The 230000-nt window shown below is 39.0% G+C and overlaps 15 protein-coding genes, 4 long non-coding RNA genes and 9 pseudogenes across 24 annotated transcripts; 15 read left to right on the top strand and 13 right to left on the bottom strand.

The window, feature by feature from the left end:
• The first annotated feature begins 19426 nt into the window (after nt 1-19426).
• LOC149113968 (uncharacterized) lies at nt 19427-20405 on the top strand. The gene is made up of 2 exons (XM_089287468.1): nt 19427-19704; nt 20092-20405. The coding sequence occupies exons 1-2, from the start codon at nt 19605-19607 to the stop codon at nt 20403-20405; spliced, it is 414 nt and encodes a 137-aa protein (XP_089143594.1). The 5' UTR covers nt 19427-19604.
• Nucleotides 20406-23237: 2832 nt separating this feature from the next.
• LOC149113967 (uncharacterized) lies at nt 23238-24369 on the top strand. The gene is made up of 3 exons (XR_016206629.1): nt 23238-23701; nt 23801-23925; nt 24107-24369. It is a non-coding gene; the product is annotated as an uncharacterized LOC149113967 (long non-coding RNA).
• Nucleotides 24370-24983: 614 nt separating this feature from the next.
• On the bottom strand, nt 24984-25803 carry LOC149113966 (uncharacterized; annotated as a pseudogene).
• A 578-nt stretch (nt 25804-26381) lies between these two features.
• On the top strand, nt 26382-27531 carry LOC149113965 (uncharacterized). The gene is made up of 4 exons (XM_089286601.1): nt 26382-26632; nt 26719-26824; nt 26937-27176; nt 27283-27531. Exons 1-4 carry the CDS (start codon nt 26621-26623, stop codon nt 27504-27506), a joined length of 582 nt encoding a protein of 193 aa, XP_089142727.1. The 5' UTR covers nt 26382-26620; the 3' UTR covers nt 27507-27531.
• Nucleotides 27532-27775: 244 nt separating this feature from the next.
• Nucleotides 27776-28956, bottom strand: LOC149113964 (uncharacterized). Its single transcript, XR_016206373.1, has 2 exons — nt 28712-28956; nt 27776-28580 (listed from the first exon to the last, which is right to left on the bottom strand). It is a non-coding gene; the product is annotated as an uncharacterized LOC149113964 (long non-coding RNA).
• A 3115-nt stretch (nt 28957-32071) lies between these two features.
• On the top strand, nt 32072-35505 carry LOC149113963 (uncharacterized; annotated as a pseudogene).
• A 2382-nt stretch (nt 35506-37887) lies between these two features.
• LOC149113962 (uncharacterized) lies at nt 37888-51287 on the bottom strand. 2 transcript variants are annotated; one of them, XR_016206371.1, is made up of 5 exons: nt 45494-45688; nt 45293-45390; nt 40282-40409; nt 39622-39841; nt 37888-39308 (listed from the first exon to the last, which is right to left on the bottom strand). It is a non-coding gene; the product is annotated as an uncharacterized LOC149113962 (long non-coding RNA). The 2 variants fall into 2 exon arrangements; XR_016206372.1 differs by lacking the exons at nt 37888-39308; nt 45494-45688 and adding an exon at nt 50476-51287 and having other exon boundaries at nt 39662-39841.
• Nucleotides 51288-52153: 866 nt separating this feature from the next.
• On the top strand, nt 52154-57195 carry LOC149113961 (uncharacterized). 2 transcript variants are annotated; one of them, XR_016206627.1, is made up of 2 exons: nt 52154-52303; nt 57048-57195. It is a non-coding gene; the product is annotated as an uncharacterized LOC149113961 (long non-coding RNA). The 2 variants fall into 2 exon arrangements; XR_016206628.1 differs by lacking the exon at nt 52154-52303 and adding an exon at nt 54754-54833.
• Nucleotides 57196-69555: 12360 nt separating this feature from the next.
• On the top strand, nt 69556-72262 carry LOC110069321 (uncharacterized). Its single transcript, XM_089286600.1, has 2 exons — nt 69556-70756; nt 72200-72262. Exon 1 carries the CDS (start codon nt 69556-69558, stop codon nt 70630-70632), a length of 1077 nt encoding a protein of 358 aa, XP_089142726.1. The 3' UTR covers nt 70633-70756; nt 72200-72262.
• A 4305-nt stretch (nt 72263-76567) lies between these two features.
• Nucleotides 76568-82488, bottom strand: LOC149113960 (uncharacterized). Its single transcript, XM_089286599.1, has 2 exons — nt 82028-82488; nt 76568-79453 (listed from the first exon to the last, which is right to left on the bottom strand). The coding sequence occupies exons 1-2, from the start codon at nt 82373-82375 to the stop codon at nt 78629-78631; spliced, it is 1173 nt and encodes a 390-aa protein (XP_089142725.1). The 5' UTR covers nt 82376-82488; the 3' UTR covers nt 76568-78628.
• Nucleotides 82489-93322: 10834 nt separating this feature from the next.
• On the top strand, nt 93323-97249 carry LOC149113959 (uncharacterized; annotated as a pseudogene).
• Nucleotides 97250-102401: 5152 nt separating this feature from the next.
• Nucleotides 102402-104031, bottom strand: LOC149113958 (uncharacterized; annotated as a pseudogene).
• Nucleotides 104032-113072: 9041 nt separating this feature from the next.
• Nucleotides 113073-115842, top strand: LOC149113957 (uncharacterized). Its single transcript, XM_089286596.1, has 2 exons — nt 113073-114312; nt 115756-115842. Exon 1 carries the CDS (start codon nt 113112-113114, stop codon nt 114186-114188), a length of 1077 nt encoding a protein of 358 aa, XP_089142722.1. The 5' UTR covers nt 113073-113111; the 3' UTR covers nt 114189-114312; nt 115756-115842.
• A 2437-nt stretch (nt 115843-118279) lies between these two features.
• LOC149113956 (uncharacterized) lies at nt 118280-126565 on the bottom strand. The gene is made up of 2 exons (XM_089286595.1): nt 126105-126565; nt 118280-123530 (listed from the first exon to the last, which is right to left on the bottom strand). Exons 1-2 carry the CDS (start codon nt 126450-126452, stop codon nt 122706-122708), a joined length of 1173 nt encoding a protein of 390 aa, XP_089142721.1. The 5' UTR covers nt 126453-126565; the 3' UTR covers nt 118280-122705.
• Nucleotides 126566-132804: 6239 nt separating this feature from the next.
• On the top strand, nt 132805-134534 carry LOC149113955 (acid sphingomyelinase-like phosphodiesterase 3b). The gene is made up of 2 exons (XM_089286598.1): nt 132805-132983; nt 133238-134534. The coding sequence occupies exons 1-2, from the start codon at nt 132944-132946 to the stop codon at nt 133525-133527; spliced, it is 330 nt and encodes a 109-aa protein (XP_089142724.1). The 5' UTR covers nt 132805-132943; the 3' UTR covers nt 133528-134534.
• An 871-nt stretch (nt 134535-135405) lies between these two features.
• On the top strand, nt 135406-136564 carry LOC149113954 (uncharacterized; annotated as a pseudogene).
• Nucleotides 136565-136856: 292 nt separating this feature from the next.
• On the bottom strand, nt 136857-140166 carry LOC149113953 (uncharacterized). Of its 2 annotated transcripts, none has more exons than XR_016206370.1 (3): nt 137848-140166; nt 137624-137748; nt 136857-137442 (listed from the first exon to the last, which is right to left on the bottom strand). XR_016206370.1 is itself a non-coding variant. In XM_089286597.1 (3 exons), the coding sequence occupies exons 1-2, from the start codon at nt 137921-137923 to the stop codon at nt 137645-137647; spliced, it is 180 nt and encodes a 59-aa protein (XP_089142723.1). In that variant the 5' UTR covers nt 137924-140147; the 3' UTR covers nt 136857-137442; nt 137624-137644. The 2 variants fall into 2 exon arrangements, 1 of the variants encoding a protein (XP_089142723.1); XM_089286597.1 differs by having other exon boundaries at nt 137848-140147.
• Nucleotides 140167-140635: 469 nt separating this feature from the next.
• On the bottom strand, nt 140636-142771 carry LOC149113952 (uncharacterized). The gene is made up of 2 exons (XM_089286594.1): nt 142541-142771; nt 140636-141465 (listed from the first exon to the last, which is right to left on the bottom strand). The coding sequence occupies exons 1-2, from the start codon at nt 142550-142552 to the stop codon at nt 141058-141060; spliced, it is 420 nt and encodes a 139-aa protein (XP_089142720.1). The 5' UTR covers nt 142553-142771; the 3' UTR covers nt 140636-141057.
• Nucleotides 142772-145687: 2916 nt separating this feature from the next.
• Nucleotides 145688-147750, bottom strand: LOC149113951 (uncharacterized; annotated as a pseudogene).
• Nucleotides 147751-152928: 5178 nt separating this feature from the next.
• LOC149113950 (uncharacterized) lies at nt 152929-155378 on the top strand (annotated as a pseudogene).
• LOC149113949 (uncharacterized) lies at nt 155059-157401 on the top strand. Its single transcript, XM_089286593.1, has 4 exons — nt 155059-156014; nt 156592-156733; nt 156833-156957; nt 157139-157401. The coding sequence occupies exons 1-3, from the start codon at nt 155817-155819 to the stop codon at nt 156934-156936; spliced, it is 444 nt and encodes a 147-aa protein (XP_089142719.1). The 5' UTR covers nt 155059-155816; the 3' UTR covers nt 156937-156957; nt 157139-157401.
• A 474-nt stretch (nt 157402-157875) lies between these two features.
• Nucleotides 157876-159590, bottom strand: LOC149113948 (uncharacterized; annotated as a pseudogene). Its single transcript, XR_016206369.1, has 2 exons — nt 158734-159590; nt 157876-158620 (listed from the first exon to the last, which is right to left on the bottom strand). The product of XR_016206369.1 is annotated as an uncharacterized LOC149113948 (transcript).
• Nucleotides 159591-161142: 1552 nt separating this feature from the next.
• LOC110043926 (ATP-binding cassette sub-family D member 3-like) lies at nt 161143-193618 on the bottom strand. The gene is made up of 28 exons (XM_089286591.1): nt 193267-193618; nt 192987-193026; nt 191653-191702; nt 191386-191437; nt 189882-189970; nt 188330-188399; nt 187618-187644; nt 186896-186966; nt 186459-186528; nt 186071-186124; nt 185561-185617; nt 184573-184625; nt 184031-184120; nt 183700-183769; nt 183141-183210; nt 182001-182098; nt 170217-170308; nt 169702-169811; nt 169251-169317; nt 169001-169064; nt 168309-168386; nt 167768-167833; nt 167031-167144; nt 166194-166244; nt 165362-165406; nt 164584-164688; nt 163832-163888; nt 161143-163480 (listed from the first exon to the last, which is right to left on the bottom strand). The coding sequence occupies exons 1-28, from the start codon at nt 193401-193403 to the stop codon at nt 163403-163405; spliced, it is 2025 nt and encodes a 674-aa protein (XP_089142717.1). The 5' UTR covers nt 193404-193618; the 3' UTR covers nt 161143-163402.
• LOC149113947 (melanocortin receptor 5-like) lies at nt 177586-179980 on the top strand. Its single transcript, XM_089286592.1, has one exon. It carries the CDS (start codon nt 178575-178577, stop codon nt 179514-179516), a length of 942 nt encoding a protein of 313 aa, XP_089142718.1. The 5' UTR covers nt 177586-178574; the 3' UTR covers nt 179517-179980.
• A 1275-nt stretch (nt 193619-194893) lies between the features above and the next one.
• On the bottom strand, nt 194894-196847 carry LOC110043734 (uncharacterized). Its single transcript, XM_020749237.2, has one exon. It carries the CDS (start codon nt 196845-196847, stop codon nt 195366-195368), a length of 1482 nt encoding a protein of 493 aa, XP_020604896.2. The 3' UTR covers nt 194894-195365.
• A 5506-nt stretch (nt 196848-202353) lies between these two features.
• On the top strand, nt 202354-204600 carry LOC110043710 (cilia- and flagella-associated protein 144-like). Its single transcript, XM_020749205.2, has 4 exons — nt 202354-202573; nt 202668-202727; nt 203504-203607; nt 203857-204600. Exons 1-4 carry the CDS (start codon nt 202447-202449, stop codon nt 203968-203970), a joined length of 405 nt encoding a protein of 134 aa, XP_020604864.1. The 5' UTR covers nt 202354-202446; the 3' UTR covers nt 203971-204600.
• Nucleotides 204601-205552: 952 nt separating this feature from the next.
• Nucleotides 205553-213016, bottom strand: LOC110043675 (uncharacterized). 2 transcript variants are annotated; one of them, XM_020749156.2, is made up of 2 exons: nt 212844-213016; nt 205553-206117 (listed from the first exon to the last, which is right to left on the bottom strand). In XM_020749156.2, exons 1-2 carry the CDS (start codon nt 212914-212916, stop codon nt 205633-205635), a joined length of 558 nt encoding a protein of 185 aa, XP_020604815.2. In that variant the 5' UTR covers nt 212917-213016; the 3' UTR covers nt 205553-205632. The 2 variants fall into 2 exon arrangements, with proteins under 2 accessions (XP_020604815.2, XP_020604823.2); XM_020749164.2 differs by lacking the exon at nt 205553-206117 and adding an exon at nt 208515-209159 and having other exon boundaries at nt 212844-213002.
• A 9043-nt stretch (nt 213017-222059) lies between these two features.
• On the top strand, nt 222060-223372 carry LOC149113946 (octopamine receptor beta-1R-like; annotated as a pseudogene).
• The last annotated feature ends 6628 nt before the right edge of the window (nt 223373-230000 follow it).

Genomic DNA, 230000 nt, shown 5'->3' with positions numbered 1-230000 from the left:
TCATGGACCACAATACGGCCGGATTCCTCTGGACTATAAACCTTTACCTGCCTTGAGATCCGTATTTAAAAATTAACTTAAAAGCGAACTTTAAAGGCATCGTTCTTCTCTCGAAAGCCGCTCAAACTTCTCGAAACTGAAAGCTTAGCTGAAGTCCAGTTTGTGATTGACAGCTGTCGCTTCGTTAGCCAATCAAATTATTTGAACAATTCTAACAAGGATTGTGATTGGCTTATTTTAGCGTGCTTTATCAGAGAACAGTGCACGGCTGACGCCACTTTTGCTCGTTTGGAAAATAAAGTTTGGTTTGAAAATTCAGCCGAATGCGTGGGGAAATTATCTGATTCTTTGTCATGAAACAAATAAAGAAGCCTCGACTGTGCTCTGTTCTGTTGTAAAGCACTTAGGAAGCGGTAGAGCACTCAAGAAGTAGGGAAAAACACTCGACTACGTCTCGTGTTTTCCCCTACACTTCTTTCGTGCACTACCGCTTCCTGCGTGCTTTACAACAGAACAGAACACAGTCGGGGCTTCTTTATTTGTTAATAAGCACCACCCACTTTGGTTCGGAATTTCTGGCTATGATAGCTCGCTATAATCCTTTATATCAGGTCTGGAATTTGAAGGCGGTTACGGTTTTTGAAAAGAAGTTCTTTTGATTTTGAATAGCTCGCTGTGATCCTTTATATCAGGTCTGGAATTTGAAGGCGGTTACGGTTTATGAAAAAAAATTCTTTTGATTTTGAATAGCTCGCTGTAATCCTTTATATCAGGCCTGGAATTTGAAGGCGGTTACGATTTTTGAAAAGAAGTTCTTTTGATTTTGAATAGCTCGCTGTGATCCTTTATATCAGGTCTGGAATTTGAAGGCGGTTATGGTTTTTGAAAAGAAGTTCTTTTGATTTTGAATAGCTCGCTGTAATCCTTTATATCGGGCCTGGAATTTGAAGGCGGTTATGGTTTTTGAAAAGAAGTTCTTTTGATTTTGAATAGCTCGCTGTAATCCTTTATATCGGGCCTGGAATTTGAAGGCGGTTAGGGGTTTTGTAAAGAAGTTCTTTTGATTTTGAATAGCTCGCTGTAATCCTTTCTATCCGGCCTGGAATTTGAAGGCGGTTACGGGTTTTGAAAAGAAGTTCTTTTGATTTTGAATAGCTCGCTGTGATCCTTTATATCAGGTCTGGAATTTGAAGGCGGTTATGGTTTTTGAAAAGAAGTTCTTTTGATTTTGAATAGCTCGCTGTGATCCTTTATATCAGGTCTGGAATTTGAAGGCGGTTACGGTTTATGAAAAAAAATTCTTTTGATTTTGAATAGCTCGCTGTAATCCTTTATATCAGGCCTGGAATTTGAAGGCGGTTACGATTTTTGAAAAGAAGTTCTTTTGATTTTGAATAGCTCGCTGTGATCCTTTATATCAGGTCTGGAATTTGAAGGCGGTTATGGTTTTTGAAAAGAAGTTCTTTTGATTTTGAATAGCTCGCTGTAATCCTTTATATCGGGCCTGGAATTTGAAGGCGGTTAGGGGTTTTGTAAAGAAGTTCTTTTGATTTTGAATAGCTCGCTGTAATCCTTTCTATCCGGCCTGGAATTTGAAGGCGGTTACGGGTTTTGAAAAGAAGTTCTTTTGATTTTGAATAGCTCGCTGTAATCCTTTCTATCCGGCCTGGAATTTGAAGGCGGTTACGGGTTTTGAAAAGAAGTTCTTTTGATTTTGAATAGCTCGCTGTAATCCTTTATATCAGGTCTGGAATTTGAAGGCGGTTATGGTTTTTGAAAAGAAGTTCTTTTGATTTTGAATAGCTCGCTGTAATCCTTTATATCGGGCCTGGAATTTGAAGGCGGTTAGGGGTTTTGTAAAGAAGTTCTTTTGATTTTGTATAGCTCGCTGTAATCCTTTATATCTGACAGGCCTGGAATTTGAAGGCGGTTATGGTTTTTGAAAAGAAGTTCTTTTGATTTTGAATAGCTCGCTGTAATCCTTTCTACCCGGCCTGGAATTTGAAGGCGGTTACGGGTTTTGAAAAGAAGTTCTTTTGATTTTGAATAGCTCGCTGTGATCCTTTATATCAGGTCTGGAATTTGAAGGCGGTTACGGTTTTTGAAAAGAAGTTCTTTTGATTTTGAATAGCTCGCTGTGATCCTTTATATCAGGTCTGGAATTTGAAGGCGGTTACGGTTTATGAAAAAAAATTCTTTTGATTTTGAATAGCTCGCTGTAATCCTTTATATCAGGCCTGGAATTTGAAGGCGGTTACGATTTTTGAAAAGAAGTTCTTTTGATTTTGAATAGCTCGCTGTGATCCTTTATATCAGGTCTGGAATTTGAAGGCGGTTATGGTTTTTGAAAAGAAGTTCTTTTGATTTTGAATAGCTCGTTGTAATCCTTTATATCGGGCCTGGAATTTGAAGGCGGTTATGGTTTTTGAAAAGAAGTTCTTTTGATTTTGAATAGCTCGCTGTAATCCTTTATATCGGGCCTGGAATTTGAAGGCGGTTAGGGGTTTTGTAAAGAAGTTCTTTTGATTTTGAATAGCTCGCTGTAATCCTTTCTATCCGGCCTGGAATTTGAAGGCGGTTACGGGTTTTGAAAAGAAGTTCTTTTGATTTTGAATAGCTCGCTGTGATCCTTTATATCAGGTCTGGAATTTGAAGGCGGTTATGGTTTTTGAAAAGAAGTTCTTTTGATTTTGAATAGCTCGCTGTGATCCTTTATATCAGGTCTGGAATTTGAAGGCGGTTACGGTTTATGAAAAAAAATTCTTTTGATTTTGAATAGCTCGCTGTAATCCTTTATATCAGGCCTGGAATTTGAAGGCGGTTACGATTTTTGAAAAGAAGTTCTTTTGATTTTGAATAGCTCGCTGTGATCCTTTATATCAGGTCTGGAATTTGAAGGCGGTTATGGTTTTTGAAAAGAAGTTCTTTTGATTTTGAATAGCTCGTTGTAATCCTTTATATCGGGCCTGGAATTTGAAGGCGGTTATGGTTTTTGAAAAGAAGTTCTTTTGATTTTGAATAGCTCGCTGTGATCCTTTATATCAGGTTTGGAATTTGAAGGCGGTTACGGTTTATGAAAAAAAATTCTTTTGATTTTGAATAGCTCGCTGTAATCCTTTATATCAGGCCTGGAATTTGAAGGCGGTTACGATTTTTGAAAAGAAGTTCTTTTGATTTTGAATAGCTCGCTGTGATCCTTTATATCAGGTCTGGAATTTGAAGGCGGTTATGGTTTTTGAAAAGAAGTTCTTTTGATTTTGAATAGCTCGCTGTAATCCTTTATATCGGGCCTGGAATTTGAAGGCGGTTATGGTTTTTGAAAAGAAGTTCTTTTGATTTTGAATAGCTCGCTGTAATCCTTTATATCGGGCCTGGAATTTGAAGGCGGTTAGGGGTTTTGTAAAGAAGTTCTTTTGATTTTGAATAGCTCGCTGTAATCCTTTCTATCCGGCCTGGAATTTGAAGGCGGTTACGGGTTTTGAAAAGAAGTTCTTTTGATTTTGAATAGCTCGCTGTGATACTTTATATCAGGTCTGGAATTTGAAGGCGGTTATGGTTTTTGAAAAGAAGTTCTTTTGAATTTGAATAGCTCGCTGTGATCCTTTATATCAGGTCTGGAATTTGAAGGCGGTTACGGTTTATGAAAAAAAATTCTTTTGATTTTGAATAGCTCGCTGTAATCCTTTATATCAGGCCTGGAATTTGAAGGCGGTTACGATTTTTGAAAAGAAGTTCTTTTGATTTTGAATAGCTCGCTGTGATCCTTTATATCAGGTCTGGAATTTGAAGGCGGTTATGGTTTTTGAAAAGAAGTTCTTTTGATTTTGAATAGCTCGTTGTAATCCTTTATATCGGGCCTGGAATTTGAAGGCGGTTATGGTTTTTGAAAAGAAGTTCTTTTGATTTTGAATAGCTCGCTGTAATCCTTTATATCGGGCCTGGAATTTGAAGGCGGTTAGGGGTTTTGTAAAGAAGTTCTTTTGATTTTGAATAGCTCGCTGTAATCCTTTATATCGGGCCTGGAATTTGAAGGCGGTTAGGGGTTTTGTAAAGAAGTTCTTTTGATTTTGAATAGCTCGCTGTAATCCTTTCTATCCGGCCTGGAATTTGAAGGCGGTTACGGGTTTTGAAAAGAAGTTCTTTTGATTTTGAATAGCTCGCTGTGATACTTTATATCAGGTCTGGAATTTGAAGGCGGTTATGGTTTTTGAAAAGAAGTTCTTTTGATTTTGAATAGCTCGCTGTGATCCTTTATATCAGGTCTGGAATTTGAAGGCGGTTACGGTTTATGAAAAAAAATTCTTTTGATTTTGAATAGCTCGCTGTAATCCTTTATATCAGGCCTGGAATTTGAAGGCGGTTACGATTTTTGAAAAGAAGTTCTTTTGATTTTGAATAGCTCGCTGTGATCCTTTATATCAGGTCTGGAATTTGAAGGCGGTTATGGTTTTTGAAAAGAAGTTCTTTTGATTTTGAATAGCTCGTTGTAATCCTTTATATCGGGCCTGGAATTTGAAGGCGGTTATGGTTTTTGAAAAGAAGTTCTTTTGATTTTGAATAGCTCGCTGTAATCCTTTATATCGGGCCTGGAATTTGAAGGCGGTTAGGGGTTTTGTAAAGAAGTTCTTTTGATTTTGAATAGCTCGCTGTAATCCTTTATATCGGGCCTGGAATTTGAAGGCGGTTAGGGGTTTTGTAAAGAAGTTCTTTTGATTTTGAATAGCTCGCTGTAATCCTTTCTATCCGGCCTGGAATTTGAAGGCGGTTATGGTTTTTGAAAAGAAGTTCTTTTGATTTTGAATAGCTCGCTGTAATCCTTTATATCGGGCCTGGAATTTGAAGGCGGTTAGGGGTTTTGTAAAGAAGTTCTTTTGATTTTGAATAGCTCGCTGTAATCCTTTATATCGGGCCTGGAATTTGAAGGCGGTTAGGGGTTTTGTAAAGAAGTTCTTTTGATTTTGAATAGCTCGCTGTAATCCTTTCTATCCGGCCTGGAATTTGAAGGCGGTTATGGTTTTTGAAAAGAAGTTCTTTTGATTTTGAATAGCTCGCTGTAATCCTTTCTATCCGGCCTGGAATTTGAAGGCGGTTACGGGTTTTGAAAAGAAGTTCTTTTGATTTTGAATAGCTCGCTGTGATCCTTTATATCAGGTCTGGAATTTGAAGGCGGTTACGGTTTTTGAAAAGAAGTTCTTTTGATTTTGAATAGCTCGCTGTGATCCTTTATATCAGGTCTGGAATTTGAAGGCGGTTACGGTTTATGAAAAAAAATTCTTTTGATTTTGAATAGCTCGCTGTAATCCTTTATATCAGGCCTGGAATTTGAAGGCGGTTACGATTTTTGAAAAGAAGTTCTTTTGATTTTGAATAGCTCGCTGTGATCCTTTATATCAGGTCTGGAATTTGAAGGCGGTTATGGTTTTTGAAAAGAAGTTCTTTTGATTTTGAATAGCTCGCTGGAATCCTTTATATCGGGCCTGGAATTTGAAGGCGGTTAGGGGTTTTGTAAAGAAGTTCTTTTGATTTTGTATAGCTCGCTGTAATCCTTTATATCTGACAGGCCTGGAATTTGAAGGCGGTTACGGGTTTTGAAAAGAAGTTCTTTTGATTTTGAATAGCTCGCTGTAATCCTTTATATCGGGCCTGGAATTTGAAGGCGGTTAGGGGTTTTGTAAAGAAGTTCTTTTGATTTTGAATAGCTCGCTGTAATCCTTTCTATCCGGCCTGGAATTTGAAGGCGGTTATGGTTTTTGAAAAGAAGTTCTTTTGATTTTGAATAGCTCGCTGTAATCCTTTCTATCCGGCCTGGAATTTGAAGGCGGTTACGGGTTTTGAAAAGAAGTTCTTTTGATTTTGAATAGCTCGCTGTGATCCTTTATATCAGGTCTGGAATTTGAAGGCAGTTACGGTTTTTGAAAAGAAGTTCTTTTGATTTTGAATAGCTCGCTGTGATCCTTTATATCAGGTCTGGAATTTGAAGGCGGTTACGGTTTATGAAAAAAAATTCTTTTGATTTTGAATAGCTCGCTGTAATCCTTTATATCAGGCCTGGAATTTGAAGGCGGTTACGATTTTTGAAAAGAAGTTCTTTTGATTTTGAATAGCTCGCTGTGATCCTTTATATCAGGTCTGGAATTTGAAGGCGGTTATGGTTTTTGAAAAGAAGTTCTTTTGATTTTGAATAGCTCGCTGTAATCCTTTATATCGGGCCTGGAATTTGAAGGCGGTTATGGTTTTTGAAAAGAAGTTCTTTTGATTTTGAATAGCTCGCTGTAATCCTTTATATCGGGCCTGGAATTTGAAGGCGGTTAGGGGTTTTGTAAAGAAGTTCTTTTGATTTTGAATAGCTCGCTGTAATCCTTTCTATCCGGCCTGGAATTTGAAGGCGGTTACGGGTTTTGAAAAGAAGTTCTTTTGATTTTGAATAGCTCGCTGTGATCCTTTATATCAGGTCTGGAATTTGAAGGCGGTTATGGTTTTTGAAAAGAAGTTCTTTTGATTTTGAATAGCTCGCTGTAATCCTTTATATCGGGCCTGGAATTTGAAGGCGGTTAGGGGTTTTGTAAAGAAGTTCTTTTGATTTTGTATAGCTCGCTGTAATCCTTTATATCTGACAGGCCTGGAATTTGAAGGCGGTTATGGTTTTTGAAAAGAAGTTCTTTTGATTTTGAATAGCTCGCTGTAATCCTTTCTATCCGGCCTGGAATTTGAAGGCGGTTACGGGTTTTGAAAAGAAGTTCTTTTGATTTTGAATAGCTCGCTGTGATCCTTTATATCAGGTCTGGAATTTGAAGGCGGTTACGGTTTTTGAAAAGAAGTTCTTTTGATTTTGAATAGCTCGCTGTGATCCTTTATATCAGGTCTGGAATTTGAAGGCGGTTACGGTTTATGAAAAAAAATTCTTTTGATTTTGAATAGCTCGCTGTAATCCTTTATATCAGGCCTGGAATTTGAAGGCGGTTACGATTTTTGAAAAGAAGTTCTTTTGATTTTGAATAGCTCGCTGTGATCCTTTATATCAGGTCTGGAATTTGAAGGCGGTTATGGTTTTTGAAAAGAAGTTCTTTTGATTTTGAATAGCTCGCTGTAATCCTTTATATCGGGCCTGGAATTTGAAGGCGGTTATGGTTTTTGAAAAGAAGTTCTTTTGATTTTGAATAGCTCGCTGTAATCCTTTATATCGGGCCTGGAATTTGAAGGCGGTTAGGGGTTTTGTAAAGAAGTTCTTTTGATTTTGAATAGCTCGCTGTAATCCTTTCTATCCGGCCTGGAATTTGAAGGCGGTTACGGGTTTTGAAAAGAAGTTCTTTTGATTTTGAATAGCTCGCTGTGATCCTTTATATCAGGTCTGGAATTTGAAGGCGGTTACGGTTTATGAAAAAAAATTCTTTTGATTTTGAATAGCTCGCTGTAATCCTTTATATCAGGCCTGGAATTTGAAGGCGGTTACGATTTTTGAAAAGAAGTTCTTTTGATTTTGAATAGCTCGCTGTGATCCTTTATATCAGGTCTGGAATTTGAAGGCGGTTATGGTTTTTGAAAAGAAGTTCTTTTGATTTTGAATAGCTCGTTGTAATCCTTTATATCGGGCCTGGAATTTGAAGGCGGTTATGGTTTTTGAAAAGAAGTTCTTTTGATTTTGAATAGCTCGCTGTGATCCTTTATATCAGGTCTGGAATTTGAAGGCGGTTACGGTTTATGAAAAAAAATTCTTTTGATTTTGAATAGCTCGCTGTAATCCTTTATATCAGGCCTGGAATTTGAAGGCGGTTACGATTTTTGAAAAGAAGTTCTTTTGATTTTGAATAGCTCGCTGTGATCCTTTATATCAGGTCTGGAATTTGAAGGCGGTTATGGTTTTTGAAAAGAAGTTCTTTTGATTTTGAATAGCTCGCTGTAATCCTTTATATCGGGCCTGGAATTTGAAGGCGGTTATGGTTTTTGAAAAGAAGTTCTTTTGATTTTGAATAGCTCGCTGTAATCCTTTCTATCCGGCCTGGAATTTGAAGGCGGTTACGGGTTTTGAAAAGAAGTTCTTTTGATTTTGAATAGCTCGCTGTGATACTTTATATCAGGTCTGGAATTTGAAGGCGGTTATGGTTTTTGAAAAGAAGTTCTTTTGATTTTGAATAGCTCGCTGTGATCCTTTATATCAGGTCTGGAATTTGAAGGCGGTTACGGTTTATGAAAAAAAATTCTTTTGATTTTGAATAGCTCGCTGTAATCCTTTATATCGGGCCTGGAATTTGAAGGCGGTTACGATTTTTGAAAAGAAGTTCTTTTGATTTTGAATAGCTCGCTGTGATCCTTTATATCAGGCCTGGAATTTGAAGGCGGTTACGATTTTTGAAAAGAAGTTCTTTTGATTTTGAATAGCTCGCTGTGATCCTTTATATCAGGTCTGGAATTTGAAGGCGGTTATGGTTTTTGAAAAGAAGTTCTTTTGATTTTGAATAGCTCGTTGTAATCCTTTATATCGGGCCTGGAATTTGAAGGCGGTTATGGTTTTTGAAAAGAAGTTCTTTTGATTTTGAATAGCTCGCTGTAATCCTTTATATCGGGCCTGGAATTTGAAGGCGGTTAGGGGTTTTGTAAAGAAGTTCTTTTGATTTTGAATAGCTCGCTGTAATCCTTTTTATCCGGCCTGGAATTTGAAGGCGGTTACGGGTTTTGAAAAGAAGTTCTTTTGATTTTGAATAGCTCGCTGTGATCCTTTATATCAGGTCTGGAATTTGAAGGCGGTTATGGTTTTTGAAAAGAAGTTCTTTTGATTTTGAATAGCTCGCTGTAATCCTTTATATCGGGCCTGGAATTTGAAGGCGGTTAGGGGTTTTGTAAAGAAGTTCTTTTGATTTTGTATAGCTCGCTGTAATCCTTTATATCTGACAGGCCTGGAATTTGAAGGCGGTTAGGGGTTTTGTAAAGAAGTTCTTTTGATTTTGAATAGCTCGCTGTAATCCTTTCTATCCGGCCTGGAATTTGAAGGCGGTTACGGGTTTTGAAAAGAAGTTCTTTTGATTTTGAATAGCTCGCTGTAATCCTTTATATCAGGCCTGGAATTTGAAGGCGGTTACGGGTTTTGAAAAGAAGTTCTTTTGATTTTGAATAGCTCGCTGTAATCCTTTATATCAGGCCTGGAATTTGAAGGCGGTTACGGGTTTTGAAAAGAAGTTCTTTTGATTTTGAATAGCTCGCTGTAATCCTTTATATCGGGCCTGGAATTTGAAGGCGGTTAGGGGTTTTGTAAAGAAGTTCTTTTGATTTTGAATAGCGCGCTGTAATCCTTTATATCGGGCCTGGAATTTGAAGGCGGTTAGGGGTTTTGTAAAGAAGTTCTTTTGATTTTGAATAGCTCGCTGTGATCCTTTATATCAGGTCTGGAACTTGAAGGCGGTTATGGTTTTTGAAAAGAAGTTCTTTTGATTTTAAATAGCTCGCTGTGATCCTTTATATCAGGTCTGGAATTTGAAGGCGGTTATGGTTTTTGAAAAGAAGTTCTTTTGATTTTGAATAGCTCGCTGTAATCCTTTATATCGGGCCTGGAATTTGAAGGCGGTTAGGGGTTTTGTAAAGAAGTTCTTTTGATTTTGTATAGCTCGCTGTAATCCTTTATATCTGACAGGCCTGGAATTTGAAGGCGGTTACGGGTTTTGAAAAGAAGTTCTTTTGATTTTGAATAGCTCGCTGTAATCCTTTATATCGGGCCTGGAATTTGAAGGCGGTTACGGGTTTTGAAAAGAAGTTCTTTTGATTTTGAATAGCTCGCTGTAATCCTTTATATCGGGCCTGGAATTTGAAGGCGGTTAGGGGTTTTGTAAAGAAGTTCTTTTGATTTTGAATAGCTCGCTGTAATCCTTTATATCAGGTCTGGAATTTGAAGGCGGTTATGGTTTTTGAAAAGAAGTTCTTTTGATTTTGTATAGCTCGCTGTGATCCTTTATATCAGGTCTGGAATTTGAAGGCGGTTATGGTTTTTGAAAAGAAGTTCTTTTGATTTTGAATAGCTCGCTGTAATCCTTTATATCGGGCCTGGAATTTGAAGGCGGTTAGGGGTTTTGTAAAGAAGTTCTTTTGATTTTGTATAGCTCGCTGTAATCCTTTATATCTGACAGGCCTGGAATTTGAAGGCGGTTACGGGTTTTGAAAAGAAGTTCTTTTGATTTTGAATAGCTCGCTGTAATCCTTTATATCAGGCCTGGAATTTGAAGGCGGTTACGGGTTTTGAAAAGAAGTTCTTTTGATTTTGAATAGCTCGCTGTAATCCTTTATATCGGGCCTGGAATTTGAAGGCGGTTAGGGGTTTTGTAAAGAAGTTCTTTTGATTTTGAATAGCTCGCTGTGATCCTTTATATCAGGTCTGGAATTTGAAGGCGGTTATGGTTTTTGAAAAGAAGTTCTTTTGATTTTGAATAGCTCGCTGTAATCCTTTATATCGGGCCTGGAATTTGAAGGCGGTTATGGTTTTTGAAAAGAAGTTCTTTTGATTTTGAATAGCTCGCTGTAATCCTTTATATCGGGCCTGGAATTTGAAGGCGGTTAGGGGTTTTGTAAAGAAGTTCTTTTGATTTTGAATAGCTCGCTGTAATCCTTTCTATCCGGCCTGGAATTTGAAGGCGGTTACGGGTTTTGAAAAGAAGTTCTTTTGATTTTGAATAGCTCGCTGTGATCCTTTATATCAGGTCTGGAATTTGAAGGCGGTTATGGTTTTTGAAAAGAAGTTCTTTTGATTTTGAATAGCTCGCTGTAATCCTTTATATCGGGCCTGGAATTTGAAGGCGGTTAGGGGTTTTGTAAAGAAGTTCTTTTGATTTTGTATAGCTCGCTGTAATCCTTTATATCTGACAGGCCTGGAATTTGAAGGCGGTTACGGGTTTTGAAAAGAAGTTCTTTTGATTTTGAATAGCTCGCTGTGATCCTTTATATCGGGCCTGGAATTTGAAGGCGGTTACGGGTTTTGAAAAGAAGTTCTTTTGATTTTGAATAGCTCGCTGTAATCCTTTATATCAGGCCTGGAATTTGAAGGCGGTTACGGGTTTTGAGAAGAAGTTCTTTTGATTTTGAATAGCTCGCTGTGATCCTTTATATCAGGTCTGGAATTTGAAGGCGGTTACGGTTTATGAAAAAAAATTCTTTTGATTTTGAATAGCTCGCTGTAATCCTTTATATCGGGCCTGGAATTTGAAGGCGGTTACGATTTTTGAAAAGAAGTTCTTTTGATTTTGAATAGCTCGCTGTGATCCTTTATATCAGGCCTGGAATTTGAAGGCGGTTACGATTTTTGAAAAGAAGTTCTTTTGATTTTGAATAGCTCGCTGTGATCCTTTATATCAGGTCTGGAATTTGAAGGCGGTTATGGTTTTTGAAAAGAAGTTCTTTTGATTTTGAATAGCTCGTTGTAATCCTTTATATCGGGCCTGGAATTTGAAGGCGGTTATGGTTTTTGAAAAGAAGTTCTTTTGATTTTGAATAGCTCGCTGTAATCCTTTATATCGGGCCTGGAATTTGAAGGCGGTTAGGGGTTTTGTAAAGAAGTTCTTTTGATTTTGAATAGCTCGCTGTAATCCTTTTTATCCGGCCTGGAATTTGAAGGCGGTTACGGGTTTTGAAAAGAAGTTCTTTTGATTTTGAATAGCTCGCTGTGATCCTTTATATCAGGTCTGGAATTTGAAGGCGGTTATGGTTTTTGAAAAGAAGTTCTTTTGATTTTGAATAGCTCGCTGTAATCCTTTATATCGGGCCTGGAATTTGAAGGCGGTTAGGGGTTTTGTAAAGAAGTTCTTTTGATTTTGTATAGCTCGCTGTAATCCTTTATATCTGACAGGCCTGGAATTTGAAGGCGGTTAGGGGTTTTGTAAAGAAGTTCTTTTGATTTTGAATAGCTCGCTGTAATCCTTTCTATCCGGCCTGGAATTTGAAGGCGGTTACGGGTTTTGAAAAGAAGTTCTTTTGATTTTGAATAGCTCGCTGTAATCCTTTCTATCCGGCCTGGAATTTGAAGGCGGTTACGGGTTTTGAAAAGAAGTTCTTTTGATTTTGAATAGCTCGCTGTAATCCTTTATATCTGACAGGCCTGGAATTTGAAGGCGGTTACGGGTTTTGAAAAGAAGTTCTTTTGATTTTGAATAGCTCGCTGTAATCCTTTATATCGGGCCTGGAATTTGAAGGCGGTTAGGGGTTTTGTAAAGAAGTTCTTTTGATTTTGAATAGCTCGCTGTAATCCTTTATATCGGGCCTGGAATTTGAAGGCGGTTATGGTTTTTGAAAAGAAGTTCTTTTGATTTTGAATAGCTCGCTGTAATCCTTTCTATCCGGCCTGGAATTTGAAGGCGGTTACGGGTTTTGAAAAGAAGTTCTTTTGATTTTGAATAGCTCGCTGTGATCCTTTATATCAGGTCTGGAATTTGAAGGCGGTTACGGTTTTTGAAAAGAAGTTCTTTTGATTTTGAATAGCTCGCTGTGATCCTTTATATCAGGTCTGGAATTTGAAGGCGGTTATGGTTTTTGAAAAGAAGTTCTTTTGATTTTGAATAGCTCGCTGTGATCCTTTATATCGGGCCTGGAATTTGAAGGCGGTTACGGGTTTTGAAAAGAAGTTCTTTTGATTTTGAATAGCTCGCTGTAATCCTTTATATCAGGCCTGGAATTTGAAGGCGGTTACGGGTTTTGAGAAGAAGTTCTTTTGATTTTGAATAGCTCGCTGTGATCCTTTATATCAGGCCTGGAATTTGAAGGCGGTTATGGTTTTTGAAAAGAAGTTCTTTTGATTTTGAATAGCTCGCTGTAATCCTTTATATCGGGCCTGGAATTTGAAGGCGGTTATGGTTTTTGAAAAGAAGTTCTTTTGATTTTGAATAGCTCGCTGTAATCCTTTATATCGGGCCTGGAATTTGAAGGCGGTGAGGGGTTTTGTAAAGAAGTTCTTTTGATTTTGAATAGCTCGCTGTAATCCTTTCTATCCGGCCTGGAATTTGAAGGCGGTTACGATTTTTGAAAAGAAGTTCTTTTGATTTTGAATAGCTCGCTGTAATCCTTTATATCGGGCCTGGAATTTGAAGGCGGTGAGGGGTTTTGTAAAGAAGTTCTTTTGATTTTGAATAGCTCGCTGTAATCCTTTCTATCCGGCCTGGAATTTGAAGGCGGTTACGGGTTTTGAAAAGAGGTTCTTTTGATTTTGAATAGCTCGCTGTGATCCTTTATATCAGGTCTGGAATTTGAAGGCGGTTATGGTTTTTGAAAAGAAGTTCTTTTGATTTTGAATAGCTCGCTGTAATCCTTTATATCGGGCCTGGAATTTGAAGGCGGTTAGGGGTTTTGTAAAGAAGTTCTTTTGATTTTGTATAGCTCGCTGTAATCCTTTATATCTGACAGGCCTGGAATTTGAAGGCGGTTACGGGTTTTGAAAAGAAGTTCTTTTGATTTTGAATAGCTCGCTGTAATCCTTTATATCGGGCCTGGAATTTGAAGGCGGTTACGGGTTTTGAAAAGAAGTTCTTTTGATTTTGAATAGCTCGCTGTAATCCTTTATATCAGGCCTGGAATTTGAAGGCGGTTACGGGTTTTGAAAAGAAGTTCTTTTGATTTTGAATAGCTCGCTGTAATCCTTTATATCGGGCCTGGAATTTGAAGGCGGTTACGGGTTTTGAAAAGAAGTTCTTTTGATTTTGAATAGCTCGCTGACGGACTTGGAAACGTTCTACCAGTATAACACAAGTAACACTGGACGAATTTAGGATAAGCAAAGCTATAGCGTTCGCTCGATCGTATTTTATAAACCTTAAAGTTACAATGGAACCGTTACTCCTAAATTTAAGTTTAGCGCGCGATGCAAATAATTTGTCCCATTGGCCGCGGGGATAACGAAATTTGCATACGAGTTGAAAACTTAACGCAAGAATGTGACAATGGACTATTATCTTAAACGTTGCATGATTAGACTCTGTTAGCTTAACTGAATAGGCTATTATCTTTTAAGGCGAATTGAACGGACGCTAAAAGACTAATGAAGGCATTTGTTTTCATGCGAGTTGTGTAATTGTTATTCATTTACAGGAAAATTAAATTAACAAACTAAGTAAACTTTTCGGGTGGTCTGCGTGTGTGAATGTAATTATGATAGATCAATAACGTCATATGTCACTTGATTGGTGGTTGAAAATATGATGTCATTTTTGTGCAATATGATTGGATGTTGGAAATGTGCTGCCATTTCCTGTAATATGATTAGTTAACGACACCAATAAAGTTGGGACTCGCTAGATAGAAATCATTTGCAGATGGTGGACTGTTGACTAAACTTTTGTTTCTCTGGATAAGATTTTCGCCCCATGTCAAGCCACTTTGAGGATATAAGCGATGAGGAATTGTTGGAGGCCATTATTGTTATTGAGAATGGACCAGAAAACAGTTATTTGCAACAGGTAAATTAAATATGTTGTAACAAAAATACATTTTGTGCACTTAATGTGTGATGAACCGGGTTATTTATTTTATTTGATATTTTCCCTTAGATTCTTGACGACTCTATCGATGATACGATTTTGTCAAATGTCGCCGAGGCTACAGAACATCAACTCATTAATCAAGAACAAATGGGGGGAAGTCTTGCTACCACAGAACCTGGACGCTTCGAATTTGTACTCAACCCGTACGTAGATAGTCACAGCAAAAAAATGGGCGTTAGAGAGCGTCACTACACCTCCAACATTCGTCAAGTGGGACAATTTATACCTCAACAAAACTTGGCAGCAGCAATTGCTGATGGATTACATAGAACAATCCAAAATTTGATTCTCCGAGACAGGATACCAGCCTCTGATCGTGTCTACTTCAATTTAGCCAGCAATCGCTTAGTCAACAGCTATGCTTATCGAGGGTTACCGGCGGGGGAATGGTTAAATGGTAGCGATCGTGTCGACAGTCTGCTGCAGCAAATGTCACAGGTGTTAAACTCAAACGAGAACTTTGAAATGAATGATTCGTTTCAATTATCTTTTACACACGTTCGTACATCTCCTCGCGGTAGCGGTCAGAAACGAAAATTGAAACCTGGACATTCTAATCCAGAAACTTTCAAACGTTTGAAAGGTTCTGTCATCAGTATCGATAACAAAGATGAACTATGCCGCGCCCGCGCCATTGTGACAGCTAAAGCTAGAGTGGATGATCACACTAAATGGAACAGCTTCAGAAGAGGTGTCTCTATTCAGACAGATGAAGCAATCAAGCTGCAGATAGAAGCTAATGTAGAAATGGGAAAATGCGGTTGCGAGGAACTCACTAGATTTGCATTGACGCCGTCCTTGAACAATTATCAGCCCTTACTTGTGGACGCTACCCGAGGTTATAGTGTGACTTCTTTTGGATAGCCTCAGGAAAAACAATTGGTACTGTTGTATGATAATGAACACTACAATGTGATCACTACATTACCTGGGTTCTTTGGTAACAGTTATTTCTGCGCTAGGTGTCTCAAACCCTACAATAACGAAGGTCAACACGCCTGTGAAAACAACCCTGATCATTGTTCTTCCTGCTTACAAACGGGATGTGAGGACTTTACAGAGGCCAGGTGTCGTAATCAACCACCAGCTACACCCTGCGGATCCTGTAAGCGGATGTTTTATGGTGATGTTTGTTTTCAAAATCATCTGACGAAATCCTACAAGGGAAAAACCGCTGACTCCAAAAACATCAGTGTTTGCAGTCAACGCCGCAAAATGTCGTAGCTGTAAAAAGTTGTTGGTAGGTCTCAAGAAGCAACAAGAACATGAATGCGGTTACATAGACTGTCCCTCTTGCCACGAGTACATAGAGGCCGCAAGCCACCGATGCTTTATTCAGATACCTAAAACACCGGAAGAGCTAACCGAAGAGAAAAAAGAAAAAAAGAAGAAGAGAAAGAAAATGAAAAAAAACGCAAGCGACTAACCGAAGCCGAAGCAGACGATAATGGTAATGATGATGATGATGATGATGATGATGATGATGATGATGAAAAGCCTCCCATTCTCGTTTTCTTCGATATTGAGGCGATGCAAGACACTGGCAAACACATCCCTAATCTTTTCATAGCGGAAACTGAGGATGATAATTGTGCACTCCACTTCAAAGGTGAAGATTCCATTCGCGATTTCCTGGAATGGCTGGATACGTTAACTGAAGAAGACACGCGCAATGTAACTGTTTTGGCCCATAACTTTTCTGGTTACGACTCCTATTTCGTCGTGGAGGAATATCATCGCCAACACAGGGTCCTCAATCAAATCAGAAATGGAGCTAAACTTCTCCAATTAACCTTTGACAATATTAACTTTATTGACTCTCTGTCATTTTTTCAAATGCCGCTTTCTGCATTTCCAAAGACATTCGGATTGACAGAGTTAAAGAAGGGCTAGTTTCCTCACCTGTTTAACACGCCTGAAAATCAAGACTACGTGGGACCAATTCCCGAGAAAGAATTTTACATGCCTGAATCAATGTCTGTCAACGGCCGTAAAGACTTCAAGAAATGGCATGATAAAGAAAGAGCTGAGAATGTAGTGTTCGATTTCCAGAAAGAATTGCTGGAATATTGCGAGTCGGACTTGAAAGTACTGAAGGAGGGATGCCTTACTTTCAAACGGCTTTTTGAAAAAGAGACAAAGTTTGACCCCGTCAGTCATATTACTCTAGCTTCGGCATGCAATCGAGACCTGCGACAAAACCGAATGGAAGCCAACACAATTGCTTCCGAGCCTCTCCACGGTTGGCGACTAAAAACAAATCAGTCGAAAGTTGCCATGGAATATCTACTGTGGCAACAAAGTCAGATCAGTGGGAGAATTCAACATGTTGGAAATGATGGGGAATACCGTATCCCCAACAGTCGCTACACCGTGGACGGCTACGATGCAACTACGAACACCGTCTACGAATTTCAAGGTTGCTTTTGGCATGGCTGTCGTAAATACTATCCCGACAGATCCGAAACACACCTTAGTTTAGAGCACCGCTGCATTGCCGACGTGTATCTATGCACCCAGTAAAAACTACAATTCTTGTGTGACAAAGGTTACAACGTCATCGAAATGTGGGAGTGTGATTGGCGGAAAATGAAAGAAGAAAGGCAGGGCGTCAGGAACTTGGTAACCAGCCTCGATTTGGTGGAGCCACTAAATCCCCGTGATGCCTTCTGCGGCGGACGAACAAACGCTGTCAAACTTTTTCATCTGGCTGACATCGCCTCAGGAGAGAAGATTCATTATGATTTTACATCTCTCTATCCGTTCATCAATAAGACTGCTGAGTATCCTGTCGGTCACCCTGAAATTATATTTCAGCCGGAAAACACAGACATCCAAAATTACTTCGGGATTGCCAAGGTCATAATCTTACCTCCAGAAAAACTGTTTCATCCAGTACTTCCGCTGCGTGAAAATGGTAAACTGACATTCCCGCTATGTAGAGCCTGTGTACAAGAAGAGATGGAAAAACCAATGCTACAACGGTCCTGGGTTTGTAGTCACAGCGACAGTGAAAGACAAATTACAGGTACATGGTGTACCCCCGAACTGAACAAAGCCGTTGAGAAGGGCTACAAAATAACTTATATTCACGAAGTGTGGCATTTTTCTGAAACGAGGAAAGGTCTATTTAAAGGCTATGTGAATACATGGTTAAAGATTAAAGAGGAGGGAAGCGGCTGACCAGCTCATGTAGGCAATGATCCCGTCAAACAGCAAGAACATCTGAGATCCTACAAAGCGAAAGAGGGCATCGAACTCAACCGCAACAACATTGAAAAGAATCCCGGCAAACATAGCCTTGCAAAAATGATGTTAAATTCCATGTGGGGGAAGTTTGGCCAGCGCACCAACAAAACTCAAATCAAAGAGTTCGGGGATCCTATGAGGTTCAGTGCATTCCATGATGAAAGTGATGCAAATGACATTTGCTACGTGATTGTATTGTCTGAAGACATCGTTGAAGTTCACTATAAACTGAAATCGAATGACGAACCTGTCTCACCAAACCTCAACATTTTCATCGCTTGTTTCACGACATGTTGGGCTCGACTTCGTTTGTATGCAGCTCTGGACCTGCTACAAGAACGAGTACAGTACACAGACACCGACAGCGTTATTTTTTCCAGTTTACCCCATGAAAACAATCCTCCCCTTGACGACTTTCTCGGTGATTTCAAGGACGAGTTGGGAGAAGACGACTTCATCACTGAATTTGCGTCCGCGGGACCGAAAAATTATGGCTACCTCACGAAGAAAGAAAAAGTGAAGGTAGCAAGCAGTTAAATTATCAAGTGTTGCGGCAAAATGTTTCAGACGAAATTCAACGCCCTCTCGAGAAAACGCGACAAACTGATATTTACAAGCCTTATCACATCGTTCGAAACTCCAAAGAGTACTCACTGGCCACAGTCTCTCAGACGAAAAAGCACCAGCTTGTGTACGAAAAACGGGTGATAGATCCCTACACCTTCAAAACGTATCCCTATGGCTATGAAAGAATAACAAACGAGGATGTGGACATGATTGAACTGTTGTGCCATTTGTAAACACTTTTGTAAATAGTTTCATTCATAAGGAGCGCAATCCACTAGGGAGTTGCACACGCCTCTGTCCTGTAATTTTAGGGAAACATTTGATATTAAAGTTAATGGTTAAATAGTAAAGGTGGGAAAACACAGGACGCTGTCAAACCAGTTTGACGGCGTCCTTCACAAAGGTTGATTTCCTTATTTGGTCACAAAATCCTATGGTTGGTCAGAATAGTAAAGGCAGGAAAACACAGGACACTGTCAAACCAGTTTGACGGCGTCCTGGACAAAGGTTGATGTGGTCATAAAAGATCGGGCATAGTAGAGAAAAAATATTCTCATTCTCACTCGTGGAAAAATGGCGGTCAGTTTTGAAAACGATTACATTATGCCGTCTCACGACCATGCTGAGCACATCAATGAAAGGCACGTGGATTTGGACAAGGAACTTATCGCCAGAAATTCAAGACAATAAGCCCGCGGAATTAACAGCGGCAATTTGTTAAAAAATAAACGAAATGGCCGTCGCGAAAAGAAAGCATTCGGCGGTCGAAAATAAATATGATGCAGTCACTTGCAAGAGCTCCAGGTAAGAAATGTTCACTATTACTTGCTTTAGCTCTCTCCATTTCAACAATGCCTTGTGCGGTGTTTTTGAACCTAGGCACGTTCCGGCTCTCTGTTTAAAAATATATTGCATGGACGACGTATTTTCCAAAATGTTTAGTTGAAAATTCGCTTTCAACTCTTCTCGCCACGTATAATTTTCAGACATGGCAATACACAAAGAGAAGGAACAATTTCCCTCGAAAAAATCAAAATTCCCGCAGACCAAAATGGTAAAAACCGCTGGGAAAAACAATGACTATGGGCTCATATACGGCCGATGAGAAGCAAAAGGGAAGCATACACAAAGTAAATTTGTATTTAGTGGTTAAACCACTGATCTCAAATATCGTGTTAACGTAAACGTAGAGAAAAATATCTTTCAAGTGATGTCTTTTGGAGCAAAATTGGAGCATAGACGGCCGAAATATCGTAGTTCAAAGTTAGAAAATTTTGGGATTTTACCATGGATTGCCATCCGATGTTCACCGAAGGCATTTTCTTCGTGGTTTTCAAAAGTAAAAAGGAAACATCGAAATTAGTCGTATGGAGCTGTGAGACCCAAGGTGAGTTATTTTAACATATATATTTTTCATTCCTGTATACACATTTTTTACGATCGCGTTCGGTTTGACGATTATCGTTGGTTATAAACTATGAGTTTTGATTCGGTCGGTAATTCTCCCTCTACGCCTTGTAATTTTTCGAGTGAAAACATCTTGCAGAAAACCTTCGAAAGGAAACATAAAATTGTAAGTCTGCTCTTTCATTTGTGCACGATGTGTTTTGTGATAGACCAGTCTATCGTGTCTGACATGCACATTTTCACATTTGCTAATTCTTCAAGAAATATGCCATTAAATATCTCATTCTTCATACATTTTCTTTGTACATTTGGCGTTCCGATTTCTTCGCTGCAAGGTTACAGATACCGCTGGATTTTACATTTGCAGGTTCAAATGTCACCGATTTCTGGCGATGCGCAGCGTCCAAATTCCTGCGGACCTTTATTACGTCAATTGTGGCCTTTCTGGCAAGGAAAACTTTCGTCGATAGTGACGATTATGAAATCGTCGAAGAAGGTGACAAGACGGGTCATGGCCACTATTACATGTACGTCTTCAAAATGAAGAAAGTCATCGGAGTCTCTCCGTGGGTTATTCCACGGACGAGATTTGCGTTTATTTCTCATGGAAGGAATCGTACGGCGACAAATTCCGCGTCATTACGGCGTATCCGTTCTCCCGAGCTTATCACGTCTTCTTGAAGCTGAGAAAGCAAGGTATGGCGACCTTTTTAAAATCCTACATATTTTATGTAGGTAAGAACCAAACGGCTCTTTTAGGAGCCACCACATTAATAAAAGTCAATGGTCCAATGTGCTTTCCCCAGTTCTTTTAATTTTGTGCTGGAGCACGTGGAGACGCGCACTTATTATTCACAAAATCGATTATCGATTATCAAAACTGCAGCGTCATAAAATTCAGTTTGACAGCGCCCTCAAAATCAGCAATGAATTTGATTGATGAACCACTCTTGGCGGCTGTCCGTTCTATTGAGAACGCGGACCAAGACAACGATTTTCAAGAGGTAATAAATATAACTTGAAATTGGAGTACATGTCGGGCGAACACAAATCTGCACCGTTATTTTGAAATGGGTCGTTGAAATTGAATGGAAAAGATAACTTCATACTTTAACTTACATGATTTAATCAGACCTGAAATTTGAAGACGGCCAAGGGCTTTGAAAAGAAATTATTTTGATTTTGAATTAGGTCACTGAAATTGAATGGAAAGGATAAGCCTTTGTGCTTTTCAATACCACTACATGATTTAATGACAACCTGGAATTTCAAGGAGCGTATGAGCATTCAATAGAAACTCTTTTGATTTTGAATAGGTCACTGATAATGGATGGAAACGATAATGAACCTTTGTGTTTTTTATATCATTACGTGATTCAATCAGACCTGGAAGTTGTAGGCGGTTACGCTTTATGAAAAAAAATTCTTTTGATTTTGAACATAGCCACAAATTCCAAACCGCGCATGCGCAATAGACCGCAACACTTAGAATTTTAACGGTATTTTAAACTTGCGAAAGAATAGAAGGATCAGTATGGAGATTCATATAAAACCAGTTTCTAAAATTCGTATTATGGACATATCCCTGCCATCCCAATGCCAGTTCTAATGATACTCATCAGTACTTTCATTGCAGAAGTACTTTGTTTTGATAAATCAAACACTCGTTGCGGTTTTCTTGGTTATTAATTGCAGCGTTTCATTTCGAAGAAATGGCCTTTAGAACACACAAAATGGCGCCTACCTGTATAAATGTCACTTTCCACATCTTGACTCAGCCGAAATCCTCTCCTGGTATCGATCCATCCCAATCAAGTTTTTTAAGTTCAAATATGTCATTCAACATTTACGGCAATTAAAACTTTGTATACCCTGAAAATATTGCGGCTTTTTTAGCCTTCTTTCAGCAAATATAAACGCATCCATGAACACTAATCTTGCTTTGATCGCGCGCAAAAAAACAGTTTTGATTGCCTCTCTTCTTCGCATTAAATGCTGTGCAAAAACGATTGCCATTTGATACCAACAGCTCAACGACAGATAAAAGGCTGGTAACTACAGCGGGTGATTACGAGGCTACAGACTCGGTGGCACAGGCTTTTTTTGGAGGGAATTTCAGAATTTTTTTTTTGTTTTCGCGCAAAAAAAAAAAAGAAGAAAAAATCAAAACAAGAAGGAAAAAATTTCTGATTGCTACCCGGTCCGTGATCCCCTCGTATCTATCTGCAATCCACCAGAAGCACAGTTAAAATATGTGACAAAACAACGTGAAGGTGGTAATGAAGTTGTGCTCTGGCTGTCAATTAGGAATGCCTCACTGATACAGTGGCACAAATTGAAAAAAGAAACGCCAGGTATTGCATACATTGACATGTTAAATGGAATCATTCCTGGACAAGCATTTAAGATCACTCGAGACAGTGATCGAATTGAGCGCCGACTTTCAAATCGCAGTTCTGTTGCTTTAATCACAAATAAGACCCTGAACAGAAAAGGAAATTGTAAAAGCAGAAAAGAGCATGAGGAAACATTGTGTAGGCTGGCTATTTTGAGAAGTGAAGTGATCTGGGTAGAGAAGTGGGAAGCAGATCTGCGTTCCATTCAGTCAAAACTTGAAAGAGTAGAAGAAGAAAGCTGTAACTGGAGACCAAAATATGAAAATCTTCAGGAAGAAAAGGAGAAACTAGTTGAAGAAATGCTTTCAGAGATTGAAAAAGATTATGCTAAAGAAAAGGAAAGAACAAGAGAACTGAACAATGAAAATCAACAACTGACTAACTACATTGACAGGTTACAGAATGAAAGCTTGGGGAGTCACAGAAGAGCTGGAATTCCAGACCTCAAAACCAAACAAGCAAAAAACAAAAAATTAAAAGAACTAAAGACTCGAGCACAGAAGGCACTTAATTTTGTTGAAATATTTGGCCTGGATTTACAGCTTTTGAAACTTAAAGACCCTAACAGCACTGATAGCTTTTCTATAGACTTCTCAACTACAGCAATCCGCAGCAAGAACACGGTAGTGTGGTATCCCGAAAATCAAAATATGAAAAACTTCACCCGATGACAAAAACACAGTGGAGAGCATACTCTTTTTAATGGATAAATTTGGAGTTGGGGATGAATTTGTTCATGAGCTGTCAATGGCTGTTGATGATTTTCCTGTTAAATCCTATTTAATAAAACAATGTCGATCTGATCTAAATAAGTAAGTTAAAATTTCTACCACGCCTGATTTGGCACCTGGACCTCAGTATTCCCTCAAAGAGTTGCTCACTGACAAAGTGAGAGACATGGTAAATACTCATTACTGGACTAGCTTCATCAAGTGTTAATGCCATCCAGCTATTAACACACATAAATAAACCCATTAATAGAAAATCTTATGGTTGAAACATTTACTTTACCCTAGAGCAGTAATCCAAGAAGAGGATGAGAAAACTCGTGCTCATTTCCTGCCTTAATTGATAACAACGAATAACATTGGTTCCCTATGGAATTGAGTAAGAGTCTAGTGAGGGACCCAACATTTATTTGTAAATAACAGAAAAACAAAATTAAAGTGTAACAGCAAAACTGATCACAAAAATAAAGTACTTAATGGCTGGAGATTATACTATTCATTCAGTAGCTATAGTGTGCAAAATAAATTAAAATGTTTTTTGAAATGTAAGTTGTGTATCATGTCATCCTTGTTGATGCACTTGTAAGGTCTAATAATTTCATGTAATGTGAAATATGTATTAACATAACAACTGCATTGTGAGCTTTCAATCAATCAGACAGGCAAATAAAAATAGTTCTTGGAACTGAAAGATGTTCAATTTAATTACAGATAAGCAAAGGAACATTAAAGGATGGAGAAACAGTAAAAGTTAAATTAAGTGGTGATGGAGCACGTATGAGCAGAATGACTAATTTCATACTTCTGAGTTTCACCATCCTTCAGAAGGTGGATGATATTTTGTCATCAAAAGGTTAGTTAAGTACACAAACATATGCAACTGGTTATTAATTATTGTTTTGAATAGGTGTCAATTTAATAAATATCTTTAATTTATAACCTTCTTTTTCAGGAAATCACACTGTTGCTGTTGTAAATGGCAGCGAGAGCAGCCAGACTTTGGAGGAGTCATTCAAAGATGTATTTTTACAAGCAAATAAGAAGACCACATGCTAAATGGTCATTCAATTATGGAAGGTAGGTACAGATTAAACTCTACACAATTTATCTGTTCATAAAGTAATCAATTGAGATAACATCACAGTCCAAGTAATGAGTTCATCCCTATCAATTATTACATCCCAATTTAGAGACAAGTTGGGCAATTAGCTGTTTTTACTTATCTGAATATTTTCTTGTCTCGATGTTCTGTCTTTAGGACTTTGCAGATCTGTACTTCAAATACATTTCTTCATGGGAGCCATTCTCTACAGAACTATTTCGAGCAGAGGTACAAAACAATCCATTACAACTTGAAACTTTATGTATTTCTAATACAGAGGAAGAGCAACCACAATGATGATCCAGCTGAGGTGCTATGTACTGAGTATAGATTGGAAGCTCTGAAGCACAGAGAGCGACAGCATCGCAAATACACAAAAAGGGCCCAGGAATACTGGGATGAACTTATCAAAACAAAAAGGGGAACAAAGAGGGGAATCAGCTACTTAAAGAATATGACTCCATCAGCGGTCTCCCCAACTGAAAAAAATGTATCTAAAAAAGCAGAAAACTCTAAAGAAAAACAACGAAAACCTCAACAAAAGAGAAATAAATAACATACTTTAATATTAGTATGTACAACTTTGTTACAAGTGTTCATTCAACTCTGTATTAAAAAGGCACATAAACTTTTTAAGTGTACATACATCTTTGTAAGTGTACATTCAAATCTGTTAAAGGTACATTGCTTTGTACGTGAACATTTATCTTTGTATGCATGCCTTTCACCTACCTCAGTAAGTGTACATTTTCACATTGAATGCAAATGTAAAAAAATTAAAGAATGCACATTTGAAGGTGAATGTACTTACTGACCACTTAAACTTGGCATATCTATCTCAAAATATTTTCCATTTACTTAGACTTAAATAGCCCTGCATGCAAAAGTCATATAATTTTTTATTTAATATGAAAAGAGCCTATCAGGAGAATATTTTTTTTACATTTTAAATCACGTGTATGATTACAGACCAAATTGCACTCCGCTCAGTTCAATTACCATTCTTAATTTTGCTAAAGTAGCCCTTCAAGATTCAATCATTTAGAGCTACTTTAGTAAAATTAAAAGAAATATTCTCCTGATATGTTCTTGGTGACAAAGCAGGAATCTCACCCATACCCATTTCATACTTCTTTGGGGACCAAGAAATGAACATTTTAACCCTCATAGGGTAAAAAACCTTTGTTCCTTGACCATGAGAGTCCACCCAGGAATCCCACCCAAGAGGAAAATAAACAGCATTGAAATCTTCTTTCTCAAAAAATGTCCATCCCTCCCTCGTCACTCCCTTACCAGTAAACAAGAAACGAAAAACATCCCCCCAAAAAACAACCTTACAGACAAACGTGACCGCGACTTCAAGTGCCGTTCGACGGCCACCCTAAAAAAACAAACATTTTCTTGAACAATTGCCACGTCCGGGCTTGGCCTGTTGAAGAGTTCCACACATCGAGGTAAGATACCCTCCTCTGGCTCCCACGAGGCTTCCTAGGGCGAGTAGCCTTTCCATTGCACCAAATATTCTACCTAATTAAATGAAAGGCAAGAAAGGCTTGTGCTGATTTCGGGTAAACACTCAATTCAGTTAATATCAACCAAGCGAGCACGTGCGAAAACGGGCACTACAACCAAACACTTACCGTTCCATTTCTTTCCCGTCTTTCGACGAGCCTTTCAACTTCCCAATACGCCGATCTTCTGTACTTGATTATTTTTGGCTGGCCAAAGTCGGTGTCCGCGGATGAAATCGAATATAAGACCGAGAAGTAGCCTCTAGACGGTCTATCGCGCGACGCCATTTTGGTTTGACTACAGCTTCGGCTTTAACAGACGGGCCAATCACACGCTAGCTTTATTGACAGGCTGGGAAAGACAACATAAAACCATAGCAACGTATACGTAGAATGGCGGCATTTTTGAAAAATTTAAGAGCGCTGAGAGTTTTCGCTTGGGCTAAGGAGTAAGTAATAAGGTTAAGCTTGAAACTTTCCTTTAAGACCCGTCGATATTAGTTCTAAAACATATCTCCTGAACACCACACTTCCATCCTTGAACACTCATCGAAATTTTGCCGCGAAGTCGGAGTTCGTGCCGCGAAAATGCGGCTCGTGTTGCAGATTATGTTAATGAGTTTGATGTTCACGGAAACTTCCGGTGAGCGGACCTGTTGGTACCATAGAAAAACCAGAAAAGGCGAGGAATGCAAAGGGAAAATGCGGAGGTTCAATGGTGCAATAGCAAGGTATGTCGGTGGCACTACGAACAGCTGGGCATGTACTCGACACTGGACCAGAATAAACCGCGAAGCACATGGTTTTTGTGCATGTCCACTTCCTGTGCACTCAACTGATATTTCAGCCAACATACCAGCGAGGTTTTATGAAATGTTTGACCGCATCGGACGTACTACGAGTGGTTACCGTACGTCCTGGTGTGCGATGGTGTTCCAGTTGTAGGAAAAATGCAGACCAATTGTTTAAAGATGAACAAGATTACAGCCCTCCTCGAAAGGTATGGTTACTAGGAGGTTACAATAAGAACGCCCTTTAAAATGAGTGGCACATATTTCCGAGTTTCTTGTGACATGCAAATGTAAAACCGGTACAAATAAGTTCCTTTTGATGATTTCAGAGAAAGAGTACTGATGTGACATTCCATCACACCTCACCCATGCCAAAACAGGTACTTCTCATAATTTTGTATCATATTTGATGCCAGCTATGTAAAATCAGTTCGAAATAACAAACCGCTTGTTGCATTCCTCCTAGAAGTCACCGGAGGAAATGGATTTGTTGCTCAGAAAGGAGACACAAAAGTGCTGCACCTTGCAAACACAGCTTCATGTGGCAACACGACAGCTCGCAGAGATAAAAGGTGTTTTTACTGTTTTGAAGCTGCTTGAATTAAAATTTAGCATTAAAACAAAAACTCTGTACTTCTCACAAAAATATTTTAATTTTTTTCATGGTTGATTTTTCTATTACAGAGTCAACAATTGAAAAGAAGTTGGAAGCATTTCAAAAGGCCCTGTACAGACATCAAATAATCATCCCAGACCAGAAAATTTACAATCTAGAGGCAATGAAACAGTTTACAGACAAAAATAGCCCTGGACTCTTTGAGGACATCCTTAACTGTTTAAGTGGAAGAAAAAGCTTGTCCAACAGAAGGAGAGAGATGCAAGAGCAGAGAGTGGCGTCCCTACTCCACATAATGGCCTATTTTAGGTAACAAACTTTAAATGAAATGAGCTACCTGTAAGAAAATTGTTTTTCATTCATTGTTCATAGGGGTTGTAACAATAGAAGCAAATTTCTTTTACCTACATGACTGGTCACAAAAAACATCTGCATTGCAAAAGGACAGTGGCTTATACACAGCTAGTTGTGGCATGTCCTTGCAAGGCCTATCTGCTGGTCAGATTTTAGGATACAGCACCATGCCTAGGAACGTGCAGCAGTTAAAAGCAGACCTTGCTAAAGATCATGCCAACTACATATCACAACAGTTGCAGAGAGTAAATGAGGTCAGTCTGCAAATAAATAAGCAATTCTAATGGCTTCATGCACACTACCAAAAAATATCATTGAGAAAAAAGCCATTTTGGCTAATTAATTTAATTTAATTTCGATTACAGCCCTCCACAAAAGGTGTGGTTACTGGGAGGTTACAATAAGAACTCCCTTTAAAATGAGTGGCACGTATAATAACTTCCGAGTTTCTTGTGACATGCAAATGTAAAACCGGTACAAATAAGTTCCTTTGTCCAGTCCTTTGTTCCACAGTACCACCATGGTCAGCAGAGTGAATCCAACTTGTGGCTTATTGCAGGGAAAAGTGCAGAATTTCTTCTTGATCTGTTTAAGAGCATTTCACAGAACTGCCACAAATCATACCAGGTAGCAATCCTGAAAATAAAAAAAAGTTATAAAATTAATAAATACAGAAGTCTAAACCATTTATTATACCATCATAAAACAATACAAGAATTTGATGATGCAAGAAAAATTGAAAAACACAAGCTGCAAGCAAGCATTTTCCACATTTCTAAAGTATTGTCAAATTCCTGAGGTGTGTTAAGACAGTTTAAGTAAAATGCGTGGTTTAGGCTTCTTTACATGATTCTTAGATATGTAGGATAAGGATATGCAGACATAGATATAAAATGTACCAAACAATAGACTGAATATTAAAATAAACAAACATAATAAATGAATACTGATAACATCTCTGACTTAAAAATGGAAAGTAAAAACAAACAAACAAAATTACTAACATCATGTTTTCCTCATAATAAATGTACATGTACCACTGACATGCACATAATTTAATTTTTCAACATTTCATTTATTTGACTCAGGTTGAACATCCAGTTGCAAATAATGGAAGACCAAAAGGGAAGCCACTGTACCATCTCCCAACGTTTGAAACCACAGTAGACACCAAGTGTTTTCCACTAAGTTATAATCTCGATGATGTAGAGCCAGGCCAACAACCTCACCCAGATATTTATTGTGATTTTCCAACTTGCACAAGAGAAACAGATACCATTGTTAGACTGGCCTGCTTCAACTGCTTTCACCAAGCTTGCTTGCTTTCAAATCATTGCTGTCCAATCTGTGCTGAACCACTGAAGAAAAAAGTTCAAAAGTTAGCAAACACCTTCAACAATGGGCTTTTGTCGTCTAAAAATGCTAATGAAAGGGAAAATGATGATGATGATGAACTCCATAAAGATGAAAGCAATAATGCACCACTTACAGGCTTGAACATATCCGACGCTGAACTTTTCTACACCTCACCAGAATGGTCTCAAAAGGTTAAAAGCATCCTGGATACTTATGCAACTATCCCTCTTCCATCCCGGGCCAATCATTCATCCAGAAGTCAACCTTCAGCTACAAATACCTCGTCTCCCTCTTACAGCTCTTCTCGAGTTCTAACACTCATTATCATCCCTCCGAACCATCATGGCAATGTCACTTTCTGGTCATTCCCAAGCAGTGTTTCACAGTCTACAATTCTAAGAAAAAAGGAAGCAATGCCTGTACTTTTATTGCACTTTTGTTTAGCAAAAGGTTCTTTTCAGAAAATGTTCAAATTTCTCTGCTCAACAGTCCACTGAGCCAGACATGGGTGTACCAGCTAATTGTGCAAGGGATTTTAGTGGGTAACAGCATCTATGACTCAGGGACACAGAACATTCCTCAAACATTTGGTGTTTACAAGCTCTACAATCATCTACGGTATTAAACAATGTAGTTGGTGGCACCACTGTAGGACCTGAAATGCCTGTTAGCATTATCCCTGAAGCAAGTCCTGCAGCTGATTTACCTTTTCACTGGAGAACTGCTTTAACACACAGTAAAACATCTATTTTTATTTTAAATTCCAATACTGTCGTCTTCATTCCAACCACACAAGATGTTTTCCTCTTAGACAGCCACTTACATGGGAACAGTGGAGCCCAATACAGCTTTTGCAGAATGGCAGTACTCCTTCGAATTACTTTCTTGGTTCAAGCAAGTCAACAATTTTCAGTTCACTCTTGGTACAGCCACTAATGTAAAGTTTCACTAACACCTCACTAAACTTTTCCCAGCTTTTTAGCATTTTCAGCATATATTTTGCTAGCTTCCTAAATTCCGCTATTTAAACTACTTTTTAACCCATTGACTCCCGGAGCTTTTTGTCTAAAAAGCATTTTTTGGACATTTTGGACATCTTCAGGCTGGATATGAGCCAAATTAGCTGCAATCTCCTCAAATAGCAGTTGCAACAGGACAGCATGCCTTTCTTTCCACAAGCATAGGGTTTTACGACATTTTGGCCAGGGCATACACAGAAATCAAAGAGAAAGTGTGGTTTACATCTGTAAACTTTTCGTTTTTATTTTATTCATTTTTTTTCTCCTTTCCTTTTTCTCCCTTTCTTATATTTTTGCTGCAGTGATTGACCTTCTACTGGGCTTGCTTTCAGTTCAAGAATTCTCGAGAAAGCATCGTCGAGACAGGCAATTCTTACCGTTTAGTTGAGGGAAATTTTGCGCACAGTTTTTCACTCAAAGTTTTGAGCATTTCCGCGCATATTTCAGGCTCCGTTGACTAATTTTTGTAGTTACTTACTAAATTGACGGGGAGATGAATAAGGAAAGGCATCTGTAGAAATGTGCACCAAACTGAATTTGAACTCCGACTACTGTATCCAGAAAGTAAGCCTTTATAGACTCGTTATTAGCGAAATATAAGCTTAAATCCGCAAAGTCAAGGTCAGCCCATGAGAGCAGATATTTTTTTACCTTTCCAAATTCTCTGTTCAATTTCACAAGTAAGAAGACTCAGCGTGCCATTAATTTTTCTGTCATATCTCCAGGAATGTTGAGTGGCAGGCTATATACATAAATATTTCAACATGAAGAAGGGAATCATTTCCTTTACAGTTTGTTCCCGTGAGGTCCAAAAGCATGCAACGAGTGCTCAAGTACAAATGTAAGCTGATGCGCTCAAATGCGAGCTTACGTGGTTACATCTATATATAATTATTTGTAAAGAGCAAACACCTTTGAATAGATGTATTGACAACAAGGGAGTTGAAATTTACACTTTTTTAACCTGTAAGTGGTATCCAAAATAAACTTAACTACCATGGCGCTGCGACCGATATCTGCTAGAATTTGCTGTGTTTAGACCGTCAATATAGCCAGGAATATGTTCAGGATATCAGGAACATCTGCTTGACTGAAGTGACATTGAAAGTTCCATCTTCTCCATTTTTCTCGGATGATATTAGTCCAAAAAATTAACATCGAATGGCGCCAAAACTTTGCATTGATCGAACGATCGAAAATGCCACCACTCGTCGACTCACCCGCCAAAACCCTACGCATGCGCAGTCGTTTTTCAGCTCTGTCTGGCTGACATGTATACTGGAGCATAACAGAAATAAGCACCACCCACTTTGGTTCGGAATTTCTGGCTATGATAGCTCGCTGTAATCCTTTATATCAGGTCTGGAATTTGAAGGCGGTTACGGGTTTTGAAAAGAAGTTCTTTTGATTTTGAATAGCTCGCTGTAATCCTTTATATCGGGCCTGGAATTTCAAGGCGGTTACAGGTTTTGAAAAGAAGTTCTTTTGATTTTGAATAGCTCGCTGTAATCCTTTATATCGGACCTGGAATTTCAAGGCGGTTACAGGTTTTGAAAAGAAGTTCTTTTGATTTTGAATAGCTCGCTGTAATCCTTTATATCAGGCCTGGAATTTGAAGGCGGTTAGGGGTTTTGAAGAGAAGTTCTTTTGATTTTGAATAGCTCGCTGTAATCCTTTCTATCCGGTCTGGAATTTGAAGGCGGTTACGGGTTTTGAAAAGAAGTTCTTTTGATTTTGAATAGCTCGCTGTAATCCTTTATATCGGGCCTGGAATTTGAAGGCGGTTACGGGTTTTGAAAAGAAGTTCTTTTGATTTTGAATAGCTCGCTGACGGACTTGGAAACGTTCTACCAGTATAACACAACTAACACTGGACGGATTTAGGATAAGCAAAGCTATAGCGTTCCATCGATCGTATTTTATAAACCTTAAAGTTACAATGGAACCGTTACTCCTAGTTAGCGCGCGATGCAAATAATTTGTCCCATTGGTCGCGGGGATAACGAAATTTGCATACGAGTTGAAAACTTAACGCAAGAATGTGACAATGGACTATTATCTTAAACGTTGAATGATTAGACTCTGTTAGCTTAACTGAATAGGCTATTATCTTTTAAGGCGAATTGAACGGACGCTAAAAGACTAATGAACGCATTTGTTTTCATGCGAGTTGTGTAATTGTTATTTACAGGAAAATTAAATTAACAAACTAAGTAAACTTTTCGGGTGGTCTGCGTGTGTGAGTGTAATTATGATAGATCAATAACGTCATATGTTACTTGATTGGTGGTTGAAAATATGACGCCATTTTTGTGCAATATGATTGGATGTTGGAAATGTGCTGCCATTTCCTGTAATATGATTAGTTAACGACACCAATAAAGTTGGGACTCGCTAGATAGAAATCATTTGCAGATGGTGGACTGTTGACTAAACTTTTGTTTCTCTGGATAAGATTTTCGCCCCATGTCAGGCCACCTTGAGGATATAAGCGATGAGGAATTGTTGGAGGCCATTATTGTTATTGAGAATGGACCAGAAAACAGTTATTTCCAACAGGTAAATTAAATATGTTGTAACAAAAATACATTTTGTGTACTTAATGTGTGATGAACCGGGTTATTTATTTTATTTGATATTTTCTCTTAGATTCTTGACGACTCTATCGATGATACGATTTTGTCAAATGTCGCCGAGGCTACAGAACGTCAACTCACTAATCAAGAACAAATGGGGGGAAGTCTTGCTACCACAGAACCTGGACGCTTCGAATTTGTACTCAACCCGTACGTAGATAGTCACAGCAAAAAAATGGGCGTTAGAGAGCGTCACTACACCTCCAACATTAGTCAGGTGGGACAATTTATACCTCAACAAAACTTGGCAGCAGCAATTGCTGATGGATTACATAGAACAATCCAAAATTTGATTCTCCGAGACAGGATACCAGCCGCTGATCGTGTCTACTTCAATTTAGCCAGCAATCGCTTAGTCAACAGCTATGTTTATCGAGGGTTACCGGCGGGGGAATGGTTAAATGGTAGCGATCGTGTCGACAGTCTGCTGCAGCAAATGTCACAGGTGTTAAACTCAAACGAGAACTTTGAAATGAATGGTTCGTTTCAATTATCTTTTACACACGTTCGTACATCTCCTCGCGGTAGCGGTCAGAAACGAAAATTGAAACCTGGACATTCTAATCCAGAAACTTTCAAACGTTTGAAAGGTTCTGTCATCAGTATCGATAACAAAGATGAACTATGCTGCGCCCGCGCCATTGTGACAGCTAAAGCTAGAGTGGATAATCACCCTCAATGGAACAGCTTCAGAAGAGGTGTCTCTATCCAGAGAGATGAAGCAGTCAAGCTGCATATAGAAGCTAATGTAGAAATGGGAAAATGCGGTTGCGAGGAACTCACTAGATTTACATTGACGCCGTCCTTGAACAATTATCAGCTCTTACTTGTGGACGCTACCCGAGGTTATAGCGTGACTTCTTTTGGATAGCCCCAGGAAACACAATTGGTACCGTTGTATGATAATGAACACTACACTGTGATCACTACATTACCTGGGTTCTTTGGTAACAGTTATTTCTGCGCTAGGTGTCTCAAACCCTACAATAACGAAGGTCAACACGCCTGTGAAGACAACCCTGATCATTGTTCTTCCTGCTTACAAACGGGATGTGAGGACTTTACAGAGGCCAGGTGTCGTAATCAACCACCAGCTACACCCTACGGATCCTGTAAGCGGATGTTTTATGGTGATGTTTGTTTTCAAAATCATCTGACGAAATCCTACAGGGGAAAAAATCGCTGACTCCAAAAACATCAGTGTTTGCAGTCAACGCCGCAAATGCAGTAGCTGTAAAAAGTTGTTGGTGGGTCTCAAGAAGCAACAAGAACATGAATGTGGTTACATAGACCGTCCCTCTTGCCACGAGTACATAGAGGCCGCAAGCCACCGATGCTTTATTCAGATACCTAAAACACCGGAAGAGCTAACCGAAGAGAAAAAAGAAAAAAAGAAGAAGAGAAAGAAAAAGAAAAAACGCAAGCGACTAACCGAAGCCGAAGCAGAGGATAGTGGTAATGATGATGATGATGATGATGATGATGATGATGATGATGATGATGATGAAAAGCCTCCCATTCTCGTTTTCTTCGATATTGAGGCGATGCAAGACACTGGCAAACACATCCCTAATCTTTTAATAGCGGAAACTGAGGATGATAATTGTCCACTCCACTTCAAAGGTGAAGATTGCATTCGCGATTTCCTGGAATGGCTGGATACGTTAACTGAAGAAGACACGCGCAATGTAACTGTTTTGGCCCATAACTTTTCTGGCTACGACTCCTATTTCGTCGTGGAGGAATATCATCGCCAACACAGGGTCCTCAATCAAATCAGAAATGGAGCTAAACTTCTCCAATTAACCTGTGACAATATTAATTTTATTGACTCTCTGTCATTTTTTCAAATGCCGCTTTCTGCATTTCCAAAGACATTGGGATTGACAGAGTTAAAGAAGGGCTATTTTCCTCACCTGTTTAACACGCCTGAAAATCAAGATTACGTGGGACCAATTCCCGAGAAAGAATTTTACATGCCTGAATCAATGTCTGTCAACGGCCGTAAAGACTTCGAGAAATGGCATGATAAAGAAAGAGCTGAGAATGTAGTGTTCGATTTCCAGAAAGAATTGCTGGAATATTGCGAGTCGGACGTGAAAGTACTGAGGGAGGGATGCCTTACTTTCAAACGGCTTTTTGAAAAAGAGACAAAGTTTGACCCCTTCAGTCATATTACTATAGCTTCGGCGTGCAATCGAGACGTGCGACAAAACCGAGTGGAAGCCAACACAATTGCTTCCGAGCCTCTCCACGGTTGGCGACTAAAAACAAATCAGTCGAAAGTTGCCATGGAATATCTACTGTGGCAACAAAGTCAGATCAGTGGGAGAATTCAACATGTTGGAAATGATGGGGAATACCGTATCCCCAACAGTCGCTACACCGTGGACGGCTACGATGCAACTACGAACACCGTCTACGAATTTCAAGGTTGCTTTTGGCATGGCTGTCGTAAATGCTATCCCAACAGATCCGAAACACACAAACGTAGCCTTGCAAAAATGTTAAATTCCATGTGGGGGAAGTTTGGCCAGCGCACCAACAAAACTCAAATCAAAGAGTTCGGGGATCCTATGAGGTTCAGTGCATTCCATGAAAGTGATGCAAATGACATTTGCTACGTGAGTGTATTGTCTGAAGACATCGTTGAAGTTCACTATAAACTGAAATCGAATGACGAACCTGTCTCACCAAACCTCAACATTTTCATCGCTTGTTTCACGACATGTTGGGCTCGACTTCGTTTGTATGCAGCTCTGGACCTGCTACAAGAACGAGTACAGTACACAGACACCGACAGCGTTATTTTTTCCAGTTTACCCCATGAAAACAATCCTCCCCGTGACGACTTTCTCGGTAATTTCAAGGACGAGTTGGGAGAACACGACTTCATCACTGAATTTGCGTCCGCGGGTCCGAAAAATTATGACTACCTCACGAAGAAAGAAAAAGAAGAATGCAAAGTGAGGGGAATCTCTTTAAACAGTGAAGGTAGCAAGCAGTTAAATTATCAAGTGTTGCGGCAAAATGTTTCAGACGAAATTCAACGCCATCTCGAGAAAACGCGACAAACTGATATTTACAAGCCTTATCACATCGTTCGAAACTCCAAAGAGTACTCACTGACCACAGTCTCTCAGACGAAAAAGTACCAGCTTGTGTACGAAAAACGGGTGATAGATCCCTACACCTTCAAAACATATCCCTATGGCTATGAAAGAATAACAAACGAGGATGTGGACATGATTGAACTGTTGTGCCATTTGTAAACACTTTTGTAAATAGTTTCATTCATAAGGAGCGCAATCCACTAGGGAGTTGCACGCGCCTCTGTCCTGTAATTTTAGGGAAACATTTGATATTAAAGTTAATGGGTAACTTTAAAATTGCGTGATTCCTTTGTTTATGCTAAAAACCAGGCTTTTTACTCGGTCAACACGGAAACGAGATTAATGACGCCAAAGGGGGTGGGGCTTCTGGTTACCATGGATACGTCAAACTCGAGAAAACAATAGAACTCCTTTCCATAACAATACCTTTTCATTTGCATCACAATACCTGTCAAATCTGTACTGGACTAGCCCATACCACTACTTATGTCCCGCTTTATATCACTGACCAAGTTGTGTTCCGCTCACTTCTTTTACAAGAGCTCCACAATACTCCAGTCTAAGTTTCACATATGTTGATGAATAACAGCTTTTCCATAACACAGCAAAAAACTAGTTGGATATATTTGGATATAGCAGCGTTTCAGGACTTCAAAGTTTCCCTCCTCTTACCACACGCTTGCGAGAATTTCGCCCGCCTGAGAGTCTATCTCGACCACAAAGTAAAAAAAAAAAGATTAATTGCAAGTTTGAGTTTCGCCTGAATTGTAAGCAACGCTTGTTTATCAAGGCCCAATAAGTGACCATAAAGTTTATGTCTGTAGATGCTGCTCAGTTTTGTTCGTGTAGAAATCCAATAAATTGTCGGTTGTCGATGAATAAGAGCGCCCGCCGATGCGTGTTTTGTACAGTCAGGGCCTCTTCATATGAGCCCGGTCTACCGGGCTGGCTCGGTTTCCGAGATCTCGCCTCGCCACTCTTTCCTTCGTAAAAATTTCGATGTGTTCATATGAGAAGCCAGGGTGGCCCGGTTATCGAGATCTCGGGTTTTGCGACCGAGATCTCGGTAACCGGGATGAAAATTTTCCCATATGAACACTCCAGCCCGGGTAACCGGGACGAAACTTTTAAGACGAAATGGCTTCGCTTTCGCAACATAGCGGCAAAAATGGCACATTTTTTGCCTTGAATGTATTTCCACTTTAGGAGTAGGCGAATTAGCTTTAGTAGTAAAGTTACAAGAGTCCACAAAGCTGCGACAGACGCGAACGATACAAGTTTATGTTCCACCATTTTGGTTGTGTTTCTTGGATGTTATCCCGGTAGAACGGGCTGAAATTTCCCATGTGAACAGACAACAAAATTCGTCCCGGTAACCGAGCTAGCCCGGTTACCGGGCTCATATGAAGAGGTCTTCAGTAAAACATGACAAATTGGACTCCCGCACTTTCGTGTGAAAACGTAGATCGAACTCATATAATATCAGTCTAGTTTTTAAATATGTTTAAGGTTGGTAAATGTTTGAGAACATATTAAAAGCTTAGCTGAAAAATGTGAATACAGCGGAAATAATCAGCAAAGTTACGATGACGCTTTCTTTAATAAAGTCGAATAACGATTTCGATTTCGTTGGTTGAGTTATCAAATCTCCTTGTTTATTTTATTTTCGCAGTGTAAAATTTCAGCATGTTAAAGAAACACACATGATGCTAGTAGCCTTTTGGCGTTGGTGAAAATTGTTGCAGCATCTCAGCAGAAAAGACAACGAAAGAAATCTTTGTCAAGATTTGTTGAAAAACAAAAGCATCGACTCAGACTTGAAAGTGCACGCGCGCTGCACTATGCAAATGAGCTACTTAATGTACGCGTCAGAATTTCCTTTCAAAAACTTTTGCAAACTCGCCAAACAAACAGAAACAATAAGAAATTATCAGAGTTTGGTTATGACTAAGCATTGTTTGGAGAATTGACAAATTATCTTGATACCAGGGTACAGTTTTCTTACATAACATCTCTTTACATAACAAACGCAAAATCTTACTTGTACAAGTAGCGCGAGCAGATATTCATCCACAGCGCGAAATTGAAGTCTTGTTTTCGACCCTGAAAACTCACCTTTTCCATTAGCTCAGAGCGTAAAACTACATATAAGAACCCTGGTTCTTATTCCCTGCGTTATTCCCTGCCATAGTGAAAAATCTGCAAGAGAATCTCGCAACTCTCATCATTTGATCAGGCAACGTGACAACATCCACGCGAGAGTCCCCGACATGTGCGTGGATCCCAAGACTTACGGTCTCCGTCCCCGATTATGGCTCCTGGATTAATAGCATATTTAACATGTTTTCCTTTGATTTTAAATAGCACTGTGTGTTGAAATTTAACCAAGATAAGAAAAAGCAAGTAATATTAGTTGACATCAAGCATGATGCACTATTTTAAATAAGTAAGTAATAATATATAGATTTAGGCCAGCCTAAAAGCGGAGCTCCTCAGTTATTTTTCGGAATGTTGTTACTAATGAAAATAATCCAACGTGTATGAGGTAAATTGCGAATGATTTAATAGTTTCAGCCGGAACTAGTATTACTTCAGCAGATCGAGGTGTAAGATGGTGTGATTATGAAATATAGAGCCACGATTTCAAGAATTTCTGGGAAGCTACCAAAAATCTTGATCACATAACAGAACTGTCTTCTGTGCTTTTTGGTGGCATTTCTTGTTCTTTCCTACCTTATTCAGAAAGACAAGGCATTGTCATTAATCATTATATTCTTCCTTAGTTAACATGGGGACTCCCACACAAAAGAAGTTTACACATTTTTTTTGTTTATTGGGACTGATTGAAATGCAGTGGTTACAATATACTCAGTCCCTGAATCTCTACCAAATGAAATCTCACAAAAATACCAAAACAGTATACATATGTGAAAAGTTGGAAAGTTTTGTTTTCTAACTTGTCCCCAAAGATACATTTAGCCATCTTCACTATTGTATGGAGTCTCCTCCTGCTGGAAGGGTTTGCAATAAGCAAAATCACCCTCGCATGAATGGTAATTACGATTTTTTTTTTTTGCTGATCATGAATACTTGCATAGGCTTCTAATAATAATTTTATTATTCAATTTCAATGTGATTTGTTCTTTTTCTCGACTGGCATTGCGGACTACAAGAGCTGCGATTGGGTTCCATTGATTAATTTTGCTATGATTAAATTATACCAAGAATTATCAGTGAGCTAAGAGGAAGTTATATTATGTACATGTATTTTGTCTGCACTACACAACCAAATGCACTCAAAGGTTATGAGGCATAGGTACATTTGTCAGAAGAGCCCAGCATATCCAAGATATGTTTTGATTGACACATCAATTAAGATAATTTACAGCAAAATGGATAAAAAATACATCAATATCCTACATGCACCAAAGCCAGACATGGGGTTATAAGGCAATCGTTTAAACAACAGATTGAAATAATTTATAAATCAGAGAACACTATTTCTACAACAGAATGGAACAAATTAACCTTATCGGACATTGCGAATGGCAAGGCTGTCTGTAGAATGTCACAAATTTCTCAACCCTTTCTTTCTACAAAAATGCTAATCCTGCAACTTTGCTTAAGACCCAGTTCTCCATTTCGTGTTGGCAAAATATCAATTTATGCCATGTCCAATGCAGATTATCACAAAATTGATTTAAAAGCTCAATAAATATCATTTTAAAGCCAAAAAGCCAATTATTTAAATAAACCATGAGTAAATTATCTCTAAGAAAAACTGATTAAATTAACAGGCACTTAAAAATAATTAGTTAATATGTGTTTCTTAATAATGTAATGCAGTGTATCTGTCACAATGTTATTATGATATTACTACAAACAGGATGGGTTGCAGAACTGAACCTCCTAGTCAGTTTATTCAATGAACTTGGTGCAGAAATATAATCCCATCAAGTTGTCTGTAAATACAGAGAAACCAAACAAAGCATTACAATCATAAGTAATGAATTACTAAACTCTTTTACATGTACTGTATGAACAGTGTATGTTCCATTAATATTAGGGATCTCTCAGAAGCTGCATCCACGATAAATTAATTTGTTCCCAGATGCATTTGTTTATAGAACTTTTCACAAATTAATATCTCTGTCATAACAGTGACCTCTGTGTTCTCCAACAATTAGCACACAAGAAAAATACACTCAGTAAGATATTGTTTACAATAAAAATCAATGCCTATAAGCAATCATAAGGACCTTAAATTTATATTACCTCAGAAATATCTCACCAGGCCATGGTTGCTTTGAAAATCTTTGATGTTTTAATACAGGCTCCCCATCTGTAACCTGTTCATATATTGACTGACAGGAACAGGCATGTAATTCCTTTCTTTGATATACAGTGTACTTCATTGTTAGCTGTTTACTGAGTGTTAGTAGTGAATCAAATGCTAGGGGTTGGTACTCCAACTTTCACTGTGGCAGGCTCTGCCCTGAGATACAAAGCAAACTTACATAACTGTTATGAACTTCGCCACTTGCTTTCGAGAGCAAATGCAATTTGCTTCAAACAAGCAACTGGAACATTGAGGGTTACAACAATGTGCACAGTCCCAATCACAGGGTCATCCAGGCTGTTTGGTTGTACATATAACTGTACAACTGTATATGAATTCAGCTTCCAGAAGAAAATCAGAGTTTGTCAGGATAAATACTGATGTTCTTGCCTACTCAATGAATGAATGTGCAGTTCCAGAAGATATTCACACCCAACACCCATTCACGGCCAGTCTTTAGAAATTCCAAATTAAAGTATCAGGAATCAAGAGCTCTAATAGAGAAAAAACCTCCATGTGGGGTATGAATCTTTTCTTGAAGAAAACAATGTCTGAGAAATCATTAATTACAAAATAATGTTTAAGAAACATCTTACCTTTCAGAGAATTTTGTAATCTACACTGTCTGGCCAGTTCATATACATGTATTTGACAAGTTGACACTGGGCATGTTTGTAAATTTGTGCACTTCAACATCACATTACTATGTAGTAGCACTGGCCAACTAAAAACAAACAGCATAATTTGGTTAATTAATATACACTGTACATTAGGGACCGTTCATTTTTTATGAGGGAGTGGGGGCTGGTGGGATTTGGGAAGCACCATTTAAAAATCGCATGACCTCCCCTCAGCTTACCAATTTTTTCACATGGCCCCCCCTTATAGCGGTCATTTTTTGGGATGACCCCCCCCCCCAAAAAAAAAATTGAACACACAATATTTAGATTTCAACTTTTTTAATATTTCTCTTTTATCCCCCTACTTCACGTTATTGTGCTCATTATGAAGACAATATTTACAATCCCAATACTACAGAGAGCTGTTGTTTAAAAAACAGTTCAAAAGAAAGAGAAGTCAATTTCGGATCTCCTAGTTATGGCTTGCCCTGAGCGTGTGGCATTTGGCCTCTCATTGGCATCTTCCTCATCTGAATTGATGGATGCAAGAATGACGTCACTTGAGTCATCTTCTCCCCCAGAGTCAATGGTATCACTGTCATACTCATCATTGTCACTTTCATCCGTTTCACTGCTGTCAGCACTTGCCCTGTTGTCATTTTGTATCAATGTCCTGGCATTTCTCAGTGTTGGTTGGCTAGCTCTGAGAGGACTCTTCTGCAGCAAGCATGAATGTCTTACAATTGCCTTTCTCACTCTTGCTGCTTTTCAAATGTTGCTTCAGCCCGAGGTGGTTCAAGTACTTGTTTAGTTCTGGAACACGTAGCTTTTTAAGCTTGGTTACATCTTCGCACAACTCAGTCCAAGGATAATCCTCATATGATTTATCTTTTGCGTCCCTACTTAACTTTGCCTTTTCTTCTGCTCTCTTTTTCCTTTTAAATTCCAGCACTTCAAGATGCTGAAAATAATCCACCAGAAACTTTGATTTGACAATAAACTTGCCTGCAAATAGAGCAACGCTCTCTGGGTCAGATAAAACCAGCCTGCCACTTCCATGCTCTTTCTTCGCTTGGACCCTTGGCTGCCAGTCATCTGGATCACGCCCTTCTTTTGGGGTCTTCTGGTAGGAGAGGTAGTGGTATTCCGGTAGGCAGGAATGGTCAGGAACTGGTTTAGGGTGTATTTCTATGGGTGGTCCAGTCCATTTACAACAAAAAGAACAAATTTCTCCCACCTTTTCTCGACAGGACAACTTTAGAAACTCCCTGTAGTTCTCCCCCTCCTCATAGTGCTCATTCATAAACTTCTCAATCTTAGAACAGAGTCTTTCCTTGCTCCTGCATTGTGATACTGAACCAAGTACGAAGTGTTGTGAAAAAACTGGAAATCTGTGGATGTGTTGTGTGAAACACATTGTTACATTTAACTTACAGATGTCTTTATTTGGAAGGTTTTTACCTCTACTCTAGTGATAGGCATTTGTGACCCCTGTTGGAACAAATGGCATTCTAAAGGAATTTTGCAAAGCCACGAGAAACGATCGTTAAAACAGAAAGCTGTTGAAGTACAAGAAGATGAGCCGGTAAGTGTTAATTTTTGGTCAGTGTTCCTATTTTTATCTGGACATTAAAAACGCATGTAGGCTTCACTTTTATAATGAGAAACTTCTGTATTTTCCTATTGTGAAGATAGCACCTAAAACTGTTTGAACATTTTTACAACAGTATGTGTCTTTTAATATATCGTTTGACTCAGGTCTACATTTCACTACACGAATACAACATCAAACAGTTACACGAACCATGATCATTCAATAATATCAGTTCAATATAATAAATAAAAAAAATCGTCTTTCCTTTTCTGGTAGGTCACTAGTTCCTCCTCTGCTGATGATACAACCATGCCTCAGGGTCTCTGGAAAACAAGCCTTGGCCATATTGTTAATCCAATCGGGAAAAGAGCGCATTACTACATGAACATCATGAAAGAGGCTCATTCCAAAATGCGCAATAATGGCGAAAGCGACGAGTCATTTAAGAAAAGGTTTACAGCTGAACGATCCAGGCAGTTTGACATCTTACAAGCAAAAGAAGCAATCTTTCTAAGTGCGGATGGCTGTTCAGAAAGGGCGAGTGAGTTTTCCATGCCAGGGTACCAGTTGAAGCCCAGTGATGGAAGAAAACTGAACTTCTCCATCAAAGAGCACAGAGCAATGGTGGAAAAGTTGAATGTCATATTGAAAGATGTAAAGGAACACGATTCCACACTCTTTCAGTCCAATGGGCTTGCGAAGAATTTGCCCACAGTTTTAATGTAAAACAGATCAAATGTACAGAAGCTAAGTTTACGACGGTCACGCAGGACATGGAAGCACTAGAAAATAAGAAGAGCAATTATAACAGCATACTCAAGAGCATACTCAAACAGCACATCAACAAAAGGAGAAGGAAAAAAGAAAACCGCAGAAAGTCAAATGAAAGAAAGAGGAAGCGGACTGAAAACAACGTCCAACGAGTTTATGGAATCTGTGTTGGAAACCCGCTAGGAAATGATCTTCCACAATGCCTTGTGTACCCTCCTAGAACGGCCGTCCCGGAAGAGTGTATTAAAGTTGAGGATGTTGCCATGTAGTTATTTAGAAGAGATGGGCCATACATCGCACAGCTCTTGGAAGGGAATTATTTTACCAATGCTGCAAGAAGCAGAATCACCACAAACCTTGAGCAGGCAGTCAGAGATTATGTTTACACCCTCATGTACCCTGAAGAGTACACTCTGACGGAAAGCATTGCTGCTTCTTACAGCATTGGTGAAAGAGACTCCCATAGCAGCACTAGCGGCGCAAAGAACTCGAAGACAGCGAAGATGAAGATGAGTGCCAGTGAAAGTTGCATTCGAAAATAACAGTGTTAAATACTTCTTTTCAGTAGCTACAAATGCTTTTTGTCGCCAAACGTTTTTTTTAAAGGAGAAGGAAAATTTGTAATAAATTTGTATCCTGCCTTCTATGTTTATTCTATAGCAATTTTTTTGATATCCAAACATGATGCCATTTTAAAGTTTTACTAAAATATTTCACATGACCCCCCCTTTTTCCCTTATTTTTTTGGGATGGCCCCCCCTTGAAAGCCGTTTTTTTTGGCATGCCCCCCCCCAAATCCCACCAGCCCCCCCCTACCTTATAAAAACTGAACGGTCCCTTATTAGGTTGAAATATTGGTGTAGATTGTTGCACATCAACAGATACAGAAACTATTTGCACCTGAATCATAATGAGTGAAAAATCGTGCATGAGACATTTGCATGTACATGTAACAGCCCTCCACCTCAGAACCATCACAGATATGATATGATATTTTTAAACTCTCTGAAATTTCAGATTATTCAAGATTAACATATGCACATACATCATCTGGGGCAACCCTAAAACACTGAATTTGGAAACCGAAATCCGGAATCCAGAATCTGGAATCCAGAATCCGGAACCAAAAACCAGAATCTGGAATCCAGATATTATGAATGATGATAGAAATAATTCACTTCAGCAATGTCTAATAAATAAATATGAGCAAAAATCATTTTGTTGTTATTTATTTTCTTGGCTTTACTTCAGCCACAGACTGTAATTGCTAAAAAATTATTGACTAGTTCTGAACAACCCTTAGCTACATGTATATATCTGGCCCCGTTGTTCAAAAGCTGCATAAAGCTATTCATTCGGTACATCACTATCCAGTCAGGGTTACTGATTTTTTGGGTGGATAGAGTTACTCATAGCCTGCGAGCAGGCTCTAGTATCTGTCTCTATTGTCTGAGCAGGCTAAATAGGTGTCTAGTGTTTTTCTGCATTGGCATGTCACCAAGAGCCTTCATGCGGCTTTGCCAATCACACCCCCCAGCCCAAACACGAGAGCCTGCTCATAGGCTAAGTTACCCATCTTTTGTTCAAGCTGGCCCTGGTGAGAGCCCGGTTCTTGTCTAGATCAAATTGCTCTGAGAAGACTGGTGAGCAGCACATTAACAACAAGCTATTATAGGCTATTGCAGTGAGTTTCTGGCAGTCTTTTAGCATCTTTGAACAGCATGTGGTCTGATCTGTCAGCAAGTGAGAAGCAGACGGAAGTAAGTGTGCAACATTTCTACAAATTGTTTTAATATGATGGCCGCCAAGAATATGAAATGCTGATTTGTCACAGTATGTGTGGAAATTGTGTTAATCTGGAATTGGTCTCGTATCTGTTGGAAAAATCAAATTTCATATTTAGACCAGACGGGTTAGCCCTTGGACTTCGAAATTGGGGGGCGTGACCGTCAATGTACAGGGGGCTGCCACTGATGGATATCCTGTTCTCTATGACATTTTCTATCTTGTTCAGTATGTACTAGACATAAAGGATAAATTTATACTTCCGGTAAATTGAAGATCACTTATTAAACAAAATGGCAATTACCAGCAAGCTTATTTTAGACACTCTCAAGGTGCTTGGAGTAAAATTAAGATGCACTTTACTGAGATAATCTCATAATCATAGCCCTCACTAAAAATAACGGTTGCACAATTTCAACAGACGGGGAATTTTTGTTTCAAAAAAGGTTAAGTTTGAGGTCCTTTTTACTTGGCAGCTTACTTTTTACAGTCGAAAAGCTAAGCAAAACAATTTTCGCGTACTTGAAGAACTTATTTTCTTTGATTTGCGGATTCCGGTTTCCAGTTTCTGGATTCCGGTTTTTGGTTCCAGATTCCGGATTCCGGTTTCTGAGTTTTAGGGTTGCCCCATATTTAACATATTGTTTGCTTCACATTCAGTTTACACATGGCTGTTATCCAGCATAGGCAGACTTATAAGTTTTCCTTCAAAAATATATTGCAACAACTATTGCATCTTTCGTTACCTATTCTTGTGATGAAATGACACAAAATTCAAGAACAAGAAGTCATAAGCATAAAACTAACTTACATGGTAGTGCTTACAGTTCCTCTTACCGTCTGCATATGCTGTCCATAAACTGATGCTGCCTGGACAATGTACTCATTATTTTTCTGATCACACCTTTTAAAACGTCACTGTTATATAATTTGTCCTGAAAAAGCAATACATGAAATGTTATGCCTAATTTGGCACTCACCAAATGCCTTTACAAGATGTATAATGTACACCATATCAACATTCACAATTCTCTTTACTTTCATTGTAACTCTTTTGTGTCATTTTCCCTCACTTGAAGACAGGACTTCCACATTAGGTTATAATTGCCTCTGGAATCTCTATGAATTCACAGGGAGTGATAACAATTAAATCATGACTAATTTTAGCAAAGGAGGCATTCAAATGTCAGATTTTAATGCTAAGTTTATACAGTAACTTTACATTACTCTTCGTACATACAGTACCGCTCAAAAGTAAGTTACCACCTCTCGTCTCGTTTCTCGCGAGACGAGTCTCGTTTCTCTCGAGACGTTTCTCGTTTCTCTCGAGAATCACTGAAGCGTTTAGTATGGCGTATATTACGCGTAAGAAACCGGTTACGGGTAACGATTGCCGCTCTGCAGTTCGTTGTCAAATCGATGGGACCGTCCAACATAAAATATGCATCGATCGTTTGCTCGATTCATATCGAACAAAGGTAATATCGAACATCGAACGTAACTACAAGTAGAGTTACATGCGTTTCAATTCGTGCGATCACGGGGGCAAAGAGTTGATTTTGCGAATCTTGCTCACTCTGAATGATTCAGTTACCTACATTTGCTCGCTCTGCAATAACCGCTAACTCAAACAAACATTTAATTTTGCATAGGAGAAAAACGTTCCGGCATTCGGCATGCGCCAGCGAGTCAATTGTGAATGGGAGTCATGAAAGCGTCACGGAAATTGTTGAAAAAATGATATCTCCGGTTCTATTTGGCATAAATCGTTCATTCAAACGCTGAAATACGATATCTTTGAAGACAGGAGTTTTTATCAAGGTTTCTGAGATGCGCCGTAAACATTACATGTAGTTTTAAATTTTTGTGCCAGCGCGAGTTTTGTGTAGCGGCACGCGTCGACAAGTCGACAACATACAGTAATGAACTTTTATTGTTCTCCAAAACGTCAAGGCAAACACTAAGAATATATTTTCAGTTCTATTTGGCATAAATCGTTTATTCAAACGGCAAAATACTATATCTTTGAAGACAGGAGTTTCTAATAATGTTTATGTGATGCGACGTTTACAGTAACTCAATGTTTTTGCAAGGGAAAGTTCTGTCTAGCGGCAGTCGATTTAATACGCAAATGAAGTTTCTTTTGCAAAGCGTCGCGGCAAAAACATCGCCGGTTCTATTTGATATAAATCGTTTTTTTCCAATGCCACAATACATTCTCTTTAACAGATAGAATTTTTGTTGCTCGACAACGAAGATCTCGAGCGGTATGTGAATAAACATTTTATATATCGGTCGATACAGCGGTCTAGGCCTTCCATAAGATACGTGATCCGACTTCTGAACACTGAAACACACTTTTATTACCACATTTGCACATAACTATTATTATCATTGGCCAGCTAGTCTAAGAGTCGTGATCTTTTCTAAATTACATTCATGACAACAGAAACTTTCTCTTCGAACGGCAATACTGTACTTGAGCGCGCTCAAATCCACGAAACTATGTTGTTATCTCTCAATCTTTCTTATATGAACTTGAACACGTGAGAATCTCCGATTTTAAGACTGATGAATAAAAAGTTAGTCGAGGTTTCATGATCAAAACGTGGTTTAGCATTTTTACGAGTATGAATAAAAAGTTAGTCGAGGTTTCATGATCAAAGCGTGGTTTAACATGTTTAAGAGTATGAACAAAAAGTTAGTTGAGGTTTCATGATCAAAGCGTGGTTTAGCATGTTTACGAGTATAAATAAAAAGTTAGTCGAAGTTTCATGATCAAAGCGTGGTGTCGCATGTTCACAAGTTTGAATAAAATGTTAGTTGACGTTTCATGATCAAAGTGTGGTGTCGCATGGGTTCACAAGTTTGAATAAAATGTTAGAGGTTTGATGTGGCAAAAAGCGTGTGAACACAAATATGGATAAAAAGTTGGTCGAGGCTCAGTGATTAAAAAGTTAGTCAAGTCGGATTTCATGTGCAAAGCGAGCGTTCACAAGTTCGAATAAATTAGTTATTCGAATGTAAAGTGAAGTGAAGTATGATCAAAGCGTGGCGTGCTCGCAACTTTTGAATAAAAAGTTCGAGGCTTACATGTATGTGCAAAGCGTGTGTTCGCAAGTTTGAATATTAAATTATTCGACGGAACACTTAGCGTCGTTTCGTATGTTCGCAATCTTAGGATAAAAAGTTCGTCGAGTTTCCCGACAAATCAGTTGGGAGCGATAGTTGGCAAAACATAGGCGGCGCTGCTGTGTTGACTTGGTGATCTCGATCGCTGCTTTAACTTCCCACACGTAGATCGGGTGACAAAACTCCACAACTTTTATCGTGAATGTATTTACAAAAACTAAACGTTAAGCAAGTCTGGCTGGAATAAAAAAAGGTTTGGCCGATGTATATGAAACAATACTGGACGCTTGAGAATTTATAATAAACACATGGTACACACGCATTGCTGATGAGAATGAAAATCGTGTCTACCACGCTAATCGATACGATACGATACAGACGTCTTATTAACAAAACAGGTTTCGAATACCGACGAATGCGTAGCATTGGTACTTCCAGTGCACTCGCGAGAAACGAGACTCGTCTCGTTTCTCTCGAGACGAGTCTCGCGAGAAACGAGACGCGTCTCGCGAGACGGTGGTAACTTACTTTTGAGCGGTACTGTATATATAACCTCTCAATTATTGCACCTGTAGACAGAAGGTGTGCTGGGGGAAGAAATGTTCTAAACTCTCTGAACTTTTCCCCCTTACCTGTAATACGATGACTATTATGAACTACAGTTTGTAACCAACACCAACATCAGGTTATGTATACACATGTATATTTGTTGTCATCTGTAATCATAAAAAAATAAAAATTTAAAATCCCCCATAAAGTTCACACTCAATAACACTGCTACATGTAGTGCTGTTACTGGAAATCAATTTAAGTGAAACTGTTGAAACAGCTCTGCCAAAATTTTCCCTTGCAGTTAAGGCAGGATAACAGAATATACATGTAGCACACAGCAAAGGCTAGAGATACACACATGTTAGTTATCAGTTAGGATTTGGTGAGCTTCTGTGCTGTAGGTATGGTGGAAAATAATAGATTATCAGAAATGAAGGTTCCTGAGACATTTTGACAGCACTGAGAGGAATTAATATATAAATTCACAAAAGAAGGAGAAGTTCTTGCCCTGTCCAGTTCTCTGTAGTAAAAATATCATTTACATGAGTCATTTATAATATGTTGTTTGTGTTTAAAGCCGATATAATGCACACTCTGATTCGCCAATTCCAGTGCATTATTTACATTTACATGGTATACCTCGGTAAAACCATAAAACATTGCGTGGGACTAAAATAAAAAATATAAAAAATAAAAAGAAATGCCTAATTCATAACAATTTAAAATACTCAGCACTAAAACGAATGTAATTCTTTACTTAAAAATTATTCTCCCGTAATGCCCATGGGCCAATTACAGGCAGGTTAAAAAGTTCTAACACAAAGTAAAAGGAAATTAAGAAAACTATTGCTTTTTTCAGGAAAATTGTAGCGACTGAAGACAATGATGGAACACTCTGAGAGTGCATTCTATCAACCTGATGAGATAAAATTTAAGGAGAATAGAGAATTCACGAAGTTATATCACAAACAAATTGGTACTGGACAGGAGAAAGGAAACTGTACAGCCAGGAAGAAACTGAAACTTTCTTCGACCAGCAAAAAAGTATGCATGCACAACAAAGAAAACAGTCAGTGACATTCATTTAATAAGTTAGTAAATAAAAAATTAGTGTGAAGAAGAGAGTAAAGAGAGAGAGAGAGAGAGTGGAGATAGGAGAGCACTCTCTCCAACTAAATTGTGTATATATGTATGTAAAAGTTCTTCTTATTACTGAGAAATGGCCAGGGCAAGAACTTCTATTACACTGTTCAATTTACCGAGTCAATTAGTACTATCTCACTTTTTTGGAACATTTCCATATTAAGTGTAAATACCGCATTGGGGAATAACCTCTTATTAACAAAATACGGTCCATATACCCCCAACCAAAAGCAATGGCACAAATAACATGAAATAGCCAATCAAAATCAAAGCATAGCTTCATTTGCAGACAGGATTGCCATGCATAATCGTCTACTCGACATTTTGGACTATATAAGCATTTCACCAAACCGAACTAATTGGACAGACAACAAAATAAAACGAGGAAATCTACATTATAAACACAAGATGCATATCACTACATCTGAGCTCGAGTATCAACAGCAAATCCCTTTTCAGTGAACGGTGACCGAATAAAAGAGAGGGTAAAGGAAGTTCGTTTAAGCTTGCGGTGTTAAAGTTGAAAAATTATTCACGCTTAAATTTGAATATTACTGAGAGTCTGTATTTTTGCCGACGGCTTAATTTAGCTATGCAGTCATTTCATTGGCAGTAGCTTTACCAGTCTTAACCAATTTAACCTCGGAATTCATAAAAGTATTTCGCCAAACCGAATAAATTGAACTAACAAAACGAGGAAATCTCCATACTTTGTAATCACAATATGCAAATATTCACATAGGAACAAAAGTAAATTTAGCAAATCCTGTTCGCTTCGGCTTAAAATGGTTTGTAGACCTTTCTTGGTTCAGTTTTCAACAACAGAAGAACAAATTTTAGCAGTCTACGAAGCGGCAGTGCTACCTAAATCAGAGAAAACTTCAAAACTCGCCCGGCCGTGTTTACAAGTACGATTTTGGTTAAGCTTATTTTTTGATGTGAGGTTATAAGCTTAAATTGACGACGAAAATCGATAGAAAACATAATTTGTTTACAACTTACAGCAACCTCCAAAGCGACCCACGTGTTATTGTTTAGAGACGAGCGAAATTAAAACGATGCAATTTTTAAAATCTCTTACAGCATGGCTTCAAATAAGGAAGACTTTTAATGGATTCCAATTGAAAATAAGCTTATATCGCCGAGGAAACTTGTTAATTTTCATACCAAACGCAACAACAAAAGTCACTTACCGCAAGTTGGCAATTCAGTTCGGCCAGTGTAAATCTTCCAGGCAGAAACTTGCGGCAAAAGTTGTGAAGACTAAACTGAAGTTATATTTTCGATAGATCAACGAATCAACCACTTCTTTCCGCTACGTTTAGTGTTTTGCAATTTCTCGAAAACACTCGAGTACGTTTGATTTCTCTAATGTTCATCACCTGACCAAATCAGGTGACTTTTGAATCTCTTGCACGGCTGCACAGCATCACGTTCGCGCGAATTTTGAACTTGGCCATGGGGAGTTCGGCAGTCTTCTGAATCAATTTGTCGGGTACTTTCGCCTCCTTTCTATAGCCCTCGTTAGCTTTGGTTCACGGCATTGTTCGGTATTATTTCACCTCCTTTCTCTAGCCCTTGACTAGCTATAATTCACGGCATTGTTCAGTACTGTTTCGCCTCCTTCCCCAGCGCTGGCCCGCTCAGTCTTTTTCGCGATATTCTTCGCTACTTCTTTGCCTGTTAATTCTTGCTTTCTGTCTTTTGCTTCAGCGCAACCCTGTCTTAAAAATATTAAATCAACCTCCGCTATCGTTTTTCTTTAAAAATCCCGCCAAGAAAAATGGCATTCACCCGCTACCAACTGAGGGTGCATGTCTCTGTCAACCTATTAGCTGGAGTATGGCCGCCATCTTGCGCGACTCCGTCGTCGTCGTCGTCGTCGTCGTCGCCGTCGTGCGTACGCGCCCACGAGCAATACCGCTAGCCATGATAACCATGAGAAAATCAATTCATGGGTTTCCTTTTCTCCCCTATATGGGTATGGGGCTCCGCCGGAGCTCCGCTATAACTAGGTATTAATAAATTGTAAGCAATGTTAGCGTTGTAAGTTGTGTTCGGGTTGTTAAATTGTGAATTATGTTAGTACTGTAACTAGAGTAAGTATCGCAGGCAAATGTTAGGGTTTTGTAAGCTAGAGCAGTTTTCAATAAGTGTCGAAAGTAATTAGACATTTAATTTGGTTTTGGTTTTACTACAGTTTGAGATTTGCTGAGTAGTCTAATTGGTAAGTAATTGAAAACCGCTCTATTTTGCTATTGTAAGTAATGTTACCAGTGAAGGTAATATTTGTATTATATTTTTGTAATGATAATAACTACAAAAAGTCCACTTGCCTATGCCGCCCCACCTACTTTTCAAAAAGAAATTTGCATGTTACCTTCCCTCCCTAAGGGTATGATTCTCCATGATGTTCCCCTCTCTGTTTTTTTACAGCCCCACCCCCTCCTGATAATTATTGCACAGTTCTTAAGTAGTTAATTTGGTTTAAAGGGACATGTTCTAATATTTCCAGAGTATCTAACCCGTATCTCTAGTCGCGAGAGACATTTGTAACTCTCTTTTGGTGCCACTTTTGGAGTTTTTTTAGAGTCACCTTTCGGTAACAAGTCTCGGCGTTTTTTTATCCTCTTATCCCACAACACGTAGGCCGAACGAATCGGCCAATCGCAGCGCGTTGCGTACACAGTGAGGTTCAATTCTAAAAGCGCTATCTAGCAATAAAGAATTCATTCTGTAACTAGACCAGCTCGGACTCAGGCAGCCGAATATAAAGTTTATAAGCTGGACCGATTGGTGTCAACCTACTCGTAGTTCACCCTCGAGACCAGTTGAATTAAGTCGTGATATTCCCTAAATCTGTTTGGCAACAAACATATGGTTTGGTATCGATGCTTCCTTTTGACGCTAAATCTCAAACGGGTGTCAGACCAAACGACCTCTCTGCATACTCACGGGAAACATTTTTGTTGGATATTGACATTCAAAGTAAAGAACACTTGGATATGAACTTACCCGAAGGTACGTCCTGTGAAATGTATATTTATTACAAGAGTACTGAGGAAGTTTTGATTTCATTGTTAGAGATATTGATAAATCGTTTATACTGTACTCTTCAAATAGCTAGTCGGGTGAGGTTCGAGAGTTCAGAATTTGATCACAGATGATCGCATGCCCATGTTTTACGTTTCTGGAACAAACTCGTTTAAAATATAGGTTGCTGGACACGAATAAAAGACCATGACAATTAGAATAAAGGTAACTAAAGCAATTAACATAAACACAGGAACAATATCCGTAGTGGATTGTCAGTGGATTGCTTGATATTTGGTGTTCATAAACCAATCTGTAAGGAACACGAAGAACACGAGATTTCGAGATCATAGCAGTCTAGTAAAGAGAGAAAGCTATTACTTCTCACCCCTTAGGGGAGGAAAAAAAAAATCGTTTTTTCTTTTATTTTTTTCTCAGTCCGTAATCATGGCACAATTCAACAAATCTTGCAATCTGATTGGTTCCGGGAGCGGGTGAAATTATCCAATGCGGTTTGCCATCATTTTGTTTTTTGAAATTTTTTTTCGTGAGCAAATTAGCGATAATCGACGTCAATCGTTTGCCTTATTACGCGTTCATCGATGATTAAGGTGGCGGCTCGATAGGATAAAACATGACGATGGTCAGGAGAAAAGCAATTTTTTTTAAAAATATTAGATGTAAAACCGTCGAACATTTGTAAAAAACATTTTCAAACGATCTTGCTGACTTTGCCTCTAGATGAGTGTGAAATTCAAGGAAAGTACACAGTGGCCGGGTATAATTTTTTTATTACTACAACGGCCATAGCAACGGCTGTTTACGCCAGGTCAGAAAATGACTACAAATATAGATCAGTTTCAACAAAAGTGAACTCGAAAACTCTATATTTGTAATTACTTGTGAAAAGAGTCCCCTGAATCACCATCACAGGCTCATTCATTTCCCTTACAAAAAGGAATATTTTCTACAACTGTTCCTTTATACATCTTTTAATTATTTTTCTAGTATCTGAGTTACTCACTCTTTGCGACGATTTTTTAACGAAAGGTTTGTAGACGGCACGGAAGCCGATTCAAACAAACAAACCCATTTGAAAGCCAATTTACCACAGGAAAAAATAAACATGTTATTTGCCTAAAAATTGAGTAAATGTAGTCAGGAGATGACATAGTTAATACAAAAAGTGCCGTTTAATTTGCCTCTAGATGTAATGTTAATTATTTGCCTGCTTATAATAAAAATAGGGTCTGTCCGTATAGTGAAAAACTGTGATTTCGGACTTGAAAATACTGCCGGCAGGATTTTCAAGACCTCGGACACAGTTTTTGACTATGCGGACCTCCCAGGCACTGTAATAATTCGTTAATCATATTTAAGGTACACTTTATATTTCTCTACCAGATTTGACTGCGTTTCGACCTACAAGTTGACACCTCGGTATAAAACAGTAATTTGTTTCATAGAAGGAAAACAAATGCCCGCCCAGTTTTCTCACAAAGAGATACATTCTAGTTTATCGATCTGTTAGAAATTAAACATCGCTGTTGATCATTCTTTGGCCCGAATTAGACAGATTTGGCGCTCAAGTTTGCGTGAAAAGCTAAAGCCCGGGTTGTTCGAAAGGTGGATAGCGTTATCCACCTTTCGAACAACTAGGGCTAGGGCTATACTACTATTTTGTCCAAAAAGTTTCGTCCCGGTTACCTGAGCTGGAGTGTTCATATGGGAAAATTTTCATCCCGGTTACCGAGATCTCGGTCGCAAAAACCGAGACCTCAGTAATCGGAGCAGCTCGGCTTCTCATTTGAACACATCGACATTTTTACGAAGGAAAGAGTGGCGAGGCGAGATCTCGGAAACCGAGCCAGCCCGGTTGACCGGGCTCATATGAATAGACCAATTTCGATATATTAAAATTCAGCTTAACACAATAGACCTCAGCATGAGGCTCTGGGGAATAAACCCCACAAACTCTGTAGTTATTCCCGAGAGCCTCGAACTGGGATCTATTGTTTTAGGCTGAATTTTAATATATCGAAATTGGTCTATTAAGAGGTCCTAAGTTTGGTGCCAATCATCCAGCTTTATGCATAATGACTTTATTGAATGAAAATATCCTGTCTATTGTTCGTTTACACAATATACCTGATATTGTGTATTTTTCTAAACACTTCGGATCTTTCTGACTATTCTCCGCAAGTGTGAGATCGTGTTGGTCTTTGTTTAAAAACTTCCGTGACACATGATAAATTTATGCCTGCAAATGATTGGCTTGTGAAAAACCCAGTGAACACTCACGTACCATTTGTGCTACTGATATTATTGCACGCTCCCATGCAAATTTCTTGTCAAATGTTTTCTCGTTTCTTCTGAAACGAGCTGGTTTCAACTTTTTTCCGAGCTTGCCGTACCAAGAACACAGTAAACATGGATTCAAGCAGATACAAAAAGCATCTCAGTTGGCGGCAGTTGGCAAACCTGTGGAAAGTGCAAAAACCTACTCTAGAAAGGAAAGGTAAAAGCTAAAGCCGTTTCCCCGCCTTGCCGACTGCGTGGTCAATGAAGCGCTTGTCTATGGTCTTTATTCGTCTACATGCACACCTCTAAAATAGTTTAACAGTGTAATATTCTTAGATGGTGAAGTAACATGTTTTCTAGCTCTCGGTGAAGCTCTTGTCATGCTCGAAAAGTTTATATCACAAATACGAGTGATACATATGATACTGAGAATTTTAAGTTTGGCTTGAACCTGCCCATTTTGAACTGCGCCAAAGCTCTTGTCCTTTGTTATAATGTCGTTTATGGAGATTAAGCTTCTTATAAATTTCTTTTGCTTGAAATTTTAATTTCGATGTAATTTTATTTCGTAGCTCTTAAAATATAAGTCCGGACCCTCAGTCAGAATTTCAGTCGTTGAGTCGCGTCAAAAACGCGGCAAATTTGAATTTTGCGCCAGCAAAACACGGTTGTTGAATACAGCGGTCTGTGTAAAGCTACACTCGAGTCAACACTCGAGTCATTCCCAAAGCTCGCTGAGCATTTTCCTCGAATTCACTCCTTGTTTGCAAGCGAGCGTGGTCATGAAGATCTTTAGCCGTTCAAATCTTGTTACTACACTCTACTTCGTGGTTCTTCGTAGCTTACCTTGCAAGGTGAGTGAACAGTTTTTCGGCACAACTTCACGTGAAGCACTATTTCACTTGAATTGAAGCTGATAAATTATTTAAGCTTACGCGCGTGTTGGAGTTCTGTGGCGTTTCGTTGATACAACGTAACAGGTTTTTTGCCTTGTAAATTGTGGCTTCATAACCAGCATTAATTTATTTCTTCGGCATTTTAACCAGAATTCAACTTGTATGTTCGGCGTCTTGTGGCTGATGGTTTTTGCATCATTAATAATTTGCACTAAGCTTATCAGGATCGTGTTCTGTTTATTTTGGTTATTAAGGGCCAGGTCGCACTAGAGCTAATCCAAATTAGCTTATTTGCAAATTTTGGCAAGGAAAAATTGGCAAAAATTTCGCAAGTTCCAAATTTTGGCAGTGGTTGCATCAGACCAACATGTTTGAACCAAAACGTTTAATACTGATTGAAATATACGCTACAAGATCGGTGATGGACAAAAGAAAACACAGAAAATAGAAATGAAAACTATTTTTTACGAGAAAATGAAGACTTAACTTGAAATTGACAATAATCGACAAGAAGGAACCTTAGAAGATTACATTGAAACATCTTCTAATGTTGCAGTACAACAGCAAATAACTTTTCAGGGATAGTCTACTACGTAGGCTCGATTGCCAGCCGCTGTTCAGGAAAGGAGCCCATGCTCCTCCCCCAAACTCATGGCTGGACTCGTGGACTTCACATTGTTTATTTCAACCAATAAGAAATCTGCCTGCCTGAATCAAGCAGGCTGCATAAATTAGCTTTCTCGCAGTAGCAAAGAAGTTGTGCGATATGAAGTGCGATCGCATTTAATAGTGGGACATTTAAACAAATACCATCAACTAATGAAATCTTGCCTGATCTAAACCACAGTGGCATATACAACACGCAAAATAGTCAACAGCCTTATGCGTTAGAATCTATTTTTGAATCATGTGGTGCCAGAATGTCAGATAACGAACAAAGTCAACGAAGAGAGGGATAAACGCAAACATCGATCTCAAGAAACAAAACACTCAGTCAAATTGATGTGTATGGCAGTCTTCTTGAAGGGAAGTGACACCAGTCTCTGGCGAAGCCAGACAAACTTAAATTTTTAAATGAGCCGAAGCAAACCGAACTAGCAAAACATAAACATGGTGTCAACACTATGCACACCATACAACATATGTGTGACCTTTGACATGACAGTTGCTACACCATAGTCAAACAACTCTGCTCTACTTTTTTTTAAAAAAAATTCTTCTTTATATGTGTAATGGAAGACAATTTTATACAAGTTACTCTCCTTTACCAGTGATCGATGCCTGTGATGTTTCCCAAATTATTTCAACATTGCCAAACTCCAGACACATTTCTCGCATTCCTCCACTTGGAATGTGGATCAGTGACTTTAAGAATGGCAGTTAACCCTACAAGTTCTATTAAGCCTCCTTTCTCTTTGGAGGGAGATATTTAGTAACACCCTCTTCCTGTCTACTAACACCCCTCCCCACCTCCCGCCTCGCCCAATTATTACAAAACTGTACTTACAGATGTGATCTTATCGTTTACTCCAAAGACATTCCATCTGCGACGTGTTTCAGTGTTTTCACACGGCGTCACGACAGCTAACTTGGACTGGGTCACGTCGAAGAAAACTGACCAATGGCGATCACTTTTGTGAACATTTGTGATAAGTTTTAATAAACAGTTTGTTTGTCACTGAAGGCTGGTGTGTTTGATTCCTTGTGAAACCCCGAAGGTGATCATTTTCCATTTGATGAGGACTTCTCGCTGAATGGTAAAGGAAGAGGACGAGTACGAGGAGACTCGCGCGAGGCGTCATTTCTCCTCGCGAGTATTTCCCGGCAGAGTCACCTAAGCGCGCGCCCTTGATATAATTATGCTATACTTCTGAGATAATAATAATAAATAAAATAATGATAACGGTTTACTAGCAAATCCAAATACAAGTTGGCTCTTCTATGCTAATATAGAAGGCTAACAGCTGGAAATACAACTTGCTCTAGAAAAAAAAAATCAGAAATAAAAAGTGGCAGACTGTGTAGCACTCGTGTTAACGCGTTGTATTTTTGAGATGTTCGTTTCTGAGGTATGTAGCACCTTGCACCTTTTAGACTTTCGCACTCAACTCATAAGCGTGTCCACTGAATAAGTGCTGTAAATGACATCAGAAATGCCGTCGAATAAGCTGCAGTCCTGAAGAGGAACATGGCATTTATTGGCCAAACTTGTGCTCTAATGGTGGCGCTCATTCCAGGAGGCGTCGTACTGAGATCAACTTTCTAAATAGAGTTTTGGATGTTCCTATTGTTTTTGGATAACACTAGGAATACTTTTTCATTCCTAAGAGAGTCTTAATTGTTCTGCCCTCGAATAGGCGCCCTATGTTAACGGCAAAGAGAATTATCAGTGCTGCAGCGCTTTCATGGCTTTAGCCAGCGCTAAACCGTCTGAAAAGTATGACTGTTTTAACCCCACGCTTGCACATTTTTGTCAGTTCTTTCCCATCTTATCGCGACGCCTTTAAGCGCCTCTGTGATTAGACTGGCAGAACGAGAATAAAAGTGCCCAGAGATTTCCAGCTTTAACAAAACAAATATTTCCACGTAGCTGATAAATTTATGCAATAGATGACACACAGAATGACTGTTTGGTTCATTATGTCCTAATATACAGCTTGATTTACTCTAGCTGTCAAGTACACTACAGTACTTTATAATGAGGGTTTAATTGTTGTCTTGAAAACTTTACTTGGAATTTTGTCACTTTCTAAACATGGAGACTTGCGTTTATGTCCGGCAAAATCCTTTTATTGCACCCTGAACTTAGCTTTGAAAAAAAAAACACTAACAGGTGTTTCAATACTGCAAATACTCCACACACAACCCGCAACCCCGCTCCCCTTCCACCCCACCTAGAGCGAGGCTTATTTATTTCAACCAGGGTTAAGCCAGGTCGAAAGTGATGCCTTAGCACACCATCAAGGGGCGCTTATTCTATTTAGAGAAAAACACTTGCAGCCTACCGCTTTATCACTACTGTATGTTTGATCAGTAAACTTGTGAATATATATCTGCCTGGAATACACCACCAGTGGCGTGTGATGTACGGTTTTCATTGGAGTCGAAATTAATATATCATCTACTTCAATACAAATAATCTTTACGGCTACATTTATGCCATGTCTCAGCCATTGCTCACGATAGTTTGCTTGGCCATCGGAGGATGGGTTTGAATAATTAGATATTTCAAATGTACCTGAAGACAGAGAGAATGGCTAAAGATGACATGCTATCGCCTTACCGTTATCAGTTGAAGGAAGACATGGGTTTGAAAGAACCTTCCATTGCAAAATTGCTACCTCAATTACATGACAAGAATACACAATACAAGAATTCCAAATCATACCTGGATCTTGATATGAAAGTGACGATGGATCACCGCATCACAATGCAGTCTTCGGCAAACCAATTGTATATTTACGCAACAGTCAATGAACTTAATTATGACAACAGAGAAAGATTACATATGCTCACAAGGGCGCCTTTGTTCGATCATTGTAGAATTTTCACAATTGAAATTGCGGCTGTCAATTTAAAGATAACCCTTTATTTGAATTGCCCGATTATGGCTCCTGAATTGACCCATTTTCGCAGGGTTTGCAATCTTGGAACTCTCCAAAGTACTGATGATGTCTGATTTCTACTACAACAACGTCAAGGCAAAGAATAGATCTCTTGCAAAACCGTTCAGTGATATCGACTCGCTGTGTTTAGAGGTAAAGACTGAAGACATCTACGTGGACAATGCAAGCGAGGCACATTTGTTTGATTTCTCCTAATACCCCCAGAGACCACTTCCTCTACAAACTGAATACAAGAAATCATCTCGGTGGAAGTTTAAAGATGAGACACGTGGAATACCCAGTAAAGAATTTGTCGGCATGTAACCCAAGATGTCCTTGATATATTTTGGGCAATGGCTGCACTCGCCGGCTTATGGACATAACCCATTAAGAGACTATAATTTAGATCAACATGACCAGGAACCACTGATTGAATTGTAAGTGGATTTGTAAATAAGTTTATTTTAAGTGAATGCCCCAAAAGTTGAGACATCTTCCTTTGATTACTTTCTCGCGATTAATCCGTTACATCGCAACTGTTGATCACGTGTTTCAGTTCTCGTTACTCATCTCCAGACAGTGGAACAGATTAAATGTGGATCGCTCTTGGTGCCTCATCTAATTACAAACACAAGCAATTTAGCAGTATTAAGAACAGAGTAAATAAAACAATGGAAAAGAAATACATTGTCTGAACTATTTTGCGTTCCTCGTGTACAGCAAATTACAATGTACAAACTAATCACACTTCTCCAGCCGTGAGTACAAACCGCATTCAAATTGGATAGTTTCATGTCTTGATCTAAATTCGAAACTAAACACTCACGTGCAGGCTACGCAAAATTGAAACTCGCCGCTCCTCGCAACGCGCGACACGTAGTACGCAACACGAGCGCGACGTGTCAAAATTTAAGTTTCTTTTTCTCTTTTTTAACTTTTGAAAATTTTTGTCAATTTTTTTACTTGGCCTTTAAAACTTAAACTCAAACTTTTTCTCTCAAAGAGATTTTTAAAGATTTGAGATTATCAAGGTATCTCTTAGGAAGAGTCGTTGACCCTTTTTTCATCTGACTAATTTTATACTCCAAATTCTGTTCGGTACATAATTGCTCCAATACTGGATCTGAAAATATATATAATTTTGCAAGAATTGTTGATTTCTTTGTAAAACAAGAATATTTCGCTTTCTCAACCATGTGCCGTTAGTTTGCATCTTTAATCGTGAAAATCAGGCACTATATGTGTTACAATAGTACATTAAGTACAGTATTAAGTTCATTCAGACCTTTTTTTTTTAGCCTAGTTAAGGTTACTCATTTTCAGGTCAGTGGCTTAAGGTCATTCCCCCCAAAAAGATTCATGTAAATTTTGCCTGTTGGCTGCTTACAACAAGAGAACTTAAATTTTGAAATAAAAAAAGGGGAATCCCGGTATTCGTTTAGCAACAGGAAGAACTTCAATAAACCCCATAATTCCTCATTAAATTATCCTCTTTTAGAATTGTTTATATTTGAGCCACTCACTTTACTCTTTGTGAGAGCAGAAAAATAGGGAGAAAGTTAAGCGAGAAATACAACAATGGATGTATTGCATCAATGTCAAGGAGCAATTTGATGTACGTTTCATGATAAAGACACCCATATTTTGTCGACAGGGATTCAATATCTTCCATGCACACAGTGTTATTGAGGGCACATATCTTTTACGAGTGCTAACTATGAAACTGATAAATTCTCATCGCAGTAAATTTCCCAATTTAAACAACTGGAAAGAAGAAGCCTAAAAAAAAAATCAGGGCCTCAACGGGATTCGAACCCGTGACCTCCACGATACCGGTGCGATGCTCTACCAACTGAGCTATGAAACCACACATTGGGAGCGAGGTCAATTAATTGAGTTCATATCATCCCGTGAGGAGTGAAATGATGTGAAGAATATATGAAATAATTCATATTTGAACTGCGGTTGTAGATGAAAGTGAAGAATGATCATCGCAGTAAATTTCCCAATTTAAGCAACTGGAAAGAAGAAGCCTAAAAAAAAAAAAAAAAAAAATTCAGGGCTTGAACGGGATTCGAGTCCGTGACCTCCGCGATACCGGTGCGATGCTCTACCAGCTGAGCTATGAAGCCACACAGTTGCTTAAATTGGGAAATCAGTTTACTGCGATGATCATTCTTCACTTTCATCTACAACCGCAGTTCATATATGAATTATTTCATTTATACTTCACATCAGTGCTAGCTATACTCTCATTTTCAGTGATAATTTGTCAATCTGAAATAGAAAGTGGTCTATATTCACTGTATAGAAAGAAGGTGATCGCTGCATTCAAACTAAATAAAGAAATCGTTAGGTCCCGACACTCGTTTCCGATAAAAAACCAAGATTTGTCTGTCGCAAGCCAAGCTGATTAGAAAAAAACACCATTTTCTATATGTTGTGTATATGCACGCGCTCGCTAGCGCGCGCTAATGACGCGAAAATCGCGTGCAATAGGAAAGCTCAATTCAATTCTGAGGAATAACCTTAAGCCAGTTACAACTTTTTCATCGGGTATATATGTAAGTTAGTAACCAAGAAAGTCAGATAGCTCGTGACCATGGGGAAGCTCTCGGAGCAACATCTCATAAAATACATCGAGATTTACTCGTGATCTGTTAATTGATTTTCACCTTTAAATCGCCCTGTTTAAATCACGAGTTTTAATGAAAATAACTGCTTTTCACAGTTTATAATTGGTTCCGTTTAATTGAATATCACATTCCGAGTAAAAAAAAAAAATCGAGTTCACTAGGAGAAACATTGCGCTAGGAATGTCTACGATCTCTGCAAGATTCTGGCATTCTCGTCCAGACCGTCTAAAGAATGTATTTTGGTAAGATTGCGAAATTTCCTTCGAGACAGGTGCTTCATGCCAGTAAGGGTTAAGCCGTAATCAATTTTATATCGGATGCAAACCGGTCGAAAACTCAACACAGATGATCAGTTAAGATGTTAATCGTTCTTTTAAGTACCGGTCCGGGTGCCTAGCCATAGCAATTAAGTGATCTTATTTCTTGTGTAAGTCGTAAAGAAAACTAAAACAATTCAGTTCTGTTATTTATTATCATGTTTTATTCCATTTAAGCTAAAGTTTTTAAAAGTCTGTCATCACCATTAACTTTATCGTTACTATCTTCTATCGTTCACTGAGATTGTGCCCGTGATAGTAATCTTTAAACCTTTACTTCAGTTGAACAAAATTTCGAAAACTCAACAGTGGAATAATACAATAATTTAGAAAAAACATATGCTCAATGTCGAAAAACTCCATATTCAAATGCAGCTAGTCAAATAAAGGAAATCAATAAACACAAGCGGCAACTCCATTTGAAATTTTTTTTATTAGATTTCTTAGCGTATTTTGGTGAGATTGGCAGGGTATCTTTCGCCGGAGCGATGGCAAGATCGTGCTAACAACAAAGCCAAGCGCACTAGTTATAAAAGTTTCTTCGGAATAACAAGTTGAAAGCGACGAAATGAAATCATTTTTATTAATCAACACAAATTGATCGTTAACATTTATTATAACGGAGTAAAATGTAAAACAATATCCAATCAATATAAGAGACTGAACTTGAGGTAATGCTTTCCAGTCAATGAGTGCATAGCATGGTATGCAGAAGATGAGGGATAATAATTTAGCTCAACACTTGAACTGATTTCAGAGACTCTGCCACAGTAATGTTAAAAGTAAAGAATCTGATGCTTTTAGCTCATAACCACGGTAAGACCAATTCACAAAAAAAAGGATTGATAAGAATAGCTTGCATTTACTTTTCACTCAATGTTACAATTAAAGATATATTTTTGAAAATAGTCAGCTGTTGAAATTTACAATTATTTCAGAAGCGGGCGTTTGATATCCAACTCATATCCAACTAGCGCGAGTGGAATAGTTGTTTTTATATTAAAAGCGCCCACAGAAAACAAAAAAGTGAAATACAAATAAAAGCGCCCCCAAAAATTACGAGTACGGTTACTGTACTTGCATTGTATAATGACTCATATACCATGATGGTTAAGCCAGTGAAAGCCCTTGAATTTCCTTATCCAACGAACCAGTTTTTAATAATAATGGTTATACCTGATATTCCTCTTTAAATTGAGAGTAGAAAATTACCGGCTTGCTCCTGTTCTGAACAGTAATAGCGACAACACTGGCCGTAAAAGATCACAATTATACACATATTAACACAGAAGACATGACAGCTTTCCTTTGTTTTTTTTTTTGTGAATGGGGAGATAGCTATAGTGGGTTGTTGGAGAAGGCAATCCTTAGTTCATAACAACAAACCAACTGCTCGTGCCCGCTGTTTAGCCTCGGCACAACTGTTTTGCGCAAATACCGGGAAATAGTTTGTACCGACATCGGTTGCATTACTAAGGTTTATTACCGTGTACGTAAATAAGGGTCAAATGCAATAAAGCATTTAAGAATAGCTGACTGTTAGGATCGAGAACCGCCGGTCAACGACCCATTTGGCAAATCGCTCATATTTTGCCCAAAGATACCCTTAGGTGACCTAATTCTGAAAATCATATTTTAAGGTTCCAGCGAATTTTTATTTTTCAGAAATTCGCGAAAATTTGAAAGCGCGGTCAAAGTGCGGTTTTTCGTGTAATAAAATGACCGAAATAAGGTGCGAGGACGAAGCGCTGGTAAAGTCTTAAAATAAATTCAATTGACTTCAAACTTCACACAAATGTGGAACAACCACTCTAATTTATTCCTCGTTTTAAACTAATCTCAGAGATGTTGATATAGTGGTTTTCCGAACCATTTTAAAAACACCTATGAAGCGTGTGAAAAATAACGGCAAAATATAGGTCATGTTTAACAGCGTAAAAATGCATCTGGTACCTCACTGTCCGATTATTTTACTTTACAGCCTAGAAATATCATTATTAAACATATATCATGCCAAGTTTCATGCTCGAACTCGCAGTATTTCCCTTTGAGAAAAACGAAATTCTATGTCAATGTGTTGGGCGCAAATAACACAATAATTATACACGAACAAGAGACAAATCAGTTTCAACGGCGAAAGTAAAAGGCCATCATTCATTAAAATCCCGTCAATTCACTGCTATCAGTAGAAACATAATGTCCACTACATAGAAACTGTTTTTAGACGTTTTCGAAACATTGCGCGTTAACTTTGTTTAATTTCCTGTCCGCCGTCATGTCTAGTCTGTCATCGCGTGTATTTCATTAATGTAAACAACACTCTGAATGGTTTTCACGACAAACGCAAGAGATTTCCTGTAACCTTAATGTTTTCGATTCACCAAAACGCTTTAAGTTCGTTAAGACACAATAATGGGTCAACTTGGAATGCTGTTTAGCATTAAGGACGTTAAAGGACTGTAAATTAATCGAGTTGAAATATCTTGAAGCAAATCAAAATCGCGCCCTTATTCTAATTTGGCAAACAGCCGACCTCCGTTCAAGTTCAAGAAGTCGAGAGGTTAATTCGGCAATGTATTACCGGTACAACAACAAAATCAAACCGCGGTCATCAAAAGTGTAAGTTTAAAAGTGTAGTGGCAAGTCCCAAATACATTTCGCCTTTCTAAAATGGAAACAAGAAGTGAAACGCTCTGACCCGAAACAAATAAACAAAATATTAATACGACTAATTTAATCCGAAAATGTCACAGAAAACATACCTAAAAGCCGTCGATTCCCCTCAATACCACTCCACATTGCCTTAAAGAGCCCAAGCTTTCTGCTGTAAGAATCAGGGGCCTCAGGAATCTGTTTTTATCATATCGGCAACCATGCTGCGTGGCTGATATTCGAGACTCAGTAAAAGTTGTCACACAACCGTACGAGCAGCCCAGTCACGCTTTCACTGCTCTTGCGCAAATGTTCCACATTTCGCAATTTACATAAACCGATTACAAGTTTAAAGTAGTGACAGTAGATTGAAATGCGCTTCTTAAAGCTGACCTATCCAGGAGCAATTATTTCTTGTTCTTGAATGGCTCTTAGTTGTAGCTACAGTCGGAAGGAGGGGGGGGGGGGGGGGGTGGGGAGGGGGTACTCCTGGAAATTTCGGATATCTGTACGCCGTGGAAGATTAAGTGGTCTCCAGCTCTTAACGCCAACACTGACACACCAGATGATTCTCGAAGTATCACAGGGATCACTAAGCTAAATAATTTTGAGTTTAGCTCCGCTGAGTCAATTACCTGTTGGCGCGCATATTGCATTGACCGTGGACAGGTCGAAAAACAGTTAAACAGGAAAAGCCTGGTGCACATTGTAATTTAGCGTTGTTCAACACGCAATCGGTCAGGTTGTAATGCTAATCGTATTTGATAGAATGTCAAGTTTTCTTTCGACACATACTGTGGTGACATACTCCTAGATGGGCGTGGCCGGGAGCCATGAGTCAAGTCAGTCAACTCGCAAAGCTTAACAGAAGAGTGATAGTGAACCACTGGTGGAAGGACTGCAGATTGTCCCTACGCTTTACCCTGATAGGCCTCTGTTTTATTCTAATGAACTGATGCTGTGACAATGATGCCATTTAGCTTTATGAACATGCTAATGGTCAAGGGTTTCTTTTGCAGTATAAAATAATCATAAATAAGTAGTTCTTTGTGAAAAACTATTTTCAGGAAAGTAAGCTGTTTGGGAGATCTATGTTTTCAGATGTTCTAGAGTGATTAGTTTGTTAAGGCACTGTTGCGCTGCGTCTACGCGCAGTGTCGGAAACAAAATGTATTAGATCATCTAATTTTAAGTCGATAAAGGTAAATTAATCGTTGCAGCGAATTTGGATAGGGTGACTCAAATCACAAGGGTGATTCAAACCTCGTTCCTAGAGTCTCTCATCTTACCGCCCGACTGGAGTACGCTCCAGGGTGCGGTAAGATGAGGGACCCTGGGAACGAGGTTGAGACGATTCGGCCATGAGTTTTTCCTCTAAAGGATCTTCCTCCTCTACTCCCTCTCCCTCTCTACAAAAATTTAACGATCCTCTCCGCCCCGAAAAACTAGCACCTGAAAAAGACGAATATTATAAGGATCCTGGGCTCTGCGCATTTCCCGCGCCACCATTTCGGCGTCAAGCTTTCGGCCTGTCGTTTGACCAGTGCGGAATTTTGCCATAAGATACGAGTGCTGCTTGTCACTGACAGCCCTGAGAGCCCAACCCTCTTTTGAAACAACAAGGGCTTCTTGGTGACCTATTGTGGCTTTGAGTAACGCGCCAACGCTTGCTCCAAGCAGGGTTTGTAGCACATTTTGGCTAAGTCCATAAGGGAATGTCTCTCCAGTGACTGAGTATATTTCTCCAGAGACAAGTGCCTCTCTAAAGTGGACAGGCTATGAAAGACACGAATGCAGCTGCCTTGAAGACATTAATACACCCCTGCCATGCATGGTTACTATCCATGGAAGCATCACCAGACGCTTTCTCGGTCACACCCGTTGATAATGGCACCGATGTTGGGGTCGCAGTGTTCGTGCCTTTTTAGAAAATGACCCGAGGTCTCCTTTAGAGAATGATGTTTCCAGCAGAAATAAAGAAAGAGCGATGTCTGACTAAATTGCAAAAGAAACCCTTGACAATTAGTATGTTCGTGAAGTTAAATAGTATTATTGTCACAGCATCAGTTCATTAGAATAAAACAGAGGCCTATCAGGGTAAAGCGTAGGGACAATCTGCAGTCCTTCCACCAGTGGTTCACTATCACTCTTCTGTTAAGCTTTGCGAGTTGACTGACTTGACTCATGGCTCCTGGTCACACCCATCTAGGAGTATGTCACCACAGTATGTGTCGAAAGAAAACTTGACATTCTTTCAAATACGATTAGCATTACAACCTGACCGATTGCGTGTTGAACAACGCTAAATTACAATGTGCACCAGGCTTTTCCTGTTTAACTGTTTTTCGACCTGTCCACGGTCAATGCAATATGCGCGCCAACAGGTAATTGACTCAGCGGAGCTAAACTCAAAATTATTTAGCTTAGTGATCCCTGTGATACTTCGAGAATCATCTGGTGTGTCAGTGTTGGCGTTAAGAGCTGGAGACCACTTAATCTTCCACGGCGTACAGATATCCGAAATTTCCAGGAGTACCCCCTCCCCACCCCCCCCCCCCCCTCCTTCCGACTGTAGCTACAACTAAGAGCCATTCAAGAACAAGAAATAATTGCTCCTGGATAGGTCAGCTTTAAGAAGCGCATTTCAATCTACTGTCACTACTTTAAACTTGTAATCGGTTTATGTAAATTGCGAAATGTGGAACATTTGCGCAAGAGCAGTGAAAGCGTGACTGGGCTGCTCGTACGGTTGTGTGACAACTTTTACTGAGTCTCGAATATCAGCCACGCAGCATGGTTGCCGATATGATAAAAACAGATTCCTGAGGCCCCTGATTCTTACAGCAGAAAGCTTGGGCTCTTTAAGGCAATGTGGAGTGGTATTGAGGGGAATCGACGGCTTTTAGGTATGTTTTCTGTGACATTTTCGGATTAAATTAGTCGTATTAATATTTTGTTTATTTGTTTCGGGTCAGAGCGTTTCACTTCTTGTTTCCATTTTAGAAAGGCGAAATGTATTTGGGACTTGCCACTACACTTTTAAACTTACACTTTTGATGACCGCGGTTTGATTTTGTTGTTGTACCGGTAATACATTGCCGAATTAACCTCTCGACTTCTTGAACTTGAACGGAGGTCGGCTGTTTGCCAAATTAGAATAAGGGCGCGATTTTGATTTGCTTCAAGATATTTCAACTCGATTAATTTACAGTCCTTTAACGTCCTTAATGCTAAACAGCATTCCAAGTTGACCCATTATTGTGTCTTAACGAACTTAAAGCGTTTTGGTGAATCGAAAACATTAAGGTTACAGGAAATCTCTTGCGTTTGTCGTGAAAACCATTCAGAGTGTTGTTTACATTAATGAAATACACGCGATGACAGACTAGACATGACGGCGGACAGGAAATTAAACAAAGTTAACGCGCAATGTTTCGAAAACGTCTAAAAACAGTTTCTATGTAGTGGACATTATGTTTCTACTGATAGCAGTGAATTGACGGGATTTTAATGAATGATGGCCTTTTACTTTCGCCGTTGAAACTGATTTGTCTCTTGTTCGTGTATAATTATTGTGTTATTTGCGCCCAACACATTGACATAGAATTTCGTTTTTCTCAAAGGGAAATACTGCGAGTTCGAGCATGAAACTTGGCATGATATATGTTTAATAATGATATTTCTAGGCTGTAAAGTAAAATAATCGGACAGTGAGGTACCAGATGCATTTTTACGCTGTTAAACATGACCTATATTTTGCCGTTATTTTTCACACGCTTCATAGGTGTTTTTAAAATGGTTCGGAAAACCACTATATCAACATCTCTGAGATTAGTTTAAAACGAGGAATAAATTAGAGTGGTTGTTCCACATTTGTGTGAAGTTTGAAGTCAATTGAATTTATTTTAAGACTTTACCAGCGCTTCGTCCTCGCACCTTATTTCGGTCATTTTATTACACGAAAAACCGCACTTTGACCGCGCTTTCAAATTTTCGCGAATTTCTGAAAAATAAAAATTCGCTGGAACCTTAAAATATGATTTTCAGAATTAGGTCACCTAAGGGTATCTTTGGGCAAAATATGAGCGATTTGCCAAATGGGTCGTTGACCGGCGGTTCTCGATCCTAACAGTCAGCCATTCTTAAACAGCATTATGTATATTAGAAGCTATCAGAAATGTTACATCGCACTTAACTGCTTGGAGTACGACCTAAAAAACTGAAGTGAAGCTTTGTTTTGTCTTTTTTATAGTTAGCTATAACCATGATTGTATTTTTGGTTTGTAAGGAACCCGGTTCAGCCAGAATTACACGGCATATTACATGCAAATAGATAGGGGTTTTTGACCAAGCGTCAGGTAAATAAAACTACATATTAGCAGGAAAGGATCGAGATCTTTTCACGATATTGACCAGGGTCGTTTTTTGCATGTTTATAGAGCAAGACGCCGTGCTCTGTATTATTTTTTGAGTGAGTTCGAAAGTTGACAGAAATCGATGCTGTTTGTTTTAACCTTAAGGTAATAATAAGTTTTAACTTAATTTCGTTTCAATGCTGTGTCAACATTCTCATCAAAATGGACAATTTTCCTCTTCATGAATAATTCCGTGATATTCTGTGATGAATCTTAAAAACAGCTGTGGTTGTGTTAAAATTGACCCATAAAAAATATTCTTTACGACTAAAATCCGCTGAAGATAATTTTCGGAACCAATGAGAAAGAATGACGAAGTTTCTCTATTCAATAGGTCTACTGTATATTTTGACAATTAAAGACGAAAATTTCACTTTACACTCCAAACGTGTCAAGACGTAGCTAGTTCAAAGGCAGAATGAGGAATGATTCTTTGCCTTCACCATCCACGAATGAAGAATGTCCTTACATGAATGGCTTTGTTTGGAGACTGGAATACTTGACCGATGTCACGTATCCAAATCTTATTGCTGTGACTGTGATCAATTTATTGGCAGTCTTTCCGACTATTCTGTTAAACGCGCTGGTTATCGTAGCCGTCGTAACAAGGCACCGACTGCGATCAAAGTCAAACCTGCTTGTGGCGGGGCTAGCGGGGACAGACTTACTGATTGGGCTGGTTGTTCAAGACATAGGAATCGCGGTAGCACTGACGCGTATCTTTAGCGACGGACCATTCTGTAGCTTGGAAAAGGCTAGCGCTGTCGCACTGATAGGAAGATTCTTTCTTTCTTTGGGCAACTTTGTGTTGATAAGCATTGATCGCTTTATTTCTATCAAACATCCCTTGAGGTACACGACCATTGTCACCAAACAGCGGATTAAAACTGGTCTTCTTTTGGTCTGGGCCATTGGACTCTTTGTAACTATTCATGAACTTACACTGGCTGTTATTGACAATGGAACAGATCTTTACTTTCTCTACATGGAGGTGAACTATGTCATACTGTCAGTGCTCGCCTTGGTTGCCATTGTTGTTATCAGCTACACCTATTGCTATATTTTCTCAGAATCGCGACGTCAGAAAAAACGACTGCAAACCGAACAGCTGCCCGAAGAAGAAGCTAAAAGACTGAAGAAAGAAAGCAAAGCGGCCAACACTTTAACACTTATTCTGGTTACATTAGTAATAACTTATACTCCCTCTGTAGTTCTTATTTTAGTTACATATTATTCGAAAGACATTTTAGGGCCGCATATGTTAAGCGTTATCTGGAATTGGGTGGTGACATTTAGTCTTCTAGGATCTCTTTGCAACCCTATCATTTTCTTTTGGCGTGTAAAGAAGTTGCGCCGAGTTCTTCTTGAGATTTTACATTATAGACAGCCCGAAAACAGCCCACCACCAATAGAGATGTCCCCGGCCAAAGCTCGAACCCGGACCGCTCGATCCGGAGTCGAGCGCAATAACCAAGAGGTCACCGTGCCTCCTTAACAGAACGGAAATCCTGGTATCGTAATATGAATGAAGGGTAAGAGAGCTAATCGCACCCCACCCACCCTACGTAACCATATTGAAGTTGATAAAGGTAAAATAACCACCCTAGCGTGTTTTTAAGGTTACAGTATACCTTCAGATCGGCAATTTTCTTCAAATTTGGATTTTTGGTTCAAACTAATGGTCGAAGAGTAATCTCTAATTTCTGAAAACAAAATTGAAAAAAACCTTATATTGGCGGAGAAATGAATGTTTTACGTTATGGCCGGAAGTAGAAGTTCCCTCTTGATTGACAGCCCTATAACGTGTATGCAATCAACCGAGACTACTTTCAAGGGAATGTTACCGATATGGATACCACGAATTGGCTGGCTACTCAGTTAATCAGCACTGTTAATCCAAGCATTTTTCGTATTACATGTAATTCTATTAAGTTATAAGTAAACATGGACCACGGAAAACTCCGTTTACCAGTTCGAAAGAGCGAAGAATGAGTAAAAATACATGTACATCAATGAGTGAAGAAGCGAAAGTTGGCCTCGCGGATGAAGCTACGGACGTATCAAGCGGGCAAAAAGATCGAGTCAAGAGAAGAGAAAGGTTGTGTAAAATTTGGGAACTCAACAGAGATAACAGCGATGCTTACAGTGACTCTTTTGTTGAGTTCGATACCGATGAATCGTCCAACTCATTGAGATCCATTGTAACATTATCCATGCACATTTGCTCTGCCGCGCTTTCTTTTGTTTGTTCTCGTCGCCCAGCTACTCTAGCGTTCGTATCCTTTTTCGTCTTCCCCATTTTGCCAAACCAGCTTCAAGAAAAACCCAACTGCAGAAAAATTATTTCTCCGCCTTGAGCGCATTGCGAAACGCAAGGTTTTTTTGCAGATTCACGCGTAAATTTCACCGCGAGTTAATGGTAGTAAATTTTTCAAGCGCTGATTGGCTCAGTGATCTGAGAACCCAGTTGAAGGCGTTTGTGGGCGGAGTTTGTTTGCGAAGCAAGATATTTTTCTTAGCGCTGTTTTCTCGGATAAGTTTTTTCGCTTGAAGCAGACACTTTAAAGAGTTACAACTCAAACGGAATTTGTTTGTTTGCCCTCAAATTTGGACAGTAGCTAGATTAACATATAAAAAACAAAAACGTGTCTGCGAATTGCTTATTTCGAAATATTTTTTCTCCAAGAGCGATTTTTTTATGATCACTTCACATTTTTTTAATCCTATTTCGAAAATGTTCTGTAACTTTTTACTACAATTGAATATGGAAAAACGCAGACACGCTTTTTTAGCGCTTTTTGTCCTGAAACCGAGGAAAAAAATAAATTGGCGAAAAACAAAATTCGCTTTGACTTGTAGCTTCCAAGAGGTGATTAGGACGCTTGCATTTAGTGACCGTGAAAAAATTGGCAATTCATTTTATTTCAAAATTTTTGGTATGGTTTGATAGCCAGCTCTATAAGCTTTAATTTGATATAGGGGCTTAGGTATCTACAGCTTAAACCGGACGCGCCACATCGCTTGGACGCGAGACACCCCTGAAGGTATACGGTAACCTTAAGCAAATGTTTCGAGTGTTAGCCCTCCATTCGTCAGTTCAAATAGGAGGATCGTAATGTACTGCACTGCACTACACTGCACTTACATACATTTACATAAATACAAACATTTTATTTTGTTTTCAAATTAAAATTACAAATTGCACTGACTTTGTGATGTATTTTATTATAGGAGATTTTATGTGTGTTTATGTAGTGGAGTATGGAGTTACGCTATTGGGGAGAAATGAAAGGAAAATACATGAATTAATTGGCTAAATAGAAAACTTTAATTGGTCTAATAGGGAACTAAGGTATGGAGTTGAGAGATGAATTTCTGTTCCTAATAATTTTTTACGTCTTTCAGTTAAAAATTTACGTTTTTAGAATAAGCCGGTCTTTCTTTTGCAAGTGTAGAAAGATTTTTCTCGAACGATAACATGTGAGGGTTTTTTTTAGCGAAAGAAGACTTGAAACTCTCTCGGATACTGCAGTGTACAATAAGAACACTGAGGAAAGCTTGAATAAGTATGCAATACCAATGCAAACTGAGTTCTAACTGATAAATCAGTTTCCAGCGAGAAGTACTGTTAAACTTGTAAATATTGTATACTTGAAACAATTCTAACCGTACTTACCAGCAACTGCTAATGATGAAGACAGGATTTTAATGTAAATTTTAGTGTCAGAAACAACGTGCACAGTATCTTTGTCGTTGTTACATTTCTGCAGAAATTATATGCAGAACACCTTGCTTTTTTCAGTATTTTGAAATATTAAAGCTTAAAGCCTTAATGAGCATTAATCATCTGAGCCAAATTAACATAAGGAAAGACAAGATTATAATCAGCATATCTGAATTTTTGTTGAACACTACGCATGCCTAAGTTAGTTTAGTTTTTACCAGTAAGCTTCGCAGTTAGCTTTGTAAATATTGCCACTGAAAACACTGATCTGTTACTGAACTTTGCCGGAGGTAAATAAAAGAGTAAATTACAGTCGGTTGTTTTAAGGCAAACACCTTTCTCAAAAGAATTTTTTCATGAACACAAACAATTAGATAGGTATTATATCCATGTTTACAGTTTCCCCGCTCGAGAATTTCCTTCCTTACGCGAATTATCTCAAATTTCCATACCGTCCGCTTTGGCAGCCATTTTGTTCACAACGGTCGGGCAAATGTGGCCCCTTAAGCCCAAGACTCTGATCAGCGGAATTTTTCCACCAAAAAGAGGTCACGACCCCTCGTCGGCCGAACGACCGACTGACTGATCGACTGACCGACTGAGTTACTTCTTTCCCAACTGCTATAACTCCATCTAGCTAAGGTATCACTCGCTAAAATTAAGCTCTTTCTTATTTCCTTGAGCATACTTATTTTCGTAGAAGAAGAGACTTTCTTAACAATTTAACTATAAAACATTGCGACAATATGGAATACCTTAAGCCATTTTGATGACGTTTCGACGTTCGCTTAACGTCATTATCAAGTCAACTGAGTGAATAAAATGGGTACAAATTTAAATATACAATACGAATTCCTAAAAGACACGAATGCAAGAAAACAAGCTAATAAGACTAATAAAAGATGGGAAAGTAACTCATTTGCATGCAGGGGGCCAGAAACAAAATCATTAACGCTTGTTTTCAGTTCTTAGATGGGATATTTAACTCCGCTCAGAAATATACATGGAGACCAAAGGGGGTTAAACTGCGATAGCCTACCATCCTTCAGTTGTAACAGCTCTCATAGCTGCCTCACACTTGAGAACCGAGATAAGGTATACATTGACGCGAGCAGTCTTGGGCGCTGTTATTGATTCCTAGCAACCAGATCGATCGTTCGCCTCTCGACGAGTTATTCGCGGATCCTTACAGATTCCTGCATTTCCTTCATCATTTTCGAACCCCCCATGACGTGCTATCACAGCGCTTCAAAACTAAGCTATTTAACTCACCAAACTATTCTCGCCTCGCCTGTAAAGTGATATCAGCAAAACGTAACGTTATTATATTTGTAACTTGATAGTGATGTCTGGATGACATCGAAACGTCGTCGTTAGCGTTGATATTCACTTCAAGGTCGAAGACCAGTGTTGAAGACCAGTGTTCAGTTTAAAAGGCAATGTAAGAGAAGAAAGCAATGTAAGGCGTACCCTAGAATACAGGCCTGTCCAAAAAAGCCCAGTTTGAGCTGGCCGGGTGGTGTTATAATAAATTTTTGTTTGTATTATTACAAATTAACACTACATTGCAAAATTGGTGATTGCCTAGTACAAATTAAACGAGTGAGCAAGCTACTAAACTCTGTGTTCATAAGAAAGGACAGTAGGTTTTCGTTAAAAACTCCTGAAAACGTAGTTTTCTGTTACTCTATTATGACTAATTTGTGTATTGTTACTAATTAGCGTCTAAAAATCAAAAAAAGAAAGAACTTTATCTTTGACTAAAGTGGCTAGATCGTTGCTACTAATAACCACTGAATACCGTCACGTTTACTCCTGCGATCAATTCTTTTGCATAACACTCTTCCCAAGATACGTGTAGCGGGGAAAAGCAGTTGTTTATTCATACCTGTTCTAGTTAAATTGTTTTACCCAAAGTTAAATACAGCTGTCTTTAAATAGATCAAAATTGACTCAGGGAACATTCTAATGGCATCTGACAACGCATATAGATAAAGACTGAAAATAATTAGTTTACATGTTAGCTGGAAGTAAGATAGTAGTAATGTTTCAAAAATCGGGTTAGAGTCCCTTTAATTTTTTTTTTTTTTTTTTTTTTTTAATAATTTTAATTTACAAAACACAGTTCTACAATACTTACGTTACTTACAATACGGGTCACTTATGCTGGTAATACAATACTCAATACAGTTCCTTACAGAAATTACAATTACTTGCAATACGGGCTACTTACACTGCTAGTCCCTTTAATATTCTTGAAACAGCATCCGAGTTTAGGCCCCGCGGTGTTCGCATCCTAATCAATGCTAAGGCTATTCATCGTCAGCAAAGTGTTTGTCAATAATAACAAAGCGATGGCTAAACAGAAGCGTTCATTGACTTAGTCTATAATCATTTCGAATAGTGATTTATTAGTATATTAGCGGCTTTATATAGTTTAGCCAGCCAAATACATTGTATGGTCTTTAACAACGCAGAATCAATACTAAACCTACCGCTTCCTTGACAACGGCTAGCTCCTAAAATATAAGCATTTTCGTTTACATACGTTTAAAAATGTTTACAGTACTTTTTGTATGTCTTAAATAATATAACCTACGCATGCGTTACGCAAATTTCTCTAACTAAGCGAGTACGAGATCCGTATTACAGCCGTATAGGGAGATTTTGACGAACACCAGCGAGAAGCTATATCTTCTTTAAATACAGACAGCAGTCAGGTTACTGAATTAAGTAACAGTTTTTTCCATCTGAGTGTTTCTTTGTTTTGCTTAATTGTCATCCCGTACCAGAACTTAAGTGTTTCGAAATGCTTCCTTAAACATTTCTCTCTCAGCTGACGCATTGGTTGTGAAATTAAGAGGCGAATAATACTTCAAAGAACAATAGTGTATTAGCTAATCAGTATCATTTTCTAAAATTCTCAAGGTAAGTAATCACCTTGTAACAAAAATACGAAAATACGAAGCATCACTTTGTGGATATTGTCCTGCTCATTTTCTCTTGTCCTGGTAGATTAACTTATTTTTACTAATTTTCGCAAGTAAAAATTTCTTGACTTTCGCGTTTTGGAAAAATATTCCGAAAATTAATACTTGCGAAAAGAAGAGCGCGCGAAAATTAAACATGCGAAATTAATTCTAGCGTGGATAATAGAAGAGACCCAGCCTCTTCTATTATGCGTGATTCTAGATTATGAAAGGACACTATTCAGCGTATTGATTTTAAGAGTTCTCAGGCACGGACTCGGTGGTTATTGCTCAAATTTTGTCTTTATACAATCTTAATGGTCTTGTTTTCAACTCGATTCGCACTCTTCCTCCGATTCACTGTTGTCGTCAGGAAACAGGAAACACATTACATCTACAAAACCAAGGTTAACAAAGAAATCAGTGATTATCTTTTTTTCATCTAGGGCCTGCCTGAGATCTAGTTCTCTTTTATTTACGTCAGTCAAGCCTTCCCTTAACAAAATTCAAATACAAGTAGAGCTTGTTGAGCACGGTGCCTGAAAAAGTCGGGCTTGAGCTGCTACTCCAGAATCAAACTAGTTCGTGGCATCATTGCTAGCTTTCCAGTACTTCTCCGACAAGTCGTTTAGTACCCAATTAATGCTCCTGGGCTGAAAAAGTGTGAAATATCTTGTTCCCCATTGCATGGGGAGTTCTGTACTAATTAACAACAGGCCCAACCTGACGGAAACAGATAACGTAGGGGAGATCACGAGTGATCAGTTTATTTAGAACTGTATAAGATAGAAGTACAGTTGGCTACGCTACTCAAAATCTATTCTGTAATAGATAGTGAGTAGCGTAGTAGTGTGTCCTTGTTAGCAAAATGACGGCCGCTTCTTCACGTTTTCGAAGTGTCTGTGAAGAGGATTTAGATAAAGTTTTGAACGACTAGTAGAATTATACCAAAACAATTAGATTATTCGCCCTCGATTTCTATGCGTGATAGTTGACGTCAGCTATCACGCGATAGAAATTTCCGTCGAGCTCATAATCTAATCATAATCGACGGCGGCGGTGGTGGCGTTGACGGCGGAGTCGCTCAAGATGGCGGTCATACTCCAGCTCATAGGTTGACAGAGACATGCAGCCTTGATTTATAGCGTACTTCTTGTAATATATCAAACACCGTGAGAGTGACGGTGTTTCATCGGGATGTCCAAACACCGAGAAGAAAGTTGAAAATACGACGCGCAGAGGAGTATTTTTGACGAAATTCGAGGTGTTTAGATAGTCGATGAAACACTGTCTCGAGCGTTTGATATATCTTCTCGATCGAAACATAAACTACCGAGTAAACGGAGAAGAAAAATCGACAAAATCTATGCTAATTTTCTTTGCTTTAACTTGATGAATTGAGAATGATAATTGGACTTCCATGTTATGGTCAATTGACACCTGTCAAACAAAGTATCCGCTTACCAGTATCACGTGTCCATATCGCGAGCTCAAGTTTAGAGCTTATCGAGATCGAGTTTTTCCAAGTTCATCGCTGACTAAGTGCTAGTTTTTGGCTTGATGACGGGCTCGTGTCAGGTTAAATTGCTATAATCTGGGCGGGGTTGTGCGGAAGCTAGTTAACGCTATCCCGAGATTAAGAGTTAACCGAAGCATAAATTTTTCTTGAATAAAAATGTTTTTTACTGCTTTCGTGTTGTGTAGTTTGAGATTATTCAAAACAACGAGAGTAATATAAGAGTTATATTAAAACCTTAGACAAATATCAGAATATTTTGGCCGGACCTGTTGTAGTTGTTATTTCCGTTTTTTCTCATAACAAGTCAAACTATGTTCAAGTCGCCATTCAGTTTTTGGATGACCATTAGTTTGGGAGGGTTACTACGTTCAAAAATTTACTGTAAATATGGCGGCACGACCGAAAATTCGAACTTTCTTTTATTACGTCAAAAATGCCCTTTTAATGAGCTATTTTCAGAAATTAAGCTTTAAAGGTTCAAGCGAATTCACATTTTGGTGAAATCTAAGAATGTTCGAAGCACCACTCGATGGAATTTATGCAAAACTGAGCATTTTGCTTTGATCATTTATCGGTGTAATAACTTAAATATACCTTAGAATAAGCCTTGGTTATAGATGACAAAGCTCTAGAAATCGGACCGAGCAGAAAATTTCGGCAAAATGTCGGCCTTCAAGGTAAAACGATCGGTCCTTTATTCAAATTTTAGCAACCTTGGTGAATAAATGAAGAAAAAGCATCGTTTCTTCTTCGTTGGTTATCTCTTGATATTAGTTCTCTAATTTTTTTCTTAAAAAAAAGAGGGAACAATCCCGAGTGAACAGATAAATTGTACGTGTACCCGGAACGACGCCCGGAGACGCAAGTGTCACGCCATGCAATTTTCGCTCGGCCGTCTAAAAGTAGCGGAATTGGTCAAAATGCCCTTCCTAGTTTTTCTTCCAGCGCGCTTAATTTTCACAGGCCAACCAAACCATTTTAGATATCCTATAACGGTATCATAGGTCTTATTTGGCGAGATATTCGTATACTAAAAGAGTGATGGCCCTCTCAAATAAGTAGAAATTTGGTTTCTAAATTGAGTTTTCTTATTTGTACTTTTCAAACCGTGCGCGGCAAACGTTTTTACTTCAAGTTGATGATGATGATCAAAGTGTAAATTACTGTGTATGTAATGTTTGGTAAAACAGTTCACAAAAAGAGTCTTTTTGACGCATAAAAGAAATTCTGTCGTCAAGTTCTTCAAAGTTACAGAGAGTTGCTCTTAGGAATGTAAACTTTACTCTAATTGCTCTCCGAACCACCACTGCGTCGTAGAATCACGACTTGATGAGCACCTATGTACAGGGTTCACTGTTGCGTAATAACCGAAATTATCTTCCCCTGCTGGTTCTTTCACAGCTCCTGTTAGGGGACTTTTCAGCTGACATCCTTTAGACGATCCATAATATGAATCAACATGTGCGTGCCAATAATCTTGTTGAACAAAGTGGGCGGTACAATTTTTGCAACCATAGCCGCGGATGTTGATGTATTCGTATTTCTTACATCTGTCGAATTTTAACTGCATCACATCGATTTCAGTAAATTTTGCTCTTAAATAATCGATGTAAATGAGACCATCGGTATTAAAATTGCATGTGGCTCGAAAGTGAGTGGAGTGATTGGCAATCATGTCCATCCGGGATAGCGTTAAACGGAACTTATTCCAACTGAAGGCTTTTTTCTTGTCGGGGTTGTCCAAATAAAATGGTGAATTGGCAAACTCGTGGTTATTAGCCATGCTGAATGACTCGACAAGAGTCCAAACAGAGTTATTTTCAGATTTAAAATCACAGAAGGTTTTGTAGATAGAGATGTTCGTCGGATCAAATAAAGCATACACTCCAGACGAGGCTGCCGTGTCCATTTCAAGTTGCTCCTTGCAGGATCGTGCTTTCCGCTTCTGACAAAATCTACCAAAGTATTCCCCTATGCAGATGCATCTAAACTTGTGTTTGGGATGCTCGCACAACTCCGTACAGGATCCTCCATGAAGACACGGATTCTGGCTGCAACATTGGTTGGTACAAGGTTTTTCTGGGCATGCACTTCCCACAGAAATCTGAAAAGGGCAATTTAGTCCTGGTTTATTTTTTACATATTCCCCAGTTTTAGCCGGGGAATATTGGGTCACGTGACGCGTCTAGACCAATCGCGCGCGAGCGAAAATATTTGATGGATTTTGAGGCGACTCATGCCGTGCCATAGAAAATACAGCCAATAAGAATACTGGAAAGCCGTTGTATATTCGACGGTATTACACCCAACCTTCCCATCGCGCGCCACGCGTATCTCGCATTCAGTATTTTCCATGGTATGGTATAAAATAGTTATACGACACTCTCTTTCGTTATATACCATGGAACATCCCATTAGTCACTTGTATTTTCTTGGTATGCATACCGGCGCCTAACCCTAGATACAGTGACTGAACTGTCCTATACCGAAACGAGACAGTAATAGTCTTTTTGTTCGCAGCTAACAAAGATAAAGACCATGCTGAAGTTGCTTTGACCTCTTTTAATACTTAACTCCAAAATTCTAGGTTTAATCTGACAAGGAACAACACATTCTATTCAAATTAACACAGCTATTTTCTACCTGACGACACTCGACGAACTACGAGTGAGTTGCCGGATGCGGGTGACACATTTTTAGTGCCAAACAAAAAGCTTGGACTCACAAAATGTTCCGTGGTTTTTGGAATTATAAATCCAAACGGTCGTAAAAACAGCAGAGTAACAGCAATTTTCAAATGAAAAATGTTGGTTCCTGTTTGAAAATTTTAAATCTCTTTTCATTTATATTTAGTGCCTTCTCTATTAAGAAAGGTTGTCCGACTGCATGCGATGCCTTTCCTGTTAACCTTACATTGACGTCCGGACAGAACAGTTTTCCTGCCCTCTGAATTGGCCAATTCAACTGTTCCAGGCGCGCCAACCGTATGAAAGGACAGGCTCGTGTTTATACTAAGAAAATGAGTGACTCGTGGGATATTTCATGGAATACCACTCGAAAGCATTGCATAACTAGTGTTACCTATTAATGTTCACTATTATTTTGTTTTTAGACATTCTTTTAAAACTTTCTCGGCTACTTCCCTGGATCAATTGTTTTTCCCGAGTTAACATTGGTTAACATTATTTGCATTCTTCGTACTCCGCGATCAGAACGGACAAAGCTTTGAATCACAAGGTCCTGAATAACAAGGTGTCAAATAACAAGGTGTCCGAAAGCACGGTCTCCGATAACAAGGTTTCCAATAGCAAGGTGTGCAATAACAAGAAATCCCAAAAAGCTCTATAACAAGGTATGTAATAACAAGGCCTTGAGTAACAAAATTCGCGTGGCCAGCTGCGCGGTTTATCTGGTTCCTCCTCGTGAATGAATACTCTTCTATATTCCCAAAACCTCTTACAAATTGTTTTTTCCCGGTAAATTTTGTCATCAAGATGACAAATCGGCTTCGTTTTGTAATCGAGTTGCGTTGGTTGTCCAATTTTAAGTGTTTTTCAGCGTCAATTTTCACTCGTATGATTACAGACCGAATTGGAGTCCACCCAATTTTATTACTTTTGCTATAAGAATTAAGGTCTTGGCAGCTGAAGCTGAAGGCTGAGGTTGATAACACTTGCCATTGTTTTTTCCCGGTAAATTTTGTCATCAAGATGACAAATCGGCTTCGTTTTGTAATCGAGTCGCGTTGGTTGTCCAATTTTAAGTGTTTTTCAGCGCCAATTTTCACTCGTATGATTACAGACCGAATTGGAGTCCACCCAATTTTATTACTTTTGCTATGAGAATTAAGGTCTTGGCAGCTGAAGCTGAAGGCTGAGGTTGATAACACTTGCTAACACTTAAATTATTCTAGATATCACGAAAAACCGAATTCAATTATTGTTTTATTATACATTGTCAGTGAAAAGAACATAAAATATAAATTACAGAAGTCGCGAGAAAAACCAACTTATCATATAGTCCGAAAACTAAATTAAGATTTTCATCATTGCCAAAAAAATTGTCTTTCCCCCATTTTTTTCTGATTATTTGCGGATATTTTTCCGAATATTGACTGCTTCTTTAGATTTTTAATTTACTTCTGTCGAAAAGGAAAAACAACCTTTGTCGCTCTGCGAACGTTCCCGACAGGTGGCCAAATAGCAGAGTTATCTGCAGCTAACAAAACAACGATCGAGGCATTGACACATTATAACTAAAGATATCAATTCGTAGTACATTCATGGGTTCGAATTTATTTCATCGGGTGGTCCACTCCTCTTGGGAGGACTAAAACTGACAAGCGAATTTTACATAATCTACCACTGCTAAAGAATTCCAAATTTTACCAGTGAGGGCCAAAAAAAAATTGACCAAGTCAGGTTACACTAGGCTGTGTGGGAGAGTAGTGTTTAAAAAACTCGATTGCATTTGCCCTAGATGATTTACTTTCTGTCCCGTCGTACCCTTGAGTAGGTTTTTGCAACGGCGACGTATGTTGCTAAGGAACTCCATCTCCTTTCTTTCTTTTATTTCTTTCGGATCTTCTTGTTCAAATTAGTTTTCCATGATCAGTTTCTCATCGTCAATAAGTCGGGAAGGGAAGAATAAAAAAACGAAAATTCTGAAAATATCATACCTGGTCAACATACTCTCTACTCATGTCAAAATAGGCGTATCCATCTTTTCTAACAAAGTCATCTGGAGCCGACATTCTGTCTTCGCCCAACAACTCGCAGCGCTGCCCCGATATCTGGAATGCTTGACATCTGCATTTTTCATCGAAGCACTTTACATGGCAATCGTAAGTTTTCGGTAGTGTAAAGTTTCTAAAACTGTGACCCACCATGGCGCGATTTTTAATTCCTTTTTCATGGTGGCTTAATTTGCTCAACTCGCATCTTCCATTGCATTCCGTGGCTGCTAACTCCAAATTGTTTTTGGCAACGAATATTGATACGAAGAGAAAGATCTTTGTCGCTCCCATGTTTCTACTATTTCTCAGGAGAACGTGAGTAAAGACCCTCTTCTAGGACAGAATCTGCATTTTCATCAATGGTACCACGCATTTAATGTAGCATGATTAATATATGTTGGCTCAAGTCCGATAAATGGCTGTTGAACAGTTTTCGCCTGCCATTAAACAAATTCTGCGGTTTGACAACGTCAATCACATAAGAAATGCTGAATTATCTTTTACTTTATTGGCAATTATTTTGGTGTCGATAAAGAGCTAGATGCTGTTTCCTAGAGATTAGATTCCTGAAGGTTACCGTAGACCCCCAAGAGACGATTTTATCCCAAAGAACAATTCTAACGTCAAATCATGCATGCGTGATCAGTGATAACTATTTCATCTGCAATTTCTATGCAAATAAATATTTTCAAAAGCTTGAAATCCACGCGATTTATTCACAAAAACGTATTTTTCGTCTTAGTGTTCCTTTTTAAATACAGCATATTCTAAGTGACTTAAAGGCAATTTCGAATGAGTCACTGCAAATGGCTCTGACAACTTTAAAGTCTATTTCAAAATTTTTTGACTCAAAGTCCTGTTCCGATTAGGGGAGAACGTGTCCCGTGTATACCATGGATCAGGACTTCCCTGAGGAAACAACAACTTCAACTTTCGACTCACACGTGATCTGGACGTGCACTTTAATTAAGACCGTGAAAAATTTGTGTGCCAGACGGCGTCAAGCAAATATATTTTTACGCAGTTTGTTCTATTTTTAGAATTCGGAGGTGTAACACAACACTTTTAAATGACTATCACCACGAGAAACAGTGAAGTCTCGAGGAAAACACTCACTTTTTCCATTGGAGCCAGTCACTTAGCATTTATTTTCCTATTGCTTTTAGCCACATGATCGTACCATTACGCGGCAGCTCGCCAGCCAGTACGTGCTTCCACTCTCCGCCCTCTCCCACCCATGTCTTTTGACGCGACAAATTTTTGCAAAGCCCTCCTCCAGTTCTCAGTTGTTATGGTGGCGCGGTGTCCCCATGGTTAGTGCGCTCATACAATACGGATCGAACGGTCCGGGTTCGAGCCCTGACCGGGGAAATTGTGTTGTGTTCTTGGGCAAGACAGTTTACTCTGACAGTGCCTCTTTCCTCCCAGGTGTATAAATGGGTACTGGCCTATTTAATGCTGCGGGTAACCCTGCGATAGACTAGCATCCCATCCAGGGGGGAGTAGAAATACTCCTAGTCGCTTCATGCTACAGAAACCGGGATAAGCTCTGGCTTGATGGACCACTTGGCTCGTATGCAGACTTTACTTAGCTATACAAGTGAATATATGAAAGACCATATATTTGAACTGCGGAGAAAGATATGAAGATATGATTGATCATCGCAGTTATACACACAACTTAAGCAGTGGTGAAATTAAAGCCTAAAAAAAAATTCAGGCCTGAACGGGATTCGAACCCATAACCCCTGCGATACCGGTGCAGTGCTTTACCAAGTGGCCAATCAAGCCAACTGGGAGCTGTTCACATTGTCAGTTCGTAATATACCCGTAGATGATGAAGAATAAATTAAGAAAGAAAAAAGTAGACATCAATATTTATTACTTTTTTTGGCAGTGATAAATATGTATATATATATCCAGCAGGTGATATGCTTCTGATATATCTTATCAGATGTTTTGGTGTGTAGTATCGCTGTATATTTTTACGAGTTGTGCTGTATTTTGACGTGCCCGTAGGGCGCGTCAAAATACAAACAACGAGTAAAAATATAAAGCGATACTCCACACCAAAAGATCTAATAAGAGATTTATTGTCCAACTGCTGTAGTCAATAAATGTATCAATGAAAGAGAGAGGGTGTGACAGTTTTGCGTGCGCGCGCCGACCTGTAAGGCAAACAGGTTTTCTACTATACAGATAACTGTACAATATCGCTGTATATTTGTACTGTTATTTGGGCGGTATTCGCTGCAGTTGGTAATAATTATTATTGCTTTTTTTTAATGACTCGGCTCGCTGATGTCATGCACCTGATTAAGCCTAGTTCACACTGACGACATAACGACATAAACGTAACGATATAAGAAGGACGTTTTTCCACTATGTTAGTAGCGTGAACACCCTCACTTAATTTACAAAACAGCAAGAACATAACAACAAAATATAAAAAAAACTGATCTTTTCCCTATGTCTTATGTCTTTATGTCATTATGTCGGTGTGTTGCTATGTCGCTAGTGTGGACCTGGCCTCACTCATCAGTCGTGGAAGTCAGCTTAATGGAACCCAGCTTAACTTATTCCAGGCCTGAAGGTTGCTAATTGTTCGAAATGCCTGAAGAGTTAGGATTAGAGGTGCCTCCTGAAGATTCTAAAAACAATCGGAAAAAGAAACTTCTTGGTGATAGTCCTGGCAATTATTTGTGTCGTTCTATTGTTGTTTACAATTTTAACGTTTGCTCTTCGCATCCACTGTCCTCACTGCGACTCGGAAAATGAGCAGCGAAGGCCTACACCTGTAGAAATCACAACAGAGGATAACCTTGTCCACTTTATTCACGTTTCCGATATCAACCTGGACTTGAACTACAACAGCTCAATTTTAAACTTTGATTCGTGCCGTTTTAATGCAGCGATCATAGAAGCCGCGTCCGATGCACCTTTTGGCCGGACTGGTTGTGACACTCCGGAGTTGTTACTCAACAGCAGTTTAGAAGCAATGAGGAACGTAAGCAAAGAACAAAAGCTGGAGTTTGTTTTGATCTCAGGCAAATCTCGAATGATTTATTATTGTATTCTTGTGTTAACTAATATAATATAATTATCTGACAAAAGGTACAACGAGAGGGCTCACATAGATTTTTTCACATAATTTTTCTAGTCCATAAATATTACTAAGAAAGAGTAGGATTTCAATGCTCAGATTAAGATGCATGTACGTATCATCCTCATATAATTGCCAAAGAAAATCCTCAAGAGGACGATGATGTTTTTTTTTTCTGAATATTTATTACTAAAACAAAAATTGGCTTGATACGGCTATTGAATTTTTGTGAATAATAATCATAATTCCATTTCTTCGCTGTTCATCGTCAATGAATACTCCGTATTGTTTCGTGCTTAGTTACCAGTTTTCCAACTTAAACGAGTCCTTTCTGTGATAAGTATAACTCTCGGCAGCAGAACATCTCCTTGGCATTACTTGGCTCTTAGCCTAGTGTGGTACTCTTGTATGAATGCGCGAAAATATTTAATGGACAGCGTTTCTAAAATAAAAAATGGACGTTGTCGATTATTTTAAACAAGTCTCAGTTCTAGTGGCCCTCTGTTTCTTTTCAGCTATTTTTTAATTGCTATTATTCTGTTGATGGGATAAGCAAGGCTTGTTGAGAGCGTTTCAATATGAAAATAATCGAAAATAAAAAATATGGTAACCAGCGTTTCGACATTGTTTAATAAAGATGTCTTTGTCAAGCTTCGAAATGCGAAGGTCAGGGTTTCTGCTCAAATAACTATGTTTGAAAAAGTAGCATCAATATAGGTTAACAAGTGAAAATAATTAAAAGAGAAGAAAAAGTGACAAAAAATACCAATTATTAATAAACAAACAAGCAAAAAAAATAGCTCCAGCTGGTATAAATTCAAATGATTAGTCTTTGACGAAAACTTCTGCTCTAATCGAGTCTGACTTAGTAATAAGGACGTTCACGCTTAAATGTAAATGTTCTTCTGTTCACATTTTTGTTTTAACTTTTGCTGTAGATAGATAACCACTAACTCTTGTCAGAAACGCAACTTGAAAAATTAGGGGTTCAACGTATTTGGTTAGGAGGTAAAGCGTTTTAGGATTGTACTCGGGTTTCTAGGAGTTTGGTCATGCAACGTGAAACAAAGAATGGAAATCTCTAGATAAGCTTGGATGTGTTTACTTCAACAAAACTATTCCTCTTTAGCAACATTTTTCCAACAAAGAATGGAAATCTCTAGATAAGGTTGGATGTGTTTACTTCAACAAAAATATTCCTCTTTAGCAACATTTTTCCAACTGATATCATTGTTCCACTTGAACCTAGCTCTACAGAAGGATGAACGATAGTTGTACGTCATAAACACCCGCATTAGTATCACTAGGATATATAATTTAGGGTCCTTAAAGTAGTTGTTTATTGTTGTACTTATTTAAATTCAAGTTATTGTCTTTAAAAAGCCTCTTAGGGGAAAGTTAATAAAGTATGTATGGAAGCAGAGGTTCTCCTATGCCATGTGTTTAATATATCAAACACGACATACAGTGTTTCATCGAGATATTCAAACACCGAGAAGAGAGTTGAAAATACGTGCAGCGGAGTATTTTCCTTGACGAAATTCGAGGAGTTTAGATAGCCGATGAAACTGTCTCGAGCGTTTGATATGTCTTCTCAATAGAAACAAAAACTAAGGAGTAAACGGAGAAGTAAAATCGTCAAAATCTATGCTAATTGAGACCGGGTATCCAAACCTCCTTCACGGTTGTGATTTTCTTTGTTTTTCTTTCTTTCTTTTCTAATTTGATTATTATTTTACTCTTGAAGGAGACTCAGCTCCACACGTAATAATCCCTAATAAAGAGTGCATTCTACAAGGAATTGCTGTGACCGCTAGCAACACGCGTGCAGTTTTTCACGACGTCCCCATATTTCCTGTTCTTGGTTTACATGACTTCCTGGTGCCATTTACCTTGCCGAACTCCAGTGATTGGTATGAGACCATTTTAAACTACTGAGCACCGTTGGTTGTTTGCGATGGCTGTCCAGTAGATGCTAACAAACCAACGACTATGGCCGTGCTGAGGAAAACTTTCTTAGAGGGTGGTTACTACAATGCAAGCATTGTTGGTATATTGCTGTTTTTAGTTCTACTAACTTCTTTAAAAATCAGTTTTCCAAATATGACGATTCAAGCAAAGCCATCAAACGCTTTAACTTTACCTAAACTTCTATCTGGCAAAAATGGTACGCAGTTTTATTGCTCGTAGGATATGTATCCATGGCAACCACTTGACTTTTACGTACAACTTTCATTTATTGATGACATCGGACTCTTGCTGTAAAGGTTGCATTTTCAGATTCTTGTACCTTCCTTTTACTAGTTTTGATAACTGCCACAAAATATTGTCGAATTGACCTGTTTGCGACTAACGCCGTTAACCAATGAAATTTAATTCGTAGATGGGAAAATGGTTTTAATCGTCTTAAACACCTTGTATTGGCACTTCAGAAGCAACCACAAAGACCGGAAAGTTAACCAAACCGCGATAAGGCAGTTTTCTTGGCTAGAAAATCAACTCAACTCTGCAAAAGAACATGGCAAGAGGGTGCTCATAACAAGTCATAGTCCTCCAGGGTGAGTGAGTGAATCGTCGACAATTATTATGGTAATGGTGACATGAAGTATACGTTAAAAAAGTTGCAGTCTCCAACTATCGCATACGGATTAGAAATTAACGCTTGGGGAAACTGATAACATTATTCTCCATATATTACTCTCAAGTTTCGACAAGTTACTCCAGCACTATAGTGCAGTGAGAGCACTTCTAACCAAGAAGTTCTTATTCCTTAGAAAAAAATGAAAAAACAATGAATGTGCGCATGACCCTTGATTGTTCTTTATTTCATCTTCATAATATTTGCGCTGGCAAGACAATGTCGACAGAATGGTCTGAACTAGTGAGGGAGATGTCGAACCAACCGTGTATAACTGAATCAGAGAACGCCGATGTCTTTCAGCTCGAACTGCGCAGATTGACAACGTCGCCAACCAGCTGATGCATCCAAATAAACGATTACAACTTGTTATCACATTCAATCAAAACGTACTGTTGCTACTGTTTCGTTTCCGGTTCATTTATATCCGGTTAAATGACATCACGTGACATTTTTCCTAGGTAATCACACGTGTTTCGATTTCCGTTTTGCGTATTGCCGTTTTGTAGTTTGGTAGTTATTAGTCCAAACAGTTCTTTAACGTGCCCCTTCGTACGTTGGCAAGGTTAGTTTCTGTTTTAATTTTGCACCTTTTTGAACGTTGGCGACGGCAGTGCCTTTGGTTGTGCGTTGTGGATTTTTTGAGATTAAATCAGCTGACGGCAGCTATACGTACTCTGACTCATGCTGGGGAACTTTTTTGCCAGTGTAACGCTTATCTGTTCGTCCATTTGCTGGATAGTCTAAGATAAATAATTATAACTTCCTGGACAAGAGAACGAATGGATCCGAAAGAAAAAACAAAGTACCGAATGAAGGAATACACTTGCATACTTTTCTCTCTTCCTTTCTTTAGCTTACACTCAAATTAGTCTTTTCCTTTAACCCAGGTTTTAACGCCTGACTTTGTAAACGTTCTAGTCTCAGGTTACGCTTAACGCTTGATTTTTAGAATGGACATTGATGAAACCGAGCCTTACTGGTTGCCAGTCTATACGAAACGGTATATGGACCTGGTTGTCGGGAAATACCACACCACTGTATCCGGTAAGATTCTATATCTTTACAATTTAAAGGAAATTTGATCATATGGCAATTTGCAAGCTTTGTGCAACCAAATTAAACGAATAACATGGATAACAAGAGACGTTATGATTTGACCAAAACTCTCGTGGCATTTAAGCTTCGAAAAGTTCCCGTGGCAATTCAACAGCTCAGACAGCATGCACAGTCAATGTATTTGGCTTTTTTATAACTATATATCTGTAAAGATGAGTTGAATTAATTCATTTTGATTGTAGGTCAACTGTTTGGTTACATGCACAAAGATGATTTCAGACTTCAGCTGCGAGAGAGGGAGAGTGATAATGGATGGATAGGGGGATAGGAGAGAAGAGGAACGCCTACCATAATAATAACCCCCTTTTGTCCATTTCCTCCCACTTCTTCTTCTTCTTCTTCTTCCTCGCGTTTTTCGCCTCCCCTACCCCTTCACCGTTTACGCCTACAACGCAGGTTATATGGGGAGTGCTCTCTCGAGCCAGAGGTTCATGTTAAATGTGCTTGGCAATAATAGTCGTATACTAAGAAAATCTAAGGAGTTAAGAGTAGGTTGAATAGTAATTTAATTACAAGATTGTAATAAATCAGCCACACAAACTAAGTTTAAAATGTTCATGCTAGACATCTTTGTGTGGGATTATGCTGGAAAGTACCCTAAACCGTCAAAAATGTTAAGCGTGGCTGGTCTTGTCCGCTTGTCCAGGCTATAAGGGTCACACTTGACCGACCTCTGGGAGACAGAATGTATAATACGCTCATGGCACTGGTTACTAGTAATTTCGTTCGGGTCTGAGTGTGCAGTTTGCGGGGCGTATCATCCGCTGTGTACGTTTGTTCCGTTTCCAGTAAATTCTTTTCTGCTTTTTGTAGCGAGTTCTTGCAGCTTCCAAGGTAAGTTGTTTTGTAGTGCTGGTTCCGTTGTCCCGTTTATTGTAAGCTTAGATTTCTTATGTGACTTCCCTCGAGAACCGATGTCGATTTCTATAGCGTTAAATAAATTGCCCTGTTTATTTCAGCTTCGATTCAGTTTGTCTACCATGTCATTTAGGTGTTCCTGAGTGAATTTCCTTGCCAGAGCAGGAGTTGTTTGGCTCACCCAAGCCGACCTATCGCGAACTGATAACTAGAATTTAATTCTTTATGAAAGGAACATCGCTTTGACAAAGCAAAATTTCCCACGTACTTTTGTAGTTGGTAGGTTTATGCAATTCGCGACTTTTCGATATCTAAGTTCAGATCAAGTAGTTACACAAGTACACTAGTATTAAAAACTTGCACACTTCTAACTATAATTAATCCAAAATTAAAGAACCCCGAAAGTTTTTATCCTCATCATGCATAAGTGATAAGAGGTACTAAATCTAAATCTGTTTAAAACTTTCCAGCTCAGTAGCGTCCTTCGTTTGGAAATCAGCGCATTTTGAATTTCAGAGTTATGGCGCTGCGTGACGTAAAGCAACGATCGCGTTTGTCGAAAAATATGTATTTATCTGGTGATTTTTAGCCATAATTTTTAAAGACGTTATAGTATTTGGAAAAGTGCTTATTTAAATGTTTGTTTGCTCAGTGCAGAAAATCAGTGTCCTAGATAACCAAAGTAAGTTCCAGATGTTGACACTAGTTTCCGGCAGCCATATTGGTGTACCACAACCCGAAGAACACCAACATGGCGGCTCCATACTAGGCTCTGTAAATTTGCTCGAAACATTTTGACGGATATCTGAACTTTGGACAACGCACACATCTTAAACTTGGAGAACTGTCGTCTGTATTTCTCTTCTATAATATCACAATTTATTTTTTTCTCAAGCATCTGAGCGGGCCGGAATCCCAAATCCTCGAATTTGACTGGCTAATCATAACCACGTGACCGGTCCAGCTTTTTACGATACGTCCCACGGGCCGAATTTTTTTCCCGCTGCCTAAATTTCGCTCCTAAAAGTTAGCGGTAATCGTCAATCTTTTGCCTTTCTTACACATCCATCGACGATTAAGCAAGGAAAGTCACTGTAAGTAAATTCAATTGAGTGTTTTGAAGTTGTGAGAGTTTGCTTGGTTGTTTGTAGCTTGGCGCTGTAATGGCGGGTAATCCTGTGTTTCTCTCGCCGTAAAATTTGAGTCAATTTCAGTCGAGTTTACCTCTCTGATCGTTGCTGTATTTAGGAGAATTTCTGTGGAATACACTTCACAAATTTCCTCGCTTTCTGCTATTCAATTTACGGTAGAAAAGTCTGATTTCAAGTGATTTGAAAAGTAACGACTGACAGGAATTGTTTTTGTGGTAAAACTTCTCACGAAATTTCAAACCGCAAAACCAATTTTGGAGAACTTAACTGTTGAAATAAATGCAACTAACATAAAGTAGTTTGAAAAAAATCTGTTCTTTTAATACATCTGTCTTTGTCTACTATCTGAGTTACTCGCTCGTTGTTAAGATTTTTTACAAATCGTAGACGGCGCGCAGGCCGATTCAATGACAAGAGCTGCGTAAACTCTGCGTAAAATCTGTAAAACTAATTTACTGCAGGAAAAAAATAAACATGTTATTTGCCGGCTTAGGGTCGGTCCATATTGTGAAAAACTGTGACCTCGGGCTTGAAAATGCTACCCTCGGGCTTCGGCCTCGGGCAGCATTTTCAAGACCTCGGTCACAGTTTTTCAACATACGGACCTCCCAGCCGGCAAATAACATATATTTCTTGACTTTATCCACTGAATGGTTTTTGATTGTATTATTATTTTTTTTTTTTTTTGCGTGACAATAATACCGCTCTATTGTAGCTGACTCCATAGCTATCTACATTCAATTCTGCATAGCAAATTAAGATGATACGGGAACGGAGACCGTAAACGCGCGCCATTTCTAGTATTGGGGCTGTCCCTATGATACGGGACAATTTTTCTATTTTTAGAACAAATCGCGCCATCATGTGCGGTACACGCGCATACATGCTGCGAGGATTTTTGCGGATGTAGCGCGGGGAAACTGATGGTTTCCGAAATTCCCGAAATGTATGATGCTTTTGGCCCACAACTCAATACTTTTATGTCTGTAGGAATTTTACTTCAGTATTTTCGTCGTAAGCTGCTCCAGTTTGAGCTAGTGAAGTAAGATAGTGTCGAACTAAGTTATGTCAGTAGTGGTATGGGCTAGTCCAGTACAGATTTGACAGGTATTGTGATGCAAATGAAAAGGTATTGTTATGGAAAGGAGTTCTATTGTTTTCTCGAGTTTGACGTATCCATGGTAACCAGAAACCCCACCCCCTTTGGCGTCATTAATCTCGTTTCCGTGTTGACCGTACGATTCCTTCCATGAGAAATAAACGCAGATCTCGTCCGTGGAATAACCCCACGGACAGACTCCGATAACTTTCTTCATTTTGAAGACGAACATGTAATAGTGGCCATGACCCGTCTTGTAACCTTCTTCGACGATTTCATAATCGTCACTATCGACGAAAGTTTTCCTTGCCAGAAAGGCAATCAGATTAGTGCATTATGGCGGCATGAACGGCGGGGTAGTCTTTGAAATACCGTGCCTTTGAAAAACCCGTCCTTTTGAAAAAAAAAAAATTCCGTCACTTTGAAATAAGCGTCGCGCTAGCTAACATTACTTCACGCAAATCGAGTGAAATCGAGTCCAGAGTATTTTACAGTTTTCATTGCAAAAACATGGCGCAACGTCAATCCCGAAGGTTACGAGGTTTGGATGCAGAAATAGTGCCCGAAACTGCCCGCAACAAACACTGTGTATTCTGTTTGACCGATGAGAACCATGGTTTCAATATTATCGGAGGAAATGTCCTACGCTTCCCATGCTGCAAAAAGTTCGCCCACCGCAGTTGTCAAAGGGAATGGGAAAGAAACTCGCCTCTGTGTCCCCACTGCCGAAGAAAACTAGGTGACGAACTCCCACCTGTGGAACTTACTGAACCTCGTAACAGAGAGGTTTCACCGCGACAGCGAGCAATAAACGCTCTTCAAGAAGCGATACTAGATAGGGAAGGACCCGAACAACGAACTAACGCGGTAAGTTTGACTTTTTATATATATATATGTCAGTTTCAAGGTTGACTTGACCACCACGTGCGTCCAGTGAGTGAGTGATAAACCGACGCTAGTTTTGTGCGCGTTGCACAAAGTCAAAAGGATTCCACATACACATTGTTGCTACGTGCTTACGAATGCCAAACATTAATCGTACGATTTTTTTCTCTTCAGTTGGAATTTGGCTACCCGCTTCCTGCAGAACATGTTCGATTTCTGATGGAGAGAATCTTATATGGTCTGATCCATTCACCATTCGCTCAAATTAATGTTATGATAACATTAGCAATTTGTGACGCTGATACAGAACTTAATCGAGTCTATTTTCGCATATTTCTGGACTATGTTTTACCCGAGGAAATTTGTACTCAACCCGTACGTAGATTGTCACAGCAAAAAAATGGGCGTTAGAGAGCGTCACTACACCTCCAACATTCGTCAGATGGGACAATTTATACCTCAACAAAACTTGGCAGCAGCAGTTGCTGATGGATTACATAGAACAATCCAAAATTTGATTCTCCGAGACAGGATACCAGCCGCTGATCGTGTCTACTTCAATTTAGCCAGCAATCGCTTAGTCAACAGCTATGCTTATCGAGGTTTACCGGCGGAGGAATGGTTAAATGGTAGCGATCGTGTCCACAGTCTGCTGCAGCAAATGTCACAGGTGCTAAACTCAAACGAGAACTTTGAAATGAATGATTCGTTTCAATTATCTTTTACACACGTTCGTACATCTCCTCGCGGTAGCGGTCAGAAACGAAAACTGAAACCTGGAGATTCTAATCCAGAAACTTTCAAACGTTTGAAAGGTTCTGTCATCAGTATCGATAACAAAGATGAACTATGCTGCGCCCGCGCCATTGTGACAACTAAAGCTAGAGTGGATGATCACCCTAAATGGAATAGCTTCAGAAGAGGTGTCTCTATCCAGAGAGATGAAGCAATCAAGCTGCATATAGAAGCTAATGTAGAGATGGCAAAATGCGGTTACGAGGAACTCACTAGATTTGCATTGACGCCGTCCTTGAACAATTATCAGCTCTTACTTGTGGACGCTACCTGAGGTTATAGCGTGACTTCTTTTGGAAAGCCTCAGGAAAAACAATTGGTACTGTTGTATGATAATGAACACTACAATGTGATCACTACATTACCTGGGTTCTTTTGGTAACAGTTATTTCTGCGCTAGGTGTCTCAAACCCTACAATAACGAAGGTCAACACGCCAGTGAAAACAACCCTGATCATTGTTCTTCCTGCTTACAAACGGGATGTGAGAACTTTACAGAGGCCAGGTGTCGTAATCAACCACCAGCTACACCCTGCGGATCCTGTACGCGGATGTTTTATGGTGATGTTTGTTTTCAAAATCATCTGACGAAATCCTACAAGGGAAAAACCGCTGACTCCAAAAACATCAGTGTTTGCAGTCATCGCCGCAAATGTCGTAGCTGTAAAAAGTTGTTGGTGGGTCTCGAAGCAACAACAACATGAATGCGGTTACATAGACTGTCCCTCTTGCCACGAGTACATAGAGGCCGCAAGCCACCGATGCTTTATTCAGATACCTAAAACACCGGAAGAGCTAACCGAAGAGAAAAAAGAAAAAAAGAAGAAGAGAAAGAAAAAGAAAAAACGCAAGCGACTAACCGAAGCCGAAGCAGAGGATAATGGTAATGATGATGATGATGATGATGATGATGATGATGATGATGATGATGAAAAGCCTCCCATTCTCGTTTTCTTCGATATTGAGGCGATGCAAGACACTGGCAAACACATCCCTAATCTTTTAATAGCGGAAACTGAGGATGGTAATTTTCCACTGCACTTCAAAGGTGAAGATTGCATTCTTGATTTCCTGGAAAGGCCGGATACGTTAACTGGACACGCGCAATGTAACTGTTTTGGCCCATAACTTTTCTGGCTACGACTCCTATTTCGTCGTGGAGGAATATCATCGCCAACACAGGGTCCTCAATCAAATCAGAAATGGAGCTAAACTTCTCCAATTAACCTTTGAAAATATTAACTTTATTGACTCTCTGTCATTTTTTCAAATGCAGCTTTCTGCATTTCCAAAGACATTCGGATTGACAGAGTTAAAGAAGGGCTATTTTCCTCACCTGTTTAACACGCCTGAAAATCAAGACTACGTGGGACCAATTTCCGAGAAAGAATTTTACATGCCTGAATCAATGTCTGTCAACGGCCGTAAAGACTTCGAGAAATGGCATGATAAAGAAAGAGCTGAGAATGTAGTGTTCGATTTCCAGAAAGAATTGCTGGAATATTGCGAGTCGGACGTGAAATTACTGAAGGAGGGATGCCTTACTTTCAAACGACTTTTTGAAAAAGAGACAAAGTTTGACCCCTTCAGTCATATTACTATAGCTTCGGCATGCAATCGAGACCTGCGACAAAACCGAATGGAAGCCAACACAATTGCCTCCGAGCCTCTCCACGGTTGGCGACTAAAAACAAATCAGTCGAAAGTTGCTATGGAATCTCTACTGTGGCAACAAAGTCAGATCAGTGGGAGAATTCAACATGTTGGAAATGATGGGGAATACCGTATCCCCAACAGTCGCTACACCGTGGACGGCTACAATGCAGCTACGAACACCGTCTACGAATTTCAAGGTTGCTTTTGGCATGGCTGTCGTAAATGCTATCCCAACAGATCCGAAACACACCTTAGATTAGAGCACCGCTGCACTGCCGACGTGTATCTATGCACCCAGGAAAAACTACAATTCTTTCGTGACAGAGGTTACAACGTCATCGAAATGTGGGAGTGTGATTGGCGGAAAATGAAAGAAGAAAGGCAGGACGTCAGGAACTTTGTAACCAGCCTCGATTTGGTGGAGCCACTAAATCCCCGTGATGCCTTCTGCGGCGGACGAACAAACGCTGTCAAACTTTTTCATCTGGCTGACATCGCCTCAGGAGAGAAGATTCATTACTATGATTTTACATCTCTCTATCCGTTCATCAATAAGAATGCTGAGTATCCTGTCGGCCACCCTGAAATTATATTTCAGCCGGAAAACACAAACATCCAAAATTACTTCGGGATTGCCAAGGTCACAATCTTACCTCCAGAAAAACTGTTTCATCCAGTACTTCCGCTGCGTGAAAATGGTAAACTGACATTCCCGCTATGTAGAGCCTGTGTACAAGAAGAGATGGAAAAACCAATGCTACAACGGTCCTGGGTTTGCAGTCACAGCGACAGTGAAAGACAAATTACAGGTACATGGTGTACCCGCGAACTGAACAAAGCCGTTGAGAAGGGCTACAAAATAACTTACGTTCACGAAGTGTGGCATTTTTCTGAAACGAGGAAAGGTCTTTTTAAAGACTATGTGATTACATGGTTAAAGATTAAAGAGGAGGCAAGCGGCTGGCCAGCTCATGTAGACAATGATCCCGTCAAACAGCAAGAACATCTGAGATCCTACAAAGCGAAAGAGGGCATCGAACTCAACCGCAACAACATTGAAAAGAATCTCGGCAAACGTAGCCTTGCAAAAATGATGTTAAATTCCATGTGGGGGAAGTTTGGCCAGCGCACCAGCAAAACTCAAATCAAAGAGTTCGGGGATCCTATGAGGTTCAGTGCATTCCATGAAAGTGATGCAAATGACATTTGCTACGTGAGTGTATTGTCTGAAGACATCGTTGAAGTTCACTATAAACTGAAATCGAATGACGAACCTGTCTCACCAAACCTCAACATTTTCATCGCTTGTTTCACGACATGTTGGGCTCGACTTCGTTTGTATGCAGCTCTGGACATGCTACAAGAACGAGTACAGTACACAGACACCGACAGCGTTATTTTTTCCACTCTACCCCATGAAAACAATCCTCCCCTTGACGACTTTCTCGTTGATTTCAAGGACGAGTTGGAAGAAGACGACTTCATCACTGAATTTGCGTCCGCGGGACCGAAAAATTATGGCTACCTCACGAAGAAAGAAAAAGGAGAATGCAAAGTGAGGGGAATCTCTTTAAACAGTGAAGGTAGCAAGCAGTTAAATTATCAAGTGTTGCGGCAAAATGTTTTAGACGAAATTCAACGCCCTCTCGAGAAAACGCGACAAACTGATATTTACAAGCCTTATCACATCGTTCGAAACTCCAAAGAGTACTCACTGACCACAGTCTCTCAGACGAAAAAGTACCAGCTTGTTTACGAAAAACGGGTGATAGATCCCTACACCTTCAAAACATATCCCTATGGCTATAAAAGAATAACGAACGAGGATGGGGACATGATTGAACTGTTGTGCCATATGTAAACACTTCTGTAAATAGTTTCATTCATAAGGAGCGCAATCCACTAGGGAGTTGCACACGCCTCTGTCCTGTAATTTTAGGGAAACATTTGATATTAAAGTTAATGGGTAACTTTAAAATGGCGTGATTCTTTTGTTTATGTTAAAAACCAGGCTTTTTACTCGGTCAACACGGAAACGAGATTAATGACGCCAAAGGGGGTGGGGCTTCTGGTTACCATGGATACGTGAAACTCGAGAAAACAATAGAACTCCTTTCCATAACTATACCTTTTCATTTGCATCACAATACCTGTCAAATCTGTACTGGACTAGCCCATACCACTACTGTTGTCCCGCTTTATATCACTGACCAAGTTGTGTTCCGCTCACTTCTTTTACAAGAGCTCCACAATACTCCACTTTAAGTTTCACATATGTTGATGAATAACAGCTTTTCCATAACACAGCAAAAAACTAGTTGGATATATATCAGAATTTCCTTTCAAAAACTTTTGCAAACTCGCCAAACAAACAGAAACAATAAGAAATTATCAGAATTTGGTTATGACTAAGTATTGTTTGGAAAATTCACAAATTATCTTGATACCATGGTACAGTTTTCTTACATAACATCTCTTTACAGAACAAACGCAAAATCTTACTTGTACAAGTAGCGCGAGCAGATATTCATCCACAGCGCGAAATTGAAGTCTTGTTTTCGACCCTGAAAACTCACCTTTTCCATTAGCTCAGAGCGTAAAACTACAAATAAGAACCCTGGTTCTTATTCCCTGCGTTATTCCCTGCCATCGTGAAAAATCTGCAAGAGAATCTCGCAACTCTCATCATTTGATCAGGCAACGTGACAACATCCACGCGAGAGTCCCCGACATGTGCGTGGATCCCAAGACTTACGGTCTCCGTCCCCGATTATGGCTTCTGGATTAATAGCATATTTAACATGTTTTCCCTTGATTTTAAATAGCACTGTGTGTTGATATTTAGCCAAGATAAGAAAAAGCAAGTAATATTAGTTGACATCAAGCATGATGCACAATTTTAAATAAGTAAGTAATATAACTAGGTACTAATAAATTGTAAGCAATGTTAGCGTTGTAAGTTGTGTTCAGGTTGTTAAATTGTGAATTATGTTAGTACTGTAACTAGAGTAAGTATCGCAGGCAAATGTTAGGGTTTTGCAAGCTAGAGCAGTTTTCAATAAGTGTAGAAAGTAATTAGACATTTAATTTGGTTTTGGTTTTACTACAGTTTGAGATTTGCTGAGTAGTCTAATTGGTAAGTAATTGAAAACCGCTCTATTTTGTTATTGTAAGTAATGTTACCAGTGAAGGTAATATTTGTATTATATTTTTGTAATGATAATAACTACAAAAAGTCCACTTGCCTATGCCGCCTCACCTACTTTTCAAAAAGAAATTTGCATGTTACCTTCCCTCCCTAAGGGTATGATTTTCCATGATGTTCCCCTCTCTGTTTTTTTACAGCCCCACCCCCTCCTGATAATTATTGCACAGTTCTTAAGTAGTTAATTTGGTTTAAAGGGACATGTTCTAATATTTCCAGAGTATCTAACCCGTATCTCTAGTCGCGAGAGACATTTGTAACTCTCTTTTGGTGCCACTTTTGGAGTTTTTTTAGAGTCACCTTTCGGTAACAAGTCTCGGCGTTTTTTTATCCTGTTATCCCACAACACGTAGGCCGAACGAATCGGCCAATCGCAGCGCGTTACGTACACAGTGAGGTTCAATTCTAAAAGCGCTATCTAGCAATAAAGGATTCATTCTGTAACTAGACCAGCTCGGACTCAGGCAGCCGAATATAAAGTTAAGCTGGACCGATTGGTGTCAACCTACTCGTAGTTCACCCTCGAGACCAGTTGAATTAAGCCGTGATATTCCCTCAATCTGTTTGGCAACAAACATACGGTTTGGTATCGATGCTTCCTTTTGACGCTAAATATCAAACGGGTGTCAGACCAAACGACCTCTCTGCATACTCACGGGAAACATTTTTGTTGGATATTGACATTCAAAGTAAAGAACACTTGGATATGAACTTACCCGAAGGTACGTCCTGTGAAATGTATATTTATTACAAGAGTACTGAGGAAGTTTTGATTTCATTGTTAGAGGTATTGATAAATCGTTTATACTGTACTCTTCAAATAGCTAGTCGAGTGAGGTTCGAGAGTTCAGAATTTGATCACAGATGATCGCATGCCCATGTTTTACGTTTCTGGAGCAAACTCGTTTAAAATATAGGTTGCTGGACACAAATAAAAGATCAAGACAGTTAGAATAAAGGTAACTAAAGCAATTAACATAAACACAGGAACAATATCCGTAGTGGATTGTCAGTGGATTGCTTGATATTTGGTGTTCATAAACCAATCTGTAAGGAACACGAAGAACACGAGATTTCGAGATCATAGCAGTGTAGTAAAGAGAGAAAGCTATTACTTCTCACCCCTTAGGGGAGGAAAAAAAAAATCGTTTTTTCTTTTATTTTTTTCTCAGTCCGTAATCATGGCACAATTCAACAAATCTGGCAATCTGATTGGTTCCGGGAGCGGGTGAAATTATCCAATGCTGCTTGCCATCATTTTGCTTTTTGAAATTTTTTTTCGTGAACAAATTAGCGATAATCGACGTCAATCGTTTGCCTTATTACGCGTTCATCGATGATTAAGGTGGCGGCTCGATAGGATAAAACATGACGATGTTCAGGAGAAAAGCAATTTTTTTGAAAATATTAGATGTAAAACCGTTGAACATTTGTAAAAAACATTTTCAAACGATCTTGCTGACTTTGCCTCTAGATGAGTGTGAAATTCAAGGAAAGTACACAGTGGCCGGGTATAATTTTTTTATTATTACAACGGCCAGGTCAGAAAATGACCACAAATATAGATCAGTTTCAACAAAAGTGAACTCGAAAACTCTATATTTGTAATAACTTGTGAAAAGAGTCCCCTGAATCACCATCACAGGCTCATTCATTTCCCTTACAAAAAGGAATATTTTCTACAACTGTTCCTTTATACATCTTTTAATTATTTTTCTAGTATCTGAGTTACTCACTCTTTGCGACGATTTTTTACGAAAGGTTTGTAGACGGCACGGAAGCCGATTCAAACAAACAAACCCATTTGAAAGCCAATTTACCACAGGAAAAAATAAACATGTTATTTGCCTAAAAATTGAGTAAATGTAGTCAGGAGATGACATAGTTAATACAAAAAGTGCCGTTTAATTTGCCTCTAGATGTAATATTAATTATTTGCCTGCTTATAATAAAAATAGGGTCTGTCCGTATAGTGAAAAGCTGTGATTTCGGACTTGAAAATACTGCCGGCAGGATTTTCAAGACCTCGGTCACAGTTTTTGACTATGCGGACCTCCCAGGCACTGTAATAATTCGTTAATCATATTTAAGGTACACTTTATATTTCTCTACCAGATTTGACTGCGTTCCGACCTACAAGTTGACACCTCGGTATAAAACAGTAATTTGTTTCATAGAAGGAAAACAAATGCCCGCCCAGTTTTCTCACAAAGAGATACATTCTAGTTTATCGATCTGTTAGAAATTAAAAATCGCTGTTTATCATTCTGTGGCCCGAATTAGACAGATTTGGCGCTCAAGTTTGCGTGAAAAGCTAAAGCCCGGGTTGTTCGAAAGGTGGATAGCGTTATCCACCTTTCGAACAACTAGGGCTAGGGCTATACTAGTATTTTGTCCAAAAAGTTTCGTCCCGGTTACCTGAGCTGGAGTGTTCAGATGGGAAAATTTTCATCCCGGTTACCGAGATCTCGGTCGCAAAAACCGAGACCTCGGTAATCGGAGCAGCTCGGCTTCTCATTTGAACACATCGACATTTTTACGAAGGAAAGAGTGGCGAGGCGAGATCTCGGAAACCGAGCCAGCCCGGTTGACCGGGCTCATATGAATAGACCAATTTCGATATATTAAAATTCAGCTTAACACAATAGACCTCAGCATGAGGCTCTCGGGAATAATCCCCACAAACTCTGTAGTTATTCCCCAGAGCCTCGAACTGGGATCTATTGTTTTAGGCTGAATTTTAATATATCGAAATTGGTCTATTAAGAGGTCCTAAGTTTGGTGCCAATCATCCAGCTTTATACATAATGACTTTATTGAATGAAAATATCCTGTCTATTGTTCGTTTGCACAATATACCTAATATTGTGTATTTTTCTAAACACTTCGGATCTTTCTGACTATTCTCCGCAATTGTGTAATCGTGACTTCCGTGACACATGATAAATTTATGCCTGCAAATGATTGGCTTGTGAAAAACCCAGTGAACACTCACGTACCATTTGTGCTACTGATATTATTGCACGCTCCCATGCAAATTTCTTGTCAAATGTTTCCTCGTTTCTTCTGAAACGAGCTGGTTTCAACTTTTGTCCGAGCTTGCCGTACCAAGAACACAGTAAACATGGATTCAAGCAGATACAAAAAGCATCTCAGTTGGCGGCAGTCGGCAAACCTGTGGAAAGTGCAAAAACCTACTCTAGAAAGGAAAGGTAAAAGCTAAAGCCGTTTCCCCGCCTTGCCGACTGCGTGGTCAATGAAGCGCTTGTCTATGGTCTTTATTCGTCTACATGCACACCTCTAAAATGTTTTAATAGTATAATATTCTTAGATGGTGAAGTAACATGTTTTCTAGCTCTCGGTGAAGCTCTTGTCATGCTCGAAAAGTTTATATCACAAATACGAGTGATACATATGATACTGAGAATTTTAAGTTTGGCTTGAACCTGCCCATTTTGAACTGCGCCAAAGCTCTTGTCCTTTGTTATAATGTCGGGCAAGATTTCCGTATAACCCCTACATTTATTATGCATACAGTTCTTTGTTTAACTAAACAATAGAGTAAACAATAGTGCTCCTTTGAGACTTATTTGATTTGAATAACTCTAAATTTTACCATTTTTTTTCTAAGTGTCGCATATCTAAAATACGCAAAAATGGAACGATTTCTTTGAGACCTAAAACTTGAGAATAATTTTACGGACATCAGATGCGAAATATCATGATTTGGGCCGCATTTACCGTATTTTTAAACTGAACGCAGGCTTAAAACTGCTTAAAATAAAAGCGATTTAGACCTCTTCGCTAGTTTAAAAAAGCTTAAAAATACTGCTTTAGGCCTAAGCAAAACCGGCTGCTTGCGGTTAGCGATAATCTGTTGAGCGGGTTAGCCACTATTATACTAATTTTGTAAATGTAAACAAAGTGAAATAAAAATTATAGCTTACCTGTCGCGTCTCTCGGCGTTTTTTTCCCCTTGATTTCCTTCCTCAAGTTCAGACCCATGCGATGAAGCTGTGTATTTTGTTTCTTTCCTCCATGAAGTGACGATCAGATCACGAACAGTGCATACAGTGTTACAAGGAACAATTTACGCATCTTTGCGCACTTCATACAAGTCGGCGATATGCTTGATAATGTTTCCAAAAGGATCATCTCCATAGTGCTTACGCCATATTCATTCCTGTAGGTAGCTTTCAAAGAGATCTTTGGATGTTCCTGTACGAGGCATACTTCGTTTGACTCCCCACCATGTATTTTCAATGCGCTGGGTGTGCGCACCTGTGTCTGGGTCTACGAAGTTTAGGCTGTGGTTAACTGTGAGATGACTATAGCCCTCGTCTTTTAGGCAATCGTAAACTTTCCACATGTCGCTCATCACGCGTGTCCCCGGCAATATGTGGGCGCGTATGATGGGTAAGAGTGTGTCTTTATCCCTTTGCGCTACCGGAACAAGAAAGCAGGCCTTGGTCTCGCGGCAAATGCCGCCAAAGACCGTCCCACTGTCCTTCGATGTAGCGACCGCGGTTGTACTTCGTTTTGCCAAACCTGGACTCGTCAATCTCCACAGTCTTACCTGGTCCGCCTATTTGCCCCGCATGATGATTCATGATTCTGTCGGCACAAACCTCTCGGCAATAGTTATACCAATCTATCACCGTTTCTGTTGACGTGGTTTCGTCATCTAGTGAGGTCTCGTGCACTGCTTGAGTAATAGTAAATTTGTGCGCCCAAGCGTACGTTAGGGCTAATACTTTTTCAATGGACAGCCTGCTTCCAGAAAACCATGAGTTCTGGCGCATTGATGCCATGCCATTGCATTTTCTTCTCGAACACCGCCATTCGAACCCATCTCGCGATGAAGCTCGTCGTGTCCACGTCAATGTATTGCTACAATTTTCCCGTGGACACATAACTGACGACGCGAGCAGGTTGTGTTCCTTGCACCACTGTATGCACTGATCGTGATCCGCCAAAATTTTGCACAATTTAAAAAAGTTTAGAGAAGACATTCTTATAAAAACGGTGAACTGTAAATGACAAGAGAGTAGAGGCAACAGGGAGAAAGAAATAAATCATCCCCTTTATGTTCACCAGGGAGCTAGTGATAAAAACATGCGATGCGTGTTTTCGTGCAGCGTGAAACATGCTTTAAACAGAGGAATAATTCAATTGTAATGTAAATTTTTGGCAATGTGAACGAGTGAAGTAAAATAAAAATGATTTTTCGAGTGCAAATTCTCAACTGAACCTCGTAGTGTAGTGGTGTGGAAGAGAGACTGGTAAGCGAGAGGTATGCGAAAGGTAAGTGGTTCGAGACCTGCAGGGGTACAAGGTAAATAAAGGAAAAAAAATGTGCAAGGAGCCTGGAGAATATGGAGAAGAAGAAGAGAGAAGAATGGAGCTAGGGGAAGAAGAGAATCAGCGAAAAGACAGCACGCAAAAGCGCGCAATGAAATCCTCTTTTATTCATACAGTAAGTAGTAATTATCAATGTATATATTCAATACCCTCGGGAATTCCTATTGTCTTCAAAAACAATAGAGCGCATTCATAATTAATAATTCTGCATGCATAATAAATGTATGGGGTTATACGGAAATCTTTCCTAATGTCGTTTATGGAGATTAAGCTTCTTATAAATTTCTTTTGCTTAAAATTTTAATTTCGATGTAATTTTATTTCGTAGCTCTGAAAATATAAGTCCGGACCCTCAGTCAGAATTTCAGTCGTTGAGTCGCGTCAAAAACGCGGCAAATTTGAATTTTGCGCCAGCAAAACACGGTTGTTGAATACAGCGGTCTGTGTAAAGCTACACTCGAGTCATTCCCAAAGCTCGCTGAGCATTTTCCTCGAATTCATTCCTTGTTTGCAAGCGAGCGTGGTCATGAAGATCTTTAGCCGTTCAAATCTTGTTACTACACTCTACTTCGTGGTTCTTCGTAGCTTACCTTGCAAGGTGAGTGAACAGTTTTTCGGCACAACTTCACGTGAAGCACTTTTTGACTTGAATTGAAGCTGATAAATTATTTAAGCTTACGCCCGTGTTGGAGTTCTGTGGCGTTTCGTTGATATAACGTAACAGGTTTTTTGCCTTGTAAATTGTGGCTTCCTAGCCAGCATTAATTTATTTCTTCGGCATTTTAACCAGAATTCAACTTGTATGTTCGGCGTCTTGTGGCTGATGGTTTTTGCATCATTAATAATTTGCGCTAAGCTTATCAGGATCGTGTTCTGTTTATTTTGGTTATTAAGGGCCAGGTCGCACTAGAGCTAATTCAAATTAGCTTATTTTCAAATTTTGGCAAGGCAAAATTGGCAAAAATTTCGCAAGTTCCAAATTTTGGCAGTGGTTGCATCAGACCAATATGTTTGAAGCAAAACGTTTAATACTGATTGAAATATACGCTACAAGATCGGTGATGGACAAAAGAAAACACAGAAAATAGAAATGAAAACTATTTTTTACGAGAAAATGAAGACTTAACTTGAAATTGACAATAATCGACAAGAAGGAACCTTAGAAGATTACATTGAAACATCTTCTAATGTTGCAGTACAACTGCAAATAACTTTTCAGGGATAGTCTACTACGTAGGCTCGATTGCCAGCCGCTGTTCAGGAAAGGAGCCCATGCTCCTCCCCCAAACTCATGGCTGGACTCGTGGACTTCACATTGTTTATTTCAACCAATAAGAAATCTGCCTGCCTGAATCAAGCAGGCTGCATAAATTAGCTTTCTCGCAGTAGCAAAGAACTTGTGTGATATGAAGTGCGATCGCATTTAATAGTGGGACATTTAAACAAGTACCATCAACTAATGAAATCTTGCCTGATCTAAACCACAGTGGCATATACAACACGCAAAATAGTCAACAGCCTTATGCATTAGAATCTATTTTTGAATCATGTGGTGCCAGAATGTCAGATAACGAACAAAGTCGACGAAGAGAGGGACAAACGCAAACATCGATCTCAAGAAACAAAACACTCAGTCAAATTGATGTGTATGGCAGTCTTCTTGAAGGGAAGTGACACCAGTCTCTGGCGAAGCCAGACAAAATTAAATTTTTAAATGAGCCGAAGCAAACCGAACTAGCAAAACATAAACATGGTGTCAACACTATACACACCATGCATACAACATATGTTTGACCTTTGACATGACAGTTGCTGCACCATAGTCAAACAGCTCTGCTCTACTTTTTTTAAAAAAAAAACTCTTCTTTTTATGTCTAATGGAAGACAATTTTATACAAGTTACTCTCCTTTATCAGTGATCGATGCCTGTGATGTTTCCCAAATTATTTCAACATTGCCAAACTCCAGACACATTTCTCGCATTCCTCCACTTGGAATGTGGATCAGTGACTTTAAGAATGGCAGTTAAACCTACAAGTTCTATTAAGCCTCCTTTCTCTTTGGAGGGAGATATTTAGTAACACCCTCTTCCTGTCTACTAACACCCCTCCCCACCTCCCGCCTCGCCCAATTATTACAAAACTGTACTTACAGATGTGATCTTATCGTTTACTCCAAAGACATTCCATCTGCGACGTGTTTCAGTGTTTTCACACGGCGTCACGACAGCTAACTTGGACTGGGTCACGTCGAAGAAAACTGACCAATGGCGATCACTTTTGTGAACATTTGTGATAAGTTTTAATAAACAGTTTGTTCGTCACTGAAGGCTGGTGTGTTTGATTCCTTGTGAAACCCCGAAGGTGATCATTTTCCATTTGATGAGGACTTCTCGCTGAATGGTAAAGGAAGAGGACGAGTACGAGGAGACTCGCGCGAGGCGTCATTTCTCCTCGCGAGTATTTCCCGGCAGAGTCACCTAAGCGCGCGCCCTTGATATAATTATGCTATACTTCTGAGATAATAATAATAAATAAAATAATGATAACGGTTTACTAGCAAATCCAAAAACAAGTTGGCTCTTCTATGCTAATATAGAAGGCTAACAGCTGGAAATACAACTTGCTCTAGAAAAAAAAAATCAGAAATAAAAAGTGGCAGACTGTGTAGCACTCGTGTTAACGCGTTGTATTTTTGAGGTGTTCGTTTCTGAGGTATGTAGCACCTTGCACCTTTTAGACTTTCGCACTCAACTCATAAGCGTGTCCACTGAATAAGTGCTGTAAATGACATCAGAAATGCCGTCGAATAAGCTGCAGTCCTGAAGAGCAATATGGCATTTATTGGCCAAACTTGTGCTCTAATGGATGCGCTTATTCCAGGAGGCGTCGTACTGAGATCAACTTTCTAAATAGAGTTTTGGATGTTCCTATTGTTTTTGGATAACAATAGGAATACTTTTTCATTCCTAAGAGAGTCTTAATTGTTCTGCCCTCGAATAGGCGCCCTATGTTAACGGCAAAGAGAATTATCAGTGCTGCAGCGCTTTCATGGCTTTAGCCAGCGCTAAACCGTCTGAAAAGTATGACTGTTTTAACACCACGCACATTTTTGTCAGTTCTTTCCCATCTTATCGCGACGCCTTTAAGCGCCTCTGTGATTAGACTGGCAGAACGAGAATAAAAGTGCCCAGAGATTTCCAGCTTTAACAAAACAAATATTTCCACGTAGTTGATAAATTTATGCAATAGATGACACACAGAATGACTGATTGGTTCATTATGTCCTAATATACAGCTTGATTTACTCTAGCTGTCAAGTACACTACAGTACTTTATAATGAGGGTTTAATTGTTGTCTTGAAAACTTTACTTGGAATTTTGTCACTTTCTAAACATGGAGACTTGCGTTTATTTCCGGCAAAAGCCTTTTATTGCACCCTGAACTTAGCTTTGAAAAAAAAACACTAACAGCTGTTTCAATACTGCAAATACTCCACACACAACCCGCAACCCCGCTCCCCTTCCATCCCACCTAGAGCGAGGCTTATTTGTTTCAACCAGGGTTAAGCCAGGTCGAAAGTGATGCCTTAGCACACCATCAAGGGGCGCTTATTCTATTTAGAGAAAAACACTTGCAGCCTACCGCTTTATCACTACTGTATGTTTGATCAGTAAACTTGTGAATATATATCTGCCTGGAATACACCACCAGTGGCGTGTGATGTACGGTTTTCATTGGAGTCGAAATTAATATATCATCTACTTCAATACAAATAATCTTTACGGCTACATTTATGCCATGTCTCAGCCATTGCTCACGATAGTTTGCTTGGCCATCGGAGGATGGGTTTGAATAATTAGATATTTCAAATGTACCTGAAGACAGAGAGAATGGCTAAAGATGACATGCTATCGCCTTACCGTTATCAGTTGAAGGAAGACATGGGTTTGAAAGAACCTTCCATTGCAAAATTGCTGCCTCAATTACATGACAAGAATACACAATACAAGAATTCGAAATTATACCTGGATCTTGATATGAAAGCGACGATGGATCACCGCATCACAATGCAGTCTTCGGCAAACCAATTGTATATTTACGCAACAGTCAATGAACTTAATTATGACAACAGAGAAAGATTACATATGCTCACAAGGGCGCCTTTGTTCGATCATTGTAGAATTTTCACAATTGAAATTGCGGCTGTCAATTTAAAGATAACCCTTTATTTGAATTGCCCGATTATGGCTCCTGAATTGACCCATTTTCGCAGGGTTTGCAATCTTGGAACTCTCCAAAGTACTGATGATGTCTGATTTCTACTACAACAACGTCAAGGCAAAGAATAGATCTCTTGCAAAACCGTTCAGTGATACCGACTCGCTGTGTTTAGAGGTAAAGACTGAAGACATCTACGTGGACAACGCAAGCGAGGCACATTTGTTTGATTTCTCCTAATACCCCCAGAGACCACTTCCTCTACAAACTGAATACAAGAAATCATCTCGGTGGAAGTTTAAAGATGAGACACGTGGAATACCCAGTAAAGAATTTGTCGGCATGTAACCCAAGATGTCCTTGATATATTTTGGGCAATGGCTGCACTCGCCGGCTTATGGACATAACCCATTAAGAGACTATAATTTAGATCAACATGACCAGGAACCACTGATTGAATTGTAAGTGGATTTGTAAATAAGTTTATTTTAAGTGAATGCCCCAAAAGTTGAGACATCTTCCTTTGATTACTTTCTCGCGATTAATCCGTTACATCGCAACTGTTGATCACGTGTTTCAGTTCTCGTTACTCATCTCCAGACAGTGGAACAGATTAAATGTGGATCGCTCTTGGTGCCTCATCTAATTACAAACACAAGCAATTTAGCAGTATTAAGAACAGAGTAAATAAAACAATGGAAAAGAAATACATTGTCTGAACTATTTTGCGTTCCTCGTGTACAGCAAATTACAATGTACAAACTAATCACACTTCTCCAGCCGTGAGTACAAACCGCATTCAAATTGGATAGTTTCATGTCTTGATCTAAATTCGAAAATAAACACTCACGTGCAGGCTACGCAAAATTGAAACTCGCCGCTCCTCGCAACGCGCGACACGTAGTACGCAACACGAGCGCGACGTGTCAAAATTTAAGTTTCTTTTTCTCTTTTTTAACTTTTGAAAATTTTTGTCAATTTTTTTACTTGGCCTTTAAAACTTAAACTCAAACTTTTTCTCTCAAAGAGATTTTTAAAGATTTGAGATTATCAAGGTATCTCTTAGGAAGAGTCGTTGACCCTTTTTTCATCTGACTAATTTTATACTCCAAATTCTGTTCGGTACATAATTGCTCCAATACTGGATCTGAAAATATATATAATTTTGCAAGAATTGTTGATTTCTTTGGAAAACAAGAATATTTCGCTTTCTCAACCATGTGCCGTTAGTTTGCATCTTTAATCGTGAAAATCAGGCACTATATGTGCTACAATAGTACATTAAGTACAGTATTAAGTTCATTCAGACCTTTTTTTTTTAGCCTAGTTAAGGTTACTCATTTTCAGGTCAGTGGCTTAAGGTCATTCCCCCCAAAAAGATTCATGCAAATTTTGCCTGTTGGCTGCTTACAACAAGAGAACTTAAATTTTGAAATAAAAAAAGGGGGATCCCGGTATTCGTTTAGCAACAGGAAGAACTTCAATAAACCCCATAATTCCTCATTAAATTATCCTCTTTTAGAATTGTTTATATTTGAGCCACTCACTTTACTCTTTGTGAGAGCAGAAAAATAGGGAGAAAGTTAAGCGAGAAATACAACAATGGATGTATTGCATCAATGTCAAGGAGCAATTTGATGTACGTTTCATGATAAAGACACCCATATTTTGTCGACAGGGATTCAATATCTTCCATGCACACAGTGTTATTGAGGGCACATATCTTTTACGAGTGCTAGCTATGAAACTGAAGAATGATCATCGCAGTAAATTTCCCAATTTAAGCAACTAGAAAGAAGAAGCCTAAAAAAAAAAAAAAAATTAAGGGCTTGAACGGGATTCGAGTCCGTGACCTCCGCGATACCGGTGCGATGCTCTACCAACTGAGCTATGAAGCCACACAGTTGCTTAAATTGGGAAATCAGTTTACTGGGATGATCATTCTTCACTTTCATCTACAACCGCAGTTCATATATGAATTATTTCATTTATACTTCACATCAGTGCTAGCTATACTCTCATTTTCAGTGATAATTTGTCAATCTGCAATAGAAAGTGGTCTATATTCACTGTATAGAAAGAAGGTGATCGCTGCATTCAAACTAAATAAAGAAATCGTTAGGTCCCGATACTCGTTTCCGATAAAAAACCAAGATTTGTCTGTCGCAAGCCAAGCCGATTAGAAAAAACCACCATTTTCTATATGTTGTGTATATGCACGCGCTCGCGAGCGCGCGCTAATGACGCGAAAATCGCGTGCAATAGCAAAGCTCAATTCAATTCTGAGGAATAACCTTAAGCCAGTTACAACTTTTTCATCGGGTATATATGTAAGTTAGTAACCAAGAAAGTCAGATAGCTCGTGACCATGGGGAAGCTCTCGGAGCAACATCTCATAAAATACATCGAGATTTACTCGTGATCTGTTAATTGATTTTCACCTTTAAATCGCCCTGTTTAAATCACGAGTTTTAATGAAAATAACTGCTTTTCACAGTTTATAACTGGTTCCGTTTAATTGAATATCACATTCCGAGTAAAATAAAAATCGAGTTCATTAGGACAAACATTGCGCTAGGAATGTCTACGATCTCTGCAAGATTCTGGCATTCTCGTCCAGACCTTCTAAAGAATGTATTTTGGTAAGATTGCGAAATTTCCTTCGAGACAGGTGCTTCATGCCAGTAAGGGTTAAGCCGTAATCAATTTTATATCGGATGCAAACCGGTCGAAAACTCAACACAGATGATCAGTTAAGATGTTAATCGTTCTTTTAAGTACCGGTCCGGGTGCCTAGCCATAGCAATTAAGTGATCTTATTTCTTGTGTAAGTCGTAAAGAAAACTAAAACAATTCAGTTCTGTTATTTATTATCATGTTTTATTCCATTTAAGCTAAAGTTTTTAAAAGTCTGTCATCACCATTAACTTTATCGTTACTATCTTCTATCGTTCACTGAGATTGTGCCCGTGATAGTAATCTTTAAACCTTTACTTCAGTTGAACAAAATTTCGAAAACTCAACAGTGGAATAATACAATAATTTAGAAAAAACATATGCTCAATGTCGAAAAACTCCATATTCAAATGCAGCTAGTCAAATAAAGGAAATCAATAAACACAAGCGGCAACTCCATTTGGAAATTTTTTATTAGATTTCTTAGCGTATTTTGGTGAGATTGGCAGGGTATCTTTCGCCGGAGCGATGGCAAGATCGTGCTAACAACAAAGCCAAGCGCACTAGTTATAAAAGTTTCTTCGGAATAACAAGTTGAAAGCGACGAAATGAAATCATTTTTATTAATCAACACAAATTGATCGTTAACATTTATTATAACGGAGTAAAATGTAAAACAATATCCAATCAATATAACAGACCGAACTTGAGGTAATGCTTTCCAGTCAATGAGTGCATAGCATGGTATGCAGAAGATAAGGGATAATAATTTAGCTCAACACTTGAACTGATTTCAGAGTCTCGGCCACAGTAATGTTAAAAGTAAAGAATCTGATGCTTTTAGCTCATAACCACGGTAAGACCAATTCACAAAAAAAAGGATTGATAAGAATAGCTTGCATTTACTATTCACTCAATGTTACAATTAAAGATATATTTTTGAAAATAGTCAGCTGTTGAAATTTACAATTATTTCAGAAGCGGGCGTTTGATATCCAACTCATATCCAACTAGCGCGAGTGGAATAGTTGTTTTTATATTAAAAGCGCCCACAGAAAACAAAAAAACTAAAGTGAAATACAAATAAAAACGCCCCCAAAAATTACGAGTACGGTTACTGTACTTGCATTGTATAATGACTCATATACCATGATGGTTAAGCCAGTGAAAACCCTTGAATTTCCTTATCCAACGAACCAGTTTTTAATAATAATGGTTATACCTGATATTCCTCTTTAAATTGAGAGTAGAAAATTACCGGCTTGCTCCTGTTCTGAACAGTAATAGCGACAACACTGGCCGTAAAAGATCACAATTATACCCATATTAACACAGAAGACATGACAGCTTTCCTTTGTTTTTTTTTTTGTGAATGGGGAGGTAGCTATAGTGGGTTGTTGGAGAAGGCAATCCTTAGTTCATAACAACAAACCAACTGCTCGTGCCCGCTGTTTAGCCTCGGCACAACTGTTTTGCGCAAATACCGGGAAATAGTTTGTACCGACATCGGTTGCATTACTAAGGTTTATTACCGTGTACGTAAATAAGGGTCAAAAGCAATAAAGCATTTAAACAGCATTATGTATATTAGAAGCTATCAGAAATGTTACATCGCACTTAACTGCTTGGAGTACGACCTAAAAAAACTGAAGTGAAGCTTTGTTTTGTCTTTTTTATAGTTAGCTATAACCATGATTGTATTTTTGGTTTGTAAGTAACCCGGTTCAGCCAGAATTACACGGCATATTACATGCAAATAGATCTGGGTTTTTGACCAAGCGTCAGGTAAATAAAACTACATATTAGCAGGAAAGGATCGAGATCTTTTCACGATATTGACCAGGGTCGTTTTTTGCATGTTTATAGAGCAAGACGCCGTGCTCTGTATTATTTTTTGAGTGAGTTCGAAAGTTGACAGAAATCAATGCTGTTTGTTTTAACCTTAAGGTAATAATAAGTTTTAACTTAATTTCGTTTCAATGCTGTGTCAACATTCTCATCAAAATGGACAATTTTCCTCTTCATGAATAATTCCGTGATATTCTGTGATGAATCTTAAAAACAGCTGTGGTTGTGTTACAATTGACCCATAAAAAATATTCTTTACGACTAAAATCCGCTGAAGATAATTTTCGGAACCAATGAGAAAGAATGACGAAGTTTCTCTATTCAATAGGTCTACTGTATATTTTGACAATTAAAGACGAAAATTTCACTTTACACTCCAAACGTGTCAAGACGTAGCTAGTTCAAAGGCAGAATGAGGAATGATTCTTTGCCTTCACCATCCACGAATGAAGAATGTCCTTACATGAATGGCTTTGTTTGGAGACTGGAATACTTGACCGATGTCACGTATCCAAATCTTATTGCTGTGACTGTGATCAATTTATTGGCAGTCTTTCCGACTATTCTGTTAAACGCGCTGGTTATCGTAGCCGTCGTAACAAGGCACCGACTGCGATCAAAGTCAAACCTGCTTGTGGCGGGGCTAGCGGGGACAGACTTACTGATTGGGCTGGTTGTTCAAGACATAGGAATCGCGGTAGCACTGACGCGTATCTTTAGCGACGGACCATTCTGTAGCTTGGAAAAGGCTAGCGCTGTCGCACTGATAGGAAGATTCTTTCTTTCTTTGGGCAACTTTGTGTTGATAAGCATTGATCGCTTTATTTCTATCAAACATCCCTTGAGGTACACGACCATTGTCACCAAACAGCGGATTAAAACTGGTCTTCTTTTGGTCTGGGCCATTGGACTCTTTGTAACTATTCATGAACTTACACTGGCTGTTATTGACAATGGAACAGATCTTTACTTTCTCTACATGGAGGTGAACTATGTCATACTGTCAGTGCTCGCCTTGGTTGCCATTGTTGTTATCAGCTACACCTATTGCTATATTTTCTCAGAATCGCGACGTCAGAAAAAACGACTGCAAACCGAACAGCTGCCCGAAGAAGAAGCTAAAAGACTGAAGAAAGAAAGCAAAGCGGCCAACACTTTAACACTTATTCTGGTTACATTAGTAATAACTTATACTCCCTCTGTAGTTCTTATTTTAGTTACATATTATTCGAAAGACATTTTAGGGCCGCATATGTTAAGCGTTATCTGGAATTGGGTGGTGACATTTAGTCTTCTAGGATCTCTTTGCAACCCTATCATTTTCTTTTGGCGTGTAAAGAAGTTGCGCCGAGTTCTTCTTGAGATTTTACATTATAGACAGCCCGAAAACAGCCCACCACCAATAGAGATGTCCCCGGCCAAAGCTCGAACCCGGACCGCTCGATCCGGAGTCGAGCGCAATAACCAAGAGGTCACCGTGCCTCCTTAACAGAACGGAAATCCTGGTATCGTAATATGAATGAAGGGTAAGAGAGCTAATCGCACCCCACCCACCCTACGTAACCATATTGAAGTTGATAAAGGTAAAATAACCACCCTAGCGTGTTTTTAAGGTTACAGTATACCTTCAGATCGGCAATTTTCTTCAAATTTGGATTTTTGGTTCAAACTAATGGTCGAAGAGTAATCTCTAATTTCTGAAAACAAAATTGAAAAAAACCTTATATTGGCGGAGAAATGGATGTTTTACGTTATGGCCGGAAGTAGAAGTTCCCTCTTGATTGACAGCCCTATAACGTGTATGCAATCAACCGAGACTACTTTCAAGGGAATGTTACCGATATGGATACCACGAATTGGCTGGCTACTCAGTTAATCAGCACTGTTAATCCAAGCATTTTTCGTATTACATGTAATTCTATTAAGTTATAAGTAAACATGGACCACGGAAAACTCCGTTTACCAGTTCGAAAGAGCGAAGAATGAGTAAAAATACATGTACATCAATGAGTGAAGAAGCGAAAGTTGGCCTCGCGGATGAAGCTACGGACGTATCAAGCGGGCAAAAAGATCGAGTTAAGAGAAGAGAAAGGTTGTGTAAAATTTGGGAACTCAACAGAGATAACAGCGATGCTTACAGTGACTCTTTTGTTGAGTTCGATACCGATGAATCGTCCAACTCATTGAGATCCATTGTAACATTATCCATGCACATTTGCTCTGCCGCGCTTTCTTTTGTTTGTTCTCGTCGCCCAGCTACTCTAGCGTTCGTATCCTTTTTCGTCTTCCCCATTTTGCCAAACCAGCTTCAAGAAAAACCCAACTGCAGAAAAATTATTTCTCCGCCTTGAGCGCATTGCGAAACGCAAGGTTTTTTTGCAGATTCACGCGTAAATTTCACCGCGAGTTAATGGTAGTAAATTTTTCAAGCGCTGATTGGCTCAGTGATCTGAGAACCCAGTTGAAGGCGTTTGTGGGCGGAGTTTGTTTGCGAAGCAAGATATTTTTCTTAGCGCTGTTTTCTCGGATAAGTTTTTTCGCTTGAAGCAGACACTTTAAAGAGTTACAACTCAAACGGAATTTGTTTGTTTGCCCTCAAATTTGGACAGTAGCTAGATTAACATATAAAAAACAAAAACGTGTCTGCGAATTGCTTATTTCGAAATATTTTTTCTCCAAGAGCGATTTTTTTATGATCACTTCACATTTTTTTAATCCTATTTCGAAAATGTTCTGTAACTTTTTACTACAATTGAATATGGAAAAACGCAGACACGCTTTTTTAGCGCTTTTTGTCCTGAAACCGAGGAAAAAAATAAATTGGCGAAAAACAAAATTCGCTTTGACTTGTAGCTTCCAAGAGGTGATTAGGACGCTTGCATTTAGTGACCGTGAAAAAATTGGCAATTCATTTTATTTCAAAATTTTTGGTATGGTTTGATAGCCAGCTCTATAAGCTTTAATTTGATATAGGGGCTTAGGTATCTACAGCTTAAACCGGACGCGCCACATCGCTTGGACGCGAGACACCCCTGAAGGTATACGGTAACCTTAAGCAAATGTTTCGAGTGTTAGCCCTCCATTCGTCAGTTCAAATAGGAGGATCGTAATGTACTGCACTGCACTACACTGCACTTACATACATACATTTACATAAATACAAACATTTTATTTTGTTTTCAAATTAAAATTACAAATTGCACTGACTTTGTGAAGTATTTTATTATGGGAGATTTTATGTGTGTTTATGTAGTGGAGTATGGAGTTACGCTATTGGGGAGAAATGAAAGGAAAATACATGAATTAATTGGCTAAATAGAAAACTTTAATTGGTCTAATAGGGAACTAAGGTATGGAGTTGAGAGATGAATTTCTGTTCCTGATAATTTTTTACGTCTTTCAGTTAAAAATTTACGTTTTTAGAATAAGCCGGTCTTTCTTTTGCAAGTGTAGAAAGATTTTTCTCGAACGATAACATGTGAGGGTTTTTTTTAGCGAAAGAAGACTTGAAACTCTCTCGGATACTGCAGTGTACAATAAGAACACTGAGGAAAGCTTGAATAAGTATGCAATACCAATGCAAACTGAGTTCTAACTGATAAATCAGTTTCCAGCGAGAAGTACTGTTAAACTTGTAAATATTGTATACTTGAAACAATTCTAACCGTACTTACCAGCAACTGCTAATGATGAAGACAGGATTTTAATGTAAATTTTAGTGTCAGAAACAACATGCACAGTATCTTTGTCGTTGTTACATTTCTGCAGAAATTATATGCAGAACACCTTGCTTTTTTCAGTATTTTGAAATATTAAAGCTTAAAGTCTTAATGAGCATTAATCATCTGAGCCAAATTAACATAAGGAAAGACAAGATTATAATCAGCATATCTGAATTTTTGTTGAACACTACGCATGCCTAAGTAAGTTTAGTTTTTACCAGTAAGCTTCGCAGTTAGTTTTGTAAATATTGCCACTGAAAACACTGATCTGTTACTGAACTTTGCCGGAGGTAAATAAAAGAGTAAATTACAGTCGGTTGTTTTAAGGCAAACACCTTTCTCAAAAGAATTTTTTCATGAACACAAACAATTAGATAGGTATTATATCCATGTTTACAGTTTCCCCGCTCGAGAATTTCCTTCCTTACGCGAATTATCTCAAATTTCCATACCGTCCGCTTTGGCAGCCATTTTGTTCACAACGGTCGGGCAAATGTGGCCCCTTAAGCCCAAGACTCTGATCAGCGGAATTTTTCCACCAAAAAGAGGTCACGACCCCTCGTCGGCCGAACGACCGACTGACTGATCGACTGACCGACTGAGTTACTTCTTTCCCAACTGCTATAACTCCATCTAGCTAAGGTATCACTCGCTAAAATTGAGCTCTTTCTTATTTCCTTGAGCATACTTATTTTCGTAGAAGAAGAGACTTTCTTAACAATTTAACTATAAAACATTGCGACAATATGGAATACCTTAAGCCATTTTGATGACGTTTCGACGTTCGCTTAACGTCATTATCAAGTCAACTGAGTGAATAAAATGGGTACAAATTTAAATATACAATACGAATTCCTAAAAGACACGAATGCAAGAAAACAAGCTAATAAGACTAATAAAAGATGGGAAAGTAACTCATTTGCATGCAGGGGGCCAGAAACAAAATCATTAACGCTTGTTTTCAGTTCTTAGATGGGATATTTAACTCCGCTCAGAAATATACATGGAGACCAAAGGGGGTTAAACTGCGATAGCCTACCATCCTTCAGTTGTAACAGCTCTCATAGCTGCCTCACACTTGAGAACCGAGATAAGGTATACATTGACGCGAGCAGTCTTGGGCGCTGTTATTGATTCCTAGCAACCAGATCGATCGTTCGCCTCTCGACGAGTTATTCGCGGATCCTTACAGATTCCTGCATTTCCTTCATCATTTTCGAACCCCCCATGACGTGCTATCACAGCGCTTCAAAACTAAGCTATTTAACTCACCAAACTATTCTCGCCTCGCCTGTAAAGTGATATCAGCAAAACGTAACGTTATTATATTTGTAACTTGATAGTGATGTCTGGATGACATCGAAACGTCGTCGTTAGCGTTGATATTCATTGTGAAATTTACGCCTAAGAAAGCTATAAATCCAAATACTAATCAGACAAGTAATTGTCGTATTAAAATTCCATTAGCGAGCAAACTTAACTTAGGCGCTTTTTGGGCACAAACTTTCCATAAAAATGATTTAATTATTTCAAAAAGCGGTCAATTTTCTTTGCCACTCAATTTCATGTGATTCACTTTCCACATAGCTACTTCCCTGTCTTTTGACCGACAGGTTCTGATTAGTGTAGTTTTCAGGCAAACGCGAGATTGAACTGAGCGTTATGGATCAAATACTTTGACAATAACAAAACGTACCACATTAATAAACAAATATCTTGACTTGAGAGATATCGATAAGTCGTTAGCAAACTACGACGCCATAATTTTAGAGTTCATTGATTAACTGTAGTCGTTGTATCAAAACAAAACTGCCCAGCCAGTTGGCCATGTTGAACACAGGAAATGTCTACAGGCGGACCAGGTTGTATTGTCCTTTTATTTTGAGATAAATGAGTCAATAAATTTCACTTCAAGGTCGAAGACCAGTGTTGAAGACCAGTGTTCAGTTTAAAAGGCAATGTAAGAGTAGAAAGCAATGTAAGGCGTACCCTAGAATACAGGCCTGTCAAAAAAAGCCCAGTTTGAGCTGGCCGGGTGGTGTTATAATAAATTTTTGTTTATATTATTACAAATTAACACTACATTGCAAAATTGGTGATTGCCTAGTACAAATTAAACGAGTGAGCAAGCTACTAAACTCTGTGTTCATAAGAAAGGACAGTAGGTTTTCGTTAAAAACTCCTGAAAACGTAGTTTTCTGTTACTCTATTATGACTAATTTGTGTATTGTTACTAATTAGCGTCTAAAAATCAAAAAAAGAAAGAACTTTATCTTTGACTAAAGTGGCTAGATCGTTGCTACTAATAACCACTGAATACCGTCACGTTTACTCCTGCGATCAATTCTTTTGCATAACACTCTTCCCAAGATACGTGTAGCGGGGAAAAGCAGTTGTTTATTCATGCCTGTTCTAGTTAAATTGTTTTACCCAAAGTTAAATACAGCTGTCTTTAAATAGATCAAAATTGACTCAGGGAACATTCTAATGGCATCTGACAACGCATATAGATAAAGACTGAAAATAATTAGTTTACATGTTAGCTGGAAGTAAGATAGTAGTAATGTTTCAAAAATCGGGTTAGAGTCCCTTTAATTTTTTTTTTTTTTTTTTTTTTAATAATTTTAATTTACAAAACACAGTTCTACAATACTTACGTTACTTACAATACGGGTCACTTATGCTGGTAATACAATACTCAATACAGTTCCTTACAGAAATTACAATTACTTGCAATACGGGCTACTTACACTGCTAGTCCCTTTAATATTCTTGAAACAGCATCCGAGTTTAGGCCCCGCGGTGTTCGCATCCTAATCAATGCTAAGGCTATTCATCGTCAGCAAAGTGTTTGTCAATAATAACAAAGCGATGGCTAAACAGAAGCGTTCATTGACTTAGTCTATAATCGTTTCGAATAGTGATTTATTAGTATATTAGCGGCTTTATATAGTTTAGCCAGCCAAATACATTGTATGGTCTTTAACAACGCAGAATCAATACTAAACCTACCGCTTCCTTGACAACGGCTAGCTCCTAAAATATGAGCATTTTCGTTTACATACGTTTAAAAATGTTTACAGTACTTTTTGTATGTCTTAAATAATATAACCTACGCATGCGTTACGCAAATTTCTCTAACTAAGCGCGTACAAGGTCCGTATTACCGCCGTATAGGGAGATTTTGACGAACACCAGCGAGAAGCTATATCTTCTTTAAATACAGACAGCAGTCAGGTTAGTGAATTAAGTAACAGTTTTTTCCATCTGAGTGTTTCTTTGTTTTGCTTAATTGTCATCCCGTACCAGAACTTAAGTGTTTCGAAATGCTTCCTTAAACATTTCTCTCTCAGCTGACGCATTGGTTGTGAAATTAAGAGGCGAATAATACTTCAAAGAACAATAGTGTATTAGCTAATCAGTATCATTTTTTAAAATTCTCAAGGTAAGTAATCACCTTGTAACAAAAATACGAAAATACGAAGCATCACTTTGTGGATATTGTCCTGCTCATTTTCTCTTGTCCTGGTAGATTAACTTATTTTTACTAATTTTCGCAAGTAAAAATTTCTTGACTTTCGCGTTTTGGAAAAAAATTCCGAAAATTAATACTTGCGAAAAGAAGAGCGCGCGAAAATTAAACACGCGAAATTAATTCTAGCGTGGATAATAGAAGAGACCCAGTCTCTTCTATTATGCGTGATTCTAGATTATGAAAGGACACTATTCAGCGTATTGATTTTAAGAGTTCTCAGGCACGGACTCGGTGGTTATTGCTCAAATTTTGTCTTTATACAATCTTAATGGTCTTGTTTTCAACTCGATTCGCACTCTTCCTCCGATTCACTGTTGTCGTCAGGAAACAGGAAACACATTACATCTACAAAACCAAGGTTAACAAAGACATCAGTGATTATCTTTTTTTCATCTAGGGCCTGCCTGAGATCTAGTTCTCTTTTATTTACGTCAGTCAAGCCTTCCCTTAACAAAATTCAAATACAAGTAGAGCTTGTTGAGCACGGTGCCTGAAAAAGTCGGGCTTGAGCTGCTACTCCAGAATCAAACTAGTTCGTGGCATCATTGCTAGCTTTCCAGTACTTCTCCGACAAGTCGTTTAGTACCCAATTAATGCTCCTGGGCTGAAAAAGTGTGAAATATCTTGTTCCCCATTGCATGGGGAGTTCTGTACTAATTAATAGCAGGCCCAGCCTGACGGAAACAGATAACGTAGGGGAGATCACGAGTGATCAGTTTATTTAGAACTGTATAAGATAGAAGTACAGTTGGCTACGCTACTCAAAATCTATTCTGTAATAGATAGTGAGTAGCGTAGTAGTGTGTCCTTGTTAGCAAAATGACGGCCGCTTCTTCACGTTTTCGAAGTGTCTGTGAAGAGGATTTAGATAAAGTTTTGAACGACTAGTAGAATTATACCAAAACAATTAGATTATTCGCCCTCGATTTCTATGCGTGATAGTTGACGTCAGCTATCACGCGATAGAAATTTCCGTCGAGCTCATAATCTAATCATAATCGACGGCGGCGGTGGTGGCGTTGACGGCGGAGTCGCTCAAGATGGCGGTCATACTCCAGCTCATAGGTTGACAGAGACATGCAGCCTTGATTTATAGCGTACTTCTTGTAATATATCAAACACCGTGAGAGTGACGGTGTTTCATCGGGATGTCCAAACACCGAGAAGAAAGTTGAAAATACGACGCGCAGAGGAGTATTTTTGACGAAATTCGAGGTGTTTAGATAGTCGATGAAACACTGTCTCGAGCGTTTGATATATCTTCTCGATCGAAACATAAACTACCGAGTAAACGGAGAAGAAAAATCGACAAAATCTATGCTAATTTTCTTTGCTTTAACTTGATGAATTGAGAATGATAATTGGACTTCCATGTTATGGTCAATTGACACCTGTCAAACAAAGTACCCGCTTACCAGTATCACGTGTCCATATCGCGAGCTCAAGTTTAGAGCTTATCGAGATCGAGTTTTTCCAAGTTCATCGCTGACCAAGTGCTAGTTTTTGGCTTGATGACGGGCTCGTGTCAGGTTAAATTGCTATAATCTGGGCGGGGTTGTGCGGAAGCTAGTTAACGCTATCCCGAGATTAAGAGTTAACCGAAGCATAAATTTTTCTTGAATAAAAATGTTTTTTACTGCTTTCGTGTTGTGTAGTTTGAGATTATTCAAAACAACGAGAGTAATATAAGAGTTATATTAAAACCTTAGACAAATATCAGAATATTTTGGCCGGACCTGTTGTAGTTGTTATTTCCGTTTTTTCTCATAACAAGTCAAACTATGTTCAAGTCGCCATTCAGTTTTTGGATGACCATTAGTTTGGGAGGGTTACTACGTTCAAAAATTTACTGTAAATATGGCGGCACGACCGAAAATTCGAACTTTCTTTTATTACGTCAAAAATGCCCTTTTAATGAGCTATTTTCAGAAATTAAGCTTTAAAGGTTCAAGCGAATTCACATTTTGGTGAAATCTAAGAATGTTCGAAGCACCACTCGATGGAATTTATGCAAAACTGAGCATTTTGCTTTGATCATTTATCGGCGTAATAACTTAAATATACCTTAGAATAAGCCTTGGTTATAGATGACAAAGCTCTAGAAATCGGACCGAGCAGAAAATTTCGGCAAAATGTCGGCCTTCAAGGTAAAACGATCGGTCCTTTATTCAAATTTTAGCAACCTTGGTGAATAAATGAAGAAAAAGCATCGTTTCTTCTTCGTTGGTTATCTCTTGATATTAGTTCTCTAATTTTTTTCTTTAAAAAAAGAGGGAACAATCCCGAGTGAACAGATAAATTGTACGTGTACCCGGAACGACGCCCGGAGACGCAAGTGTCACGCCATGCAATTTTCGCTCGGCCGTCTAAAAGTAGCGGAATTGGTCAAAATGCCCTTCCTAGTTTTTCTTCCAGCGCGCTTAATTTTCACAGGCCAACCAAACCATTTTAGATATCCTATAACGGTATCATAGGTCTTATTTGGCGAGATATTCGTATACTAAAAGAGTTATGGCCCTCTCAAATAAGTAGAAATTTGGTTTCTAAATTGAGTTTTCTTATTTGTACTTTTCAAACCGTGCGCGGCAAACGTTTTTACTTCAAGTTGATGATGATGATCAAAGTGTAAATTACTGTGTATGTAATGTTTGGTAAAACAGTTCACAAAAAGAGTCTTTTTGACGCATAAAAGAAATTCTGTCGTCAAGTTCTTCAAAGTTACAGAGAGTTGCTCTTAGGAATGTAAACTTTACTCTAATTGCTCTCCGAACCACCACTGCGTCGTAGAATCACGACTTGATGAGCACCTATGTACAGGGTTCACTGTTGCGTAATAACCGAAATTATCTTCCCCTGCTGGTTCTTTCACAGCTCCTGTTAGGGGACTTTTCAGCTGACATCCTTTAGACGATCCATAATATGAATCAACATGTGCGTGCCAATAATCTTGTTGAACAAAGTGGGCGGTACAATTTTTGCAACCATAGCCGCGGATGTTGATGTATTCGTATTTCTTACATCTGTCGAATTTTAACTGCATCACATCGATTTCAGTAAATTTTGCTCTTAAATAATCGATGTAAATGAGACCATCGGTATTAAAATTGCATGTGGCTCGAAAGTGAGTGGAGTGATTGGCAATCATGTCCATCCGGGATAGCGTTAAACGGAACTTATTCCAACTGAAGGCTTTTTTCTTGTCGGGGTTGTCCAAATAAAATGGTGAATTGGCAAACTCGTGGTTATTAGCCATGCTGAATGACTCGACAAGAGTCCAAACAGAGTTATTTTCAGATTTAAAATCACAGAAGGTTTTGTAGATAGAGATGTTCGTCGGATCAAATAAAGCATACACTCCAGACGAGGCTGCCGTGTCCATTTCAAGTTGCTCCTTGCAGGATCGTGCTTTCCGCTTCTGACAAAATCTACCAAAGTATTCCCCTATGCAGATGCATCTAAACTTGTGTTTGGGATGCTCGCACAACTCCGTACAGGATCCTCCATGAAGACACGGATTCTGGCTGCAACATTGGTTGGTACAAGGTTTTTCTGGGCATGCACTTCCCACAGAAATCTGAAAAGGGCAATTTAGTCCTGGTTTATTTTTTACATATTCCCCAGTTTTAGCCGGGGAATATTGGGTCACGTGACGCGTCTAGACCAATCGCGCGCGAGCGAAAATATTTGATGGATTTTGAGGCGACTCATGCCGTGCCATAGAAAATACAGCCAATAAGAATACTGGAAAGCCGTTGTATATTCGACGGTATTACACCCAACCTTCCCATCGCGCGCCACGCGTATCTCGCATTCAGTATTTTCCATGGTATGGTATAAAATAGTTATACAACACTCTCTTTCGTTATATACCATGGAACATCCCATTAGTCACTTGTATTTTCTTGGTATGCATACCGGCGTCTAACCCTTGATACAGTGACTGAACTGTCCTATACCGAAACGAGACAGTAATAGTCTTTTTGTTCGCAGCTAACAAAGATAAAGACCATGCTGAAGTTGCTTTGACCTCTTTTAATACTTAACTCCAAAATTCTAGGTTTAATCTGACAAGGAACAACACATTCTATTCAAATTAACACAGCTATTTTCTACCTGACGACACTCGACGAACTACGAGTGAGTTGCCGGATGCGGGTGACACATTTTTAGTGCCAAACAAAAAGCTTGGACTCACAAAATGTTCCGTGGTTTTTGGAATTATAAATCCAAACGGTCGTAAAAACAGCAGAGTAACAGCAATTTTCAAATGAAAAATGTTGGTTCCTGTTTGAAAATTTTAAATCTCTTTTCATTTATATTTAGTGCCTTCTCTATTAAGAAAGGTTGTCCGACTGCATGCGATGCCTTTCCTGTTAACCTTACATTGACGTCCGGACAGAACAGTTTTCCTGCCCTCTGAATTGGCCAATTCAACTGTTCCAGGCGCGCCAACCGTATGAAAGGACAGGCTCGTGTTTATACTAAGAAAATGAGTGACTCGTGGGATATTTCATGGAATACCACTCGAAAGCATTGCATAACTAGTGTTACCTATTAATGTTCACTATTATTTTGTTTTTAGACATTCTTTTAAAACTTTCTCGGCTACTTCCCTGGATCAATTGTTTTTCCCGAGTTAACATTGGTTAACATTATTTGCATTCTTCGTACTCCGCGATCAGAACGGACAAAGCTTTGAATCACAAGGTCCTGAATAACAAGGTGTCAAATAACAAGGTGTCCGAAAGCACGGTCTCCGATAACAAGGTTTCCAATAGCAAGGTGTGCAATAACAAGAAATCCCAAAAAGCTCTATAACAAGGTATGTAATAACAAGGCCTTGAGTAACAAAATTCGCGTGGCCAGCTGCGCGGTTTATCTGGTTCCTCCTCGTGAATGAATACTCTTCTATATTCCCAAAACCTCTTACAAATTGTTTTTTCCCGGTAAATTTTGTCATCAAGATGACAAATCCGCTTCGTTTTGTAATCGAGTTACGTTGGTTGTCCAATTTTAAGTGTTTTTCAGCGTCAATTTTCACTCGTATGATTACAGACCGAATTGGAGTCCACCCAATTTTATTACTTTTGCTATAAGAATTAAGGTCTTGGCAGCTGAAGCTGAAGGCTGAGGTTGATAACACTTGCCATTGTTTTTTCCCGGTAAATTTTGTCATCAAGATGACAAATCGGCTTCGTTTTGTAATCGAGTCGCGTTGGTTGTCCAATTTTAAGTGTTTTTCAGCGTCAATTTTCACTCGTATGATTACAGACCGAATTGGAGTCCACCCAATTTTATTACTTTTGCTATGAGAATTAAGGTCTTGGCAGCTGAAGCTGAAGGCTGAGGTTGATAACACTTGCTAACACTTAAATTATTCTAGATATCACGAAAAACCGAATTCAATTATTGTTTTATTATACATTGTCAGTGAAAAGAACATAAAATATAAATTACAGAAGTCGCGAGAAAAACCAACTTATCATATAGTCCGAAAACTAAATTAAGATTTTCATCATTGCCAAAAAAATTGTCTTTCCCCAATTTTTTTCTGATTATTTGCGGATATTTTTCCGAATATTGACTGCTTCTTTAGATTTTTAATTTACTTCTGTCGAAAAGGAAAAACAACCTTTGTCGCTCTGCGAACGTTCCCGACAGGTGGCTAAATAGCAGAGTTATCTGCAGCTAACAAAACAACGATCGAGGCATTGACACATTATAACTAAAGATATCAATTCGTAGTACATTAATGGGTTCGAATTTATTTCATCGGGTGGTCCACTCCTCTTGGGAGGACTAAAACTGACAAGCGAATTTTACATAATCTACCACTGCTAAAGAATTCCAAATTTTACCAGTGAGGGCCAAAAAAAAATTGACCAAGTCAGGTTACACTAGGCTGTGTGGGAGAGTAGTGTTTAAAAAACTCGATTGCATTTGCCCTAGATGATTTACTTTCTGTCCCGTCGTACCCTTGAGTAGGTTTTTGCAACGGCGACGTATGTTGCTAAGGAACTCCATCTCCTTTCTTTCTTTTATTTCTTTCGGATCTTCTTGTTCAAATTAGTTTTCCATGATCAGTTTCTCATCGTCAATAAGTCGGGAAGGGAAGAATAAAAAAACGAAAATTCTGAAAATATCATACCTGGTCAACATACTCTCTACTCATGTCAAAATAGGCGTATCCATCTTTTCTAACAAAGTCATCTGGAGCCGACATTCTGTCTTCGCCCAACAACTCGCAGCGCTGCCCCGATATCTGGAATGCTTGACATCTGCATTTTTCATCGAAGCACTTTACATGGCAATCGTAAGTTTTCGGTAGTGTAAAGTTTCTAAAACTGTGACCCACCATGGCGCGATTTTTAATTCCTTTTTCATGGTGGCTTAGTTTGCTCAACTCGCATCTTCCATTGCATTCCGTGGCTGCTAACTCCAAATTGTTTTTGGCAACGAATATTGATACGAAGAGAAAGATCTTTGTCGCTCCCATGTTTCTACTATTTCTCAGGAGAACGTGAGTAAAGACCCTCTTCTAGGACAGAATCTGCATTTTCATCAATGGTACCACGCATTTAATGTAGCATGATTAATATATGTTGGCTCAAGTCCGATAAATGGCTGTTGAACAGTTTTCACCTGCCATTAAACAAATTCTGCGGTTTGACAACGTCAATCACATAAGAAATGCTGAATTATCTTTTACTTTATTACACACTAATATTGGCAATTATTTTGGTGTCGATAAAGAGCTAGATGCTGTTTCCTAGAGATTAGATTCCTGAAGGTTACCGTAGACCCCCAAGAGACGATTTTATCCCAAAGAACAATTCTAACGTCAAATCATGCATGCGTGATCAGTGATAACTATTTCATCTGCAATTTCTATGCAAATAAATATTTTCAAAAGCTTGAAATCCACGCGATTTATTCACAAAAACGTATTCTTCGTCTTAGTGTTCCTTTTTAAACACAGCATATTCTAAGTGACTTAAAGGCAATTTAGAATGAGTCACTGCAAATGGCTCTGACAACTTTAAAGTCTATTTCAAAATTTTTTGACTCAAAGTCCTGTTCCGATTAGGGGAGAACGTGTCCCGTGTATACCATGGATCAGGACTTCCCTGAGGAAACAACAACTTCAACTTTCGACTCACACGTGATCTGGACGTGCACTTTAATTAAGACCATGAAAAATTTGTGTGCCAGACGGCGTCAAGCAAATATATTTTTACGCAGTTTGTTCTATTTTTAGAGTTCGGAGGTGTAACACAACACTTTTAAATGACTATCACCACGAGAAACAGTGAAGTCTCGAGGAAAACACTCACTTTTTCCATTGGAGCCAGTCACTTAGCATTTATTTTCCTATTGCTTTTAGCCACATGATCGTACCATTACGCGGCAGCTCGCCAGCCAGTACGCGCTCCCACTCTCCGCCCTCTCCCACCCATGTCTTTTGACGCGACAAATTTTTGCAAAGCCCTCCTCCAGTTCTCAGTTGTTATGGTGGCGCGGTGTCCCCATGGTTAGTGCGCTCATACAATACGGATCGAGCGGTCCGGGTTCGAGCCCTGGCCGGGGAAATTGTGTTGTGTTCTTGGGCAAGACAGTTTACTCTGACAGTGCCTCTTTCCTCCCAGGTGTATAAATGGGTACTGACCTATTTAATGCTGCGGGTAACCCTGCGATAGACTAGCATCCCATCCAGGGGGGAGTAGAAATACTCCTAGTCGCTTCATGCTACAGAAACCGGGATAAGCTCTGGCTTGATTGACCACTTGGCTCGTATGCAGACTTTACTTAGTTATACAAGTGAATATATGAAAGACCATATATTTGAACTGCGGAGAAAGATATGAAGATATGATTGATCATCGCAGTTATACACACAACTTAAGCAGTGGTGAAATTAAAGCCTAAAAAAAATTCAGGCCTGAACGGGATTCGAACCCATAACCCCTGCGATACCGGTGCAGTGCTTTACCAAGTGGCCAATCAAGCCAACTGGGAGCTGTTCACATTGTCAGTTCGTAATATACCCGTAGATGATGAAGAATAAATTAAGAAAGAAAAAAGTAGACATCAATATTTATTACTTTTTTTGGCAGTGATAAATATGTATATATATATATCCAGCAGGTGATATGCTTCTGATATATCTTATCAGATGTTTTGGTGTGTAGTATCGCTGTATATTTTTACGAGTTGTGCTGTATTTTGACGTGCCCGTAGGGCGCGTCAAAATACAAACAACGAGTAAAAATATAAAGCGATACTCCACACCAAAAGATCTAATAAGAGATTTATTGTCCAACTGCTGTAGTCAATAAATGTATTAATGAAAGAGAGAGGGTGTGACAGTTTTGCGTGCGCGCGCCGACCTGTAAGGCAAACAGGTTTTCTACTATACAGATAACTGTACAATATCGCTGTATATTTGTACTGTTATTTGGGCGGTATTCGCTGCAGTTGGTAATAATTATTATTGCTTTTTTTTAATGACTCGGCTCGCTGATGTCATGCACCTGATTAAGCCTAGTTCACACTGACAACATAACGACATAAACGTAACGATATAAGAAGGACGTTTTTCCATTATGTTAGTAGCGTGAACATCCTCACGTAATTTACAAAACAGCAAGAACATAACAACAAAATATAAAAAAACTGATCTTTTCCCTATGTCTTTCTGTTGATGTTTGCATTACCGACATAAGCGATTATGTCGTTATGTCATTATGTCGGTGTGTTGCTATGTCGCTAGTGTGAACCTGGCCTCACTCATCAGTCGTGGAAGTCAGCTTAATGGAACCCAGCTTAACTTATTCCAGGCCTGAAGGTTGCTAATTGTTCGAAATGCCTGAAGAGTTAGGATTAGAGGTGCCTCCTGAAGATTCTAAAAACAATCGGAAAAAGAAACGAACGGCTGCGTTTTTCTTGGTGATAGTCCTGGCAATTATTTGTGTCGTTCTATTGTTGTTTACAATTTTAACGTTTGCTCTTCGCATCCACTGTCCTCACTGCGACTCGGAAAATGAGCAGCGAAGGCCTGCACCTGTAGAAATCACAACAGAGGATAACCTTGTCCACTTTATTCACGTTTCCGATATCAACCTGGACTTGGACTACAACAGCTCAATTTCAAGCGGTGATTCGTGCCGTTTTAATGCAGCGATCATAGAAGCCGCGTCCGATGCACCTTTTGGCCGGACTGGTTGTGACACTCCGGAGTTGTTACTCAACAGCAGTTTAGAAGCAATGAGGAACGTAAGCAAAGAACAAAAGCTGGAGTTTGTTTTGATCTCAGGCAAGTCTCGAATGATTTATTATTGTATTCTTGCCTTAGCTAATATAATATAATTATCTGACAAAAGGGACAACGAGAGGGCTCACATACATTTTTTCACATAATTTTTCTTGTCCATAAATATTTCTAAGAAAGAGTAGGATTTCAATGCTTAGATTAGGATGCATGTACGTATCATCCTCATATAATTGCCAAAGAATATCCTCAAGAGGACGATGATGTTTTTTTTTTTTTCTGAATATTTATTGCTAAAACAAAATTTGGCTTGATACGGCTATTGAATTTTTGTGAATAATAATCATAATTCCATTTCTTCGCTGTTCATCGTCAATGGATACCCCGTGTTTCGTGCTTAGTTACCAGTCTTCCAACTTAAACGAGTCCTTTCTGTGATAAGTATAACTCTCGGCAGCAGAACATCTCCTTGGCATTACTTGGTTGTTATCCTAGTGTGGTACTCTTGTATGAATGCGCGAAAATATTTAACAGTCAGAATTCTAAAATAAAAAATGGACGTTGTCGATTATTTTAAACAAGTCTCAGTTTTGGTGGCCCTCTTTGTTTCTTTTCAGCTACTTTTTAATTGTTGTTATTCTATTGATGGGATAAGCAAGGCTTGTTGAAAGCGTTTCAATATGAAAATAATCGAAAATAGAAAATATGGTAAACAGCGTTTCGACATTGTTTAGTAAAGATGTCTTTGTCAAGCTTCGAAATGCGAAGGTCAGGGTTTCTGCTCAAATAACTATGTTTGAAAAAGTAGCATCAATATAGGTTAACAAGCGAAAATAATTAAAAGAGAAGAAAAAGTGACAAAAAAATACCAATTATTAATAAACAAGCTAACAAAAAAAATAGCTCCAGCTGGTATAAATTCAAATGATTAGTCTTTGGCGAAAACGTCTCCGCTAATCGAGTCTGACTTAGTAATAAGGACGTTCACGCTTAAATGTAAATGTTCTTATATTCACATTTTTGTTTTAACTTTTACTGTAGATAGATAATCACTAACGTTTGACAGAAACGCAAAAAATTAGGGGCTCACCGTATTTGTTTTGGAGGTAAAGCGTTTTGAGGATTGTACTCGGGTTACTAGATGTTTGGTCATGTAACGCGAAACAAAGAATGGAAATCTCTAGATAAGGTTGGATGTGTTTACTTCAACAAAACTATTCCTCTTTAGCAACATTTTTCCAACAAAGAATGGAAATCTCTAGACAAGGTTGGATGTGTTTACTTCAACAAAAATATTCCTCTTTAGCAACATTTTTCCAACTGATATCATTGTTCCACTTGAACCTAGCTCTACAGAAGGATGAACGATAGTTGTACGTCATAAACACCCGAATTAGTATCACCAGGATATATAATTTAGGGTCCTTAAAGTAGATGTTTATTGTTGTACTTATTTAAATTTAAGTTGTTGTCTTTAAAAAGCCTCTTAGGGGAAAGTTAATAAAGTATGTATGGAAGTATGTATGTATATAACCAGAGGTTCTCCTATGCCATGTGTTTAATATATCAAACACGACAGACAGTGTTTCATCGAGATATCCAAACACCGAGAAGAGAGTTGAAAATACGTGCAGCGGAGTATTTTCCTTGACGAAATTCGAGGAGTTTAGATAGCCGATGAAACTGTCTCAGGTGTTTGATATGTCTTCTCAATAGAAACAAAAACTAAGGAGTAAAACGGAGCAGTAAAATCGTCAAAATCTATGCTAATTGAGACCGGGTATCCAAACCTCCTTCACGGTTGTGATTTTCTTTGTTTTTCTTCCTTTCTTTTCTAATTTGATTATTATTTTACTCTTGAAGGAGACTCAGCTCCACACGTAATAATCCCTAATAAAGAGCGCATTCTACAAGGAATTGCTGTGACCGCTAACAACACGCGTGCAGTTTTTCACGACGTCCCCATATTTCCTGTTCTTGGTTTACATGACTTCCTGGTGCCATTTACCTTGCCGAACTCCAGTGATTGGTATGAGACCATTTTAAACTACTGGACACCGTTGGTTGTTTGCGATGGCTGTCCAGTAGATGCTAACAAACCAACAACTATGGCCGTGCTGAGGAAAACGTTCTTAGAGGGTGGTTACTACAATGCAAGCATTGCTGGTATATTGCTGTTTTTAGTTCTACTAACTTCTTTAAAAATCGGTTTTCCAAATATGACGATTCAAGCAAAACCATCAAACGTTTTAACTTTACCTAAAGTTCTATCTGGCAAAAATGATACGCAGTTTCGTTGCGCGCAGAATATGTATCCATGGCAACCACTTGACTTTTACGTACAACTTTCATTTCTTGATGACGAGGGACTCTTGCTGTAAAGGTTGCATTTCCAGATTTTTGTACTTTCCTTTTACTAGTTTTGATAACTGCCACAAAATATTGTCGAAATGACGTTAACCAATGAAATTTAATTCGTAGATGGGCAAATGGTTTTAATCGTCTTAAATACCTTGTATTGGCACCAGAGAAGCAACCACAAAGATCCGAAAGTTAACCTAACCGCGATAGGGCAGTTTTCTTGGCTAGAAAATCAACTCAACTCTGCAAAAGAACATGGCAAGAGGGTGCTTATAACAAGTCACAGTCCTCCAGGGTGAGTGAGTGAATCGTCAATAATTATTATGGGAATGGTTACATGAAGTATAAGTTAAAAAAGTTGCAGTCTCGAACTGTCGCATATGGATTATAATTTAACGCTTCGGGAAACTGATTACATTATTCCCCATATACTACTCTCAAGTTTCGACAAGTTACTCCAGCACTATAGTGCAGTGAGAGCACTTCTAACCAAGAAGTTCTTATTCCTTAGAAAAAATGAAAAGACAACGAATGTGCGGATCACCTTGATTGTTCTTTGTTTCATCTCCATAATATTTGCGCTGGCAAGACAATGTCGAGAGAATGGTCTGAACTAGTGAGGGAGATGTCGAACCAACCGTGTATAACTGAATCAGAGAACGATGTCTTTCAGCTCGAACTGCGCGGATTGACAACCTCGCCAACAAGCTGATGTATCCAAGTAAACGATTACAACTTGTTATCACATTCAATCAAAACGTACTGTGGCTACAGTTTCGTTTCCGGTTCATTTATATCCGGTTAAATGACATCACGTGACATTTTTCCTAGGTAATCACACGTGTTTCGATTTTCGTTTTGCGTATTGCAGTTTTGTAGTTTGGTAGTTATTAGTCCAAACAGTTCTTTAACGTGCCCCTTTGTACGTTGGAAAGGTTAGTTCCTGTTTTTGTACTTTTTTGAACGTTGGCGACGGCAGTGTCTGTGGTTGTTCGTTGTGGATCTTGTCAGATTAAATCAGCTGACGGCAGCTATACGTACTCTGACTCAGGCTGGGGAACTTTTTCGCCAGTCTAACGCTTATCTGTTCGTCCATTCGCTGGATAGTCTAAGATAAATAATTAAAACTTCCTGGACAAGAGAACGAATGGATCCGAAAGAAAAAACAAAGTACCGAATGAAGGAATACACTTGCATACTTTTCTCTCTTCCTTTTTTTAGATTACACTCAAATTGTCTTTTCTTTTAACCCAGGTTTTAACGCCTGACTTTGTAAACGTTCTAGTCTCAGGTTACGCTTAACGCTTGATTTTTAGAATGGACATTGATGAAAACGAGCCTTACTTACGAAACGGTATATGGACCTGGTTGTCGGGAAATACCACACCACTGTAGCCGGTAAGATTCTATATCTTTATGATTTAAAGGAAATTTGATCATGTGGCAATTTGCGAGCTTTGTGGAACCAAATTAAACCAGTAACATGGATAACAAGACACGTTATGATTTGACCAAAACTCTCGTGGCATTTAAGCTTCGAAAAGTTCCCGTGGCAATTTAACAGCTCAGACGGCATGAACAGTCAATATATTTGGCTTTTTTATAACTATATATCTGTAACGATGAGTTGAATTAATTCATTTTGATTGTAGGTCAATTGTTTGGTTACATGCACAAAGATGATTTCAGACTTCAGCTGCTTGATTCCAACAGAGACTCCTCAAATATGAAAAAGTCCTTTGCTTTGCTCGCTCCTTCTCTTAGCCCAGACTGCAAGAGCAACCCAGCATTCCGAATGATGTCATTGGATAAAGAAGCTCTTTCTATTGTTGATTATATTCAGTTCTACATGGACTTGGACCCAGGTATGAAATTGGCAATTATCACAAGAACTATGGTTACCGGTCATTTTACGGGACTTGTCTCAGAGATCAATAGATAAACTGAAGATGTATGCAATCACACCTAAAGCATGCCTTCATAAGTTTTTTTTTTTTTTTGTAATTTTTGTAATAAAAAATTCTTTTTTAGTATTTTCCATTCGCACGTGGCAGATGGATTACACCTTCAGCAAGAAATATCTGTCCATCAGCAAGTTTCTTGATGGCGACAGAATCGACGGACTGAACAAAGCGTTGTTAAGCAACCGAGCTGATGTGTTCTGGAAGGCGTATGCATTCTCAAGACAAGTTAACTACTGGCCTGATTACTATCCTAGAGCCGTCCTGTACTGTGCCATGCGATACGTTTTCAAACAAGATTATGACGCGTGTCTTTTAAAATTTCATTTTAAAAGCGGTGCTTAATTTGATTATCATGCATGGTCGAGGTTTGTTTTGATTATAACATCGGAGCTGGAGTAATGTGACAGATCAAATCTAAGGAGCTTCAAAATCGTCTATCAAACAAACTAAATCTCGTAAGCTCTAACTGTATCCATTCATACAAAGAATGACGAAATATTTTCATCGACCACCCGTGTGTCAAGTGAAGTGGCAAACCATGTACTCACTAAACACTCGGGGTATGCACTTGCATTTGACAGATGTATAGCGCAAAAACTGGCCTCAAAATTGTTTTCGACAGTTAAAATAATTTGGCTAAGACAAGCAAGGGGTCACTGTTTCGCCATTTACTATGCATTGCGGGGACCTGCAAAATTTAACCCAAGCAAAAGAGTGGTTAGCCTATAGCCCTACCAGCTCCTCCTTCCTCCGCGGTTCTTTATAATCGAGTGCAAATTACTGTCTGAAAGTTGCAGCTCGTAATAATACGACAATTATTGCACGTGCAAAAGACATTGCTGTGAAAGGATAGGTCGAACTTTACTTATTGTAAGTTTCCTGCTCAACTATGTTTTGACAATAGATAATGGAAATAAGTAATTACGTAAGTAATATATTATTTTAATGTCAATAATAGGGGGGGCCTGAATATCAGGCGTAAACGAAGGAGAGGGGAAGAGGGATGAGAAGGGAGAGGGGTGGAATGGGGGCGGGGGGGAAGGAAGAGACGAGAGAGGGAGAGTGATAATGGATAGATAGGGGGATAGGAGAGAAGAGGAACGCCTACCATAATAATAACCCACTTTTGTCCATTTCCTCCCACTTCTTCTTCTTCTTCTTCTTCCTGGCGTTTTTCGCCTCCCCTACCCCTTCCCCGTTTACGCCTACAACGCAGGTTATATGGGGAGTGCTCTCTCGAGCCAGAGGTTCATGTTAAATGTGCTTGGCAATAATAGTCGTATACTAAGAAAATCTAAGGAGTTAAGAGTAAGTTGAATAACAATTTAATTACAAGATTGTGAATAAATCAGCCACACAAACTAGGTTTAAAAAGTTCATGCTAGACATCTTTGTGTGGGATTATGCTGGAAAGTACTCTAAACCGTCAAAAGTGTTAAGCGTGGCTGGTCTTGTCCGCTTGTCCAGGCTATATGGGTCACACTTGACCGACCTCTAGGAGAGAGAATGTATAATACGCTCATGGCACTGGTTACTAGTAATTTCGTTCGGGTCTGAGTGTGCAGTTTGCGGGGCGTATCCTCCGCTGTGTACGTTTGTTCCGTTTCCAGTAAATTCTTTTCTGCTTTTTGTAGCGAGTTCTTGCAGCTTCCAAGGTAAGTTGTTTTGTAGTGCTGGTTCCGTTGTCCCGTTTATTGTAAGCTTAGATTTCTTCTCTGACTTCCCTCGAGAAGCGATGTCGATTTCTGTAGCGTTAAATAAATTGCCCTGTTTATTTCAGCTTCGATTCAGCTTGTCTACCATGTCATTTAGGTGTTCCTGAGTGAATTTCCTTGCCAGAACAGGAGTTGTTTGGCTCACCCAAGCCGACCTCTCGCGAACTGATAACTAGAATTTAATTCTTTATGACAGGAACATCGCTTTGACAAAGCAAAATTTCCCACGTACTTTTGTAGCTGGCTGGTTTATGCAATTCACGACTTTTCGATATCTAAGTTCAGATCACATAGCCAGAAATTCCGAACCAAAGTGGGTGGTGCTTACTTCTGTTATGCTCCAGTATACATGTCAGCCTGTCAATAAAGCTAGCGTGTGATTGGCCCGTCTGTTAAAGCCGAAGCTGTAGTCAAACCAAAATGGCGTCGCGCGATAGACCGTCTAGAGGCTACTTCTCGGTCTTAAATTCGATTTCATCCGCGAACGCCGACTTTGGCCAGCCAAAACTAACCAAGTACAGAAGATCGTCGTATTGGGAAGTTGAAAGGCTCGTCGAAAGACGAGAATGAAATGGAACGGTAAGAGTTTGGTTGTAGTGCCCGTTTTCGCACGTGCTCGCTTGGTTGATATTAACTGAATTGAGTGTTTACCCGAAATCAGCACAAGCCTTTCTTGCCTTTCATTTAATTAGGTAGAATATTTGGTGCAATGGAAAGGCTACTCGCCCTACGAAGCCTCGTGGGAGCCAGAGGAGGGTATCTTACCTCGATGTGTGGAGCTCTTCAACAGGCCAAGCCCCCGGACGTGGCAATTGTTCAAGAAAATGTTTCTTTTTTTAGGGTGGCCGTCGAACGGCACTTGAAGTCGCGGTCACGTTTGCCTGTAAGGTTGTTTTTTCGGGGGGATGTTTTTCGTTTCTTGTTTACTGGTAAGGGAGTGACGAGGGAGGGATGGACATTTTTTGAGAAAGAAGATTTCAATGCTGTTTATTTTCCTCTTGGGTGGGATTCCTGGGTGGACTCTCATGGTCAAGAAATAAAGGTTTTTTACCCTATGAGGGTTAAAACGTTCATTTCTTGGTCCCCAAAGAAGTATGAAATGGGTATGGGTGGGATTCCTGCTTTGTTACCAAGAGCATATCAGGAGAATATTTCTTTTAATTTTACTAAAGTAGCTCTAAATGATTGAATCATGAACGGCTACTTTAGCAAAATTAAAAATGATAATTGAACTGAGCGGAGTGCAATTTGGTCTGTAATCATACACGTGATTTAAAATATAAAAAAATATTCTCCTGATATGCTCTTTTCATATCAAATAAAAAATTATATGACTTTTGCATGCAGGGCTATTTAAGTCTAAGTGAATGGAAAATATTTTCAGATAGATATGCCAAGTTTAAGTGGTCAGTAAGTACATTCACCTTCAAGTGTGCATTCTTTAATTTTTTTACATTTGCATTCAATGTTGAAATGTCCACTTACTGAGGTAGGTGAAAGGCATGCATACAAAGATAAATGTTCACGCACAAAGCAATGTACCTTTAACAGATTTGAATGTAGACTTACAAAGATTTATGTACACAGCCAACAAAGTTAAAATTTACAGAGTTTAATGGCCACTAATAAAGATGTATGCACAATAACAATGTTACAATTTACAGAGTTGAATGTACACTTACAAAAATGTATGTACACTTAAAAAGTTTATGTGCCTTTTTAATACAGAGTTGAATGAACACTTGTAACAAAGTTGTACATGCTAATATTAAAGTATGTTATTTCTTTCTCTTTTGTTGAGGTTTTCGTTGTTTTTCTTTAGAGTTTTCTGCTTTTTTAGATACATTTTTTTCAGTTGGGGAGACTGCTGATGGAGTCATATTCTTTAAGTAGCCGATTCCCCTCTTTGTTCCCCTTTTTGTTTTGATAAGTTCATCCCAGTATTCCTGGGCCCTTTTTGTGTATTTGCGATGCTGTCCCTCTCTGTGCTTCAGAGCTTCCAATCTATACTCAGTGCGTAGCACCTCAGCTGGATCATCATTGTGGTTGCTCTTCCTCTGTATTAGAAATACATAAAGTTTCAAGTCGTAATGGATTGTTTTGTACCTGTGCTCGAAATAGTTCTGTAGAGAATGGCTCCCATGAAGAAACGTATTTGAAGTACAGATCTGCAAAGTCCTAAAGACAGAACATCGAGACAAGAAAATATTCAGATAAGTAAAAACAGCTAATTGCCCAACTTGTCTCTAAATTGGGATGTAATAATTGATAGGGATGAACTGATTACTTGGACTGTGATGTTATCTCAATTGATTACTTTATGAACAGATAAATTGTGTAGAATTTAAACTGTACCTACCTTCCATAATTGAATGACTATTTAGCATGTGGTCTTCTTATTTGCTTGTAAAAATACATCTTTGAATGACTCCTCCAAAGTCTGGCGGCTCTCGCTGCCATTTACAACAGCAACAGTGTGATTTCCTGAAAAAGAAGGTTATAAATTAAAGATATTTATTAAATTGACACCTATTCAAAACAATAATTAATAACCAGTTGCATATGTTTGTGTAGTTAACTAACCTTTTGATGACAAAATATCATCCACCTTCTGAAGGATGGTGAAACTCAGAAGTATGAAATTAGTCATCCTGCTCATACGTGCTCCATCACCACTTAATTTAACTTTTACTGTTTCTCCATCCTTTAATGTTCCTTTGCTTATCTGTAATTAAATTGAACATCTTTCAGTTCCAAGAACTATTTTTATTTGCCTGTCTGATTGATTAAAAGCTCACAATGCAGTTGTTATGTTAATACATATTTCACATTACATGAAATTATCAGACCTTACAACTGCATCAACAAGGATGACATGATACACAACTTACATTTCCAAAAAAAAAAAAAAAGAAAACTTAAGATATATATATATATATCTTAAGTTAAGTTATATTTTAATTTATTTTGCACGCTATAGCTACTGAATGAATAGTATAATCTCCAGCCATTAAGTAGTTTATTTTTGTGATCAGTTTTGCTGTTACACTTTAATTTTGTTTTTCTGTTATTTACAAATAAATGTTGGGTCCCTCACTAGACTCTTGCTCAATTCCATAGGGAACCAATGTTATTCGTTGTTATCAATTAAGGCAGGAAATGAGCACGAGTTTTCTCATCCTCTTCTTGGATTACTGCTCTAGGATAAAGTAAATGTTTCAACCATAAGATTTTCTATTAATGGGTTTATTTATGTGTGTCAATAGCTGGATGGCATTAACACTTGATGAAGCTAGTCCAGTAATGAGTATTTACCATGTCTCTCACTTTGTCAGTGAGCAACTCTTTGAAGGAATACTGAGCTCCAGGTGCCAAACCAGGCGTCGTAGAAATTTTAACTTGCTCAGTTAGATCAGATCGACATTGTTTTATTAAAATAGGATTTAACAGGAAAATCATCAACAGCCATTGACAGCTCATGAACAAATTCATCCCCAACTCCAAATTTATCCATTAAAAAGAGTATGCTCTCCACTGTGTTTTTGTCATCGGGATGAAGTTTTTCATATTTTGATTTTGGGGATGCCACACTACCGTGTTCTTGCTGCAGATTGCTGTAGTTGAGAAGTCTATAGAAAAGCTATCAGTGCTGTTAGGGTCTTTAAGTTTCAAAAGCTGTAAATCCAGGGCAAATATTTAAACAAAACTAAGTGTCTTCTGTGTTCGAGTCTTTAGTTCTTTTAATTTTCTGTTTTTTGCTTGTTTGGTTTTGAGGTCTGGAATTCCAGCTCCTCTGTGACTCCCCAAGCTTTCATTCTGTAATCTGTCAATGTAGTTAGTCAGTTGTTGATTTTCATTGTTCAGTTCTCTTGTTCTTTCCTTTTCTTTAGCATAATCTTTTTCAATCTCTGAAAGCATTTCTTCAACTAGTTTCTCCTTTTCTTCCTCAAGATTTTCATATTTTGGTCTCCAGTTACAGATTTCTTCTTCTGCTCTTTCAAGTTTTGACTGAATGGAACGCAGATCTACTTCCCACTTCTCTACCGAGATCACTTCACTTCTCAAAATAGCCAGCCTACACAATGTTTCCTCATGCTCTTTTCTGTTTTTACAATTTCCTTTTCTGTTCAGGGTCTTATTTGTGATTGAAGCAACAGAACTGCGATTTGAAAGTCGGCGCTCAATTCGATCACTCTCTCGACTGATCTTAAATGCTTGTCCAGGAATGATTCCATTTAACATGTCAATGTATGCAATACCTGGTGTTTCATTTTCAATTTGTGTCACTGTATCAGTGAGGCATTCTTAATTGACAGCCAGAACACAACTTCATTACCACCTTCACGTTGTTTTGTCACATATTTTAACTGTGCTTCTGGTGGATTGCAGATAGATACGAGGGGATCACAGACCGGGTAGCAATCAGACATTTTTTCCTTCTTGTTTTGATTTTTTCTTCTTTTTTTTTGCGTGAAAACAAAACAAAAATTCTCAAATTCCCTCCAAAAAAAGCCTGTGCCACCAAGCCTCTAGCCTCGTAATCACCCCCTGTAGTTGCCAGCCTTTTATCTGTCGTTGAGTAGTTGGTATCAAAATGGCAATCATTTTTGCACAGCATTTAATGCGAAGAAGAGAGGCAATCAAGACTGTTTTTTTGCGTGCGATCGAAGCAAGATTAGTGTTCATGGATGCATTTATATTTGCTGAAAGAAGGCTAAAAAAGCCGCAATATTTTCAGGCTATACAAAGTCTTTATTGCCGTAAATGTTGAATGACATCTTTGAACTTAAAAAATTTGATTGGGATGGATCAATACCAGTAGAGGATTTCGGCTGAGTCAAGATGTGGAAAGTGACATTTATACAGGTAGGCGCCATTTTGTGTGTTCTAAAGGGCATTTCTTCAAAATGAAACGCTGCAATTAATAACCAAGAAAACTGCAATGAGTGTTTGATTTATCAAAACAAAGTACTTCTGCAATGAAAGTATTGATGAGTATCATTAAAACTGGCGTTGGGATGGCAGGGATATGTCCATAATACAAATTTTAGAAACTGGTTTTATATAAATCTCCATACTGATCCTTCTATTCTTTTGCAAGTTTAAAATACCGTTAAAATTCTAAGTGTTGTGGTCTATTGCGCACGCGCGGTTTGGAATTTCTGGCTATGTTCAAAATCAAAAGATTTTTTTTCATAAACCGTAACCGCCTACAACTTCCAGGTCTGATTGAATCACGTATTGATATAAAAAACACAAAGGTTCATTATCGTTTCCATTCATTATCAGTGACCTATTCAAAATCAAAAGAGTTTCTATTGAATGCTCATACCCTCCTTGAAATTCCAGGTTGTCATTAAATCACGTAGTGGTATTGAAAAGCACAAAGGCTTATCCTTTCCATTCAATTTCAGTGACCTAATTCAAAATCAAAATAATTTCTTTTCAAAGCCCTTGGCCGTCTTCAAATTTCAGGTCTGATTAAATCATGTAAGTTAAGTATGAAGTTATCTTTTCCATTCAATTTCAACGACCCATTTCAAAATAACGGTACAGATTTGTGTTCGCCCGACATGTACTCCAATTTCAAGTTATATTTATTACCTCTTGAAAATTGTTGTCTTGGTCCGCGTTCTCAATAGAATGGACAGCCGCCAAGAGTGGTTCATCAATCAAATTCATTGCTGGTTTTGAGGACGCTGTCAAACTGAATTTTATGATGCTGCAGTTTTGATAATCGATAATCGATTTTGTGAATAATAAGTGCGCGTCTCCACGTGCTCGAGCACAAAATTAAAAGAACTGGGGAAAGCACATTGGACCATTGACTTTTATTAATGTGGTGGCTCCTAAAAGAGCCGTTTGGTTCTTAACTACATAAAGTATGTAGGATTTTAAAAAGGTCGCCATACCTTGCTTTCTCTGCTTCAAGAAGACGTGATAAGCTTGGGAGAACGGATACGCCGTAATGACGTGGAATTTGTCGCCGTATGATTCCTTCCATGAGAAATAAACGCAAATCTCGTCCGTGGGATAACCCCACGGACAGACTCCGATGACTTTCTTCATTTTGAAGACGTACATGTAATAGTGGCTATGACCCGTCTTGTAACCTTCTTTGATGATTTCACAATCGTCACTATCGACGAAAGTTTTCCTCACCAGAAAGGCCACAGTTGACGTTAAATTAAGGTAATTCCTCTGAAATAAAAGTGACAATAGATTTTTGTTCAAACTTTGTCCACTGAATATTTGTCATATGATAACTTCAATTTTGAAATAAAAAAGGGGGGTGCCCATGCTCATTAGGAGCAGTGAGGCATTGAAAATGCCCCATTTTGGCATTATTTAATGCTTATTATAAAAACGCATTCTCAGAAATTGTAAAATCTTTGTGAGCCCAGACTCATAACAAAACGCATTAAACTACAGTCAATACATTGTGTCGCACACAAATAAACATTTTAAGTTTGATTCAGACAGAAAGCTAAATCGTTGATTAAAAATTTGAACCAAATTTCTTGACGTGGTTACCGACTGCAAAATAGAAAAGACCACAGTGTATCTGCTATTTTTCTTATTTACTCAATTTTCAGCAACAGAAATTAGATCAGTCTTTCCTCATGCAAAGCTTATGATTAGTTGATTACAATGGCTGGAAAAAAAATTGGGGTGCCCATGCTCATTGGTGAGCTATAGCCATTTTTCAACTGAAAGAGCTCAATATCAAGGCAAATCCGTCATGTTTTCAATATGCGCGCGCACGAGCGCGTGCTTATGATGCCATAAATTATGCGCAGGAAGGATGCGCAATGCAAATGTGAGGAATGACCTTAAAGGTCCGCAGGAATTTGGACGCTGCGCATCGCCAGAAATCGGTGACATTTGAACCTGCGAATGTAAAATCCAGCGGTATCTGTAACCTTGCAGCGAAGAAATCGAACGCCAAATGTACAAAGAAAATGTATGAAGAATGAGATATTTAATGGAATATTTCTTGAAGAATTAGCAAATGTGAACATGTGCATGTCAGACACGATAGACTGGTCTATCACAAAACACATCGTGCACAAATGAAAGAGGAGACTTACAATTTTATGTTTCCTTTCGAAGGTTTTCTGCGAGATGTTTTCACTCGAAAAATAACAAGGCGTGGAGGGAGAATTACCGACAGAATCAAAACTCATAGTTTATAACCAACGATAATCGTCAAACCGAATGCGATCGTAGAAATGTGTATACAGGAATGAAAAATATGTATGTTAAAATAACTCACCTTGGGTCTCATAGCTCCATACGACTAATTTCGATGTTTCCTTTTTACTTTTGAAAACCACGAAGAAAATGCCTTCGGTGAACATCGCATGGCAATCCACGGTAAAATCCCAAAATTTGCTATCTTTGAACTACGATATTTCGGCCGTCTATGCCCCAATTTTGCTCCAAAAGACATCACTTGAAAGATATTTTTCTCTACGTTTACGTTAATACGATATTTGAGATCAGTGGTTTAACCCCTAAATACAAATTTTCTTTGTGTATGCTTAACTTTTGCTTCTCATCGGCCGTATATGAGCCCATAGTCATTGTTTTTTCCCAGCGGTTTTTACCATTTTGTTCTGCGGGAATTTTGATTTTTTCGAGGGAAATTGTTCCTTCTCTTTGTGTATTGCCATGTCTGAAAATTATACGTGGCGAGAAGAGTTGAAAGCGAATTTTCAACTAAACATTTTGGAAAATACGTCGTCCATGCACTATATTTTTAAACAGAGAGCCGGAACGTGCCTAGGTTCAAAAATACCGCACAAGGCATTGTTGAAATGGAGAGAGCTAAAGCAAGTAATAGTGAACATTTCTTACCTGGAGCTCTTGCAAGTGACTGCATCAAATTTATTTTCGACCGCCGAATGCTTTCTTTTCGCGACGGCCATTTTGTTTATTTTTTAACAAATTGCCGCTGTTAAATCCGCGAGCTCAAATGTCTCGAATTTCTGGCGATGAGTTCCTTGTCCAAATCCACGTGCCTTTCATTGATGTGCTCAGCATGGTCGTGGGACGGCATAACGTAATCGTTTTCAAAACTGACCGCCATTTTTCCACGACTGAGAATATTTTTTCTCTACTATGCCTGATCTTTTACGAGCACATCAACCTTTGTCAAGGACGCCGTCAAACTGGTTTGACAGCGTCCTGTGTTTTCCCGCCTTTACTATTCTGACCAACCATAGGATTTTGTGACCAAATAAGGAAATCAACCTTTGTGAAGGACGCCGTCAAACTGGTTTGACAGCGTCCTGTGTTTTCCCACCTTTACTATTTAACCATTAACTTCAATATCAAATGTTTCCCTAAAATTACAGGACAGAGGCGTGTGCAACTCCCTAGTGGATTGCGCTCCTTATGAATGAAACTATTTACAAAAGTGTTTACAAATGGCACAACAGTTCAATCATGTCCACATCCTCGTTTGTTATTCTTTCATAGCCATAGGGATATGTTTTGAAGGTGCAGGGATCTATCACCCGTTTTTCGTACACAAGCTGGTACTTTTTCGTCTGAGAGACTGTAGTCAGTGAGTACTCTTTGGAGTTTCGAACGATGTGATAAGGCTTGTAAATATCAGTTTGTCGCGTTTTCTCGAGAGGGCATTGAATTTCGTCTAAAACATTTTGCCGCAACACTTGATAATTTAACTGCTTACTACCTTCACTGTTAAAGAGATTCCCCTCACTTTGCATTCTTCTTTTTCTTTCTTCGTGAGGTAGCCATAATTTTTCGGTCCCGCGGACGCAAATTCAGTGATGAAGTCGTCTTCTCCCAACTCGTCCTTGAAATCACCGAGAAAGTCGTCAAGGGGAGGATTGTTTTCATGGAGTAAACTGGAAAAAATAACGCTGTCGGTGTCTGTGTACTGTACTCGTTCTTGTAGCATGTCCAGAGCTGCATACAAACGAAGTCGAGCCCAACATGTCGTGAAACAAGCGATGAAAATGTTGAGGTTTGGTGAAACAGGTTCGTCATTCGATTTCAGTTTATAGTGAACTTCAACGATGTCTTCAGACAATACACTCACGTAGCAAATGTCATTTGCATCACTTTCATGGAATGCACTGAACCTCATAGGATCCCCGAACTCTTTGATTTGAGTTTTGTTGGTGCGCTGGCCAAACTTCCCCCACATGGAATTTAACATCATTTTTGCAAGGCTACGTTTGCCGGGATTGTTTTCAATGTTGTTGCGGTTGAGTTCGATGCCCTCTTTCGCTTTGTAGGATCTCAGATGTTCTTGCTGTTTGACGGGATCATTGTCTACATGAGCTGGTCAGCCGCTTGCCTCCTCTTTAATCTTTAACCATGTATTCACATAGTCTTTAAATAGACCTTTCCTCGTTTCAGAAAAATGCCACACTTCGTGAATGTAAGTTATTTTGTAGCCCTTCTCAACGGCTTTGTTCAGTTCGGGGGTACACCATGTACCTGTAATTTGTCTTTCACTGTCGCTGTGACTGCAAACCCAGGACCGTTGTAGCATTGGTTTTCCATCTCTTCTTGTACACAGGCTCTACATAGCGGGAATGTCAGTTTACCATTTTCACGCAGCGGAAGTACTGGATGAAACAGTTTTTCTGGAGGTAAGATTGTGACCTTGGCAATCCCGAAGTAATTTTGGATGTCTGTGTTTTCCGGCTGAAATATAACTTCAGGGTGGCCGACAGGATACTCAGCATTCTTATTGATGAACGGATAGAGAGATGCTAAATCATAGTAATGAATCTTCTCTCCTGAGGCGATGTCAGCCAGATGATAAAATTTGACAGCGTTTGCTCGTCCGCCGCAGAAGGCATCACGGGGATTTAGTGGCTCCACCAAATCGAGGCTGGTTACAAAGTTCCTGACGTCCTGCCTTTCTTCTTTCATTTTCCGCCAATCACACTCCCACATTTCGATGACGTTGTAATCTTTGTCACGCAAGAATTGTAGTTTTTCCTGGGTGCATAGATACACGTCGGCAGTGCAGTGGTGCTCTAATCTAAGGTGTGTTTTGGATCTGTTGGGATAGCATTTACGACAGCCATGCCAAAGGCAACCTTGAAATTCGTAGACGGTGTTGGTAGTTGCATCGTAGCCGTCCGCGGTGTAGCGACTGTTGGGGATACGGTATTCCCCATCATTTCCAACATGTTGAATTCTCCCACTGATCTGACTTTGTTGCCACAGTAGATATTCCATGGCAACTTTCGACTGATTTGTTTTTAGTCGCCAACCGTGGGGAGGCTCGGAAGCAATTGTGTTGGCTTCCATTCGGTTTTGTCGCAGGTCTCGATTGCATGCCGAAGCTATAGTAATATGATTGAAGGGGTCAAACTTTGTCTCTTTTTCAAAAAGCCGTTTGAAAATAAGGCATCCCTCCTTCAGTAATTTCACGTCCGACTCGCAATCATTCCAGCAATTCTTTCTGGAAATCGAACACTACATTCTCAGCTCTTTCTTTATCATGCCATTTCTCGAAGTCTTTACGGCCGTTGACAGACATTGATTCAGGCATGTAAAATTCTTTCTCGAGAATTGATCCCACGTAGTCTTGATTTTCAGGCGTGTTAAACAGGTGAAGAAAATAGCCCTTCTTTAACTCTGTCAATCCGAATGGTTTTGGAAATGCAGAAAGCGGCATTTGAAAAAATGACAGAGAGTCAATAAAGTTAATATTGTCAAAGGTTAATTGGAAAAGTTTAGCTCCATTTCTGATTTGATTGAGGACCCTGTGTTGGCGATAATATTCCTCCACGACGAAATAGGAGTCGTAGCCAGAAAAGTTATGGGCCAAAACAGTTACATTGCGCGTGTCTTCTCCAGTTAACGTATCCAGCCATTCCAGGAAATCGCGAATGCAATCTTCACCTTTGAAGTGGAGTGGACAATTATCATCCTCAGTTTCCGCTATTAAAAGATTAGGGATGTGTTTGCCAGTGTCTTGCATCGCCTCAATATCGAAGAAAACGAGAATGGGAGGCTTTTCATCATCATCATCATCATCATCATCATCATCATCATTACCACTATCCTCTGCTTCGGCTTCGGTTAGTCGCTTGCGTTTTTTCTTTTTCTTTCTCTTCTTCTTTTTTCCCTTTTTTCTCTTCGGTTAGCTCTTCCGGTGTTTTAGGTATCTGAATAAAGCATCGGTGGCTTGCGGCCTCTATGTACTCGTGGCAAGAGGGACAGTCTATGTAACCGCATTCATGTTCTTGTTGCTTCTTGAGACCCACTAACAACTTTTTACAGCTACGACAATTCCGGCGTTGACTGCAAACACTGATGTTTTTGGAGTCAGCGGTTTTTCCCTTGTAGGATTTCGTCAGATGATTTTGAAAACAAACATCACCATAAAACATCCGCTTACAGGATCCGCAGAGTGTAGCTGGTGGTTGATTACGACACCTGGCCTCTGTAAAGTCCTCACATCCCGTTTGTAAGCAGGAAGAACAATGATCAGCGTTGTTTTCACAGGCATGTTGACCTTAGTTATTGTAGGGTTTGAGACACCTAGCGCAGAAATAACTGTTACCAAAGAACCCAGGTAATGTAGTGATCACATTGTAGTGTTCATTATCATACAACAGTACCAATTGTTTTTCCTGAGGCTTTCCAAAAGAAGTCACGCTATAACCTCGGGTAGCGTCCACAAGTAAGAGCTGATAATTGTTCAAGGACGGCGTCAATGCAAATCTAGTGAGTTCCTCGTAACCGCATTTTCCCATTTCTACATTAGCTTCTATATGCAGCTTGATTGCTTCATCTCTCTGGATAGAGACACCTCTTCTAAAGCTGTTCCATTTAGGGTGATCATCCACGCTACCTTTAGCTGTCACAATGGCGCGGGCGCAGCATAGTTCATCTTTATTATCGATACTGGTGACAGAACCTTTCAAACGTTTGAAAGTTTCTGGATTAGAATGTCCAGGTTTCAATTTTCGTTTCTGACCGCTACCGCGAGGAGATGTACGAACGTGTGTAAAAGATAATTGAAACGAATCATTCATTTCAAAGTTCTCGTTTGAGTTTAACACCTGTGACATTTGCTGCAGCAGACTGTCGACACGATCGCTACCATTTAACCATTCCCCCGCCGGTAACCCTCGATAAGCATAGCTGTTGACTAAGCGATTGCTGGCTAAATTGAAGTAGACACGATCAGCGGCTGGTATCCTGTCTCGGAGAATCAAATTTTGGATTGTTCTGTGTAATCCATGAGCAATTGCTGCTGCCAAGTTTTGTTGAGGTATAAATTGCCCCACCTGACGAATGTTGGAGGTGTAGTGACGCTCTCTAACGCCCATTTTTTTTTCGCTGTGACTATCTACGTACGGGTTGAGTACAAATTTCCTCGGGTAAAACATAGTCCAGAAATATGCGAAAATAGACTCGATTAAGTTCTGTATCAGCGTCACAAATTGCTAATGTTATCATAACATTAATTTGTGCGAATGGTGAATGGTCAGACCATATAAGATTCTCTCCATCAGAAATCGAACATGTTCTGCAGGAAGCGGGTAGGCAAATTCGAACTGAAGAGGAAAAAATCGTACGATTAATGTTTGGTATTCGTAAGCACGTAGCAAAAATGTGTATGTGGAATCCTTTTGACTTTGTGCCACGCGCACAAAACTAGCGTCGGTTTATCACTCACTCACTGGACGCACGTGGTAGTCAAGTCAACCTTGAAACTGACATGTATATATATAAAAAGTCAAACTTACCGCGTTAATTCGTTGTTCGAGTCCTTCCCTATCTTGTATCGCTTCTTGAAGAGCGTTTATTGCTCGCTGTCGCGGTGAAACCTCTCTGTTACGAGGTTCAGTAAGTTCTACAGCTGGGAGTTCGTTACCTAGTTTTCTTCGGCAGTGGGGACACAGAGGCGAGTTTCTTTCCCATTCCCTTTGACAACTGCGGTGGGCGAACTTCTTACAGCATGGGAAGCGTAGGACATTTCCTCCGATAATATTGAAACCATGGTTCTCATCAGTCAAACAGAATACACAGTGTTTGTCGCGGGCAGTTTCGGACACTATTTCTGCATCCAAACCACGTAGCCTTCGGGATTGACGTTGCGCCATGTTTTTGCAATGAAAACTGTAAAATACTCTGGACTCGATTTCACTCGATTTGCGTGAAGTAATATTAGCTAGCGCGACGGATTTTTTTTTTTTTCAAAAGGACGGGTTTTTCAAAGGCACGTTATTTCAAAGACTACCCCGCCGTTCATTCCGCCATAATGCACTAATCTGATTGGTTCGGCAAAGCGTCGACGGTTCATGCCACCATAATACACTTATCTGATTGTTTCGGCAGAGCGTCGCACTATTCTGATTGGCTCGCTAAACATAGATGGTACATGCCACTCAACTTAGGTGTTCTCATAAAAGATCAGGCATAGTAGAGAAAAAATATTCTCATTCTCACTCGTGGAAAAATGGCGGTCAGTTTTAAAAACGATTACGTTATGCTGTCTCACGACCATGCTGAGCACATCAATGAAAGGCACGTGGATTTGGACAAGGAACTCGCAGCGTCCAAATTCCTGCGGACCTTTAATGTAAAGTCAGCTGTGGCCTTTCTGGCAAGGAAAACTTTCGTCGATAGTGACGATTATGAAATCGTCGAAGGTTACAAGACGGGTCATGGCCACTATTACATGTACGTCTTCAAAATAAAGAAAGTCATCGGAGTCTGTCCGTGGGGTTATTCCACGGACGAGATTTGCGTTTATTTCTCATGGAAGGAATCGTACGGTCAACACGGAAACGAGATTAATGACGCCAAAGGGGGTGGGGCTTCTGGTTACCATGGATACGTCAAACTCGAGAAAACAATAGAACTCCTTTCCATAACAATACCTTTTCATTTGCATCACAATACCTGTCAAATCTGTACTGGACTAGCCCATACCACTACTGACATAACTTAGTTCGACACTATCTTACTTCACTAGCTCAAACTGGAGCAGCTTACGACGTAAATACTGAAGTAAAATTCCAACAGACATAAACGTATTGAGTTGTGGGCCAAAAGCATCATACATTTCGGGAATTTCGGAAACCATCAGTTTCCCCGCGCTACATCCGCAAAAATCCTCGCAGCATGTACGTGCGTGTACCGCACATGATGGCGCAATTTGTTCTAAAAATAGAAAATTGTCCCGTATCATAGGGACAGCCCCAATACTAGAAATGGCGCGCGCTTACGGTCTCCGTCCCCGTGTCATCTTAATTTGCTATGCAGAATTGAATGTAGATAGCTATGGAGTCAGCTACAATAGAGCGGTATCATTGTCACGCAAAAATAAAAAATAAAAAAAAAATAGAATCAAAAACCATTCAGTGGATAAAGTCAAGAAATATATGTTATTTGCCGGCTGGGAGGTCCATATGTTGAAAAACTGTGACCGACGTCTTGAAAATGCTTCCCGAGGCCGCAGGCCGAGGGTAGCATTTCAAGCCCGAGGTCACAGTTTTTCACAATACGGACCGACCCTAAGCCGGTAAATAACATGTTTATTTTTTTCCTGCAGTAAATTGGTTTTACAGATTTTACGCAGAGTTTAGGCAGCTCTTGTCATTGAATCGGCTTGCGCGCCGTCTACGATTCGTAAAATATCTTAACCACGAGCGAGTAACTCAGATAGTAGACAAAGACAGATGTATTAAAAGAACAGATTTTTTTCAAACTACTTTATGTTAGTTGCATTTATTTCAACAGTGAAGTTCTGCAAAATTGGTTTTGCGGTTTGAAATTTCGTGGGAAGTTTGAAGTTTTACCACAAAAACAATTCCTGTCAGTCGTTACTTTTCAAATCACTTGAAATCAGACTTTTCTACCGTAAATTGAATAGCAGAAAGCGAGGAAATTTGTGAAGTGTATTCCACAGAAATTCTCCTAAATACAGCAACGATCAGAGAGGTAAACTCGACTGAAATTGACTCAAATTTTACGGCGAGAGAAACACAGGATTACCCGCCATTACAGCGCCAAGCTACAAACAACCAAGCAAACTCTCACAACTTCAAAACACTCAATTGAATTTACTTACAGTGACTTTCCTTGCTTAATCGTCGATGGATGTGTAAGAAAGGCAAAAGATTGACGATTACCGCTAACTTTTAGGAGCGAAATTTAGGCAGCGGGAAAAAAATTCGGCCCGTGGGACGTATCGTAAAAAGCTGGACCGGTCACGTGGTTATGATTAGCCAGTCAAATTCGAGGATTTGGGATTCCGGCCCGCTCAGATGCTTGAGAAAAAAATAAATTGTGATATTATAGAAGAGAAATACAGACGACAGTTCTCCAAGTTTAAGATGTGTGCGTTGTCCAAAGTTCAGATATCCGTCAAAATGTTTCGAGCAAATTTACAGAGCCTAGTATGGAGCCGCCATGTTGGTGTTCTTCGGGCTGTGGTACACCAATATGGCTGCCGGAAACTAGTGTCAACATCTGGAACTTACTTTGGTTATCTAGGACACTGATTTTCTGCACTGAACAAACAAACATTTAAATAAGCACTTTTCCAAATACTATAACGTCTTTAAAAATTATGGCTAAAAATCACGAGATAAATACATATTTTTCGACAAACGCGATCGTTGCTTTACGTCACGCAGCGCCATAACTCTGAAATTCAAAATGCGCTGATTTCCAAACATTTCCCCAAAATGCCGTTCGCAGAACTGTGATCTTCGATTTCTAACTGTTGATAACTTTTTACAAAAAAGAGCGTGCTGCTTTGTATTTGACTGCCTTAATGGAACTGCATGCTTTCCACTTAAAGACTATTTTCACCGATTACATCATAACGCTTTAAACACTCGCAACAATGGGAAAACTGCAAAACTACCAAAAGTCAGACTGGATTTTGCGCGCCGTAGCTTTTATTTTTTAGGTGCCTCGATTTTTAATTTATTGCCTTTAAGTTTAAGAAACATTAATTCTAGAGTTTTATTTAGGAAAGCCTTAGACGATTATTACTTGTAATTTCTATTGTATTTTTAACGGTTTTTAATATGTATCTTATTTTATATATCTTAATAATTCTTGTTTATTAGTTTTTTTAATTCTTAGCAGGACCCCGTTGATAACAGTACTATGTACTGAACGGTTATCCTGAGGAAATATTCGATTATTATTATTCGATTATTATTTATTAAGGACGCTACTGAGCTGGAAAGTTTTAAACAGATTTAGATTTAGTACCTCTTATCACTTATCGTACCTCTTATGCATGATGAGGATAAAAACTTTCGGGGCTCTTTAATTTTGGATTATAGTTAGACGTGTGCAAGTTATTAATACTAGTGTACTTGTGTAACTACTTCATGATAGCTCGCTGTAATCCTTTATATCAGGCCTGGAATTTGAAGGCGGTTACGGTTTTTGAAAAGAAGTTCTTTTGATTTTGAATAGCTCGCTGTGACCCTTTATATCAGGTCTGGAATTTGAAGGCGGTTACGGTTTATGAAAAAAAATTCTTTTGATTTTGAATAGCTCGCTGTAATCCTTTATATCAGGCCTGGAATTTGAAGGCGGTTACGGTTTTTGAAAAGAAGTTCTTTTGATCTTGAATAGCACGCTGTGATCCTTTATATCAGGTCTGGAATTTGAAGGCGGTTACGGTTTATGAAAAGAAGTTCTTTTGATTTTGAATAGCTCGCTGTGATCCTTTACATCAGGCCTGGAATTTGAAGGCGGTTACGGTTTTTGAAAAGAAGTTCTTTTGATTTTGAATAGCTCGCTGTAATCCTTTATATCGGGCCTGGAATTTGAAGGCGGTTACGGGTTTTGAAAAGAAGTTCTTTTGATTTTGAATAACTCGCTGACGGACTTGGAAACATTCTACCAGTATAACACAAGTAACACTGGACGGATTTAGGATAAGCAAAGCTATAGCGTTCGCTCGATCGTATTTTATAGACCTTAAAGTTACAATGGAACCGTTACTCCTAAATTTAAGTTTAGCGCGCGATGCAAATAATTTGTCCCATTGGCCGCGGGGGATAACGAAATTTGCATACGAGTTGAAAACTTAACGCAAGAATGTGACAATGGACTATTATCTTAAACGTTGAATGATTAGACTCTGTTAGCTTAACTGAATAGGCTATTATCTTTTAAGGCGAATTGAACGGACGCTAAAAGACTAATGAAGGCATTTGTTTTCATGCGAGTTGTGTAATTGTTATTCATTTACAGGAAAATTAAATTAACAAACTAAGTAAACTTTTCGGGTGGTCTGCGTGTGTGAATGTAATTATGATAGATCAATAACGTCATATGTTACTTGATTGGTGGTTGAAAATATGATGTCATTTTTTGTGCAATATGATTGGATGTTGCAAATGTGCTGCCATTTCCTGTAATATGATTAGTTAACGACACCAATAAAGTTGGGACTCGCTAGATAGAAATCATTTGCAGATGGTGGACTGTTGACTAAACTTTTGTTTCTCTGGATAAGATTTTCGCCCCATGTCAAGCCACTTTGAGGATATAAGCGATGAGGAATTGTTGGAGGCCATTATTGTTATTGAGAATGGACCAGAAAACAGTTATTTCCAACAGGTAAATTAAATATGTTGTAACAAAAATACATTTTCTGTACTTAATGTGTGATGAACCGGGTTATTTATTTTATTTTATATTTTCTCTTAGATTCTTGACGACTCTATCGATACGATTTTGTCAAATGTCGCCGAGGCTACAGAACGTCAACTCACTAATCAAGAACAAATGGGGGGAAGTCTTGCTACCACAGAAGCTGGACGCTTCGAATTTGTACTCAACCCGTACGTAGATAGTCACAGCAAAAAAATGGGCGTTAGAGAGCGTCACTACACCTCCAACATTCGTCAGGTGGGACAATTTATACCTCAACAAAACTTGGCAGCAGCAATTGCTGATGGATTACATAGAACAATCCAAAATTTGATTCTCCGAGATAGGATACCAGCCGCTGATCGTGTCTACTTCAATTTAGCCAGCAATCGCTTAGTCAACAGCTATGCTTATCGAGGGTTACCGGCGGGGGAATGGTTAAATGGTAGCGATCGTGTCGACAGTCTGCTGCAGCAAATGTCACAGGTGTTAAACTCAAACGAGAACTTTGAAATGAATGATTCGTTTCAATTATCTTTTACACACGTTCGTACATCTCCTCGCGGTAGCGGTCAGAAACGAAAATTGAAACCTGGACATTCTAATCCAAAAACTTTCAAACGTTTGAAAGGTTCTGTCATCAGTATCGATAATAAAGATGAACTATGCCGCGCCCGCGCCGTTGTGACAGCTAAAGCTAGAGTGGATGATCACCCTAAATGGAACAGCTTCAGAAGAGGTGTCTCTATCCAGAGAGATGAAGCAATCAAGCTGCAGATAGAAGCTAATGTAGAAATGGGAAAATGCGGTTACGAGGAACTCACTAGATTTGCATTGACGCCGTCCTTGAACAATTATCAGCTCTTACTTGTGGACGCTACCCGAGGTTATAGCGTGACTTCTTTTGGAAAGCCTCAGGAAAAACAATTGGTACTGTTGTATGATAATGAACACTACAATGTGATCACTACATTACCTGGGTTCTTTGGTAACAGTTATTTCTGCGCTAGGTGTCTCAAACCCTACAATAACGAAGGTCAACATGCCTGTGAAAACAACTCTGGTCATTGTTCTTCCTGCTTACAAACGGGATGTGAGGACTTTACAGAGGCCAGGTGTCGTAATCAACCACCAGCTACACTCTGCGGATCCTGTAAGCGGATGTTTTATGGTGATGTTTGTTTTCAAAATCATCTGACGAAATCCTACAAGGGAAAAACCGCTGACGCCAAAAACATCAGTGTTTGCAGTCAACGCCGCAAATGTCGTAACTGTAAAAAGTTGTTGGTGGGTCTCGAAGCAACAACAACATGAATGCGGTTACATAGACTGTCCCTCTTGCCACGAATACATAGAGGCCCCAAGCCACCGATGCTTTATTCAGGTACCTAAAACACCGGAAGAGTTAACCGAAGAGAAAAAAGAAAAAAAGAAGAAGAGAAAGAAAAAGAAAAAACGCAAGCGACTAACCGAAGCCGAAGCAGAGGATAATGGTAATGATGATGATGATGATGATGATGATGATGATGATGATGATGATGATGATGATGATGATGATGATGATGAAAATGAAAAGCCTCCCATTCTCGTTTTCTTCGATATTGAGGCGATGCAAGACACTGGCAAACACATCCCTAATCTTTTAATAGCGGAAACTGAGGATGATAATTGTCCACTCCACTTCAAAGGTGAAGATTGCATTCGCGATTTCCTGGAATGGCTGGATACGTTAACTGGAGAAGACACGCGCAATGTAACTGTTTTGGCCCATAACTTTTCTGGCTACGACTCCTATTTCGTCGTCGAGGAATATTATCGCCAACACAGGGTCCTCAATCAAATCAGAAATGGAGCTAAACTTTTCCAATTAACCTTTGACAATATTAACTTTATTGACTCTCTGTCATTTTTTCAAATGCCGCTTTCTGCATTTCCAAAACCATTCGGATTGACAGAGTTAAAGAAGGGCTATTTTCTTCACCTGTTTAACACGCCTGAAAATCAAGACTACGTGGGACCAATTCCCGAGAAAGAATTTTACATGCCTGAATCAATGTCTGTCAACGGCCGTAAAGACTTCGAGAAATGGCATGATAAAGAAAGAGCTGAGAATGTAGTGTTCGATTTCCTTAAAGAATTGCTGGAATAATTTTTTTTTGTTTTCACGCAATTGCATACATTGACATGTTAAATGGAATCATTCCTGGACAAGCATTTAAGATCAGTTGAGAGAGTGATCGAATTGAGCGCCGACTTTCAAATCGCTGTTCTGTTGCTTGAATCACAAATAAGACCCTGAACAGAAAAGGAAATTGTAAAAACAGAAAAGAGCATGAGGAAACATTGTGTAGGCTGGCTATTTTGAGAAGTGAAGTGATCTCGGTAGAGAAGTGGGAAGTAGATCTGCGTTCCATTCAGTCAAAACTTGAAAGAGCAGAAGAAGAAATCTGTAACTGGAGACCAAAATATGAAAATCTTGAGGAAGAAAAGGAGAAACTAGTTGAAGAAATGCTTTCAGAGATTGAAAAAGATTATGCTAAAGAAAAGGAAAGAGCAAGAGAACGGAACAATGAAAATTAACAACTGACTAACTACATTGACAGATTACAGAATGAAAGCTTGGGGAGTTGCAGAGGAGCTGGAATTCCAGACCTCAAAACCAAACAAGCAAAAAACAGAAAATTAAAAGAACTAAAGACTCGAACACAGAAGGCACTTAGTTTTGTTTAAATATTTGGCCTGGATTTACAGCTTTTGAAACTTAAAGACCCTAACAGCACTGATAGCTTTTCTATAGACTTCTCAACTACAGCAATCCGCAGCAAGAACATGGTAGTGTGGCATCCCCAAAATCAAAATATGAAAAACTTCATCCCGATGACAAAAACACAGTGGAGAGCATACTCTTTTTAATGGATAAATTTGGAGTTGGGGATGAATCTGTTCATGAGCTGTCAATGGCTGTTGATGATTTTCCTGTTAAATCCTATTTAATAAAACAATGTCGATCTTATCTAAATAAGCAAGTTAAAATTTCTACCACGCCTGGTTTGGCACCTGGAGCTCAGTATTCCTTCAAAGAGTTGCTCACTGACAAAGTGAGAGACATGGTAAATACTCATTACTGGACTAGCTTCATCAAGTGTTAATGCCATCCAGCTATTGACACACATAAATAAACCCATTCATGAAAAATCTTATGGTTGAAACATTTACTTTACCCTAGAGCAGTAATCCAAGAAGAGGATGAGAAAACTCGTGCTCATTTCCTGCCTTAATTGATAACAACAAATAACATTGGTTCCCTATGGAATTGAGCAAGAGTCTAGTGAGGGACCCAACATTTATTTGTAAATAACAGAAAAACAAAATTAAAGTGTAACAGCAAAACTGATCACAAAAATAAAGTACTTAATGGCTGGAGATTATACCATTCATTCAGTGGCTATAGTGTGCAAAATAAATTAAAATATATATATATATATATATATATATCTTAAGTTTTCTTTTTTTTTTGAAATGTAAGTTGTGTATCATGTCATCCTTGTTGATGCAGTTGTAAGGTCTGATAATTTCATGTAATGTGAAATATGTATTAACATAACAACTGCATTGTGAGCTTTTAATCAATCAGACAGGCAAATAAAAATAGTTCTTGGAACTGAAAGATGTTCAATTTAATTACAGATAAGCAAAGGAACATTAAAGGATGGAGAAACAGTAAAAGTTAAATTAAGTGGTGATGGAGCACGTATGAGCAGGATGACTAATTTCATACTTCTGAGTTTCACCATCCTTCAGAAGGTGGATGATATTTTGTCATCCAAAGGTTAGTTAACTACACAAACATATGCAACTGGTTATTAATTATTGTTTTGAATAGGTGTCAATTTAATAAATATCTTTAATTTATAACCTTCTTTTTCAGGAAATCACACTGTTGCTGTTGTAAATGGCAGCGAGAGCCGCCAGACTTTGGAGGAGTCATTCAAAGATGTATTTTTACAAGCAAATAAGAAGACCACATGCTAAATAGTCATTCAATTATGGAAGGTAGGTACAGTTTAAATTCTACACAATTTATCTGTTCATAAAGTAATCAATTGAGATAACATCACAGTCCAAGTAATCAGTTCATCCCTATCAATTATTACATCCCAATTTAGAGACAAGTTGGGCAATTAGCTGTTTTTACTTATCTGAATATTTTCTTGTCTCGATGTTCTGTCTTTAGGACTTTGCAGATCTGTACTTCAAATACGTTTCTTCATGGGAGCCATTCTCTACAGAACTATTTCGAGCACAGGTACAAAACAATCCATTACGACTTGAAACTTTATGTATTTCTAATACAGAGGAAGAGCAACCACAATGATGATCCAGCTGAGGTGCTACGCACTGAGTATAGATTGGAAGCTCTGAAGCACAGAGAGCGACAGCATCGCAAATACACAAAAAGGGCCCAGGAATACTGGGATGAACTTATCAAAACAAAAAGGGGAACAAAGAGGGGAATCAGGTACTTAAAGAATATGACTCCATCAGCAGTCTCCCCAACTGAAAAAAATGTATCTAAAAAAGCAAAAAAGTCTAAAGAAAAACAACGAAAACCTCAACAAAAGAGAAAGAAATAACATATTTTAACATTAGTATGTACAACTTCGTTACAAGTGTTCATTCAACTCTGTATTAAAAAGGCACATAAACTTTTTAAGTGTACATACATCTTTGTAAGTGTATATTCAACTCTGTAAATTGTAACATTGTTATTGTGCATACATCTTTATTAGTGGCCATTAAACTCTGTAAATTTTAACTTTCTTGGCTGTGTACATAAATCTTTGTAAGTCTACATTCAAATCTGTTAAAGGTACATTGCTTTGTGCGTGAACATTTATCTTTGTATGCATGCCTTTCACCTACCTCAGTAAGTGTACATTTCAACATTGAATGAAATGTAAAAAAATTAAAGAATGCACATTTTGAAGGTGAATGTACTTACTGACCACTTAAACTTGGCATATCTATCTCAAAATATTTTCCATTCACTTAGACTTAAATAGCCCTCCATGCAAAAGTCATATAATTTTTTATTTAATATGAAAAGAGCATATCAGGAGAATATTTTTTTATATTTTAAATCACGTGTATGATTACAGACCAAATTGCACTCCGCTCAGTTCAATTACCATTCTTAATTTTGCTAAAGTAGCCCTTCATGATTCAATCATTTAGAGCTACTTTAGTAAAATTAAAAGAAATATTCTCCTGATATGCTCTTGGTAACAAAGCAGGAATCCCACCCATACCCATTTCATACTTCTTTGGGGATCAAGAAATGAACGTTTTAACCCTCATAGGGTAAAAAACCTTTATTCCTTGACCATGAGAGTCCACCCAGGAATCCCACCCAAGAGGAAAATAAACAGCATTGAAATCTTCTTTCTCAAAAAATGTCCATCCCTCCCTCGTCACTCCCTTACCAGTAAACAAGAAACGAAAAACATCCCCCCGAAAAAACAACCTTACAGACAAACGTGACCGCGACTTCAAGTGCCGTTCGACGGCCACCCTAAAAAAACAAACATTTTCTTGAACAATTGCCACGTCCGGGGGCTTGGCCTGTTGAAGAGCTCCACACATCGAGGTAAGATACCCTCCTCTGGCTCCCACGAGGCTTCGTAGGGCGAGTAGCCTTTCCATTGCACCAAATATTCTACCTAATTAAATGAAAGGCAAGAAAGGCTTGTGCTGATTTCGGGTAAACACTCAATTCAGTTAATATCAACCAAGCGAGCACGTGCGAAAACGGGCACTACAACCAAACACTTACCGTTCCATTTCTTTCCCGTCTTTCGACGAGCCTTTCAACTTCCCAATACGACGATCTTCTGTACTTGATTATTTTTGGCTGGCCAAAGTCGGCGTCCGCGGATGAGATCGAATTTAAGACCGAGAAGTAGCCTCTAGACGGTCTATCGCGCGACGCCATTTTGGTTTGACTACAGCTTCGGCTTTAACAGACGGGCCAATCACACGCTAGCTTTATTGACAGGCTGACATGTATACTGGAGCATAACGACGGAGCATAAATAAGCACCAACCACTTTGGTTCGGAATTTCTGGCTATGATAGCTCGTTGTAATCCAGGTCTGGAATTTGAAGGCGGTTACGGTTTATGAAAAAAAATTGTTTTGATTTTGAGTAGCTCGCTGTAATCCTTTATATCAGGTCTGGAATTTGAAGGCGGTTACGATTTTTGAAAAGAAGTTCTTTTGATTTTGAATAGCTCGCTGTGATCCTTTATATCAGGTCTGGAATTTGAAGGCGGTTACGGTTTTTGAAAAGAAGTTTTTTTGATTTTGAATAGCTAGCTGTAATCCTTTATATCAGGCCTGGAATTTGAAGGCGGTTACGGGTTTTGAAAAGAAGTTCTTTTGATTTCGAATAGTTCGCTGTAATCCTTTATATCGGGCCTGGAATTTGAAGGCGGTTACGGGTTTTGAAAAGAAGTTCTTTTGATTTTGAATAGCTCGCTGTAATCCTTTATTTCGGGCCTGGAATTTGAAGGCGGTTAGAGGTTTTGAAAAGAAGTTCTTTTGATTTTGAATAGCTCGCTGTAATCCTTTATATCGGGCCCGGCGTCGACAAAACCTGGATCGGACCGGACCGGACCGGATCACGGATCGGATCGCGGATCGGATCACGGATCGGATCACAGAAAAAAAAAAAACGTTTTAAAGAAAAAAAAAATCGAATCGTTTATAAGATAATAATAAATAAAAAATAAAAGTGGAAAACTAAAATATGTTGAATAAAAATAAGAATCCCGAATTTGACGCAATGACATGTTAATTAAAGAGAATGACAAGAGGTCATTTAAAAAGCCACATAAGCGCCTAATTTACGACGAATTTAAATTGTAATGAACAGGCAGATGTAGTTATATTTGATCGTTAGCTGGCTTGAAACTTACGTGAACCTCCCATTCTCGTTTTTGAAATTGTTGTTAGTATCAGTAGCTAATTCTCGGCTACTTTTTCGTGTCAAATGTGAGCGTTACAGTTAATGAGAAAGCTTACGTACGAAAGCTTAAGGACATGACTTGCTTTAAAGGAGTACGTCACGATTTGCGCATCTTGAAAAAACTAGCCTAGTTTTTCAAGTTCGTCATTTGTAGTCCTCGTTAATCTTTGCCATCCTTAACGATCCTCATTCCGTTTTGATTTGTTCTTGCCTCTTAAGTGCTTTCTATCCTAGAACACGATCATTTTAAGGTTTTATTCCATATAAGGGCAACTCTTTACGACCCTAAAAATGACTTCAAAAATCGTGATGTAACTCCTAAAATGTTGTCTATTCTCGGGTTGCGTTATCGTTCACACTATCGATGTTATTCCTATATTTTTTTGTAAAACAGCTATATTTCCTTGAAATACAAATGGTCTGTTTCCTTTTATTCCAGTACGAAATATCGTATTCCAAACTCACATCTTGTAAAAGTATAGACTTGTCTCAGAAACGGAAATTGTTTGAAATCATCAGGTGTTTAATATTATTAGTGTTTTTAGTTTTTGTGTTTTGATTCATACGTTCGTCCTATTATTACCATGCTGACGCGTTTTATGACAGTTTACCTTTGATGCAAGCGAATATACGAAATATCATTTATCTGAACTGCGGAGAAAGATATGAAGACATGATTGATCATCGCAATCAAAACCCAACAGCCTGAAAAAAATTCATCTGTGACCAGCTCCCAGTTGGCTTGATATTATAAAAGAATAAAGGAATATCACACCAGAATTAAATAAAACGTTCTGCTCACAGTAGTCACTCTAGTGTAATTTGCTCAACAAACTTTTGAATTTTGAATCTTGAATTTTGAATTTTTTTTCCTTGATCCGATCCGTGATCCGATCCGTGATCCGATCCGTGATCCGGTCCGTGATCCGATCCGTGATCCGGTGCGATCCGATCCAGATTTTGTCGACGCCGAAACGGCTTCTGTTAATTATGTTCCCGTAGTTCACAGTGCAAACTATGGCCAGCAATACTTCATTCAGGTTGTTGTTAACATTATAGGCTATTGCACTTATTGTTATCACTAAATCACGAACAAGAACCAAAGTCGGAACAACACCAGTTTTGCAAATGTGTAAAATTCGCCCGACGATGACGGAAGGCTCTCCGTTATTTTGCTTCAAAACAATAATAAACTTTTCTCTTTTCCCGAAATTTTTGCTTCAAAAGTCGAAGTAATGTGTCTGCAACATCCTTCCATACTCAATATAAAATGAAACGAAACTGATGGTTTACAAATAGAGGGAAATCATGAGTAATTGAAACGCCATTTTCTCGCTTTGTGAAGCGAGCCGCGAAGCGCAGTTTAAACCGGATGTGACGTCATTTTTTGTTGGATGATGCCTATACGAAAATTTCAGGAGTCTTCTGCCCCGCCCCTGTAACATAACATACATACATACTTTATTTGCAACTCCCCAAAGGGGCTTTTCAGTTACAAAATGAATAAAAAAGATAAAAATACGTCAATTAAAATGAATAAACAAACTGGGAAAGGAGTCTAAAATTAATTACAGTATTAAAGATTTAAAAATTTACAAAGTTTAAAATCGAATATTAAGAATTTACATTATTAACATTTAAAATATGTTTGGTCAAGTGTCCCTTAAAAGCTTTCACAGAAGGTAAACTTTTCAAATCATCACTCAGCTCATTCCAGATTTTTGCTCCGCGATATGCAAATGATCTTTGTCCGGTAGCCAGTAGGCAACGTGGAATGTTTAAGTCATTACTCTGTCTGGTGTTTCTTGTAGCGATTTGAGATCGGAAAATGAATTTGTCAATCAAGTAGTCTGGAACAAGATTATGAATACATTTGAAAGTCATCACAGCGTCATTTATGTAGAGTCTATCGCTACCTCAACCCTCATTTTTCTCCAGCAATATATCGTACGTTGCTTAATGTAGTCCCTCCTGGGGTATCGACTATTCCATCTCCAGTATCCCGTTAGTATCCCGTTGCAGGTACGATTTCCCCTTTGAAATTATAACACAGGGTTTTGAGGCGATGGAGGGTTATTTACGCCCCGCCCACTCTATGCCAGAGGAATTTGAAAACGCAGCTTTATTCCTACGGTCAGGCCTACCTTTCACACTAATCCGTCACGAAAACGGAGCCTTTTGAAAACGCTCTTCAAACAGGCGGAATTTGAAAAGGCAGCTTTATTTCTACGGTTAGGCCTACCGTCCACCCTAATCTATCACGCCCTTCAAACCGAAGGATTTGGAAACGTCAGCTTTGAGTTTGTGTGGACAGAAAACGTTTTGAAAACAAAAACATCCGAAAACGATGGCGTCACGTGATTTCCCTGAACGAGTTTTCCTCAAACACAACTCCAAAATGACCGGTGATTGTTGCGTTTTCAAATTCCTCCGGCGTGGGGTGGACGGGGCGTTACAGAGAGGATTCGCTGTAGTATTCTTAAAGGGGAAATTTCCTCTTTTATTACGAAGGTTACAACTGTGTTGGAAAAGTACTACCATACCATATGTTATTCAAGCGGTGAATCTTTCAAAAATTATTTTTGAGTCCCTGTAAGTTACAAACAGTACATTAAGCTGTGTGTGAATTTAAAATATGTCTTCACCTTCTCTGAGCCACCTCCTGTAGATTGTTCAGACCAGTGTGAAGGTTACTTTGCAAATACCCGCGATAATATGGTCAAATATTTTATCATACATATAAATGGTTTGCTTGATTTTCTTTTTCTCCAGCCACAAAGCTCAGTTGACCTTAAGACCAAGCAAGAGCAGTTCTAACCCGCGAAATTCCAGAGAGCTGATGTGTAAATAAGATAATACAAGGCATGAATTTACCACACATCCTTAAAAACGAACCATCATTAAACCGTGCACCAGCTCTGCTCAGCTGATCCCTGCAGCGTGCGAAGTCCTTCCAATAGCATTTAAAAAATACTTGATCCATAAAAACCACTTTATATCATGAGTTCTGAAAGACTTCACGCAGAATCTTTCGAGGTCTCTTTTTCAGTCCAGGTGTGTTCGACAAGCCTTCTTACTACATTAGAATACAGTCCGTACAGCATCCGGTTTCTTTGGTTTCCGTCGCTGAAAGCGACGTGCATGGGAGAAACGATTGTGACATCCTTATTTTCAAACAAGCTACACTGTAAATAATTTTCGAAAATAAGGCCCAGACTATACTTGTAAAGAAGACTTTTCCGTGAGCATAAGTGATGTTGTAAAACACCGTTGTAATAGCTGAATGTACTGAGCGTCTCACAACAGGACAGGTTTTGGCGTCCAATATGGTGTTTGTGAAGAGTAGAACGTTGTTTCACGGGATGTAGGTTAAGTCGTTCTGTTTTTCCATTGTAGTAGCATTGGAGAATAAGATCAATCAAATGAACGCTAGATCAGAATTGAAGGCACCAGTCCAGTGGTAAGAAACATTCTAAGAACCAAACTCTGTAGTTGCAGAATCAATTGGCTTGTATTCGTAAGAGCCTCGTCCATCCATATAAAGGACATACTAAGGAAATGGAGATAAAGACATAACTGCATCAGATATAGAGAAACACCGCCATGCACGCTCCCTAAGCGTCACCTCGCTTTGAAGTTTATGATTAAAGTTTGCCTACCATCAGCTTATTCACTGGGCCAGTAGAAGAGCTTCGCGCCGGCCTCAACGAAAATGATTAAAAGCGGGAATTGCTCCTTCCATGAACAATCGTTAAAAGAAAAGTTAATTTCCTTAGTTTGACGCACATTTGTAACAGAACACATGGAGGGTATACGTTGGAAAAGGAGTCGATACTAACAAGGCTAATATAATCTGACACAACTGTAGACGAGATAAAATGAAAACAATATGAATGCAAACCTCGTGGTATTTCCACAGCGACTTGCGATGTGAAACAGTGAACAGTGTAATTCCAACCTAAACGTGTTAAAGAGAACGTACATGTATACATTAGACATTGATCGCCGAATATTTCTGCCAAAACATAATTTCGAGAATGTTAGCAATATACCTGCATCACTGGGAACCTAATGACGATGGTTACATTTCATCGATGAGTAGCTATCGCGAGTATGCAAATAGATCACAATATGAACAAGCGACCAGTGATTTCAAGCTTGACCAAGATTCCTTTGAAGCCTCAGTAGTAGCTGGTTTACATGCAGGTCCTCTATCTTGGTCAAATTGGAATTTGGAGCGTTTTTCCGTTTGTAGAGGGAGGAAAACCGGAGAACCCAGAGAAAAACCCTTGGAGCAAGGCGAGAACCAACAACAAACTCAATCGCTTATAGCACCTGACCGGCATCGAACCCGGGCCACATTAGTGGGAAGCGAGCGCTCTCACCACTGCGCCATCCCTGCTCCCCAAATTCCTTTAACTAAGTACAGTGGAAACCCCGCCTTACGACCACTCCGTTAATACGACCACCTCGTTATTACGGTCACTTTATTCTGGCCCGAACAAAAGCTCCGTCAGTCATTTTCTTATTTAAAGAACCCTTTTAATACGACCACCCCGTTAATGCGACCAATTTTTCATGGCCCGAAGGTGGTCGTATTAACGGGGTTCCACTGTACTGTTAAGTCTTACATTATGCACTAAATTAAGTTACCTCTCTACAACGAGTGTACATGAAGCCCTCCACATCCACGCTAACAGCGCTTGTACACTCATCAAGAATAGCAAACTGAGGCTTATGGTAGAACAGACGAGCCATCTAATACAATGTAATAAAAAACAGCGCCAATCAACCTTATGGTTCGAGTAAAAGTATCTCAGACCAACTACAACAAGGGAATAAAAACAAAGCCACCTCTTAAAGGTCCAGCATACATACATACATTACTTTACTTAACCTCGGATTTCAGAGTAGCTTATGCAGCTGATATCTCCGAGCATTTAACCATCAGATGAGAGAGAGACCATCACACCGGGAACTACGTCCCTTACTCTTTTCGATCAGTGTGTGGGTTCTTTTACGTCCCACAGAATTAATTATGAAGAGTTGTGAGACAGGGCCTATGGTTTATAGTCCTTATCCGAGAAGACTAGAAAGTCTAACCATTTGCAGATGTCATTACAAAGGCAGCACTTTCTCCTCAATTATTTTAAGACCCTGAGTGTTGGTCCGGCCGGGGTTTGAACCCGCGACCTCCCACACGCTAGTCCAGTGCTCTACCACTGAGCTAACCGGTCGGCGGCTAAAAACTACTAAGAGGATCCGATATTTTTCAGGTTGTCTTCACTGAGAGCACAGCAGAAGAGAACATATTTAACTTAGCCCTTCTTCAAACAGAGAACGATAATGCTAACCTCGACCTGACCGAAATGATCCTTAGTTACGCGTTCAAACTCATACAAACGAGGAGAAATCCCTACAATATACTTACAGCCATTCTTTGTTTCTCGCCACCACTTAGAACATCCATCCAGTCCTAAACAAATAATAATAATATTAAAAAATACAAACTGATGCAAGAAGCTGCTTTATCATATGGCTAGCTCCGCGAGCGGGCAAGATGAACCAAATCCTACGCTGTGATTGGCTACCCAAGCGGGCAAGATGGAGCTATCTTACCCGTTTAGGATCACGCACTGTGCCCCGCAAGAAAAATTTTCCCGAAGGTCATTTTGTGGTGTTCTTTATCCCCTATAATAAATCCTTTATTGACCAAGCTTGTCCTGTCTTGTTCTCCGTCTCGGTCCGTAAACACGCCAATATCCAGCCAACTTGACCTCACGCTTAGTCAATAACCCATATCTATTACACGACAGTTAGGTCAGGGGCGCAGTAACTAAAATCAACCAATCAGATTCCTCTAATGTCGGTCCAATGTTTGCTAAGTAATTGGACCGGGCGCTGTCCCGAATGATCCGGCAAGACTACTCTTGAAGATTTTCGGTTAGTTTCGGTCGTGTAATAAATCTCTTATTAAGGTATCATGGTAGGTGGATTGACAGTGTTTGGAAATCGCTCTTATGCTGGCGCTTTGAAAGAAAACCCCATCATTTTCTGAAAGCTTAATAGTTATAGAATACAATCATATCTTTGAAATTTTCCAAAACATTATTATCGCAGTGATATTAAAAGAAATACCCAGAAACACTGCTTCGCTTAAACTGATTCGCTTCCGCGCGTGAATTATCGAAGCGGCGCCATGCGTTGTCCAGACCTTTATTTCATAAAAAAAGAAAAGAGATTTACAGCTTCTATAAGTATACCTGAATTGTGTCCCAGCTGCCTTCTCGCTCAAGAATATTACCAAGGTGAACCTGAAACACACATTACCAAAGACATGAGTCGCAAAAACACATCGGAGATAAAAAGCGGTTTAGGCTTTTCCCCTTTTCGAGAGACTGTGCGTCTGAGATTTGGCCCTGTAAATTCCAGTGATAATATCGCTGTATGGATCGTGGATTGGTTACAGTTCTGCGCGTTTTACCGCTGACCACGAGATCTTTCATAAATCTTTGACCACTTTGTGACATCGTCTACACAACTTTCTTATCGCTTTCTTTTTCAATTGCCAATTTAAATACGAACAGGGAGGAGGCAGAGTTGACAATTGTCAGAGAGCGAATTTGGAACTTGACAACTGCGCCTCACACTGTTCTTACTATTTGATTGGCCAATTCAAAACAAAAGTAATCAAACAGCTGTCAAAACGTTGTTAGAAAGTGACAACAAAACCTTCAAAGACACAACAGTTTGGCGCACAGTAAAATGTTACATGTATCTCTTCCGATTAGTTCTCCTCAATCTCGTTCCTCGAGTCTTCGTTCCTTCCTGCGCATGCTTGACGAAACGAAGCTCCGTCACAGGTTCGATTTTGATTGGTTTTAAAAACAATGGAAACGAGCGGAAATAAAACACCAGCGTCTCTATTGAACCATGTGTTTCTCAGACAGACATGCGCAATTCAACCGGAAGTCCGATATTTTCGGACTTCTAATCAGATCGCACGTTTCTCGACCGCGTACGAGGTTAAGCTCTCCTAGGCTGCTCCAAAAGATTGTTAACATCGAAGATTAAAGGATTAACGTGGCTGCTTCACTTACCTGGTTGAGATAATCTTCAAGATCGTGATCGCTGAGGCCTTTCCTGAGCAAGTCTTCTTTAGTGTCGGGGTATATCACTTGATCCCGTAATGTCCCGAGGGTCATATATGGACGCTATAAGACAAGAAAGAACAATACTCATAACCAAAAGCAACAAGGTGAAATGCAAAGATTTTTCAACGTCATCAGACGTAATCCGCGAAAAACCGTTCTTTTCACAGTGACAACCATTTCAGTTTTCCTTTTCCTTCGTTTTGGCTGCCCAAGACGTGGGTAAAGATTACCTTTCAGCACATTGATGGCAAGACTTTCGATGATCTTTCGAGGACTGTTCTAACTCTTAAATCTTATTCAGTTTCTCTCCGAACAATAATAAACGTTTTGGGAAGGCCTTTACGAAGCAAATTCCCAAAAAGTGCTCTTTCTCGACTCGAGTCTTGCGACAATCCGTCTCGAGACACAAAACTCTTTTCAACTTAGGTATAACTCGATAATGTGAAATTGTTCTTACAACACGTGGCTAAAAGAGACGCTTATTTCAAAAATTAACTGAGAGTTAATTTTAGGACATTTTATACTATGTAATGTTGTTACTAAAGCGTACAATACCGTAAAAGCAAAGTTAAGTCGACACACTTCACTGAAAATTATACTAACAACAAAAGTTTCAAGAAGCTATCAGAAATGACAAAGAAAGATTCTGGAGCGTTTCTAAGCGTTTCTTTGAAAATATTTACCTGTGGAACGTAGAAAAGCTTGCTCTTGTTTGGTTTCACCAGTTTACCGCCAAACAGTGGCCACAACTATTAGGAAAGAGACATACTAATAAATGAACATTTTTCCACTAACACTGCCTAATCCTTTCTTGAATTCAACTAAACAATAAACGGCCGCGAAACCGCGCTCCAAGGTAAAACAACTTAAGTCACGCTTGCCACGTCATGTTCACTGTCTTAGGTTGTCACGCTACAAGTTAAAGACCACGTTCTTTAAGACTACTTTCAATCGTGACTTCCGCTAAAGGCTTGAAAATCTTTTGATACTCACAATAAAAATCCGCTAAAGTGCACAGCTTTACACTAATGGCACGCCATGTTCTTAAAAACAATTTGGGTTATATAGTAAATGGTTTGGACCCAAGTTCGTATAGTGTGATCGTCCGGGTGAGGGTAGTTCTGAAGAGAACTGTTGTTGGTGACTGACGTTTCGACAACCTGAGCGGAAGTCATCTTCAGAGTTTATCCCAGAAACGGAAAACCGTTCTTTGAGCAATCTTACCTCTCCTAGAATTCTAAACAACGAACTCTTTCCACATCCGTTTGGACCACAAACTAACACATTCATCCCAGAGCGAACCTGAAGAGAAAATATACAGCACATTAACTATACCGACTTAAAATCAAGCAAAAATGACGAGTGAACCAATGAGAACTCGCGAAAATATGCAAAACGGGCTCAAAATAGAAAGCACACGTTTCCCCGCGCTTCGCGTCAGCTACGTGTATTTGCATCGAGTTTTGAGTGGTTTCCTGGATTGTCTAAGTCCTTTTTGATTGGCCAAAGTGATTACTTTAGGCCCAGTACACACTGCGCCGGAGAAGGAAAACGCAGCTTTGTTTTCACGTTTAAGACTACCGTCCACACTAATCTGTCTAGAAAACGGAGCTTTTCGCAAACGCTCTTCAACCCGAAGAAATTTTAAAACGCCGGCTTTGCGTTTTAGCGAGTACGGAAAAATAAGAAAACGGAGCTTTTCAAAAACAATGATGTCACGATGATTGTGGGATTTTCCTGGCCGAGTTTTCCTCAAACACAAATTCAAAATGAACGGTGGTTGGTGCGTTTTCAAATTCCTCCCGCGTAGTGAGGACGCGGCCTTACGTTTGGTTTTAACAAACTGAAAACTGCTCTGTCAAAAACGAAACAAAAGCTGTCAATTGTGAGTCAAAAGCCACCAATAAATTATTTACCTCAAACGAAAGGTCATTCACAAGAACATCCCCATTTGGTGTAACCAACGGAACATGTTCAAATCTAAAACGAAACCAACACAAGAATGACTGGCAACCTTTTATTAAAAGCCAATACACCTTAACACATCACTGCAGGCAGTCTCTGTTGATACTGTAAGCCCATTACAAAAACATCACGCTTAACTGAACAGGTCAGGCCTTGTTTTATCACAATGAAAACGGTGTATTTACTGTACTTGTTCATTACCTGATTAGGTGATCAGTTTCGATTATTTCCCCTTGATTGGGAACCAACGGGTCTTTGGGAATCTTGTCTGAAAGAAAAATAACACAATCACCTTGAACACGTGATGTAAAATTCTAAGTGCATCGGATTTCACACAGAAAGGGACCACACAACCCCCAAAGGCAGCATTATTTTTACAATTTACTAGTCTAATAAACCAAACAGAGTAACTCTTGAGGGTGATAAAACCCAAAATGAAACAGACTGGAAAAATTAATAGGAATACGAATAAAGATACGCCATCAACGACTCTTAAATGTCCCGCTTTCGTTCCTAATACCAGTTTGAAGAATGTACCAGAATCATCTAAGACTAACGTGTAACATTATATAACGCCATTTGAAGCTAAATAATACACTGTAACCCCTTAAGTAAGCGGACATGTCACGATGGATATTTCTTTATTTTGTACCTTGCGTTGCATTGTCTCCTCTTGACTGACTTGAAATCATTGTTCGCTGATATTTGCCTTTATTGAGGTCTCTTAATACATTCATTAGTTCAGATACTCTGGAAGTGTACCTAAACGGCAAAGCAAAAACAGAATTGTACATGTAGGTAGTACAACTTGATCAAGGTAGGAATTGGAGTAACTGGCTGACTCCTGCATAGCACTGCTGGTGATTTGGATCCTTAGTGTGTAAGGTTTGCGTCCAAACTTGCTTTAATTAGCTAACATAAACTGCCCCTTATAAGCCGTGGTTTTATACAACTTCGTAAGGGGTTTTGGATAGGCTTATAAAGGGGCTTATAAAGGGGCTTACATCCAGGAGAGGGAATGTAAAATGTTTCGAAACGTTCGCAAGACGTTTTTCACATATTGGTATTTAATTAGAGGAGGAGGGGCTCATAATCGGAAGTAACATTTGTTTACTGGTAGATGGGCCTAAAACAAAAACTTTCAATTGGTTCCTTTTGTACACTTACCCTGCGAGTCGAGTTAACTCTCTTCCTGCCAACACGAGCCGACCAATCGCCTCCGCCATTTTTACCAACATTCTGCCACTTCTGTAATAGTCCTATTAGTAACAATGATTAATCAATAAAGACTTCTTATTGGCTACACATCGATGATATCTATGTAAACAAAACTATAAAGAGGGCTACTTATAACTAATTGTACCTCTTTGGTACGCTTCGGCGGAAAATTGGGAGAGTTTGGTCGAGCTATGACCCGTGGTTAACGAGACGTTGTCGAACCAAAATACTCATGCGTCTCGTTAAAATACGAGACCAAACGAGACTGATTTGCCTCCAAAGCGTACCGAAAAGGTACGATTAGGTATTTACTGTACCCAAATTTGACCACGTGAGCACGATATCGTAGCCATATCAGGTCAGTGACTTGATATCGATGGGATATCAGGACAGTAGACAAGGCTTCTGATTGGCTAATTGTGAATTTTGGTTCGGTAAAATGTACATATACATGCAATTTCCCTCATATTTCGACAACGAGGAAAATGAATAACACTGATTTAAGGTGATCATAACGAGCCAGACGTTCTTAGCAACCAAAAAACAGACCTGGGATCCCGTGGAGATGTAGAACTTTTAGTCCTACATCTCCACGGGATATCCAGTGGCTTACAACATTCCAGTGTAATCATATCCCTGTCGGTGATCACTTATGTTCCACAAAACGCGTCAAGTTTTGCACGAATGTGTCATAATCCTAAAGTGTGAAATTATATTTACCATAACACAATTCCATCGTGTCAGAAAGATACAAAACATTTTAATAGTCGGCGATTCGGGAAATCGCGTGACTGACGTGAAGAATTTGGATTAAAAGAAAAAATAACGTTGAAACAATGTGTTTTCTAGATTGGGGCGCAAACGCCAGTTTAAAACTTAGACTTTTTGATACATTTCTTACTCTTGTAAAGCTACGGAGCACGTATAGATGAAACGTTTTCGCTAATCTCAGTTATCACTATTATTCAGTAAGCGAAGTGACTATGCCCAGCAGCCCAGAAATGCCCGAGAGTCAGAAATGTTCTCAGATTTTCCGTGGAAAGCCTGATTGAAACCTGTTTAGGGTATTCTCTGCATACATGTTTGTTGCTTAGCGATTCCAAAAATAATCTGAATTTTCTTGTATTCGAATTCGAAGATCATGTGCACCAACACTTTGAAAATCAGTTAATGTTATGGGCAGTCAGGAAATTATCTCAAAAATTATGTTAAAGCTCTCAAGAGCGTTAAAAATCTCGAGTACATGATGTAATTCTTTACGAGAAATGCCGAGCGATTCTGGAAACAGCACGACGGAAAAATCACTATCAGGATTTTGTTACATATCCCGAAGCACTCAGCAACTGTATTGCATGGACTTCAGCCTGGATGAACCAGAAAGGATATGTAACATGTTCCTATAATTTCACGCATGACGGAAAAATAACTATGGCGATTTTGTTACATATCCCGAAGCACTCAGCAACGTTATTGCATGGACTTCAGCCTGGATGAACCAGAAAGGATATGTAACATGTTCCTATAATTTCACGCATGACGGAAAAATAACTATGACGATTTTGTTACATATCCCGAAGCGCTCAGCAACTGTATTGCATGGACTTCAGCCTGGATGAACCAGAAAAGGATATGTAACATTTTCCTATAATGTCACGCATGACGGAAAAATAACTATGACGATTTTGTTACATATCCCGAAGTACTCAGCAATTGTATTGCATGGACTTCAGCCTGGATGAACCAGAAAGGATATGTAACATGTTCCTATATTGTCACGCACGACGGAAAAATCAATATCACGATTTTGTTACATATCCCGAAGCGCTCAACAACGGTATTGCATGGACTACATTGCTGTGGTCCCAACTAACTCTTGAAGAACTTAAGTATATTTCTTTCAAAGAAATATATTTCCTTTCAACACCTTAGAAGCGTTGTTAGGTGCCAGGAATCAAAGAGATCTTCCATCATCTCTAAAAAGAAAACTGAAACGACAGCTTTATGCCCACAAACGGATTTAACAACTACTCAATTCAGTTTACTTATGGTTATATGGCGGGTGCCTCCGAATAGCAGAAATCAAAAACCTTTTAAACGTAATACCAGAAAACTTCTCCATTTTTTTTTCTTTCCTAGGGTATTTGGTTTGGCCATGGTTAGCTAAATTTACTTGCCTTCGCCTATTTTTCTTAAGCAATATAGAGTTACCGATAATTTTTATTTTTATTCTACCTGGACCTAATCCTCGAGTGTGGCGTACCTCTAAACGCGCGAAAACTTACGAGAGAAAAGAATATTGATATGGGCGGGAACCTCCAACCAAAACACTATGCAAATCGATACTTTTCCACAAGTAAAAAACACGTGGGTACATTTGGGGCAGGGCTAAAAGTAGCATCTTTAAAAAGTTAGGTAAGCATTGGTTGGGATTCCCGCACCTAAAACGCGAGTGTGGCGCATCTCTAAGCGGACGAGAATTTCCAAGAGAAAAGAAAGTTGATATTGGCGAGAATCTCTCACCCAAGCACTCTCCAAATCGAAAGACTTCCACAAGTGAAATACACGCGTGTAAATTTGGGGAAGGGTTAAAAGTAGCATCTTTAAAAGGTTAGGTAAGCATTGATTGGGATACCAGCAGCTAAAACCCGATTGTGGCACAACTCTAAACGCGCGAGAACTTACGAGAGAAAAGAAATTTGATATGGGAGAGAATCTCTCACCCAAACACTGTGCAAATCGATAGTTTTCCACAAGTGAAAAACACGTGGGTAGATAAGGGGCAGGGCTAAAAGCAGCATCTGTAAAGAGTTAGATAAGCAATGGTTGGGATTCCCGCACCTAAAACACAAGTGATGGCGCATCTCTAAACGCACGAGAACTTCCGAGAGAAAAGAAAGTTAATATGGGCGACAATCTTTCACCCGAGCACTGTCCAAATCGAAAGACATCAACAAGTGAAATACACGTGTGTAGATTTGGGGGAGGGCTACAAGTAGCATCTTCAAAAAGTAAAAAAAGCATTGGCTGGGATTCCTGCACCTAAAACGTAGGTGTGGCGCATCTCTAAACGCGCGAGAATTTACGAGAGAAAAGAAAGTTGATATGGGCGAGAATCGCTCACCCAAGCACTGTCCCAATTGATAGCCTTCCACAAGTGAAATACACGTGTGTAGATTTGAAGAAGGGTTAAAAGCAGCATCTTTAAAAGGTTAGGTAGGCATTGGTTGGAATCCCTGCACTTAAAATGCAAGCGTGGCGCATCTCTTATCGCGCGAGAACTTACGAGAGAAAAGAAAGTTGATATGGGCGAGAATCACTCGCCCAAGCACTGTACGAATCGATAGGCTTCCACATTTGAAATACACGTGTGTAGATTTGGGGGAGGGCTAAAAGCAGCATCTTTAAAAAAGTAGATAAGCATTGGTTAAGATCCCGCACCTAAAACGCAAGTGTGGCGCATCTCTAAACGCGCGAGAACTTCCCAGAGAAAAGAAAGTTGATATAGGCGAGAATCTCTCAACCAAGCACTGTTTAAATCGAAAGACTTTAACAAGTGAAATACACGTGTGTAGATTTGGCGGAGGGCTAAAAATCGCATCTTTAAAAAGTGAGGTAAACATTGGTTGGGATCCCTGCCCCTAAAACTCGAGTGAGGCGTATCTCTAAACGCGCGAGAACTTACGTACTTACGAGAGAAAGGAAAGTTGATATGGGCGAGAATGTCCAACCCAAGTACTGTCCAAATCGACAGACTTCCACAAGTGAAACACACGTGTCTAAATTTTGGGCAAAGCTCAAAGTAGCATCTTTACAAAGTTGGGTAAGCATTGTTTGGGATCACAGCACCCAAAACTCGGGTGTGGCGCATCTCTAAACCAGCGAGAACTCACAAGAGAAAGAAAAGTGTATATTGGCGTGAATCTCTCACCCAAGCATTTCTCAAATCGATAGACTTCCACAGGTGAAATAAACGTGTGACGATTTGGGGGAGGGCTAAGAGCAACATCTTCAAAAAGTTAGGTAAGCATTGATTGGGATTCCGGAACCTAAAACGCGAGTGTGGCGCATCTCTAAACGCTCGAGAGCTTACAAGAGATAAGAAAGTTGATATGAGCGGAAATCTCCAACCCAAAGACTGTGCAAATCGATAGTTTTCCACAAGTGAAAAACACTTGTGTAGATTTGGGGCGGGGCTAAAAGTAGCATCTTTAAAAAGTTAGGTAAGCATTGGTTGGGATCCCCGAACCTAAAACGCGAGTGTGGCATATCTCTAAACGCGCGAGAACTTACGAGAGAAAAGAAAGTTGATATGGGCGAGAATCTCTCACCCAGGCACTGTCCAAATCAAAAGACTTCAACAAGTGAAATACACGTGTTTGGATTTGGGGGAGGGCTAAAAGCACCACCTTTAAAAAGTTAGGCATTAGTTTCGATCCCTGCGCCTAAAACGCGAGTGTGGCGCATCTCTAAACGTGCGAGAACTTACGAGAGAAAAGAAAGTTGATATGGGCGAGAATCACTCGCCCAAGCACTGTACGAATCGATAGGCTTCCACATTTGAAATACACGTGTGTAGATTTGGGGGAGGGCTAAAAGCAGCATCGGTAAAAGGTTAGGTAAGCATTGGTTGGGATCCCTGCACCTAAAATGCGAGTGTGGCGCATCTCTAAACGTGCGAGAACTTACAAGAGAAAAGAAAGCTGATATGGGTAAGAATGTCCAACCTAAGCACTGTCGAAATCCATAGACTTCCACAAGTGAAATACATGTGTGTAGATTTTAAGCAAGGCTAAAAGTAGCATTTTTAAAAAGTTAGGTAAGCATTGGTTGGGACTGCCCTGCACCTAAAACGCGAGTATGGCGCATTTCTAAACGGGCGAGAACTTACGAGAGAAAAGAAAGTTGATACTGGCAAGAATGTCCAACCCAAACACTGCGCCAATCAATAGTTTTCCACAAGCGAAATGCACGTTTGTAGATTTGGTGGAGGGCTAAAAGTAGAGTTTTTAAAAAAGTTAGGTAAGCATTGGTTGGGATCCCCGCACCTAAAACGCTAGTGTGGCGCAGCTCTAAACGTGCATCTCTAAATTCTATGAGAACAGGGCTGTATTCCTCTAAGGCTGTGGGTGTAATTCGTAGAAACACTGAGTTTTTATAAATCGTTTAGAAATTCTTCGATCAGTTGAAATTTATGTTGCTGGCACATGAGTGGGCACTTTATATGTAGACCGTGATGTAAGATACCTCAAACTATTTTTACTGTTTCTGATGCACTGCTACGTTAGTCTGCTTTACAAATAATTAACTGCTCTGGTCGAGTTTTTAATTTCAATATGATTAAACGTTCTTTTTATACGTTCCTGTTAATAATGATGCAAAGTTGTCAATTTTAGTAATTTCAATTTGAAGACAAGGTCCTGTTAGTACCTTGTTACTTGATGAAAATTTTGCGGGGTTTGTTTTACCAAGGCGCTTCATGACGCCTCCTGGAATAACCTATACCTTCCTTAGTTAAATCGTCATCAGTTTATCGTACGTTATTTAGGTTATTGATTGAAAAAATAATTATACTTTTGAACCTTAGTTCCTCTATTTTCAGGGGATGGCGGGTGGGCTCACTTCTTTCGGAGGTCGTTACTTACCGCCATGTATTAAGTTTCTCCTCGCGCTTTTTTTTTTTTTTTTTTTTTTTTTTTTTTTGCCCTCGGCTGTGTAATTGTGCGATATTTTCTACCCAATAACTTCAATTGCCGAGCATGACAATACTGCACGTGGCTCCCACTGCCAATGACATACTCAGATAAGTATTCTAGATCATCTGGGTTTTTATTCCTTAAGATCTGTGTTAGATTGATTAATCAAACGCTCCTTTACGCCCAGACAAGCATCTCGATGCAAGCTCAGAGTTTATTGTGATGGCTTTCATTGCGTAAACAAGACATTTACGTCTGCTCGCCGCACTTAACTTCCATTCGTAGGCACTTTGGCATCTTTAAGTTCAGTTTGTAGATCTGAACTTGGTTCAGGGGGAGAAGCAGAGGAAGGTTCATGTTGTGTAATTCGTTCGTTTTCGGGGGATTACTTGATTTATCGGCATTCCCCGGTTTTGTCCGCCCACGTTTTTTTCCTGCCCAAGTCTTTCTTCACGTGTGTTTAGACGTGATCCGATATATAATGACCTTGTTTTGTTCCAGATTATTGGCGTCGGTGGAGTCCGCCATCATTTGAAAGCATCGGGAATGACTCGAACGCACAATTCACTTTTAAAGGACTATTAATACCGTGACTTCATTTTAAAGCTTGTCTCATATTCCATCGGCCCTTTCTGGTTTATTTTTTATTTAATATCATCGACATGTCACTGAAACAGATTATGATGCCTTCCCTGGCCGCAAGACGAAGAACCCTAGCGAGAGTATGTAAGGAATACTAGGAAAATTTCCTACCATTTCTCTGCGGTACTTACAGTAGAAGCCCCGTGCGTCCCGTCATGCTAAATTATGTGATAAAGTGTGATAGCGACTTAAAAACAGTTTCAAACTGACTCGTTTTGCTTTCGAGTTGCGTGAGAAATTTGAAGCCTTTCCGAGTCCGCGTGAATAGAAATCGTTTCCGAACCCGTCAGGCACACAGTGGAGATATAATCAATATCTTACTAACCTCGTCTTCTCGGTCCGCACTGTAAGTTACGGATCCTCGTTTTTTTCCCCTTCGATATATGACCCGCGCGCTTTGCGCTTGGGCCATAAATCGAAGGGGAAAAAGCTCGGTCCGTAACTTACAGCACGGACCTCGAACTCGGTAAGTAAGAGGTATAGCTCGAGAAGCTGAAGCTAAAAAACTGAAAATCGGAGTTTTCATTGATGGTAATATCGAATTTTATTAAAGTTACTACGCACGCTATGATTGGTCAGTTTAGCTGATTGTATTTTACTGTATGCTAACATAGCAAATAAAAGTTTTAAAATTCATTTTACTTTAAGTTGTGCATTAAAACGTGTTAACGAGTTAACAATGATTTCCAATTGACTCGTTTTGCGTTTTTGAAGCCGTTCCGCGTGAATAAAAATCGTTTTCGAACCCGTCAGACGGCGAAGAGATTTAATAAAGGTCTCACAAATATCGTATTCTCGGTCCGTACTGTAAGTTAGGTATTCTCGGTTATCCCCTTCGATTTGAGGTATACATTTTCTCTGTAGTTATTCATTTTATGTTTTCTGATAAAGGGGAAAGGTTTCTGAAAAGGGGCGTGGTAATTATGTCTCGACTCCGTCCGCTGTCGTCGAATCAAGAGAATGTCAATGAAGTGGCAAGAAAATCGGCACACTGAAAGAAGCAGAAGAAGCAAAGTTTTCCTTCGAAAAATAAGTCAACCATTGAAAGGAAACAGCAATGCTTTCCAACTGGCAAGGGAATTTGACTACGAATACGGGGCTTTTCAACAAGGAGAAAAAAAATACTGAAAGTTAAGGGTTTTTTTGTTAATATATGTATATTTTTTATGCAGTGCTAAGAATAATATACCAGCGTGTGTTAAATAATGGTGGACCCTGATCAGGCAGAAGACATGTACAATGGCTTTCAACAAAAGCATTATTCGGTACCCAACTCATAAATACATTGATTAGAGGATGCAATTTTTATCGCTTTAACGATATGAATAAAAATAGGCTCAGTGTAATTTTTATTTCAGACTGGTGTAATGACAGAGGAGTGACAGGATAAACGTTTTCCGAGCTGAGTGACATGGAGTTGGACCAGGTTTTTCTGCGATTTTACGCCGAAGCCCGGGCGAAGGATGGCGAATTATACAGTCGCTCCTCATTACTGGCCATAAGAAATGCAATTGAACGGTTCTTAAACAACCCTTCACACAATAGAGACATAAAATAACAAAAGGTGAAGCCTTAACTTGGCCTCCTACGCAACGTGTGGTTTAACACTTCCCTCCACTGGTGTAGAAGAGGCTGCGAGAGTCAACGCGAACTCCGTGCTAACAGCTTTGTGTTCGAAGTAGATGAAGATTGCCGTCCGTACGCTCGCATGTATGTGGACGTGCTTGGGGTAATAATAAGGAGTTAAAAATAGCGTTCATCTTTTAAACCTGTCAATCATTCGATATTCATCTATTGGACGTGTATGAGGAAAAAAGAAGGGGTTATAAAAAGTGTTTAAATTCGTTCGTTAGAATAGATATTAACTGAGAAGCCGCTTTACTGCTCTAAAAATTTCGGCACTGTTCGTTAACTAATTTCTGTCTCGTTATTTCAAGCGTTTAATTAACTTACTACATCTGTGACTATCGATATGGGAACAGCAAACTTAACTGATGATGGACCGCAGAAAACAGTTGAACAACTGTTATGTTCCGCTGGTTTAACTACTGGACTACGTGGCCACTTGATGTTTCTTTCAGTATTAAACTCCTTTCTGTTTATCAGTGCAACCCTTGGGAATGTTCTGATCCTGATTGCTTTTCACAAGGAGTCCTCACTACATGCGCCATCCAAGCTCTTGCTTCGTAGTCTCGCGACAACTGATCTCTGTGTTGGTCTTATTTCAGAGCCTGTCATTATTACCTTTTGGATATCTGTAGTGAATGAACATTGGAATATTTGTCGCTACGCATTACTGGCACATTTCATAACAGGATATACACTGGGTAGCGCGTCTATGTGGACACTGACTGCAATAAGCGTGGACAGACTTCTCGCCCTGTTGTTGGGGCTGAGATACAGACAAGTTGTAACTTTAAAGCGAACCTGGGTAATCGTTGTTTCCCTTTGGGTTGTGTCCACTGCCTCTTCAGCAACCTGGTTTTTAAATTCCCTCATAACCTTACGGTATGGCTTTATACTTATTTTACTATGTCTTGTAACCTCGATCTTCTCTTACACAAAGATTTTCTTCACCCTCCGTCATCAGCAAACTCAGTTACAAGACCATGTTCAACAACTGAACCAAACAAATCAACTGAACATAGCGCGATACAAAAAGGCAGTGTCCAGTGCAATATGGCTGCAACTGACGTTGGTCGCTTGTTATCTACCCTATTGTATAGTGGCGGCTTTGTGGGCTCATAATGGACTATCTTCATCTATGGTTAACGCTTGGAGTTATGCAGTCACCTTAGGTTTGTTAAACTCGTCATTAAATCCGATTCTTTACTGTTGGAAGCTAGAGGAAGTCAGACAAGAAGTGAAGAACACAATCAGACAAGTGCTTTGCCATTGTATTTCGAGTTTTTGACCGCAGTATGGTAACCGTCAGTAACATTCTTTTATTGTTGAAACTAAAGCAAAATGTCTCGAATGAAAACTTGATTGAAGCTGTAAATAAAGAGATAAAAACAATAAATTGCAATTTTTCTCTGTATAGACCACATTACACAGAATTCAAATTTATTTAGATTAAGATTAGAGCATGTTTCCTTCAAAACACAGTCAGAAAGCAGAGAGATCTTGCTGAGATGATTGAGCAATTCTGTAACAAAAATGAATACTTTCCGAGGGCACTGAGTCATAAGATAAGATAAGATAAGATAAGATAAGATAAGATAAGATAAGATAAGATAAGATAAGATAAGATAAGATAAGATAAGATAAGAACTTTATTAACGTGTCGAAGTCGCTAGCATACAATGTATACTAATTGGTGACAGAAGATAAGCACGATACACTTGATTTTTTTCAGTAAACACCTCAGTTTCACTTTATTCTGGTTTTCCCACAACTTTTGGTCAGCTTTAGTCTCAAAATATTCCCCATACAACGAATATAGATTAAGATAGGGATGCTGTAATAAGATAGGGATGCTGGTGGCAGTTTATTATACAAATATTGTGACTCAATTCTTCCGTGAGGCAAAACACTAAGGTTTCTTCGTTGCTTTCTTAGAACATCTAGAGCTTTTAAATTCTTAGTGTTACAAAGAAGGTGCATATTTTTGTAGCTGCCAGCGAAAAATGAGTTTATTACAATAGCATTGAAATTGATCGGTGAAGCGTGCTTTTGTACATGTTTGAAGTGGTGAAGCTCCGTTTTATTGATCAAAAAAACTGAACTTTTGTATGTTTAGAGAATTGAATCGTCGTGTCAAATCGTTCAAGGTAAGCGTGGCAAGCAATTTTTGTGAACGTCTCAAAACGTACTATTGACATAACAAAGAAAGGCTCCTGATGTAAACATCCTTCTTTTAAGACAGCTAGCTAAGTCTTCCGTCTTTAATAGTGTAAGGTGATGTGTTTGACGTCCATAGGTCTTTAGCTTTATTTGACCAAAGGTGAGGAAAACAAATAACCTGTTGTTGTAGAAAAACGGCGATAAAGTTATTGGAATGGAAAACATAAAAATATTTCTTCGAGAAATTTAAGCATTGTTATAACGAAATATTGTGCGACTTGCTCGTTAGCATGGCTCATATTTCATTGCATTCACGTTAATATGGCGTGGAAAGGTTTTTGTAAACAGCGTCAGGAATGAAACGACTTTTTTTAATCAGCCATTTTCTTCCATAAAGTTATTATAGTTTTAGCAAAAAAATGAACGAGTGATGAATAAAATGTCTAGTTCCCCCCCTCCACCCCCTCCCCACCCCCCAAAAAAAGAAAAACATTTTTTTGGATGCTTTCACCTATTAAAGCACAGGTAGCATCACTCTTGTTTTGGTATATAAACGGTGTAAGCCGTGTCCGAAGTCATAAGCTGTTCAAATAGGGGATGTTGGGGAATCGAAGATCGTAGTGTGGCTCCCTCGACTGAGTAAAATCAACCCATCTGACGTTCGAAAGCGTTTCAAAGAGGGAAATACGCTTGTGAATTCGAATACAATTACTAGATTCAATACAATTGTTCTAAAACAGGTGGATGTGCGCGAGCTCGGTGAGTGGGTGAACGAAGGGATCGGCTGCCGCGGTCGAGCGTGGTCTTCCGAAAGCGTTATACGCGCTTGCTGGCTGTTTACTGAATTAGGGATGTTGGGTGTTTAAAATATCCAAGTGAGCCACCTAACTCTGCGGAGGATCGACCCATTTGGGTTTGCATTTGGATAAAAGCAGATGTTCGGTTGTGTATTTTCTTTGCATAGACGTATATTCATCTCCAAAGAAAATAGAGGAGACATGTTTGTCAGCGAGTGTGAGAAGAGAGGAAAGCTGCCCATCATTTAATTATAGATAACAAAGCAACGGGAAAGCTGAAAACGCCTTTGTCAGTTAATTGATAAAATGCACTGAGAGCAGCTTTTACAAAGTGCTTTGGACGCGCTGGCGAAATTAAAGAACGCTCTGCTAAATTTTCATTGTCAGGTAAAACAGAATCAAAGGCTCCTTCGAGCTACCTCATGGTATGTGGTAATTATTCTATGAAGTGCTATCCTTTGCCTCTTTTGGAACTAAGAAGTGTTACATTCATTTGCCTCAAACGAATTGAAAATCAATAAAAGTCAAAGTCATTTTCCCTTAGGAGCTGCAATGAGCAGATGGGAAATAAATATTGAGCAGATTAGTAAACGCATGAAATGAAAAAGACTTACATGTACATTCATTTGGCATGTAACTAAGAAACACGCCAAAGTTTTTAAAACCACCCAGCCTATTCACGCCGGGTTTGATAACTTACAAATACGACTTGTTGCTCTTCGTCCTGGCATGCCCCAGGCTGGAGTAGTTCACCTTAACAATACACACCGCAGAATGTTACACCACAACCCGTGAAGTGTCTAAGTTCCGCTTACCTCCATTCTCTCGCTGTGTGTGCTGTTCACATGCCTCGTGCTGCCTGCGCCAAGGAAAGGGCGACTGACAACCATAAAGCCTACAACTGTAGCTACATCTGCAATTTTAAACATATAATATTCCTAGCTGTCTTAGTTAATGCACACAATTCAGTGACTCAAAAGTCACTCCAGACTCCAATTTCTAAGGCTCCGACCACACTAATGCGTTTTCGTTTGAAATTGCATACTCTTTTCTTTGACTGCGAGCAGTATCTCTTTTCCTCGAAAATCCGTGGGGAAGAACGCAAAACAAGAAAGCGTCCTCCTAGTGGCTCACGACATCGCCGCTTGCACGTCACGCTCACAGTCACGCTCGTAAGCTTACTTGTTTTGCGTTCTTCCCAACAGAATTTTTGAGGAAAAGAGTCACTGCTTGCAGTCTAGCATACTTTTTGATGGGTTTTCAACTATCGTCCACACCAAAACGAGCGAAAATGCTGATGGAAACGGAGGCTTTCGAAAACGGTTTCAAAAGTGGAGCCGTTTGAAAACGCTCGGTTTCCAGCGTGGATAGATGAGAACGGAGGTTTTTGAAAACGGTGCCAAAAAAAGGGTCATATACTGTCGTTTCCATCAGCGTTTTCGGTCATTTTAGCGTGGACGATAGGCGAAAGCGTATCTAAAAGTACGCGTTTTCGATTGAAAACGCATTAGTGTGGACAGGTGAAAACAAACCGAAAACGCTAGTGTTGAAGAAAATATTTTTGCTTCATTTTCGTTGAGACGAAAACGGATACTTTAAAAGACGCATTGGTGCTGTCGGGGCCTAACGCCCAAAGGGGATATTAGAGTAATATTGCTTATCGTCGGTTAAATATACTTTTTACGAAATTGCAGGGGATCACAACATCAAAAACACGGGCAGCGCAACTTAAAACGCGTCCAATGTTGCGACATCAATGGGTGTTCCTAAGGAGGATGAACTGGCAATAATAAGTCGCCAAACAAAATAGAAATTGTTATTTAAGACACCTGTAAATAAAAGCTACTCGTTCTGGAATGAATGTTCGACGCCATGAGTGTTTCGGAAAGAGTTTTTTCTTGTTATTGTATTTGAGGTAAGTAGCACATTTAGTGCTATGCCATCGATATACTTACATTTTGCTATAATATTGTCGATGATTCCCATACTAAATCGAAACTGAATGAAGTTCCTTAGATGATCAACCTACAAAACAATAATAATAATTTAATTTAATGATTTATTGAGTGTACTGTGTTTCATCTCATATACAGGCACTGGGAAGTCTGAAGTGACTAAAAATACGACGAACAGTGGATAATTTTTGAAGAATTAAAACTACAGAACAAAACATGCAAAACTTTAATAGACAAAGGAAATCATGACCGTGACAGTGTCTGAATATCTGATTAATTCTGTTCGAATATCTGATTAATTCTCCATTTTCTTCTTAGGTTTCGTTTCGATTGAGAAGATATATCAAACACTGAAGACCGTGTTTGACCAGTGTTTGACACCTCGAAGTTCGTCAAAAAATGCTCCGCTGCACTCTCTTTTCGGTGTTTTGTGTTTGATATATTACTTAATTAACGTGATGATTACCACTGAGTTGAGAACAATTCGTCTTTATGATCGTCGAGAACATGTGTAAAAACTCTATGAGATAAAAACATTCTTACATTAAGTTATCCTTACCAATCGTTGAAACGTCTTTTCAATGGTAAACTTCTCTCTTTTTCCTCCCTGGTAGAACGCAATTTCCTCACTAAAAAGAAACGACAAGATAAACCCCTCTAAAGCCTATGCGCCTAAACATGTACAACACTATTCTGGAGTGAGCGCAGGCTGCGAGGAGACTTCAGAACTCCGGTTAGCATGCATGAATACGTAGCAATGCTCAGGTTAGCCTGTTTACGGTTACCTCTCAGTAATAGTGATGGGTTTTGATTGTTTTGGTGGTTTCGTTAAGACAACAACGACATTTACTTGTACTGTTGGTTGATCTGAGAGACAATTGATACTGCACCTGTTAGTTATGAGCCGAGAGTTTACAAATCTAAACTCTCCCTCGTGATGCTGCTCTTCTGCTGTCATTCTTCCAACTGGTCGTCTCAATCTGTTTGTAAAATATCCAGGAAAGTCAAGATTAAGGGAAGTCATAACTGGATACGGACAGACTGTGTTACACTTCACTAAGATAAATGTACAATAGATCGATAATAGATACCTACTGGAGAAGAGAAAAACAGCGACTGCACATTGGAATGAACTACACCAATCAACATTAAAATACACTTAATAATATCAATAATGCATCCAAAGATATTTCAAGCTTTTCCACTTTGACAAGGGAGTATAGGCAATCTCCAATCGCAGCCTTCGAAGGGTATACCACATATTTCCAAGATTTCTGAGAATAGGGTAGCAAGGGGATTTTGTTCCTTAAAAAGAAAGAATGCCCTACATGCATCTACCTCATTGCGATTTCAAAATTTCTGACAGGTTATAAATTAAATGTAATGGATGACAGCTACAGATGTATACAATTTATACAAAGAATACACATACCTTGTTAGCAACAGTCCTGAAACAGCCAAGTATGCCAGCATGATGGTTGGTCCCTAGAAAAATAGAAGTACTCATTGTAATACAAGTTATTGTTAAATAAGTAATATATCAAACACGAAAGACCGTGTTTGGCCACATTCCCAAAAACCGAGAAGAGAGTTGAAAATACGACGCGCAGCGGAGTTAATTTTTGACGAGCCTCGAGGTGTTTGGAAATGTGGTCAAACACTGTGCGAGTGTTTGACAGTATATCTTCTGAATCGAAACTAAAAATAACGAGGAACGGTGAAATAAAATCGTAAAAACCTACACTAATTAAGATATCAGATATCCAAACGCTTTGACGGTCATGATTTCCCTCGTTTAAACTTAATGAATTATTAATGGTTTGAGAACAGTACAGTCAAACCTCTGCTAACAGAGCCTTCCGTAAGGGAGAAACACTATGCATAATTATGTACATCTTGGTAAGCAGACGCTTTCTCCTGGTCTCAACCAACATACATGTACAAACAATACTGACAGTTTTAAAATCCCATAAAGTGAACACCTCAAGAAAGTGAACAACTTTACTTCTCCCAGGGGTGTCCACTTGCATGAGTTTCAAAACAACAGTCACTCAAGTCATATAAATTAAGTAATTTACATTGATTAACTACGTAATTGCATGTTCATAAAATACAAGCTGCACTCTGATTCCATAGCTTCTATAAGGGTTTTGACCTCAAGTGGAGTGTTTCCATACTGATACAATCAAGTTGTGATTTAAGAGGAGAAAAATGCTGTGCCATACACAATTCATTTTGTAGAGGTATGTATGCATGATTTGTCTGGGGATTTTAAACCATGCTAGTGATTTTCCCATACCTACATGTTTACACCTGAATTACACGTACAAACCTTCCTTGGAAAAACCTCCAAGCTGTAACTTTTCTTGTATTCAATTAAGCTATGAATATTTTTAAGCATTGTTTGCGATGTGCAGTACCTGTATACCAATTGCTCCTGTTAGTTTCTGAACGTAGATCACTATGTCAAGCAATGGCTGCAAATTAATACGAAAAAAATTCTTATAAACAATATTTTATTAATTTAACAATTTTTTCTCCTTGCTGACGATTTCCCTTTTGTCATCACGTCTCTGTTTTACAATGTGAAAATTACTGAATACAGTACTATACATGCAAATATTATATGATTGTAAAGAAATGACCAATCAATGCTGGGCTCCCTCCGAGAAACAGCTCACAAGGAATCATCTGATGGTCTTCAAAGTTGCCAAGTCTTTAATTTGTTTAGTTTGATATTACTGATTCCTTTCAGGCTGTGTAATGGATACATGACATGTAGCCTGTGAACACAAGTGTTTCAGGTGCCTGAAACAAAAGCTGGAAATCTGTCTGTGTGCACAGGCCATGTCATAGAGGAAACTCAGTATTACTGACTAGGAGCAACAACATTAAACATAGTACTTGACTTTTTGACTTTGTCAACTCACCTTACTGATGTTGGAGTAGAGCTCTGCAAGGCTGTTACAGAATTTATCCACATCCTTCATGTAATTGATACAGAAAAACTCATATCAGTTATTCAATGTCAATCAACATTTTTAAAACATTAAAGTCATACTTGTACCTTCACTGTATACAAAAAAAAAAAAGAAGAAGAATTCAAGGACATGCTGAAATAACATTGCCAAGGAAGTAAATTGTGTGTTACTCAAAAATGCAAAGTTAAAGTGATTCAAAATACAAATTTTCGCAAAATTGCGGAATTTAAGTGTCGCAAAATATGCGCACCTCAAAATCATGAAATAAACGTATTGCAAAAATTTCATGTAATAAGGTATAAAGCGTGCTTCGACATACAATGTAATTAATTCAGACCTGAGTAAGGAGTTGATCTGCATTAGCAATCCTGTTATCCAAGTTGCTCATTTTGTAAAATGTGAACATGCTAAAAATACAAGTAAAAAATAATTATATCCAAACACAACACGAAAGACAGGAAAAATATGTAAAGTTACCATAAGAATAACTGTGCTCATTAAATTAGCCCACCCTACATGTATGAAATAATATGCCATCAAATGAGTAACAAAGGAGTTTTAAAAAGTCTCTAAGCAGACGGTCAATGAATCACTAATTTCAGAGCAACTGAACTAACGACATGTACTCAAATATTTAGTCAACATATGACTTTTATTGAGCGCCAATTTCGCCCTGTTAGTAAGTACAATGGACAGTTAATGCAAGAAGTTAAATTTTACCATAATTTACACTTGGAAATAGCATTATCATAATGACATTATTAACTATTATACCTCAGGTACTGTTCATACAGATGAAGAGTTAATCTTGTACGGAACCTCAGCTTCAGTTCATTCAATCCAAACTAAAAATGATACATGTATAGCCACATTAAAAAAAATGATAACACAGAGATAGTAAGCACATGGTCTACAAATTTTAAGGATAAAGCTTAATAATGATACATATTCATGATATTAGAAAAAACCTCATTTGCATCTACTTTCAACACACGTTTACTGGCGCAGCTAGAATTATTTATACTAGTTTCAATCAACCCTGTCAGTCGATAGCCATACTCTGTTTTGAATTTCAGGTGACTTTTAACCACATCACTCATAACCTATTGCCATTTAGTTGAAACCATCATCATCACTTCGTTTTAAGTGGATGCATTTTAATACCTCTAATCAATTTAGTGAGCATGGAATAAGAAAATACAAGTGGGATATTCCATGGTAATTACCATGAGGAAGTGTTGCATAACTATTTTATACCAAGCCATAAAAAATACATTGGCCAACACAGTCAAATATGCAGCACACGATGGGAAAGTTGGATATAATACAATCAAGTAAATTATGGCTTTCCTGTATTCTGATTGGTTGCATTTTCTGTGGCATGGTACATTACAAAATGATTTATTTTTGAATGATCAATACACAAACATCAAAAATATCAAACAAAACATATAAAAAGAGAACGATGGTGAGGCATCCACTTTAAACTTACTGACCTTGAGAAGCTGGTTTACTACTGATATCTATCAAAATAAAAGTCTATGTTAATAATATAATTTGATTGTCAAAAACTTGTTACTCATACAATACATGTAAATTAACAAATATATGTCAATACCTTGATTGCATCTTAAGGTTCCAACAATATCAAGTAATTAATTGTTATAAAATGCAATGAACAAACATGGAAAAATATTTCATTAAAGGATCTTTGAAAATTTATAAGCTCAGAGCTATATGCAAAATTGCTAACAATTATCCATGGACCACTCATTTGACTCATCAGCAAGAGACATGTACAGCTGTATATATCAGTTCTTGCAGGTAATTTGGTTGTAACTTGTTACAGGCTTTAATTTAACACAAATTGAAAACATTACTAATTATTAAATAAATAAGCAAATTTCTACTTAGCTACAGAACAACAATTATAACAAGTTGTCTAACTGCTCTTGAATCAGACCCTACTCTTTACTTTGTACATGTAGCTATGTTTTTGCTTTAATAAGCTACAAATACCACTGACCTCCTCCTAACTGTACTCAATACGCCTTCACATGTAGCCCTTATTGCCTTTTCCTTGTTTCCTAAAAGTATTTTACACAACCCGTAACCTATGACCTGCAATCTGCAACCCACGACCTGCAACCTGCCACCCACCCCCCATGTTGATTTGACATATAACTATCACTAAATCTATTTACTTACAAATGGCATGGCATAGACCAGTGCAAGAAGATTATCCTTGAATCCTGCAAAATCCTGGCCAATAATTGACCTACAGGACAGTAATAAATTAAACATTAGAAACATACCGGTACTTGTATTACATGGTCTCCTAAAAGTATGCACATTAAGAATAGAATGCACATGGTGCAAGTTTCAGTTTGTGTATATTGGTGAATATTAGAATGTCTAATTTAGAGACAGAGAGTTCTACTTGAACATGACATGTACTTTCTACAACAGTTGTAGTGGAAAGGTTTAGAACACAACAATTAACTAAAGATATACATGTATAATTATCCTTTGCACAATATTGTAAACACACTGCACAAAGCTGCTAGAGTCACATTCATGAGATAAGATGAACATGTATATAAGTTGTACATGTACATGTAGCTGACAAGTTGCATTCAAAGTAAAATGTACATCATAATTATCAGTGACAGATTTTTAAAAACTGTTTTGCCTGAGTAATCATACAGTGTGCAGCTGTACATGCACGGTCATTATAATTATAGCATCCCAGAGAAAAGAGTAACCCGAAAACACTGACCCCCTGTCCGCAGACCCCCACTACAGACCAGGTTGGTGGACTACCCTACAGACCGGTCCATGGACTACGCCTATGGACCCCCTGCACGGACCACCCCAAAATAGCGTAAAAATAATAAACAAGGATTTCACTTATGGGTTGTCTAACAGATTACTCATGTCAGGGACATTTCGAGTGTTACACTGTGCAAATGAACTTGGGTTTTTAATTCTCCCCCCCCCCCCCCAAAAAAAAATGCCTAAAAGCTGTTTACAGCGTATGGAAAAGCATGGCTCAATCTGGCTATGGTAGATGCGTTTTAGATCGTTTAAGCTTGTTTGTATCTGTAATTCTGCTGAGCAAATTGTGAAGCCTGGAACAAGTTCACGAACCCACGGTAAAATGGGCTGGACAAAATGGCAAAGGGGAAAGAGCACAAATTTCAAGGTTTCCCAGAGGCTTCCCGGAGGCCTCCTGAAGGCTTCCTGGTCTTTCATACACTGTATGGCCACAGCAAAGGAAACGGCAATGTGTAATGATATAAATTACGCCTGAGCCTGAACCCAAGTCTGTTACATTTGCACAATGTAACATTAGGAATTTAGCAGATACAAATAATCTGTAAGACAACCCGTAACTGAAATATTAATTTATTATTTTCATTCCATTTTGGGGGTTGGTCCGTAGAGGGGTCTATAGGGATAGTCCGTTGACTGGTCCATAGGTAGTCTGTGGACCCAGTCCGTAGAGGGGGTCCACGGACGGGGAGTCAGTGTTTTCGGGTTACCCCAGAGAAAATTGCACAATCATACAGTCCTCAAATTAAACTGAACAACATGTAACTCAATGCAAGAAAAAATTATTATGTGCATTGTGTAACTCAAAGCAAATTCCTTTACACTGTCCCTTAGCCTTAATCTTTTATCCAAATTTACCTTGGATTCACAGAATTATACACAGCAGATTGTATTATGTACTCTGAGTGTCTTTGAGAAAGTTCACCTCTCAATTGAAGTTCCATTGTGTATCATCCAAACATCACAATATGTCCTTGCTATCAGAGATGCAGCAACAAGTGCCAAGTAACCGGTCTGAAGATAAAATACAAAATTGCTAATTTTAACTCTCATGAAACACACTGATGGTTACCGGTACTCTGGACTGAGCTGTGTTCCTAATAGATACTTTTAGGAGCTTCTGCCTGAGATACTGGGGCAGACTTGGAAATGGGGTCAGCTGATTTTTCTAAAAATCCACATGCAGACTTGTAACATAAGAATTAAAATGCCACAGTTTCAACTTCATTGATTGTCTTCCACCCAAGTTCTGAATATCAAATTTTAGGCACTTTTGAATAACTCCCACGGGTGAGGCCACCACACCTCCCTCAGGGAGGTATGGTGGCCTCAAGAGTGCTCACCTCTGGATCGAGCAGTCCAAGTTTGGGTCCTGGCTGGGGACATTGCATTGTGTTCTTGGACAAGACACTTTACTCTCACAGTACCTCTCTCCACCCAGGTACACTGTATATAAATGGATACCAGCAAATTGAATGCTGGGGGTAACCCTGTGATGGACTAGCATTCCATCCAGGGGGTGAGTAGAAATACCCCTAGTCCCTTCATGCTACTGAAATCGGAAATAAGTGCCAGCCTAATGGGCCACTTGGCTCATATACAGTCTTTACCATTTAAACTTAACTCTGCCTCTAACATCATTTTTATAATCAGAGATCAATATATAAAAACGCAATTACAAGTCACAGACTTCACTAAATTGTCATAAACTTCTTCTGTATATGTTGCAGTTCAATTTTACATATGATACAATCTTATTTATGAAGTAGTATAAGATTTTTCAAACCACTGCGGTAAACCAAATTTTAAAAATTGTTACCCATGAGTGTACTTATGATTTCAGAGGTTATACTAAATTTCTATTCCTACATTTTGTTAGTTACAATAATATTGTACAATGTTTGTTTATTACAACAATAAAATTAAACAAAAAAAACAAGTGTATTGTTGTCATTTATTCATAAACGAATTCTATTTCCATATGAAACAAAAGTTGGTATCAATAGTACAAGTCATATAACTTGTATGATCATTAAGATGATATCTACATTCGAGCAATAATGGCAAAAATTAAGTTACCAAAAAAACCTCATAACATGGTGATATTTTGAATACAGTTAAGAAGAACTTATCAAGACTTTAGCTCTCAAACTGACCCCGTGAGGGAAAATTGAACTTGAAGTTATCCATATTTAAATTAAAACAGACATTTCACGATAGTTAAAACACAATAACACACACTTAAGCATTTTTACGAGGTTTGACATTAACTTTCTTGAGAATGCTTGAGAATTTAATTGCGGAGTCACTTAGAGAAATGAACTTAAGTGAGTGCCAAAAGTTATTGTGCTATAAGTAGACTTTTAGCAAATAATTTGCACTTATTTCTCAAACTTTGAACAGAATCCATCTTAATATCAATAACCTACCTCTGGTGTGAGCCATCCAGGAATGATTATTTTCAAAATCCTCAGTAACTTTCTGGATAAAAAAATATTTATTAATATTATTGAAATTGTGAAAAACAATTCTTTCAATTTCCGATAAAAAAGCAAATGACTTGAAAAGTAAATTAACATCAGAATGGGCTACTCTAACACAAAGATTAGTCAAAATCCGAAGCATTTTTGTGTTTGTTGGATAAACAACATAAAATTAAAGTGGTCAGCATGAATGAATAGTGTAAACTAATTTACCTAAAGAATACACCATCTACTGCAGCCTTTTCTTTCTTGGCTGCTTTTTCCTGAAAATAATCCACAGCACATTTAAACACTAAAATTTCAGTGTACAATATAACAAAATAGAACATTCATATGACACAAAATACATAGAGGATATTACACGGTGGTGAGAAGATATGAATTTTATGTTTGAGTGGCAAGAACAATATCTTACAAGTGACCGCAGTGAATGAGTGAGATATTGTTCTTGCCACTCGAACATAAAATTCATATTCCTCATGTAATGTTTTTTTTATCATATATAGACATACTGATCACGGCGTTTTTGACTATTTTCTGAAGATTTCCAACCACTTTCTGAAGATTTCGGAAAATTCTCCAAAACTTGTCCAAAGGTCACTCAATCGTTGCCAAACATTTTTTGAAACTCTCCGAAGATTACCAAAGATTTCCGAAGATTACCGAAGATTGCCAAACACTTTCGAGGAAGACCAAAAGACGTTTTGATCATACACCAACAAAGTACAATTTAGACAAACTTGGTATTGATGAAATCATCGATATCTTCACTAGTGAGGATGTGGAAAATATGCCACTCGAGTCCTGGATGTGGTTTCGTATGAATTTGACAAGTAGTGTATTTTCCAGTAAAACACTTGCGTCTATATAACAAATTACATTTTACATACCCAGTCCACCCCAATTGACTGACTGATACACAGAGCCTTAACGGTATAAAAAATAACCTATAAAGGGATATTTTAATTGAGGGAGAGGACAGAGGGACTTTATAGTAAATAAAAATATGATTGCTAAAGGTGCAATTTTGGACTTTGAAAATTTTTCAATGAACTTCCTTACTAAATGATGTTTTCAAGTAAGCCACAAATAAACAATGATGTATAACACTTGTATTCCCCAGCACCTTTAAGGGATGAAAGGAGACTTGAGCCACATCCTGAAAACTGATCTCGATTCTAGCAAACATCTGTACATGTACAAACTAGAATAAAGCCTCATTTGTTTTCATAATTCACTATTACAAGGTTGTCCCTCAGCTGCTCCGTCCAAGTAGCATTCCTTGCTTTGTTTAATTTTTCTCAGAACACCTCCTCATTGCCTATTTTTCTAACTGTACTCTCCCTAAGACTTGAAGGTGCTGTTCAAAGTCATATTTAATTATCACTGTGCACAGTTACTAAAACTATGCAGACTATAATAATGCTTGTGCACAACCAATAATCAAGAAAGGGAGTTAGGAGGTGTTGTTGATACATAAAACACAGATTTCTCCAATATGATTAAGTTCAATTGCTTTACTTTTTTAAACTTCACGAGATCTTTACCTCCTCTAGAGAGATGTGTAAATCGTCCGTCAGATCCTTTCTGCAATCAATTACGGACAGAACAATATACAATAAGCTTATTAATGAATAGAAAGTAAAACATCACTGTTTAACACAAAAAAAATGAAATGATCAACTCGAGTTCTAAAATCGAAGCTGTCTTTATCTATTGAAAGAACGGACGAAAATCTCATACACAAGTCATGACGCAACAGAAAGCAGTCAGTTGTACACCGGCATAGAAGCTACACTTGCGGCTTTTGGGCAATAGCAAGCATACCTTTTACTGCTAAGTTGGTCCAGCTTTTTCTTCCATAATACAACGATACCTGCTGCAGCAGCGGCAACCGCGATCCCAGAAACTTTAGAATTCAACCAATGTGCCGGTGGGAGAATCTTGCTCAGTATGACCACCATTTTGATTCTTTGGACTTTGCTCAGCCACCAAGCCTTCCCCTTTCCCGTACGTTTGGTAGCGCTCGCTCAACTGACAAACCCCGGAAACTTATCGGGCCCGAAAAGCTATTTTTAGTTAATCAGTATTTAAAGACATAGAGGTGTATACGCCTGAAACTTCTTCTACGAAGGGAACCTCTGTTGGTATGAGGAATAAGTTAAAAAATAAAAAAAATAAAAAACCAGCTCTGTAGTCATAAAGTTTGAGATTTTGCTACGGCTTTTCGGGAACTTCGAGAAATAGACCCTGGACTGGACTACGAAGAGGCGGGATTAAAGATTTTCCAAAGAATAAAAATTGTTTGGAAAATATTAGGCTCCTTGACACCCCTCTGAGCATATAATTCAGGACCGGTTTTATGTTTGAGAGTAGGAAAAAAGTTCATATCGCAGTGTTTCAACTTTCTCTACTTCATAACAGTGAGTCTGTCCATAGGCTCCCATTTTTTCTCATTTTATGTTGATTTTGATTTTCACAAAATGCAATAGGTTACTTTTGTCATATTAAAATTCAGCTTGATATTGAGGCCTAGAGGACACAAACAAAAGAAATGAATAAACATGGTCATTCAATTTCCTTTGTCTGTGTCCTCTAGGTCTCATTGCCAAGTTGAATTTTAATATATCGACTGAACAGTCTATTAACCTGAAAGAGCGTAAAATGGGAAAGGCCTTAGATCTGGGAATTTAGAAATTGAAAAAGGGCTTTGTTCCCTAGGGGACAGAAATTTGAGGGAATATAGGCAACCCCACGGATTTAAGATGGAAAGGCCCTGAGACAGGGGAACTTAGAGGAAAAAGCCTTAAGCATTGTATGTCAGTAACATAGTGCGATAATAGTTTCTGTTTTTCTTTACTACATTGAGAGGGTTTTGATTCTTCATTAAAAATTAAACGGTCACTGGTCATTTACTACACTGGACATTAAACTGTTCACTGGTTTCGATAGTAAGAAAATGTAGACAGATATATGTTTTGTATTATTATTTTTTAAAAATTTAATCTACCAATTTTGTGTGAACTTCCGAAAAATTCTCTTCGGATGGCGTTTTCATATCCCCGTGCGAAGTAGCCTGCGAACGCAGATGTATTTCCGGCTGTCGCTTGTGTCCGCCGAAAAATAACGTCTGCGAACCCGAGCCAGGAAACGATTTCTGTGACGTAATGGTTTTTGTTTCTCTTTTGCCAATCAGATTCCGTGATACAATGAAACTCGAGTGCGGAGACAAGCGACAGCCGGAAATACGTCAGCGTTCGCAGGCTACGTGCGAAGGAAACGTCGCTGGAGAGCCTAAAATCGATACAAGGTAAAATTTAACGGCGTAAAGAGCAAGTAACAATCACCGTACCGCGTGAGAGACCAAGCAACACGTTCATTGCCTGAATAATTCTGATAACCCCGATTGACTGAACGAAGTTCATTTTTTTTTTTTTTTTTTTTTTTTTTTCACTTTTCGAGATGCTCGCGCGCTATAAAATGGATTAGAATTAAGGTGGCTCAAAACAGTTTCCAGCACTTAGATTTTGATGGGTCGTTATAACCACTCTTTATCACTTGATGCTACAATCATGGTAACAAAATACTGCCCAATCATTGGTGAACACGTTGATATCATTTTCGTGACACAATAGGTTACCATAGCAACAGTACGACCTCCAAAAAACACCCTTAATTACAGCTTTGGGGGCTTATAATTAAAAAATGGCACAGTGAATTTTTTTTATGTTATCAACTTTTAATAAGTATGATAAGACGCAGCTTTTGCCGTGGCAAAATTTAAAAAAATTCTGTAGGTAGGGTTCAGAGCCACCTTAAATTTTCGAACACGCTTAAGCCCTCTAGCTGATGTATGTTTGTTTAACTACAAGTTGTGATTTTACTATATGTTCTACTCCTTTTCCCTTAATTTTTCCTCCTAGTTGTCAGTCTTCTATTGTCATTTCTTTTTCTTGCTCGATGCATTGGACGTCACTTTCATTTTCTCTCCACAGCATTGGGCTTTCCGTTGAGCACAGAGGCGTGAACCCTCGCAGTGGCGTCGTTGGCATAAGCACCGCTGAAAAAGGTCCTTGTACCTTAGGCATTTTCGTCGAGTTCTTAGCAAGTTTGTCTCGAGGAGAGCTTGCGCTATCCAACCGCTCTACCTTTGCCAGCTTGTAACAACGTTGTTTTGTTGCATTTGAGCACTCTTCTGACGCAGAAATGATCGAATCAGTCATTTTTGTTCTCATTTTTCTCGCCTTTTGATGATAAGTAGTAGCAGTGGAATGATGCATGAGGTACAACTTTGGCAAAGTGAACTTTTCTCCCAGCTTACACTTTGCTGGTTCATCCCGCGCTAGCTCATTAGAGTTAGAGCTCAGAGTTTTACCAAAATTACTTTCCATATTCAACAACTCCCGCTCTTTTAGTTTCAGCTTATATTTAAGGCGAGCCAGGTTTTCCGATTCCATATCAGGACCGTGAACTCTTGAACTGACATTTCGAAACGTGTTCCGGCATTCCTCGCAAAGGTGACACACTTTTTTCATCGTGGACAATCTCGGACCCCTTTCAAGTATCGAAAAATCGGATTTAACCTTATTTGGTGGTACTTTCTCTATAAGTGGAAGTCGCCGAAAAGACCGAGGATTTGAAGGTATTTTTGAAGTAACTAGTAAAATTCCAGACAGACAGTTCTCGCCCATATTACAGTCTTGAGAACCACCTCCATGAGAACAAACTATTCTCCCTGGTTTAAGTAACTTTTGACTTGTGAGTTCTGGTGTACCATCAGCAGCTTGGCATGATGGTGTTCTGTTTGCGGTTCCTTCTCTCCCGGCGAACGAGCAGCTTTTCACGTCACTGCACTCTTGCAGAAGTGAAACCAAACGAGTTAAGTTTCTCTTAGGGCTTTTATCTCCATCGTTGATTGCCAGATGGGGTTCAACAATCCTGTCTGTCTTTACACCGTCGTTTCTCCAGGGATTCACATTCACAGCTTTCAGCTTCACTGTTTTTGCAAGATTTCCACCGGCTTCATCCAAAGGATTTCCGGATTTTTTGCACTCAATTGCATCCATAGCTATTTTGCTGGAACAACGTAATATCGTCGAATCCAATTTTGAGGCAATTCTGCCAGATGCATCACTGGATAAAGTTTCCGATGTATTCTTCGAGTCACCTGGTCCCTTGCATTTAACCCTATCTGCTCGAGTCGTGTTGGATTGTGCTGTACTTTCCAAGCCAGTACTGCAGTTGCAAGTTCTGTTCGTGGGCGGATACAAGCCTGGTCGATGTATTTCTGCATTGCGTATAGCTAATGCAATGCGGGAGTTATTATGTTTGAATTTTATCCTCTCCTCGACATTTTGAGCTGTAACCTTCCAAGGTGAGGGCTTCGGCTCTGTAACTGCACCGGACATCGTTCGAATTCGTGCTCGATCAAGCACCTAGCGGTGAGTGTGCTAAGCTAACACAATCAACAGCTGTTGTTGTTTGCCAAACTTCACCTCCACTTCCACATACTATGACGCGTCTGAACTCAATTAAGCTTTCGTTCGGCGTTATAAGAAACGATGATATGCTGTTTAACGTGGTTGTGGTCGATGTTGTTGTCACCATATCAAACTCAGTCGTTATTTTGCAAGTGAAATCTTTCTGTAACTATGAGAGTACAGTACGACAATAACGTACGCTTGCATTGATATATATTTATGTATGTTTACATCTCCACAATAGCCTACGTGACATGAATAACCCGTATTGCTGCTTTTTAATAAAGAACATATTAATTAAGACAGAACACTGGCTTAAAAAAAATGAACATTTCAATAAATTCAATATCAACAGAAGAACAATAAAGGAAACATGTTATTGTGCACCTTTGAAAACCGGCTTTAAGCTGATGAACAAATTATACGAAACAGGTTAATTGACTTTTAGTACAAATCCAAAATTATACGCTTCTGGGCGCTTCTGTGTTCGCACGCAAATTCATTTCGCAAGCTCACAAACCGTGTAACGAAGTTTTTCATCACAAAACAATTCCACGTTAATTTTTTATTACTTCCAATTTATTTGATCAGCTTTCGTTTACCCGCTGTACACTTAGTTAATTTCTAATACATTTTTATATTCTTAAAAGATTAATCATGTTATAAGTAATCCATTTTCTAGTTTCTAATAACTTTTTAGATTTGTTCAGCAAAGCCGATCCCAACTGTTTAGGACAAAAGTGGTCTAAAAAGATTAAAATGCAATTGACACAGTACGAAAAACAAGTGAAAAGAGCAGACGACGTTTCGGTGTCATCCTGGAACTATTTTCAATACAAGGTTAAATATTATTTTAGTTTTGATATATTATATTATACATGTATACTTTTAACTATATCATAAATCAATTGTCTGTTGTCCATTAGATTTTGCTTGGAAATGGTGCCAGAATTACTCCGAACTGAACGTCGTAACGATTCCCTCTCGTTGCCTGTATCAGCGCAATGATTTCTATAAATGACTCAGGTCCCCCGGTCAGAAGGATCCCTTCTTCATCATTCATTTTAGACGTATCAGTAGCAAAATACAGTTGGATTTGTTAGAAATAAAAATGTATAAGTTGTGTTAAGCATTGGCGCTCGATCAGGCAAAACACTAGACAATCCATTAGACCGTAAAGCTCAATTGTGACGTCCTTCAAACAATTGTTCTGGCCTTAAAAAGCCAGTGAAGTCACAGTCGGATGCTAACTTTTCTATTCTGTAATAAAAAAAACGCAAATGTCCTGTTGTACATCATGCAATTGATCGTTTGATTCATCAAACCGAACGAATTCAAAAAGGGATAATATGGCATTGTCTCAGATTTGTAAACTGGTCGGCCGAAGGAAGGCATGAAACAGCAGATATTTGATCATCAGTTAGTTAAGACGAATGAAGGGGTTTTCAGTGAAGACCACCTGACAGGAGAAGCATGCTAGCTTATGCTAGCTAGGGTTTTTCGTTTCTCACTCAAGGCCTCTCGCGGATTCGCCGCGAATTTTCGCGGCTCGCGCTGCCTACCCCAGCTAAACCGCCAGCTTCGTAAGCTACTCGAAGCGTGGCCGAGATCTCAATCTAATACATGTACAATGAATCCCGACACAGCCAAACCAATGAACAATTATTTTATAACATGGATGAGGAAAAACTGAAAAACAGTTGCATTTGCTCAACTTTTCTAGTGGCGATTACAGAAATCGTGGCGGTTATATGGACACCGGCCTTCAAGAGGAAAGCGCGAGTCGTGAAGTCATGAACAAGGCTATTGTTAAAACCGGAGAGATAAAACGTGATCTGGATACCCAGCCCACGGCTTTGTAACCCTCATGAATAGATGCTCGTGTTATTATCGATTGTCTTTGAGTGTGTCTATGTAAGTGAGCGTATGTTCCACCCTGGCCTCTTAGCTATGATCAGTACTGTTCTGTTTTAAAATTATTGCAGCCCTATTTCTCTAGCCTCTCACGCGGGTTATTTTGGGCAGACAGTACTCCGTTTAGTTAATTTTTAGTTAAACCAAGAGAAAATTTTCTCTTGGTTTAACTGATGTGTAAGTTTTGGGTACAAATAAAGCTGTTAATGCTGTGAGTCCCACCTATGGTAGTGGTGGTTTCCCTGGGCTGTGACAACGTGATGTTATGTACTGAAAATCGCACATCAGTGTAACCACAGGGGCCTGTTTCTCGAAAGCCCCAGAAACTTTTTGGGCCCGAAAAGCCATGTTTAGTGTAATCGGTATTTAAAGACAGACAGGTGTATACTCCTGAAACTTCTTGTATGAAGGGAACTCTATTCGTATAAAGGATAGGTGGAAAAAACAGCTCTGTAGTCATAAGGTTTGAGATTTTGCTACGGCTTTACGGGTGCGAAAACTTTTCGGGACCTTCGAGAAACGGGCCCCTGGCACGTAATTTTCTCGTTGCATTCTGGGATAATAGGCTGATTTAGCAAGAGAACGTGAACGTCACTTGACGACGGCGCGCGCAGTACAAATACCCAAAAATGGTCAGATGACGACTGCAGGGCGCGCGGAATAACCTGGATTCTGTTCTAATTTGACCATATTTGGGTATTTGTACTGCGCGCGCCGTCGTCAAGTGACGTTCTCGTTCTCTTGCTAAATCAGCCTAATATCAACAGGGCTGAATAACGTCTGCGCATGTGCGAGAGGTCAGCACAACAAAATCAAATTTCGGCGCGAACGTGATGTGTGGTTCTTTCGTGTTCAGGTGAATGACGACAAGAAAGGAGCAGAAATTTTTCCAAAATTTTGGCACCTAAACGCAAATATCTCCTTTTTATGCTTTGGAAAATGACAATTTGAACAATTCGAAGTTTTTGTTCCCAAAGAAATGTCGAGAAATGCAAGAAAACTTGTAGTTACGCGGTAAATATTTAGAGCTTTGGATTGAACCGCCACGATTCAGCGGCGTTTCGATTGACAGTCGTTTGCTTCGTTTGAGAGACAAATGATGTTTGGGGGACATTGACGGCAACACGAGAGTTTGGAAAAGTGTCGCCAGACGTGAGTATTACGATCTTAGTTTGTTTTGTAATCAAAATGGCACCTTTTTTAGCGAGTCGTAAAATTTATTTTAACACAAACACTGTGGTATGGAATTGCTGTCGCAAAACTTGTATGGTCAGCACCTGCATGCACTCGTAAGCTTACTCGCAGGACTTAAAGCTCAAAAAATGCTTTCTCCAGGAACGTATATTGTTGGCTACATGTACCTATACAACTGTAGAGTACTTTTATGTACAGAGTTTGCTTATCTTAATCGATCGATATATTTCATTATCTAAATGAAACACATGTTACTGTTCCTAAATTATGTGGGATGCTGTTAATCGTTTTAAACCACGAAAGCAGTTCAAACGCTGCATCGTTTGGGGCCATTGCCAAAAATGCTCCACTTGTCCCATGGTAATGACTGTCAAACACAGTTATTCTATTCTGTGTAGGTATGAATGCCACCGTTTTGTCATTTATAATGAAGATACATGCTGTCTTGGTATTGTTCAGCTGGGCTTGGTTTAAGTGGTACGGCAGGCATGCTGCTGGAGTCTGCTCTCAGATGATACTGACTGGCAACTCTGCAGAGACATCAAGGCTACCAAGGGCTTTTGTCTGCTCCATTTTAGTTGCTGCTTCCTGCACACCATACAGCTGCCCACCACTGTTTTCATAGTATTTAAACATAGCGGTCTGGCACTGGCTACAAAATATAATGTATAATGTATAATGTATATTAAAAGCTTTTCTACTGCATCTGCATGTGCGTAAACACTCATTTGAATGGAAGAACCATTTCTAATTATTTATAACTATCTCTTAAACATTAATTAATGCAGTGGGGGATGATGTGGAGGGAATGTTTAATCAGAAACATCATTTCATTTAAGAATATACAAATTTACTCATCTGTCGTACCTGCATGTTTCCTCTTGTTGCAGTGCCTCCTCAGAGTTATTTAGTTTTAATTGGTAAATACAATTATACAAACAGTATACTTTATCCTACAGGAATAGTAAATTTGTTGAAACTTCTACATGTATACCTGAAGATGTTATTTCCTTATTTTCCAGTGTTTTCCCAAGTTGACTGACCATGCTTTGTGAAGCATTCTCCTAAGAAAATTCATACCAAAACATTGTCTCCATGGTGTTATTACTGACAATTTTTATAATTAGAAATTGATTATTATCACATTTAATTATTATATGTACATGTACCTGTCTGTCATCAGGCGACTGAACACTGGTTCTTCTTCTTCTTCTTCCTGGGCGACTCACCTCCTTGGTTGGAGAGGAGGTTGACGGTTTACTGTTTCTCTGAAATGTAAGGAGCAGATACATGATAAAATATTTTGGTATGGTTCTGGAACGATTTTTTGTGATAAGAAAGTAGCAAATATGCAGTATTGTTTTGGTGGGCAGAATTGGCAAATAAACAAACGAACAAAATATGGCTCCAGCCTATTTTGTGTGTGCGTGTGTGGACTTTGTGGGACCGGTATTTCAGTTTCAGGGGCATCAAATATTAGTTATATGTTGTATAATTATCTTAATGTCGCATTAGACGAAAACAAGCACTTCACTTACTTGTACTGGTGGAACATAGTCTGGTTCACTGGAGAAAACACTATCAGCAATCATGAACACTTATTACACCATCGGGTTCCGGGCCGGTAAGTGGGGACATTAGCTCCTACCCGATCAAAGAGACGGTAAAACCGCCTGGGGACTTTTCTTTTCGACAGCTCAGTGGAGTGCTCCAAGAGTGGAGACGAGCAATATTCATTCGCTTCCCGAGTGGCTCTCATCCAATGCCGAGTACAGGCCCAGCAATTTAAATTCCCGTCCACGAACCGAGCAATGGCCTCGTCAAACCGCCTCAATCGACCTTGGCATGTTTCTCCAGCTCGTGTTCGCTTAACAAACCAGCAAGTCCGCTCATTTGGTTTTGAATGTGCCCCAAAGAACAATTGAATGGACGTAAATAAAATCCAAAACACGGCGAAAGATGTCATCTCCGAAGTCCTCGATAAATCTATCGTGTTCACGCGCTGTTTTCACCAATTGTACAAACTTTAAACCCCTGTGTACAAAAAGGTATGTGCCGGCCAATGGTCGAGGGAACTAGTGTAAAGATTTCTTTCTACCGTTTTGAGTTTGGCTCTACTTTTTCACCATGAACCGGACGCTATACGAAACTTTTTGAAAACGCCGCCATTTTTTCGAGGTTTGTTATGGTGCCCAGGCCGTTCGCGGCAGCGCGAGCCATATGATCTCGCACATGCGCAGACGTTATTCAGCCCTATTCCTAATATCTCCAAGCGACCGCGTGATCCTAGAAATTAGTTGTGTTGCCATGACTACGTTACGCCAAAACGTTTGTATCGTCCGCCATTTTGTATTTGGGTCTCATGCGTCTCGCAAACCATTCGATGTCAAAAGGATTTTATTGAAGAACAAGGAAAACTATGGGATCAAAAGGCAACGCTGAAGTGAATTACGTGCATCAAAATGCTATTTTATGCGAAACGATCAAGAAAGAGCAACGAAATCACAAGTTATACACAAACTACAGTATCAATCCATTCAAGAAAAGTAAGCTGTAGAGTTTCACCTGTGACTCTGATTTTTCTTTTTGGAACTAGCTTTATATTTCAAGCAATAATTTTTTATTCATTGCACTTTCTAGTGTACACACTGACCGGAAAACCTAATTCTGTGCACGATTCTGCGGATGGTGAAGAGGACGGTACGTGAAGACTTAAAATTCATTGTAATTGTTATTACGTTCGACGTTTAATAGCAGCGTTAATAGGAGATTGCAAGCCTAAACTCGTGTCGGGTGTCTCTACAGGAAAAACTAAAGCTCAATGCGCCAACAAGCTTGTCGAAGGCAGGCTCTAATCTCTAATTATTCCTAGTTAATAAGCTTTATTAAAGAGCTTCACATTCAATGTACATGAGGTGCGGCCATTGCAGTTAATATCCGCACCTCTCCCCCCCCCCCCCCCCCCCCCCTCTGTTGAAGTACTTAGAATTTTACCCCCTCAGAAAATTAACCTTTTTACCCTCAAGAAAGGAACATCAAAGCACAGACACACCTCTCCCTTCAGAATTTATTAAAAGATCAAAGGTGCCAGCACACTTTCCCCTTCAGAAACAGCCATTAAAGACTCCCTCCCCCCTCCCCCTCAGATTTTCTTGTACCTCAATAAGAGGTGTAGGTAAAACATGGAATGGCCCATTAAAGTCTGCATGTATAACCACAGTGCAGAACATTGCAATATGTCGAAGGATCTGCATAGATCTTCAAAACTCTACCAAGGTTCCTTAATCTACTTCGTAACCATCCATAAGGGATCGTCGACTTATTCTCTTCTTCTTCATTCAGGTTTTCAGTAGTGTTCTCGATTATAAAAAGATTTGTCTGAGTTCATTAGAAAGATCTTGAGTATCCTTGAGTTATTGCAGATGAGTTTCTCAGTGATTATTTCATTCAGTATGTTGTTATTTTTTAACCTTCAGACAATTTTTTAGAAGTCATTAAAAAGTCTAATGAAACACCAGTTAAAAAATTTCAATTCCCACAAACATCTGCCCAAGAAATTGGATGGAATACAGAGCCGCTGGTGAGTTTTAAACATTTTTTTCGACTTTTTTTGATGTTGAACTACATATTAGGCAACTTATAATAATAATAATAATAATAATAATAATAATATAATAATGATAATGACAATGACAATGATGATGATGATGACAATACCGACGATGACAACGGCAGTGATGAAGATTTACAATGATAATGTTAAAAAATTTAATGGCACAAAAATTTATTGATGAGATTCAACTGAAGGGACTTTGTTGTTTGTTTTCAGATTGACAGACTGTGGAAAGATCGTCTTGATCATCCTATAGTTAATGCTGAAATCACAAAATTTATGGATAAGAAATGGATGGTTAAAGAACAGACAGAAATTAATCAGAGTTGAATAGATGTTTCAGTATAAATTCCAAGGATATTTCAGGCTTTCAAATTTGTGTACTTTATTTTTCAAACCCTGAAATTGCACTCTGATATCTAAACTAATAGAGCATCTTGCAACATTATTGTAGAGGCACAATAAAAATGTACAGGTATCTTTATAGCCATTATTTTCCTTTATTTAAAGTTCTATCAGCCAAAATACCTGTGCTGCTTTAATTTTAGCCTGTAGACAGGTTTTAATTGGTACATGTACATGTAACAACTGATTACTCAATAACGGGGAGAGGATCATCATCTGGTCATCAGGAAAATGCTCCCAGTATATGCATCATAATCAATACTTTTTTAAACTCGTAATGGTTGTTCTTCAACTTCTATTTTCTCAAATGTTCCTAGTAGTTATGAAAAAACGTTGTACACATGTTTGGTTATATTTAATTATGTTGTAAATTATGTTTTTCCTAAATAAGAGCCTTTTGATTTATATAGTTACTGTAAGTTTTCATCACTGGACGTTTAGATGTCATTTTTGAGCTGTAAGCTGTCATTTCTCCATGGTCATACCAGAGCTGTTGTTTCTAATATTAGAAGACTAGTTTAGTTGACATAAACTGAAGAATTCCCTTATCAAAAATTGTTTTTAATGTGTCTTGTCCAGTTTTGAATAACAAAAAACACACACAAAAAAACAATTATTGAGTTTTTCTTTTTCTTTTTCTCTTTCTTTTTTTTCGTTTTTTTTTTTGTTTTGTTTTGTTGCTGTTTTTTTTTTTTTTTTTTTTCCTGCTCTGATCTTTGTTCAGGGGAAAGGGGAAAGGTTGATTTAATTTTTAACTAGATAATGAAATTAAAATTCACCTAGTTTCAGAGGCTTCTTCAAACTTTATATTTTGGTGCTAAATGATAAGACACTAGTATGGTATATTGTGAATCTATGTTTTTATTGGCTGTTCCATCATTTTCTGCATGTATGCTGATTAGTGATGGCAAATGCTAGCATACACCATTGTTTCATGCGACGTCCCTTTTGAGGTATTTTGAATTACTCAAACCCACTTTCATTTTTGCTTTCGGTATATAGAGATTTTGTCAATTCAGAGTAGTAGTTATCTATTCAATCCATTTAGAACATTTTTTGATGAGAGTATAATATGAATTTTTACAAAGGACCATGACCAGGACTCAAACACAAAAGTTTTGTACATGTCATTGGGTTTTGTAACTTTACCTCAGTTGGGGAGAGGTACTCCCCCAACACTGGGTGGAGATGTGAGGTGCACTTCTTAAAACTCTAGGAGTCCCAGCTGATATTACAAACTCTCTGTCTTCCGGTTATTGGAATTAATTGTCATGTTTTTCGGAAGTTGTATTCTCTCATCAAACATTTTTCTGCCTGGGAAGACATAGTCCAGTTCTGCCCCTCTCTGTCACCCAATGCTATGCTGTTGGGCAAGGTATCCTCTCTCCCAAGGGCACAGTGTTGAGTGACATAGAGAGGGCCTGAACTGGACTAGGGAGGACAATAATGAACCTTGACTAAAATACATACATTTTCTATTTCAAATCAAAGGGAATTGAAGAAAAACTTGAAAGTCTTCATAAGAAATTTTATTCCATTCTCTTACAATTTCTCTGTACAATTGCAGATGCTGGCCCATTTCTTAATTTACATAAGGTGTGCCCACACGTGAACACAGACTCTCCCTCTATTATCATGGTTTTCGAAATTCATCAAATCTTCACCATACCATATCCTGAGAGTGGCATACTTGTCAAGATAGAACGGTTGAGCGTAATCAGTAAATACCAACTGGTTAGATCTTCTGGCGTCCGTGAAAGGCAAGTAATACCACAGACCTGTGTTCATGACGTATTTCTCCGGGGGGTAAACCACGTTGTCATCGTCGTCTGTTACCACAACATTCAGAGGGTGTCTTTTGTTATCTGGATGTTGGTAGCAACCCCATCGGCTGTTATATTTGGGATCTTGAGCGCATCGCACAGAGCCATGGACGTAGACAAGTTTCATAGCACCAACTAGTTTTCCTTCTCCCATGTAGTTAAACATCCCTGGTCTTTTTCCAATTGCGTAGAAACAGACAGGATACTGGTTGATCTTGGCCCAAACGGCAAGTGGTTTATCTTTGGTTGCTGCATGAATAAATACAAGAAAAAGTTTTGGGTTCGTAATGAAAACGCAAAAAGTAACTGAACACTATTTGCGGTGAGGTGTACTAAGAGCTGATCAGTTTAAATGTGTGGCAGGGACTGGCTGAGAGAAACCATGGGACCATTGAGCTGGAGAAATTGACTCCACAACGGCTACCTTAGGGACAGGAAAGTGGCAGGGGTGTAATAGGACATCCGTTTTTTTTCGGGGGTGCACCAGTTTTTTTTCAAAATTTTGATTATGTTAGCAAAAGTAAATCAAAATGTACCACTGAAACAGAAACTTAACAGAGACAGAGATGAACAACGCGTGGTACGAATAAAGTTTGGTGACCTTTTACAATAAAAAGTGGGGTTTTGTATTCACCGTTCGTCATTCATTGATTAACTGGCCATTGTCGGGAGGTTATTTTGGCGCTTGGGACGAGTTTTAGTGGCTGTTGCCGTTGTCTTTGTAGAAATGTTAAGATGAGAGTAAATGAATGGACCGTCTGTTGGGACGTGAAAAAGTGGCCGTTTTAGGGAGGTGGCCGTTAGTGAAGGTTCGACTGTATATTTATTGATAAGGGATTATACCTCTCATATAAGCGACCATATCGGGAATTTTGGAACGCTGGTTGAAACTATAGAGCTTCTTGCCTACGAGAATACAATCTAACCCCTGTTTCTTTGGTGATCTTCATTCAAACCATAGTTAATAGAGGGAAATGGTTAGGAAGGCCGGTAAACATCAAAAAACAAACAAAAAGGCTAAGATTTATGTTGGAAGGTCCTTGACCCTGCACATCTTTTGTTTCATGCTCCTTGACTGTGCATGAATTACATAATCACAATGCTTCTATTGGTTAGTTGTATGAGCACACACAACCACCTTTTGTATTTTGCCAGGTTTTGTGCAGGGTCAACCACCAAAATATCCAACAAAAAAATACAACAAAGAACTTTGCCAGGTTTCCTAACCATTTTCCTCTATTAACTATGTCCAAACCAAATATAGTTCATTCATAGAAAATGTTGTGGAATCCTATTTACCTTCATTTTGATGTTCCGGTTATTGCAGATTTAGACTTATTAAAATTATCTACAGGGGGGATCCAGGATCTTTTTTAGGAAGGGGTGCACCACTAAGGAATGGCGTGACTGGCTGGTAAGATAAACAAATTTTAAAAGCGAATAGGCCGGAAGAAGGCTTTATCTCAGAGGGGGCGGGGGGAGCGTGCGCACCTCTGCACCCTCCCCATAGATCCGCCCCTGATCTATGTAGCGAAAGTGGACGTAGGTCATTAATAAATTTTAGCGCTGTTGACTGACTGCCAGACGCGCGGTGTCAGTGATTCCGCCTGTCGAGTAGTTTCGGTTGATCCCCTGGTAGGGGTAATTGTGGCTAAATTTACAATGGATTAGCATCCCGTGGAGGGGGAGTAAGAAAACTCCTAGTCGCTTTATGCTGCAGAACCTAGTAGTCAGGATAAGCTCCAGTGGAATGGATCATTTGGCCTTTAACAGACTTCACTTTTTACCTGACTGTTTCAATCACCCTTTCATGAGTGATGGATTACGAGAGCTTAAAACCAATCCACTTTGAAAATCCCAGTTACGGTTTCACATGCACATTTGAAGTGTTAACAACTTCTTTGATTCGCTGGGTTGTACAGTTACTATGAAGGGATCGAATTGCGCATGACCAGATAGACCGTAAAACAGACAGAGTGTTCAGTTCCAACGTGAGTCCCTTCCCGTGAGTGAGGTATGGAACTAACGTGATCTGTGAGTCAAGAGATCTCGGCAGGAATTAAAAAAGAACCTGTTGTGCAATTCAGATCTGAGACTATGGTTCGCGTGAAAGTTAGTTCAGTCCTTCCTTCATAAATTGACCCGTAAAATTAGAGGAAGTGCATGTCGTTTCAGAGATGAAAGTACTTCTCTTGTTCTGTAACAAACACTGATTAAAAAGAAAAATGGGTCTGCCAAGCCAAGACAAAGCGAATGTTACAAAAAGGAGGAAAGGACGCTGAAGCAGTAAAAATTCGCGACTGGAGAAAAAGTTAATTCAAATAATTCGGATTTCAGTTGTTATTTATGTTGTTCTAACTCATTGTTACCGTTGTTTCAAGGACGTCTAACTGAAGTAAAAATTGGAACAAGGAAGCAGGCTTAGTGGTTTGATAATGGCAATGTACTCGGGATCGAGTGTCTGAGTTTGAGCATAACATGGCCTAAGCAGTTGGATTGTGTTCTTAGGCAACACCCAAATCCTCACTCCACCCAGGTGTTTAGTGGGTACTGGCAAATTTATTGCCAGTTAACCCTGCTATCTACGATTACTATAACATCCGATTCCCGGGGGTGGGAAGACAGGAGTACCACTGCTGCAGAAACTGTGATGAGCTTCTTTATCTCTTTACTTTGAGCATATACATGTAATAGAGATTGTAACGGACGCATAATTCAGCAGTTATTTTGCACCTTTACATTTTTCAAACAGTTACACATCGTGGATCAAGTCCTATGGATTCTAAACTTTAGATGCTTTGTTTTTTATCCATTTTTCAAGTCATTGAAGATGGGCATAGACATCAACACACACCCTGCCACTGTTATCAGCGTTGTTCCAGTTTTTCAGATCCTCGCCAAACCAGATTTTCACCTCAGCACCTTTTGAGAGGTACACAGGGTTTTCATAGTTGGTGAACACAAGTTCATCGGAGTGCAGAGCGTCAGTGAAAGGAAGATAGTACCAAAGGCCACCGTTTTTGATGTATTTTTCATCTGGGAAGATAATTTGATCGCTTCCATCCGTCACCACAACATTCAATGGATGTTTTATGTTGCTTGGATGGTGATAACAACCCCAGTGACTGTTGAAAGCGGTGTTCCCCACGCAACGTACAGTTCCGCTGCGCCAAACAAGTTTCATCGCAGCGAGTAGCTTTCCGTCGCCAAGATAGTAAAATGTTCCAGGTCTCTTTCCTCGAGCATGGAAGCATACCTGACCTAAGTTGATCTGCTGCCATATCTGTTGGCCTGGGTTTGAGGAAAAATAGATTCCATTTAGACATGGGTCACAGGCCATATTAAGAAAGGACAAAAGTCAGGGCCATGCAGTCAAGGAAATTTCTTCATAGAATAATACCTGTACTTTATGTTCATGTACCGAGCAACATGCCATTTTGGAAGTGGGAATTTTAGCTGCGGTCTAGACTTGTCGCAAGTCGACCTTCCTTCTCTTGATAAAGGACTTTTAGAAAGTTTAGACCGGAGTCGAGCAGTGAAAGAAATGTGCCCATGGAATGTAGTATCGCCTGTACAATATGTACGTGCGTGATGCATGCAAGGAGCATGCAATTTTTCTCAGCCGGCCACCCCAGCTGATATTAAAGAATGGCCAGAATAATACATGCTTGTATTCTGCACAATGCTATCAAAAGACGTTTCTCTTGGCAGAAATACCTGCGCTGTGAGCACAAAATGTATCAATAGGTCAGTATTAATAAGTGATGGAGAACATGGTCTATATACATTGGAGGAATTTTGTACACTTCTAGATCCTATAGCCAATAGTTGAATTGATGTGGACACTCAGTTGCATGCATCAAGCAATATACCACCAGTGGTGGATCTAGGGGAGGGGCCCAGGGAGCCCCCCCCCCCCCCTTTTATGTTGGGTAAAAAAAGAAGGAAGAAGGAAGGAAGAAAAGGCAAAAAACAAACCCGCACCCCGCCCCTCCGCCTTAGCTCAAGGTCTGGATCCACCACTGCACCTTATGAATGCATGCGCAACAACCCGTAAGGGTGCCATAATCGACTTGTCTTGTTATTTTGAATTTGGTCACATCAGTTCCATGGCATGCACACATCGTCGCAATGTAAATAATTCAAAACTGATAAATGTGTCGATATGTGAAGCTTTAAAACAAGCTTGCTAGCTTCGTAATCGGCTGGCAAGGAGAAACTGAGCTGACCAAAATAGTGAAAACTGAGCCAAAAAACGATTTATTATCTTCGATTGTCGGTTCCAAGAAAATACAACCTCTAAAACGGTAGCGACCAAAGATTCTTGAAACAAGGAAAGGGGCCCTGTCGGAGAGAGATGAAAGTCAAACAAAAGCATGCTAGAAATTTAGATTGTTCAAGAACCTTTTTCGTAGTTAACGAAGTTAGCCGGATTCCAACCAAATCCTTGACAATTGCAAGTTTCGAACTAGGAGGTTTGTTGAAAGGAAGCGAGTCCCGCTGCAGAACATCATGATCAGGGCACATTTAGAATCAGAGGTCATACCATGTTATCATATGAATCGCTCATGTCTGTTAATTAAGTAATCCAGTTTTAAGACTGTTTAAGTTAGTCCCATTTGAAGCTGCATGCAGTCATTGTAACGGGAAAAAAATATGGACTTGCAGCATAGTCCGCCCTGACGCCAAAGTGAACCTAGATGACACAGTTTCCTACGAGTATAATCAAGGAAGAGTTTTACAATAAGAGAACGATTCACCATACATATTCATGTGCCTCTTCAAATACTGACTGAGCGTGATGACCACAGATCGTGACCGTCTCTCTTTCGCTAGTTGTTTCAAGGTGGGGTCGCTGAATACGCAAAAAATCGGAAATTTTTCACCTATTACGAGAACACCGTGAAAACGTCAGAGATACTGAATACAAGTTCCACAAGTTACGAAACTAATGATGGGTTTAAGAAATTTATCATAGAGAAGTGAGAATCGTTCTGATAGATTATTCTGTCTTGGAGTGTTCCAACTCCTCATGGACAAGGTTCTAGTGCAACAGGTTGATTTACCGGCATTCATACTTTTGTTGAAAAAGGCATCATGTAAGAGTGCCTTGAAACAGAGTTCTACAAACTTGACATGGGTAAGCGCAGTTAAGCTGTACTAACACGCCTACCACAGCGTAAGCATGTTAGTACAGCTATACCCTTGGCTCTTCATGCGTTTATTCAGTTCTGTAGGCTACACGTGACTCCTCCATTTCTATGGATACAGGACGCAGTTCATACAACCAAGAGAGAAAACATTCATGCTCTGAAGTCAGCCCACCGCTAAATTCTGTTGCTGGCATTCTGAGAATGCCTCAAACTTGAAACAGTCCAAATGTGGAACACTGCTGTAGTCTTACCAAATAATCTAGGTTTTTAAGCCAGTTAGTAAGTAACCCTACACATGTGTCAAAAATAAAGGCCAATCTAAGGGAAGAATACTTATGGTAATTGATTTCCCACCAATTCTAACTATCGTGCTTTTTCATTTCTTTGCGTTTCATTTTTTTCGTTTCTTTCATTTCTTTTTCGTTTCTTCCGCTTGAAGATTACATTGAATGTTACTATTGAAAATGTCCAGGAACTTACGAGCTCTTTTGTAACGACTGCATGACCGCCAGAATTTATTAAAACAGCAGTACTTAAAAATCAAATATTTTAGAAGGTGATGGCGACTGAATCAATCATGTCATGACCATGCATGTCATGTGTAATAATCGACAGACGAACAGAATACATCGAATTTTCTTAATATTTTTAATTATGCGATCTTGGCTCAACATTATTCTTTGTAGCAATACCAAATTTGACCGCTGATTGGGTGAAGATCCTTCTTAAACAATGAAAAGTAATAACAGAGCTACTCGAAAGATTCAAAGTGCCTTCCTGACTCATTTAGCTGTTTATACCACAAACCAAAGCTGTACAAACAACAAGGACAAACTTCAATCGCTTGTGTAAGTTGATGTTGTTATTGCTTCGCAACAGATCCTGCTAACAACGCTTTGATGTTCTATTCGTTAAATATTGAGTCGCGTTGCCGCCGGAAAAAGGAGGAGAACTTAAATGAAGCACTTGTAAAGTTCATAAAGTAGACACACAATAAACGGTTTTAAAAGGAAATAGGTCTCAAACCGTTAACGCTAAATGTTTCTGTCTTTTTTGTGTCAAAATTGAATGAGTCTTTGTATGTATAAGATAATGGGGGCGAACTTTTCTTCGACTGAATGTTTTTGCTTCACAGCTTTAATTTTGCCCCGTTTATCCTAAAAGCTGATACTTTGCGTGAAAAGGAGAGCCCTTATTATCGTGTGTTGAATAGAAGTTCATAAAAGGCAATTGTCAGACAAAACGAAGCGAAAACAAGTGATAAGGGACTCCATATTTGATATGTGAGCTCTTTCTTAGTTTTCGCTCTAATTCTCCTTACGGCAAAAAAAAAAAAATCATATTGGATTGTATCTGCAAACATAGATTGCACTCTAACTAAAGACATGATATCCTAAACCTACCTAACAAAGTTACATGATTTCAATAAAACCGCGTGTTTGCGTAACAACAACAGCTAGCCTTCTTGTTTGATTTCACAGCCTTTTGTTAAAAAAGAGACTTACATAAGTTATGGAGGAAAAAGGTTTTCTCCCCCAACCAAGAGATGATATACCGGTTGTGGGTTAGGTCAGGACTAGTGTTTCAACTTTTGCTGCTTCATGAAGACTCGCGACAAAGATTATTTTTGGGCTTTAAGTGTAATCACTTTTTCCCACGGATTAAATTAACGTGATCGACAGAAAAAAAAAAATGTTACCCGCATCAATCTTCTAATTCTGACATAGCTTTTTAACATATCTTCTGCGTTTCTCTTAGCATGTAAAAGGGTCGCCTAAGACACATTAGGGATGAAGTAAATTATGTTCAAGAGAACACTTACCGTTGCCTTGCTCTGGAAGAACAATAACCATAGCACATACTGTGGCTACCAACGCTGTTAAGAACATTCCCATGACTTCGAAAGGACGTTTGATTAGGACTGGTAGCCAGACCACGACAATGATATAAACTGCTTCGGCGAGAAAATCCTTTTGTTTTAAATGTGATAAAGTGATCACGTGGCCCTCAAATGGCGTCACTTTCCGTGCGCAGAGAAGAGTAAATATTTTCCGTTTGCCCGAAGTGTAATTTCCTTTGTTTATTTAAAAATTTGCTGCTTTAATTTTTATGATCGAAATGAACGCAATGTGTATTACTCTTTTTGTCAATAACCTTCGTTCAACAATGGTTTTTACTGATGAATTGCCCGAAGAAGTTGGATCCGGGGGATTTTCAAGGGTTAAGGCGTCAAGGGCCTAACGACAAATTTTAAACAATGAACAACAAACGAATTTTAACCACCAAAAGAAGTGTGTGTCAAGTGCAACAAAGACGAAAACATATATAACCGATAACCGCACTTAGCTAGCCAACTGGTCGCCTCCCGCCATTTGGGATTTTTAAACCTACTGTGGTTATTTGACATATTTTTTTCTTTCAGTTTAAGGGGGCATGCCTGAGAACTGACAAGTTGTAGGGAAGCGCATTGACCACTATAAACATTCAACAACAACAACAACTAACTAGCCACTAACCTTGGGAGGCGCGGTGGTCTTATGGTTAGTGCGCTCGTCTCCGGATCGAGCGGTCCGGGTTCGAGCCCTGGCCGGGGACATTGCGTTGTGTTCTTGGGCAAGACACTTTACTATCACGGTGCCTCTCTCTGCCCAGGTGTGTAAATGGGTACCGACAAACTTAATGCTGGGGGTAACCCTGCTATGGACTAGCATCCCATCCAGGGGGGAGTAGAAATACTCCTAGTCGCTTCATGCTACAGAAACCGGGATAAGCTCCGGCCTGGTGGGCCACTTGGTCCGCATGCAGACTTTACTTTTTTACTTTACTTGGTTTCCGACCCTAAATTAAGTACAACTTTGAAAGGTGATTATTACATTAAGTTAAGTCTGCTCCCAGCCACAACTAATTAGCTGAGAATTTTCAGAAGATTTGGGAGAAAGCCCGGCCTTCATTTCACGTCGAATGCATCTCTCCCAACTTGAACTTTGCGCTCGTATGTCGAGCAGCGCGGTGTACCGTAAAAACTATATTCCAAACGCTATCGTAATTGGCTCAACCAAAGCAATGGTGGTTTTAACTAGTTTGTTTGTTTTTTCTTAGCCAAATTAGAGGTCGTGTCAACAAAATAGAAGCAGTTTATTGTAAGCCTATGGTAGATTTTTGAGCCGCCCTAAAAACATCATTTGTGAACGAACGAACGAACAAAATAAGGAACGAACGAACGAACGAACGAATGAATGAAACTACTTTGGAGCAAAAGCCTTTTTTCGCCCACTGGAATGACGTCAGTGAGAGTTTTCCGCAAACGCATGTGCAATGAGCAATTAGCAACGGCAAATTCAAAGAAATTACTTGCGTAAAGCGTGATTTTAGACTGAAACCATTGCGCCATTATAAAATTAGCCAATTACAATGTCGCTAGAACAGGAAAGCCTTATCGATCAGAGAACTGTATAACTCTCGATACAGGCTATTTGGCAAAACAATTATGGCTAGCACGAATTCTTGTTTGCCTAAGACTGTTCCTTTGCTAACTTTCCATTTCAGAACTCGACAAGCGACCGTAGCGGACGCGCCTGCCATTGCAAAAATGATAAAGGTAACATTTCTTGTCACTTTCTGTTTCCTCGGGAAAAAAACAAAACATCGAACTGAGGAAAAATGCCTGAGTGTCTTAAGTGTTGTTGATATTTTACGTTGATCAAGAAAATTCTGTATTTACTTCAATTTATCTTGACAACTAACTTTAATCAGTAACCTTTTGCTCGGCTGAGCGCTTTGTGAACTTCATATTATTCGAAACTAAACTCTAATTGCTCTGATATTTTAAATTCAGTTTACTCGTTTACGTAATTAGGATTTTTCTTTCCATTAACGGCAGCTAGGGAAAGAAAACTAAGACAAAAATGTCGAAAGTCGAGTACAGATCGCGTGGCCATCATCACGACTTTCGTTCGACATCAACTTTCGTTTTTTCCCGAGCTTTTCTGGGTACCGACTATTCCATTTCCTAAAAAAACTCTTTGTCTCCTTGTGTCAGCGTCAGCTGTTAATCCTCCGGAATATCAAAACATATCATTTTCTTCTCTTCGTATCTGACCTACATACGGGTCTATATTTCAATTGTATTACATTTTATAAATCACCATTCTACCGGTTAACCGAATAACCAGTGTGATTTAGTTAGCTCGCTAGCAGGCTCGCGTTTGGGTCACTGTGTAGCCTTTTTGTTTCCATACCATTACATTAAACTATAATTATTCCCTAAGAATGACATGATCACTGATAAAGAAAAGTAGTTTCACCTCAAATTCAGACTGGCATACTAATTTGAATAAGAGCATGCAGTGAATGGAATTTAGAGGATTGCGACGCAAATTTTAAGGCAAGTTAAAGACTCAATAATTCAGCAGTATTGAAATCAAAACAGGAAAAATATGGACGTAGCAAGCTATTCGACACATAATAATTATCTGTATTGGTGATTTTAGCACGCAAAACGCATTTGTGATATATACATTTCTGGACAGGCCAGGCGAGATCTCGCTTCCACTCTATTATAGAGGGTCGCACATTCCGCAAACCGCCATTTTGTGCTCCTTCGAAACCGCATACCGCCTTCGTTTTCTTCTAAAATGACGATTATCAACATTAAACCGATCTGTTAGTTTTCACAGTACGTAACAAATTTTTTACGGTACGCTAGCTCAATATTAATTGTATTTCTCCTCGCAAAGACTGCAAGGTCTTTGAACAGAACAAATTATTTCTAACTCCCGTCAGTAATTAACCAGCGAACAAAAGGTTTGAGTCTAATAGGCTATTCAGAAACACAAAGATTGTTCGAGATGTTTATAACGAAACATAAAGGCGCAAGTTTTGTAGGCTAGATGTGTTGTCTGTTCTTGCGCGAATTTTCTAACATAGTTTTACGGACAAAACAAGCTTGTGAAATTTATATTGCCTTTATCATGGAGTGGTTTCAGCCCAGGAGAGAGGCTTTGTGATATGTGCCAGGGGGGTTTGACACACCGATCCAACAGTCTGAATTCGAGACCATTGGACGCTATTTTTGTGTCCTCACAATACTTACCTCAGTAATGCTGTGATGAAGGTCGCTATTTTCAAGTATTATCCTCACGCCACAAAAGCACGGAAAAACCGAAACCGCGTACTATATTTATGATTTCCCGCAACCGCGGGATAATTTCGTAACCGTAAACCGCCAGATAAATTTGAACGTACCCGCAAACCAGCATTCAAAATTTGCTTAAACCACCAAACCGCCAGAGTATAGTAGACCCTCTAAATTGTCAAGCACGATCAACGGCTAAAAACAACTTATTTATCTTTATGTTATCCACTGATGGTTTGTCGTTATAACCAATGAAAAAAAAAAAACAGATCTGGACGAAAAAATAGTAGACGACAATCTTCATCAATGTCTTCAGTATAAAATAAATTCGAAGTCAACGTAACGCTAATCCAAGATTGGCTTAGTCCTGCGTTTTCAACAAAGATTCTGATATGGCAGCCAGTCATGCTCTGTGCGAGTTTTGACCAGAACAAAACAGTGCTTTGATAATTACCATTGACATGTCTAACTAAAATGAAAAGAAAGATCCACACTTTTTTATGTTTTCTGCATGGGTGTTATATAATTAAAGGAGACAAAGTAAATTAACTTTGAAAACTGTTCAACGTCGGTAACAGTTTTTCACAAACGCAAATCGCAATCCGTTTTAATCTTCTTTAGTTTTTGTCAATCGGTACCTTCTTTTGTATGTGTTGTGTTATTGAAATGATCCTTCATTGTTTTAGTGCTTACTTTTTCACTCAATTTTCTGGTCATGTCTTAATTTGGCTAAAATTCGAGACCCAGTTCCTCTAAGTCTTGCCAATTTATAGTCGAGTTAGTTTGAGAATGCTTTACGTCATTTACTTTCCAGAGCCTTGCAGAGTACTTGGGAAAAACTGAAAACCTGAAGATTGGAGAAAAAGGTACAGTAAAACCTCTGTAGGAATTCACCATATATAGTTATGACAGAGACACAACGTACGACTCTGGTAAAAGAATTATCAATTTATCCTTCCCCTCTTCAAAATATGTAGCATAACAATAAAAACTATTGTTTGCTGAGAAGGGTGTTTGACAAGGAATCAACAATTCTCTAATTTTGGATAAACTTTGGCTATGTGGCTGGCCATTTCAATTCAACGTGAATTACAAGCAAACGAAGGAAGCCCTACACAGCAAAGGCGAGAGCAAAAATCCGCATCTAATAGTCAAACGTGTATGTGGCTAGGATAAGGGTGGGGTGAGTGGGTAAAACAAAGTAGGAGACCATCCGAGTCAAAAACCACATGGGATGGATAGACCACTTAGAGGGTTCGAAGAACGTTCAGATACGTTGCACCCCCTATTGGAATACCCTAGCCAGCATAACTAGTTAAGTTTAAATGTTAACCGAGGGACAGCAAAAAATTTTTATTGTGTGGACAAGAATTTTTTTCTCAAATACAGTATTGGGCTACCATAGTTAAAGTCCGTGTGTAACAAACTGCTGGCCGAAATTTGCCATTTTAATACCCAAAAATAAAAGAACCTGTTTAGCCAAGTAAGATCAAGCAGGTTCTTGTGTGACGGTGAGTTGCAGTGAAACCATGACAAACATTTTATCCGAGGAGTGTGACTTTTTTGTCCGTGTATTGTTAAGTCGGTCTGTTAGAAGTCCGTTTGTCGGTTTCGTTTCCATCATGGATAACTCGTTTGTAAGGCGCCGGTAGTTGTTGACATCTGTTAAGAGGCGTTTGTTCTAGGTTAGTGTACCAGCTTTCCAGAGTCAGTCGTTGAAAATAGTTTGTACTGTAGGTTAAGCACTGAGCAGAGTCCCAGTCAATGTTGTGGTTTGTCAGTTGATGATTTACAGCAATGTGATTGTTGGCATCACCATTTCTCGTGGCTCGTTTGTGTTCAGTCAGTCTCGTGTTAAGGTTTCTGCCAGTCTCACCAATGTAGGAAGCCTGGCAGTCGGAGCATTTGATCTTGTAAACTGCTCCCTGTCTGTTGTTAGGTTCGTCTCTGTCTTTCACGTTATAGTCAGTAAGTGTCGTAACGTAGTTGTAGGTTTGTGGGCTACACGGATGTTGTAGGGCTGCAGGATCCGTGAGATGGTCTCAGAAGTGCCCTTAATGTAAGGTATGGTCACTGTAGTAACCGTGTAGGGTTCCTGTTCGTAGCGTCAGTTTCAGTAGGTCGGTAAATGTTTCGTCTAATAAAGTCAGCGTTGTAGTTGTTTTTGTGAAAAACACGTTCAAGGTATCTGTTTCGTCACGTAAGCTGTCCGGTGTGTCACAAACTAGTTGCGCTCGTCTCGTCAAAGTCTTTATAGTCGTGGCTTTGTGTGAAGTCGGGTTGTAGGATGATTCGTCAAGTAATCTGTCGGTATGCGTCGGTTTTCTGTGCACTGTCGTTCGTAGGTCGTTGTTGTCGCGGCTTACCAAACAGTCTAGAAAAGGAAGTTTTCCATTTTCTTCGATCTCTTTAGTAAACTGGATGTCGGCGTTCTGTTCGTTTAGGTGGTCGTGAAAATCGTCAATTTCGTCTTTGTGAACGGCGGTAAAGGTGTCGTCAACGTAGCGTAACCAAAGCGGTATCGTTTGTAGGCAAGTTGCAAGGGCGCGTTCCTCCACGTGTTGCATCACAATTTCTGCGACAACGACAGAAACAGGCGACCCCATGGCTGTTCCATGCAACTGTTTGTAGTGTTAACCGTTGTACTGAAAGTAAGTCGATGTAAGGCAAAGGTGCAGTAAGTCCATGATGTCTTCTGTCGGTAACGGTAGTTTAACAGTAGATTGTTGTATAGCGGTCTCGGTACACTGTGATGCCAATTGAAGTGGAATACTGGTGAACAGTGATTTCACATCAAAAGACACAAGTTTGTAGTCGTCGGGTATCTGTACTGTCTTAATAGCGTCAATAAAGTTCTCCGTAGATTGTAGTTTGCGTCTTGATTTGTCAGTAAGGGGCTGCAGTATGGTCGTCAAGTACTTAGACAGTTGATACGTAGGGGACCCACAGAATGACACCATAGGTCGCATAGATATACCAGGCTAGTGCAGTTTCGGTAGTCCGTAAAGTTTCGGCGGTTGAGGTACTGAGCACCTCAGTCGATAGTAGCGTTGAGTGTCAATAGCGTCAGTCTTTTTAAGCGTAAGTATTTTGCTGTTAAGTTTACGTTGAAGTGCTGGCGTCGGGTCGCGTTTAAGTTCTTCGTAAGTTTGTTTGTCGTTAACAAGTGCGTCCATTTTGTCAAAGTAGTCAGTCTTGTCCATAACAACAGTGACACGTCCTTTGTCGGCTGGTAGTATGACAATGTTGTTGTCGTTTTTCAGTCGTTTCAGTGCTTGTTCGTCTTTTGTCAAGTTATTGTCAGGTATAGAGGCTGATTGTACCGTGGAAGCAATTCTGCTTCTGATATTATCCATGGCAGATTCTGATAAGTCTCGTTGACGAGACAGAACCGCCTCAACACTAGATACAATAGACTTGGAAAGCTGGAAAGCTGGTACACTAACCTAGAACAAACGCCTCTTAACAGATGTCAACAACTACCGGCGCCTTACAAACGACTTATCCATGACAGAAACGAAACCGACAAACGGACTTCTAACAGACCGACTTGACAATACACGGACAAAAAGCCGACCTATTTGACTAACAATAGACGGATCGAAACCCACCAATGACTGATGACAAACTTTACACGAATCTTTCAGTCAATACCATCATGGCTATACTGACCAATCACGTTCAACGGACCAGACTTATAAGATCATCGACTGACAAACACTATTCACTTGACTCTGAAGATGACTTCCGCTCAGGTTGTCGAAACGTCAGTCACCAACAACAGTTCCTTTCAGAACTACACTCACCCGGATGATCACACTATACGAACTACTGATACTCCCGGGTTCAAACCATTTACTAAATTAATTTTGTCATAACATTGTCAAAGTACAGCTACTTTGACAATGGGCAGAGTTCCGTTTTTCTTGTGCTTATGATGCTCATGCTTATGTCGAGCGCGTCACTAGTGAAAACTGCACAAGACAAATAAGTGGGTTCGTTCTGCTTATGTTTCTGCTTATGCTTATGTTTGTGTCGCGGCTGTTTTCACTTGTGCTTATGCTTATGCTTGTGCTTATGCTCTAGTGAAAACCAGCCTTGAAAAACTGACGTCAATTTGCTAACTTGTTTATCTGTTTACAGACATCCCCGAAACGTATTATAGTGTCAAAAGTTTCATGCATCACCCAGTTTCTCTGGACATGTGATAAGAATAAGCGGCATATCGCAAAAATTCAGGTCTCATTCCTTTTCGGCTAAAGACGATGTGCTATACAAAATTCACGTCTTGATAAACGATTTTGTGTCCACCAAAAAATGTAGGTTTTAATTGTGTTGGATCTGACATGCGTGTGATTCGTTCTAGAGCTTCTTCGTGACGGATTTGGTAAAAATCCTTTGTTCCACTGCGTTGTTGCTGAGGAAATTGACAAAGATCACGAAAAAGGTGGAGTAAACTATTTGACATTCATATTTAACCCTTTACTAAGACTGTCAACGGCACACTTAGTCATAACTTTGTGAAGTTTGAGAGATTTCTATGAATTTTTGTCACAAAAATTGTCGTGTAAAGATCTTCTCTTTAAAGTAAAAAAAATTGTGACCCCCTCCTTCGAAGACATGGTTGACCACCCCAACAAGTTTCCAATTTCACACTGATCAAGCTATGCACTAAGACCTGCTAAATAAGCTATAGTCTAGGGGTACACATATCAAATAAGCTGATCAGTGGCTTTCGAATGGTATATTGTACAGAGAGCATTTTGCTGATTTAGGAAAAACTCCCGTTCCCCTCAGGGGGTAAATAGACTCGTTTTGGCTCAACCCCGTTTGCCGGGTAAGGAATCATTGTCATTCCTGGTTGGGATAATTTAAAAGTTAAATTTGACGAAAGTTTATTTTGGGCATTAAATTTCGATTCCTCAGGCCCAGCTCAGCCATTCTTTCCGTCCGGGTCAGCTGGAAATTTTGACTTCAAAAAGGCTTCGACTGAACACCAACCTTTTCGCTTGGACTGAACCAAATGCACCAACTGTGAAGTCTGTAAACTGTAAACTGGCTAATAAGTCAGTTTAGCGTTTGAATATATCAACAGGCAGGCTTCTGTTAGGCCCCATTTACATACAACTAAAGCAAAATCATCCTAGGACAATATTGGTCTTTCTCTTTAAGTTCTTTTCTAAGAACTTTATAGCGGTTGCGCACTGAGCCAACATCTCCGCCTACAAACACCTGTGAAACTCTAGAATTTGTTTATTGAACCCCTTTGAACTCAGTTTACATTTACCTAACTCGTATTCTCATTTGCTCTGAAAAGAATAAGATGAAGGGTCCGATAAAATTTATGACAAAGGTTTGCAAGTCATTAATCATTAGTAAAAATCAGCGGTGCATTTGCACACAGATATGGACTGAATTTTACACTTGCCCGAGACGTGAAGAACAAAAGCAGGCAACATATTAACGATGTATTCTAATATAATTGTTAGATTTGTCAGGAAACATTTATTAAACCAAGCTCTAATTTATAGATGAAATGTGAGACATCTGTTATAAGTGGAGACAAGGAATATGAAACTTAAAATATCTCGTCTTCTAATGACGACTGTATGAAAACTATGTTTAACTCAGTTAACTACATGACGTGTTAAGTAGACGTGCACGTTCTTCATCGTCATATTTCAAACGGCTCTTGAGTGAAAAATTTCCAGGGACGAAGCCTTCTAAACATTTGCCGGCAAATACTTCTTCAATAGAGTTATGACCAGTTATGATCAAGTTGTAGAAATGTACCGGAATATGTTTTCGCATTTGTTACTTTTAACGTGCGTCAGATAATCTGAGAGCCGACAGGAGTTAGTTAACCCTAGAAAAGCATCATTAACATTGAAAACGTACGAGATTATGGAAAATACTCACGGCTTTGGCGAATTGCTGCTCTACGAGCCCACGAATACGAAATATGAAAACCTAAGATCATGGTATATATTGTTAACTGTGTCTTCAACGCTTTCCTAACCATTACCGCCATTGTCTTTAACGGCATGACAATCCAGGCGCTACGAAGAACTTCATCGTTGCCACAACCTCTTAAAACATTCCTTCTGAGTCTTGCTGTTTCCGATCTCGGTGTTGGTTTACTTGGCGAGCCTTACTACGTTGGAACACTCGTTAAGTGGTTGCAGCGAGACAACTCGCCCGATGCAGCTGCTTCAACCGTATTTCGCTTCACATTGTATTTATTTTCTGCAGCTTCATTTTTGGGAGTCATGGCTCTAAGCGGGGACAGATTCCTTGCTGTGCACCTGCATCTCAGATACCAGGAACTTGTGACTCACAAGCGTGTTGTTGCTGCGGTAATCTCAATATGGGTGTTCAGTGCATTTCTTTCGCTAGTTTACTTGCGGGTCTCCAGGAATATTTCTTACATAATGTTCTCCATTATTGGAGTAGTTTACCTCGTATTCTCAGCGATGTTTTATTTTAAGATTTATTTTGCCGTTCGGCGCCACAGAAATCAAATCCAAGCCCTGCAAGTACAATATGCAGTACAGAATGGCCAAATAGCAAATTAATGCTGCTAGGCTGAGAAAATCTGCAGTCGCTGTATTTTACCTGTATCTAGTGTTTTTGCTTTGTTTTCTCCCGCAATTCTGTAGTTTTGCTGTCGTTGTAATTCAGTTATTTATTTAATTATTTAACATTTCTTTATACACGGTTAAAAATCATCAGGTAATACTAATATTTAAAGTTATATAAAAAAAAAATTATTAATACTAATAAACTACTAATAAACAGTCCATGCTAAATACTAATTAATAAAAATTGAAGTAGTAAATCCTAATTTAAATATTAAACTAATCCTGTTTTCCATGAATGCCGTGTCTAACTTTGCTTTTAAATTGATTAAAGGATTTTATCATCCTGAGATTGCAGGGTAGGCTGTTCCAGAGAGTTGCACCACTGTAACTAAAGCTATTTTTCATGTAGTTAGTTCGTGGATGAGGTACAACCAGTTTGTTTTCGGAATCCCTTAAAGAATAACGCATTCCACTATCTCCGACTTGAGCACCGGTGTCAAAGTGTTTTTCATGTCTTCAATCACCTTTTTATTTCTCAATTCATCATTAAACCCTGTTATTTACTGCTGGAAGATGAGACACATTCGACGCGCTGTCACCGACATACTGCGAAATATATTTCCAAGTTACAGCTGAGGAAAGCTTCTAGCTGTAGAGAAGCTGAGGCTAGGTAACGACTGAGACAGTTCGTGGTATTTTTAAAAAGGCCTGATAGCTATACTTGTCGAATAGAATAGGTCTTGTCGCGAAAGCATGAGGCTTTGATCCGACAACGTTAATTGAAATAGCTGTATGTCAAACTGAGCCATAAAGTATTCTCTGTAGAATTCGCTTTTAACTAAACAACCACTTCTGAAAATTTTATATAATAGTTTGGTTTATCCATATCTCTATTATGATAATATTGTTTGGGCAAGCAATCATTATACCGTAAGACTTGCGAGTTACAACATTTTCGTCATATAAAGCTCCCTCTCGTCTACTTTTCAAAAACTGAATTTATTAGACATGAAACAAATTAACAATCGTTTCTTGTTAGCACTTTCTGTTTTAATCTTAGGTCAAAATCACTCCCAGAGTATTTCGATGATTTCTGTATAGAAAATACTCACGGAAGCCTAATAGTCTACACAACAAGTTTAATAGGACAAATTTCGGTGTTTACTATACAAGAAGAAAAGTAATTAATGTATGAAACACTATTCCACATGAAATAAAACAGTCTTTTTCCTAGAAATGAGTTTAAAAAACAGATTAAATAGTTTTAACTATCAGAGCAATTTTCCCTTATTGCAATTTGATTAGTACTAGGTCACGATTCTCACATGTTGATTGGAATAATGTAATACATAAGCTGTCATTACTTGCTTATCCCTAATACCAAATTTACAGAATTTATAAGACATTTTGTAATTAAAGTCATTCATAGAGGGACTACATTATAAAAACCTGTGAAGGTTTCTTTAGGCCTTCGGCATTCATTCACATTTGTCTTAATTTAATGTAACATCTATTGGCCGAAATGGAAATAAACTAGATTGATTGAAGCATTCATTCAATTGGTTCCGTCAAAAATTGAATGGTTATACGAAAAATAGTTTACTGCGCCTTTCAATAACATGGGGACTCTAAAATTCAGAGCCCAACCGAAAAACGCGTTTTTTGCTACCGTCAATCAAATGTTCGGCGGCTCCTCCCAGCTTCCGACGACTGCCGAACACTGTTTCGTTGTCTGAACTTTGCTCAACGCAGTTTTGTGGGTTTACATTTACTTTACGTTTACTTTACATCTGTATATAAACCTTACGCGGTATATTTTTTCGTATCCCTGATGATGCCGTAGATCGGTGAACGCTTGGATTTTTAAACGATTTAAATATCATTTTACAGTAGTGTAAGGCCTCAATTGAACTTTTGCCAGTTTCATAAATAATAGTGTTTAATTGTTGTATAAATTCATCTGGAGTTGTTAGAACTGAGAACACATATAACAGTTTGGGAAGCAGAAGTGATTTAATGACGGTAACTTTGCCAAATAGTGAGAGACCTCGGCAATTCCATAACCGTATTTGTGTTCGAATGTCTTTTAATTTATCATAAATTTTTTTCTGTAATTGGTCAGTATCGTTGTAGGTAAATACTATCCCCAGGGCTTTGACACTTTTGTTCCACTTTAGCCTCAGAGGTGTCGCTGTATTTTGTCTGCATGTACTGATCCACATTGCCTCAGTTTTAGTGTGATTAATCTTCAGGCCTGAACAAATTGTAAATCGATCGAGCAATTGAAGGATAAGTTTTACACATTCAAAATTAGGTGCAAACAGAGTAAGGTCATCAGCATATTGCACCAGCTTAGATTTTTCCTGCCCCATCATCAGAATATTGATATATCGAACGTGGCCTATTATCGATTGATTATTCAATTGATTGATTTACCTTAGCAGAAAGAGACGCTTGTGTGCCGAGAAAACAAGTGGCAATACAAAAGCAAAAGGTGCTTGGAGTTGCCATTTACTTCTTCACTTACTCCACATGGGAGGGTCCGGTACTTTACGTGGAAGATCTTTTTGTCATTCCTTCCGTGAGAGGTAAGCTAACTGGTGCACGGCTCGGTATAACGTGCACCCAAAATGAGATCAAGGTACAGGACAAAGGTCCTAATCATCAGCGCACTCTCAAGTTATGAGCGCAATTAATAGCGGAGCTCCTGCGCAGCGAAGGCGCGCGAGCGGAGCTCCATACCTTAGAAAATTTGGTAACCCATCGATCTGAAAAATTTTGGTTGTCACCTGACTGTCCGTACGTACGTACGTTCGTCCGTCCGTCCGCACGCCAATACCTTAAAAAATAAGAGAGTAGCACCATTACCATAGCTACATCTTTGATCTTGGGCGTCCACGCTATTGTTAATATACAGCTGTCACTACAAGCTATCCGCTGACCAGTATAACTTGACTATATCGCAGGCTCAGGTTTAGAGCTCATCGAGGTTACTGGTTTAACGATTGGATTGCGAGCTCAAGTCACGTTATTTCTCTGGTGGAGAAGGCAGGAGAAATCGCAAAGGCAAATTTTCGGCTCAAATTAACCCCTGACGCGTTTTGACTTTTCTTTTGACATATTCCTTGTACAATCGTCTCTTGGAAAGTCCCTGATATATTGCGTACGTAATTTCTATAATCTTGGTTAGGCTTTTTGGGTATAGTTTGTAAAAATGTAACTGGAAAAAATAGCAAAACCACACGCTAAACAATTACATGCTCACAATTGATCATTTTTTGAGTTTCTGATCCAAGAAAAAATAATTCTCTTTTCCTTTATCGTCAGTTATTGCAATCAGGAGCTCAGCTTTTAGGCTTATAACTCTTTAGCGACATTTTTTTATTTTTACTTTATTAGTCTTAAGTGTTTTTAATATTTCTAACTGTAAAGCGCTTTTGAACTTTTAGGATATTGGCGCTATATAAATATTCTATTATTATTATTATTATTATTATATATCAAAGGTAATAGGACTGAGTGGAGTCCAATTCGGTCTGTAATCATACCGGTGATAAACAAAATCGGTCGACCGCGAAGCGGAAGTCCGATAGGTTTCATCACGAATATGATTACAGACCTAATTGTACGTCACGAATTCTTGTTATTAATTAATCAAAAGTGTAATCAAATTTGATGACCATAGACATCGGTTAAACGTCTTGAAAAAAAATGAAAATGTTAACAGTTGAGTGTGTTTTGAGCAAGATGAACTAAAAAAAACGCAAGCTAGATAACGTGTACTGTCCAATTACAAGCAACCTCCTATTTGAGCTAACTCGGGCCTGTTGATAGCCGATAAGATTCGTGAATTTTGTCACAATTTTGATGTTCCCATTCATTTTCTTACATCAGGTCAAGGCGTTGGAAGTTCATTGATGAAGGCATTGGCAAAGGTAATTTAATTTATAATAAAACGTGGCTGTAATAGCAATGATGTAGAAGCTATCACGAGAACATTCAACTAGAAGTTAAACTAGTCATGACAAGTTAGTAAGTTTATGACAAGTCATTACAAATGTATAATTATAAACATCTTAATCATCTTAATGAATTTTATTCTCTGGAATAACTGAAAATTATTGCATTCGGTGCAAAATTTACCAACATTTGTCGCCCTGTTACCATGCAGTAAGGTAAATGGACAATTTAAAGGTTAGCAAATAGCTAACTTTACAAAGCCTGCTCAGAAACAAATGTTTGTGCCTTTGTTTGTTGGTCTACTTTTTGGTATCTTTGTTTACTTTCTCGAGTAGATGGTGAATTGCGATTTCAGTTGCCTCCTGACAATTTCTACCAAACATTACACGGCAGAAGATTATTTGCCAATCACAATCTTCTATTTTCCTCCGAGGTGTTAACTCTTATTTTAATTCAAGCGTACAAACAAACAAAACCTCAAATGATGAATGCTAAGTACACAAAAGAAATTGGAGCCTGAATTGAAAGCTTCCAACTCAAAATTAAATACGCTCTGTTACAGCTTAGTGACGGCTTTATTCTCTTTTGTTCGTATGACTTTGTAATTTTGTTTTCCCTTAGCAAGTCAGATGACTGTTATTATTACACTTTAACACTTTTTAATCCCTTTAGATTGCTAAGTCACGCGACTGTTACCGAATGCAGTGGGTGTCGCCCTTCTCGAAAAGAACTATGGGTTTTTACGGTAAGCTGGGAGCCAAGAGCTTGCCGGAGTGGACGCTATTTCGCATGGAGAAGAGTGAAATTGAAGAGCTTTGTTTGAGGAAATTTAAATTAGAAGACGAAAGGAACTGTGAATGAAACTATCTAAAACAAGCGCCGTATTGCTAAGAGGATTTTTTGGCATTCTCATGTCATATTTTTGTAATACATTTTAAATTTCGTTTCGTTTTGTTGGATTCTGAGGATTTTGTAAAGCTCTTCTCTTATTTAGTTGAAACTTTTAGGTGAAATTGTTTAATAAGCTTTACGTTATCCAAGCTGTTTGCAAATGTTAAAATATCACTTCAAAGGTGTTATTTTTATTGCCTAGTCATTTTAATTTCTAAATTCTCCACCAGCAAACCGGAGAGCACGTTTCAGACGTATTGCAAAAAGTAGCAGTAAAGTATCGAAAAGTAGAATAAGTCGTAGAAGTATTTTATGTTCTGGTAGATAAACATGGTAAACTTCTTTTCACTGTCCCTACTGTGAGCTCTGTGACATACGGTGAACGTGCCTTTTCTTTCACCGCACCTATATTATGGAACAGTCTACCGGATTCTGTTAAAAATACAACATCTCTTTCGTCTTTTAAATCTGCCCTCAAAACATTCTTGTTTCGGAAATCCTACTTCTGATTTACTTTATTTTATGAGAAACTCTATTTTAATTAATTATTTCATTTATCTTATTTATTGCTGTTATTAGAAATATTTTATAGGATTTAGCTAATTTATTTTTTACAGTAATGTAAGCGCATTGAGTTTTTTTAAATGCGCCCAAAAAACTTTATTATTATTATTATTATTATTATTAATAAGTGCAAATTTTAACTATTTTTATTAACCGAGAACTTAAGAGGTCGTTTAGAAGGGCTTTCTTCCCTCGTCCTTCTTTCGACATGATCCGTTACGGACAGTATGGAATTTACCTTTGCTCTATGCACATGGAAGTTTCAGTAGCTCCAAACGCATGCCGCTTTGAGCGCTTTAAATCCAAACTGAAAACATTTTTATTTAGGGAAGTGTATGAATAGTTTTTTTTTTAAATATTATATAGACTTTTTACTAGATGTTTATTATTCATTTATCTTGTACTAATTACTGTAAAACTCAGACAACCGTGAACACCAGAAAATTTATGGAATGTATTGTGTAGCAACAGGAGCCATAATCGGGGACGGAGACCGTAAGTCTCGGGATTCGCGCGCACCTATGATATGGACAATTTTTCTATTTTTAGAACAAATTGCGCCATCCTGACGTCATATATCCGCGCGGATTCACGCACATGTCGGGGGCTCTCGCGTGGATGTTGTCACGTTGCGTGATCAAATGGTGAGAGTTGAGAGATTCTCTTGCGTATTTTTCACAGCGATGGCAGGGAATAAGGCAGGGAATACGAACCAGGGCGCTTATATGTAGTTTTATGCTCTGAGCTAACGGAAAAGGTGGGTTTTTCAGGGTCGAAAACAAGACTTCAATCTCGCGCTGGGAATGAGTAATAAGATCTGCTCACGCTAGGTGAAAGCTTACGCGTATGTTTTTGCGTTTCTTCTGACTTAAGAATATAGCAAGAAAACTCTCTGCTCTGGTATCGAGTTAATTTGTGAGTTTCTCAGACAATGGTTCATCATAACAAAAACCTGTTTTGATGGTTTCTTATTGTTTCTGCTTGTTTGGTGAGTTTGGAAAAGTTTTTGAAAGGAAAGTCTGACGCGTACAGTTAGCTCATTTGCATAGTGCAGCTCGTGCACTTTCAAGTCCGAGTCGGTGTTTTCAATTGTCAACAAATCTTGACAAAGATTTCTTTCGTTATCTTTTGTGCTGAGATGCTGTAACAAATTTCACGAACGCAGAAAAAGGCTACTAACATCATGTGTGTTTCTTCAACATAAGCATAGTGAAGTTTTACACTGCGAAAATGAAAATAGACAAGGAGTTTTGATAACTCGATCAACAAAATCGAAATCGTTATTCCAAGTTGATTAAAGAAAGCGTCATCGTAACTTTGCTGATTATTTCTGCTTTATTCACACATTTTCAGCTTAGCTTTTAATATATTCTCAAACATTTATCAATCTTAAACATATTTAAAAACTATAGAGTTATTGTTTGAGTTCGATGTACGTTTTCACACGAAAGTGCGGCGGAAGTACAATTTGTCATGTTTACTGACTGTACAAAATACGCATCGGCGGGTGCTCTCATTCATCGACAACAGATAAGGGACCGTTCATTTTTTATCAGGTAGGGGGGAGCTGGTGGGATTTGGGGGGGGGCATGCGAAAAAAAATGGCTTTCGAGGGGGGGCCATCCCAAAAAAATAAGGGAAAAAAGGGGGGTCACGTGAAATATTTTAGTAAAACTTTAAAATGGCATAATGTTTGAATATCAAAAAAATTGCTATAGAATAAACATAGAAGGCAGGATACAAATTTATTACAAACTTTCCTTCTGCTTTAAAAAACGTTTGGCGACAAAAAGCATTTGTAGCTACTGAAAAGAAGTATTTAACACTGTTATTTTCGAATGCAACTTTC

Source organism: Orbicella faveolata, unplaced genomic scaffold, assembly GCF_042242905.1.
Source record: "Orbicella faveolata isolate gen_17 unplaced genomic scaffold, um_ofav_v1 contig_14, whole genome shotgun sequence".
Lineage (NCBI taxonomy): Eukaryota > Metazoa > Cnidaria > Anthozoa > Scleractinia > Merulinidae > Orbicella > Orbicella faveolata.
The sequence above is the reverse complement of the archived record's forward strand: the minus strand, read 5'-3'. Positions and strand labels throughout refer to the sequence as shown.

Coding starts and splice junctions, on each gene's coding strand:
- LOC149113957 (XM_089286596.1), top strand. CDS start 113,112: ATGAGGAATGATTCTTTGCCTTCACCATCCACGAATGAAGAATGTCCT.
- LOC110043675 (XM_020749156.2), bottom strand. CDS start 212,916: ATGGGAATGTTCTTAACAGCGTTGGTAGCCACAGTATGTGCTATGGTT. Junction 206,118..212,843: donor TCTTCCAGAGCAAGGCAACG/GTAAGTGTTCTC, acceptor TTATTCATGCAG/CAACCAAAGATAAACCACTT.
- LOC149113965 (XM_089286601.1), top strand. Junction 26,825..26,936: donor ACAGCTCGCAGAGATAAAAG/GTGTTTTTACTG, acceptor TTTCTATTACAG/AGTCAACAATTGAAAAGAAG. Junction 27,177..27,282: donor CCACATAATGGCCTATTTTA/GGTAACAAACTT, acceptor ACCTACATGACT/GGTCACAAAAAACATCTGCA.
- LOC110069321 (XM_089286600.1), top strand. CDS start 69,556: ATGAGGAATGATTCTTTGCCTTCACCATCCACGAATGAAGAATGTCCT.
- LOC149113949 (XM_089286593.1), top strand. CDS start 155,817: ATGGATAAATTTGGAGTTGGGGATGAATCTGTTCATGAGCTGTCAATG. Junction 156,015..156,591: donor CTGACAAAGTGAGAGACATG/GTAAATACTCAT, acceptor ATTTAATTACAG/ATAAGCAAAGGAACATTAAA. Junction 156,734..156,832: donor TGATATTTTGTCATCCAAAG/GTTAGTTAACTA, acceptor CTTCTTTTTCAG/GAAATCACACTGTTGCTGTT.
- LOC149113947 (XM_089286592.1), top strand. CDS start 178,575: ATGGGAACAGCAAACTTAACTGATGATGGACCGCAGAAAACAGTTGAA.
- LOC149113968 (XM_089287468.1), top strand. CDS start 19,605: ATGGATTGCCATCCGATGTTCACCGAAGGCATTTTCTTCGTGGTTTTC. Junction 19,705..20,091: donor ATGGAGCTGTGAGACCCAAG/GTGAGTTATTTT, acceptor TTACATTTGCAG/GTTCAAATGTCACCGATTTC.
- LOC110043734 (XM_020749237.2), bottom strand. CDS start 196,847: ATGTCCGGTGCAGTTACAGAGCCGAAGCCCTCACCTTGGAAGGTTACA.
- LOC149113960 (XM_089286599.1), bottom strand. CDS start 82,375: ATGGGAGCGACAAAGATCTTTCTCTTCGTATCAATATTCGTTGCCAAA. Junction 79,454..82,027: donor GTAGAGAGTATGTTGACCAG/GTATGATATTTT, acceptor TGCCCTTTTCAG/ATTTCTGTGGGAAGTGCATG.
- LOC149113956 (XM_089286595.1), bottom strand. CDS start 126,452: ATGGGAGCGACAAAGATCTTTCTCTTCGTATCAATATTCGTTGCCAAA. Junction 123,531..126,104: donor GTAGAGAGTATGTTGACCAG/GTATGATATTTT, acceptor TGCCCTTTTCAG/ATTTCTGTGGGAAGTGCATG.
- LOC149113953 (XM_089286597.1), bottom strand. CDS start 137,923: ATGAGCAGGATGACTAATTTCATACTTCTGAGTTTCACCATCCTTCAG. Junction 137,749..137,847: donor TGATATTTTGTCATCAAAAG/GTTAGTTAACTA, acceptor CTTCTTTTTCAG/GAAATCACACTGTTGCTGTT.
- LOC110043926 (XM_089286591.1), bottom strand. CDS start 193,403: ATGGTGGTCATACTGAGCAAGATTCTCCCACCGGCACATTGGTTGAAT. Junction 189,971..191,385: donor CTGGATGGCTCACACCAGAG/GTAGGTTATTGA, acceptor TTTTATCTTCAG/ACCGGTTACTTGGCACTTGT. Junction 182,099..183,140: donor CGACAATATTATAGCAAAAT/GTAAGTATATCG, acceptor TTAAAATTGCAG/ATGTAGCTACAGTTGTAGGC.
- LOC149113955 (XM_089286598.1), top strand. CDS start 132,944: ATGGACCTGGTTGTCGGGAAATACCACACCACTGTAGCCG. Junction 132,984..133,237: donor ATACCACACCACTGTAGCCG/GTAAGATTCTAT, acceptor TTTTGATTGTAG/GTCAATTGTTTGGTTACATG.
- LOC110043710 (XM_020749205.2), top strand. CDS start 202,447: ATGGGATCAAAAGGCAACGCTGAAGTGAATTACGTGCATCAAAATGCT. Junction 202,728..203,503: donor TGCGGATGGTGAAGAGGACG/GTACGTGAAGAC, acceptor TTTAACCTTCAG/ACAATTTTTTAGAAGTCATT. Junction 203,608..203,856: donor GATGGAATACAGAGCCGCTG/GTGAGTTTTAAA, acceptor GTTTGTTTTCAG/ATTGACAGACTGTGGAAAGA.